Source organism: Psittacula echo, assembly GCF_963264785.1.
Source record: "Psittacula echo genome assembly, chromosome: Z".
In the NCBI taxonomy this organism is placed as follows: domain Eukaryota; kingdom Metazoa; phylum Chordata; class Aves; order Psittaciformes; family Psittacidae; genus Psittacula; species Psittacula echo.
In genome coordinates, this window is record NC_137742.1 from 29,245,763 (window position 1) to 29,534,120 (window position 288,358).

Here is a 288,358-nt window from a genome sequence, read left to right on the forward strand (position 1 = left end):
CATATGTTTGCACGCTTATCTGAGCCTGTTTGGAAGTATGCATAGAAGCTGTATGTCCTGCTTTGATTTCTTGTACAAAATAGTATTTTACTTTTAAGTTGATAGGAATGCATATGCTATTCAGAACTTTCCTAGGTTCTTGGATATCATGTAAGATGTGATATTTTAAAAGATGTGAATATAAGAGAAATACAGCATGCTTGTGTTTTCACTGGTAGATGATTCCTTTATAAATTCTTGCAGACAGAATGATGTCTACTGGTATCTTTTTTGACACAGGAAGCTAGCATTCTCTTTTTGACAATAAGAAATTAGAACGGAAACCATCACATCTGCTGAGAACCCCTCATCTTCATTTCAATATTATTTGTTAAAACTCAAATTTCTCAGTGATTTTAAAGATGAGTATCTATCTTTTCCTTATTGTAAGTATTAGTATTTATTGCTTATTTGTTCTACCCACTTCTGGGGTAGACCATTCTCAAATAATTGGGGAAATTTCTCAGTAAAAATGTTATAGCTTACTCTTCACAAACTATTTCAGCCCTCCTCCTTTTAAGTATTTATATAATAAACTGAACTGGTTTCTTTATACAGTTCAACCACTTATTCACAAATAGCACTCAGACCTCATAACACCAAAGTGTCTCCAAAGACAAAAACTGTCCTTGGCTGTGCTCACACATCTAGATTTGCATAGATATCAGCAAATTCATAAGATGGGAACTAGCTTGTGAAATGCAGTTTTGATGCTCACATTGCTTCTACTCTTACTCATTCCCAAAGGCTACAATGCTCTCAAAACCATAGATATTAATTCAGGTATGATACAGAGAAAAGACTATGTCTGCAGAGCTTAAAATCATTTTCCATGCTCTCAAGTGTAAATTTTTAATGAATACTAGAATTGCTAAAGAAAGACCCATTGGTAAAACTGCACTGAATTATTGACAGGAATGTAAAACACCCTTTTAATCATTTAGGGTGCTAAACGTAAAAGAAAAGAAAAAGAAGACTGGTTTTCAGTTCATTAAAAAGAATACATTTCAGACTAGAGCAAAACATATAATCTTGAAATTTCCAGTAAAATACAATCTTTTAGTGGCAGTAGCAAAAGGGACCTGGAATATGATACTATCTTGTATCATGTGCTATAATACGATATGCAGCTGGTACTGCTATATCACACATATTTCCATTAAAATACCTATTTTAAAATTTTCTGAGTTTAATGTTTTCCATTATATTAGCATTTTTAAAAACGTGGATTTGTTTGAAAAAATTCATTAAAATGTGTCTGATATCACTAATTTCTTTTTGAGTTTCATAACTCCAGCAATTGGTTCGTGAGAAAACTGCCTTACAGGTTTCAACAGGATACAGGGTAAGCAATGACCTTTCCAAGTGACATACATATTGCAAAACAGTCACAGTTGTCAAATCGTCCAGTGGAACATCCATTAAGTTAATTTTCAATCACACTTCCTAAGAAGTGCTTTTTGTGTGTCTGGACTGCTACCTTTTGACCTTGGTCTGCAGCCAGTTCTACTCAGCAACCTTTACACCATGTTAGCTATTCCCTTTTCCCCCCTGACCCTCATTAGAAGCAACTTTCTTCCTGTTTTCTACGAGAAATTGGAAATCTGCTCATCCAGCCTGATGCAGTCCAAGACACTCACTGCCAGTAAAACAGTCAAACTGCAAAATGTTAGGGTAGTTGAAAAAGGCCAAGAATAACATTACAGAAAATCTTAAGTGACAGAAAATAGGAAAAATAATGGAATACTGAAAATTAAACAGCATTATGGGGCTATTTCAGCTCCTCAGTTTGTCTTCCTTTTTCTCAAATATATCTTATATGAGATTCAGTAATTTGAAATCAAGTGTTTTTTCCAAGGACAAGATACCCATAGCCTGTTGTCGTGGACTTAACTGGCCTCTTGCAGGCAGCATTGAACTTCCGCAGCTTGCAAAAACAGGAAGATGCGCAAATGTGAAACAATTGGCAGACATACAGCCTCCCCATAAAAGAAGGTCCTTTATTTCTTCTTGTCCCACAGCACCAAAAGGGACTAATACCTCATTCCCTGGCCACCCCTCCATCCACAGCTGGGGTCACTGTTGAGCAGTCCCCAGTTCACTGCACCTTGCAATTGCACTGCAAGACCAATCCTCCTGTGGTGGGCTGATTCTGCCTTCCCAATGCTGCGGAGCCAGCAGCTGCCACTGACAGGTCTCGCTTGCTTCTCTTGAATTTTGTAGAATTATAAGGGAACTGGCTGGGATATAAAATTAATTTGTTTTTCTGAAGCTGCAGTTTATAATGCAAACCAGTTCTTCCCACCGTGTGAGGTGTAGCCTCATTAGCTTTTGATTATTCTAGGAGTCATTTTATTTTGTAACTTCTTCATTAACGGTTTTTCCTAATATTTCTTTTTATCTCTTTTCCTGGAATAGAAAAGGAATGTATCTGAATTCTTAAATATTTTCACATAGCCATAATATAACTTCCTGCCTAGCTTTTTCTGTGACAATTAATTTAGCCTACATCACCACAGACACGATGCTGTCGTGTTCCAGCTATAAAATCAAAGCATGCAGATGAGTGAGTACAGATCAATAAACAGAAAATAGGAACAAAAATGTGTTTCCATTAAAACAATTATTTCAGTAAGTACTGTGTGGTAGTAGAAGAACAAGTACTACAGAAAATGTGAATTACAATAACTCCTTGAACTTTGGATACCAGTCATGAATAACTCAGTATTTCTATTTATGTGTGTGTGCAATCTGTATGATCTGAAACATCAAAACTAAAACAGAAGTAAGAAAAACTGGAAACGGGGTATAGGTGTTCCTGCGTAGCTTTGAGCACTGATCCTTTTGAAAATCACTCAATACAAATTGCTGGAAGAGAAAAGAGAATGATGCTAAAGGAACTGGGGTACAATTGAACCTGCAGACAAGAAGATGTCCTGTATGCCTATGACCTTTTTTGACATTATGCAATGCTGATTTCTTTCCTTTTATTTACTAAAGTCATTGATTATATCACATTGTAAGCTAGAATTTATCCTTTTTCAAAGGACAATTAAAAGCATCAAGGCAGTTGAATAATGTGTTAAAGACAGACGGAGACCAAAATCCACTTCAGTGGATGAAAATGTGATTAAGAAAGAAGTATGTTTTCCCTTCCAACTTTAAACAGGGAGTTATGAACACTGCCTTTGATGTTGGGTTTTTTTGGAGGAACGGGTTGTTCAAAACAAATATAGGTCTCATTCATAAACCAGCTAAGTGTGTAAACCATTGCAAATTGTTACATGCAATGAATGCAGCAGCTCAGTATGCACTCCAGAAATTTACAGAAGCAAAGGGATGGTGCAAGATGTTTCTGTTTCCTTCCTTAAAGTAGGTTTAAGATTGCAAACTAACCTCAAAGAGCTTACGAGTATTTCAAAGAGTTAATGAGTATCTTAAAAGATACTCACGCTTCTCTTAATTGTCCAAAGGCCAGTTGATCCTGAAGTGTATAAAATACCAACGCATGAAGACGAGAAGCACAGCTGAGAGAGCTAGCAAGCAAACAGCAGGCAGGAACCAAGTGCTGTGTCTGCTGGGAAAGATGTCAAAAGGTGCTTTTACCTTCATTCGTCTTTTAGTATTCTTACTCAGTTTCTCCACTATGTGTCTGGCGGTCTTGTGCATTTCAACGAGCTCCTCTACCTGCAGATGTGGAAATAATGAGCTGGTGTTTTATTGCCTGTTGGCTTTGGGGTTCTTTCTCCTTGTGGCTGGCATTTTCTGGAGCACTTTCCACGAAGTCTTGAAATACAGGGGCCTCAGCAGCATCTTCATACTAAATCCCAGCCTTAGAGAGCTACGTGTCAGCACCATAGACAGGTATGTGTTGCAAACTGCTGCTGCTGAATTGGGAGGAAGGTATGCTGTTTTGTAAACATTCTGTGAGGTGGATGAAGCAATACAAGGTGTGTATTAAATAAAAAATATATAGGCATTTTATTGTATTTCTCTGGAGACAGCTGTAGTCTGAAATTTGATTTGCTAGAGAAAGCAGCAGTGTGAACAAACAGTAATTTGTGCAAGCAAGACATAATGTAAGGTATTCTACAGAAAACTTAGCAGGTTGCACAGCGTGGTCCAAAGCCACACGTGGAGGCAGCAGGTGCAGCTACGCTGACTTGATGGGGCTTCTGCAGGAGCATCCTTAGTTCCATCTCAGCAGACAATCCCAGATGTGCTGCTGTGGAATAGGTGCTCATATTATTTATGAACAATGAGGTATGCAGGAAGCTTCAGCTCTCTACATGCTTTTTACCAAAGTGCTCTTGTGAAAAGACTGATACTTTGAGAAAGAGAGTTTCTTAAACTGATTGACACTAGGCCTGACAAAAGTTTTTAACATGCTCACTGGATGCATAATTTTTCCTGGACTGCTGTGGAATCTGCATCAGAAACACTGACAACAGGTGCTCTACAGGCACTACAGAAACAGCATCAGCAAATTTTGGTTAGATAAACAGAAACACGCAAAATGTATTTTAAAACTGGAAAAACATGATTATTGTAATAATCGATAAATCACTAATTTAACCTACTTTGGACAATGATCTCTTTCTTCTTCAAATCAAACTTTTCTTGGCCATTTGTTGAAATACACACAAACATGAATGTTGTATGCCATGGGTGGGAGCTCTTTGTGGGGAAGGGTTTTTTTCTTCAGAATTCTGCAGTTTAATAACACATTTTGTAGAAAGACACAGGTAATTATTCCAACTATGCCGCAGTTTTATAGTAATGTATTCCATTGATCTAAACCTACTTAGTTTTTTATTTAGAGTTTAAGACTCACTGAAACTTTGGAAACCTAACAGACAAAGCATCCAACTAGCTCTCTGAGATAAATCACATTTCACCATGTGTTTCTATTTGGCTCGCTTTTTCTCAGGCCTGACTTCTATCCACCCTCCTATGAATACAGCACAGATCCTGAAAAACAGACCAGCCCATTGCCAGTTGCCTCTGCACTAAAACAGCAAGAAGTCTTCAGTATCCCTCCGCCTCTGTATAGTGAAAGCAGCGTGGAGTTCGTCAGTGAAACCAATGAGCAGGAACAGCCACCACCATATGAACTGCTTGCGCAGCAGCTACAGCAGCAGCAAACAGCTGACCAAAAGCCAAACCCTGAAGGGGAGTCAAATACTCATCCATCCACCCAAGAAAACAGTTACCAACAGGATGCAGACAGACAGGGGACCTCAGAAAGAGCAACGCCTGTCAAAACACCTGAGACAGGCAGTGGTCAAAGTCCTGCAGCTGTGAAGCAAAGAAAACTAGAAGGAGACATGTGTCAGTGATTCCTAAACAGTGCACCACGTAAGCTAAAATTGCCCAGGAAAACCATCAACTATTTGTGTGTTTGAGTGGAGGTGGAGGGGATATATATAAATGTGTTCAATATTTTAAAGCAGAATGAATCTCCATAGAGATAGAAATGAACAGGCTGTATCTTGTAACAGTCAACATCACTGGCAATAGGAATTTCCTATGCTGGAAGATAAAAACATCATGCTGTAATTAATCTCAAATGTCTTGTGCCTCAAATGGAGTTTTGTCTGAAAGTCTTTGTGGTTTTATAACATTAGCTGACTTGGGAAACCTACTAACTCAGCTTTTCTTTGGAAATTGTAAATTATATTTTTTATCTGATAATTTTTGTATCATAGGCCTTCTGAGTTACCTGTTTTATTTTGGAGTAAAAATAGCCGGTATTTTACCACTGGATTCATGAATAAATTTTGTATTTAAAACATGCCTTGCTTTTACTTGTACGATACGACGTGTTCATGATTCAGTATAAGCACATGATACAACACACTTAGTATGTTTCCTGGCTACTAAAGAGACAACCCTTGTCATGCTCATAGCTCCTAGGAGTGAATTACCAATTGCAGGAGGAAAAACTTTCTCTGAGTCCTCTCAGCTGTCTCTAAAAGCAGTTGTTTCTACTGCAGCCTATTGCAGATTGTGGGAACTAGAAAAGGGCTCCTGTGTCCTGTTTCTGACACAAGTGGCATTGTGGTTAGGGAACAAGTACTAGAAAGAGGACAGGCTTAGACTCAACCTTTCTCTGTCATAGGTTTCTTTCCTTTCTTCCACAAAATCACTGAGGCAAATTTGCATCCAGGCCACTGGCATCTATAATTGCAGACGACAACAAAAATTTGATGGAGGTTCATTCAGATTTGGACCTACACCACCTGATTATAGGTGTTTTGTTTTTTCTTAGAACCCTATCATGGTTTGAGTTGGAAGGGACTTTTAAAGGTGATCTAGTCCAACCTCCCTGAAATGAGGTCATCTAGTCCAACCCCCCATCTTTAACTGGAGCGAGTTGAATGTTTCCAGGAACAGAACATATACTACTTCTCTGGGCAACCTCTTCCTGTCTTCGTTGCAGAATGAGTGAGACATGAAAATTACTACGGTTTCCAGATGCCTACATACACCAAGGCACCAACTGTAGCATTATGGCTACATATACATTAGAAATGTAAGCCATGATGGTGATATTGAATATTATAAAATCATTCTTAAACTATGTTCCCTTCTCACCTTTACTTCCTTTTCCCCTGTTTCCCTAAAACCCATTGTTGTGCTATTAGTATCCTTTTATCAAACCTATCTCTTTTCAGCTGAATCCAGCAATTTGCCTTACCCTAATTCTCTTCACCACTTGATGCCTCTTTCTCTGTCCTGGGTCAGCCCTCTGCTAATGGACCTTGAGATAGTTTTCTCTCTCACTAGTCTTTCTGAATTCCTTTTTTTCCTCTTCCTCCAGCATGCTGGGAGTGTATCTTTGTATTGCTGGGTACAGAAAAAACTGAGGTTTTGGGAAACAGAAATACTGTCCAAGTAAATGTTAGTGCAATCATAGCTGAACAATGCAGCAATCTTGCAATTTCCAGACTTCATGAAACTGCTAATCCAACTATAGCCACAGAAGGGTCTGGGTTTCTGTCACAGCACCGAGATACTGTGATATTAATACAAACAGTATCAGCAATGGTTTTCACTTTGCTAGATGCATCGTCTGGTTTTAGGAGCCTTGCATCTTTGCATAAGCTTACCTATGTTGCTCTTTTCCAAGCATTCATTTCTCATGTTAATAAGTAAAAGACCTCAGGAAAAGCTGTACACTTTATGAGATTATGGCTACAGTCCTTCCCAAATATATCAGATATAAAGATATACACTGTACTTCAGCCTTACAAAGTTTTATTTGTCTTCTTGTAGAGAAAAGGAATCAACTGGTGTAAAATACCAGTTGTTACATATTATCAATATCCATTCATTAAAAACAGATGGTGAATGGATATGAGGTTAGGCTAGTTCTGTTTGACAGCTATTCAAAACTGCATACAAACAGCCATTTTTTACATTTCAGTGCAGAGGCACAACTACTGTTTCTGAAGCCCAGGACAAAGGTCAGTACTGAGATTTTAAAACTCATCCTTTGTTCACAAAGACTGTCTTCATGAAAGCAAACTGTCATCTACTGCAGCTGGTGCTCTAGTGACTTTCTGATAAAAGCACTAATATGCTTCTTCACAGTCCTGATTTATTCCTCATGAGTCTCCCCACCGCATCTTGAAAGACACCTGGCTTCAGTACATCTTCCTTTCAAAGTACAAGTCGTAGTCCCAGAAGTTTGGCAAATGGGACACTTTCCAGTACAGCTAGTTTACCATGTGATCAGAAATTATTTCATTGTCAGAGAATGTGTAAAAGATTTTAGAAGTTCTTGGACTGCCTTTCAGAATGTTGTTTCTTGTGGCCCAGTAATTTGAACTAAGTGTCATAATCCAGAGTATGTTTGACCACGCCTGATCCAGTAGTTGAGAGCTTACTATCCTGCACTTAGAGGAGGTTGATCCATAATAAAAATGAAAGATTAGTTAAACAAGATTTCTATAAAGATGAATATTCTTACAGTCAAAAGTAGATGTCCAGACTATGTGAGAATGCCCTGGATGTCTCCACAAAAATCTTTATAAAAAACTAACAACTTCAAGTCTTCTTTGTTTCATGTGACTACCAGTGGTAAGGTAGAATACTACATGACAACATTAGTACCTGGTTTGTTTAGAGTCAATTAATTACATAATGGAATTGTATTAAAGGCATTTTTATTAGGATGCTTGAAAGTGCAGTGTCTTGTCCACAATTATGTATTAAGACAGAAATACAGCATTACTCTTTATTGTGTACTATGTGCCGTAACAATTTTTTGACAGAAGTGTTGAATCAAAACATTCTCCTTTGCTGAAATATTATATAAATTGCACTAAATTTTGACAACCACAATGAATTGAAACACACTGCAAAGAGGTAAGTTGTACCTTGCCACCTTGATGAATGATACAAGTGACCACACTGTTCCCAAGGAAGCAAAGCTTTCAAACAAGCCACATGCATAAAGTGTTTGTTTTCTTCTTCAGAGCACAGTATTGTAGCTAGAACTGAAGTATCATTTCACAAGCAGAAAATGCTGATGTCCATATCCCCAATATGCCTCTCAGATCTATGCCAGGATGTCTATTCTCCCTTTGCACTCCGCAGACTTTTTTTCCATGATCCACTGTTACGAAGAATCTAACATCAACTGTGTCCAGCTGGTGAATCAGACAAGTATCTCTATTTAATTCATCAGCATTTGTTTTCATTTCCTCTTCACTACACACTTCACTTACCACTTTGAGGTAAGTGGAGCACGAGTATTACAAAGACTTAAGAGAACTTTCATAATAACTCTTTCATGAAAAATTGCTGAACTTGCAATGATTACCTCTCAAACACAGTAAGCACCAATATCACCTCCTGACATGGAGAATATGCAAAAGCCAGCCAGATTCCACACCCGACATATTGCTGGAAGGTCATAATCAGCTTCTATAGCACAAATGCCTTTCTTCGGAGAAAAAAAAAACCACAGTCAAAAAATCAGGAAAATCTAAATACACAAGTCACATTGATATGCTTTAAAAGCAGGGGTAAAAAAAATATGGGATAACCCCTTCTTTGGGAGCCTGTGTAAGGGTGCATACAACACTGCTGCCAGCGTGCATGTGTGAGCAATAGGAGAGACGGGAGAGGAAGAGTGATGTCAGGTGCGGAAATACACCCTTTGCAAAGCGTAGTATACAGCCCTTATGCCTCCGACATGCCCTGTATACCTCTTTGTAAACCAGCAAGAAGGTGACAAGGATCCCAAACAATATTTACCAAGCATGTCTTTGTTTTGCAACTTCTCCCCCCTCTTCCTAACTGAACTCTCCCAAACTTCTATCACAGCATTCAAAATCAAGCAGTTTTCCTTTTCTGTCACATTGCTGAGAACAGTTGAAGGTTAAGGCCTCTTTGGTTATATTGTTATCTGAAATTAAGATATTGCAGGTAAAACAAAATCAATACACTACGGTATTTGGAGATCAATGCAAATGAATATGCTCAATATTATACTGAATTTTTCTTCCCTCCCTACCTCAATCCCCAAGAAAACTTATAATCATACAAGGCACAAATGGCTAACATGTTTCAGCAAGATCCTGTCTCTTCCTTGCTGCTCCTCTTTTGGCCCTGGTTTAACAATCTTCTGTGGCTTCAGGTGATGACAGTGGGTCCCTTTCGTCCTGTCCTCTCATGAATCTGAGATATTTTCAGTGCGATTGCTATAAGAGGACTCAGCACAGCCTAAAGAAAACAAATATATTGAATTAGATAAAGCAGAAATATCAACAGACATATTTATATATTCTTCTTTTAATTGCAGTATTATATAATAATAGTAAATAATTTCGTAACAAGCAGCACTAACACAGCCAGAGTGTCTGTATTGTCATACTTGATACAATGATTATCATGCTGAGCATGTGTTTTATGAAGTGTTATACTGAGTATACCTAAGCTATGCAGAAAAAGCAGTAAATACACTGCATTGATAAATTCTCTGTGTAACAACAATTGTGTAGCTCTTGTGAAATCTGCTGTACAAAGCGACCTAGAAATCAAAAAAGTAGTATTATTTCTATTCTGATGAGTGGAAGCGATGTAGATGAGATTTTTTTTCTGTGAAGTTTAGAGTCAGAAGGTAATGTAACAATTACCTTAACAGAAACCATAAAAGTGTGTGCTGAGTAATATTTGTAATTGTATTAAATAGGATAATACAATTATTAGCAGCATGAACTCTCAAGTTTCAGGCTACAGACTTTATTTACTGGCCATATGTATAAAACTGCCCATATAGGTGAGTGCATATAACGATTATGATAGTACATGAAAACCAAGTGAAATACATTTTTTCACGTGTCAAGTGAATCCTCTCTTAGTTTATTAAATGATATGCAAAGATAAATAGGCAGAGCAGAGTTTCCAGTGAACACCTTACTTTCAGAGAATCATGTATCGATTACTAAACTAGGTAATTCCCTCAAAGTTTTCCCACTGCTGCCTCCTTCAAATGAGCTACATTCTGACTTTAAGCCCGTCAGGTTTTAAAATAAAATCAAACAAACCAGTAATTCTGGAGAGCTTAAATTTACAGTAATCTGTTTTATAAGCTTAATATAATCAATATTTTGAATCTGTTTCTGCCACCTAAGAGTTTCTGATAGGATGAGGTGTTTGAGTTTGACAGTATGAGGTGTTTACTTTATATATACAAATGGTCAGACAGTTAAAACATGAGTGAGGAGACTAACTGAACAAGCAGAGTCAAGGAATAACATCATGAATGCCACTGATGCCAAATGAGTTTATGATCAAACTTGGTTATGCACAAATGTGAGCAGTCTGACATGCTATTTTGTTCAAAAACATTAATATTTCCAGATATTTATCTATTGAATAATCACTGAAGCAGAATACAAGTCCATTAAAGTCAAACATGCCTAGAGAAGATAAATGTATGAAGCACAAATTCACATCTGTGGGCAAATGCTGCAAAAGTAAATATTAAAATGTGCCAGTTTAATAGGTCTGGACCATATCACTTGTCCCCTCCAGCAAAACGGATTAAGGAGAACTGAAAGAAGACCAAAGCTTCTGAAGTCCCTCCAGCACTCCCATAAGAAACCTCTTCCTTATTCAATCTAAAAAGTACAGGCAAATCTAAAAAGCCACCCTACGGACCAGCTTTACTTGACCCTGCTTTCTTCAGCAACAAATGCACTCTAAAGAAAAAAAGTAGAAAACAAAACCAAAACCAAACAAAACTCTACACAATGCTCTGACTATGATACAAAATCAAATGAGTTTATGTGACACCCATTTACATAAACAATTTAGCTGCTGCTCTTTCACCAAGTCATTCCAATTACTACTAAATACTCTGCTGCTTACAACCACACTTCTCAACAGAGAAAGTCCTGGTTTAGTCCTGTCTCCTCACACTTCAATTTATCTTTCATAATACACTTTCTTCCTCTCTCAGATACAAAAAAAAAAAAAGAAAACCAAAAGTGGATTCTCCTCAGAATGGCAAGAGCAGGTCAGAATAACAAGGAACTAGAGCTGTGTATGCCTTTTAAAAACTCCTTTATCTCTGCAATGAATAGTTTACATTTACAGAGCTTACATACAGCACTTATATTTTTGCTGCAGAAGATAAATCCCAGCCAGCAATCATTTATAGTTAACATGACTCTAGAAAGACTTCTGTACCTTAAAGAGATCTTTAAGATTTAAAAATATTAGGTTTTGTATTCCAAAAAAACCAGATGTCTTTAGAAAGGTTTGTGCTACAGCCACCTTCCCTACCAGTTCTATGCAATGTGGATAGCCTTGGTTTATCATGGAACAAACTGGACCAGCTCTGTAACATCTGTGGCACTGGTGGTGTTTATTATAATGAAGCAGCACACTCACCAAAGGAAACTGACCTCTCTACTCTTGCGCATAGTCTGCCTGCTAACTCAAATCAAATTACAATAAAGGTCAGGAGGCCAGCTGTTCTGCTCCTCACAACAGAGGAGGGCAGGCATGAGAGCTGAAACAGGAGGAAAATATAAATGCTGTGCTGCACAGAAACATCTATATCTGCAACAGATTAGTTCTTTTCTAGTATACCCAATGAGCTTTGAGTGAAGATTAGGTTTAATTAAGTAATTTCCTTGATTCATAAGGTATTTTATAATCACTGTCACATGAATTAATTTTTCTTACATTCCTTTCCAGTTCCAGCTGATGTAAAATTTGTCTACTGTATGGCTTTTGGCAGAATCAGAAGCTAAATTACCTGAATCACACAAATATGCTGTGTAACTTGAGTGTGATCAAACAGATAGAAATCTCCATATCCCATGTGCCCCTCAAAGAAAATTTTATGAATTATAATAGTAAAGGCAAAACTTTATATGATTTCTCTGGACAGTACTATACTATCGAGGGGGATGACCCGAGACAGCCCCTGCCCTGTAGCTGTCGCGCAGAGGTAAGGGACCAAAAAGACGATGAGGGCTGGAAGCGAGTTCCAGTTCGGAACCGTGGGCAACCCTCCTCCCTTCCTGCCCTGCTTCCCCAGGTGCCCCTCCGTAATAGGTTTGAGGCCCTGGATCTTGATGAAGAGGTAAGTGAGGATGTGGTGCAAGGCCAGACTACAAGGTCACATAGGAAAAGGCGGTCGACTTCGCACCTCAAGACTGCCTCTGACAAGAAAGAAAGAAAAGTCATTGTCGTAGGCGATTCCCTTCTGAGAGGAACAGAGGGCCCGATATGCAGAGTTGACCCTCATCATAGGGAAGTGTGTAGTTTGCCTGGAGCCCGGATCAGGGATATCACCAGGGCGCTCCCCAGCCTGGTGCACCCGACAGACTACTACCCACTGCTGGTCTTCCAGACAGGTGGGGGGGAAGCTGCTTCCCGCAGTCTGAGGGGGATGAAGAAAGACTACAGGGCCTTGGGGCGGATGGTGAAAGAGTCTGGGGCTCAAGTGATCTTCTCCTCACTTCTTCCATCTTCCAGTGATGATGTGGGACTGAATGGGAAAATTCAGTCTGTAAATGACTGGCTACGAGACTGGTGCTTTAGGCAGGGCTTTGGGTTCTTTGATAACAGCTGGTTTTATAAGGCTCCAGTCCGGATGATGGCACGTGGGAAAGGTTTAACTCACAGAGGCAAAAGGATGCTGGGGCATGAATTAGCAGGGCTCATTTGGAGAGCTTTAAACTAGATTTGAAGGGGGATGGGGTTGTAACTGGGCTTGCCCCAGTGGGGCAGCACTCTAGGATTGATGAAGACCGGGAGGCCTCCTATAATCCTAGGGTGAAATTGGTGAGCTCAGCTCCCTCCTTGAAATGCCTGTACACCAATGCGTGCAGCATGGGAAATAAGCAGGAGGAGTTGGAGACCTGTGTTAAGTCAGGAGATTATGATCTGGTGGCAATTACAGAGACGTGGTGGGACAGCTCGCATGACTGGAATATAGTCATGGAGGGCTATGTCCTTTTCAGGAAAGACAGGCCAGCCAGGCGGGGTGGTGGGGTTGCTCTTTATGTGCGAGAGCAGCTGCAATGTACTGTGCTCTGTCCAGGAACAGGGGATGAGCGAGTTGAGAGTCTGTGGGTGAGAATTAAGGGGCAGGCTGGCAGGGGTGATACTGTTGTGGGTGTCTGTTACAGGCCACCAGATCAGGGTGAGGAAGTTGACGAGGCCTTCTACAGGCAGCTGAGAGCGGCCTCACAGTCACAGGACGTGGTCGTCGTGGGGGATTTTAACTTCCCTGATGTTTGCTGGAAGGATACTCAGCAACCCAGCCACAGTCCAGGAGGTTCCTCCAGTGTATGGATGATAACTTCCTCATCCAAATGGTGGATCAGCCAACCAGGAGAGGAGCGCTGCTGGATCTCATCCTCACTAACAAGGAGGGTCTGGTCGAAGCAGTAAAGGTTGAGGGCTGCCTTGGTTGCAGCGACCACGAGATGGTGGAATTCAGGATCTTGTGTGGTAGGACCAGTACAATAGCAAGTAGAATTGCAACCTTGGACTTTAGCAGGGCAAACTTTGGCCTTTTCAAGCAATTGCTAGGGGAAATCCCATGGGCAAGGCTGCTTGAAGGTAAAGGGGCCCAAGATAGTTGGTTGGCATTCAAGGATTGCTTATTCCAAGCTCAAGAGCTGAGCATCCCGACATGTAGGAAGTCAAGGAAGAGGGCCAGGAGACCTGCGTGGCTGAATAAGGAACTGCTGGGTATGCTCAAGTGGAAGAGCAGAGTTTATAGGTCATGGAAGGAGGGGCTGGCCACTCGGGAGGAATATAAGGCTGCTGCTAGAGGATGTAGGAAGGCAGCTAGGATGGCTAAGGCCTCCTTAGAATTAAATCTGGCCAGAGGGGTCAAGGACAACAGAAAGAGCTTTTTCAAATACATAGCTGATAAAACTAACACCAGAGGCAAGGTTGGCCCACTGGTGAATGGGATGGGTGCCCTGGTGACAGAAGATACTGAGATGGCAGAGTTATTGAATGCCGCCTTTGTCTCAGTCTACTCTGCCGGAGGCAGTCCTGAAGAGCACTGTACTCCTGAGACCTCAGATGAAGTCAGGTCACTGGAGCAGTTTGCCTTAGTCCATGAGGAATGGGTTAGGGACCAGTTGAGCAATCTGGACATCCATAAATCCATGGGTCCAGATGGGATGCACCCGCGGGTGCTGAGGGAACTGGCGGAAGTCATTGCTAGACCACTCTCCATCATCTTTACCAAGTCTTGGGAAACGGGAGAGGTGCCTGAGGACTGGAGGAAAGCAAATGTCACTCCAGTCTTCAAAAAGGGCAAGAAGGAGGACCCGGGTAACTATAGACCGGTCAGCCTCACCTCCATCCCTGGGAAAGTGATGGAACACCTTATCCTTGATGCCATCTTAAGGCATGTCAAGGATAAGAGGGTTATGAGGGGCAGTCAACATGGCTTTACCAAGGGGAAGTCATGCTTGACCAACCTCCTAGCCTTTTATGAGGAAATAACATTGTGGATGGATGATGGCAGAGCGGTGGATGTGGTCTACCTTGACTTCTGCAAAGCATTTGACACAGTCTCCCACAGCATCCTCATAGCTAAATTGAGGAAGTGTGGCCTGGATGATCAGGTAGTGAGGTGGACTGCAAACTGGCTGAAGGACAGAAGCCAGAGAGTTGTAGTCTATGGGGCGGAGTCCAGTTGGAGGCCTGTATCTAGTGGAGTGCCTCAAGGGTCAGTACTGGGACCAGTATTATTTAATATATTCATCAATGATTTAGATGAGGGAATTGAGTGTACTGTCAGCAAGTTTGCTGATGACACTAAGCTGGGAGGAGTGGCTGACACGCCAGAAGGCTGTGCTGCCATCCAGCGGGACCTGGACAGGCTGGAGAGTTGGGCAGGGAGAAACTTGATGAAATATAACAAGGGAAAGTGCAGAGTCCTGCATCTGGGCAGGAACAACCCCAGGTTCCAGTATAGGTTGGGGAACGACCTGTTAGAGAGCAGTGTAGGGGAGAGGGACCTGGGGGTCCTAGTGGATGGCAGGATGACCATGAGCCAACACTGTGCCCTTGTGGCCAAGAAGGCCAATGGCATCCTGGGGTGTATTAGAAGGAGGGTGGTCAGTAGGTCGAGAGAGGTCCTCCTTCCCCTCTACTCTGCCCTGGTGAGACCGCATCTGGAATATTGTGTCCAGTTCTGGGCCCCTCAGTTCAAGAAGGACAGGGAACTGCTGGAGAGAGTCCAGCGCAGGGCGACAAAGATGATTAAGGGAGTGGAGCATCTCCCTTATGAGGAAAGGCTGAGGGAGCTGGGTCTCTATAGTTTGGAGAAGAGGAGACTGCGGGGGGACCTTATTAGTGTATATAAATATATAAAGGGGGAGTGTCATGAGGATGGAGCCAGGCTCTTCTCAATGGCTAACAATGATAAGACAAGGGGTAATGGGTATAAACTGGAACACAAGAGGTTCCACTTAAACTTGAGAAGAAACTTCTTCTCAGTGAGGGTGACAGAACACTGGAACAGGCTGCCCAGGGAGGTTGTGGAGTCTCCTTCTCTGGAGACATTCAAAACCCGCCTGGACACATTCCTGTGTAACCTTATCTAGGTGTTCCTGCTCTGGCAGGGGGATTGGACTAGATGATCTTTTGAGGTCCCTTCCAATCTCTAACATACTGTGATACTGTGATACTGTGATACTGTTTTAGCAGTCAACCAGAGCCATACTGAAAGACCCAATGATTAAAAGAGGTCATAACACTCTAGCAAACTACACTTGTGCTCAGAGTTGCAAGAGTGTCATGACAGAACCATGCAGAAACCTTTAATTTTATCCCTAATAAAATTAAGAACTTCTAGGTTACTGATTTCTGAAGTTTGCCCTGCTTTTGGACAAATTTCACATCATAAACAACTGCTTTATATAATCATTTTATATATATACACAATCATATATAAATCATAATCCTTTCATATACTGACCTGAGTATAAGTTTGTTTTTTCCTGTGTTACTTGCCATTAAAAAATTGTCTCAAAAATTCAGCCTTTGATGACAGTCGTTTGATCAAGACACTTTTCATCCCAATTATTTTTCTTTTACTTGGCTTGCCTTTTTGGAGAAAAATGCAAAGAAACAACTCCTGCCCCAAAGTCTTTTCTTGGCTGTTAATCTAATGATTCTGTATCCAATTAGCACATATTTTACTAGTTTTTGGCAAAAGTAACCACAATATTTGTTATTTACTGCACCCTGTTTAAAAAGTAACTGATAGAGTCTGCATAGGTCTGTGATAACACTTACTTACTGCTGTTGCAATTCACATAGTGAATAATAAAATACTGCAAACAGAGCTAGTTAATCCATATTCAGAACAATTCAGATTATTCACTACACTGTTCCCAGGGCAAACAACTCAAAACAACTCTGCATAATGGGTCATTTCTTTCTTGGTCTTCGTATATGAAAGTTCCTGTTTGAATCTTATCCCAATCCAATAATATATCCAGGTGGCTAGACAAAGGACAAGAAGATATTAACCATGTGTTAGGATCTGCAAATAATGAATAATGAGTTGATCCATAAAATAAAGCTATAAATGAGCCTAAAGGTCAATAAACCCTTATTTGAATATTTCATGCCCATTGAACATATCTCTAGATTTTCCATCCGCATTAAGCTTAGGACAGCTAATAACTCTCATAACTTTAGAAAAAGAGAAATGCCAATGCATAAAGGTTCAAGGCTTCAGACAGAATTGTTGTTTGTTATAATGAACTGAACTTCCTGAAATTGCTATTTATATGCCTATTTGACTAGTTAAACCCAAGAAATTATGTTTTTAAGGAAATTTTCCAGGTAGCTGGAAAGCAACTTTCTCAGTAATGCACAGCTATGAGGGGCATGATCAGTGACGAGGAGCATCAACAGAGTGCTCTTCCATTCTAGAGGAACATTTTAGAAAAGCCTTGGACATTTGTCGTGGTTTAAGCCCAGCCGGCAACACAGAGCCACACAGCCGCTCGCTCACTCTCCCCCCCCACCTTCCTCCCCGTGTTCCCAGAGGGATGGGGAGGAGAATCGAAAGAATGTAACTCCCACGGGTTGAGATAAGAACAGTCCAGTAACTAAGGTATAACACAAATCACTACTGCTACCACCAATAATAATAATGATAAGGGAAATAACAAGGGAAGAGAATACAACTGCCCCATCCGCCGACCAATACCCAGCCCGACCTGAGCAGTGATCTAACCCTTCCAGGTAACTGCCCCCAGTTTATATAGTGGGCATGATGTGCTGTGGTATTGAATACCTCTTTGGCTAGTTTGGGTCAGGTGTCCTGTCCCTGCTTTCTCCCGGCTTCCCCTTCTCCCTGGCAGAGCATGAGACTCAGAAAGTCCTTGGTCAGAGTAAACATTACTGAGCAACAACTAAAAACATCAGTGTTAATCAGCCTTGTTCTCAGGCTGAGAGTCAAAAACACATGAAGCTGCTTTAGCCAATTTCCTTCAACGGATTGTTCAACAGCCAGAAGCCTCTGCTATTCACATGTACCTGTAACCTCAGACTTGTAATTATTAGCATATTTTACTGCTTTACCTTGGACTCCTACTTTGTTAATCAGGCAGCTGGCTATGCTTAATTCTAGGTGGAAAGTATTAACAATTAATTGTATGAAAGATGTTACTAAAAGAAGATTTGGGTGACCCTTACAATCATTAATGGCTACTGTTTAGCCTACATATAAATTGGAACAAAAGGTCCCTTTGAGCCTTGATTTGCTCTGGTTACAAGAATGCTGCTATGGAAGCTCTAATTTTTCTAGAGGAAAATATACACTTAAAGGCAATAAGGCCTGAAAATCAGCTCTTCCTGTGAGACTCGTAGAATGTTACACAGTACCGAAGCACAACAAAGCATGAAGAGAGCTTTACTCTAGGACCACTCACTTGCATGGCTCCCTGAGGCCAAAATCAAAAGGCCCAGGTCTGAGCAGCCCCAGTCACATTTCGAAGTATGTTAGGCTTTCTGTTGGGTATTGAACCAAAGCTGGGCCAGCAGCTAGCACTGTCAGTTAGTTGAACCTGAGTGATATTGACCACTGCTACAGATCTTTGTCCAAATTTCATTCTGGGCAAGAGTTCATCGTAGAAGGAGCTCAGGTTGAAAGGGACCTTGAAAGATCATCAGGTCCAGCCTATTGTGGGAAAGGAGTTATGGCCATCCAGAGATATACAGCACCTCTAATGTGAATGATTAATTATGTTCACCTCAACTGAACTGTTGGTTTAAAAGAAATATATTTGTATATATTAGCTTTACAATATGTCCTAGTTAACACTTCACTCAGAAAGTGCCGTGATTCCATACTGGTGTTTCAGGACAATATGCATGTCTCAGCATGCATCCTGGAAGGAGTGGTTTAGGTTTCTGCTTATCTGTAGAAAATACTCTATCAGCAGTTACACTGTCAAAGACAATAGAAGCAAACTAGAAAAACTTGAAAACTGCCAAAAAGTTGGTTCATCAATTTTAGATATGACTTTGTTTGAAATGAATGTGGAAAAACAGGATGCTGGCATGAGGCAAACTCAAGCCAGTTACCACAATGATTCCACAAAATGGCATGTAACTTCCAATATAATTGAGTTGCCTATCAAGACAGACTAATTTATTGCTTGTGAAAAAGAGCCAAAAATGCATTTTTGCCTTTCAGTGCAGGTATTGACTGGAACTGTCATCAAAGCAAAGCACTCATCTTCAACTTGTCTATATAATCAGTGGAAAGAAGGTACTGGAAGGAGGTGGTCCAATAAGGAGAAGCAACCAAGTATTTACTTAAGCAGCCAATCATCAAATGATTTTATGTCTTGGTTTATGATATAAAAAGAATGGAAGACACTTTCACGATCAGCTGTTCCAGGAAGAGTGCAATGATACAGAAGCCACATGTAGTTACCTACCCAATTGCAAACATCAACTACACTTGAAGAAAAACAAGCATTTATCCCAAACGTAACAACTTCCTTAAGTACTACATATAAGGTATATAATTTACATACCCTTTACATCAGTGTTCTTTGAGTAACTAATCACTTAGGAATATGTTGGCTATGCCTCTATTACTGAAGGTAAATAGGAAACAAACTTCAAATCTATCACAACTTGTCTAGATACATACATGTCAGTATGAATCTCAAAGTAAACTAAACAATAAAGGAATTACAATTATCAGGAAAACTACGCCACCCCTCCCCAGCAATGCTGTTTTCTGCTCTTTGCTATTCACTCTGTTCCACATATTCCACTGAAGATTATCACATGCTTTCCTGACAAATTTTTAGTTATTTTTGTACTAACATGAGGATCTCCTGAAATCAGTTTTATGTACTGCCTTGAAATCCACCATCTGCCTGTCAGATACAATATCGCCTTGCAGATCCTAATGCTCTCATGCTGTTGGCAATGTATCCAGCCAGGGCAAGGAAAGAAGAGCAGTAGGAACTGTACAATGCTATACAACAAGAAACCAGAGAAAGAATTTATTGCATTAAATGAAATGAAACTGCTGTTTGTCATGTGTTTCCTGAGTCAGTCTGGACGTTAAAATATCTGCCTGCACTGTATAAATGCAGGAAAGTCCCTGCAACAAGTTTCAAGGCAATGAATGACATTTCTGCCCTTGGGATTATCTGTTCACTAGTGAATATCCTGGATAAACAGCCAAAAGTGTCATAATCTGACAGGCTGTAGTACATAAATAGAAAAAAACCCCTAAACCCTTCCAGTCATCTTTGTGACCCTAGGAGCAAGAGACCAGACTATGAAAGCCCTGAGGGCAGTGATAAGGCCTACTGGCCCTGCCAAGTCTCCCATGAGGACTCCCCCTCACTGCACCCTGCCCATGGGTTCACACAGCCTATTTCAACCCATCCTAGGGGTGTTAGTCTCATTCTGAGCTATGTCATAGGACGGTGTGTCTCCAGACTCATCTCTGGCTCTGCTGCATAGATGAACCTCAGACCTGTGCTATAGCTAGCTTCTCTCCCTGAAGAACCGCTTGGCGCTCCTATCACCTTTTGCAGCAGTCCCATTTTTGCTGCTCCCCAGGCACACTCTGTGTTGCTGGCGAGATGACTAGACCTTCTAGTGGACTTTACACACCTCTCTCAAGCAAATCCATGTAGAACAGAGATGAAAAGCATGTGCAGGATATTCCTCATTTTCTAAAGATAACTGCTCTCTCAATCTGGTCTCTTTACAAGTGGAAAATTTACTGAGAACATTTGCTATTTTCCACTCATTAACATACAAAACAAAACAAATGTTAAATCCTGTTCACTGATTGTAGCTTACTTCAGGAGACATAGAAGCCTGAGCTCTGCCAGCATGTTACTTCTCTCACATTGCATACCTTGTAACAAGTAAAATAGAACAATCTGCTGGTGCAGAAAGGATTCAATTTTAAAAGGCATGTTCCCATTTGCAATTAAATAGTCAAAAGTTTAGCTAGATGAATGCTACAAGTATATGCTCTATAGTTTTCTATAATTTTTTGTTGGGATTTGTTAGGCAGGAAACATGTTCAGATCACACTTTTTGAGTCAGATATAATGTTACTGTAAGTCCACTGCAAACCTCGAAAACAAACTCTTAGTCTGTCTCTTACCATGATTTGTTATCATTTCATCTATACCTTGCCTACATAGCACAAAGAACCACATTTGAAATGATCGTCTTAACTGCAACTGACAAACAATTAGTGCTGTAATAAAACTTTACATGGCTGTGGTGCATTGACCTTGGCTGCCCACCAGGTGCCCACCATGCCGCTCTATCACTTCCTCCATTCTTCGCTGACCTTGGTGTCTCCCACATATTCTCCCACATATTCTCACCTGCCCTCCCTGCTACTGCTGCACAGTGGTTTCTACCCATCATTTGACAGCTTTTATGCATTTGCACCCCACATGAATAAGCAACTACATGGGACTTCAAACTACATGGTTTTGATTTACTACAAGGTAACTGCTTATCCTCTCCCATGAAACATCCTTAGTTCTCTTGTTGTATATCACAGCATGAAGTTGTTTTACTAGGAAAAATCTGAGAGTTCAAAATGTGGTTTATATATTATGAATTATTTTAGGCATCTGACGGATTACACTGCAACTTGCTCTCAACATTCACTCTTCTTAGGAAAGAGTCTGGTTATGCTATGAGGTAATTCTTTAGACAGCTACAAGTCTTTCCCTTAATAAGGAATCCCTACATCATTTAGACTCTGGCAGCCATATTTCCTAACTGTACTTTAATCATGATGCATCCCTGGGGTGTGGTAATTAAGTGATCCCCAGATAACCTGCTTGAAAAATATTTTTTTATATTGTTCAATAACTCAGATTTGTTCTACAACACTTGCAAAATAATGAGTGAAAAAATAAAATGAGCATGATTACTCTTACTAGATTAAAAGTCACTGCTCAGCATTTATCACCAGGCATCTCAGCCCCTGACACTCCTGTTGTGTTAGATACTACACATATATTGAAACTGTTGGTCCTGCTTCAAAACATGTACAGTCACATGATTAGGGAAATCATCCACAAACACAGCAAACAGGGGTCAAGGTGCTGAGTGTTCCTTCTGATTAAAGGAGAAAACCTGTAGCCATTGCTAATACAGAGAAAGTGCATTACTTATTGACTCATTATAACACTACTGCATTACCTGTGGTTCCTTATTATGTTGGCTAGGATCCTTTTCATAACTCTCTGCATAGATCCGGAGAGTAGCTCTCACATGGCTGGAAGCACTCATTCTGAAGATAAGCCTGGAAGCATCTGAAAAAATAATCCGCAGCCCCTATGGGAGAAGGAGCAGCATATACGTAAGGCAGCAGTACATTTACAAATCACAGTTCACTGTTTAAAATAAAGAATGAAAGGAAGAGTCATTTGGATACAATTCCTCTTTCCCTGTAACTTTGGACAACTCACGCATTATTCTTTTTCCCCCCTCTGAAGTCTAGAAATGATCTTGTGTATTTCCTCCTGCTCCTCATAACAAGAACTCTCTTACCACTGGTTTTTTTTTGTTTTTTTCTTCAGCTGCTTTGTTCTTGCTCTGTATGGCAATACAAAAAATTAATGGCCTGAGAAAATCTTATAAGATCAGCAATGCTCAGTGGACTAAAACACAGCTGCAGAATCTCAGGATCAAAAATCAGTTGTCAGTAGTGAATATAAAAGATAGGATCAGTTGCTACCCCTCAAGGACCATGCATCAATATCGGATTACAAAGAGTTTCAACAAGTGCTTGTAGTAAACTTGGGAAACTTGACATGAAGTGTTAATTCATTTCAAGTACACTAATTAATGCATGTTAACTGTGTGTAGAATTAAAAAAAATATTATTAACTGTGAATTTGCTCTTTGCTCCCCTTTTCTCCTCTTATTTTCTTTCCTCCTCTCACCTTCTAAACTGTATATATGAACACACTCTTCAACAGACCACAGACAATATACTCGGATCCACAGTCCACAGACTTTCTATTCAGGAAGGCCATTAAGTCCAAAGGACTATATCGCACTGTTAAATAGTTGTAGTATTTCAATACTGTGCCAATTCTGCACTAACACTCAGCCTAGTTCCCTTTCTGTAACAAGTACCCTTAGACTAAGTGCCGCCTCTCATATGCCACTGAACTTTATTTCCCCTTTTAGACATGCTGTTGTTAAATGCCTAGCGCATAAACGGAAGTCCTTGCTACTTTTGTTTAAGGGACCATGAAAAAATGAGACAAGAGAATTTAAAGAGAAGCTTTATTTTCTTCAATTTTTATCAGCAGCTGAAGAAGACACTGCTGTTAGCAACAGTGCTCCAATATTCTAGTAAGTAGAAACCTCTCTTTCCTCTGCTATAAAACATCTCCAGCACCATGTAAAGCATTGTTTGCTTGGCAGTCACAGAATCATAAAATAGTTTGGGTTGGAGGGGATCTTTAAAGGTCATCTATCGATGAGAAGGGACCAGATCAGGTTGCTCAAAGCCCAGTCCAACCCGACCTTGAATATTTCCATCTATGACCTCCCTGGGCAATCTGTTCTAGTGTTTCACCACCCTAATTGTAAAAAATTTCTTCCTTGTACTTAGTGAGAATCTACGCTCTTTCAGTTTAAAACCATTATCACTTGTCCTATCACAACAGGCCCTACTATAAAATCTGTACTCATCTTTCTTATCAATCCCCTTTTACATATTGAAAGGCCACAATAAGGTCTCCCTGGAGTCCTCTCTTGTATGGGCTGAACAACCAAAACTTTCAGCCTTTCCCAACAAGAGAGATGCTTCAGCCCTTTGATCATTTTTGTGGCCCCCTTCTGCACCCACTCCAACAGGTCCAGGTCTTTCCTGTGTAATGTCAATTAACACTAGAAAGTATAAATCAGGAAAATATCTCACATGGACAAAGGGCTGGATTAGATGGCCTAAGAGGTATTTTCCATCTCTAATTTTGGCAATATCATGAAACATTTTTAAGCTGCTAACATAATTTTAACATGTGTTGGCAACATAGATAAACAGATTTATCTCGTAGTCTCAACACGCACAGCAAAAGTGACAAACAGAATAGTTTACATTCAGAAGATTGAGTTGTAGAGCCTGTTTTTCTAATATTTTCTATTAAACCAACTTTATAATGAGATGGTTCAATTGATGCTGATGGGAGTTTTGGCATTGATTTCAATGGAATCAGGATTTCATCTTTGATGCCTACAATTATATAGGCAGTTTGTTAAGATCTGATCCAGTGAGCAAGACGTTGTCTACTGCTGACTGCTCATTACATTTTATGACAGTGAAATGGAAAAAGATAAACTGAAGAGTTTCACAGTTCTGGGTACAGTTTGTTTCAAATGTTTGTCAAAACCAGGATTAGCAGGTCAAAGTACAGAACATTAGTGTCAATCAGCCTTAAGACAGAAGGAAGAGAGTCTGCACAAAATGAAAGCATGAACATCAGAACATGTGAGTATGTTCCTCTGCAAAGACTACACTGCCATCCAAAATGCTCCTTCCAGGCCTAGAAATTCCCACAATGACATGAATAGCAAGAACACCTGAATAACCTTTCATATACTCCATGTTTATCTGTCAATAATAAGACATTGTTACCTGGTTTAGTACACCTGAAGTCTCGCCACCCATTAAATTACGGGCTTCAAGATAAAAAGAATTTACAAACACTCCCCATAACTCTTCCATAACTTGTCACAAAATGCTCCATCAAACCACAAGAATCTGTAGCCAGTTTGATGTCACAGTTATTTCCACTTGGGATGTTTATGCAATGTATATGTACACATGACCAGCACTCAGACAGTTCACTCTACTATTTCTGACCTTATTATTTTATTCATTTTACATTTCTCAGGGACATACAACTGACAGTACCTATTTTTACACATGCATGATGACAGTTAATGTTTGTCTCAGACTAGAATTCCTGACATACAGCTGAAAATACTCTGTAAAAGAGAATTACAAAGACACAGTGGCTGTACTCCTTAAAATACATAATAATATATTATATTAAAAAAACCAATCCTATGTGCCAGGAAGAAATCATATGCTAGGAAAACAATGGCCTTTAGAGCTGGACTGTGAAAGTCAACTTTTAAAGTCATGATATTTCACTTAGAGATTTAACTCATTTCTAAGAGAGCATACAGCAAAAAAGCTGACTTTCAACTCTTCCTTGGAAACAGTGATTTAAGCACTAGCAAAGCTTTTCACTCAGGAACACCACAGAAAGTAATGAAAGTTATTAAATGTTTATATTCTCACTATTTTCTGGAGACTATATCTAAAAACTGTAAGTTGCAAACATTTTTAAAGTCAAAAAACCCAGCCAAAAAAAAAAAACCCACTGTCACCAAATAAATATGAGAAAGCACTGCCTAGAGAATAACCTGTGACTCAGCATCTTGCGCAAAGACTAAAACAAACAGGTTTTGCCCACTTGTTGCAAAAACTCTAACACATAGACTCTTCCGTTTTTAACACTTTCGACATCATCAAGGTCAAAGCATGCTGCCGAAATTCCAAGCAGCCTACTGTTTGTCATGACAGTATTTTTTCACCTAACATAAGTTCCATTAATTGAAAGTCACATATTTGCTATTTACTGTATCAAAGGCATTAGCTCCATGAAAAATAAAATTTTATATGCAGAACTTACAAACAAAACAAGAGGAAAGAAAAGAAGAGTAAAACACTGAAAAGCCCACAGGATAGAACAATTTCCAGTTTTAATAAAACAGGACTCACTATTTGTCACTTACAAGAATATTGTTTTGTTATGGGAACAGACTTTTTTTTTCCCTGGGAGGAAGCAGATTGAAAGGTTCAATACAGCTCTGAACATCTGCAGATATTTATTGAGGAGGGACTCTTCATTAGGGACTGTAGTGATAGGACAAGGGGTAACTGGTTAAAATTTAAACAGGGGAAGTTTAGATTGCATATAAGGAGGAAGTTCCTTACTGTAAGGGTGGTGAGGCACTGGAATGGGTTGCCCAGGGAAGTTGTGAATGCTCCATCCCTGGCAGTGTTCAAGGCCAGGTTGGATGAGGCCTTGGGTGACATGGTTTAGTGTGAGGTGTCCCTGCTCATGGCAGGGGGGTTGGAACTAGATGATCTTAAGGTCCTTTCCAACCCTAACTATTCTATGATTTTACGATTCTATGATTTTAGGCAAACTGGGCCTGCTAATGGGTAATCATGGAAACTCTGAACCAAAATTATGTTCCATGGTTAACCCACTGGCTTTGAAGCTGATGTGGTGAAGACAAACTTCACAGGGATTTCTCTTTCACATTACAATTCAGTTAAACAGCCTACTGATGCATCTACGAAGTACTCAGAAAACTAAACCTACTTCATATTGTACTATATGGTACAAAATGGTTTGGTTTCCAGTAGTTCGTTTTGGTTTATTTTTTTAATTACCAATTTCATTATTAAATACATAATATTAAATTTGTACAATATGTTAGAATGAACAAGACCAAGCAGCAAACTTCAAGCAAAATACCTTGGGATTTTGAGAAACATTTTTGAAATACAACGCCAGGGAGCAACACCAGTAGAAAATCTAACCTAGCAGCAATATATCAGGAACAGACATGTATATATAAATTAGGAGCATGTAAAATGGCTATACTTTCACCTCAAAATACTGTGATTATCAGAAGTTTTATTTGGTCCTCTATGGACTTTTGAGAGTCCCCTCTAGGCATAGCAGGCCCCAGTTACTGCTTTGACAGGAAATACTTTATTGCTAATACACAATTTGAATATTCTAAACAGAAGAATTTTTGCCTGATCTCTGGAGATACTATCTGAAATAATTTTTTTCCAACTTTTCCAATGCCTATTTCCTGACCATTGCTCAAACTGAAATAAAAATCCCAAACACTAAGATCACATGCAGAGCCCTTTGCTTCCCAAATCTATCGAAGGAATGAGAAAATATTAACTTCTAATAAAAAAGCTCCAGAGCTTTATTCTGTGAATCTCAGAATGTAAGAATGCTTCATTAAAGAGCTCAAAGTTAACCACTATAATGGACAACTTGTACTTCTCATCCTTCCAATTCAAATTTTACACAAAAATGCAACTGGTCCCATTCCTGTCTTGGAGGATCCTCAGGAGCAGCACTGTTAGTGCTCATGTGCACAAAGGCTAGCACAATAGGGCTTCAAAAATGGAAACAGTCTTCATGAAGAGCAGAACATTTCATTTAATTTTATGCCTTATTATTGCACTATGATAAACAATATTCATGGGTTTCAATACTCCGAATTAATTGGAAGCTACAGTCTGGGTGTATTGTTTGCTGCCTATTTTGTTGTTGTTGTGTCTGTTTTCTGAACCTGATGGTTAATTTTCATGTAGCCAGCTTCTCATTCATGACATACAGTGCAGCTACACTGAATATAAATCTCTCTCCCTGCTACCTGCTGGGGAGAAAAACTTTGAACAGGTTCCTAAAACATAGCTGGAAAATATGCATGAAGCTCACGACAGTTAGAAAGAGGCATCTCCATTTAAATGAAGAGCAAGCTATCTGAGGAAAATGGCAGCAATGAACTGTTGTTTCATTTTCATGGATCAATGTCCTCTCTTATTTTATTGTGTTCAGAGAATGCTACTAAGGCTGTAGATACATGGAGCTAGGAATGTGTGTTGCTGAAAGACAAACTGGTTAAACTGTACTCAATAAATACGTGTTTGTCCCTAGGAAAAGACACGGTTTCTGGTTTTATGGGCTCACTTTCAGAGTCCACCTGAAAACAGGCCAAGTCATGTTTCTCCATTTGTGTTAAGCGGTGATATGATTAGCAATTATATTCCAATTTAGGGCAAAGGCTTTGGATGAAAATTAAGGAAGGAAAAGTGCACCAAAAATTCACAAGCTGTTTTCTAAAAGAGCCACAAGTCTGCTATGCCTGTAATTTTCCAGTGGGCTTGGATATGACAATATCCTCGTATTTTATTTCAGCACTAAGATGCACTAAGAGAGCAGTTCAGTGTCAGGTGGCCTGCTTATATTTTCTGGATGCAATGATGAATGGAAACTATAAAGAGACTGATCAGAACGGCATGACAGTAGTTTTAATGTCTTGTAATATCACTTGCTAAGGTCTGGTCAGGTCAAGTAATTCACAAACCAGAGAAACTAGGACAATAAAAATAAACAGCATAAAATCAGAACACAGTGAGTTTTAGCTCTTATTAAAGATGTTTCGATATATATTTATACATGGCAAAAATACATAGTTAGTTTTGAGCACATTGTGAATTTCGGAACACTGAAGGCTCAGTTTGAACTGCAGTTCTTGATAGCTGACTCACCATGAACATAGGCCAGAAGGAACAACTGGAAGGAAGAACTGGTCATTTGGGCTAGAGAAGTCAAATGTGCCCACATATGGTACAATCCACTAAAGCCTTCTGCATGCTGTTGGCTGCAACAGACATTGTGCCTTAAATATCCTGTAGGTCACCAACAGCAAGAAGAGATTTCTTTTGTAGCAAGGAGAGATTTCAGATAGAAAATAGAAGATCGTCTTTCTACATGACATTTTGCATTGTTCAGGAAAGGGAACCCTCCATATATGTACACTGACGTCAACAGGGAGTCAATCCCCTTCCAGACTCTCTGTGGGACCACTGTCTCCAGTTATGCACAGCAAGTGCAAGCTAAACCAGAGGTGAATTATCGTACCCAGACTGAGTTAATCTTAAGTAGGAAACGTGTATCAGAGCAAAGGAAACATCATCCTATAAATAAGAGGCTTGTCAGCTGAATGTTAGAAACAACACTGTTACAGAAAATGACAGTTGCAAAACTTTGCTACTCCATCAGTACAGCCATACCTGTCTTTTGGTCACAGTGCCGTCCACAGGATCTACATACTCAAAGCTGTCCGTTCTTTCCACACTGTAGATATTGTTACCCACAGCAAACTGCTGATGGCTGAATGATTTGTCCGTGATCAAAGCTTCCAGGTCTCTCATTATGAAATATGCTGTTCTGGGTTCCAGTGCTTCATAATCAAACCTTGCATGTAAATAAAAAAAGTAGAACCAAGAAGTAAGTCCCCTACAGCTGAGAAAACTGAGAACTCAATACACTCACAATCAGCAATTTACTGCTTCAAAAATCAGATGTGGACCATTGAAGTACTGACTGCAAATTAAACAAGCAACACAGGCACGTCCTGTGCAATCTGACCATCATGCATATGTACCACAGTTCTACACTGGGCACCTGACTTTGAGTCAACAGAAATTTAGAAAATCCAAGGTTTCTAAAGTAGAATAGAAAATGGCTTTGACACACAAGAAGCTCTCCAAGATTAAGGACACAATCAGTACAGTACTCAACAGCGAACGAAAATAAAGAAAACTTCATTACAAGTTTGAGGAACAGCTGTGTCAAAAAGACCTTACAGATATGTAAACTCCTTTGGATTAAGTCTATTCTGAGAGAAAGGGCGATGCATAAGATATAAATGACAGTTAGAATTCACCCTTTTGAGAACTTTATAAAAATGAGTAAATATTCAGATCTTTGGAGGAGTTCTTCTGAATTAGAAGTAGGCGTATTTCCAGTTCTCACTAAACCACTGTCACAGAGAAGCACATACAGAAACAAATGCAGAATTAAATCTTCCTGAGATTTTGATTTTTTTTCAACCCCATGTAACAAACTATGTCTACAGATTCCACAAGTGAATACTTCATATCTTTCTGCCATTTGATATCAGAAAATTCTATTATGCATATAGTAAGAGCGATGTATATGTAAGTGAATAACTTCTACTGACACTCATAAAAAAAACCTGCCTGGAGAAGAGTGGTAGTCTGTGTCAGGTTTTCATTCTGTGCATACAGCAAACGTACACCTAAATGCAGCTAACCACAGCTAAACAAGTCACAGTTGTAGCAGAATTGTCCTATCAAGTATGTAAATTCCTGTGCCTTTTCCTCACTTTGCTCACCTGCAGTAGTAGTGTCGGCCAAATTTTGCCCAGTGATCCCTGACAATCTCCTCCACACTCTGCTTTCGAGCTGCTAGGATCGAAAGCCAAACTAGCACAGCCCATAGTCCATCTTTCTCTCGAAGGTGATCAGACCCTAAAGAGACATACATAAAGCGTTTTATTTGGTATCACTGCAAATCAGAAAACAAGGTAAGGGAAAGTGTCTCATTTAACTTTTTATGTCACATAATAATAATCAGTAGTACAGTATCAGCAACTCTGACACCTTCCAGATGGAAAATCAGAACTAATGTTTCAAATGTAACTTATTTATTTATGACAAAGTCCATGCTCCTGAAGTTAAATAAAAAATGTACAAGTGCTTGAATAGAAACGGCAGTAGTAGGAAAACATTCTAAGTCATGATTCCCACTCATTGACAACTGTGTGTTTTCACACCTCTAGTACTGTTTCCCAGAACTGGGCTAGATATGAAAACCCCTGGCTATGAACCAGAATGTTCTGAATTATGTGAGTCAAGTTCAACAGCATCTTCCTATCTCTGCAGATGTTCATCTGTCAAGCTGCACAGAAAGAATTTTCCTATTTCATTAAAAATGAACATTTCCAGAATGTTGATGATCTCCCATCAGAAGAAAAAACAAGAGCCTGAAAAAGTGGGTTTTTTTTGGGGGGAGGGAACAGACACATAACCAAATCCTCAACACAAAACACACACCAAAAACAAACAAACAAACAGAAAACCAAAAAAAAACCCAACCCCCCAAAAAAAAACCAAACCAAACAAAAAATAAAAATAAAAAATAAAACAAACAAACAAACAAAAAATCCCACCTAAAACAACAAAAAAAACCCCCACATTTTTCTCCATTCGATATTGCTCCATGCTTTTCACTGGTAAAGCTGTTTGCATGCTCAGATCTAAATACCTTCCTAGGTTCATATTTAAGAAGAGAGAAATTGATCCACAGATGGAGACTAGAAACAATTCTGGAATACCCCACAGGATTTATTTAGCACATAGTCTAAGATATGGGAAGCACAAAGTCAGGTCTGCTGTCTGAATTCAAAGGGGCACAGACTTGATCTTGCACTTTCCATGCCCAAAGCCAAAATGCCAACTCAGAACAATAGACTGTTCTGCAATAGGCATGTAATGTATTTTAACCAGATATATGAAGCTAAGCTGTGCCTGTTAAAACTGAAATGTATTAATCGGCAAAAAGTTTCAATAAAATCAGTATCCTCTAACAGAAGACCTTCATGGAATGGTTCCTGGTCAGCTCAGCAAGTGCCCTCTGTTTTTGGGTAATTCTGAACAAGCTTTTGTGGCAATATATATCTAAAACAGATTACCAAAAAATTAAGAGGAAGCACACATGAGAATTAACACAACGTAAAATGCAAGAAACCTGACACTCTGATACTGATGATGACTACATGTGCTAATAGAGTCAAAAGACCTGAAGAGATATTAAATATGTGGTCATTGCTCTGGCATAGTAACACTAGATTTTTTTAAAGTTTGTTAGCTGCAACCTTACAATTTTCTGTCTAGTCACACGTTATTAAAACCCTGAGTACAAAGGAAGTGCAGTAATTCAGAAGTTCTGTTTCCTCCACGAATTACCTACTGATCAGGTAATTGAACTGACCGTGTCATTAGAAGATACTTAAAGGAATCTAAAAAGTCTTTGAAAACCTGTCTTACGAAATACTCTCCTTCCTCAAACACAAAAATCCTGTGGCAGCAAGACTGCTTCACAGTGCTGTGATTTTACATAATAGCCTCCATGGTCTACTGTTGTGATTTTACATAATAGCCTCCATGGTCTACTGTCACCTGTGTCTTGCCACTGGCAGAAGACACAGTTCTCATAATAGAATTGATGCACTGAAGCTGTTAATCATGTGAAAAACTGTCAACAGAAAATTAAAGACATATAAGGAAAACTGCAAGATACGCAGAGAGCCACTGTAACTCTTAAGGTTCAGTCTTGATGTCCACCCTCCAGTCACTGCTGCTACCTTGGACTTGGCAGCCCCTCTTCTTGGAGGGCCTTTCTGCCACTTTTTATCTGCCTTGATTTCTAAGCTTCCTGCAACAAGGGCAGTCTTCTACTACAACAGCTACAGCTACGGGCTGGTTTGCGAGGGGCTGCTGCAGGAAGAGCAGCAGCTCATTCTGTTCCCCGCTCCAGAGCCCTGGAAGCTGTAAAAGCACAGAGTGCCAACTAATCAGAGGAAAAAGGGCAGCATTATTTATAAGCTCTCATAGCTTTCTTAATAGCTTCAGATAAGGAAGGAAAACATGTTCCTTCACAGGAAGTCAGTCCTTTGAACAATCGGGTCTTCACCTTTTCTACTCTCTCATTGTGACAACATGTTAAATCAGCTGAAGGATGCGTTTTACAGAAACACCAGCAGTATGTCCTATGGATAATAAAGTCAGCTTACTCATAAGCAAAGCAGACAGCATGGTCACAGTAATTTTTACTGCAGCCAAGATTCTGTTCCCAGATAATGGTGCAGGCTTCTGCCACTGTCGCCAAAAGACAGACCTAGAATAGAGATGCCCCTTGCAATCAGTGTACATCGTTCCTCTGGTAGCAGCAGGAAAAGTCCCCAGGTCACCACAGCATCTGTGGAGCCCCTGGGACTGGTAGCACTGGGGCTCACCTGGGGTGGCAGGGCAGGGCCCAGCAGCCAGGCCCACCCCACTGCTCCAGCCAGGAGCTGGGCAGCTGGGGGCCCAAGGGCAGCCCCAGCCCTGGGTACTGGGCACGTCCATGGGGACGGGGATGGGTGGAGGCCAGGCCAGGATGTGGGACAATGGGTAGGCCTGTCTTGGGGGGCTGCTAGTCAGGCACGACAGGGGTATGGGCAGATGGGAGACTGGTCCTGCTGCAGCATCACTGGGGCAGGGGCTGACTCCCAGTGTCCTGGGCAGGCTGGGGGCGCCCCTGGGGCCGGGCAGAGCCCTGGTAGAAGCATGTTCTCTTCCAAGGACTCCACCATGGCTGCTCCTCTCCTTCCTAACCCACCTGCTTCTCCTTTCAGCTGTTCATCCTTAACACTGGAAAATTCAGCTTCACCTAAAAAGTCATCTCTGTGGCTGACATTACCAGCAATGTAAACAGCCTAAGTGTCTCAACAGACACCATCAAGAATTGGAGACATGATATTGAGCTAAACACCTCAGCAATTTGTGCCAGTGTAAAATGATCATTTATTCTCCTGTTGTGTAACACTCTGCGGACTGCAGGCCAACAAATTACACAGTGAAAGGCACAAAATTCATTCAGCAAAATGGTCTATACATCACAACAACTGTATGATGGTCTGAACTGAACAGCAAACAAGAGATGTGTTTTAACAAACGCTTTTGAGTGAACCAAAATGGTGCGGCAAAACATGAATGCAAGATTTTTTGTACAGCTTTTTGTTGTGCACTGAGCCTTGTTCTGGCATGGCTTAAGCTCATAAACCTGTATGAAGAGGGATAAGTGCATACATGTATCATTCTTCTGATCCATTCAGCAGCTTTGGCATGTGCTGAGTCCTTGTGTGTCCTTCAGGACATACAGATTGTTGCTTCTCTGGAAAGAGAAAGCATTGGAAGAAACCAATTCAGAGGCAAAAATCTGTGCAGAAAAGCTGGAAACAACACAACTGTTCCAGAAACAAAAGTCACAGATTAAAAACACTTGCCTGATGTGAGTATAGAACAATAATCACATGTGCCCAAGAACTGTCTCAGTTTCTTATTCTTAGGAGGAGGAAAATCGACAACTGGGATTTCTCGGAAATTGTTTATTCACTCTTCTACTCCACCAGCACATTGGTCAACCGGGTTACTGTATGCACATACGTTGTTTTGTTTATTGCCCATCTTTCGTTTGGAAAATTAAATTCCTGGCCTTGAATACTTCCACGGATGGGGCAGCCGCGGCTTCTCTGGGCAACCTGTCTCACCACCCTCACAGAAAAGAATTTTTCTCTAATGTCCAACCTAAATCTCTCCTCTTTCAGTTTAAAGCCATTCCCTCCTGTCCTGTCACTACACATCTTTGAAGTCCCTCTCCAGATTTCTTGTAGGCCTCCCGTAGGTATTGGAAGACTGTTAGAAGGTAACCCTGAAGCCTTACTGTCTCCATGCTGAACAGGCCCAACTCTCTCAGCCTGTCTCCAGAGCAGAGGTGCTCCAGCACTTAGATCATATTTGTGGCCTTCTCTGGACTCCTTCAAGCACATCCATGTCCCTCTTGTGGTGGGGCCCCAGAGCTGGATGCAGCACTGCAAGCGGCGTCTCACAAGAGCACAGCAGAGGGGCAGGATCACCTCCTTTGACCTGCTGGTCACACTTCTTTTGATGCAGCCCAGCGTATGGTTGGTTTCTGAGCTGTGACTGCACCCTGCTGGGTCATGGCGAGCTTCCCATCAACCAATACTCCCAAAGTCCTTCTCCTGAGGGCTGCTTTCTCCCAGCTGATCCAGCATCTGCCGCTGTGGATCTGCAAAGGCAGAGCTCTCTTGCGCAGAGGGATCAAGTAAAACATGCCTTGAAACTATGTATTCCTAAGACTGCAATATTAACAGTCCTTCCAGCTTTCTAAGGGCTCTCAGCAATCAGAGGATAATTCTCAGTGATACATTTAATTGAACCACCCAAGGTAATAATGAATTCTGGACTCTGTTTAAGGAGCTGAAGCTAAAAGAGACAACAGAACAGGACTCAACAAATACTTTTCTGATTATTCCATTATATTTAATTTGTCATCAGTAAGGAAAATTATAGTAACTGCAACTTCTTCAACAATTTTTAAGTTAATTGTCACACATTCTTCCATATAACAGTAGCAAAACTTCTTTTTTACTACTGTGATAGTCAATTGCTATGGCCAGACTCAGAATAAACAATCTGGGAAAAACTCTGAGTATGTTCGTATTCATAAATAAGTACTCAGCTTAAACAGGCTTAAAGTAAAGTCTTGTGAGGCAGTAGCCTGAGAAACAAAGTAAGATCATGCAAAAATGTTCTTATTATAGTTTTTTTGATACTGGAAAGACGTTGGACATGCAGGCTGTTTTTTATACGTCTAACTTCTTCTGTATGTGGTATTTCCAGTCCTGATAGAGACAGTGAACCCTAAGGGTCATATGCATGAAGAAAATGTAATTGCTTTTACCTAAGTTAGTCATCTCTGTCTAGCATATTGCATTTTGTAAGTGTGATTTTTAAATAAAAACCTCACTGAAAAGAAGATACAAACTCATGGTAAATCATTCTGTTTGCACACAATCTGAGTCTTACAAAATTATCATCCAGCAATCTAAAACTTGACGATACCTTAGGCAAATGGAGATTTACAGGCATTCTGCTCTGTCCCTTTATTCAAGTTAATGAGATTATTTTAGATTTGCATTACTATAATAGATAGCAGCAAACAGCTCTTTTAAGGCTTTCATTCATTTCAGCAGCAGCACATTTTTGTATTCTCCACTGGTCCTTCTTCCACATAATCTTGCAGGAGAAGGAATCTGATGTTAATAGAATCAGGAAATTTGGAGATGAAGCATGCAAATTATGAAATATGTAGCAATTACTGAAGTGGCTTAAACTGCAGAAAGATAAATCAGACACACAGCTCTTCTAATCCTGATTAATAGTTTGCTGATGAAATGTAGAGACTAACTGCTGTTGCTGACGCCTTTCCCTGAACTGTGTCCTGGACATTAGTCATAGAATCAGAAAGCTACTAACCTCATCTGACAAGCTCCCCACACTGCTACAAAAATGGAAGAAGTTTTTAAAGTATTGGTTGAGCTCCAAGATCAGCTGCCAGAAAACAAGTCTGGGAAACACAGCCGTAGGGGATGTTTTCAAAATCTTTTGTCCTTTTATAGCAGAAAATTTGATTTATTTACTTGCTAGAGCAAAATCCCTTATGCTACAAAACCAGGGCTCTGTATTATTTGGAAATTCCAGCTGGCCTGGATTACCTGGGTACACAGGCAACTGGTCTGCAGTGCTGTTTTGTTAGTTGGATGATAGACTATGGATCTGTAAAGCCCCCTTCTCTTGCACAGAACAGCAAGTTTCCAACTCTGATCAGCTATGTAGTACATTTATTTAAATATTCCATGCTGAAATATAAAGAATTGCCAAGTTTCAGTTCTCCAAATAGATATTATTAAGGGTAAAGCTGTAAAATTGATTCAAATGCCCAATACTGGCAGAAACTCGTGAAGTGTCACACAGCTGAGGACATTACTAAAAAAATTGCAATAAGGTAAATATTTATTGCTAAAACCAGCTCACATTGCTAAAGTATTGGTCATCTACAGACCAGACTGTATTTTACAAATAAACCTGCTGGTATATGAGATCTTTTCAGACAGCTGCATTGAATTGAAAGATGATAAGAAAACTAAGTAAGGAAGGGAAACAAACTTTAGTCATCATAATGGTTGCATAACTGCCCTGTAGGCACTGCCATGATTCATCTATGCAGCAACTATACATGGACTGAGGACCCAGTTTAAACAAGGGCTCAAGCTGTCTGGATGCCATGGTATTGAATTTTGAGGGCTCAGATTAGCCTTTAAATGGCACTAGTTTAAATGGCAGGTCAGGAGGCTTTCTGCACTTAAGTGCATGCAACAAAGCTCATCTGACCAGAAAGTACCAGGATGCACAGATCAGGTATTGGTGTAGAGCTGCTCTCCGTGCTGGCCAGCAATATGTTGTTCAAGCACCCTTAGCATTTATTAGGACTCTGAAGAATTAATGATAGGCTAGGAGAACCAGATTAAGACAGAAACACAGAGATCACTAAGAGTGCAGAGACTTGTCTGAGGTCAGGAGACCTCAAAAAATCGGAAGAGAGGGTATAGTACAAAATGCAATTGGTTTAGGGCCCTACAGAAGGACACAAGCAAAGGAAAGAAGTCATGAACAGAGAGAAATTAGAGAAATTATCTTACCTACCTAGAAGAACAGATAAACTCCAGAGATCTTTGCTTGACCTTCATGAGACACTTGTTCCTCTTTTCCAACTTCAGCAACCACCCGATCAATACTCAGGGTAATAAAGTTAGGCCAACACAGACCACAATGCTCTCAGTGTTTCAGTAGATCAGTTCCTGAAACCACCTCTCTTGATTCCTGATCTGCAGAGCTGAAGTTCACCAGTGCTTGGGACAACCTGTTTAACAAGACCTGAATATGCCTTTTCGTTGTGCATGGGAATTTGTGCATGTGAAATTTGGTATTTGGCTTTTTTTATAACTGAACCATACAGTTTTAATAGCAAGTCTCCTCAAAGGAGACAAGGCTTCTATTAAGCAACCAAAGATTACTCCCTTCTCCCTGAGACAGAAAGCATCTGGAAGAGTTGTACTCATATCACCAGAGCAATATGGTCTAGGAGCCTTACTTGCTTCTTCCCAAGCAGAAACAGGCCTGAGGCAATGGCAAATAAAGGCCACCCCTCCTCACTTGACATACCTCGACAGATAAAACTGCATGCAGCAGGTGATGCTGCACTCTGGGGGCTAAGGTGCCCAGAGGTACTTCAGCCGATGGGAACTCAACATCGACCTTTTACAAGGTCCTTCCAGTCAAAACCCACACTTCCCCTTCTTCAGCATGACAATAAAGGCAGGAGATTTTTCCAAATAATTTGGGAGCTAATGAAGTCATACTGATGTCTCAAGACCACCCAAGTTGCATGGAAATACCTGCATTTAGATGAGCAGGAGGAGCTTCAATATTTAGAGGGAAGGGTTACGGAACTGGCCTGCTGAAAAGCAGCAAAAAGCCGTTAGAGCTGGAAACTCCCTATTCCAGACCTCTTACAGGCAAATGGAGATGCTGTCTAACAATACACCAAAATAAATATCAGGGCATCCTGAAAGGTACAAGATGTTCCTGTCACTCTCCAAGTTACAACTCACTAAATAACCTTGCAGAGCACCCTTTCAAAATACATATTTAAAATATACATTCAAGGCAATCCAGTCATAATTAAGCCAAGGCATGCTAATCATGGGACACTGGTTCCCATTCACAACAAAGAGATAATAAACTTTCATTATTAATTTAAATTCTCTTACTTTTTACAGATAGATATCTGAAGAAATCTAAAACAATTTTGGTTCTTCCTTCTTAGTCCATTCAGATACTTACAGGTAATGACAGGCTAACAAATAAAGTGGCATGTCTATGGCTTAAAGATACTCCCATTTTAAAATAAACAGTATTCTGCTCTGATTTACCTCAACCAACAAACTTAATACTAGACTTAACTCAACCAAAGCAAAATGAAATTTATAAGCAAGTTTCAATGCATCATAACTTATTTTCTATGAAAAGCTGTAGCCAAAGAACTCTACACCAAAATAAAGAATTTCATGGAACTCACGCTAAAATATAGACTAAACTTTTAGCCAAGCAAATGTTTACATTATTCTGATATGTGCGAATTCAAAAATACTTGTAATATAATCCTACCAACAAATACAAAGAACTAATTTCTGTGCCAAAATGCAGGAAACAAAAAAAAAAAAAAGAAACATTGTGAAATTTATTTAGTTTTTCTCATGAAGCAAGACCACACTTGTGCAGATAAATAGACTACATACTTCAATTGTTTGTTGCAATGCTTCCTGTCAGTACTGAATTCATGAGAGCTAGATATATCTTTCATTCTGCATTCTATTGTTTGGTTCTTGGGACAGGCAAAATAAAAATGCATAGGGAAAACACAGATCCTGACATACAATTGAATTTCTTATAATGATTATTTTCTGAGTTTGATTAGACATATCATTAGACATACCAATGCTCATACTTTGTACACTGCAGCCCCTTAGGAAAAAACATGTGGTTTATCCATACAAGCAAAATCCCTCCAAATGCAGTTGCAGATTGTGAAGAGACTATTACAGTGGAACTAGTTAGACCTTTCTGGATTATGTTCAAAGCAAAAGAGAGTGTCAGGCACCTCCACAAACCATCTGTACAGTGACAGGATTGCCTATGGCTTCTGAATGTTTATCCTCCACATTTTTCATACCTCAAGGTACTGGACCGCACCTGCAAGAAGACTGTCAAGGTGTGAACAACTAACAGTTCACTGTTCCAGCACAGGGCAGTTACTTTGCTGATTCTTTTGGCTCTGACTTGAGCACTGAGGAAAATTAAAAATTGTCATTAAAAGTCTGTGGAAGTTTTTGATTATGCATTACTCACCAGTGCCAAAGCTTTCCTCTCCACAAAGCGAGCAACGTCCAGAGTCCATGAGATTGGAAAAATATCTCCATCCTGTTGGTGTCTCATACACAGGAACCTTCATTACTTTTGCCACTCTGGAAAATAGACAACAAAACATCACACGATTAAGATGACGCTGTTTTTAAAATATGGCGTGAGATCAGCTGAGGAATATTCGAGGTCTTGCTGCATCTCCTTACAGCTGGGCTAGAAATAAAATAAACAAAAATAAAAAAAACAAAACAGAACAGATCAACAGCACCTGATCCTTGTCTCAGCACCTGACTTCAACAGGAACCCAGGTAGTTTATATACTAACTAGTATTTTGGAAAATAGTCACCTCAATAGGCTTTACCAGTGTCTTTCCCTTCTTACTGAGCCAGAAACAGTTCTATCTAGAGATACACAGTTCTGTTATACTAATATTCTAGTGACAGTTAAAGCATCATATTGAAGTACCTTCCTTTACAAAATACAGGGTGGCCAACACTGATATGCCCGAAAGACACTTTTTCTTATGTTCATGTGTTCAAAGGCAAGAGAAGACAGGAGTGTTTCCAAGATGTGACATCTCCTCTAAGAGAGCTATCCTGGTCACAACCTGAGTCTGGACTTAAGTTTTCCTGTCTCCTCTGATGCACCTAGATGAAATGCTCCCACTAGCTGGCTGACCTGTCAGTATTTGCAAGAAGCAAAATAAACTGCTGTATAAGCCAGATGTTGTTTTCTTTTCCCAGGTTGTGAACTGGTAATTATTCCTGTTATACACCATAGTGTAAAAATTCTTTCTTGGACTAAAAAATGAGAAAGAAGACAGAGAAAATCCTTGAAGGAACCAACTACTGAGTTGGGTTTTATGCAGAAGGAATATTACCATTCTTCTAGTTTCTATTTGTTTCTTTTCATTGTATGCCTAGAATTTTTGGAGCCAGTTGTTTATTTTCAATATGAAAAATAAGACTTGAGATACAGTCCAGCAATATGACTGAGTAAAAAGGATCTTATAATCCACCTAGGACTGCTGCATCAATTACAACTAATAAACATTTCCTAAATTCAATCTCTGCAGAAGAATACCTGCTGTGAAATGATTTACATAATTTTAACTGCAGCCAAGCCCAGGCAAAGCATACCAATTGACATGGGATTCAACATGTTTAGCACAAACAACCTAGAAGTTACATGTCAAGGTGAAACCAGTCACCTTTCTGATTAGCAGACAGACATCTGTTTTCAGACGGTCCACCCCTCTGTCTTAAAAAGTGCATAAGGCACAGGGGACAAACTGTCCAAGTATGCACATACCGAACCTTTCAAAATCTGGTGCATAAATGAACCTAAATGACAGTTTAGCCCTTACGTATTCTCTCTGAAATCTTCAAATTGTTAATCAGCATTGGTATTAAGTCTCCAAATTCCCCCTTTTTTATGTAATAAATTTTCATTGCTATAGAAGTCTCTTATTCAGGCTAGGTCTTAATTTTTGTACATATATTACATCTAAAAAGAGTGAGATGTAAATGACAAGAGTAAGAATTGCTGATAGTTATTTACAAAGTGCTAAAGAGGTACGTGGAGAAAAAAAAATCAAAATGCTTAATCCTGAACTTTGTTTTCATGTCTCTAGTTTAGAGGTAGAGGCAAGTGTATACCCCTTAGTGTTAGGTAGCAGTAGCTGTATTACTGGCCCTTAGAAATGTTCCTGCGTAAGGGAGGTTATGCAGTGCACAGCTGAACAGGTTCCTGCCTGGCTCTGCGAAAGTCAAGAACATAAAAGGACTTAATCTCTGTGTGACAGTAACTACAGGCTGGGAACACAACCCTACTGCCAAAAAGTAGAAAACAATCAACCAGAAAAACAATGGCTAACATGCTGGGAGAGCAAAACCAATTCTCTTGAGATAGCAAAACCAATTCTCTTGAGATAGCCTAACAACACAGCAGGAATATATTTGCTTGCAGAAATGTTCCCATATCCTGGTACTGGTTTTGGAGAAGGAAATCCTTTCTCTTTCACTTTTCTGTATTCCTCTGGTCTGGGGACAGCCAGCCTTGGAGAGATCTATTGTGACCAGCACCAAATGCCTTCAGGGTCTGCAATGGTTTCAAAGATTTCTATGCACTAGCTAGCACTAGATACTAGATATAAATACAGGTATTAATTCTGTTGACACTGGGTCTACTTTAAACTAAGCCTTTCAAACAAATAAACACAGACATATAAATGTATACAAAGTTTACAGTGAAATATGACAGATTGTTCCTTGCAATTTTTTTTTGTTTTGTTCTTGATTCTTAAGACTTTAGCAGAGTAAATAGGAGAAAACTTAAAAATAATCATACTCCATTTCAATTGCCATTTTAATGAAATAAAGAATCATCACTGGAAGTCTCAATAAATTCAGAATGTGCCTTTCAGCAGCCTATAGACATTTAAGGCAAATGATTACCCCCAGAAACATGACAGGGGTTCTCACAAGAAGATGCCTTCTCTTTGAGAAAAAATTCTCAAAGCTGCAGGGTAAGAGAGATTATGTGCTGCAACAGATCAAAGAAATAACAATGCAAACTACAGGAAAATACCCTCAGAGGAAGGAAACTAATAATCTGTAACTGGCAAATTACTAGGTCTTCAACACCAGGGAAAACAGAAATTAAATGCAGGAAGGGGGAGGAATTTTCAATGCTTCTACATTCACATATTTCTGAACAACAGGTTTTTAGTAAAAAACAACCCCTAAACTTCATTCACGAAAATTTTTTTTCCACTTTACATTCACCAATGTGCTTTCTTGTAGACAAAAAGACAAAATCAGAGGCTTCAGCCACTGCTACATCAAGTAGCCAGATTTAAAAAAATCTGAGACAAAAGGGTAGCATCCCTCGTGGACCAAAATTTGGAAATTAATTTCTATGTACCACTGAAGATTTCCAGCACTACCCAATGCAGCATATGACTCTGTGACAAGCTTGAAAGCTGCTAAGAAAATATTTTATTTTGCTAGGCAACTAAATGTTCGGGATCAGGGTTTGTGGAACTTGTAATTCTGCCAGAAGAATTGCTTGGTGGGTCACAGTAAAGGTTATTATCTCTAACAAATCACAGATTCATTAATTACAACCTATGATGGGCTTAGCAATGTATCTTCACAGGACAGTGCAAACAAATCTATATATATACAGCTCTTTAAGTTTCTTTTCTCTCTGTATGTTTACACTGGTGTTCCTACATTTGGAGCAGTACAAATGGAAAATGGTTACCATAAAGATTGTGTTATCTGTATGAGACCTTTTGGTCAGACAGGATACTACTTCTCTCAGAAAGTGAGTTTTGGAACTGGTGCCACAAACAGTTTGTATCTTGCAGAGGTCTCATCAAAGTAAATTTTATATGTCCTGTATATATATTTATATATTTTTATATAAATATATGCGTGTGTATATACAGATATGTAAAAAACACATCAAGACACTGATGCAGCAGTGTTCCTGTAAGGGCAATACCTCAAGTCTCTGAGTTCTCTAGGTCTCTAGGTGGAGGTATTAGCTGTGAAAAGGCCCAACTTGGTGAATGGAACATACTTCCAGGGCAATTCAAAATAAAAATTGGAAAGAAAAAAAAAAGCCATATGATACTTTCATTTTGCTAGTCTGTTTGAAGTAAAGGCATTCTATTTATGTTTAACCACATAGTTGATATACCTGTGTTTATATGTTCCCTAAGTATGAACTACGTAAAAGGAATACAAAAAACCGTGGACGTTCTGGTTTTTGTCACCTCAGATGTTTAATGGGATTGACTTCAAATAGTATTCTTGCTTGCCTTCTTTCAGCGTAAGTGCTCACTACATCAATGAGATTACACAATGAAATTTCTTCTGTCTGTGTGTAGCGCTAATAAGCTGTTGCTAGACTGGGAAATGGAGTATTTACGCTTGGACCTAAACTGAAGGACAATCACCTTAGTTATTCTGTCCATACCAGAGCTAAGGGTATTTCTGTTCCCAGTATGCCAAAATACCAGTTTAGGGGCAAAAAAAAAAAAAAAAAAAAAAAAATCCAAGAAGAATGAACTGTACTTTTTGCAATTACACACATTATTTAAAACTATATTTTGTAAATTTAAAAAAAGCAAGAGCAGCTGTTTTTAAATGGGGAGATATTAGTGAATCACAATAAGAAGATAAATTCTTGTAATGTTATATACTTAAGTTTACCCTCCTACCGTACAATTTCATTCGTGTTTTTATTTTGAAGAGCTAATCCCGCACTACCTATACTGACCAACCAATTTTTTTTTAAAACATTACAACATGTACAATGCAACCATGACAAGCAGTTTGAGCTATCTCTTAACTAGAAAGCGTAATTATTGGAGTATTTAATACCAACACAGAATTGTTAAGCTAATTCTTGAAATCTATAGTAAGTCTTATCAAAGCACGAGCTGGCCAGTTCATAATAAAGGTAAGAATGAACATAATAAAAATCTTCACTGTGAAGATTAGGATTTTTGAAAAAAGAAATTATCAGCTAATTCTAAAATTGATCCTGAAAGCTTTAAGAGACTAATGTGGAAAACTTACCTGTTCTGCAACAGGCAATGTACTACTAATAAGTACAGCTACACATCTGAATATCTCAGATCTTCTTCCTTCATAGCCATATGCATGTCACCTAACTAAGAAACAAGAGGATACAGCACCCTTAATAGTCCAGATGATTTTCCTTGAAATTACAGTAAAAATATTATCCTGCTTAAACTGTGTAAAGAAGATAATGTTCCACTGGGGGAAAAAACAGAATGTTCTTTTATTTTAAAAAGGTTAAAAGAATATCCTAGAGTAGCTTTCTTTCAGTTTTCAGAGGAGACAACACACTGTTTTTCATAGATGGGATAATAAAGCAAAGTGGTCCTTGGAGGTATCTCCAGGTCAATGTGGTTTTGCACTAGCAAAATATCACTCACTTCAGCAGAATTATCCTGACTTACATTAATGAAAGAGGGAAGTTTGCTTCAACCTAATCTCTACAATGCCACAAAACGTCCTGATGAACACACATCGTTCAGGTGTAACAAATGGCCTGCAGCAAGCTGGCTTTCTTGTGCCTAGTGAAACTTTTATAACTTCTGAGCATAGACCAGTCAATCAAACGACGTTACCCTGCCACAGTCATGACGCCTGTTTGCCACGAAGATAAAGGTCACAACACTGGCGGAAGGACTTTCTTTGACAGGTCTCATGAGCTGCTGTAAATGATTGGCTGGAATTTTGCACTGTAGGTGAAATGCTGGCTAGAGTAAACTGCAGCATCACATTCAGCCTGGAGTCTTAAGCTGGAGGAAGAAAGAGGTATTAATGAAAGAATCACTAAGAAGTGGCTATTGCAAGTCCTTGTCTCCAATCTTCTACCACTTGTAGGTGTCAGCTGCACGTGTGAAAGATGCAGAGACACCTGAGTGAGCGCACTTCAAAATACAGCATAGTGTTCCAATATACACTTTTTTAATAATCCTACTCCTCTCTGTGGAGCCAGTGCTGAGGTAGACAAGGTGCTGTAATTTAGATTGCAGGGAGCCTGATTCTGCAAAAGGATAAGCACTCTCAGACCCTAGCAAACAGGAACTGAAGCAATCTGTGGGACACACGTGGGCCACTGAAGGACAGTGTGTGGTACGAGCATTTCACAAGACAGCAACCTGAACTTTCAGAGTTACTAGCTATAGAAGAAAAAAGGTTTCACATTGGGTCTCCACTTAAAAAGGTGCATAAGGCCTGAAGCATATAACACTCTGAACACTTCTGAGATCAAAATAACTGATTTATGTTTGCCTACATCCATTTTCCATCTCATTATTAGAAATCTTGCCTTTGTCATTCCCTAACCATATTGTACAGTCTTTGCCTTGATAGACTTTACTTCAGCATACCTGCAACCAGTTCTAACATTCCATGGGTTCATTCTTTTGGAGTAGTAAGAGGAGATCTAGGATTGAACTCCTATCATGCTTCCACAGTTTCTTTTCCATCCAATAATTTACAGTTATCTCATTCCCTCTACATCAATCAAATTTATTTGCAAAGAAATTATTTTTAAAATTTTATTGAAAATTTAGACACAATATTCATTGCCTTTTAAGTCACAAAGTCCCTATTCCATTCCCACTGTATGATGTTTCCACTTGTTCTTGCTGTGGTCTCTTCTTGTCGATGTTGAATACATCTTTGCTACTCCATTTCTCAACTTTGGAAGTCTAATTCAGCCCACCTTTGGACAGTTCCCTCATCATTCTTACTGTTTCTCAAGTTGCAGGAGCCATGAACTAAATGGTTTTAACTTTTTTCTTCAGTCCCACCTGTAAGTCTTTCATTTTTAACTATGCAGCTCCAACAACCTTTGAGAAATTCCCAGCAGCAGCAATGATAGCACGAGCACTGGCATCATTATGTGAAATGGATGTTCTGCTCCTGGATGTTTTCACTTTGTCTGCACCGCCTTCCCTTAAAAGGTTTCAACTGCATATTGTGCAAGCAGCAGAACTAAAACAAGAGTCACCCCCCTTATATGGTCAAGTATTAACAATGTTACTTCTTCCCAGTCTTCAATTTATTAAGCAAAAAGCAGTGGAATGCTAAGGGCTCATACACAACACAGATAACTAGGACATATCACTAAGATAAGATGTAAACTGCCACGGCTGGCAGACAGGCTATCAGGAACACGAAGCACAAAAAAAGAACAGTAGGCAAGCTCCATGTCTGTTTTCTAGTATGCTACATGTCACTAAGAAATACCATAATAACAGAAATCAATACACAAAAAACATCTGAAGACACTTTAAGCTGCAAAGGACCTAAAACCAAAAAACCCATTTTTTTTATTTTCCTTCCTCACCAATTTTTAACTCTAAAATCCTTCTGCAAGTGGACTAAAAGTACAATGAATCAAGGTCTGGTGTTCAGGGGCAGCTTCTGTCTTGAAAACTGCTAACTTCAGGTGGATTTTTTTGTCTGACTATAGTTCTGAGGACAGTTACAGATTCTAAAAATTGCAGAAATCATCTCCTGGTTCAGTTCTAATCAGGACAATTTTAATTCCCTTTCAATCAGTGGAGCCTCTTCCGCATTAACACTATGTAAGTGTGGTGCCAGGTAACTGTTCTGATACTCTCTTCTGCCTCTCAGTCTCACATCAGCCTTTCCCTATGTTTGAAAGATTTCAACAGCAAAACTTGAAAATTACCCCAGCAGAAAGTTAAGATCCTATAAACACAACCCACCTTGCTCATGCCTTGCAACACACAGCAACGATACATACTAGAAACTTACTTGAGCTACATGGAACACATTAATGTTCAGAACAACCACAATACTCCAAGGACATGAACTGTTGTGTGGAAGATCAGCCCCTGGCCTTTAACTTTCTAAACCAAACTTAGTATCTCCCTTTGGGTCATTCAAGTTCACTGGACTTTTTCTGTCTCCCGGTGGAGCAGACTCGAGAACACTACACACTCGCAAGGATGGTGCAAACACTTACCAGGGAGCTCAAACACACACACTGGAGCCCTGCAGTTACTTATACTCCTCGCTGCCCCCTATAGGTCATGGTGTGAACACACAGCTCAGTCCTTCATACCAGTAAGTTTTCCTTCACACAGACTCTGTAAAATGTTACCAGCATCTTGTTCACCATACCAAAAAGACAGTAGTTTTTAAAGTACTTGAGACACTTTACAAAATAATGGTAAGGTAATTTCTGACCTAATCCCAACAGGCAACTTTCTGATTCAGTCCCGGGGGTAAAAAAGTAAATTCACGTGCCTAACTTCACTGCCAGCTACAGAGCCATGGGAGCACTACAGAACTGAAATGCACTTGTAACTAGGCCAACAGCTGCTCGTTCTGCTTCAGACATCTGAGAAAGGGCTGCAGAATGTCTCTGCCTCTTCCTTGCTCTTCAGGGAGTAAGTGGTCAAAGTAAAAATAGCCAGCACAGCTCCCTGCTGAATCTGCCTTTGTCTTCAAAATTAATGTGATAATCCTGTCCACTATGGGAAGGACGTGCAAGGATACTTTTCATGGATACTGTGCTTTAGCCTAGTTCCTTAATTTGCTGTGGAGTGAACTGCCACTGATGCAGAATTCACTGGCTAACAGGGACAGTAAATGCACATTTAACAAATACACCAAGTGGATGGCAATGCAAAGCTGGAATTCTTCACCCCGCATTTGCAGGTGCTGCAAGTAAGTTACCATCATAGTGACCAAGATATAAAACTACTGCCAATGTTAAAACTATCAATAGCATGCAAGTTACATATGTATTATCACAGTGAGATTGTTACCATCCCCAATTTGAGGCATTAAAGAAGTTAAATTACGTCAAAGAATTTGCACTGGAAGAGACCTCATATACAGGCTTAGGTTTTAAGGCCTTGACTACAGCTTTGGCTTGTAAGCTCCTGTCTGAATTCTGGATGATAACACAGAGTCCTAGCTATGAGATTCCATGGGAGAAAAAAGCTCTCTGAAGAGCTAAGTGCTTAATTCAGTTTAATTGAAGTTTGTGCACATGGAAACTAAGAATTTTCTTTCTTTTCAAGGAAATATAGCATTAAAGAATTCCTGCCATGAAAAAACTGGACTTCATCAGAAGCCTCTGCTTCAGACAGGAAACCAGCCGTTGAGCCTACAACATCTGGTTCTGCTCAGCCAGACTATCATGATATGGACAGTGCTGTCAGCATGAAAAGCACTGTAGCTCAGACTATAAAACACAAAATTCTTTGCAGTCATCACACAGAAAAGAAAATCCGCTCTGTGAGCTTTTAAAAAAACTCAGCACTTTGAAAGAGTTTAGCATAGAGCAGATGTTCAGAAAAGAATCAGAAACGGGCACAACAGCTAGAAGCTAGACATTTGCACAATAAGAAAGTAATTAAACTGAATAAACACTAACTCGGTGTTCGCTGTGGGTAGGGGTATTAACAAGTACTGTCTTGAAATTGCTTCCAATGTAAGAATTCACCTGTAATAAAGTACATTAGTAGCTCAAGAGAAAAGTAATTCTTCCCGTCTCTTTTAAAAATTAATCATTATGAGAAACCTTTAATTCCATACGAAACATTGTGCTTTTATTACTGGCAGTGGAACCAGGTCTTACACGAATTCACTACTAACTGCTAGAAATTATTCTCAGCTCTTTCTACTAGGAATTAGTTGCGTGTAAAATTCTGTTTCAAACCTATTAATAATTTTACCCTTTTGAACTCCTCACATGGCCATGATATCCCTTTTTTTTCTCTCCCATTGAATGATACAAATCAGAATAAATTCACTGTCTAAAAGTAACCTAGATTGACAAACTGAATGCTTGTATCTGGATTGAGTTTGCAAAGAGCAAGGTTTTATTCTAAGTACAGTATTTATACTAGTGTCCTTTTCTGCTGAGTGCGAGGAGAAACACAGATATGATGGGATAAAAAGAAACAATGAGACCAGCAGCAACTTTGCAGGACTTCTGAGGTGCAGCTCCACAGAATTCATAGCCCAAAGTTTTGTGTGAGGAGAGGACTAGGATAAGTCCTGCTGGATGCCCACCAACCTTCGGCAGCTCTGAAGGTGCAAATGACAGTAAAACATACATCAGTACTGTGCAACTGAGCATGGTTCAGGCATCTACAACCTCACAGCAAAGAAGCTATCTGTTAAGCAGGAAGCAGTCTGGTCCCATCACTGTGGCACTGTGCTCCCCGTAGTTGGTCTCCTTCACAAGCCAGCTTTGGTGCTTTGCCAACACACAGGCAGTGGGACTGCAGATAATATCTCTGCACTGCTGTGCATTGTACCATGTAGACATGTGGGCTTATCCATGCTTCTATGAAAAACACTGTACTGAATGAAATAGGCATGACTCAGGCTTTACTGTGTTATTGCACTGTATTTTCCTTAGCTGGAGCAGTGTTCAGAATGTTCACAAGCTTGATACAATTTCAAACTACAGCACTGTCTGTGGACACACAAACCAGTCTTCTGAGTTGTGTTCTTCCTGCCGCTTCCACTTCCATGTCTTCTTACGTCTTTTCAGCCCTGCTCCAGCATGCCACCCACGCTGAGATTTATGACGAGAAGCAACCTAGGAGGTTCATGTTAAGGGATGCTGACTCAGTCACAGCACAACTTCAATTTCTCCTTTACAGGACGTTTTATACAAGGGATCACTGCCAAAAAGTAATGAGGTGTCCTGCGTTCAGCAGCAGCAGTCAGTTTTTCTCCTTCTTAGTAGCTGGGGCAGCGCTGTGGTTTTGACTTTCGGCCTGGGAATAGTACTGATAAAGCTGATGTTTTCGGTTGCTGGTCAGAATGTTTACTCTGACCAAGGACTTTGTGAGTCTCATGCTCTGCCAGGGAGGAGGGGAAGCTGGGAGGAAGCAGAGACAGGACACCTGACCCAAACTAACCAAAGAGGTATTCCATACCACAGCACATCATGCCCACTATATAAACTGGGGGCAGTTACCTGGAAGGGTTAGATCACTGCTCAGGTCAGGCTGGGTATTGGTCGGTGGGTGGGGCAGTTGCATTCTCTTCCTTTGTTATTTCCTTTATCATTATTACTATTAGTGGTAGCAGTAGTGATTTGTGTTATACCTTAGTTATTAAACTGTTCTTATCTCAACCCTTGGGAGTTGCATTCTTTCGATTCTCCTTCCCATCCCTCCAGGAGCGGGGGCAAGAAAGGATGGGGGGAAGTAGACTGCATGGTTCTAATTTATGGCCTGGGCTTAAACCATGACATGAGGATAGTACATAATAAAATGGGGGAAAAAAGAAAACATCAAAGTCATGGTAAACTAGGAAAAACATGGAAAAATATTTGTGCTAAATTTCTTTTTTCTACATTCAACATTCATTTTTTTTTAAATAAACGTTTGCAAAGGCTTTCATATTTCCATTCAAATCTCTGGGGTTCTCAGGAGCCCAAAAATTAAGTGTGCTTGAGTTTTTTGCTGACCGGGTGCCAAGAAGCAGAAGTCAACTATTTTGCTTTATTGTATTAAGCACCCCCATTATAAGGCAAGACTGGTCATGTGTACTCTAAGAACCATTTGCAAGAAATCTGTTAACAAATCTAGTACCTTGCAAGCAGAAATAGTGCCCTTAGGAAGAGACAAAAAATGATGCCAAGGTGGATAGGTCTGTGTAAATAAAGATAAGATGAAAGGTTTATTGTTTTAAAGGGAGGGAAGAAGTAATTTCAATGTGCAAATATGGGTATGTTCATAATCTTGCTTCTGGTTTCTCCTCATTGTGTACATCTATATAGAAAACAAGGATGCTGTGGACACACAGCATAAGGAAGCCCAATGATTCTTTAGTGAACTGATGAAATGTTTGTGCTGAGACTATAGATAGCATGTGTTCTTCCTGCCTAGCTCTTGCACGCCCCTCCTTTGCCTTTAACCAGAAGTACCAGTAGGAAAATTCTGTCCCTTATATGACTTTAGTTAACCTTGTACTCAAGGCTCATCAAATAGATTGGCCAGGTATCAGTCAAATCAATGAATTGTAGCTGAGATGGACTCCAAAGCTTGTGGGAGGAAGGCCAGTTTGTCATATCCACATGGGAGAAGAAAACCTAGAATGAACAGTTACTGAATGTTAAAAAGCTATTTTTCTTTTCTGAATCTCTGCCCATATGTATTCAAGTCACTTATGGTGACTTCCCAGCTATCTCTCAAGTCACATAGTGATGTTTAAAAGATCCTAAAGATAGCTGGTTAAGTAAGGAGCATGTAAAACAGCTCTCCTTACATTGGGGCATGAGCAACAGGCAGGAGGAACTCAGTAGACACTTTGCCCATTTTATCTCAGGTATGGAAATACTTTCAGGCATGCTAAAGCATTGCCAAGACTCTCATTTATTCATTAGTAACAAATTTTAATGGGCTGAATGATCTGTTTGAGGAATTTCCAAAAAGATACTGCCAGGCTTTCCACAACTCTTTCTAGTGAAACAAAGAATATACTTATCTGGTACAAATAACAAAGTGCTCTGAAAACATATGACATGTGGAGCTTGATTCATTCTGCATTTGATGGTGTCTATAACAACAGAAAAGCAAGGATCTGATGGGTTAGTTTAAGCTGTAGTTAAATACTATTATGACAAACTCAGCAGGACATTCTACTAATACTTAGTTCTAGTGAGGTACAAGAACCTAAATTCACTCTGTGATTATTCAGGCTCAGTGATATGCACCACAAAGACAATTTTTGCAAAGCAACAACAACAAAAGAAAGATTTTAAATGGATAGGGAGCATGCAGCTCATAGACTGGTAATAATGTCAGCAAAAATCTGTAATTGGCAGAACCAACACGAATCAGGCCTCTTACGCATTTCTAAATGATGGGAGAAAGAGCAAAATAAACCATGCTTGTACAGAGTTTTGACAAAAAGAAGCTAAGAGAGCTTTAGGTGTACCTGATGGGGAACTGATTCATTTGAACAAAAGGAAGTAATCTTACAGATCTATCAGCTCACAGCAGCACTCCTGAGAACACACAAGTTCATGATCTCAGACCACTATTTCTTATGTTTCTGAAGAACTATCTCAGCAAGATTCGGGTAACTAGGAGGGGTGTAGAATTGGCTGTTGATTCTGGAAGATTCAAGAACCAAGAACTGGTTGGACTACTGCAGAAGGTCTGACAACCAGTGCTCCCTCGCCCACAAAGGAGCTCTCCTTATGATCATATTGTGCCTGGCCTTCCCTGAGAAATCAATCTTCACATGGGTAGAAATATACCAAGAAAAATATGACACTGGATGACTGCAGAGGTCGAACAATCCAGCAGACAACCCCAGCACTGAGCCATCAGCAGTCAGGAGCAGCTGCTAAAGAACTTAATTCTCCAATTTACAAATAGATCTATGACTAAGCTAATTTTCTAACAACCCAAGCATTCAGTGTATGGAGACATTTTTGATACCTCTCTGAAATCACAGAAATACTCTGCAGGCCAGTCAAACCACCTGTAATGTCTGCACAGTGACGTTAAGGAAACTCCCTAGCATACTACGGAGAAACATAGAATGCTGTGAGTCTACCCATCAGAAGAACAATAAGAGTTACTGTGGAAAAAGAGATAGGGAGCAGCACCTTCAGCATGACACCTGCAAGTTCATCCATAGAGTTCTGTCAGTCTCAAGCAGGGGAAAAGCAAATTCTGCCACAGTACTGTGGTGTTTAGATGTAGAAAATAGCCAAATGTGGCATTCCTCTTTCACTTTTCCTAGATGGAAAGTACACAGTAAAAATTAAAGGAAAAAATTAAAAAGCTTGAACAAGGAGAAAACAACAGTCAGGACACTGAAAATCCCTTAAACAATATGAATTACAGTGACTATGGATGTCTTTTAACCTATACTACTTATAATGATTAGTAATGTTTATGATATTTAAATAAAAGGACATACTCACGTATGGTATTGCTGAACTTTGGTAGTTAGTGATGGAAATAAACACATAGAGCACATGTTCCCCTGGTGTTGTAGTAGTCCTACACATATCACACCTAAGATCTGTACTACCAAATGGAATAAACAAAAAAGAACAATCCTTTAAGGAAGTTTACAGGCTGTGGCTTGGTCCACACTGTAACATTGTGGCAACCTCATGATGTTATTTTAGTAGTACACTTGAAGAGCAAAACCCTAATGAGTTTCAACAACAGCAAAGCCCATACTTCTCAGAAACTCAGATGAGTGATAAAACCATAAAAATTCTCACAGGTCTCCCAGCCAAATCAGCTAGGGTGAAAAAATACTTCTGCATTACAGTCACAAGCTATATAGATGGGAAATTACTGTTCTTTTTAATACAAATAACACAGACACATCCTGTGTGTAACATGCATGATCAAGAAAATACCACCACTGCCTTTTGAACTGTGCATTTCCAGGAACTCAAACTCACATGTTTGAAAGCTTCTAATAAAAAATATTACAGTAACTGATGTTGTTTTGAACTGTTTCTCTTGGTTACAAATGTATTGGAAAGCTTGCACAAGATGCAGCCTGTGTTAACTCTTTCTTATTATGGGATTGTTTTCTTCAGTGTGTGGGATGCTAACAGGTGTACTTATCATGATGTTCCACACCAAATGCTGTTCTCATGTTGCTTTAGTCAGCAGTTCCAGATTCAAATCCATAAGTCATAACCTCGCACCCACTTTTGTAAATGTTTCAAAAGTCAGCTCTCAAAGAAAGTATAACCTTCAGGACAGAGCCCCTCTGACTCCCTGCCTTATGAAAACTTCATTGTCCCCTCCACACATGCTCTAATAGAATGACTAGAAACAGCTGTTGACATATAAAATATCTAGATATGGCTGTGCTACAAGCAAGAGACAAAAGCTGCTTTGCTAAAGACAACTAATAAACACAAGCGTTTCTATGAGTATACAGTGAGGGAGAGATGTGCTTTGGCAGCAACATACCCCAAAAGAATTTTGTCTTTCACATAATAAAACCAGTTGGCACAATGCTTAGAGCCCCTGTGAGGTGAAATTAGAATCATAGGATACCTCAAGTTGGAAAGGACCCATAAGGATCATTGAGTCCCTCTCTGCTCTCCGCAGGACTACCTAAAACTAAACCATATGACTAAGAATGTCACCCAGGCGGCCCTTGAATCCTGATGGGAAGCCGTGACAACTTCCCTGGGGAGCCTGTCACAGTGACAAATTACACACACATGTACTGTAGATTCACACAGAACCTGAGGTTTGACTGCACAGTTCATAGTACTAATGAAGGAAAGTCCAACCATATGGCAAGCATGTGGCCATGCTCTCCAGATGTACTGCAGTAATCCCCAAGGTTATTCATGCCCTTCCTGCCTAAGACACAAGAATCACTTTTCATTACTATTTCAGTATTCATATGCCTATAGAGTAAGTTAACTCCTCCTTGTCAGTAAAGGACGAAGAGAATGGATGGCAATAGAGTATGCTGACTAGCATTTTCAGTGAACTTTTGTGTAACAAACGTAATTCCTTTAATGATTCCAAGCTTATTTCAGCCTCCAAATTCCGCCATGGCTCAGTAGCAGAAAGATTATGCCTTGTCCTAGGAAAGATACTGTCCACTTCTTTCTATGACTGCAGCTGACTCTATAAGGCAGCTATATAAGGAGTGTCTGTCCCACTCCCAAGACTATGGCTTGTGAGTAGTTAAGCTCTCAAAGCAAAGGCAGGGGTTTTGGTGTACACATCCAGAAAAACAGCTGTCACTGCTATGCTGTAGTACGCCGTGTTAACAGCCTGCCTTGTTACTGGCTTCCTGAGTAATGCAGATGTGAGGACAACCTTTTTAATGCATGGAAAGAACAGAAAAAAACAAGAAGACTCAGGTTGTTTAAAGCAAGCCTGTCCCTGGAAGAGGAAATTCACCCACCAATAGAAGACACAATTGAGCACAAAAAGACACGAATTAATTTCAGTAGCGGGCTTTGTCCCATTAAGGATTTAGAAAAAACTTTCTATTTAGTGCAACAATGGAATGTCAGAAGGGTCTGTAACATGTTCCTCTGTAACTGTGAGGAAAGAAAACAAAGCCTGAACCAGGAACTACCAACACTCAAAGCTTCCACATCTCCCCACCCTCAAACAGGGACATTTTCTGATCTAGCCCCAAGTCTTGCATGATCACTGCTGCTCGCAAAACCTGAGTTTTCCAGCAGTAAAAATGGTCTGTGAAGGCAAGAGGAAATAAGTTCTTTCATTCTGCGGAAAATGTCAGGAAGATGCAATTATACCAAAAAGTAGAAGGGATGTCATAAATGGAGAAATGGGAAAAATATTATCCTTACATCCTTCTACAGTGACTTACTGAAGTGAGCCTCAGTAATGTCATCACTAATGACTGGCAAGACCTGTGGTCCGTTACAAGAAATTCAATAATCCCATGAACTAACCACAGGGAAAAGACCCTCCATTAACTCAGGAGTACAGGTGGCCCATAGTCATTAGCCTTTTTAGGCTTATTACAATGAGGTCAGCTGGTTCAGAAGGTACTGTGCCTATGCTCATTGATAAAGATGCAAAACAGATGTGAACATAACCACAACATGTGGTACAAAACTGTACTGTCTGTGATTCAAACTGGGGTTTCAGTACTCTGAATTGTCTCAATATTAGAGAAACAATAGCTTTAGGTACATATCAGAAGTGTAATTTCTCCAGTTGGATAATTCCTTGGTTTAGAAGAAAATGAAGTAAATAATTTAAGGCAACATCAAGATTTTCTATACATCAACTTGCTGTTAACCATGGTGACTACAGAACTACAAGAGTACAGGCAGTCTTAATCTTGGTAGCACGAGGACTTCCCAGCAAAGGTCTCTTTGTAGGGCCACAGCATTATGAAACAATTCAGACTGGAAGTGACCATGGCAGGCCTCTAGTTCAAGCTCCTCATCAAAGAAGAGTCAGCTATGAGGTAAGTCAAAGTTGCTTATGACTTTATCCAGCTGGACACTGAATAACTTCCTTGCTTCAAGTTATTCTCATTGTCTCTTGCCCTTCCACCATGTATATCTGTGAAGTCCATCCAGCTGTCCAGGTTCCCCTGACTGCCACCTCTGTCCTCCAGCATATCAACTGGTACCACTCCCAATTTGAGGGGGTGGGGGGGTGTCATCTGCAAACTTAGCTAAAGTGCCCTCCATCCCCTCCTCCAGACCACTGGTAAAGATGTTAAACAGAACAGACGCCTACAATACCCACTTTTTACCAGCTCATTAATCAACTGCCCTTAAGCCTGATCACCAAAATAGATTTTTACCTATCTACTTGTCCACTCATCTAAATCATTAAGTCCTGCGTTGGATACAAGAATGAAGTGGGACACGGTATCAAAACCTTTGCTAAAATGGCAGTAGAAGACATCTGCTGCCCTAAACTTATTGATAATTGTTTTATCACCCACGCAATCAGGTTGGTTAGATATGATTTATTCTAGAAGCTCCCTAACAATGCCATTTAGATTCAGATTTTCTTCCTTACACTAGTTCTGCTTTTTCTCTTTTGCAAACTGTTCTGTGGATTTTAGAGAGTGAGAACTGGCAAGCTCTCCGTGTGGTTGTGATACTTAGCTGGGGAGGCTAAGGAAGAAGGCAGCTTCACAACTTTATGATAATGTTCATAGAAACAGAGAAAATGACTACAGCTTCAAGTAAGGTTGACTCTCAAACATCTTCAAACAATGTGATCCTGGCTCTGTCAGAGGCTTACAGAGATTTTCAAACACCCAGAATTTCCTGTCTTCCTAATCTGTAAACAATCATAGTAACTCAGCAAAGATTATCCTCTAATACATGTAAGAAGTAGAATTTTAAACACATTGTTTTGAAATTCTGTGCCATAAGTTTTCTTTGAAATCGGTGGGAAGCCTTCTTCAGGAGGGTAATCCATTTAAATAAAATCCTGTGATGGAACAGGTTGCTCTTGGGCCGATACAAGCATGTTCAGACACACTAATCCATGTGGGAATCCTCAGATTGATTGAATTAAAATGCTTTTTGGCTTTTTTTTTTTTTTCCAGAACATTTCTAGGAACTCCTGTTGTTTATTCAGAGCTGTACACTTTTTGAGACATAAGACAGATGCGGCACTAAGAAAACTGTAGACTTCTTGTTACTCAACATCTACTGCATAGTGCAAGGCCTGCTCAGGATGTTTTGGAAAAAGTTTATTTTTCTCAGGTATTTTTTCACATTTGGCATATTAAGCCTGGACAAAAGTCTGTTTGTGTGTGAGAACTATGAATAAACATGTTCCTTAACAAGAGCAATCAAGTTTACAGGATATATTAATGTCCCACAAAGCCCCACATCTTGCTTTCTAACTTTGACAGATAAACTGACCTCACCTACAGCCAAAGGTTAAGCTAGAAACAGAGCACTGCATAGTTTTCAACTCATCTTTTCTTTTGAATGAAGAGAGCTTTCAATACACCTCTCTGTAAAAAACTGCTGTTCTTCATTAGATATACAGGTATACAGAGGACATACACGGCTATTTTTAATATTGCAATGTTATCTTTAAAGTTACAAATCCTGAACAAATTTCCCATCGCAGTTCTCAAAAACCTTGTATTATGCTTCAGACATTTTAAATGACATTAATGAAGGTTTTATGCAGTTGTCCTTCTGTAGCATTCCAGAACAGCACTTGTCCTTCAGGCTCCACCTAATTTAAAAACTGCTTGTACGTGACAGGGACTCAGTTTGACAGAGGTGTCTTAAAAAATTCACAGCAAGCCTATTCCAGATAAGAGAAAGTGAGACTGACTTATCTTACTGAAGAAAGATAAAAACACTGAGGTCACAACTGGCATAACTTGAACAAATCACAGCACAGAGTGAATGCGGTATCCTCCATGTAAAAAGATGTATTTATAACTTGAAGAAGTTTTTATGTTGGAAAAATTCCTTAATTTGCTTCTCTAGTTCTTCCAGGTAGGAATGAGAGATAAAAGCAAACTGACCTAAGCTGAGGATGAAGAAAGGACCTCTTCTGGACAATCTCTACTAAACAGCCAACTCTTTATTTCCTGTTTCTTATAATGAAGTAAAAACTGGAGCAGTGTTGCTTCTCCCTAAGCAGTAAGAGAAAGCAACCCACCTACAAATAATGAGTAAGCACAACCCTGTCCTTTGCCTTTGCCATAACTGGGCAAACTTTGTTAGGTACCTGGACAAATTAACTGTAAGAAGACAGTTACTTGAATTAATATTTTTCAGCCTGTCTTTGTGACATTCATTGATGCTTATAATATTTGAGGCTCCTGTATTAAAGAAACAAGCATACAGAGGCACATAGAGGGTAAAGAAGGAGCAGGCAATAGGAAGGGACAGGAAGCTGAAGAGGAAGCAAAAGGAAGGAACTGAGAGGGGGCAACAGGGGGAGAAGGGTGAGACAGCAGAAAACGGGAAGCAAAAGGAGAGGAGGAGGCAAAAGGAAGGAGGAGGAGAAGACACCAAGAGAAGTCAACAGGAGGCAAGCAAGAGGAGGAAGATGAGAAGGCATTTGGAGGCAAGAGGAAGGGGAAGAAGAGTTTGAAGTAAAGGAGGAGGAACTGGATCAGTAAGAGATTAGAAAAGAGGAAGAGAGGGAAGAACACAGGAAGGTGATAGACAAAAAGAATGAAGATGAACAAAATCAGGAGGAAGTGTTTAGCAAAAGAACAGAATAAAAGAAGAAAAAGAGGAGAAGAAGGGGGGAAAGGAGTAGCAGAAGGAACAGGTGGAAGAAGAACAGGAAGACTAGGAGAAGTAGTTGTACTCAATGATCTCAGGGGTCTTTTCCAACCTAAATGATTCTATGGTTCTATACTTTAAGCAAAACTTCTTGCTGTGCTTCAAACAAAACGGACACCACTATAACTAGCACTATGATTTTAACAGTTTCTTGCTCCAAGGTTCAGCCTCTTTCCTGCACCCAAGGCAGCTTGTTTAGAGCTCATCACATCTCTGCCCTTCTGCATGAAGACCTTTCTTTAAATAATTCAGAAGAGTCACCGCCCCTGCAGTCTCCCCTAAAACCGGAGTCTAGCTGACCATATAGTAAATGGACAATCAGAGACAGAACACTGATGTGTTGAAGTTGCACAAAAAGATGGGCTACCAGACGTAAATTGACAGGGTGCTGCAGGGTAAACTGCTTAGGTTTCTCTCAAGATGAGTATAATCAAAGCACCTATATGCTGTTGAAATGACCTGGCCACAGAAACAAGGTACCAGCTAATCCTAGACACCATAGTATTCTCTCAACAACTCTCTTCCCGTACAAACTTGACTACTATTTTCCACACCCACCCAGCTTCATAATTCCTACAGAAATAAATTCTGCCCACCCTTGTGATTCTCATTTTGTAGACCATTAGCTAACATCTCAGTATTTCATTTTCTTTCCTGTTATGCAGACATCAGATAAATCAGAACACAATGATACGAAAAAAAGAATAGTTTGTTGAACAGGATACATAGCTTCACATTCCCCTAAAGAAAAAGAACACCAACCTAAGAGTACATATCACTAAAGAATTGAAATCTGGAGACGTACTGCCACAATCCTGTTGATGTTGGAGCGTATTAAAGCAGATGTTTCCTGTCAAGTGTTACCTCTGCCTACAGTACATACTAGTATATTCCACCAGCCACTTCAAGCAAACACATGTAAACGTTAAAGATCTTGAGTAAATTCTCTTGTAATCCACTGCTCTGTTTGTTAGTGCTGTATTCCTAAGCAACATTTAGAGTCCTATGGATTATTTTTTTCCCCCCTGTTTAAGTTTAATAATGCTCTTTGAAGAGCTATTAAACAACACATCATCATGCACTCAAAGGAAAAAGCATAAGATTTTTAAAATCCTTTATCTCAAGTACGATGTATGAATTTATTTATACAGCTAAGGAAAAGCTCTAGTTCAATGATTCAAGCTAAACTGTGGCCACACAATATAGACGGATCATAAGAAGAGGTGTTTTTCATTTGCTTTTTAGCACAGACTTAAGGAGAGAGGCCCATGACCTCCAGAGACATTAGTCTTCAGGAAGACTAATGAATAGAACCTAATTTTCTTTTCCTAGGCACTAGTTTTGCTATCCTACTGCACCTACTATTACAAATGTTGATGTGTCTTCTTCAGTCATCTTTATTTTAACATGATTTCTCTAGTTCTAATGTTAGAACAACAAAATACGGAAATAAGGAATATTGTAACTCAACAGCACCTGGGTCAGGGCAATCCCAAGCACAGCTACAGGCTGGGAGGAGAATGGGTTGTTGAGAGCAGCCCTGAGAAGCACTTTGGGGGTACTGGTTGACTGAAAGCTCAACATGACCCAGCAGTGAGTGCTCACAGCCCAGAAAACAACCGTATGCTGGGCTGCATCAAAAGGAGCATGACCAGCAGGTCAAGGGAGGGGATCCTACCCCTCTATTCTGCCCTGGTGAGACCCCACCTGCAGTTCTGCATCCAGCTATGGGGTCCCCAACATGAGAGGGACATGGATCTGTTCGAGTCCAGAGGAGGCCACGAAGACGATCAGACAGCTGGAGCACCTCTGCTTTGGAGACAGGCTGAGAGGGTTGGGCCTGTTCAGCCTGGAGAAGAGAAGGCTCAGGGGAGGCCTTACAGCAGCTTCCCGGTACCTAAAGAGGCCTACAAGAAATCTAGAGAATCATAGAATGGTTTGGGTTGTAAAGGACCTTAAGATCATACAGTTCCAACCCCCCTGCCATGGGCAGGGACACCTCACACTAAACCATGTCACCCAAGGCTCTGTCCAACCTGGCCTTGAACACTGCCAAGGATGGAGCATTTACAGCTTCCCTGGGCAACCCATTCCAGTGCCTCACCACCCTCACAGTAAAGAATTTCTTCCTTATATACAGTCTAAACTTTCCCTGTTTAAGTTTTAACCCATTACCCCTTGTCCTATCACTACAGTCCCTAATGAAGAGTCCTTCCCCCTCATCCATATAGGCCCTCTTCAGATACTGGAAGGCTGCTATGAGGTCTCCACGCAGCCTCTATCTTTGATACGTATGTAGTGACAGAACAAGGGGGAGTGGCTTTAACTGAAAAAGGGTAGATTTAGATTAGATATAAGGAAAAAATTCTTCACTGAGAGGGTGGTGAGGCACTGGCACAGGTTGTACAGAGAAGCTGTGGCTGCCCCATCCCTGGCAGTGTTCAAGGCCAGGTTGGATGGGGTTTTTAGCAACCTGGTCTAGTGGAAGGTGTCCCTGCCCATGGCAGGGGGCTGGAACTAGATTATCTCTAAGGTCCTTCCCAACGAAACCATTCTATTATTCGATGATTAAAAGTGACTTGCTTAAGAACTACTAACAGTGATTTCAGAACTAAGCTGGGCTCTTCAATGAGTGAGTTCAGCACTAGCACTTATAAATTAAGCAGATTATGTGATTTTGGCCACAAAACCCTGAAAATTGCTGGACAACATTAAGGCATTTTCACAGAAAAGCATAATTCAGGTATTTTGGACTGTTGTGTGTGTAAATGAGTCACAAGAGTGATCAACTTTGAAAACATGTAACTTTTAAATCTTCAGGAAAAAGAAAATACAACTATGAAATAGAAGGAAAAAAAATTCAAGTGTCCTGGATACAGTCTGCAAACTTCATAATAATAAATATTTGTAAGAATGGCTGGGGAAATATTTATATCCTTCCATCATTATCAATCTCTCAGTTTTATTTAATAATCAGACTTAGCTCCACAGAACTAAATAAGGCAGTCATCACCATGAGATGATCTGTGCTTCAGAAGGTCAAGCAAACATTGTCAAGAACATAATTCAAATAGTCACAGCGTTATTAAAAAACATTCATACATTCTGAAATACTTACCGAACTTTAAGAAAAAAAGACAGACAAATATATTTAATGTCATGGTTTCTTCAAGTCATACAGGAACGCAGATATCCTCGGGTTTATATCCAAAAATTAGTCTCTACTTTTTTATACAGTATTTCAATATAATGGTAGCTCTCACTTAAACAATGAGATTTTTGGATCTCTGAACAGAATAAATAAATTACTGGAAACCCTGGCCTAATCTTAAACTAGACTATCTACCTACAAGCAAGTAATAGTTCTCTGAAGACTCTGTCAAGTATTAAAGGAAGCTGCTACCTCTGAATTTAGTAACTTTCAGAAATTTCCTAATTAGGGAAGCACCCTAATACCCTTGGTTTTCCAAGAGCAATCATCCTTTTCATACAAGCTACATTTTGCTTTGAAATTACTGTTTCCTCATTAAACACATTTAACAGGGCAATACGTCATTCTTGTATTAGTTAAGCTATGCAACCAGATCAACACTTGGATACAACTGACGCAGTGAATGCTCTTCCACACAGAATATGTACAACAATAATACTCAGCTTAATCCTCATATGCCAGTCTTTAGAGAAAATGGAGGCCTGGATGAGACTTGTTCAAAATTCATCTGCTAACACAAGATGTAACACAAGGTTTGGCAGAGAAGAGATTCAGAGCAGCCCTGCAGAGAAGGCCTTGGGGGTGTTGGTCGATGAGAGAATGAACATGAGCCGGCTGCAGTGTGCGCTCGCAGCCCAGAAAGCCAACTGTATCCTGGGCTGCATCAAGAGGAGAGTGACCAGCAGGTCGAAGGAGGTGATCCTGACCCTCTGCTCTGCTCTCGTGAGACCTCACTTGGAGTATTGTGTGCAGTTCTGGTGTCCTCAACATAAAAAGGACATGGAACTGTTGGAACAAGTCCAGGGGAGGGCCACGAGGATGATCAGGGGACTGGAGCACCTTCTGTATGGAGACAGGCTGAGAAAGTTGGGGCTGTTCAGCCTGGAGAAGAGAAGGCTGCGTGGAGACCTCATAGCAGTCTTCCAGTATCTGAAAGGGGCCTACAAGGATGCTGGGGAGGGACTCTTCATTAGGGACTGTAGTGACAGGACAAGGGGTAACGGGTTCAAACTTCAACAGGGGAAGTTTAGATTGGATCTAAGGAAGAAATTCTTTACTGAGAGGGTGGTGAGGCACTGGAATGGGTTGCTCAGGGAGGTTGTGAATGCTCCATCCTTGGCGGTGTTCAAGGCCAGGTTGGATGAGGCCTTGGGTGGCATGGTTTAGTGTGAGGTGTCCCTGCCCATGGCAGGGGGGTTGGAACTAGATGATCTTAAGGTCCTTTCCAACCCTAACTATTCTATGATTCTATGTATATCCAGCAAATCTTTTAAGAGCAGATTGGACTTGTCAGAAATAGCTTTAGGCATACTTTTAACCTGCCCTGAAACTGGGAATGGATGTTATGACTGTCTGCAGTCTCTTGTGGGACATTTTGTATCACAATAGATGACATATTTCAATGGTTTAAAATAAGGGGCAAGGGGAGGGAAGAGAGGATTGCTTGATTTCGTTTTGCTGTTGGCTTGCTTGTTTTTTTTAAAGCTTGTTTAGTACTGAATTAGTACTTTACCTGTTTAAAACTTCCATGAATTTCAAGAGCTGCTACATCAGGCTGTCAACAATCATTTACTAAGAAAAAGAGTGAAGTTATTTGGAAAAGGAATTTCAAGTCAAGTATTTGAAGGCTCAGAAAGATTTATCCTATTTATTTCTTTTCCAGGCTGTACTAACCTATTTTCATCTAAGTAAAGGTTGGTAAAATTACTTTAGGTAAGACCAAAATATGGTCAGAACTTGTTAAAACAATAAAGCACATAAAGACCGTGAAAATTAGAAGCTCTTATCAAAAGACTTCACAATTTTGGAACTGCTACATAGTACAAAACAGAGAGATATCTAATATAATGACCAAGGTGATACGAGTAAGTGTTTCATCTTACTTGTCCAGGGCTGTGCTGGTAGGCATGCTCCTGCCAAATCCTCGGACACCCATATGACAAAAGTATGGAATGCAAGACAGATGGGCAGCAATTATAGCCAATGAATCTGACGCATTAACAAAGAAACCATTTTGGCCAAGGATCATGTAGCGGTCCTGGAGAAGAAAACAAATTCAAATAAGCATCTTAAATTCCGTGTTTTGGAGAGTGGTAATTTCTTTTATTAGATCCACTGTAGGCAGGGGAATAAAGAACAGTCTTTGGCTAACTCGCACCCCTCTTCAAGCAGGTTAATTTACTGGCATCATCCTGGCAGGTTTGTAATTTCACCGTCACACCACCACTCCCTCCAGCCTTGCAAATCAAAGCTCCAGATCAGTCCCTAGCTTCAGCCTCCTACATGACACTTCAGTAGGTCTGTTCCTGCCAGGGAATGCTTATGTAGGAGAATATTTTTGCCAATGACACTCACTATATAGGGAGTAGGAGGGTGTTTTGTGTTTACTGACAACAGAAAACACTTCTGTTCTTCGGAACCTTTTCATCTTTCTCCCACCCTGTCAGGACAAAAAGTTATTTCTGTAACACTTTGCTATTTATAATGATAATAATACAACATGAAAAAACTCTAAACCAAACAGTGATTATGATTCAAGTGCTTTATTTAGCTAAAAAAAAATCCCTCAATTTATAATTTATAACCAAAGAGAACTTACTACTTATTGCAACAAGTCTGTATTACCTATATATCCTGTCTCTTCCTAACCAGGAAATAAAAGTGTTTCAACAGTACAAGGTAAAACCAGCCTATTATTTAAAGAATTATCATTCGTCATTCAAATCCTGCTTGATTTGCAGTCATCTGCAGAGACAAATTACAACATATGTGTCTGATTTATGGGTTGCAAATGCTGTCATCTGTACCTGAAAGTAATACCACTTTCAGCTTCAAGGGCTTACTGAAAAGCAAATAAATTATACCTACATGTCCCACATCTGACCCCAGGCAAAACAACTACGGTGAAACCTCCAGACAGCTCAAAATACTTACTCCATCAGCATCAAAAGCAGCCCCAAATCCATACTCGCCACCTCTCATAGCCTCTAGCAAGGCAGTTGCATATGTTAAATTGGGATCCGGAGGCTGTCCACCAAAGTCCTCCAGAGGAATACAGTTTATGGCAGAATTTGCAGGGGCTCCCAATTCATCACACAGGATTCTTCTCACATAAGGTCCCATAACTGCAAAATCAGAAATCTGCCATGCAGTCACAAAAGCATATGCTTGACACTCAGATTTTTCATGGCGCCATGGAGACTTGATACGAAACGTACTTAGAGCAATTCTATACATCTGTCCTAGCAACAAAACCCAAACTACCATTTCACAGAGGAGTGTGTGATTGTCGCCCCAGTAATCATCAATTGGCAATTCAGCATTAAAAAAACAGTTCCCCACTAGTGGAAGTGCAAAAGTAATCACTGCATGGTGAAAGATGCAAGTTTTATTCACCCATTACTACGTAAAGAAGTTATCATACACATAGAGGGTTTTTCTCACTAGAATAAAAATAAGATGCTATGCTATGTGCCCTGGAATGCAAACAACAGTTTAACACATAATAGCAAGGAAAGTAAACAGTAAGGAAATACAAATGGGAAATACACTTACCTCAACATTCTAATTAGTGTTAAAATTGCAACAGGTTTGTCCACCAAAGAATTTCACCACATTTTAGTTACTACCATGTAGATAACAGATAAAAACTTCCTCAAGACTAACTTCAAAATAACTTCTTTATTTTGTTAAAGATATGGCCAACCAAGACCCCAGCTCATGCTGTTATACAGCATAACTAGTATTTGCATTTGGTGGGTGAAGCGACTGCTAACAACTGACTGAGTTCTCTGCATCCCTGAGGCAGGTGTGAACAGGTCACTCAGAGGAAAAAAGAATCACACCCTGGTGTTCTCTCTTTCTCCTACCTTACTCCAAAATCTTGCTAACTGGAGCAACTGTAATGTGAGGTAAAACTATACAAGAAATGTGTTCAAGAAAATGTAGGTGCTAATTCTGTAAAATTACAGTAAAAAATAATTCAGGTTCTTACCAAAATACATTCCTGACAAATCACTCTTCTCTGTATCAAACTATCAACACCTACAGGCATAAAAGCATATTCCAGAAATGCAGAGCTAAAACCAACTTTGGAAAACAGTTTGTCCACATACATGTGGTCCTTTCTAGTGTTCATTACATCTCATCCAGAAAGCCTTTAGATGCGATGCCGCAACAGAGGACAAGCCCCAACTATCTTTGATAGATTGGTCCAGTGGTTATTCACTGTTACCCATAGGCCTTCACTTCTTTACCAAGAAAGGTAAACCTCTTTGCCTAATAAGGGACCTAACCAGTTGTTAAGTTTGCTCTTGTTACTAGCATATGTTCAAATCCTTTCTTATTACTCTTAACCTTACTAAAAACTCTGACTTTAATACCCTGTACTTTTATTGGGCAACTATTGTGGTGAACAGTCTTTACTGAGAAGCTATTGCAGTGTACCTACAATTTTGTCCTGATAACAGCTTAACTTCATACCTCCATTCATGGCGTCAATCCTTATTTTGATCTGGTTCGGTCCAGTCAGCAAATTTCTGATAGCATTGAAGTCAAAGATATTTCGAAGGAGATTGAGGTAGATATCCACAGAATCCACAATTTCCACTAGAAAAATTAGATAGGAAAAAAATCAGTACAGTTTGCACATGGGAAAATACCTCTCTCAGCACACTTCTACCAGCCACGCAACTCAATTAAAATCGGAGCATGCAACCTTCACATAACATAGAGCCCATAGAGGCAAAGTCAAAGACTTTTACTGGTTTCAGTGTGACTACCATCAAACTTCAAGCCTTGCAAAGATCAACAGTTTTGCCTGCTAAAGGAATGCAGAAATAATGTAAGTTGACACTTCCTATTTCACTGAAAACATTCATGAGAATACAATATATCAATGTAAATTCTACTTGTCATTCACTAAGTCACTGAACATCTTTTCAAGCTAAAAAAATACATTCTCAAAGGATGCAAGATGTCTATGCAAAGTTGAAGCCATATGTTCTATTCTTCCACCTGACAGCAGTATGTCCATCAGGAGAAACATATAGCCTATTGTTTACAGTGCTGGGAGCAGGAATATCTGTCTCCAGTTTGTTGTCAATCTACCATTATATTTCTGCATTTCATATGTCATTGATTTAGAAAAGTTAGGCTCAGATACAACATCTGGTTTTTGCTAAGGTCTTGATAATTTGAATTTTAAATTCATAAAAGCAGAGAGCTACAATCTTTTCAGTTCTCTTGAATGTAAAACCTTATATTAAAATGAAAGTAAGTGTGTCATAATGTTACAAATAACTGCTAAAAGCCATGCTCCTCAATCACCTTGGAATGTATTACTTTTCCTGATTAAATTAAAAAAGCATATATTATACAAATGTCTTTTTATCTGGTTAAACAAGTATCTTGAAATATTACAGTTACAAGTTAAATTGTAACTTTGAAAATCAGCCAGTTTTGCTTAGAAACACTGACCTCATGCTAATGCTCTTCTTCAGGATAACATGAAAATGACACAGGCATTTTTTGAGCCTAAGAACACTTAGAAAAGATCACAATGATACACTTGACTGGACAAACGAACAAACTAAAAATTGTTCTCAAGGCTAAAAAGTAACCTGCAAAACCTATTTGGAAATCAGTTAATTCTATGGTATATGCTGGAAGTGCCAAGGATTCACTAAAATTACCCTACTATATATCTTATATGCCTTGCTGCCAACGACGTTTAAGTAGGCTATAAGCTTTACACATATGAACAAATGCCTCAACTTCAGTGAAGCTGCTCACACATGTTAAGATAAACTGCATGTAGGATTAAAGTCAAACTTATTTTAGCTCCTGCCAAACCCAACTGGTTTACTCTCAGTTGCTTCAATACCTCTGTAGCCTTGATTCATACAACTGAAAAGTTGTTAGTTCATACAACTGAAAAAGTAGAAGTTTTAAATACATCAGAATTATTTTCATTCTTTCTGCACTTCCAGTCTGCATTCAGACCTGTATAAATTATAATTATTCATGTACTTATAAGCCAATCACATTGCTTCAGTAGGGACCCCTGGCAGCTCTGCTGTGCCAGGATGATGTATTCTGGGAAGAGATTATTGCGAAATGATTTTTCCTTGAAAAACATTCACACAAATTGCAGTTGTTTAAAATCTGTTTTCATACTACCTTTAAGGCAGAGGGGGTACTCCAATTTCATTTAGAAAAATATAATTTGCAGAGATTGAAAAGTTGAAAAAGCAAAATTTTAAACTGTGGCAATCATACGGTTTCAGAGTGTTGCTGGAGCCGAATTTTCTTTCCTTTTTGTTTGCCTAAAAAGCCAATCATGTTATTTGCAATAACAATAATAATTGAAAAAAAAAATCATAATTTAAGGGATTTTTAATCAAAAACATTATTTATTAGAATGTACTTAATCTCAAGATATGAAGTTTTGGTGGAAAACAAACTAGCCTTAATTCTAGGATATCAGGAATGAGGAAGAGTTCTTGAGACCACACGGAGTTTTATAGTATGTGAAATACTGTCTGGACCCCTTACTTTGCTTTTGACTCCTTAAGGACAAAATGGCTGTTAGCTCATTTCAACCCAAGTGTAGGCATAAAAGTATTCACATCTTTAAAATGAAACGTGTTTAAGCACTCCCTTTACACTTGAAGTCACTAGATGTACATTGCCTTACACATCCCACAACTTTTCAGAAAGTGTGAGCAAAGAATGAATAAACTGAGATTCTCACAAACACTTTTGTCTGTTAGACTTCCATGAGCAAACCACTCCTAGTCCAAAAATGTTTGTGTTTGGTGTTTAACTACTAGCAAGCCTCAGCACAAACATTTGGCAAAGGTATCTGGCTAAACGACGAGGACTCACAAACTTAAAAGTCTGTAACTCAGCTTCTTTATGTGCAAAACAAATGCAACATTTACCTATATGCCTAATATTTTGATAACTTGTAGTAAGGCATCTTGAAGAAGTAAAGTTATGTTTAAATAATCACCCATTATCATTTTGCATCATAATCAATGGATATAGCATGCATAAAAGCACATGTTGATACCTCGGAAAGGTTTGAATTTGTTCTCCAGATCAAATTCTTGTCTTCCTAGGCGTGATAAATCAACTCTGAGATCAGGACAAATGGCATATTCCTCCAAGGTTTTGCTGATTTGATAGATTTTATCTGAAACTGTATCTGGAGCAGGACCTGTAAGAAGCAAAAAATGTGGTGGGTCATTTCTATTAAATGAAGGTTCCCTACTCAAAAGGTGAGTGCTATAAGAAACAGTTTTCTGAATGTATTTCAGAAATACATTCTGAAATATATTTCAGGAATAAACCCAAAGAAAGAACTATGGTAAATAAGGTCTGTTCTTTCAGTGTAACACAGGTTTAAAACATTCGCTGGAAAAATGTAATATGGAAATACGGTGTGTTACTTGGAACGTTTTGATTCACAAAGAGTACTTAACTCAATCATTATCCAGAGCAGGGCAGTGAGGGAACCAAAAAACCCACAGCCATCCTTCTTTGGGTTTACTGCTCACAGACTACCATTTTTTATTCTACATGGAATCTCAACATACATATTAAAGGAAAGCCTGTCCTCAGCAGGAGTTTCTGGTGTTTCACAGGGCCTCCTGCAAATGCCAAATGGACACTTGTGAAGGTGAGACAGCTTTGTGTTTCATGTTATTTCATTAGATATAATTACCACTTTTAAAAGTCTTAGCATTTTGACAGTGGTGTTCTATTGCAGCTTTCCTCCAATGACTTAATGAAATGTATCTTTATCTTTTACATGATCTCTGCCCTATTCCAAAACCTCTGTCCTTCCAGCGTCAACTTCCCGCTCCTTTCTAGTGTTACTATAATCAATGCAGCTTTGCCACGTCTATTAGTGTGTTCCATCTCAGATACATTGTACCAGATGGTCCACAGCTCACTTAACTCTTCATTTGGCTTAGAAAATGACTTCTTACTCTTCTAATCCAAACCCATGAAAGGAGTGGATTTCATTAGTTCCAGATAATTCTTGATAGATGGATGTACTGTCTACTAATATCGCCAGCTAAAGAGATCCCACAGCGTTGCTCCACATTATCTCCTACATCTATAGAAACAAACCACTTCTGCCTGGACTAGATCTGCAAAATAGACTGAGCACAGCAAAAAAGCCCTCCCTAGGAGCTTGTCATGATGCCTAACCATTTTCTCAAAAACCTTGCCTAATAATGAACTTCCATTTTCTCAGCTGCAACTTAAACCAACTACTTTTCATTACATCCCTCTTGATTGTCATACATAACTGAACCTTGTAACCTGTGTTTGAGGAGTGTTTCATATTTAAAGCTTAATAGCCTATTTGAATTTTCTTTGCAAAGGTAAAGCACACTAGAAAGAATGCCCCACCAACTGTTAAACATTAATCAAACAGATTCTAGGTGTATATGGTTTATAGAGTGCTAATGCATCTAACAGTTTGGCTCTGGTATGACAGTGCTGTGACCCCGGCTTTCTCACTCTCTGACCTTACACAGTCCCTTTAATCTCCCTGGGATTCAAGCCTATTCAGTTTATAAAATCACACCGGTTTAACCATGCATGTTTTTCAATTAAACAAGGAACACAAGAGAGCATCCCCTTCTCAAGGTCTCCCACCTTCAAAATGGGGAAGGAAGCATTATTTTAGAAGCACTTTCAGTTTTTTTCAGATGGAAAGCACTCTACATGTATGAGGTATACAAGATGTTTTATGGGTGTACACAGATCTGTAACATAAAACATGCTTAATGTATAACATACCTACATGTGTTAGTTTGCCGGTTTTGGAAAACAAGACATTACCTATATATAAAACTCCCATTATTCAACAGTGTAATTGCAATAGCTAAAATGGAACAACATTCTCCCTCAATAAGAGCAGTTAATTCCTGGGTAAACATGAGAAATGCTTTCTTCCATACAAGACAATGAGTTATACTGCTTACAGCACTTCCGAAATCACAAGCTTTAAAGTAAATGCCAACAAAAGCAACACAGAAATATGAGGAAAATAGAGCTCCCTCAGAGGCATCTTTATAAAAGGATCAGACTGTTACAATGACCTGGCACACTACAAGAAATGCTATAAAATCAGATGGCGAACTTCTTGTTTCTAGAAACCTTACAACTACTACGAGGATTTCAAGGAACATTGAATTCTTATTGTACAGACCCATGAAAAAAAACTTCACTTCTATTACTGAAAAAAAAAAAATTATATGCATACATTCTTCATTGTTTTACCAGAACAAATGAAAAACACACAGTTGAAGTCAGCAGTTATCCTTCTCAGCGTATTTTCATCTGTCCTTGTTTAAACCATGACACCATCATACTAAGATTCAATGTTACAATGTGTTACTGAAAAACAAACAACCCTACCTCCATTGGCAACCTCGAACTTGACTCCAAACTCTCCTCCAGGTCCCCCAGGACTGTGGCTAGCTGTTAAAATAATTCCACCAGCTGCTTTGATCTTTCGGATGATACATGAAACAGCAGGTGTGGATAAGATACCGTTCTGTCCAATAACCAATCTGCCGATCTAGGTGGAAAAGGAAGTCAAAGTACTGTGAATGGTACTAGACTTTTGAAAACTAGTAAGTAAACGCAGACACATACATACATAGATATACATGAACAGGATAGAAATTGTAAAGTCCTAGTATGGAAGTTATTCTTTTGCAGAGAAATACACATGCATGAGTTGGTTGCATGCTAATCTGGAGCACTGACAAAAAATATTGTATCCTGGCACATTTAATTCCAGTGGACTGTGACTTGCATAGTCACAGTAAAGAGTATAGTATACTAGCACAGTATACTAGCATGCGAAGCCAAGCCCTCAATCAATAGTGTATAAATATAGTATAGTATACTAGTGTAGTATAAAGTATAGTGTATATAGTGTAGTATAGTATAAAGTATAAAGCAAGAGCACAGCCATGGCAGTGATTTGCAAAGCTCCCAGGCATAGCACTGGGCTATGATCTTGCTATAAAACCCTTTCACGTATCCCCACAAACCAGCAAATCCCCTCACATACCAATATAGTTTAGGCCTGATGGTGTGGATGCAGTTTACAGGGCTTTAGCCAGCATAAAAGAGAACACCAAACAAATTGCCTTTCATGGAGCAGCCTTTCAGTCCAACCATAAATTTCACTACATACTAGAACCTGTAGTCTCTGTAAGTCACATCTCCATTACCAAGACATCCTTGGATGTCCTTCCCTAAGGAAAGTACTGCTCCTCCTTCAGCCATCAGTGACTGCTTGGCCACTCCAGATGAAAAGGGTGTGTTTCCCAGGTCACAGCTAGGCAGGGGAAGTTCCCACCATTCTTAAAGGGAACAAATGTTTTCAGGTGACGTTATTAAACACTGACTCAATGTGTTTGGCATTATGCTGCAAGGTTCCAATTTCAAAACGTTGCCTTCATCCTCTAACACAGATACTACAGTTTCACCTCAACATAAATAATCTGGGAGCCAGCCAGAAATGTATTTACAGAGAAATACAGAAGAGTTCCAGATCCTGGGATACAGGCAGACACAATAAAAAGGAGGGGAGAAGGGGAAGTTAGTGTCACAGATCAGAACTGAGGCAGCTGCATATGGAGCTTAAAAGGATACTGACAAAGTTGTGGGGAAGGGGGATTTATATCCTCACTTAAAAAAAAAAAAAAAACAAAACAACAAACACACACCCCCATACCCCCACTGATAAGTAACAGTTTAGGGTGGTGGTGCAGAATACTAAATCCTTCTCACTCATCTAAAAGCAGACTGGGAATTCAACCTCAGATTTCCCCATCTGATTTGAGAAAGATTTGATAGATCTACTCTGTGTGTGTGGCAAAGCAACAGTCCAGGAGGTGTTGCTACCTGCCAGCTTTCTGTAAAAACCTTTTTCTTCATACATAGATTAACTTCTTCTGGCTCCAGTTATTTAAAAGTTTCAAATAATTTCAGAAAAGCAAAGGATTAATAGATAATTTATTTAGCCTGGTTTTGAAAACTATTTTAATAAAAAAAAATATTTCTACATGGAAATTATCAATTTCTAAAGTAAGCACACGTTACTTTCTTGCTAACCCTCACAAAGCACGAACTAAGGGTAGACATTTCTCTTTCACTCAGAATTACAAATATCTGCTTTTCTGCTTTCAAATTAAAAATAATGTGCAGAACAACACACTCCACTAGCTGAGATTTCTATCCCAAGATCTGATGATAGGATGAATGTTTGTCCACCTTGTTCACTTTTCACAGCTTTTGCAGATGATTTTGAAGCCTATGTATTACTAGAAACCAGGAAAGCTATCAAAATTGGCAGTACAGTTCATGGAAAATCTTCCAAGGTTCATTTGACTTGCTCTTGTTACTAATGGGAAAACGTTATGTTTCACTGTCTTTTTTTCTCCCAGATTAGAGTAATTCTTAAAGAAATGAAACAAAATTAAAGGAGAAAAAGAAAAAAAAAAGTTAAGAAACAAATAATTTTGTTCTATTATAATGAAAACATTTTCCAGGGATAACAATATCCTTTTCAGGAGAGAAAAAGGTAAATCAGCAAAATCCACATTTTCTGTTCCACAAAATCCACATGTGTCTGTTTCAACATACTCTTTAAAAGCAGTGCTTCCACTGACATGATCAGTCAGTTGGTGTGAGTTGAGCACATGTACAGTTAACACATATACCACACAGCTCAACCTGATTTCTGCTCAAATCAGTAGTATTAAATGATTCTGTTTCCAATTCACACCATGGCTCATAAGACTGTTGTATTTATGTTACGATTTAACCACTATTGCCAATTCTTCTGAAGCACTAGAAAAAACACAGAATGTTGGGAAATGGACTTTTAACAAACTCTCTTTCAGTCTATACAACAGTATTCATGCACCTTTATTATGGAAAGAAAAGCATGATGAAAATAACTACTGAAAATATGTGTTTTGAATATTGTCTCTCCCTTTTTTAAACTATGAAGCATGCAGAAAGCTAGAGCAGTGACTCAATCTTCCAAATACAGCTGTCAGAAATGGGTGCCAGCTCTTAAAACAGCATTGTATATGGGTAAGCAAAAGGAAGATGACAGGAATTACATTTTGCAAAATGCTTCAAAAAAACACCACTGAATCTGTCTAGAAGTACTCAAGTATAAACACCTTATACTTGCATACAGGCTTATCATGAGCTCATGTTCTCTGTACTTCTTAATCTAGTGAGGTTTAGATTTTTGCCCCCATGAACACCTAAGTGTTCTCTTAAAGCAAGAATACTTAGATTACTCAGAACGCACAAATTACCTGGCACTACCTCTTCACCACATTTTCCTTTTTTTTCCTGTTCAACATATGTTGCACAAACCAGTTTCCCATTTTTTTCAATGCCAATATTAATACGAACAGGAGTAACCTGCTTTGCCTTCTGCATTTTTCACAAGGCTATTATTTCGATACTACTTAGAAATATCAGTTATTATACTAATTTCAATACTGTAGCAATAGTGCAATATTTAGCATATTAAGGATGCTGAAAGTGAAATTATGTGCATGATACACATGCAGTGACCACTGCAAACAGCTTCACCTTACGTGAAGGCCTTCAGTGCTTTTACAAAACTCCCTGAGGGCTGTGCAGACCTTAGAAATGTACACACGTTACCCATCTTTCTCTGCTCTCTTTATTTCGGTGGCAAGAATGCACAACCTCATCCTCTCCTGGCCCAGAAGCTGTTCATTTTGTCTCTGAACCAAATACTAAACTGACATTTAATTAATTGTAAGTAAGGAACGCTCAGATTTACAGACTTCTAGCAACCTGGGCTAAACCAGTAACGAAATCCTGTCCATGTACTGTGTCACAATTAAAGTTCCAGTAATATCCTTCTGAAAATCTTGGACAGTTTCATAGCACGGAAAGATTATCTTTGGAATTCAAACACTTGCATGGCTAAGAGATCACAGGCATGTAACATCTCTTCTAATACTGTGCCCCTATGCCATGTTCTATTTTATCACTCTGCTTTTAGCAGCTACAAGCAGAAACAAAGACTATGATCCCCAGCAAACTGTTACAGCTGGAGGAATAGTCACCCTCACTGGTGCTTTACAAGGACATTTTTATGCAATATTACCACTTGCAGCTGTGCATTTTCAGACGATTCAGTTGATTATCATGGAGTCACTTAATGCTTTTTTTAATTATTTACCCCAGTAATCTCTCACATGCCTCAGTCAATTAAACCTGAAAGAACACGAAGCAAGCAGATTATATCCTGGACAGCACAGGGCTGTGCCTTCCTATCTTTTGCTGTTGTAATGCAAAGATGACTGAGTGCCACACTCAGCGTAGAAATAAACAGATCTATCATACAGGTCCAGGTAAGGAGGGTAAGATTTGCATGGAAGAACATGGAAATAAAACCAACATGGTATTATAAAGAAGATAACTGGAAAACTCTTTGCCATCTCAGGCTTTTACAGCATTACTAGCAATACTCCGTGATCTCTCTAGTATGTTGATATGACTTTCAATATTCAGAATATGATCAGCATCTTCCTGTCCACCACTGAGACACAAACACAGCAGCTTCTCATTTAAACCTACCCTAAACTTCGTATCAAAGAATGAGACACCACATCCAGTTGATGGGTCTAATGGAATACTTGCATTTAATTTGTAGCATAACTGTGTCATAAACATGGAACCTTTTACCCAATTCTTCCAGACATTAAGGTCACACTACTCATGACAGGACTCAGGTGAAAAGGGAAACAGAGCCTCAGATACCATCCTAACACCCCACTTTGCCAAACTGCTTGTTGCAACCAGAAAAGGTACAGGACATCTGTCTGGCCTTCCTCATGCTCCTGCATCCTCCCGTGACAGGCAATCACTTACCCAAATGTGCTTGCTACAGCCCCAGCAGTGTGACCCATTGAAGGGTGACCCTGGTTAGCCACCTCCAGCTCTGAACAGAAAAGATGTGGTGGAACATGTGCTGGTTATGGGTGCTCATCATGGACCAACCCATAGCTGTTGCCACCAGAGGAAGCCAATACAGGCTAAAGCTGTGGGGTGTGTACCTGCAACCCCAAACTGGAGGGCACAAGCCCAAAGGACTGAGGATGATAAGAAGGCAGCCCAAGCACCGGCAGCTGACTGGGCAGGGGGCCTCATCTCATTCCTTGTACCAGGGCCTATGCCAACTGTGCTAGGTTGTTAACACAGGGGGAATGTGGGGTGAGTCACCAAATTAGAACAAGGGGAACCTAGCAACTCTAAAGGGCAATACATTTACAGTTGATAATAGAAAATCCCTTTTATTTTTGTACTCAGCAGGCACAATTAACCATAACACTTGGTATGTGTTTTCCAGGAAGGAGATTCAAGTTCAGTTTATCAGCACTATGTGGCTATCCCGCTCCTGGCACTCTGGGTTAGCTAAAGGTTTTGAATGCAGTTTCAAAGCTTCCACACATTTCACTTAATCCTGCCTGCACCAGCTCACTTCTTTCCTTGTGATACTGGCTACATGTCTTCTAATGACATTAACCTCATCCAAACAGAGAGATCTTTGCCCTCAGGAGTATTCCCCTCCTTCCCCTGCACTTACATAGCACAGCACTAAACAATGCCTTCACGCAGGTTTAGATATTTTCCCAGCAGATGTATTTTAACAGCCACAGAATAAAACATACAAACGGTATTCACAGAGTAAACATGAGGCTTATGCATTTACAGTGTACTTGATTGAAAGAGGGGTGAGAGTGGGCAGGGTAAGGATGGCAAAGAGGGGATGGATCACTAGCATATGGAAGTGGGAAGCCTTTTTGGCGTCAACAGCACCCCACCAGCTGGCCTGCTGAAATTGTGAGCACTGTGACATTTGTAAGAGTATTATGCTTGAATTCAGATATTTGTGGGAACTGTGAGCAGAAAAGCTTGGGTCATGGCTTCAGAAAATACTAAAATGAAACTGTGCTTCCAAGAAACTTGCAGTAACTTAAGAAAGCGGAAGCACTACGACACCACTACTACAGATCTGTGAAGACCTGAAACAGAGCAAAACGGGGAACAGAACAAGCAGCAGTAAGGAATCGACAGGAAAAATTAATCAGAAAGGAGTCTGGAATACAACGTAACCTGTCTGACAAGTCCCTGGTCTCCTAAACCCTAAACTTCTTGTGCTCTTCAGCACCTCAGTCCTTGTGGTCACCTTGTGGCTGTAACCTACTTCATAGCTCCTACCGGTGTGCAAGGGCAGGCAAGGACCTCAGCCTCAGCAGGGCAGCTCTTGCTGCAAGGCCTCACTTTAGCTGTTGCTGCACTTTATCCCACCTGCTCAACAGGTACAATTCCACCGGCTCGACTGAGCTACACGGAGGAAGGGGGTAGGGAGCAGCACTCCTCCAGACCCAACCCCCCTCCCCTTGCAATGCCCCTCACACCGGCTGGGTCCCCCTGCTTTGCACTGGCTCTCTGCATGCTCACTCCCCACCGCTGTGGACAAACCACCACTGCCACGCTGCCCTGGCCAGTGTCCCCACCTTCACCAGTGTGCCCCCCCAACAGCCCTCCTCGCACTCAGGGCCACGTAAGCCCTGGACTATACCAAACCTCCGTGTGAACAGCAAGTTTGCAAAAGCTACCCAGTATGTAATACAGCCAGCCTCTCTGAAATCTCAGGTATCACTCAGTGTCTGCTTGATTGTACCAGTGAAAATGTGCTTTAGAAATAAATTTAAAATACTCACTATTTATACCAGGCTGGCTAATCCTTACAGCTTGTAGGTGACAATAAATAAGCAGAGGAAATTTAGACACATACAGAGATTCATTTCAAAGTTGAAAGATCTCCTGGTTATAAAACAGGACTGCATTTAAGGAATTAAGCTTTTCAAAACAATTAAGAAAATTCACTACCTATATATATATATATATATATGTGCATATATATGTGTGTATGTATGTATCACTTCTATCACCAGATCTGGAGAATTGATTTAGCCATCACGAGACACAGAAGCTTCAACTCTGCTTTGAAGGAGAGACTTAAAAGTCTGCATCATCTGGCATTTCCAGCTTTCTGTATGTACACACTGACACTTGAATGTGCATGCATTTACCAGAAGACATCCCTTTTCTTCCTGAGCTCTTTCCCGTTTTCAGTACTGCACAAGAAAAGCTGTAATCCGCTTGATTGCAGAGATATTTGCCACAGTTGTCTTGCATTTCATAATTTGTTCTTATGATGCAGCCAAAATGCTGAATTCCTCTTGCTTCAATAATACCGTTCTCCCTGAGCACTTTTACAAGATCCTGAGCAGTAGATACTTACATATGATTCCTTCGCCTCCCGCATTTTTAATTCTGCTACATTTGCTCCTGCATAGCCAACCGTGACTTCAACTCCCACTCCTGCCTCAGTCTAAACCAACCCGGTACGGCGTGTGCCGCAGCCTGCAGCAGCCTGCCGGGGTGATGAACACAGACACACCGGGCGCGCACACCCCTGAAGGTGGCATCGGTCTGATCTGTGTATTCAGCGCTGCCCGGGTTATGACATTAAAGCCTCTTGCCCCGTTCAGGCTGGACGGCTCCGCGCCTCTCCACCGCGAGCAGGAGCCGGTGCGGGCAGGGCAGGCGGCCCCGAGGGCACGGTGAGAGTGCGAGCGGCTCGCTTACCCCGTTGGCCGCGGCCATCTGGACGACGATCTCGATGGCCGTCTTGCTGAAGTACCTGCCGTCGCTGCCCACCACCATGGTGCAGCCCTGGCGGTCGCGGAGGTCCACGGAGGAGAGGAGGCTCTGCACGAAGTTGGGCAGGTAGTTGCGCTGGCTCTCGAAGAGCGCCGTGGGCCGCCGCAGACCCCCGCCGCCCGTCGGCCGCTGGTCCTCGTAGGGCGCCGTCTGCACGGTGAGCACCGGGATGGGGGTCCGCTCCATGGCCTCGCTCCACCCGCCCGCTGTGGCCCCGCTGGGCAGCAGCAGCCCCTCACGCAAGCTGCAGGGAGCGGACAGGAGTGTCCCGGCGCGGGGCCGGGCTCGCTGCCGGAGGTGGACCCGCCGGCGGGCCCCCGGCGCCGCGGGGGAGCCGGGTGGGTGCGGGGTGCGCGCCTCCTCTTGCACCGCCCCGCGGGGCCCCCGCCGGCGCCTCGCCGCCCGCGAGAAGGGCCGGGTCTTGCCAGCGCGCTGCCAGCGGCGAGCGGCGGCCACGGACAAAAATAACCCTGGAAAGCGACGCCGGGGATCGCGGTCCCCTGCCAGGGGTGTAACCGGAGGCAGGCAGGCAGGCAGGGCGAGCCGGCGCGGCACACTTGCTCGGCGGGATCACGGTCTGTCAGCGCCGCGCCCGACCCCACCGACCCCCGCCGGGCTCGGGAGCAGCACGGAGCACCGCTGCCCTCCCTCCCCGCGCTACCGCCTCCAGGTGAAGGCAGGGGCAGTGCCTGCCGCAGCGAGCAGTCGGTCAGGCAGGCCTCAGGCTGGGCAGGAGCGGGGCTGGTACTGTCCCGTTTGAGAACCCACAACAGTCAATAAAAGCATGAGCAAGCTCTGCCACTACTAAACCTTATGCAAGGGGAATCGATTTTTAATTTTCTTTATTATTTTTTACTATACCGAGCTAAAGCAAGTTTTTTGCATAGTAAGCAAACTTACGGGTGGGTTTGCTTTTTCACGTCAGGAGCCAAGTACTACAGGAAGGGTCTGGCCTGATCATGCTGCTTTCTATCCCGGCTTCCTCCCAGTAAGGCTGAGCAACCCTCTGAAGATGTTTTTCCCTTTGAAAAACTGTAAGGTATTTTATATGGATGCAGTTAGGCCAAGTTCATTGACGTTTATGTTCACTCTGCTTAGATTAAATGCAGAGGTGGTGGCACTGGCAATTGCGAGGATGCCTGACATTTTCCAGTATAAAGGTTGTGTTTACAGATGCTTATGGCTGTCAAATATCAGCTGAAATTTTCCACCCGAATGCTTGTTCCACACTGGGCCCACACAACAGTGTTTTTTACCAGGACAACTCTGTTGGCTGGAGAGATGGAAAAAGTAGTCATGTAACCTAGACGTCATTATGGTGCTTAAGAAACCCCTGGTGTTGACCTGCACCTGAGCAGACAGAAATAGTTTTGTAAGGCATTCTTCAAGTCTCTGTGAAGGAGTCTGGTCATAAACTGCTCAGCAGCATGATGGAGTGCCGTGGCTCAACAAGATGACGCATCAGCTGTGTAACAGCAGGTGGCCAGGCAAACATGGGGTGAAATGCTTTTGTTTGTTTCATAGACTAAGAGTTCATTAACAGCCGGTGAGAGTCACCTGATGAATGGTAACCAGAGGAGCTCAGTCCTGGTTTTGAGCCCTGTTTCTGCAGACTCTTCAGTGGCTTGTAGCGGATACAGTAACATGACTGTTAGCTACTCACACATCCCTTCGGCAGTGACCACTGCCTTCACAGTAGAACGCTATACATGCTGTGGTAGGCAAGGCCCAACAGTTTAATCTAAATAGACTAATCCACTGAAGCCGATACAGGAATTCTGTATACTGTATATACCGCCATATACTCTGACAAGAGGGCCAGGGCAAATACGGGGAATCAGTAATCTCAGCTTTCTGTTTTGTTAGACGTCCTAGTCTGTAGCCACATTTGTGGCTTCCTGTACTGATTCAGAATGCTTTTTAAATAGCAAAAGGAAAATTCTGCGGCATGGAAATGCCAGTTCTCACATCCGTAATGTAAACAACGTGCAACGACAGATGAGGTTCTTACGACTTAAATAGTTTTGGGCACTGTCAGTAATGAAGCCGCAACATATAGTCTGCATTAGTGAGAGCTGAAATGGAGTCAGATAACTGCTGTCTACCACAGCAAATACTCAACAAGGAAGCAGCAACAAAGGTCAAAAGCATTAGGAAGAGCAGATGGTAAGTTCCAAGTGCCAAATAAAGGAAAACATCATGACCAAAGTAAGAAACAAAGTATGGTATTTGAAATAGAGAACTGGATAGGGAAAATGTGTTCAGCATTTGGGAGAAAATACTAAGTTTGAATCAGTTTTAAAAACTCCGCAAATGCTGACATTCCCAAAACGCACATTTAAGAGGGACAAGCAGCAGCAATTTTCCGGAAGTGTTTGTCTTCACCTGTATCATTTACACAAACAGTGCTGAAGAATAAAGAAAAAGAGTTTCACTGTTTGAGCATCACCTTGACTGACCCTACCAGGAATGTAATAGGTTGTAAAGAGCACTGTACAGTTTTTAGTTCACTCTAGGCTCTGTTTGACATAAGTCCAAGCAAAAGTTTATGTGACCCCTGTTTTCCTCTAATACATTGGAAAACTCATTTTCCCAAAGCCATGCTATTTCATGAGAAGCTCAAGTTTTGTTACAAGTAAAAAAAAAACCCGAAAAAGACCAACCTTCACAGTAGCTGTGCAAAGCATGAGAAAGTTAATGTAGAGAGCCTGAACATTCTCCTGCAAAAGCTGAAGAAAAGGACAATTTTTTACTTTTTTAAATAAATGCTTCAGTTTTCTAGTACCTGGATTAGCGTTATGTTGATACGGTTATACTTGCAGAAGGTTTTCAAATTCTCTTTTATAGGAATGCAAGTCTCACAAGCAGTTCTGCTCTCAAAGTTTTGTGTTTCCTCAGCATTTTTTTTTACCAGCATTTTACTGGTGCCTTTCTGTGTCCCTTACATCATTCTTTTCGTACTCTGAGCTGGGCACTGGGTTGTTGTCTGTGTTAATTCAGAGGAAAGAAATTAGTCCCACAGCAACAGAATCCCTCTGTAGCCAGTTACTCTAATTCAGTTGACCTGGTGACCAGAAGTGTCCCATTTGCAAGATGGCAGGAACTACTAATGAATCTTCTAAAAGGTAGATTATAGAAGTCCATCCCAGCTCTGATTTAATGCTCATATGCAAGAAATTGCTGTAGACCCGAAACTTACTTTCTGTTAAGGAAAAATCTTTTGTATCGTCTTGCAGACGTTGCAACAGAACTATACCAGCACCATTAACTGAGCAACTATTGCGCCTTCAGTTGCACTATCAAGTTCACCATTCAGCGCTAGTATAAAATCCTAATTTTAGACAGAAACACATTTTTACAGTTGTTTCATATGATATGTGTTTGTGATAGAAATGTGGATACTCAGAATTAATTCAGCCATTCCCCGTGGTGCCATACTTTGCAGTTCAAACTGTCATTCTGCAACTGAACTGCATTTTCCAATTACTCCTGTAGTGCAGTTTTTGGTTGAAGAACAGCATACCAGTAGTGCTATTATGAGATGAGGAATGTTTACCTCAGCTGTTGAAAAAAAGTTTTTCGGACGAGTTCTAAAATACAATGTTGGCCTGTCAAAAACAGTTGAATAAAATGGCTAATTTCAGTTAATATATTGTTTTGCTAATAAAAGCAAAAATGTTCTTAAAACTCCGCACTTGAGCTATTTCCCGCTTGTGAATATTTTATTTTCTTTGACTTGCAATGACTTTGTTTCAAAATGTAAATTACTTGGGAGTTAAAAAAATTGAAAAGAGAAAATAAAATTGAATATTTTTTCAGTATTTTGACTGACTTGAGCTGTCTTGTCTTTCAGTTCACAGATGAAAGGTTTTCTATGTAAGCCTTGCTATGATGTTTAGAAAAGGGAGAGAAAGTGTATTTTATACTCTTACAGAAACATTAATTCCCTTGCAGCAGAGCTTTATTGAGAAGTAGTATTTGTGACCTGGTGGATAGCACAATTCAGTTAGGTTCTGGAAATTAATCACCAGAAAATACTGTATTTCGCTACAGGTGTATGTCTCTGATTACTGTGAAACAGGGCAATTGTTCTAAGGAACGTTTTCCTACAAATTTACATGCAAATTGATTTACAAAGCCCAAACAGGAAAAATTCCCTGAAAACATTATTCTCATGCTTGACAACTGATTTACTGTTGTGTCAGCAACTCATGATGTGTAAGTTGGATCTGACTGACAAAATTGACTGCTACTATCCATCAAATCAGGAAGAAACAAGGAAGGAAGGGACTGAGGAAGAGAGGAAGGAAGTTTGCCAATCTTTAAGCTAACGAGAAAGCAACCTTTTGAAAAAAGAGCATTCCCCAAGATGCCCACAGGCACAGTTGTGGAAAGTTTGTTCATACAGTTCTGTGCATAGCAGGGGAAATCAAGATAAATATCCGTCTCAAAACTCTAACAATGTATCTACTTGGATTAGTGCTTTAGATAGCTTAGAATTAATAGCAGTTTTTCATTTTCCAGTGTTAGTGGCAGACCAGTCCCATTGTTCTTGTTTTCAACAAGCAATTCCATACAAATACTCAGGCAAGTGCACTGACTGCTAGGCCAAGAGGTGTTAGCAAGGGTATGAACAACAGGTCCCTCGTGGTGGTTCTTGCCAGTGTGGGGAAGAAGCAGAATCTGAACATGGACACAAGCGTCTCTATCCCCTCTCTAGTCCTGTCACGTTTAGTTCAGCAGCTCCATTGCTGGTTTAGCCTCTGCTGCCAGGATTGGAACGAGCAGGGGAAGCAGCTGGCACTTTAATTCTCCTATTGCCTTAACAGCAGCTTGGAATGTGACTCACCAGCACGGGAGAGGAAACAAAATGCAATTCCTGGGAGTCTAAGTCAGCCTTCTCTCCAGTCCTATAAGGGGGTATTGCAGTGTTTCTCCTCTGAGTATGTTGCCTCACTACCGAGAGCACCATTCTACTTATTCACACAGCTTTCTTAGACCTGTCACCTGTTACGCACTCCTTGTAGATTAAGGGAAATAATAACAGCTGTTTAAAGTCTTACTCTGCATGCAAGGTTCATTAAATGGCCATGTAGACTGAAACAGGCACTGCTGTGCAGCAGCTTTGGCTGGATGTCTGAAATCCAGAGTACAGTGGATATGCTTCTGCATGAATTACAGCTTTGCATTAGGCAGCCTGTCTAGACTAGCACAGGGGGAACACAGGGTGTAGTAAACACTGCATTGATAAAAATGCCTTAAGTAGTACATTATTTGAGTTCTTGTCAGTATTGTTCAGTAACCTTTGTTAAACAGCTGCTAGATTCAATCATTGAAATCAGCTGTAAAATTTGTACAGTTCTTTGGACACCAATATTAAGAGCTAGGACATCTGCAGGGGGCATCTTCTGGTAAGGAAGTCTGCATTTTTCACTTGAGTTCATGTTGGGATTTATATACACATGTGATTTCTTATGTTATTTTTTTTTTTCTGAGTGGGAATTAAAAATAAATTGATACCAGAATGTTCAGGGTAGAACAATGAACCCTCAGCACATGCAATGTTTGTTGCTGTCGTTTAATTAAGTACAGATGGGGAAGTAACATGATTCAAGGGTGGAAAAGAGCTACAATGGGAACGAAAGGGAAAGGCTAGGGTCAGGAAAGAGCTACAAAGTTCTCTGTCACGGGAGGATAAGGCAGTTGGAGAGGACCCTCTGCAGTACAGTTCCCTCCTACTATCCCATAAATATGCTTCAACATAGTTAATGCCCAGAATGAATGAAGCAGAGATGCAATCCCAAAAACCCAAAGATGTCTGACATGTATCCCATGTGAATTCTCCACAAAATCTGGAAATATACTTAACCCATCTAAAATATTGACATTATCAAATAATAACATTTTGTAATTAGCTACTTAAATTCCTGCTCAGGAAGTGACAGATCCTCTGAGTCCGACACAAACTCCACATGGAAGTGCTGAACATAGAAGGATGCTTCACATCCTTAGTTTAGCCCACTGTCAAGAGCTTCATACTCTTTTCCAACTGCAAATAAGTAGTTTAATTTATCTTACAATATGTAAAATGAAGTGTGCAGTCACCACAGTCTTGCTAGACTGTGTGATGGAGAGAGATACATCCTGTTCAAGAAGCTGTTTGTACTGCCAAGTAAGCACTGTGTCATCAAGGCCTGATTTAGCAGGAGCTTACTCCATATACACTGTGGAAGCCTTACATTTCCATTTATGGCTATTTACCAGTTATGTCACTGGTTAAGAGTAGAAACGTTATCCATGTGATTGACATGCTGGCACGTCATATGCAGGAATAAAACACAAACCAGTCCTACTTCCACAGACCTGCAAATTTCAGGTCTGATTTTCAGAGGTGCTGGAAATAGGTACTACTACTGCACCCAGTGAGAGTGACACAAAACTATGCCCTCTGGGCTGTAATGCTCAAGTGACATCATGTCCTATAAACATGACAAAATATGCCTTTTGACAGATACTGCCAAATGAATGGCCTTTTCCATGTGGTCACCCACTAGTTCACTGCGGAACTCTGGCACAAAGATTACCTCATGGTCTAAAGTCCACTCCTTACAGGCTGGAACGTTCTCTGTGTATGTTCATGCTTTCCAGTGGTGGAATTACTAAGTAAAATGAAAATCTCAGCTGAGGCATGATGGTTTGATCCTGGGAGCTTGGCAGTGATAATACAGAAGTATTATCTCAAATGTCTCCTGAGTATCTATCTAACAGACCCAGTGATGCTAGGTAGTGAAAGTAACAGAGAATGCTGGGCTTCTTGCCATACTACCAGATTTGTACACAAAGCAGAGACTGAATTTATAGTGCAGATCTACTGTCCATTCACTTAAAAAGTCTGGGATTTTTAACATTAAGTCAAAACATACACAAAGTTTAAAAACGGAGCAGGAAATGTTCCCCTGATGCCCCTTCTGGTAATGAACACATCTGAATAAGATCCACACTCAATATAACGAGTGTTTGGTACAGGGATTCCTTGTCTTATATATACTGGCTTCTACAACACTATATCATGGTGGAAAAAGCAAAATGTCATCACCCCTGCTCTGAGTCACAGTGTCTCTGACAAGGACCCAAGACAAAAACTATTCGGGAATACAATAGAATGGAAGAAGGCAGTGGCATGAAAAAGCAGCTCCTTCAAATGGGGGGGGGGGGGGGAAGGGGGGAGAGGGAAGAGGAGGGCAAAGGTGGGGGAATTTTAATGGCAGTTTTCCTTCTGAGTTTTTAGAGAAATCACAATATATTTAAGTCTGTCAGTTCACTGAAAAAGTTCACTGGCCTTTTAAACCTAGGATTAAAAAGCCCTATTTTTAGAAGGGGTCCCACACAGAATTTCAGTGATTCCTTTTTAAGTGTCAGTATCATGGTTTTGATCACTTTGCATAATTGCTTTAAGATTTCCTGTGTTAGTTTTTGTGCCCGTTGGAAAACGCATTGTTAACTTCACACTTCTCTGCCTGCTGTTTCTGGCCCTGCCATTTGGGGGAATACTACTGGGCAAAGCACTTGCGATTTTTCTCTTTTTAAGAGTCCCCCTCTCATCTCGAGGGTCAAGTAATTTTTCAGCATGCATACTCCAAATTCTAGCTGAAAATTTGAATTTTCCAGGAAACTCATTTGATCTTGCGACTATAGCTGAGGAAAAGAAATAAAAATTCTTACAGAAATATACTGTGTCTGCTAAACAGCATATCCATATTCAAATGGCTCCGATTGTTTCTTTGGCTACCACTGAGGTCAGATAGACAGAAAAGCAGTATTTTAAACTGATACAAGTAATCCAGAAAGAACCACTGGCTTTAAGATTCAGAAAAACATCACACAAAATGAGTCAAAGGCGTAATTTCTGGATGCCTCCACACATCTGTGCGTGAGCCCCGATTTGCGGCCAGAACCCCAGGCGGCTGCAGGTGCCACCCGCAGAGTGAACGCGGTCGAGCAGCGCCTCCTGCTGCTGCATGTCTGCTCTGCATGAAGGTCTGGACTCGCAGCGTCCGGCCGCAGAAGTCTGATTTACTTTTCCCTTCTGTGACCTACCATATCCTCTGGCTCATCTCTGAGAAGCTCGCTCTCGGTTCTCACGACCGGCAAGCCAGGAAGGGTGTTTAATTAGGGATGTCCGCCTGGATGTATGTCTTTGGGCACTTGTAAATCAGACAAACTTGCCTTTCAGCTTTGGTGTGCCTTCTGCTCGTGGTGTTGCCTGACCTCCCTCTGGCCTGAGGTAAATCCAGGGCTATTTCAGAATTTCCTCCTTAGGTCCTGTGAAAGTGTAAGTGGAACAAAGGCTCGATGCACTCTGGGAAACGAGTGTAGCTGTACTTGGCAGTTGCCATAGTAAAGTTATCTAAAGTAAAACGAATTATCAATTGCAGGCGTTAAGTAGGGCATTTCCTCTGAGTAGAGCAACTCAGAGACACTGAGTTAATGGATCTTTTTATACCTCCAGTCCATGCCTTGGCTGAGGTCTTTGCTTTAAAAAATTACTCTGTCATGGAACCGGCTTGAAAAACTGGCTTTTTTAGACCACAATGCTTGTGGAGAAGTAACATGCAGCTTTATTTCTTTACTGTAGAATTACAAGTTCCTTATCAGAGATGGCTCCCCTTGCACAGAAGCAGAGGGCTGTTTCTACCTACCACTTTTCCTGAGGATCCTGGTTTGACTTGCTGTTATTGGTCTTTCACCTGTCAGGTTTTACTTTGAATCAGATTTTGTCAGTGATGCTATTTCCCTTCCAGCCTTTCCCATGGCTACCTGATTAACCAGCAAACACCCTACCAAACTGGTGGTTTCCTGATGTTTCTGAACCTTTGTTTTTAGCTTTTCTCCAGTGTGGAAGCTAAGCCTGCCTTAACACTAAGTAATTCTTCTGGGGTGATCTTGGTTCAAAGCTTACAAGCTTGTCTTCAGCTCTCCTAAGATCACAATCAAGTGGAAAGGGATGGAAGCATACTTGGAAAACATATGACAATGTGATTTTCTCCTTTTTAATGCACATTGTTATAACACAGATGATAGGTAAAATGAGGTTCACAGAAACTTGGAAGTGTGTCTTTGCGGATCCCATACAGTTTCTTCTTAGTGTCAGAATTCTCTTAGGTTTAAAAGAAAGAGGAAAGCATATAGCAGGAAAAAAATCCGACTATGATTTTAGACTGAACCATCAGAAAAAGAATATAGGCTTTTTAGTATTCATAAATCCTCTCCTTTACTACCTAGGAAAGAGCATAAAAACATGATCAGATATAGGATTTCCTAGGAGAAAACTAAAATCGCATTGTTGCAGAGCTAATAGTTGCTAAAATAAATGTTACCACTAGATGACAGCAAATACTCGGTTTTTTGTGACGTTTGCTCTTCTACGAGAGGCTCAATCACCAAAAAACAGATGCAGGCAAAGAAATCCCGCGTTAAGGGCCGAGCTGGGATAGATCCCCAGTCGGAGGCAAATTCTGTTCCTCTGGAGAAAACAGCAGAGCTCTTCATGGAGTAAAATTCAGTTACTGGGTTGTAAATTCCTTGTTGCAGCCCAAGCAGCGTGCTGCTTTACAGTTCTAACTTGGAACAGGTGTCGTGATATCAGGCTTTCTGATGTTCTGGTTTGCAAACCAGAACTCCAGAAGCTGACAGGTTTGATTTTTACTCATCTTCCTTCAGTTCGTCTGAGGCAGATGCTGATCCCACAGGGATGTTTTCAGGAAAAAGTAGCAGAATTTTTATAAAGAAGCAAAACAAATGTTACAATTAAGAGAATTTGTTTATTCAGTCTATGAGCAACCTGATGTAGTTGAATATGTGCTCAGTGCAGGGGGGGGAGGGGAGTGGGAGAAGGGGACTATAGATGACCTTTAAAGGTCCCTTCCAACCCAAACTATGATTCTATAATTCTACGATTCTGTAACTGTCCTCCTGGAAACTACAGTTTTAATGTCATGTCAACATGGCCTTCGTTTCAATAACCTCCAATACACTGATGGTAGCCGTACCAGTGTAAGGAAGGGCTTCTTGTGAGTTAGACACAGTTCTGGCTACAAAAAGAACCATACACAAAGATACAGCCTTTTCTACTTGCCTTCTGCAAAAAGGGAGATGATGTCCCTAGCAGAGCGAAGCCAGCCCATAAGGCAATTTATAAACTAGGAAAGTTCATTCTGAGGAAAGCAGAGCAAATTAACCCAAGCAAGTCTGCCCCACACTTGGATTTCTGAGGAATAGTTTCCTAATAAAACTTAAGTAAAAATGGGTATTTTTAAAGTCTTTAAACTCAGATTCCATCCCCCTCCCCCAAAGTCTGCTATCATAGATGAAGCTAGCCACACCTCAGCCCTGTTAACTAATTAGACTGACAACAGCTAAAATAAGGAACTTATGCATATTAACATGTAGGTGATTTTAAAAGGTACTGTATAACATATGTGACTTTCCTGGAAAATATCATAAAGGAAAACACAGAAACACGTAAGTGAAATGAAGTTTGAAGCCTCAAGGACTTGTGAAGGAGAAAAAAAAAAACAAAACAGAAACATTTGCTGTATAACAGCCTATAGCTTAAAAATAATTTAATAATAATATATTATTATTAATAATGTTATAAATAATGTTTAATGAAAAATAAATAAAAATTAAAAAACACTGGTTATCAGGGTTGATATAAAAACATTGGCCTTTCCACCGCCTCTGTTGCATCACAGGTACAGTCAGCACGATAAACTGAAGTACTTTTCTGTGTATGGAAGTGCCAGTTATAAAACACATGCTCCTCATACAAGAGCAATACAAACCAAAGTTTGCTTTTACCCATGGTGCAGTATAATACAACTTTATCTGCCTGTCCCATGTTAAACACAGCCCCACCATTGCCTTTACCATGTTAGCTAAACAGGCAGAATCTAACATCCTCCCACCTCAATACACAGCTGACATATTAATTAAAGGTCCAGATAAGGAAGTATATACATTTACAAATCCTAGATACCAGGAATCTGTTCTCGTTTTTTACCCTTAAACCCAGTTTTATACAGGTCTGCATTGTTTTAATTCACCATGGGTCAATTGTTTATAGAAGTGGGATCCCAGTGCTAAGCCTATGCCCCATCTCTTATCACCCCACACCTGTACTCCTTTACACCACCTTGTTGTCTCCACTTCTCAAGGCCACATATGCTGTATCAAGCATCTCCATGCCGAATCATTACATTACAGCCATAAATACTTCATTCTACACAGAATGGTGGCTTGTTGGTGCTAGCTCCAAAAAACTATGGTAGTAACATACAAGGATAAAAAAGTAAAACAAATTAGCCATAACCACCTGATTGGTTAGAGAAACTGCTGTCACAGGTAAACCAAGTAACACAAACTGAAGATCAGCTAGACCAGGCATGTCAAACCTCAGCCCTGAGGCCCTGCACACTCAGTACAAAACTGCCCATAGCAGTGCCATACTGCAGGGTGACATGGATAGACACAAGACTTGGACGTCTTGCGCATAATGCAAGCCCAAGTTACAGCTGCCCTACTTACTGCCTTTGATGTCAGCAGCATCCTGCACTTTGCTGCAGTGAAACGAGGGTCATGCCGTGGCCCCCAAGTTGCATTTAACCACTTCAGCTCCAGGGCTTCGGGGAGTTAGGGGCTTACCTCTACTTTAACAGGAATTTGTAGTCCTATTGACATGAAGCCCTTGTATAGGACTTCTCACAGGGGTTTGCCACCAGCTTAGTTGGCATATGATTCCCTGTGGTGCGATCCCCAATGGGAGGTGAGTCTAGAGTTCCTCTCACTGTTGTCCCCTTTCCATCACAGGTGGCAAATCCATACACTCCATTCCAGTCACACCAGGCTTGTACTCCTTTATTCTTAAACTATGACCTGTTGACAGAGGGTGTTTCATGGGTGCAGAAGCAGCAGGCTGGCATCCAGGTAGCCCCTTCCTACCCATGCTGACCCCATCTATTTTAGCTGAACTGCCAATCATCTGATATCACCTTCCTCCAAGATATTCCTCCCCCACCTTTCCTCCCTGTGGACACGTACACATCCTATGGGTATGTTCCTATATTGCACTGTAGCACAAACACTCCCCACGTTTTCACCCATACAGCTGCACTGTAGGTTTTTGTGCTGCCTCAGGGAATGTTTCATCAGCTAAAATCACCAGCAGTGGGTAAAGAGGTTGAACCCCTCTGACCAACAGCCCCACCACAGCACCCCTGAGCAAGCTGACAGCAGCACTTCGCCACAGGAAGCCTCGTGAGGATTTACACCCAGGAATAGTAGGGCAATCTTGTTTATTTTGCCCTTCCAGTTGCCATCATCTCTGTTGATACCCAGTACTGTAAAGGGGTGTGTAGAGAGGACAGGCCGTGTAGACTGGCAAGTAAAAATTCCATCTTCTAAAGCACTGGACACTTCACAGTGGTCTTGTTCCCAATTCCACACGATGTTTTTCTTCAGCAAACTGCACTCACAGGAATACGAACACCCGGTACACGACTCTAAAACCCACAGAACCCAGGCAAAGTCCACACCACCTTTCTTCTATCAGAAAGAGCCAGAATGTGTTGTGTATCTGCTGTAACAGCTCCTGGCAGTTTTCCACCCTTCCGTCCATCAAGTACCTGAAAACAGTTTGGCAAACAGAATGGAAGACAAGGCATAGGAGATACCCTAAGAGCCAGCAAGGATGGAAATGCTTGCACTCTGTCTCTGGCATCCCTAGAAATATGCGGTTTACGGAAGACAAGAAACAGCTGTGCACACTGACTGAAGCTTCTCTGATGCTACTACTGCGAGCACTGCAGGGGAAGTCCTACAGAGGAAGAATAATAGCAACAGGAGCTATATAGACGATGCCCAGCTGCAGGTGCCTCATTACAACAACAAAGAAACTCCAGTCTACCGGCAGTTCTCATGGGAATTTTTGAGTATGTGGTTGGTGAGAAAACATAAAAAACCAAGCACCTAACCTACGGCAAACAGCATATGTTTAGCCATATATGGCTTGCTGCCTCATGACTCATGGCTGAAGCTCTTATTAAATCTCTGAACTTCTTTTGAAATGGAAAACGATCAGTTGGGCACTTCAGACACTAATGTTTCTAAACAGTTCTTCAATTATATGAGGCCTTTATAAGATACGAGGTATTCGATTGCTTTCTCTAAGACAAATGGAAATATAAGCAGCAGCAAATAAAAATGTATTATCTGCAATTTTGCATTTACATAACATTTGTAACTCAATCCCTAACACGGAAGGCAATTACCTGACTAATTTTCATGCAGTACTAAATGTCATTTATGCAATCCAAAACATGTATCATTAGAACATGTATTAGTTTTCAAAAAATGAAGAGATGCAATTGCTAAGGGAAACAGTCACAACATCACTCAACAATACACCCATCTTAATCAAATGAGAGACCAGGTCCTGGCACTGAAAGATTAGCAATGTCTCCTCCCTCTCCTCTTTGGAAACAAACTCCAAACTCATTTATGATAGCAGAAGCAAAAAGAATTTTTTTAGGACTGCTGATAAGGGAATGGCTTCCTTTGTCTCCTTTGGTTTTTCTTCAGTTTGATGCACCTCTTTTACTAAAGCAGATGTCAGGTATGTGACAACATACCTCTAGTACTGAAACAAATTCCTACTTATCCAGACACAGCAGCATCCATGTGGCACTACAGCTAAAAGTCCATTCTTCAAATCTCCTGCATGCCCTAGAATTGTTTTGAAATATTTTTTATTCCATCTTATCCTGTCACATTCACTCACTTCGCATTAACTCAGCTGTAGTCAACAAATCCCTCTAAAGCCTAGAGGTGAACAGTGGCTATCAGAGAAGGTACAGGGCACGAAGCTCAGCTCTAAACTGTGGAAGTAACGAGCAGAGATAGAAGACTAAGTTTTCAAAACAGGACCCAGAAGCAGTGTCAGAGAACCCCATTAACAAATCACACAGGGCAGCCTAAACAACACAGTGAGAATCTAGTGCTGCCAGGCCCCAAAATCCAGAACCGGCAGGGTCATGGCCTAGAAGATCTGTGAGTTCAGCTACATCTTTCAACACCTGGCTATGTGAGTGAACACTGCACTCACAGCTATGACACAGACAGTACATATTCCATGCCGACTCCGGTATTAAGAATTTTTAGTTTCATTTTTCCAACAGGTTTAGTATGTCTGCTGGTTTAGCGGTACCTGAGATGGATGTACACATTCCAAAAAAATCACAAAATAAGCAAAAGAGATGGAAGACAGTTTAATAGTAAACTCTACACACTTTTTACTGTGATTACATCACTTGCAATAATCACTCTTGCTTCATTTCCAGCAGCAAGAGAGTTAGCTGGAAGAAGGCACTAGGCTTCAAACATGTTTACCATATTCCTATGTAACACTTGATGCACAGCACAGTCAACAGCCTTTTTCCTATTTGCATTTCTGCACAGGTACATGACGCTACTGACATAACTTGGGGATTGAACTAGATGACCTTTGAAGGTTGCTTCCAACCCAAGTATTCTGTGATTCTATGATTCCATGAACTTTAAGCCAGATCCAAAATATTGAATTCTTTGTGTTTGATCGTAGACTATGAGAGGTCCTACAGTAGGTCACCTGAGATTCTTAGAAGGACTTCAGGGTTTAACTGTTGTGTAAACTGAAAGAGGAAAAAGAAATTGCTATATTGCATTTCATTGTCTTTTTGTCATAAAAAGCTTGCAGGGTTAAGCACACACATTTTATCTTTTTTGTAGTTTGATGTCAACCATTTCCTTGTTTCTCTCTCATTGTGACAGTCCTGGGTTCAGCTGTAACACTTTTCTCCTTCCTAGTAGCTGGTGCAGTGCTGAGTTTCAGCTTTAGTCTGAGAACAGTGCTGATAACACACTGATGTTTTAGGTGTTGCTCAGTAATGCTTAACCCTGATCTTACCTGAGACTTTTCAGTCTCCCATGCTCTGCCAGTGAGGAGGGGCATGAGAAGCCTGGAGGGAGCAGAGACAGGAGACCTGACCCAAATTAGCCAAAGGGGTACCACAGCATGTCATACCACAGCACATCATGCCCAGTATATAAACTGTGGGGAGTCACTCGGAAGATCAGATTGCTGCTCGAGTTGAGCTGGGTATCGGTTGGTGGATGGTAAACAATTGTATTGTGCATCACTTGTGTTTACTGTTGGTTGGGTTTTTTTTTTTTTTCCTTTTTAGTTTTATATTCTCTCCCCTTGTTATTTCCCTTATCATTATTATTAGTAGTGGGTTTGTATTACACTTTAGATTTTGTTCTTACCCCAACCCTTGGGGTTTATATTCTTTCAATCCTCCTCCCCATCCCACCCGGAGCAGGGGAGAGAAGGGGGGGACAGCGAATGGTTGCAGGGTGCTGAACATGGGCTTAAACCATGACAGTGGCTATGAAAACTTCTTTGATTGCCTCCTTATCCAAGTTTCTGCCTGTAAAAAGAAATAAACTCGTTAACTTTGCTTTACAATGTATTAAAAAAAAAAGCATGCAAGTAGCAATCTGCCAGTCTTCTTCAGCAAACAAAATGTTTATTATTCCAATGAGTGAGAACAGCAGTATTAAAATTAAGCTGCAGGTAACAAGGTAACTTTAGCTTTTACAGGCAACAACAGACTTCAGGCTGTGCAAGTAAGGGAAAGGAGTTAAAACTGAGGTTTTCTGGTCATAAAAACACTATGCAAAGCAAAGAGTAGTAAGCAGGAAATAGAAATGTACAGCTCTGGCATTACAAGCTTTACAGAAAAAAATCCTGTGTTTTATACATTTCAATGGCTATAATCACCTTCCTTAGAGCTACTGAATATTCGATCAAACATTCAAACCATTCCCATCACCAAATATATGATTATGGATTTTTATTTTAATGCCACCAAAAGGAATACTGTAGATTCCTCTCAGCTACAATATAAAACAGCAGGAGGTCTCGATGGGTAAAACTTTGACTGGAGGTTGTGCTGAACATACTGCTGTTATTCTGGTCAGTTCAGGCCAGTTGCTTTTCACTGGACAAGTCATAGGACTGCCTTCTGAAAGAACAGCTTCTTAAAGTCAACTGAAGAGAAATGTTATTTCTTCCTACCTATTAGGACCAGTCTATTTGTTCTCTTTTCACCTTCTTCCCAGGGTACTGCAGTCTCTTCTAGATCATAGAGCTCATGGACACCTTGGACTATCACCTGATGAGATTTGCCTTGAATAGATACCAGTCCCTTATCAGAAAAATAACTGTTAGGATACATAAATAAACTTTTAAAATGAAATATTTAAGAGGGGAAAAAATCCCCAGCTTTGAAACTAGGCGAAGCGGGGAAAAATATTTCTGGCAACTATGCACCGGTTCGTCAAAATAACCATGTAGTATGATCACGTCTAGTTGTAACATCCATTCTCACAACTCCTTATTTTGTTAAAGACTAATCATTACTCTTTGCCATACTCTGCCTCCTGTTTCCGTTTGGTCAGTACCTGCATTTCTGAGCAAAAATAAAATGTTATCAGCTACTGTGCCATTTGGAATACATATATATATATATATATATATGGTGTTTGACATATGAGTACATGAAAGATTGACTGCCAAAAAAAGATGATGTAAAATGAGCAAAAATGTTTGATTTCAGATTATTCTGAATAAGCTGTCATAGTCAGCACATTCACTATACTGAATCAGGATCCCTGAATACTGGAGAATGAACAAACATCTGTGAAGTAAACCAACTAGCAACAGAATTAGAAAGGCATACTGTCAGAGTCAGCTCATTAACCCAAATACCAAAAGCTGTATTAAAAAAGTTTTCATCACTTCATGTATAACTTCATAAAATATTTTAGCAGAACACATTCTATAAAATGCATCTCATATGCTTATAAAATTAAAAAAAAAAAAAAAGAAAAAAAAAGAGTTAAAAATACTTCACAAAAAAAGGTCTGCATTTGACAAATTAGTTGAAATTTTCTATTACCACCAAAAGGATTATGACTGCAGGTAAAATATAAATACAAAAGCAACAAACTTTGGAATCCACTCATAATTACATGCGGTTCATTTGCTTTAGTGTATTTGTATGTGACTAAGAGCAAGCACACTGATTATTACAGGCCTCAGATCTCCTAAAGAATTACTCTGATTCCAATGCTCAATAAACTAATAAAAAATTTTATGATGCATAGCAGTACTGTTTTCAGATGGCTTAAGATGCATCAGTGGCTATTTTCTTCTATTTGTCAGGAAGGGGAAGACAAGGATATTCTCATTTTGTTAGTGAGAAAGCAAGAATACAACCTTTCTTCCAATGATATTAAAATAATTATGTCACTATCCATGATGCACAAGTGTTCTCAGAAAACAAACCAGAGTGTATTTTCTTGTATTCCTTACAGCCTACTAAATGACAAACTCAATTCTCATTTTTTAATTATTTACTTGGCTACTGGTGTAAGGAAAACAAAAATGTCCTAAATTGTCAGCTGTACTCCTCTCAAAACCATGCAACTGAAAAACATCTGAAGTGTCCGTGAAGATGAATATACTTACAGGCTGCATCTTTAGAACTACACACTGACAATACTGTAAGAAGTTGTAAGTGTAGACTGCAACTAGTACTGTGCTGCTATGTTATGCCAAATTCAACTTCTGCATATTATGCCAACAATTACAATTATGAATAGCAATCTATAGCATCCAATCTACAGTATCTAATCCTTAGATAAGGAGACATTTATGTGAGATGGATGGAACCTTTCAAAGCAATGGAGGTGGAAACAGAAAACTGATTTAACTATGTCCTGCGTATTATCTCTGCCACTGATGTTGAGGACTGTGTATCTTCCCTCTCGATTCTAAACAAGTAAGATCAACGTTTGCTTCTCTGTCAGCTATCTCCTTTCGAGTTTTTCCACCAGCCAGCAGGTAACTAACTCTTTCTACACAGAACAACAACAAACTACTGTTCTCCATTTTATCTCCCCTACTACAGTGACCCAGTAATGCCTTTGATAAGTCTGTAACTGACAACACACCACAGCTTTTTAGGTGTAATGAAGATAAAGCATAAAGAAATTGGCCATTTCTGACTAACCTTCAGTCTTATGATGTCCATGGTGTGCCCAGTCTTATCTTTCATATTCTTCTCCCACAGAAGATCCTGCGAAAAGGAAAAATGTTTTCATAAACAGAATGGCGTGGGATGATATTTTTTATAAACAGCCTCAATGATTTTTCCATTAACAGTGATGTATTACTTACCTGAATGAAGAGGTTTAAATTTTCTTCTTTTACATTTCCTGGAACTTCAAATGTCACTGTAATTATACCCTGCAAATGGAAAGGCCCAGTTATTATTACCAACTTGAATACATATTTCATTACATTAATTACATTAATTAATTACATTTCCTAATGTGGCCTAATAAAAAAGCAACTATATACATATGTGAAATTAAAAAAAAACCAAAAAAACCCAAAACAATCCACTTTCATCTCGCCCCAAATTACTATATTATGTAATACTATCTGGTTCTGTTTGGGTGTGCACTCAAGAGGCATACACACTACTTTGCATGGTTTAATGCCTTTAGCTTTTACCATGTAATTCTTTGTTGTAGCTTTGTTCTCAAAGAAAGCCTAAGAATTTTAATTCTGATAAGCTAGTAAGCTCAGTCTTTCAAATATTTTAAGAATTTTATTTTCTTGGGATACTGATCTTCATCACAATTTCTGATCTTCACCACAATTCTAATGGACAGAAAATAATCAACATCTTTTTTACTAACCATACTTGCCTATCATGAAAATTATTTTTAAATAGAATATGTAGGAATAGATTTCAAAAATAAAGAAGCAAACAAATCTACAACAAAGCACATTCCTATCTGTATTCTATATAACCTTCCAAAGATCTTAAAACACATTACTCTCTAACTGAAATCTTCTGAAAAGGTAACATGATTTGCATGCAATGCTTGCCATTACCTGTTTCTGTAACAACCTTGTTGTTACAAAAAGATGAAGCAGTGTTTTTGCTAATTACCTTGTCTAGATGTGCATGTGCTGTCTTCAAATGCTCCAGCTTTTTCTGCAAACTGAAAAGAAGTTAAATGTCGTGTTTGAGTGCGATAGACAAAATGTGAGAGCGGTAGACAAAATGTCATTTCAAAATTTAAACAGTCTGCAGTATTGAAAAGCAAAACTAAAACAGCAAAGCTAGACTGCAGACTCAGAATAAACCTGAACTGTTAATTCAATTTTAATCTCAAAATAGAGATGTTTAGCTATATTGGTTTGATCTAGTTGATCATTTGTGTTAGAATGTTATTTTTTTTAAAATACTATTAGATTTTAGTAACAACTTGCAGTATCTTTGGGATTTTAAATATATACACTTCCAGAAGTACAACAGCCTTGGTATTTCTTCGTATAGGAACAACAGCCAAACTATATCGTGAAAGCAAGAATTTGTCAATTTATTAGATGTTGATTAATAAAAAAAAACCACAAAAAAAAACCCCCAACTCTAGGAGAATGATCTGAAAAGAAGAAAAAAAATGTCAAAGCTGTAGCAGTAAGTGGAATCCTATATATCAGCTTCCATTCCAACTCTTGCCATATAGCTCATTCCTACTGTGCAGTGTGCCTGCTAATTTAAAACTGGTCCTCTTTACTTCATAAAGGAACTTGGGGACTTTTTTGTAAACTAAGATCCAGGGTCTTACAGTATCATTTTGTGTGACAACATAAAAAGTTACTGCAACTTTTAAGACTGCACAACCACATCTATCTTTAAGCAAGACAGTGCAAAATTTCTTCAAATACTGTTTTCTGCACCAGAGAACATTCTCTCTCTCTTATGTCCAATATGCAGAAGAAAGACTATCCCAGCAAAAGTCACTAAGGTGCTGTCAGAAAAGACTGCCCATAAAAATCTCTTCCTATTTTGATGACTGTAAATTTTAAGAAGCCTTCAATGATGGTGGAAAAGGTAATGACTGTTACTGAAGTAACATTTTACACTCGTACTTCTTGCATCTTCTTTGCTTTTTTTGCCGCCTTCTCATATCGCATTCCACAGAATCCAGAACTCTTGATGTGCTTCCTGTCACTTCAGGGCACGTACAATATACCGGGTTCTACCAGTACAGTCACAGCAATAGGATGTTGTGTCTGCTATGCTGACAGAAATCTTTACTGTAATATGCAGTTAAAAGGATAATTTAATTAGTGTACTAGTGTATTATTTATGCTGAAATGGTGCTGGATTTAAAGAGTTTTTCTGCTGCATTTGATAGGGCAGAAAACACCTTTAATATTTTAGGTAGGGATTTCTGTACATGAACTAATACGAAGGTAAACAATTTAACTGTACAGAGGTCCAATAAAAACAAAAGAAATGGAACTTCACTTAAACAGTCCACAACCTTCTTGGTGCTCTTAGAATTTGTCTTTAAATGCTGCATTGTTTTAATACCAAATATTGAGAACCTCTAAAGGAACTGTAAGTGAGATAAGTGAGAAGAATAGACTGAGCAAAGCAAGAAAGGTTGTGGGGTTTTTTGGTTACCTCTTTAAGGACTTTCTGAGATTTGCAGAGCATAGCACTTCCTAGTAAACCTTGCAGAATGCCATCTAGTATTAGAGCTGATCACATCTAACTGTGAATTGCCATCATCAAGAATGATCCTTTTCTGGTTCACATCTTCTTAATGCTTTCTCTGTGTTGTGTGGCTCCAGGATGAGTCAGTTTAGCTAGCTTATCCATCATAAGAAGTCAGGATGTTTATGATCTGGTTTATGACCTAACAATTATCTACTGTCCATGAAGAATATACTGGCCTTCCTCCTCCCTTAACTTTCTTTAAACAATACTTTTCACAAATCATTCAAAAGCCAGTGCCAGCAAACAAAAAGGGCAGCAGAGAGCGAGGACAGTACTGCACCACTTCACTGGGAAATCTCATGAGCGCATCCCATCTACTAGAGATTACTAGCTTGCATCTTCTGCAATTTCTTCCTTCTGTGAATAAGGAAGTGGCTACATTCCTGCAACTGAAGTGAACAGTGTGCATCCAGGAAGAAAACCAAAGCTAATACTGCCCCCAGTTGCATATTCCCTCCTTTCCTCTATTGATTTCTCCAGTAATCCTTGCTCTCTTTGCTGAACAACTTCAGCACTTCCCTCGCCTCCAGTTTTACTTTTCCACCCTCTAGCATGCTGAAGCACACACTGGGCATTAAAAAAGAAACAAGAAAGCAGAACACAGTAACCAGAATTTGTTGTGGCTTTGTCTGCTGTTGAACCTCAGTCCCTCACTCTTTTCTCTAAAAACTAAGGAGGCCTCAAGTCCATCATGATGTGAAGTGCAAAAATTTTTAAGTACTTTTAAGAGAAACAGTGAAGAGTGTACAATCCTACTCTAATACCAGCAAAACTTTAACTGGGAAAAAAGCCAACCACCCATGCACATTCTGGCGCATCTAACTTCACAAGGTCAAAAAACCTTTTTGAGCACAAATGGGAAAAAACCTCAGTATCAGATTACCACTTATAAAGGGAGAATTTCAAACAAGTAAGAAAACTAGAATTTCTAAGAAACCCAGATGGAAATTTGAGCCAGGATTTGAGTGTCTATTTCATGCATGTATTTATACAACAGACATTATTTCTAACAAAGGACAGCACAGCGAAATTATTACCATACCTTACTCCAGATAAACTGTCAAAAGCATGCAGGTCCAAGACATTGGAGAGATCAACTCTAAACAGAAGAAAGCAAGCAAGATTTGTATTTTTGCTATATTTAAATATTGTGTATAGTTAAATAATTATTTTTAAAATGGTTTACTGAAGCTTTTATTAGTTTTCCTGTCTATCATAGCAATGCCATCAATCTTTAGCCTTCTTTTTGAATGTTAGTGGATGGTACTGTCTCTTACAAGGAAATGGCAGTGCTTATTTACACAGTAATATATAAGCACAGAAACACTATTCTTTATAATAAAACCCAAGGTATTTCCAAGGAAGATGATAAGATCACTCATAATGGATGCCTGAATAACTGATTTTCCCTAAATGGGAAAAGGAACCCTGAAGTTCTTCCAAGCAATTATTCTGCATCCTTAATACAGACCGTCTCAAAACACAAACCCCTAGAATATATGCAGTTTATACTGACATGCTATTAGCAAACAAAACTGAAATATGCTATAAAGAAAGTGCTACTATTAAGAATTTCAACTCTAAATGCTACAGTGGTATCTCTGCAACTACATCCCATTGCAGTATTTGTTGTTTTGTCTTTCAATCATTCAGGCTGCACTCCAAGTGCATATATTAGATGCAAAAACTCCACACTGTATAGATGTCACAAAAACTGTAAATAATAGTAATCTCAAAAATAAGATAAACAAATTCTGATATTGTAAAATTAGCTATGAGTAAATATCCAAGATTTACCATACGAACAAATTCCTTGTTAAATTTAACCTCCAGCATTCTCACTTCTCTTTACAGACAGAGAAAAATGCCAGTAGCATTATTCTAATACAACTTTATGAAATACTAACCTAGTAATACTGAATTTACGTAAGAGGACAAATTAACAGAAGTCTAACTTTTGCAGCATAGTCTAGAGTGACTATTTACACATTAAAACTCTTAACATCAAAAAAACTGGTGAACATTAAAACCTTGATTTCAAGTAGTGCTCACAAGTTTATCCGCACCTGCTGTTTTGAACACAAGTTCCAAATGACAATAAATATATTGAAGAAAATTACTTTTATGTAAGAAACACGTGACAGGTTTCACAGAAAAGTTAGGACATGGAACAGTTGGAAAAAGTCCAGAGGAGGGCCACGAGGATGATCAGGGGACTGGAGTACTTCCCGTATGAAGACAGGCTGAGAAAGTTGGGGCTGTTCAGCCTGGAGAAGAGAAGGCTGCGTGGAGACCTCATAGCAGCCTTCCAGTATCCGAAGGGGGGCTACAGGGATGCTGGGGATGGACTCTTCATCAGGGACTGCAGTGATAGGACAAGGGGTAATGGGTTCAAACTTAAACAGGGGAAGTTTAGATTGGATATAAGGAGGAATTTCTTTACTGTAAGGGTGGTGAGGCACTGGAATGGATTGCCCAGGGAAGCTGTGAATGCTCCATCCCTGGCGATGTTGAACAGAGCCTTGGGTGGCATGGTTTAGTGGGAGGTGTCCCTTCCCATAGCAGGGGGGTTGGAACTAGATGATCTTAAGGTCCTTTCCAACCTTAACTATTCTATGATTCTATGATGACTTACGAGAAATTATCTACTGAGGATCTCTAGAAGAACAATAAATGAATCTGAAACACTTCTCAGCAGCAGAATTTATGATTTATAATATTGTTCGTTCTTCAACAGTTTGCAAGTTAACAAGAATGCAGTGTGAAGTTGTCAAACCTACTCAAACATTTCACATGGCTCCTTGAAGAAAGCAATGAAAACAGTAGGAGAATAATGCTTATAAACTAACAGCATAATCACTAAAGAGAAAGATTTTCATAGTGCATCTTTTCAACAAAAGAGCATAAACATTCCAGTGATCAGGATAAGTTAAAGCCAATAGAAACATTAACAAGATTAATATTTTTGGTAATGTAAACTGAGCTGATCTTTAGATTCAAAGCAGATAAACATCTGTCTTCAAAAACCTGGGTTACCAAACAAAATACATATTCTACTTGCTCGTCCTATCTAATCAGGCAACAGCAGAGAAAGTATTTTTCTCTGCCCTTTCCAACTATATTTAAAAGTGTACTTTATCGAGATTATGTCTATTATTTTCCCTTCAAAATAGCTTTAAGCAGGAACCTGTATTACAGGAAAGTTTATGCTAATATAGTCAAATATTTCATGTAATAGTATGCAAATTAGCCCCAGCAGTCTGAAAAACACACTGCTCTCCTAATGTGCCTGGCAATACCCTATCTATGTAATTGTTTGTTAAATAAATAAATAAATAAATAAAATCTGATTCAGAGTTTCAATGAAAAATAGCAAAACAAATACAATTACTTTTACTTCTTATAAACTTGTGTGCACTGCTTTCAAGGTAATTTTGTAGTAACAATTTATTTGCAGGAGTCACCGTAACTGAGAAAAACCCTCCAATTGACACAACAGAAAGAAAACTTTATAGTGCACGTGATCAGTGATTAGCTCAGAGACAACTCAGCTTTGCAAGCTGCTCTTTTACAAGATCTTACTAACAAGTTGCAAGAAACTGAATTTCTACTTTTAACACTCCCTTAAAAAATCGACTACATTTCAGAAAAATGCTGAAGCAAATTAAACTTCATCTGTATTAGCATTTTCCAGGAACTTTCCAAATGCTATTACTCCATAAATGGCAATATAACTAAAATATAACTTTAATAATTGAAAGCCATATTCATAAAAAAACTTCGAACAAAATGAAGGGTTTGGGGGGGGAGGGATAAAGCCCAAGCATTTGTAAAATCCACTTCTCATGTAACTAAAAAAATATAGAAATGTTTACAGTTACATGGCAACGTCAAATAAAACCCACTAATGATTAGCTCTGTAAACTAAGCTAGGTATTAGTAGTGATCTTTCTTTAAATAGTTATACACTGAAGTGTACAATATGAACAGTAGCAAAAAAAATACAAAAGAAAAATAAATTTTTACTTCTTAAAAAAATCCTTTATCTAGATGCTTATTTGTAAAATAAATATTAAATATTTCTAGTTTAATAGTTTTCCTTTAAGAAAACTGATTTGCTAGCATAATTAAATCTGTCACAAAAGAAGCAGGATTTAGTACCTAGTAATAGTGGCCATTTAATACCTTGATCTTTGTGTCTCTAGAATTTTACCAAGTCCATTTATTGACCTAAAATAAAATAGAAAAATCTTTAGATGAAAATGCAACTATAACACATTGCTTGAACAAATTAACCATGGAAAGTAGCATGAGAAATAGCACCACAACAATAATACCAGCCCTGTTATCAACTTGTTGAACAACCCAACGAACATCCCAAACTACTTTGGTTTTGAGACTTTTTCATTTCCTAAGTAAGAGCTGGGCACCTTACAAGTTCTGACAAAACACCACTGAACTGAATAGCGTTTTCCTCTTCAAGACTTCTCACAATACACTCTGTTGGGTCCAGGCATTTTACTTTTAGAATTCAAACAATCAATGAAGTTGTAATGTATTTTAAAGTGTCCCAAACTACTTTGGTTTTGAGACTTTTTCATTTCCTAAGTAAGGGCTGGGCACCTTACAAGTTCTGACAAAACACCACTGAACTGAATAGCGTTTTCCTCTTCAAGACTTCTCACAATACACTCTGTTGGGTTCAGGCATTTTACTTTTAGAATTCAAACTATCAATGAAGTTGTAATGTATTTTAAAGTGTTAATACTGTATTTTGGTTATCATGGTATTGACAGAAAAAGATAGGGCATGTCTTTGATCCCTAAATTGATTCACACCATTGGTTTTTCTGTACCCATGACAATTCTTTAGGACTTCCTCCATATACCTTTGCATTTCCTAGTGAATTCTTTATCTGCTAGAACATATTTTTTTTGACCTGATGATAATTTTGAAAAATAAGAACAGCTGCCCACAAATGTAAAAGCGTGGGCACTTAATACAAAGGCCTGTCCTTAGTAACATCAAATCTTAGCTAGACAGCTAAGGCAGCTAGACAGCTTAGACAACCTGATAAGATTATGTATCCAAATAAAAGTACTGAAATGCCTTTAGAAAGGGACAGACTCTTGTCCCTTCTGAGCTAACAATATGTGTCAATTGTGAGACCTAATCCTGTATTAACAGCAATAAAGAAGTAACTATTTTTAAATAAAAATAACCTTTGAGCCTGTAAAGTGTTACAGTTATGCCAAAAGCTTCATACCTGACACATGTTCTGACTTTATTCAGCTCTTCTTCTGAAACCAAATCTGTTTTATTGATGATTATAAGATCAGCTAATGCAACCTGCCTAAGCATTAAGGAATTTAAAAAAAAATTAGAAAAGAGAAAGACAACATGAACAAATAAATACATTTACTCTAAAGCAGAAACACCGTCTCTCTCATAGCACCCAAAAAAAAAAAAAAAAAAAAAAAAGCATGAGTATTGTTAGTACAGAAAGGCAAGAATTAATCAAACTAGCACATCATGGAGTGTGAATAAAGTACTACTGGCTTCTCCTTGAAGTGCTCTTCTATGTGAGAAGAGAAATCTGCTAATTTACAAAGGCTTGCTAGTTTTGGGGGTTTTGTTTTTTAAAATGTGATCCAATCCAAAATTCTTGATGATTTATGAACTTCACAAGCCCCTATTTCCCTTGTGTGTAGTCTTTGTAAAGTCATACTTGCAGTCTCTTTTCTTCATGAAGACTTCTATTGTTAAAATTATCCTTAATCATTGTGGCTCCATATCTAGCAATAAAATATTTCTCCAGCTCCAGTTCTACTTCGAGCACCTGACTGATTCTAGCATGCATTTCTTTCTTCCCCCCAACACAGATGGTTGCCCTTCACTTACATAAAATCCCACCTCTCTGAAAGTATATGTTAGAAGAGCCAGATCTTGGAAAAAAGACCAAATGGAGCATGAAGTCTCTTTTCTATTTTCTACCTCATTACACCAATCTACCTTGGTTTAAAGCAAAGGAGGAAAAAACACCTTATAAAAGAAGCCATTTATAATGGACTTCTATACAGTGCAGTTCCTAGCAGTGATATGTAAAATTAATTTACACATCCATACCTAGATGCTTCATTGATAAGGCCTTCTGGCTTTTCCTCTGTCAAGTGCTAGACAAAAAGGAAAATATTTGGGTTAGTCATAATCAAATGACATTTAAATTCATTTCCAATTAAAGGAAATCCAGTTCAGCTTAGGTAGCATCTAGAATTTTTCTGTAAAATGATGGCACAAAAGTACATTTATACATTCAGCATTACAAAAGCTTATAATCTCTTTTATGAAAACTCTTCTAATGAATTTTATCATTACAATGTTAAAGAGTTGGAATGCTGTATTATATTCATAGAATAGTTAGGGTTGGAAAGGACTTTAAGATCATCTAGTTCCAACCCTCTGCCATGGGAAGGGACACCTCACACTAAACCATGCCACCCAAGGCTTTGTCCAACCTGCCCTTGAATACTGCCAAGGATGGAGCATTCACAACTTCCCTGGGCAACCCATTCCAGTGCCTCACTACTCTTACAGTAAAGAACTTCTTCCTTATATCCAACCTAAACTTCCCTGCTTAAGTTTGAACCCGTTACCCCTTGTCCTATCACTACAGTCCCTAATGAAAAGTCTCTCCCCAGCATCCTTACAGGCCCCCTTCAGATACTGGAAGGCTGCTATGAGGTCTCCACGCAGCCTTCTCTTCTCCAGGCTGAACAGCCCCAACTTTCTCAGCCTGTCTCCATACAGAAGGTGCTCCAGTCCCTTGATCATCCTCGTGGCCTCCTCTGGACTTGTTCCAACAGTTCCATGTCCTTTTCATGTTGAGGACACCAGAACTGCACACAATACTCCAAGTGAGGTCTCATGAGAGCAGAGCAGAGGGGCAGGATCACCTCCTTCGACCTGCTGGTCACCCTTCTTTTGATGCAGCCCAGGATACAGTTGGCTTTCTGGGCTGCAAGCGCACACTGCAGCCGGCTCATGTTCATTTTCTCATCGACCAACACCCCCAAGTCCTTCTCTGCAGGGCTGCTCTGAATCTCTTCTCTGCCTAACCTGTAGCTGTGCCTGGGATTGCTCCGACCCAGGTATAGGACCTTGCACTTGTCATGGTTAAACTTCATAAGGTTGGCATCAGCCCACCTCACAAGCGTGTCAAGGTCCCTCTGGATGGCATCCCTTCCCTCCAGCGTATCAACCGAACCACACAGCTTTTCCACTCATCGGGAAACTTCCTTGAGGGTGCACTCAATCCCACTGCCCATGTCACTGATGTTGCCATGTTGACATGAAAGATGTTGAACAAGACCGATCCCTACACCAATACCAGAGGGATACCAAGTACAGACTTGGGGAAGAGTGGCTGGAAAGCTGCTCATGAGAAAGCACCTGGGGGTGATGATTGACGAAGCTGAACATAAGCCAGCTTGTGCTCAGGCAGCCAAGAAGGCCAACAGCATCCTGCCCTGTACCAGCAATAGTGTCACCAGCAGGGCCTGTACTCAGCAGTGGTGAGGCCACACATGGAATATCTGCTCTGAAAGGCAACAAAGGTGGTGCTCTGGAGCACAAGTCTGATGAGGAAAGGCTGAGGGAACTGGGGTTGTTTAATCTGGAGAAGTGAAAGCTCATGGGGGACCATACTGGTCTCTACAACTACCTGAAAGGAGGTTGTAGTGAGGTGGGGGTCGATCTCTTCTTTCAAGTAACAAGGATAGGACAAGAGGTAATGGCCTCAGGCTGTGCCAGGGGAGGCTTAGATTGGACATGAGGAAAAATTTCTTCACTGAAAGGGTGCTTAGGCATTGGAACAGGCTGCCCAGGGAAGCTGCGAAATCACCATCCCTGGAAGTGTTCAAAAACCATGTAGATCAGTCCCTCAGTGATATGGTTTTGTGGTGATCTTGGCAGACCTGTGGTAATGGTTGGACTTGATGATCTTGAAGGTCTTTTCCAACCTAGTTGATTCTATGATTCTGTGAGTTATTTCCTGCCTACTCTGCCATGTGGGCAGCAATCTCCAGGAGAGAAGTACCTCAAGCACCTGGAGGAAGTAAAAGTTCAAATTGATGCTATAGTGTTAGTAAAAGCTCACCACTTCCACCTTACATCTCTGGGAAGATCAGTCCTGTGCATTCCTTCATGAGCTCTAAACATACCAGGAATGTTGTTCTGAAATTTGGTTTTAAAGTCAGAGGAATACCAAATGAAAGCAAAATTGTCAAGGGAGATATTTAAAAAGAAACTAGAAAACAATTTTTTCCTTCAAGTGGAATTATCAGGCATCTAACATTATTTGTCTGGAAAAAACCAAACAAACTGATTATTGCATAGTGTCAGTCTGTCACCTTAAAAAAAAAAAAAGAAGAAAAAGAAAACCCCTGAACTATTTCCTGATTATGCACAACCTAAGCACAGCCTAACAGGATGACTTCGAGGGAACCTCTCCTTTGACTTTCTGCTTGTAATCCTCTGTGTATTGATTCTATTGAATTAAATGTTGTCAGATTTGTTGCTCTGTCCACATGTCAAGTTTGGGAAGCAGAGAACTGGCAATTCAACTGTTCGTCTTTGATTAAAAAAAAAAAAAAAAAATCAAATGAGAATTTCAGATTGCTGGGTGACAAATCCATTAGTGACAACCCATGATATCAATTATCACTTCAGTTTCTATTGGCTGACTGGTCACAGGGCACTACTTGTCAGCTTTCCTTGTAATGGGTTGGTTAATTGAAGCATGACACCCTTAAACTGCAGTCTGTTATCTCAATCTCACTACCTGTATGGCTTCAAAATTCTTTGAATCACAAGCAGCTGTTAGGTCAAGCTTTGCAACCAGAGGAATTGCACAAGTTACCAAGTCCTTTATACAAAGCAAAAGTAGTTTACTTGCCAGAAAAAGTTTGAAGTTTCTACCACTCTGAACAGATGTCTGTGTTGTACTGATTAAATAACATAAGCATTTTGATTAAGCTGTCAAAAATAACAATGAATAGAAATGCTGAATGTTTCAAAACATTTTTGTGTTGTTTCTGACATAGTTCTTGAAAGTTTAAACATTAATTTTTTAATATTTAACCTTTTAACATTAATAATTTAGTGCTGCTGTGTGGAACATGATTTTAGTTGCTTCAAACCAGTAAATCAGCATTGCATGGAGAGAAAGATAGACAGAACAACATTTTTGCAAGTAAGAAAACACATCCGAACTAGTATGAAGGCACCCAGCTAAAAAGGGGACTGACTTCAGACTTGCTGTGGTTTCTTGTGATAGTTCAGCTCATTTAAAAGTTGGCTCCTGCTTAAAAACACAAACCACCTCTCATCCCTCCCCCACATTTTTCTACCAACTCCTCCACAGAAGTCCATGTAAAACATGATGGCTTAACTTGCCAAACTGGCTTGCTATGAGGTTACATTAGCTCTATCCTGGTGCAACACAAAATGGTGAGTGGACAGGACTGCCCCCTTTCAGTAAATCAACTGAAAGATTATCTCAACTGAAACAAGAAATCCAAACAGTCCACACACACAAAAAAATATTATAAAGGGATCACTTCCATATTTTTTAACCATTATTCCTCAGTTCTCTCAACTTTTTACAGACATTACAGAGACATTAAAAACAATTCCACAGTATGATGGCATTGTTTACCCTGGGCATTTTTCACCCTTATGGTCACTTTTATTTTGAATCCTGCAAAATCAGTACCTAACTGAAGTAGTCAATCACCTCCTAAGTTAATTAAGTTGCAAATAATTATATTTATTACTACCTATTGCAAAATCAACAATAAAAAAAACCCCAAACAAACCCAAAACAAACCACAGTTGAAATATTTAATCACCATTTCTGCTATCCTAACAGCCTGTTCAATTGGTGCGTTTTTACTGTTTTTACATAACATTTCATGTAAATTAGTCTAATACTTGCTCTTTTTGCCTGCTTCCACATAATGAAGTAACCCTCGAATCTGAAATGATACCTAGACATCTGGTTTTCTCATCTCTCCTCACCACACAAGCCACTTGCCATTACATTAGCTTTCCCAATTTGAGCCCTAACGCATCGGTGTCAGAAGCCCATTCTTCAGAGGTCTCTCTTTAAGTAACTTAGGCCAATGACACTCTGTAAGACACACTTCTCCACTGTTTTTACAGTAAACCAAATACCTATCTAGAATACAACCAAGATTTCTAAGTGAAGTCATGGAACTAGAAGGAATCAAGTATCTAGCATCCTGAGAACGCTTGGCAGACATGCTGCCGTGTTGGTAACAATCTGAATTCCTATAACTATTGGTACTTCCTTGTTCCCATCCAAAATATAGCACTAATGTACCATAGCAACTGAAATACAACCTCACCCATGGTAAGAATGAAAGCTATTGTAAAACAATGTAGTTCATCTGAATGAAATGCAATAGCTGTTCTAATGTTGCAGCTTTAAACCACGTAAAAAATCCAGTAGTTTACCTGCAATCCATGCTTTGCATCAACAACCGACACAATACCTAAAACAGAACATTAAATGGAATAGAAATGTCTGGAGAATTTAACAATTTATAAACTTCCTGTACAACTACAAAAATATAAGTATCACATTTACAACTTGTTATAATACTTTCAATGCTTCTAGTATATCTGAGCATTCGACCTGTTAGCTAATTATTTTCTTATTCGTAACTCATATTTGTGGCAAACAAAAAAAAAAAAAAAAAAAAAAAAGAAAAAGTCTATCAAACCAGGTGGGAGAAATTCTTACAAGGTAGATACCTCTTCCTTTCTTTCACAACAGCAAATGGGCAAATTTTACAGGTTATTGAAACAAATTACAGGGACTGACTGAGGTATGCAGCTATTCTAAGTAACCAGGAATCTGCAGAATTTCTCTGGCAGAAACTTAGGAAGCCATTTCCTATTCAACTGTTTGCTTGGCTAGATGGGTATTTCACAGACTGATCAAAGTGTTAGCAAGGTATTTTTTTAAGCCAAAAAGCAAGAGGGTTTTGCTTACATAAAAAAAAAAAAAAAAAAAAAAAAAAAATCACCATTCAACAAGCTCTTTCATTTAGTGATGATTTATATTACAGTGAACTCAGATTTTTATTGGAACACAGCAAACACTAGAGCTAGCAGAGTAAAACAATGAAAGCAGAAAACAAAAGGCAGGATAATAACAGGTTAAAAGTTAAAAAAAAAAAAATTAGGAAACATTACATTGGAAAAATAAGAATTTTAATATTACTTCTAAATAATGTTTTATAACAGCTAATGACGGGTTCCCTCCCCCCTTACAATCACAAGATTGTTTCTGTATCTGACCCCTTAGCAAAGCATTACACAACTTTTGTTTTATTTAGTAAACTGAAATAGCTCACCACTGTCAGTAGATAAATGAACACCAGAATCAGTAAGTGAATCTCTGTGGTCAAATTTTGGGATTTGAGAATCAAAATAATTTTCTGACATTTCAAACATTTTCTTTAACCTTGCCTTAAATTATAAAAATACATTACATTAAATCTAGATACAGAATGCCACTATGTTAGAAAATTTGCACTTCTTACCATCAAGATAGATATCACTTCCCAGCTCAGAATCAACCCAGAACATGGAGGCCACAGCTCCTATGAAGGGCAGTAAATTTAGTTGCAAAATTTACATTTTCCAGTAAACTACTAATATGCAGACATTTCATTCAAAAAATTCTTATTTGCAGTGCTGTACTTGAAACTCCTCTCTTCCAAACTTAGAATGCACCATAGACTTCAAATACCCACCACACATTTGACCTAACAACAGCTACCAAACATTGTACTTGTGTGTACATTATCAGCTAGGACTACAAAAAGCTTTAAAAATCTTACAAATCCAGATGCAATTTAAGTTGGCTAAACTACCTTTACTCAGTACTATCAACTAAACGTCATTACTATACTCCAAGGCTCACTCTTTCTAAAAAGTTCTGTACTCCACCCTTCAGCTTTCAGCTAGTTTCTAGGTCATAGAACACATAGGTGGGAAAAAAAAACAACAAACAAAACAGTTAGAGAAAAATGGAGTTAGGACATTTGAGAAATCTGGTCTCTCCTAGGGACCCCTTCTTCTTCACTGGCTTCTATAACCTCTCCCATAGACTTCCTTACATCTTAAATCAACAGGAAAAAAAAAAAAAAAAAAAAAGCGCTTCCAGCTTTAGATAATCTTAAGATGGACTGAGTTAAGAAACGTCTAATGTATGTTCAATTTGCAAATAGATACAGCACTGAAAGGGGAATTTACAATCATAAATCATGCCTGATCAGTCTGGGAAGGCTGGATCTGACTTTCTGTGAAAAAAGAAAAAAAATCACTCTATTTGTGGACAAGGGTAAAGCACCATAAGCCGTTTACATCACCTCCAGCAAAGTTTTCAACACTACCTCCAAAGATATTCTAGTAGCCAAGCTGGGACATTATCAATCTAAATGAAAAGACAACTACATAAAACTGGTTGATAATTAAGCTCTAAAGGTTGCAGCTAACAGGTCATACCATACCTGGAAGAAAGTAGTTAAGTCAGGTTCTATTCTGGGTGAGACCTGTCCTGTTTAACATCTCCACCAGGAACCCAAGAAGGAACGGAAGATATGCTTGTCAAGATGCAGAGACTATGAGATTTGGAAAGGAACAGCTAACATATCTAGGGGCAGAGCTATCTTTCAGAGGGACGTGGCCAGGCAGGAGGGAACGGCCAACAAGAAACAGATGAAATTCAGCAAGAAAAAACACTGGGTAATACACTTAGGAAAGAAGAGCCCTGAGCAACGACACCGGCTAGGGACAGACTGCCTGGGGAGCAAGGTCTACAGAGAATGCCCTGGGCATCCTGGTAAGCAGGAAGCCAAGCAAGCATGTACCCAGGGATCAGAAAGCCCAAAACCATCCCAGCCTGTTGGAACAAAAGCATGGCTGAGGCAGATTATTTTCCTCTATTTAATACTTTCAAGTCCGTATATGGCTAGCACTTCCAGCATGCGGATCCCCCACACAGGAAGTGTACTACCATGGAGACAGTTGAGGCCAGGGCACAAACCCTACAAGGAGAGGTGACGGAACTGCATTTGTTCAGCCTGGGAGACAGGGAAGAGCCTGTAGAACCTAACAGCAGCCCCTCTGCTACCTACAGGAGAGTCATTGAGAAGACTGATCCAGACTGTGGGAGAAGGATGGGAGACAACTGTAGTAAGTTGAACTAAGCAAGGTCCAGACAATATTTATCAGAAAAATGCTTTTTCGCCATGAAAAGGCAAGCACAGAACAGGTTGCCTGGAAAGGTTGTGTCATATTTATCCTCAGAGGATGGAGATATATGACCTGATATCCCAAAGGGTTTGGTCTTGTCTTATAGCTGATCCTGTTTTGGACAAGAGGTTGGACTGAGGACCTCCTACCATACCTTCCAAACTGAATGATTCTAGTACTTTTTACATGCTGGGCCTCATTATCCACTGAATTTCCATCCAGATGACAACCTTCTGGAATAATGAAACATATACTATTCTCTCGTCTTTGTACAGTAATCTGTAATTTTGTGAGGATGTAAAATAGAACATAACTAAACTGCCGAGTCGTGAGCAAAAAGAATCAACAAGTAGTTGGACAACTTGCATCATATTCTATCAAGGACTCTGAATCTGTGACCTGATACCTGTGCGCTACACATGGCCTAGGAGTAAGCTACTCCTGTTTTCTGCTAAAATGACCCTGCAAAATAGATTCTAGCGACTGTAAAATGTGCTGTATATTTATTAAGAAAAAAAATTTTTGAAAGAAAATCATAATTATGAAAAAAAACAATTTAACATAGATCAGTGCCACAATAAGAAGGACGGGAAGAGCTGACAGCAGCAACAGCACTTTTTTTTTTTTAATTATCAGAACCTGTGTTAGTGGCAGGCTGTCAGTAACTAAGTGAAGTAAGCACATTAGAAGAAAAAAAACAACAAAAAACCTCAGTAACTAACCTTATTCTAACACCTACAACTCTCCACCTGAAATGACAATATGCAGTTCTCCGAGCATCACTCTGTATCAACACAAAATGCCTGTCAGTTGTTCACAATGCTTACTCATGCAAGATATAGCAAAGGCCACAACAACTAATGGTTTTCTGGTGTCTATTGATTTTTTTTTTCCAAAACCTTAATAGTTTTCCAATTTGACTCACACAGAATTTGTGAGTAACAGAGGCCAAATCAATGACCTTTCCTTAGAAGAAAATTACTTTACCAGGACAACTATTTAGGTTTGAGCTGGAAAACATCAGTCTCCTAAATGGGAAACAATTGCATTTCTGATAAGAATTTCCTTCACTCTCGATCAACAACACATTTTTAATTGATGGGTCTGTGAAAATTGTTTTAGATAGCTATTACTAACATGAGCTCAGGTTTAAGCACCTTTTTATAATAAATATCACTAAAGAGCATACAAGAAATTTTTAAGATCGATTATTGTTCTCTGCCTACCAGAGGCGTTTATGAGTCTGTTTTGGAGCGTATTTTAATACTTCACAAAATATAAGTTCTATCACAATCAGTGTAACAATACATCAGATGCTAACAATTTATACTTGAGAATGAACAATGTAGAACAGCAAAAGCCTTCTGAAAACCACTAGTTCCAGTGTGCTTCTCTTCTCCAAGCCCAATTTCTTTTCTTTATAGAAATACATTTTAACTGGATTTCTATTAAGCTTTAGAGTCAATTTAGAGTAAGTTAAAAACAAAACAAACAAACAACCAAAAAACCCCACCCACATCCCTGCTTCTGCACCCATCTAATTCAGTTTTTAGTCTACATAGCAATTAAAGTATATGCCTGACAACTCACTACTTTAGATTACATCTAGAGTGAGCAAACAAACACTTCATAAAAACAGAATAATTATCACAGTTATGAAAACTGTAATGTGAACTACCTGGATCTGCCAAACCAGTTGTCTCTAACAATATATAGTCAAATTTTCCTCTCCTTTGCATCAGGTTCTCAATCGCCTTCACACCACTGTCCCTGTAAGAAGAAACAAACCTGAGAACAGAGAAAACAAGCTAAAACATGTATAAACATTTATATTCTGACACAGAACACAGTGTCATGACCATCAAAGCAAACGCCTGAGTCAGGGTTTACAGTCCGCAATGAAAATTCAGTCATCCAGCTGCTGTTCTAATATTAGGCAAACTGTACTTTCCTGTTTCATTTTGGTCTGAAAACAGTATTTGCTTACTCCCAACGGGAATAATAAACGTTATTTAAATGAAGATTTGTTTTCATACACTGAAAACCCTGTAATGGACAGTAGGGCAGTGAAAATACATGACTATTTGGTTTGGAGGGAAGGGGGATGGAGAATTGAACCATGTTCTCCTGCCTTTCCACCTTACCCACAGCAAAATTAAGATGAGTTATTTACTAAATCTCAGCTGATGAAGTCAGCCTGAAGCAGAAACATATGGCATTTTATGTAACACACCAATGTATATAAAACAGTAGCAGCGGCAGCATTCCTTGCATCCCAACCAAACACAGTGCAACAGGGTCTTCTGTTTTCCATTTACTACCCCAACTTCAGGCATAGAATCAGTTCTTCCAAATTTTCAGGACTAACAGCCCACCACCTTTACTATAAACTCAGGACAAACAACCTAACATTAAAGCAAAAAGGGTCGAAGGAACAAATACACTCCTGCATTTTAACATGACCGTCATCTAACAATTTGGAATTCTGTATTTTATTAGGTTACCAAAAGGTTCTCTCTCCACCCTGAGATGTAGAGTATTCATGTATTAACCAAAATACAAATAAACAGATTATTTAACGTGGAAATTCCTGTATCTTTAGCTCTCTATATAAAAGCACGTAATACATACAGAAGAGGGAGAGCTCCTTAGCTACAATACCCCAGTGGTGTATAAGTTGGTATTTGGATTATTTTTCTGAAAAACACTAAGTCCAAACCCAGCGAGGCAGCAAAATGAAGTAAATTTCTATCTCCCAAAGTCCAATTCTTGTTTTATCCGACAAAAGAAACCTCGGTCAGTACTACCACCAGTTTTAGGAACCAGATTCTCGATGTCTTGTCCTTTCCCCAGCTCTCCCAAAACCCACTCTAAGAATGTGTTCCTTACTTTACTGAACAGCATAGGCAGCCATTTCTGAGCTCCAGCCATTCTTCATAGAGTTCTCCCCCTTGACTGATTGCCAGGGATTTCTCCAAGGCACTTCCTGGAAATATAAGTAGTACTACAATATTAATCTACAAATCTGCATGACGACACCTGGAAAAGAGATGAAAGATTTGAGTTGGTATACATTTTTACTCTTATATATTTTTCTTCTGAGACCATGTTTCTTGCATGTTCTTCAGAAATTAGTATTTTCCATTTTATGAGAAATTTAAAAGCCAAAGGCAAGTTGGTTCTACAAAAACCAAAACCCAGAGGATGAAAGTACACAGCAAATGCCACAAACTTTGCTGACAGAATGGGAAGTCAGCCTTCACCTCCATATCAAATAAAGATTCTCTCTTACTTTTCATTTTAGACTCCATGACCAGAAAAGCAGTACATATCTTTGTTGACGAAAACAAATAAACCACCACCAACTTGGAGAAAACTGATATGAAATCACAGCTGTAACAGTTACAAATCCCGAGAAGGAAAGCAGAAAAGTTCAAAGAACCACAGACGCTAAGCACGCATCTCCCCATTTTCTTGGGGATAATTTGTGACCTGTAAGTGACTGACAGCAGGGAAAGAAAATATTATCCACCAACACATTATTTTGATTTTCATTTGCTTGAAACTAAGCAGGACAAATGGAGGTACAGCACTTCCAAAAGGGTGATATGTTCATTACCTTGACTCCAAGGGACTCGATTTATGTAAGAAACAGATTAATGCACAGTATTATTTTACGAACACTATCCAAAAGACTTTTTGCCCTTTTTAAGACTATGACATAAAGCAGTAATTTCAGTAACAGATTTAAAACTACAATGTTCTCGATTTTCAGAATTTGTATATATTTGTCATTTTATGGCTAGAACAATGTTTCTGCAGATTTACATACCTTCTCCAAACTCATTCAGAATAACTGCTATTCTTTTATCATGCTGTTCTGTAAGTATGTAATTTAGAAGAGTTGTTTTCCCAGCTCCTAGAACACAGATCATATTTCTATTAAAATGTTTAAAAAAAGCACAGATTTTCAAATAAAAGGCAAGCACTGTTGTACAACCTTAGACAAACCTCTCCTCTCCTGAAATATGAGTTTTCATTATTGTAGCCTGCATTCTATTATAATACTGTAAAAATTAATTTGTAAAGATATTTGACCCCATGCAACTATCAGGATATTAAACATCAGCCTTAAGAAGCTAAGTGGTTTCCCGTTCACTGTCAGTGCTGGACAGACTTACAAGTCCTATATCAGCTGGGCAGCCTTTTCTGAGAAAACTCATTTTTTATGTTTCTGTTAACAAAAGGTGCACTTATTCTTCCCCCTACCACCGCCTTTTCCAAACAGCACTTTTGTCATTGGTAATCAATGATGTGCTACTGACTGCCATTACATGAGGCATTGTTAACCAAGGTGTTAACACCTTCCGTGTAATACCACCTTACTAACAGTTTCATCCTGTATACGCACAAGATCAGAAGTAGGGGAATTTGGTAAAGCCACCTTCCTTCCCTTCCCTCGGGCCTCTCTGGGTATGATGCAATAGCAAGTTATCAACTTTCAGAACAATGCTGGTGATCCTAAATTTAACCTTATCCTTACCATACACATCTGTATTTGAAGCTCTCAAAACCGTGCTGGTTTAAATGAGGGAAGCCAAACCTCACATTTCTACTACTGCAACTGAGTTTGCATTTAACTCAGGCAAACACCCAGTTAAATGCACTCTGTTAAATATACTGACGTTAAGTGGCAAAACGCGGTTCTGTCAAACATAACCAGAACAAAACGAGCTGCTACCGCTGTTCGAAATCGCTGTGAAAGCATGGCCGGAGCAGCACTCGGCAGAAGCGGCATAAAGACAGCGCGCTTTCCTCACGCAAGCAGCGCCAACGACCATTTCTGTACAGCACCAGGGGCGCGCTCCGCCACCTTGCCGGCGGGCACGGGGGCAACGGCCGGACCTGCCAAGCACTCTCGCCTCCGGAGCCCCCGCAGCCCAGCCCCCTCCTCGGGTCTCCCGACCGCCACGGGCCGCCTGTTCAGCTCCTCCCAGCACTGGGAGGCACGGCGCGGCACGCCGCCGGCGGGCAGGGACGCGGGGCTGCTTCTCACCCAGATACCCCGTGATGATGGTCACGGGGATCTTCCTGCTGCGGCTGCACTCGGTCTCCCCTTCGCCGCCGGCGTCTATCGGGACCAGGTCGGGGCAGTCTTCGTCCTCCATGAGGGCGCGAGCCCTGCAGCTCTGCGCAGCCGGGGTCGAGTGACAGTCACAGGCCGCTGCCGGCTGCGGCAGACGCCACCGCCTCTCCCCCGAGCCCCTACGGCCTGAGCGCGGCCCGCCGCTCGCTCGTGCCTTCCTGACGTCACGCACCCCACGTCATATGATATTGCATGGCATGGCACGGCACGGCGGCACTGCCGCCCGCGCTGGCACACGGCACGCAAGCGGCCCACAGCGCCTCCTCTCAGCGCATGCGCTTTGGCCTTCATGGCGGAGGCGCGTTTGGCCGTGCAGCAGCTGCAGGAGTGGTGGGCTGTGAGCCTGCTGTTATCAGCCTGCAGTCGGGCTGCATGAGGTCTGTCGTCGTCGTCGTGGCGGCGGCGGCGGGCTGGGTCCTTCCGACCGCGCCTCCGCTTCAGTTCGGTTTCGGGAAGTTCGCACCCACGGGGAACGTTGGGGATGTACCTGCTGTGGTCGGCAACCCTCGTGCGAGGTGGATGTGCTTTCTTTTATTAATAGTCAAATAAAGTTAAGCTACAAATGGAATGTTAGCTTTCTCTGTTTCCTGTTAGATGCCGTGAGGAGGCACGTACATGTGTTAAGACCTATCTATGTTTAATTTTAACAGTCCTGTGAACTTCCTACCTTTTGTGCAGCTAAGCTTAGAAATTGGTACTATGTTTTCCATTTCTTCATGTTAAAATGTGCAAATATAATGGTATTGGAGGAGGCATGGAGAAGAGGTTTGCCTGATGCATACTTACATACACTCCTCTAAACCCAGGTGTGGTCCTCTGCACTCAGAATAAGGTCCAGTAACGCTGGTTTGAGTATAGGCAGATGAACTGTGTTGGCCTTGTCTTGTTTGTATGTTTATTGGATTGTATGGCAGTAAATATACTTAGTAGATATCCTTGGATCAACCTGTACTGGTGTAGGTTAAAACATTCCTTTAACACTAATGATATTCCTCTTAAAATAGTTTGCGTTTACTTTAGGCATTCTGATTATAACAAGCATATAAAAGTCTCGTCTAAAAATAACTTAGTCCATTAATTCAGCTTGTCCTTGGAGATACAACTCTATTCCACAGAAATACCTGTAGCTATTGTCCAGACAATAAGTTCAGAAGCAAATGATTAAAATCTTGACTTGTGAGAGAAATGCTTTTTTTTTTTTTTTTTGGTTTGGTTTGGTTTTTTTTTTTGTGTTTTTTTTTTGTTGTTGTTTTTTTGGTTTTTTTTTGGTTTTTTTTTGTTTTGGTTGTAATTAAAATAGCTCATGTTGTCATACACTGTGAATCTGCCATCTCAGTGACACAAACACGAAACTTTGGAGTTTAGCAAGGTGACAGGCTTGGGTATTTTCAGTAAATAAAGGCCACTGTCAAGAATCAGTTGTGGAATTTCTGTTTCCTTATCTGTGGAATGCAGTAAGTGTTCTCCGTTCATTATAGGCAGTAAGTACATAGTTTGTTGATTTGTAGAGTTTTAGGATCAATACGCCTCTTCTTGTGTTCTTGTTTCAACTACTCAAATCATCCTCTTGTATGACACATCCTGTTTTAATTTAAAAACCTGATCAGCCTTTTTTTTAAGGCATGTCTCTTAGAACTGTGACCAATGGTATAAGTTTTTTGCTGTCCTGAGTCTGCTCAACTTTTGAGTAACAGATTAACTTCTTAATTAACAGATTAAGAAAAAAATTTAAGCTTTTTACTGCAAGAAAATCCCTTACTTGTGGGGTAAAGGAAGAAAAGAGGGTGTTGGGAACAGGAGCTTGGCATCACAGAGCATGGAAGAGGCTGTAAGTTGTCTTTCAAAAATAAGAGGATTTGTAATACTGACATTTCAGTTACATGTCAGTGAGACATCTAGTATTGGGGAAGAAAAAGGTAATGAAACCAGTGCCCTGGTTCTTTAAGTTGTTCTGCTTTTCACCAGTTCACATGACACTGCTCATTATTTTTCTTTTGAACAAAATTACCTAAAATAAATACTGTGGTTTATGAGTTACCTTTTGGTTTCTTTAAAGTTTATATTCAAACATTAGAATTCTGCTGTAAATGTTAACTGTCTCTGTTTCTGCTGCCCCATGTAATAAAGCCTATTTTGTAAAGATAAATGCAAAACCTGCATATTTTATTGTGGCGGCAGCTAAAATGAGCATAGCAAGCCTAGATCCAGGTGGCAGTCTTATTGTGAGGTATTTGAGACCAGACATACAACATCAGAAAGCAGTAAAGTGTTGATGTGTACCAGGGAGTCATATTTAATAAGTCATTTAGGTGGCTGCAGTTGAAATAAGCTAGTCCCTTCCTAAATACTGAAGATCTTGGTGCAAGCAAAGCCATTTGCTTCAGGCCACTTTGGATGATGGACAAAAGTGTTTAAGTCTCTTTGAGAAGAATTAGGGAAGAAGACTTTTAAGAGTGTGAAAACAAGGAAGAAGTTGCACTGAAGAGCATTGCAGCTTACTGATTCCTGATTCAGTAGCAAAGGGAGCATGATCTGATTGAAACAACAGGAAAAGAAAATGGTTGGCATTTTAATGTTATGAGGAGTATAACAGTCTTAAAGCATCATGGCTGCCAGAGAAGTAGCCACGATGCATTACTGCTGTATGTGTTGCTGTATGTACAATGTAGTTCAGCATCACAGAGTGAGGAGTTGCTGCAAATTGACACAATGATGCCAGAAGTTTTGTATGATGTTTGACATGGGAAACAACATGGAAACAGAAATTAAGTTCAGTTTCATGGTCAGCTCTGTAGCTGTTCAGCTGGCACATGTGTATCTCAAAATACAAGCTGATAAGCAGAGATGTAACTTTCGTGTGGTCTGCATACTCCCCTGGGTACAGTTACTTCTTTCTTGCCTCTTATCTGTGTTTAACTATTTCTATAATAAACTGTTTCTATTTTCCTGTCTTGGATTGACAGCTTCTTCTGACAACTGGGCTTTATTTTTCTTTGAAGAATGGAGATTATTCACATGTCATGTAAGAGAAGGAAGATCTTGCTTCTACCAGTGCACCTGCTTTTTAACACTGCTGCTTGCTATGACTTATGTGCTCAATATGCTGTTATGATGTGAAATTTGGTGAACCTGAGTATAGTAGAATAAAGGAGAGGCTTAAGGTCAGGATATAAATATCAACAGATGTCATCCAGCAAGTTGCCTAGTTGTATGTAAGATCATGAGAGTAAGGGGGAAAAAAATCAGTGTTATCTCTTCTGAAGTTCTGATTACTGTGAAGGTGAGCAAAGAAACATTTCTCTTTGAGAAAGTCTCTGTGGATGATCTGACCAGTAACATCTTTGTTTCTCCAGAATAATTTGCACAGACAAACGGGAAAAGAAGATATGCTTTCACATAGCTTTGGTTTTTTTTTTTTTTCCTTTAGTCAACTGTTATAACAAAAAATGGAGGCTGTAAAGTGATCTTAAGTTCCTCTTCTCCTGTTTCACCAACACAGAAATGAAACTTAAACCTAGGAGTGACTTTTTTAATTTATATTTTGTAAGGAAGGTTCAGTATTTTGTTGCCATATTTAATATATCAGAAGGAGGAATGGAAAATTACACTTAATTTTCATGAGATTTAGCCTTCTAAATTTTATGTAACATTTTTTGTTTAAAACAGTCTTGAATAAATCACTTGGATTTTATTTGATACAGCCAAGATCTGTGCCAGAGAGAGTAATGGACTCAGTGGCATGTCAGCTTCCTTTAAGGAAAGAGTGTCTAGTTGCACTGGTTACATGGTACTGGTTACTAGTACTGGTTACTACTCCTGTAGCCAGCGATGTTGTAGGAAGGTGGAATATGAGCAAACAGCTGCTGCCATCCAAGCAAGCTAGGTTTGGAAAACCTTGGTCTGCTCTGAATTACATTGTTTCTTCTGATTTTATGCTGCCTTCACTGGCACCTGGTTTGATATCATTGTTTTTAATCTCGTGACTGGAAAGATCTTGTTCTAAAGGCATGATTAGATTTCATGACCTTGTATATAATGGGTTTATTTGTTGCAGGAATTCAAACACTAGTATTTAGCAATCAGCTAGAGCAGTATATCTTATCTGGTAGTACTCCAGTGAGTTAAAACCATGTAAACGTTCTTGGGGTTTTTCTTCTTAATTTCCCCCAAAAAGGGCAATAGAGTTGCTGACACAATAGATGAAAAGGAATATTTGATGAATTTTGCTGTTCATGTGCCGAAGTAGACTGCTGATAATTCAGTTCATCGAAAAAGATGAAAACTTAAAATTATCTGTTTGGTCTGGATCTGATGAATATACTAGCAGTTTTGGAAACCTTACTTTTGTGTGTCTCCTCAGGCATTTTCTTTCCTGCCTGTGACAAAATATTTTTTGAGTTATTCCTTTGTCCATGCTTGTATGGACAAAGAATGTATAAAGAATGTATGAAACTGTGAAATAAATAATTGTGTCATTGATAAATGGTTATGTGTGTGTAAGTTGGGATTTACATTGCTGCTAGCTTGATTTGTGTGGCCAGGTTTGGCAATCAAGGAAGGCCCTACTTGATGCCACATGAGCTGTTAAGATGAAGCCTGGACTCTTTCTATAGCTTCAGTGAAAAATGAGGTACTGAGCAGTTCTTCCTCTCTTAAACAAACCAACACCCCAAACCCAAGTAACCAGAAACTTCAGCAAAGGAAGATTGTCCAGTTCCTTTCGTTAGACCTGCCATGAACAGAAAGACATGTGTGAAACCTGTCTGACACCCAAACCATTGTCTTACTGTACAGAATGGTTAATGGAGCTTCCTGCTTTGTTTTTTCATTGCTTACGCTTCTCCATAGCTTGTAAGTTGCTATGAACAGAGGCACAGCACTTCATGGAAGCTTTTGAAATCAAACAGTGAAAGGGATGGTTATGGTTCTCAAACACAGTATTCTGAGAAGCAGAAAAGACCAGACCTCCTGCCATGGAGGAGCAGCTTTTCCAGTGACAGGTTATCTACAATGCAAAGTTAAGCTACTAGAAAGCAATTCCATGTGGCAGTACCTACTGTTCTGGTGGAGAACTGCAGAGCACTTTTTCCCTCCCATTTTCCTTCTTTCATACAGGAGATAGAATGAAATGCAACTAAGAGACAAGAATGAAAACAGGACAAGCTAAGCTGAATTGCCTCTGCTACCCCAGAATTCACCTGCAGAAGCCATATTTGGCTTCTGTCTCTTCCCCTTTCAGATGAAGTCTGAGCTCTGCTTAACTGCAGAAGCAGTGAAATCCACACCAAGGCTGAGAGGGAACTACCATCCAGGAAACATCACTTTGTAACACAACCACAGAACCCTTATGAAAAAGGCCTTTTTAAAAGGTTGAGCTGTAAGTGCAGGTGAAGACAACTGCAGCTGGGCCTGCTTAGTGCTAAGCTGAGCTCTTATCTGGTGTTGGTACATGTGAGTTTTACTTATACATTCCAAATGGCTTTGGGGTAAGAGAAACCTATATCCTGGGTGCAAATGTGTATTGGCAAAATATCACCCCAGGTGAGGAGCTGGCATTATTTACGCCTGACACCTTGTTGCCTCTACCTGCCCGAACAGCTCCACCTGTGTGCCTGAGGGCCAAGGAAAGGACCTGGGCTATTTCCTCCGCCTGCAGGGCGATGGGTGCTGGTCTGCCCTGCCCCTGCCCTGCCCGGCGGCGGCGCTTGCCCCGAAGGGAAAGACCGGACTAGGTCGGCGCTGCCCCAGGGCGGTGTGGGGCCGGTCTGGGGCCTCAGTCGCGCCCACTCCTTCCCGGCTTGGCTCGTCGGAGCTGCCCTCGGGCCGGGCGGGAGTGGTGGAGAGTGTGACAGCAGCAGCGCGTTTTCCAAAAGTAAAAGGGTTGGGGCGATGTGCAAGGATTTCCACAGCTGTTGACGTTCACAGGTACAAGGCTCTTTCCCTCCTCCTTCCTCGCTGCGCTTGCTGAAATGCTTGCCTTACCTGCTGCTTCCCTTCAAAATACACATCGCCGGTTCGGGGTTGCCTGTGTTAAGCTGGGGGGGAAAGCTCCCGCCCCGTGCCCGGGCGCTCCGCGGCGGGCAGACTGCAAGGACCACCGGGGCAAGGCGCGGGTACCAGGGCCTGGAGGGGCAGGCAATGGCAGGGCTGAGACGCCAGCTGTGCAGAGGGGCAGATCCCTCCTCCCACTCCGGCCGATTTCGGTGAGGAAGGTGAAATGCGGAAGCTGTCAGCCAGAACTGTCAGCAGACCGTCGGGGGTTAGCCCGGAGCATGCAGTTAACAAAAATAAACTGATGAAATAAAGCCGCCTTTCGTGCGTGCAGCCGGCGTCCGTCCTCGTCGGCAGCCGGCACCCGCTGCTGCTCTCCCGCATGGCGACTTTACCCGCCGCGGACAGGAGAGCGTTCGCCCTGAAAATCAACAGGTAAGGAAGGTGCTTTCCTCCTACCTCGCAACTGCTCCTCACCAGCCTCACCCTGAGACCCGGCCAAGGCAGGTGATCGGGCTGCGGGGGTGTCGGCTCCTCTCCGGAACACCTTCTCCCGATAGCCGGGCGGACGGGCACTCCGGATCGGGCACCCCGGCTCCGCCCGGCGGCTCCTGGGGCCGCAAGCGGCGACCCCCGGCGTGTCCCGCCTGTCCGCAGCCGTCCCCAGAGGTGCCTCATCAGGGTGCGCTTCTGCAGTACAGTTTGCGCTCACGAAGCGCACATAGACGAGGCCAGCTCTGGGTTCACGTCTTCTGGCAGGGAGGAAACGTCCCGTCTCACCCCAGCAGTTTTTAACCTGTCTGCTCTCTCCGAGCAACCCCCGAGGCGGCTGGAGGTGAGCGGAGGATTAGGGCTCCTGCTCCGCACGAACCATCAAAACGACCTGGTGCCTGAATTAGCGCTCCCAGGAAACAAGTGGTTTATGTAGCGCATCGATACTGCAGTGACATACATGCCTGGTTTTGTTGTTTGTTGTTTTTTTTTTTCTTCCCCCCTTATCATCTATGAAAAGAAAATACCCTCCTGATGATAGAAAATAAATTTACCTCTCCCCTTCCCTCCCGAAACCAAATAAATTCTAGTTCAGCGGTTGGAACATCATATTCCTCCTACTGAGCTTGCTATTTGCTAGGCTTTGGTGCCTTTCCCAGGGAAGTGCTGACTCTCGCCGGTCTGTGCTCTGTCTGGTGGCAGTAAAAAAAAAAAGACTGTTACTTTTCATATTGTTAGATTAAAGGAAAACACAGGCCTCCTTTTCAAGAGTCTTGTCATCTGAGACGAAAACTGTGTTTCCAGGGTGTTGCTGTAAGTACAAGGTAACTGAGTTTGCTGACACATAGAAGAACAAATAGCATAATGGTAATATAAACTGAGGATAGGTCTCTGTGCCAGAGAGAAAAATATGCAGAGAAACTCCACCTCCTCAGCAATTTATTGGAAGACATGGGGTTTGCAGTTACAGAGGATAAAATTAGCTCTGCTCTGATGTGCCTTTCCCATGGCAGAATGTGCATCAATGTACCTTTCCGTGTCCTTCGGGAATTAATCACAAATATATGGTAGCATATTCACTGAAGTAAAACATCATATTGAGAAGCCATCAGATGAGCAGTTCACTACAGGATCCTGCCACAACTCCTGATCATTTGGACACTTGCTTGAAGAAAGAGCATAACTGGCTGTTGTTTACAGGATTGGGTTATTTTCTTTCTTCCTATTTTTAGGGTCAGTCTTTTGGCAGCTTTTCCCAGCTGTGGTGGTGGTCACTGTTCATCTGCAGGACTAGAGCCTTACAAAGTAGTGGAATCATAACAATTAATCTGGCTTCGTTTCACAAGGGCTCACAAAAGTTTTTCTAGTAAGAACTGTTTTGAAATTAAACCAAAGTTATAATTTTTTAGATTTCTTTTGTCTCAGTAGTGAAATTCTCAATTACTCTTGTACTAAATAAAATGTTCAAATATGTTATTCGTCATGTTCTGAATATTATTTCAGTTTAACAATCTGCATATTTATTTTGCAAGTAAAAATACTATCTTCTGCACAGTATGTAGAAATTACATGTATTTGCAAGGAGAACATTATGTTGCCCTTTCTTCAAAAGGAGCAGGTTGTGTTTACGTGACTTAGGTGCAGTTTGCTCTGCTGACAGTAGAGTGATGTATCTTCATGAGCAAAGTTTTTAATGTGATGGTTTGGGGTGTTTTGGAAGTAATTTTCAAAATAAGATTGTAGGTCAGTGTGTTAACTTTCTTGCCTATGCACAAAAGGTTTATTTACAGCTGTAAAACTTTGTTCCTCTTTCTTCAGAGTTCCTGAGTTTACTTATTCAAAATGCAGCTTTTAGTGAAAGTTCAATGTTCCTGGCAAGGCATTTACAGGAGTTATTACTGTATATTGCTACTAATCCTATATAGTTACTCTCCATTCAGTACAGATTTGCATGCAAGCTCTTCTGTTCCTCACTCTTTCTCTTGCCAGTGACTTGGCTAAGCTATATACTGATTTTATGAGGACCACCAGAACATTAGGTTAATTTTACTTTTTTTAATTACTAATACAATTAGTATTACTTCATCAGTACAACAGCATCAGCTGCCTCCCTGCAAGCTATGTAAGGTGTACCCTGGTGTGTCTGGTGAAGCATGAACTATGCTTAACACTGTTCTGTAGAAAAATAGCAATGATATGATCCAAAATGTTGTGTAAGTGGTCTCACTGTGATTTAAAGTTAGTGTGAGTTACCGATCATGAGCACTGGAGCTGCAGGTGCTTCGGGAATAGCTGTTACATGACAAGCATCACATTTGTTTAAAACAAGATCAAACTTTAAAATCAGGCCTTCAACTGCCTTCAAACTTGTAAGTTGCATACGCAACCTGCCTGCATAACCACATCTTCCTATCACTTTATTCTTCCTTCCACCCATCTGGTGTCTGTTGCCCCAACCTGTTGCTTCCTGCCTTTTGTAATCCTGCAGAGACTTGCACGTATGTTTTTAATGCATGTATGAGAGTAGTTCCTTCTGTTTTAGTGGGATAACTTCTATGTGCAACAACATTCATCTCATATCTAGAAGTGAAGGAGCCCCCATGTTAGTTTAGTGTCCCTCATGTTGGGCAGCATTCCTACCACTATCACCCAGAGATAAGTTGCTGAAAATTTTGCAGGAACTCAAAGAACATCCTCTTCGAATAACAATTTTTTATTTTATTATGTGATAAATTAAATTCCAGTCCAGCTTTATATGTTCTTCAAAATGAATCCTAAAATATCACTTGGAAGTAAGTGACTTGAAAGTTGTAACTGTCTTTCTAAATCACTTCCTGCACTGAACAAGGGAAAGGGAAGAAAACCCTCACTAACGTGCAACAGTAAGAGACCTTTATGGTGCTGTTCAAGATGGTTAGGTGTCTGTGGTGTTTGGAAGCCAGCATGGGACATGAAAAAGCAAATCATCCTTGTTGAGACGAGCCTGAGATAGTGTGTAAACATTGTACTTTCCAGTCATAGTATTTATACCCAGAAACCAAGAAAGTTGAAAAATAATTTTGTAAACCAATGAAAAGAAACAGCTCATCATTGCTGAAAGTGTGGGCTCTAACATGCACCAGCTGAGCAGTGTATGTCTTGAGAGACCACAAAAGCTGAATTTTAATCGGGTTGCCTCTGCAGCGTGTTAGGATAAACACAGCATTATGGAAGAGATTTTCTACTTTTATTGCTTTTATTTGGGTAGTGTTGTTTGCTATTTTATCTTCCACATAAATCTTGCAGTAGTAGTTACTTGCTTTGACTTCAGATGAAGAAAGTGGGGCTTTAGGCACCTACCTGGAACTCTGGCCACCAGCGCTATACATGCAAAACATTTCAACACATACTGTACAAAATAGAAAACTATCCAGAGCAGCAATGCAACTCCGTAGCAGATCAGTTAGCTTTCAGTCATGCGACTCATGCAATTAAAAACCCTCCCAGTAGACATACTCCTCAGCTGTCTCTACAGACAATCAATGTCTGTACTTTACAAGTGTTATGAAACAAATTTTTAGCATTTACTTCTATCATTGCATTTGCTTGTCCCTGAAATTGTCCAGAAAGTTTTCTTTTCCTGTTCTAGTTTTAACAAGTATACTTAAGGATGAGTTTGTGTGCATAGATTCTTATTAAAAAAACCCAAACAACTGACACTACCAATATTAAAGCAAACAATTAGCTTTAAATTAAAGCTAAGATTTAATTGCAAAGCAATGATTTCAAATTTCTAAAAGCCTAAGATTAAAGTCAAACCCCTACCTAATTCTCGAATTGTACTATCAATTCTACTTTACATCAATGATAACAATTAATTTAAATTATTTCTGCCTGAAATAAAGAGGTCAGCTTAGATCTTACATTGTATGAAGTCTCAGTTCTGAAGGTTCACGAGAAGTTACCCTAAATGGCAAAGGCTATTGCAGAGGGGTCAGGTACAGTGCAAAATGGTTTCAATGGCAGAACAGGCCATTTCCTATGTACCCTGATAGCAGATTTCTGTTCAGTGCTTATAGTGCTGAGGCCAGCATTTTTTGATTGAATTTTAATAAAACCCTTGGTATATGAATATAATAAAATGGTAATTACTTTTTAAAAGCATTGTCCAGACTCATGTATAGGCCAAGCTATTTCTTTTAATTATTTTTTCTTTTTAAACTTAAAATGTATTAAATTAGCAGCAGGGAGAAGCTCAGTCCTTTGTATGTACAATGTATGTAGTAAGTGTAAAGATCTAGTGCATTTTTAAAAAGATGTGGTAAATTTTCATAGTCAGTTTCGTACATAGAATCATTAAATATTTAGGGTTGGAAAAGACCTGAAGATCATCTAGTTCCACCCTCCCTGCCATGGGCAGGGATACATAAAGTAATACATTATAAAACCCTAAAAAAATTACCAGTCTTCTAATAGCAAAAGCATTTTCCATGTGTATGCTGCATACCTAAAAAACGCATTCATACTTTATCAACTTTTAAAAGCTGCTTCTTATCAAGTATGGCATTGAGCAATGGCCTTATGTGATGTCAAGACAGTGGTAGTATTAAAAATCCTGTGCTTGTTTTTACTGAGTCAACCTAATTCAAGAGAGAGAGGAGAACACACTTGATGAAGGAGTTGAATCCTGCTTTACTCTAATGAGTTGCACCCAGGGAATCTGAGTAAGTGGGGATAACTCAAGTTAGTCTTTGCAGATTTATATTCAGGACAGTTTTTTTCAAGCAATCAAATAATAACCCATTTGAATTAATCTAAAATCCACGCTCTAAATGCACAGTGCACTATGGCTTTTAAGAGAGGTTAAAAAATTCCCATTTGACATTGCTGTGGGAAAAGGCTACTTACATACTATGTGTATGAAATAGTAGTGGGTTTGTGTTTGGTACAAAGAATATTAAACACTAATCAAAGATTAAAGACAAAAAAGCAGGATGTATGTTTCAGATGTTACATATAAAAATCTGATAGAAACAGTTTAAAGTAAATGGCCAGTTTTCTTAGTCTTCCATAAAATAAATAAGAAGCTGATTTTTTAAATCCTTTGGAGAAAATTACTTGGAGTTGCATGTGCATAGAATATAAAGCCCAGGTTTGCATCTTGAAACCATAGAAAGACTTGAGTTGGAAATGACCTTCAACAGTCACATAGTCAAATCCCCCTGCCATAGGCAGGGATATCTTCCACTAGACCAGGTTGTTCAAAACCCCGTCCAGCCTGGCATTGAGCACTGCAGTGTTCAAAGTGTTCAAACTGGAGCAGCCACAGCTTCTCATCACCCAGCTCCAGTGCCTCATCACCCTCATAATAAATAATATTTTCCTTATATCTAGTCTCAGTCTATCCTCTTTTAGTTTAAAACCATTGTTCCTTGTCCTGTCACTCCAGGCCCTACTAAAAAGCCTCTCTCCATCTTTCTTTTAAGCACTGAAAGGTTACAAGAAGTCTCCCAGGGGCCTTCTCTTCCCCAGGCTGAACAATCCCAGCTCTTTCAGCCTTTCTCCATAGAGGAGGTGTTCCAGCCCTCTGATCATTTTTATGGCACTCCTTTGCACCTTTCCTAACAGGTCCATATCTGTCTTGTGTCTAGGGGCCACAGAGCTGAGCACAGTACTCCAGGTGAGGTCTCAGCAGAGTAGAGAGGTAGTCACCTCCCTCAATCTGCTGATCATGCTTCTTTTGCTGCAACCCAGGATACAGCTGGCTTTCTGGGCTGCAAACACACATTGATGGCTCACATCCAATTTTTCCCCCACCAGCATCCCCAAATCCTTCTTCTCAGAGCTGCTATCAATCCGTTCATCGTCGAGCCTGTGCTGATCTTGGGAGTTGCCCTGACCCAGGTGCAGGACCTTGCACTTGACCTGGTTGAACTTCACGTGGGCCCACCTCTCCAGTCTGTCACAGTCCCTCTGGCATCGCTTCCCTCTAGCGTGTCAACTGCAGTACTCAGCTTGATGTTGTCTGCAAAATAACTGAGGGTGCACTCGGTCCCACTATCTATGTCATTACTGAAGATATTAAATTGTATTGGTCCTTGTACTAACTGTTGAGGACCACCACTAGTTACTGGTTTCCATTTGGACATTGAGCTGTTTACTGTAACTCTTTAGATGCATCCATTCAGTTCCTTTTCCAACTAACAATCTGTGCATCAAATCCATGTTTCTCCAATTTAGAGGTAAGAAAGTTGTGGGGGACCATACAGAAGTCCAAGCAGATGACATCTTGCTCTTCACTTGTCCACTGATGCAGTCACTCCATTGTAGAAGGCCACCAGATTAGTCAGGCACAATTTGTCCTGGGTGAAGCCATACTGGCTGGCTTTAATCACCTCCTTATATTCCATATGCTCAACATAACTTCCAGGAGAATCTGTTCCATGGTCTTACGGGGCACTGAGGTAAGGCTGACTAGTCTTATTCCTTCATACTCATTTTGTTTTGAGAGCCTTTTCATTTACCTTCAGGAAATACTGGAATGGTTGTCTTTCAGGAATATCTTTACACTTTTTTTAACACTAATTAATTTTTATATTCATTTTTTTCCAGTTTTTCAACTGAGTCCAACACGTGGCTTTTTTTTTCACAATTGCCAAAGCGTGTGTCTTCCATTTCCGTTTTACAGGGGTAGATTACAAGCTGACCAAATTATCTATTCATTTCTTTCGCAGAATCACAGAATGGTTGAGGTCCAACCCCTCTGCTCAAGCAGGGCCACTTAGAGCTGGCTTCCTAGGACCATGTCCTGGCTGTTGAAGATTTCCAAGGAGGTAGACTCAACAATCTCTCTGGGCAATCTGTGTCAGGGATCAGTCACCGTCATAGTAAAAAAAAGCGTCTCAGGGGTAACCTCCTGTGTTTCAGGTTGTGCCCATTGCCTCTGTTCCTGACACTGGCCACCACTGCAAAGAGCTTGGCTCCATCTTTTTTGTGCTCTCCCATCAGATATTTGTACACATTGATGAGGTCACCTCTGAGCCCTCCTTTCTCCAGGCTGAAGAGTCCCAACTGTCTCGGCCTTTCCTCATTGGAGTGATGCTCCAGTCTCTTCAGCAGCTTTGTTACCCTTGGTTGGTCTTTCCAGTATGTCTATGCCCGTCTTGTACTGGGGGGCCCAGGCTTGCGCACAGAACCCAGGCATGTCTCACCAGCACTGAGCAGAGGAGAAGGAAGCTCTTCAACCTGCTGGCAATACTCTCCCTAGTGCACCCCAGGATAACAGTAGCCTTTGCTGCCAGGGCATATTGCTGTCTCATGTGGAACTTGGTTGAAGTCGTAGTGTCGTAGGACTAAAATGGTCATGGTCCTCTAGGTCTTTTGGGTCCTTTCCTGCAAAGCTTTTTCAGCTGGATGGCCATGAGCAGATATTGGTGCACGAGGATGTTCCAGGTGCAGGGCTATGCACTTTTCCTTGATGAACTTCACAAAGCTCCTGTCAGCCCATTTCTACAGCCAGTTGAGGTCTCTCTGGAGGGCAGTGTGACACTCTGGTGCATCATCTACTCCTCACAGGTCTGTGTCATTAGCAAACTTAATGAGGGTGCACTGTGCCCCATCATCCAGATCATTAATGAAGATGGTTTTGGTGGACTTGGCAGTCCTCAGGTAGTGGTTGGACTTGATGATCTTAAAGGTCTTTTCTATGATTTTAGTCCAACTCATTGTCTGCTCGTCCAGCTCATACTTCACCAGCTTTAGACATGTTTCCTTTAGTCATATGAAGAGCCCAATCTCCTATGTGTTACTTCTTCCCAGAAAAAAAATCTCTCCTGTGTTCCTGACTTGCTGTAAGCTAATTTCTCTCAGCTTTTTATGGCATTATTGTCTTGGTGTCTTCTGGATTTGTATCAGCATAAGGAATTGGTTGTACATGGCTCTAAAGCAGGTGCATAGGAAGAAGACAGAAAGCTCCGCTTCTTCATACACTACTCATAAAGGCTAGTTCGCATGGCAGCCTCTGCACATAGATGCTTCACCTTCCATCCCACCACTATCTGAATTCAAGACAATCTGAGTGAGCAGAAAAGAAAAGGTACTTCTCCACTCCAAGGAAGAGATGTAACTTGCAGGAATAACAATCTTCTAAATCTACCACAAAGTCAAGAATATTAAAGTAGGCTAGGGATGGATACTATCTATTGTAAATAGCTCTAAAGGTAATGGAACTTCCTAGTGCTTGTGAGGTTATGTTTTCATCTGTCCTAAAGATAGTTCATTTGCCTTTGCTAGCGTGAGCAGTCAAATTAGGCCAAATCTATGTCAGTGCAGAGTTTCCTAACACGTTTTACAACCACACTTGAGCAAAGGACAAATTTAAGCAAGTATATGGTTTGGCAGGTCACTATGTATAATTCAAACCAATATCAGCTGATTACCTCACATTCTGGTTTGACGATTGTTGCATTTAAACCCAACTATATCATAGCCTGTCTGCTTCCACACAGCCTGTTTAATTCTACCTAGGAGTGAGTTCCGCTGTAGATCATATGACCTAGAATGTAGCTGGAGGCCATAGAAGAGACAACTGTGTGAAAGGAGGAACACTGCTGTAATGTCTGATGTAGGCTCAGCTTAAATGCAAGCTGTAATGTTTTATATAAGTACAAAACTAATAAAAAGAGATGCAAATAATGCACAAATCGTTGTCTATCTGTTCAAAACTCTGTGTATGTCCTTAAGACTTTTCTAATTCTTATGGGAAACTGTAAACATTGTTTCCTCCTCTAGCAGAGGAAGAAAGCAATATCATGTATCAAGATTATGCTATAGGGCGTTAATTCATAATGCTAATATAGGTTCCTGTAAGTAGATGTTCATTTCTCAAAGATGAGCTTATTCAGTTTTTGCTAGAGTTGACATCCGATTATCCATCACAAAGACTAAAAGCACAGACCTTTCCTCTGTACACTGGGCAAAAGATTACCACATTTCCTGCCTCAAATACACCTAACTTTTAGGAAGCAGGAAAGAAAGAGTAAGAAAATGCCCTCTTAAATGCTTTTCAGAGGATACTAATGCCTTCAGTTATTAACAGTGATTTACTTTTGTTTTGTGGTGTTTACCCCACACTTTATGTCTGCCTGCTATACAATCAAGGTGATAGTAGTTGCTTAAGTAGGTGGTTGATGACAAACACACGCCCATCCAGCCAAATCTCTATGAAAAATTACAACTGCACAAAAGATAGGCTCCATAATACAGGTGTACTCTTTATCAGCAAGAAGGCAGCTGTAGAAACAAAGTATTTCGAGAGCAGTTGGTCATGCAAGAAAATACTGTTGTTACTGTTGAGACAGATGGTATTGACTGCTGTTGCTAGCAGGAAGCTAATCTTTTCATCTGACTGTGTACTCAAGTTGTGTTTGAAATATAGCCATCTATTTTTTAATACAGTTTTTGAAGACTGGTGTTATACATTATTTGCATATCTGTTCAATCACTTGAATCAGACATAATAACCCCTGCTACGTAATTAGTGTACTGAAGCTTTTGCTTTGTCTCTGGAAGGTGGCTGGTGAGCAGGAAATGGAACTTTAGGCTCTGAGCAGAAAAACTGCATTTTAAAATCCTTCTTTAAGATCTTATATCCCTTGTGGACTTCAAATGTCTATATGCATTGTGAAGTCTCAGCTGAAGTTTATGATGAGTGTATTTTTTTATAGTGGAGGAAATCCAAAGCTTACCCAAGAAAAATGTAGCTGGAAATGAAAAACATCTTTATGTCCACCAGGTCCCACATATGAACATTCTTTTTTTATCTTTCCAAAGAGTTTTCATATTCAGACATGAAGTGAAAACCAGCAAGAAGGAAATATTTGATGATGTATTTTATGCTCTCTACTGCTTTCAGGTTTTATGGTCATTAAAAATTACAGTTCATGAGCAGAGTTCAGCATAGTTGTCCTTTTTTTTTATTCTGACTTGATTTTTTTTTTTTTAAATTTGATTTGAAAACCACTCACTATAGTGTTATCTGTAGCAGAGGGAAAAAGTCTAGCCTGTGAAAAGTGCTCACCTCATGACATAGTCACACTAAATTATTGCCGTCATGAATGCAGTTACAGAAAAATAGGCCCAGGCCTAGATCAGACTTTGGGCCAAGTTCAGGTAGAAAGTCCACAATATTTCTCCTCAAGATCTTTGTAGAATACATGATGAATCATGCAGTTTCCTGAGCTTCAATAATAATGACCTGGAGACTTTTTATAAAGGAGTCAGCACACCTGGACTTGATACTAGTATTTTTCCCTAAAGTCAAGCAAAGTAGATGAGGTAAGAGTACATTTTATTTCAGTTGTCACATGATCAGAATTTTGCAATTTTTACAATTCTATCTTTGCAGTCATTATAATAACAAAACTTCATGTTTAGAACATTGTTAGAGTAAAACGTAACCTTTCCTCAAGCTTGAAATTTTCCAGATGAATTGCAAAGTGAAATCTAATTTGTAACTTACGATATAAAATGTCTTGCATCATCCAAATGTGTTTGTGAGAGAATGGAATTTGTACCTGTAGTGATAGCCAGCAGACACAGAAATATATTCTTTTTAACAACATAGTTGTTAACATATGCCAGATTCTGTGGATATTCTGATTTTTAAAATTGTGAATGGAAGATCGAGGTTTCTAGTGTATCTTAGTTACTGCTCTGTCTCCCACCAAAGTCGAATCAAAATTCCGTGTTCTAAAAATGTCAGTACCTCTTCATGTACTTAAAATTGGGCCATGTTATTTTCAGGTATATTGCCCTAGTAGAAGATACTACATTTTCTAGTTAAATTACAGCTCTAAAGAAAAAATGTTATTCTTAGAAGTAACTGGGAAAAAGAAGAAGTTAATAGTTTTCCTCTTACAGAAAGGTGACACTGAAGCTCCACAAATCTGTGTTCTTAGGAAATGAGGGACCAAAATATTAACACAAATTATTTGTCCAGTTCTGTGCCATTTTCGTTATTTCCTTCTTTGGCTTTTGAAATACTCCCAGTGTTAAAGACCCATCTGTGAATATATTGTAAATTTCTTTGATGTTGTCAGTCATGAAAGAGGCAAAATACACATTTTTTTCCTTGTTGATAAAAATGCCAACTGTGACCTTGATAAAAATTAAAACAACCCTATAGGAGCAAGAAGAAAAAAATCCCTAAAATAATATTTATATTGTCTTTCTTATTATTCTTTATGTCTGATTTTTATCTTTTTACATTCATTATTAACGTTTGTTTGGAAGAAAGTAAAAATAAACTACATAAACTATTAAAAATTGGGATGGGTTTTGCAAAATTGTCAGCATTATGGTAGCACTTTCTTAGTGAAGTCATGATGAAGTTTAGATAATGCATATGAGCTGAAAGACAAAACCTTGCATTTGTTTCGTAATTACCCAGTTGTGAACTGATAGGATAGTGCAAGGAACACAAAAGTCTAAAAGTGCAAACTGATACATTTCTACTGCATTTCAAGTCACAGTATAAAAGGAAGATGGCATGTATGATCACTAATGCTTTTGAAATTGCCCATATCACAGTTATTAAAAGCATGATTCACAAGGACAGGATCGCAAGTCTTCGGTTCTTTTGTGTGCATGAAAATATGGTTGACCTTTTCCTCCAATACCAGGACTGGGAAATTCATTTTGATGTGTGCTTATGTCTCTTACTGAGGGAGAAACAGCACAACTGATCGGCACTGAAAAATCTTCACTGAATGAATGGCATGCTGTGACTCAAATAAAAATGAACTTCTTGCCCATTTCACTTTGTAACAAGCTGCCAGCATAACAAAGTTCACAATTTCCTCTTCTAGACATTTTTCTTTGTTCCTGCACCATCTCCTTTGAGAAGATTGCAATTAAATTTCGGCTGTCTCAAATAGGATCTTTATTGCCTTAGCTGATACACAGTCTTAATGTGGTAGACCCCTAAAAAGGAGTGTGCCAGAGGGTGTATCACCTACCTGAGCCATCAAGGAAGTAGCAGCTAGTTCAGATCGACCACTGCTGTAAACAGTGACTAACAAAGCAGAGCTCTGGTGCCTTATGGACTAATTAGAAACTTAGAAGAAAAACAGGCAGTTCCACTGGTGGCACAAAAAGACTTCTAAGCAAGATTCCCATATTTGTTAGTTAAAAATCTGGATTGTTGCCCAAAACTTTGTGTGTTTGTGGGTGGGAGTGAGGGAGGGGGTTAGGGAGTTGTTAGGTTTTTCTCTTCCAGAGTTTTTTGTCGCTTGTTTTAAGTTGTGACTAGAGAAGTTTCATATTAGGTGAAGAAGGAAAAGAAGAAAAGCTAGTTGAGAATTTTCTACGTCAGTGTCAGATGAAAGGGATTACTCCTCAGGGTAGCCAAGACAGAATATTTTACCTGTTCAGCAAAAGTTTTCACTATTTTACTTTATGATTCTGCCACCTGTATACATTTAAATGTGACTGTTTCGGGGATAGTTCTTGCAGTCTCTATTTATTTCAATTTTTTCAGTCTTTCATTGCTGTCTAATTGTGTATGCAGCTCTTGCAGAGGACAATTCACTGTTCCTCAGAGTCTGATGGAAGGGACTGTAAGGGTATTGAGGATTACTCTTCCTGCATCCCTCTAGTAGGTAACTTGTGATAGTAAGTAACTTTGGATAACTTGATTTACTAGGTATGTGAAGTATGCTTACAAAATCAGTTTTTTTCTTATGAATTTTCTATATTTAAAGCTGATCTCTCTCTGTTTTCTTATATTTCTATATTGTTGTTCTGTGTTTAAGTTTTCATATTATCTACATACTAGCAAAATACCCATTGTGCTTGCTTTTAAACAGCGTATTTGAAATAACTATATTGTTGAGCAGAATTTGCAGTGAAACTACAGAGCTTTATGCGTTATGAGCATTTATGTAATTGTAATTATAGAACCCAGTGTTCTGCACAGATCTAACTTACATTAACTTATTTTACTGACATAATTTACTTACTTTAGTAAAATAAATGGCAATTTTACCTTCCCTTCCTGATACCTCATCTAGGCCTAGCCAATAACCCAAATCTCCAAGTCCCCAGTACTGCAATGAGCTGTGCCCTGAGAAACAACTCAGAATTTGCCCAACAAGATAAATTTATTTTAAGAACCCGCAGGTGCTGCCTGTTACTTTGGTTACACTGTTTTAATATATTATGCAAACAGTACATTTTGCGTTGGAGAGTTTGTGAAATACAGACTATGTGTCAACTTTTTGTTAGCAATTCAAGAGGATTGCTGGAGGATTGCATCTACCAGTGGGACAGACACTGGTGCAATTCTGATTAAGCAGCACTGGGGGGCTTTGTTTTGGGGTTGATTTTTTTTGGCTACCCTCCAGTCCCATCTGGGTGGATCAGTAAGTCTGGTGAGTTCTGACTTTTTTGAGATTTATACCAGAGGAGTATGGCATTGTCATTCACATAGGCCCAAGGAAACACAGAGTGGAACAGTGAATTCCAATTGACTTTATTTTGCTCCAACACCATGGAGCAGACAAGGATCTAAACAGTCCAGAAAAGCTTGGGCTGCCATCATCTCCCATCTTTCCTCAGATTTACACTATCTTGCCACATGCCATGTAAACACTGGCTTACTGTGAATTCAGCAAATACAGCAGTGACTTTTGTGGACAAAAACTCCCCCAAACTTCACCTTTTCCTTTTCAGCTAGTGTTTCCTGTTTATCCTAAAAAAAGGAACAAGTGCAAACATGGGAGGTCAGTAGAACTATTAACAATGCTGAGTCCCATTTGCGGGTTTCTGAAAAGCTTGCAGTTGCCCAGGTGCTGTTCTCTAGGTGGTTTGGAGACGTAATTTATAACACTAGTGTGCTATTGTCACTATGGCATCACCAAATGGCCACTTCCAGTTTCTTGCTGTGGTTGCAGAGAGAACGTTTTTCTTACTAGCTTGTTACATCTTTCTTGCTTCTCTTTAAGCAGATCACTTCTTCTTCCCCTTATAGACATGAACTGCTCACTGTTTTCTTTACAGCTTGCTACCTTTTATACAGTTGATGACAATGCAGTAATCTCTTCTGTAACACATCTATGTTTTTCAGTCTTTCCTCACAGGTCTTCCCAGATTTTTAGCGTGCTAACTGCTGTCTTTTGAAAATATGAATTTTATTGCATTTTACTGTGTGGTACTCTTAGCACTGTCTCATTGGCTTAGACAAACAGAAATAACTTCTCTTTTTCCTCACGTACAGTACCTTGTTGTAAAGCGTCCCAGTATAATCCTTCAGAGACTGTTCTGTGGCATGGCTATTTCTGTAGACTGTTTTATTTCCCTTTTTGTATTTCTACATTTGATTTTTTTTTTCTTCCTAAGTTTAGGGGTTTACGTTTATTTTTATTGAAACCAAATGTGTTGATTTCAGGGTGTTTTTAAGATGCAAGATCATTTTGAGTGCTAGTCCTGCATTTCAATGCACTCACAATTCCTTCCAACTGTAGATGTGATCCACAAATTTTATTATTATGTTACCTATACCATCATAAGTATTGTAGAATAAAATGTGGACTGGAACTAAACTGAGTAAAAATTAACTTGCTTCTCACTATAGTACATAATTTGAAATCATTTTGCAATCTTTTGTTGACCTATTGATTACTGTACCTTGATTATGTTTTTTGACCAGTTCTGAAAACAGCTATAATGATTCCATCTAGCCACTATCTCTTTACGTTGCTTATAGGAATGTCATGAGAGATACTATCAAGGGCCTTACTCAATCCAGTTAAATTATCACAGAACAGTTTAAGATTGATTTTATGTGACTGCCCTTTGACAAATCCATATTGGATGTTCATCCTAATAATTGCCAATAATAAACCAATAATTGCCAAACTTTTTGGACAGTAGCTGACTACAGACCAATTTGTAGCTGCTCACCATACACTTCATCATGAGACTATCAATAAACAGTCTTTACTAAGGTGATACACACTTTAATGTTAAGTGATATGATTTCAGAGTCTCTTTGGTCACATTGCTTCAGCTGGAGACTGCAGTCTGGGATCTGATACTCCAGCTACTCATAAGTTGATTGTTCAGTAAATTGCCCTACTACCTTTCTGGGTGTTAGAGACCAGATGACTGGTAATGACTATTTGAGTCCCCCTTTCTGGAGATGCAGTTACCTTTTTTTGCTTACATTTTTCAGTGTCTGCTTTGTGTTCATGCTTCATCACTTGCCTTCTTTCCTTATTGTGTTTTAGCACATAGATAGACCGTCCTTGCTGCTAAGGGTGACTGTAAAGCTCTCCTCAGAATCAGACAAGGCTGCTGTACTGGCAGTAAGGGTAAAATTGTGTCCATGGCATAGGTGGACTGCAGCCTTCATAGAAGCGGGAATAGAAGCTGGCACAGAACCTAGCTCCACATGTGCTAGGACCACTCATCTCTGACCATAACACCCACCTTTTCTCCATGCTTTTGGTTTAGCATTTTTTAGCAGCTGTGTCTTTCCTTTACCTATTCCTAGTAGATCCTGCCAATTGCCATTGGACCAATTTAATTTGCAGGTTCTTTCTTTGATTATTGGGGAGACTCTGGAACCAGTGCAGTGCTTTTGAGAAACAAATTTCCTCTCATTTAGCTGGGCTTGCAAAGGCTTTTACCAGACAGCAAATTTGCCCTTCATGTACATGCATACTTCCTCTTTTGCAGATGAAAATTCTTACGATTTCCTCTTCAAAGAATCTGATGACCCCATGTCTGGTGTAAATAAGAGATGCCTTGCATCATTGTTTACAGCAGCAACTTCTGCAATACACTATAATACAGTTTTTAACATGCATTAAGCCAACATCTGCTGATACATCTATTATTTACATCTGTAACAGATACATCGGCACAGGATAGAAACCTTTCAGTTAGAAGGAAATCAATAATTTTGAGTAAGAGTTTTGTATTATACCTTGCTATGTAGATACATGATCAGAGATTATTTGCAGTGGGAAGATGAGTAGCAATACCCTTGATACACAAGCAGCTTTTCTTTTTAAAACAGGGAAAAAATAGATGCCTGTCTCTTAACGTGAGGAGAACAGCATTGAGCAAAGTTTAGGTTTTTGTCATGCTTGTTAAGCAAAGCAGTAGTAAGATTGTCACAGAATAGGTATAGTAGTTGTAGAAATCAAGAGGCCACAGAGGAGAAAAGGTTAAGGCCAACCAGGCAAGCTGTCCTGTGGCATCTGATAATTCTAAGATGCCTGTTAATGCTTGCTGGAGTTGGAAGAGAGTCTCATATGGAAGAGAAAGTCTTCTTCCCTCTGTATTTTCCTATCTCCAAGTTGGCTGCTCTAGTGGGCTGCAGGTTTGGGGTTTGTTTTGTTTTGTTTTGTTTTGTTTTTTCCTTGAAATCTGCTTAAATGCCTCTTGTTTTTTTTTTTAAAAAAGTCTTGTCCTGAACATATATTTTATATTTTTTATTTAAAACTATATATTTTTAAAATATATTGTAGACCTTTTGTTTGGCATTTCATGGCCAATTACTGTTAAATTGTGTTACATAATAATTGACTTGTTTACATGAAAAATGACCAAGCTTCTCTGATCACAGCATTTTTAGATTGGGTATACACAACTGTACTATCAGTGTGGGATTTTTGAAGAAATCAGTACTGGCCTCTTTCTGTTCCCATGGAAACAAATTAGTTATCATGTAAGAAGACTTGTTCTCAAATGTTCAACTGATACAGTATAAGCTGATTTTTAAATTCATACTTTGCTTGACCTTGTGCTTTTCATAGCAAACTGCATTAACCTAAGTCTGGGCTTTCACTGTTCAGTGTCCTGTCTTGGTTTTATCCCTTGATCAATTGCTAGGGATATTAATTTTTCTTTCCGTGTATTTTTCATCATATCTTTGCTTTGCAATAGCAAATCTACAGATAATGCTGTACAGGTTGCAGTCAGACTTCACTTAAGGCAAGGTTTTTCTTTCTTGCTTAGCCTTTCCCAGATGCCAGAACTGCAATATAATGATAAAAATCTGTTGGAAGAGTGTCAGAATCTTAATTATATAGGACTTTGAATGTTTTTTGAGGTTTGCATCAGGTATAAAGCAAGAGGAGTCTAGAACATCATCCAAATACATTTCTAAATCCTGGGACATTTCTAAACATGGGACAAATTGGCAAAGCCTGGCACTTGGAATTTGGATGGGGATAATTGTAATTATAAAAGTTTTTCTCTGCTTAATTAAAGGCACTCCTCTGCAGAAATAAGAAAGCAATTTACTCTCCAACCAGGCTTTGCACAGTTCTGTCAACGAAGCTTAAGTACCCCTGGCTTTTCTACTCTTCATTTGGTAAGTTCTGGATTTATCTTCTTTACACAGGTTTAACTTCTACACTGCTTAATGTTTCTAGGGTAAATTAAGTGATCTTCTTAAACCGTCTTGCTTTCCACTAACTTCTGCTTGAAGCTGCTGAAAAATAGTCGCTGGTAAGATGAGGAAATTAGGCATTTGAAAAAGCCTAGAATAGGCCTTGGAGCCTAAAATAGACAGACTTTCTTCATACTACTATAAACCAAAGTTAATTAGTAAGTTTTGGAGTATACTGCATCCTTCCCTTTCTGGAAACATTCAACTCTGTCAAGTAAATGCATTGTGTGATGATCACAGATAATTTGCAAAAGGAGATCAGTGAATAAAGAGAAAAAAGGAAGGTAGAGGCTAAGCTAGCATGGCTTAATTCTGTTTCCAGAGCTAGGAGTAGAGTCAGCACGCTACCATGTTCTTCAGTGCTGTAGAGTAAGCATGTTAAGGGAAAAATGCCAAAATATGCCCTGATTGGCATGTGTATGATTGAGTCAACTCTTATGTGTCTCCAAATCATCTTCAGCCTTCCATGTCTAATCCCACTGTAAAGATATCAGACCATATGATGCTGCCCTTATGACAAAGGGAAAAAATGCTATATCTTTTTAATAGCTTTTCAGGAGGGTGGGTATTCTGCAAACATAATATGCCATAAATAAAACTAAGATTTTGATACTCTTCTTCCTACCCTTTTAATTTTTCCTTTTTTTTTTGAGACCCAATAAGTAGAAGCAGGAAAAGTCTTTGTGCACCAATGATTGTGAAAAATGTAAACCACTAGATGTAAGCAGTTACTTCCTGTGTGTCAGGGCCTCCTGCCACTACTCACTTCCTTAATCTGAAATGCTGTGGCTTTAACTTGTTCCTTTCGGTTAGTCAGCCTGGGGAGGCTAGGTCCCTTCTTCTACATGCAGATAGCTGCTTTTGCTCTTGAGAAACTTGATAACATTTCATTTACCAAGTACTACGCCATAGCTGCCATTTTGTGTGCTGTCACAATCTACATGCTTCTAATCCGTCATCATTAAAAAGGTATGTTTGTAGTAATGATTTTTGGCATTTTCTATAGAATAATTGTTTTGCACACATGTATGATGTGTGAAAAGGAGTGTTTGCTTCTTACTTGAAACAGTATTTCTGTTTCCTTTGATAATTTGCACGAGGGAGACAATTACCCTCCATCTGCGTTTACCTTTTTCACTATCTTTTTTATATTTGTGCCTAATTTATGATAGTTGAAAGCACACATTTCTAGTGATTAAAGATTATTATTAAAATTTCAACTAGAAAAAGTTAAAAGACGTAATGAAATGCAACTTGTCAGAATGGAGAAGTGCTATTTCTGAAAGCAAGAGCAACACTTAATCAAACATTAGATTGTATTACGTAAAAATATGTATATAAATCATTACATCTTCAGCAAGTGAAAAGATGTAATATGCTTTTGCATACTTTAAGCTGTTTTACTTTAATCTTATTATATTATGCTGACACTAAAAATCAGTAGCTAATAAAGATCACTATGTACTCAAAACTGTTGATGTAGTATGCTGGCAACACTGAAAACATTGGTGTGTTATCAGCATTGTTTTCAGACTAAAGCCAAAACACACCACTGCAACAGCTGCTAAGAAGGAATAAAAATGGCTGTTATAGCCGAAACCAAGATAGCACTACACTAGGTACAAACCTGAGATAGTGGTTAACCTAAAAATTTATTAACAGCACAGTGTATTTCTTCAGCTGGCTGCCTCATAATTTGCCAGACTTACTGTCAGTTTTAAGTTTTCCATTTGGATACAAAGAGCAAAGAAAGAGAGAAATTTTTTCCAAATGTGCTTTTAGAGAATTCAATTGCTCCCTTAAATATACAGGCAGTGGGGTGAGCTTAGAGCTTTATTTATGCAGAGACCAACACAGATTCCTTATAAAAGGGGAACCTGGGCTGGGGGGCGGTGGTTGGTTGTGTTCAAAGGTCTCTTACTACATCATTTGCAGGAGTGTTTACATCCATTTTTTTTCAGAAGTTTAAATTGGTTTGCTTTTCCTAGATGTTTTTAGAACATTTCTTCTAAATATCCTTCACTTTCTGCAAGATGTTTCTGCAGCTGAATAACTTTCTCACTTATAGTTCAAAAACACTAAAAAGGCTCCAAAACTTTTAATTTACCACTAATCAGCTTTAACTCATCTTTGAATCTCCAGTGACCAATGTGGCTTAATGTGTAGGAGCCATTATAGTTCAGAGTCACCAGAGCTTTGCCATTGTTGAGCACCTTTGCATGTTTCGTAAACTGTGGAATCCGCATTGTCCTGTTGAGCTAAAATTTGTAATGCTGCAAGTGTAACATTGTCATATGCAGAGGTCACTTCATGCTCGGGTGAAAACCCTGTCAACCTCCATGAGTTGCCTTGCAGACATAGGACTCAGTAAGTGAAGACCTCATGATTTTGGCTCACGGGTTTTATTTTTGGTGAAGAACACTGGAGTTTAAGCAGGGGAGCTCCAGAATGCATGTTAGATGAGACAGGAGCCATAGTAACATTGAATATAAAGGTAGTTGATACCAGGAACATTAGGTGCTTTGTTTTCCCCACACTGCATCCACAGCACCATAGAGATAGATTACTGGATCTATATACAGACTATTTATTGCTGGCAGCTTAAGAAGGCAAGTCTTGAGAAAGGTATTTGGATAATGCAACCCTTTGTTTTTACGGACAAGAATAATTTTATAGCTATTTTTTGCTAGAATTCTTCTTCATAGTAAAACAGTTCTTCCAGTGCTATTATTCTAATGCTCTATTTTTCAGTGCTCTTACTGCACTGAGGTATTCTTGGCCTTTCTGCATCTCACAGAACATAATAGACTATAGGTTTTCTAAAGCTGTAATTTTAGATCTCTTTGTTACTTGTCAAGAAAATTAATCGTATGATACACTGATCTCTGTATTCATCTGGACAGATGTTTTATTTTCTAAACTTATATGGGCTATTTTTTGTTGGCTATATAAAAAGTAAAGTAATTTTCATTTTATCTATACAAAGAATAACATACACTTTTAACATATGAAGTCACATTTATGTGTATATGGAACATTTCTAGGTATGATATCAAACAAGATTTTCTGCTTTTGACACTAAGCAGATCAAGAGAGCCAGACAGCTTCATAGTGTGTATGAATAGCAGAGCTTGTATTTGTTTAACTTTGTTCTGATCAGACGTTCTGTATAAGAACAGCTGATTAAATGTAGTCAGATACAACTGCTCTCTGTCAAGGTGCAATGCAACATTCTGTAGAAATAGTGGATATCTAAGGTTTCTCAATAACAGCTTTAGCAGATCCATGTGATCTTTTTTGTAGTTTACCGTACTACCCCTTGAAAAATCCAATAAAATTAAAACTCTAATAATGTACAAACCAGTAACTTGCAGAGATAGAAAATAATAATTTCTGCTGATTCTGGGTATATCTTGCCCTCAAGTTTGTTTGGAGTCAAAAGCACAGTGTTTCTAGTAGCCAGAATCTTTCAGGCACAGCACATCAAATGGGTGGCATCTTTACGATGGCAGTTACAGTGCTTGTAGTTGGTCTTTAGCTCAGTATAACATGCTGTCTTGGTCTTGCTACTGGTAGTGCCTTCCATCACATGTGCTGTAGAATCCATCGACAGCTTCCTGACAGCTGGCGCTGTCACTATCGTTTTGGTCACTTGACCCATCCTCTGATATTCCTACTCGCTGCTGCTGGAATTATGCTGCCAATAACCTTGATTAATTCTGTGGATTGGACAAGGGGGCTGAGTTCACAGGGTTCTAGCAGAATACATCTCCAGGCACCTCAGTCTGCCCCTCTTCCACCAGCATCTAGGAAAGCTCAAGGGAGAAAATAGGTGCAATTTTAGATTTAGATCTAATATCTTCCATTTCTTTTTGTTTTAGAACTATTCTTTCATTGTTCTCTTTCTTGTTCTGTTTCTTATTTCAGCTGAATATTTCATTAGCAACTTCTTGCATTAAATGAGATTAGAAGACTGTTTCTGATGTTTAATAAATAATGGGAATTCTTTAATTAAGAGTTGAAGAATTAAACAAATAAGACTAAATTACACTATTAAAAAAACAACATTCTGTTGCTAAAATAAATGTCTCTATTTCTTCCATTAGCCTTCCTTTTATGACGTAGTAGACCCAGTGGATTTTGAAGGCTTCCTAATGACACAGCTGAACAACTTGGACTCAGAACTAGCTCAAGAACTTGGTGACTTTCCTGAAGATGACTTGGACATTGCCTTTACACCCAAAGAGTGCAGGACTTTGCAACCCTCTGTGCCAGAAGATGGGTAAGGAGACTTCACCTCCCTCTGAAATGCTGCATGTTTAAAAATCGTTTTGAAGATGTTGATCCAGATTCCTCACTCTGCCATCCATCCATCCATTATACACTTGCTGAACTTAAACATTTAAATTTTGCCACTGGTTCAGTTAGGCCTGTTTGCACACTTAAAATTATGCTAGCCCTTACACAGCTACCTGAGCTAGGTGGTAGCCGCAGAAGTGAGGTAGGCATAGACCAGGAAGAAGCGTAAAGAAGGGTAGGAGGGTCGTATGAAAAGTAATTTTGTGTCTGTGATCCCAGAGGTGGAAGTTGATTCTGATTCTGTAGTAAGCATAGGATTGAGGGTTTTTCTCTCCTTCCCCTTTGCTCCCGTCAGCTATACGTTACATGGATCAGATCACTAAGCATCTCTTTCTCAATGCCTTTCTTGTTTAAATGGAGAGAAATAGTTCATATTTCACAAGGTTTGGGGGCAGAGGAAAGTGTTACTTTCTAGCTGAGGAGTCACTTTTGATTTCAGGCTGACTTTAATGAAATAATTCCACTATTTTTAACAGCTTTTAAATTAGAATGTGTAGCATGTGTTGATACTGGTGCTCAACCATCCTGTAAATATTTAAGCTGGTTTGAGAAACAGAAAAACTATGAGCAACAGAATTTTTCAGAATGAGAAAAAGGTATGCACTGGAGAATTTCTGATGCAGTTTGGGAGAGTCCTGCTGTATGTAAAACACTCTGTAAGGGCTATTTCACTGTAAATGGTATCTTCAGATAGAACCACAAAAGCCTAGTGAGTTTTGCAAGGTAACAGCTGGGTAAACATGAAGGCAGCACCAGTTTAGCCCCAAGCTGCTATGTCTGTAACATTTGCGCAAACGATGATTTTCCACTTGAAGTTACTCATAGAAAATGCTCCAATCTTTATCTCCTTTTCTTTTTTTTTTTTTTTTCCCCCTTCCTGTCGACTGGGGAGAAAGAAGGGATGTGAGAGACAGTGAATATTTTGGTGCTTGGTGTTTCCATTTACTTAAATTGTGGACAGAAATAGTGAGAAAATGTCCAACTCTGAAATGAGATTTAAAAGATAAGATGATACTTTCTCCTCTGTTTCCAAGGTTGCTTCTCATTGTGCCTGCTCCTTAAAACAGCAGTTATTTACTTGTTTTTCTAGTAGGATAATGTGTAGACTCATGCTGTACCATCAGTTTTAGGCCTGATTTTCACTACAGTTACATTAAGTGTTTTGTAAGGAGTCTGTGGCAAAGCTCAAACAGTCAATACCAACAAATGTGCTTTCACCAGATCTTTTTTACACGGCAGCTTCCCATTTAGCCATTCACACCACCGTCATCAATATTAGTGCTTTCACAGAAAAGCCTGGTGAAGAATGCCAGGGTGTGTTAGGGGAGATGAGAGCACAGGAGAGGCGTGCACCAAAGATTTGCCTGCAGCTGATGCAGTCTGCGGTTTCTTCCTGCACCAAGAGGAGGATACCACCAACCAAACTGGGTTAACATGCTGCCTGGTAGCAAACACACATCCCAACTGGACCATGTTCTGTGCCAGTCCACCCGTGCAGGGGCACACAGAGACAGCAGCCCAGTATCGGCCAAGGCTCTGTCCTGTGGTGCATGCATGAACCCAAATCAGTTGTTACCCGTTCTTGGTAATCACTTGCAAATCTTTAGAGTTCTGGGTGGAATGTGCTAAAAAGTATCATACCTTTCACCCATTTCTGCGCTGCATTTTTATCCTATTCTTTTACTTACTTGGATCAGAGCATGTAACAGTGATTTTGGTACAAAACACTAAAGTTTTTTAGAATATGGATAGGGGAATCATGCTACATCATGGCAGAAAATTCATGGACCTCAGCTGTAGCTTACAATACTTTGGTTCCAGTCAGTATCCAGTCCATTAGGCAGCACTGATAACCCCCTACATTAAATGAGATTTATTTGAAAATCATAAAATTAAATTATAACATGTGCTTAGATGTTAAAGTTTTATTATGCTAACTGATTAAAAGCTCAGGATCCTTTTTTAGAATTTTGTTAGTTTCTCTGAGAAAAAGAAAATTACACCAAGAAACCCCAGGACACTATGTATTTGAAGAGTTCAGGAGCTGAGACCTCTGGAAAAGTATCTCTGCATGTTGATACTATATGTTATCAAGTTCTGAAAATCACAAAGATGGGTACCTGGTATAATTTCTTTTATTTTGCTGTATTTTTTAGCATCATCAGTCTTAGATTCATTATATTTATAAGCACAAAGTAGCAAAAGCCTGCATCAGTGAATTCATGCAATACACAGAACTCTTTAAACCTTAAAAAATAGTTTAGCAGTAAAATAAATATACAAGAGAGGACTGATAGAGAGGCCTTTATCTGAATAGCATGGTTAGATAAATTTCTTTGTCCTTAAGATATGGCCTAGGTACTAAAATATTTGCAAAATGTTGCTTTTTCCCCAGGGTTGAATTGGACTTACATGTCAGAGACTGCGTTCAGACGTATACCCGGGAGTGGCTGATTGTGAATAGAAAGTAAGCTACATACGAGTAAATAAAACCAAAAATGCCTTGGATCTTATTTGTCAGAAAGGAGATGCATGCTGTTACAAGTTATCCTAAACAATAATGATTTGAATCAGTGACAGAATAACCGACTTTTCAGTAGTATATATGAGTATATTGTTTTGTTTGAGCCAGTGGGCTATAGCTAAATATTGTCGCATCTGCTTCTTTATTATCAGGCACTCTGGGACTTAATCGGTCAAAAACTCAAATGAACTGTCTTTAATGGTGATTTATCTAAATCAGAAATGTTATTAGTATTTGATTATACTAAAAGATAACACGGATAAAGACTACATTTGTATGTTCTTTATTTTCCCTGCCATGCCCTGAAAATTTGACGTGATCTGGGTTCTAATGGTGTCTGAAAACAAAATGGAGTACAAAATGGAGTGCAAAAAACCAAGGACTGTGGGCTTTCCCAGCAGTGATTGACTGTATTCATGGGATTATTAGTGTAACATCTGACTTCACAGTTTTACATCAGTAAACAACTTCTGCATTTGTGGTCAGTGTAATCCAACATAGATTTGGACCTACAGTCATTACAAGTGACAATTTATCTTAATTTAATTTAATCTTCTAATTTAATTTCATTCCATTTCATTTCATTTATCTAATGTGAAGAGAAGCCTCAGTCACTGCTTTCTGCACGGCAGTGTCTGTCCCCAGGCTCTCAGGAAGGCCCCGTGCCAGTGGAGCTCACCTCCTTCCCCATCACCCCCTCCTGTTCTTCATAAAGAGATTGTGGAGCTCTGTTTTTCTGCACTGCTTCCTGTTCACCCCCTCCCTCACTGATGCCCTGCTCTTGAGAATTAGTAGTAGGAGCTATTGACGAAGTGCTGCCACATTTGCTGCCTTTTTGTCGTTCCCTTTGCCTGCCCTTGCTACTCTCTGTTTACCTGACCTGCAGTCAGTGCATTGCAGGTTGACTCCCAGTGATTGTAAAGGAATTGCTTTGTTTGATTGTGCAGCTTGTGCAGTGAAGGAGCAGCCGCTGAGGGTTATCAAGAGACTTCCTCTGGGGGTGCTGATGAAGTTGATTGAGTTCTCAGAACTGCTGCACAGTGAGTCACTAGAAATAAGCTAGCGGATTTTGCAGGCTCTCCACCTGCACTGCTCAGAGCACAGACACTAGCTCCAACACAGTGTTGTTCTGAGTGAGCTGCAAAGAGCCAGTATGCAGTTCTGTGCACACAAGTAGGGAGCAAACAGTAAAGCAGGTGAAGTGAAAAATTGAACATAGCTATTTTTTCATTTGCAAAACTTGCGTGTGCTTGTAGAAATGTGAGCGGAACTGTAGAAATACACGTGTGAAAAGGTTTGTCATGTGTTTTACTATTTCATTCATTCAGGTAAGGAAAATTTGCATTCAGAAACTTTATTGAGCAATTGAATCTGCAATAAACATGATGAAGGGCCCTGCCGGACAGCTGGGCTTTGATGGCTGTGACTAACAAAGCAAGCAAGTTATTAAAAATTGCAAAGAACAAGACAGCGCAAAAGATGCTGCAGTGTCACATAAACCTGTGATATATTGTTATTGGGAGCCTCATGTTATGCTTGGACACTGTTCTTGAAACAGATATGACAGAAAGAAAAGACATCAAGAGAGAAGTGAGAAAAAGTAGTTGTAGAAAATTGTAGAAAGCTTTGCATTGTTTTGAGAAAGGCTGGAAAAATTGTAGTTGCCTACTTGGGAGACAAAGATTGATAGGAGAGGTTGCTGAATACACGGTCTGCTAAGCTATGGATGAGTGCATGATTTTCATTCATTCATGGATGTGAAGGTTCAGGACAGGAGATTGAAGAGTCCTCAGTGGGTGCAGAGGTGAGCAGAGGAGCTCCTCCTGCCCCAGGGTGAAGAGGTGCATGGCAGAGGGGCTGGACGCAGCTGAGGGGTCTGTGTGTTTGCCAGAGGCTGAATGGGAAGCTTGTTCCTGTGCCTGTCAGTTTCTTCTTTCAGTTGTCCTTTGTGCCTTTTCCTTGTCCCATTTTCTTAATTCAGTGTGTTGCCATAAAATTGACATCTGTACTAAAAGTAGGTTTTGCTTGTTGGTGTTTTTAATTGCAACTGTGCTTTGTAAATGAACAAACAATATAAGTAAATCTTACAGGACTACTTTAGGGGAAGGGCATCTCTAGCGTAGATTGTACACCACAGGGAAAGTGTGATCTCAAGTATGTAAATCTGCCCATTAAGTCATTTCTTTGCCACTTGAAGTAGAGAAAAAATAATCAACAAAGTCTTTTTTGGATGCCGCAGTGTCTGAAAGTAAACTCATTCAGAATTTCTGTCATTCATTCTGGATGATTAAAGCAGTTCCAAAACAAGGTCACATCCAAGGAGAGCTGGGATTGTCTCTTTTATGACTTTAGTTTTCATTTGCAGTGAACTGGTAAGTGATTAAAATGCGAACAATTAAAACTAAAACACATCAGAGCATATAATTCAGTTACTCCCAAAATGTAATAAAAAGGTGTCTCCCTGATCAATAATTTCTTATTATGGCATCTTTATGAAAGTACTCAGATGTTTAGAGTGTTAGGAGTGTTGCAGAAAGGGAAATGAACAAAGCAGAATACTCTAACCAAGGAGGCTGACTGAAAAAATACCATCACAGGATTTAGCAAATTGCATACAGAAGTGGAAGAAATAGAGCTCTGGATGCATCTGGTGTATTTTGTCAGGGTACCTCCTGATTTTTCCATCTGCCACAAAAATGAAATTGATACCTTGCTGCAAAATTTTGGGAACTTGCCACCAGCGAGTGTTACACTGTGCCATCGCTATAGCCCTCTTCAGAAACAGGCACTGTTTGAAAGATGTGGATTGTTGTATGTGATTAACTTGAGATGCTAGCTAGGTCCAGGACAAGATCAGTAAGTGCCTTCATGTGTAATTGGAGGAGCAAAGAGCCAGACAAGAGATAAGTGATCCAATCCATGTTCATGGAAGTAATCGCCATCTCTGCTGAGGAGCTCAGAGCTGAATTTGTGCCTAGGACAGGTTTTGCTGCTCTCTCAGGCTCACAGTCTATGCAAAAGTGATGTGAATGATATTTCTTCCTCTTAAAACCATTATTAATATACATGATAGAACTGCAGTTGTGTGGTAAAACAAATGTTGTGAAATGGCACATTTTTGTGTAAAAGCTCTGCTACAGTGATCTTTTGCACAACCATGTTCCCAGTTGCTTTGTTTAAAGTAAAAAAATTTGTCTTTTTTGTTTTTGTTTCTGGTTTTTTTTTTCCCCCTTAACACCTTCTCGTGCTGTCCTGACTTGCTTGGGCTTCTCTGTGAAAGGAGCCAAGGGAATTCAGATACTTGTGGCCTGAAAAACAAGGGATCCCGGAAAGATTTACACAAGACACTTCAAAAACAAACATTTGAATCGGAGACGTTGGATTCCAGTGATGCAAACCTTCAGGTACATTTCCTTTACTTCGGGAAAAGCAGTTAAATATAGCTGCTTTCCTCAAACGAAGCATCCTACAGTCTCTGTAATGGCATCAGCAGAGCCGTGATGGCCATTAAGCCTCACAGCAGAGGTGGCATTAGGGCTCTCCATGCCAGACAAGCAGGAGGTGTTTGGTGGCAACCTGGTGTCCAAGCCATAGCTCACCATGGTGTTGTTTTCCAACAGGCAGGGCCCCGACAGGCCCAGGCACTCCCTGAGGAGACCTCGAGGACCACCCTCGCCACGTCTGACTTCGACCTGCGCAGCCTGCAGCCGGACCCCCGCCTGGAGAACCTGCTGCGGCACGTCAGCGCCGAGGAGTTCGAGAGGCAGAACGAGGAGGCGCGGCGCACCAACAGGCACGCCGAGCTCCTCGCCCTCTACCCCGCCGTGGATGAGGTGAGCTCCGGGGCTGCCTGTCCTGGCATGCCTGAGGTTAAAGCTGCACTGTAGTCAGAAAATGGGGTTTGTGTCCCCTTCGGGTAATGACATGGTGAAAGCACATCCCCATGGGCTCCTGCCAGCATGAACGTGCGTTCACGTGGTTGTACTTCGTGTTGCCTGAGGCCGGTGATGCAGTTGTGTCAGGGTGTTACTCTTCACTGTAATGCTTGCTTGGGGGCCAGAAGTGTAAATATTCAGTGTAAATGCCAGATGGGGGTCAGAAGTGTAAATACTCAGAAATACAAAGCAGTTTTCTTTCATCTCTAAAGAGATTAAATGCCTGCTGGGTGGGTGAAGGTGTTAGTCTGTAGCAGCAGCTCATTTAGCATCCCATAAAGGTTATATCTAAGTATGTGAATCTGCAGTTGTTTGAATTGAGTATGACTAGAGTAACTCTTTAATCACAGGAAGATGCGGTGGAGATACGGCCGGTGCCAGGTCGCCCAAAGGAACATCTGGGCAACAGGATTTTGGTGAAGCTGCAGACTCTGAAGTAAGTACCCTTCACAGGCTTTGCTCACCATTTCCCAGTTCCTACAAGAGTACTGCTGCCGACCCTGCTACACCACTGCAGTCCCGTTCAGCAAGTGTTTACATGCTTGCTTCTTCTTTGTTAGCGTAGCAGAGGACCATTTCTATCCATCATTGCCAAAGTCTGACTTGTCAGGACGAAAGGGAGGGGGGAATGAGCACAGATTATATCTTTACAACAGACTAGATTGGTCTCCATACACTCTGTACTGAACTTGATAAACAGAAAAATAAATTAAGAAAAGTATCATTGTTTGTAATTGATATTTGAGACCAGCTTTTTGGCAAATTTAGAAAATACATTGTGTGCAGTTTGTTTCCCTTCTTTTCCTCTAGAAATCATCTAATAAAATGCAGTAATAGAAAAATCCTCCAGACTTTGAGAGAGCTGAGGATTGAAACTAGATATTTCTCCTTATTTTCTAATGGAAGTGCCAGTTGAAATATAGCCCTTTTATTATTATTATTTTTTTCTAATACAGAGTCATAAGAGTGCAGTGTTAATCAGTTTTCTGTGTGTCTTTCCTTACTAGGTTTGAGATAGAGATTGAACCTTTATTTGCCTGCATGGCTCTCTATGATGTAAAAGAAAGAAAAAAGGTAAGTGTGCATACCGTATTTTTGTTCAGTTGACTCGGATTTGTATCTCTGGAGTAATAATTTAGGAAAACTTACAAAAACATGCAACTTTTCACACAGTCTGATACTGGATTCTTTTTATTCTGACAAAGTCACATGCTTGCAATTATTTGCTTTGTAGTTCTAGTTAGTGCTTTTGACTTACTTTAAAATAAAACTTGATGCATTTTTGGTTTGTAATACATTTTAATTCTTTTTCTTTTCAAGATCTCAGAAAATTTTCATTGTGACCTTAACCCTGATTCATTGAGAGGATTCTTGCGTTCTTATACACCCTCCATTGACTTGTCTAGTCAGGCAAGATCAGCAGTATTTTCTGTCACTTATCCCTCATCGGATATATACCTAGTAATAAAGGTATGTTACAGTGCTACTTCAACACCATTCTTTCTGTTCTTGGCTATGCCTGTTGTCTGAGTTCTTGAAGCTCACGAGCATGAGTTTCCTGTAGCTGAGTTGAATTTTGGTTGGTTTTAATGGTATGTGTGCAGAAGTCCACTGGTGTATCTCAATAAGATTGAGCTAAGATTTTGATATTCTGTGTTCTGTTTCTGCTACATATTTAGAATTTCCTCTCTCTGCCTAAGGGAAATTTAAAATAAAGTGAAATAAGCCATTTTAAAAAATTTTAATTGTGTTCTTCGCGGTTTCTGTGGCTTTGTTTTAGTGAGCTTTGCATCATTTTGTTTATTTAATTCTGAAACTGTGTTAGCGTGAATCACTTCATTTGGAATGTATTAATTTTCCTGATTTCCATAAAAATGCATACCTGATTGACAGTGTGGTCACATGCATATTTTCTTCTTTCTAACAGGCCAAATAGAAAACTAGGAGTTTTAGTATGGAGTAACTGGTTTAGTACCAGTTACTCCACAAAGCTGGTATTAAAGATTCTATACTGCTCATTTACGCAGGCTCTTCCATATTGCTAAGGAAGCAACATATTACTGATTGAGTGATATTTTTTTTTTTTGTAAGTGTCTTATTTTGCTGCTCCTTGTAGATAGAAAAAGTGCTTCAGCAAGGAGAAATTGGAGACTGTGCAGAACCCTATGCAGTTCTTAAAGAAAGCGAGGCTGGCAAGGTAAGTAAATAATTATAAAGACTTTTTAGGTCAAAAAATGTGTGCACAGCAAAAACGAACAAACAGAAACAGAGGAAGAGCAGACCTTTTGGAATAGGACAGAATCATAAGAACAGTGGAGAGAAAGCCAATTGGTGCACCCATGGTACAAGCAATCTGGTGTCTGCGACTGGTGGAAGGAAGTTACGAGAAGATACGGTGGACTTTCATTACTGATCCTTTGGAAATCAATACTAAGAGACTCTTGAGCCACAAAGCTTGTGAGGGTTATAGCAAAGGAGATGACAATGCAGTGTGGAGTTAGCAGAAGTGTTTGTACCTCAGAGACATGTTATTGATTTGGATGGGCAAATGACATGTTATAGTGTGTACCTGGCCAGTTCAGTGCTGTCATCCATAGATAACATGAGCTCTGTTCAAGGAATTTATGGTCATTTACCTGCCTGGAGTAGACGGACATGTTTGCTGGACTTCCACTCATCTCCTGCCTTTAGAATATTGCTTTCAGCAGAATATTGTTTCTGTATCTGACAAAGGAAGCAGAACCTGCTAATGTTTTATGGTGATTTTTCAAGCTGTGCCTGGGGGTCACTGCAAAAAGATCTGCATTCTCCTTTTCTATAACAAAAATGAAGTAATTGAAAGAAGAAGTGAATGTACAAATCAAAACTGCTATGATCCTGAGAGTGGTACAGAAAGAAAACAGATAAGAATGCAAATTATTTACTGAACTACAGATATGTTGTTTCCATTTTTTTATCTACAATCACATTAAAATAACTGCTTGCTTTTTAAACAGTCATTATTTTCCTTGTCTTAGACAAAAGAAAAGATTGAAAAACTGAAAGCCCAAGCTGAAACCTTTTGTCAGCGGTTGGGGAAATATAGAATGCCATTCGCCTGGATTCCCATAAGCCTGACTAATGTCTTCAACCTTTCAACACTTGAACGAGAAATACCTGAAACCGAAGGCTTAAATGGTACTTGTCTAACTTTTCTTACTAGCGCAAAGCCACTCTTCAGTGGGCTTCTGCATACCAAATAATGTCATTCACTCTGGCACCAAAAGTGAACAGCAGATTCGAAGTCACATGTTCTCAGCCTTCCTTTTCTGTTCTACAAACAATTATAAATTCATATGCTGACTGTTTCATCTCTGCTTATTTATTTTTATGTATGCTAAACAGTCTTGCACGTTTTAGGCCATGTTGAGCACTGGCTTTGTCGAAGTAAAACTCCCTTTGACTTATAACATTTGTTTGCAGTATCGGGCAACCAAAATACATAACATCTTAGTTTCTAGCGCACACAGGACCTTTGGTCAACAACATTGACCAATGTGCTTTATAACCCATGAACTAAAACTCTGAATAAGCTTGTGCTCTGCAGCAGAAATAATGTCACTTCACTACATGTGTCCTGCTATTCCACTATTTCACATAGTTTGAAATAAAAGTAGTGGAATGGTTTAGGTATTCTCTCTATCTTCTGATGTTGTTAGGAAATTGTAGGCTTCTAGCGTATTCTGATAGTCTTTGTACTGAAGAAACACGAAGCAAGTTAATATTTCGTTTAACTTCTGCTTGAAGGGAAGGGATCCACTAGTGACAAGAGGGCAACGCTGCTACAGGGAAGAAGATTTTCTGAGAGAAGTCTCAGCTTGGAGGACAGCTCTCCAGTTTCAAACTTCAAAACAGTCTCTCTGACCCTCAGCACCTTCTTCAAGCAGGTAATGGATACTCTTTATGTCTGAAGCTTTCTCAGTGTTATGGAGTAGCGTTATAAACGTACTGATTTTTCTCTTTCTCCTGGTAGGAAGGAGATAGGCTCAGTGATGAAGATCTGTTCAAATTTTTAGCTGATTTCAAAAGATCGTCTTCCTTGCAGAGAAGAATTAAGACTTTACCAGGTATGTAATTATTTTTGGATGGAAAAGGATATATGTACTCTTCTCCCCTAAATTGTTCTGTAAATTCCAACCCCAAAATACAATTAACTTGGGGTTTAAGTGTATAGTACATGCTAGTGTGGAATTTCCTGGGTTCCCAGTGTCTACCTGAGCACAGATGCTTTTGAAGTTTTTTTTCTGTATGACTGAGCATGGAGATTTATATTTAGTTTGATATTCTAAAATTATTTGCTTTCCTCCCTAATTTACAGTGTATCTACTGGATGTTTTTTGTTATTATTCAAACTATTTGAAGACAGTGCTTAAAGCAAATTTCAAAGATCCTTACTATTTGCCTGCAATATTTTTAGATGGGTCATATTTCACAGAGGGAGATGAAAACGTGTAGACTTTTCATCTTACTTGGGTATTTGAGTCAGTGTTAGTTAACAAAGTAGAGAAGCAGAGATAGTGTTTGGCTACTGCCAAAAACCTGACCAGCTTATTTTTTCTTTTTACGTAATGTACAGCTGAAACTCTCCTTCAGCTGTTGTAGAGAAACCTTAAAAAATATGAACTGAGTGCTAAGCTGGTTTGCCTTTTTAGCTGATTGCCAGAAATCACAACAGAAAATGTAAATTGGAAGTCTAGTTTTACTTATGTAAATGTTATTGGTATTAACAGTTAACTGCTCACCACAGCAAGCCTGGCTTTCGTGGTGGGTGGTGTCTACTTCGGCAGAGATTAATCAAAGCAGAATCTGAGTGGGGGTAGTGAGAGAGAACTGTATTAGACATCAGCCCTTGTATCTTTTATTTGTCTCCCAGACAAGTTTTGTATTACATTGTGTGAAAGATACTAGAATATCAACCCACCCTATAGTATACTTTCTTTCTTTGCTGTTTCTTTGAAATAGCACAGGGTAGACGTAAAGAGGTATGTATTGACCTAATTGTAGGGCTGTGTGTAGGCTACTTCCTGTGTATATTTCTGTGCTTTCATTCTCATGCCACCTTCAAGCGGAAGAGCCAGTTCTTGTTTTTGCACTGTTACTATGTAATCTCACATATTGTTTTCATTTTTCTTTTATTATACATTGATTATTTTTTATATCTTTGCTAAGATTTTATGGGATTTTTTTAAAGGAACACTTAAACTGGAGATATCCCCAGCTCCAGAAAACCTTGGTTATTGTCTGACACCAGAATTACTACCAGTGAAGCCTTTTCTAGAAAACCGTAATCGTCCTCACAAAGAGATTTTGGAATTCCCAATTAGAGAAGTGTATGTTCCCCATACTATTTATAGGTAAGAAATAACATATTTTTTTTTAATTTCTTCAGATCCATTTCCAAAAATAATTGTGATTTAGTTTATGGTGTTTTTTCTCAGAAATAGAAAATAAAAATATTTTTTTAAATATTAAAGTCTATGTGTTAAGCTGATGATTTAATCTTACTTTCCATTACAAGGTAAAAAACCTACAGGAAGTTCCATAATGTATTTACTAATCTAATTTTGATGTCCTTTGAAAATTTTTCTAAAATGTCAAAAAAACGAAAAAAGAAAATTCTACAGCTTTCACTAACTTTCCTGTTCTATGGGTTTTTTCCCAGTAGATTAACAGTTTTGGTAAATGTTTGTGCTGGGTCCTTTCTACCATTAATTTGAGTCATCTGAGAATCTGAGGCAGTATTGTGTTGCTCTGTGTACTTTCTCACCATGAACTCTCAGTTGTGTCATTTTTTTTTCTTAGATTTATTCTGGTTGTTTCAAGGAGACCATAGTGTTCAGTAGCATGCAGCTGAGCAATTCCCATAACTTCTTAGTAGTCTTTCATAGCTGAGTCTCTAAGAAGAAATGAATATCAAAAGAACGTGCTTCAACATGTTTGTGCAGCGTAGCAGTGCTAGTGAGCAGTGATATCGGTAATAGCTAACTAACAGTAATTCAAAACAGGTGTATCACAGTATTATAGGTACAGAAATACTAGCTTTTATGTGACCACTGTGTTAGTGAAGGCATGGAAGTAAAGCAGAATTCTTCTTACAACAGTAGTTGGTGCTACGGTAAGGGACTTTCCTGATCTGTAAAACAGTAGCTGGGTACTGAACTGCATTAGTGGCAAATCAGAAAGGAATCAAAAATTAACGGGGGATATAAACCTTATTCACTTTTTGCAGCAGAGGTTAGCAAAGAGTCATCTCTCCTACCCACTCACTTGACCACACTCAGGAGGCAAAAAAGGAAGAACAAGACTTGTGGTTCAGTACAACTCAGAACTACAAGGCTTCAGACTAATTTATCCTGGAAAGGTGTTCCACACCTTCATGTGAAAATGGAGAGACAGTTTGGCTGTTGGTGACATCTACATTTTTCTTTTCTTTCCCCAGTTTTTAGGGTGTTTATGAAGACATTTCTATAGGGGAAGTAGTTTTTGTGTAATTGAAAATGCAAATGGAAATGAACTTCAGTAATGATGCCCTTTTTTTAATGAAAAAATGAGACAGAATTTTAATTTTCCTATTTTCTGTCTGGCCACAATAAGGAGTGGCTTGTGTCAACTCCAGTGTGCAGACTCGTCGTGTCTAAAGGTCTGCTTTTGAAAATTAAAAGATTAGCAACCCTTGTGTTGCTGAACTAGGGAGTTGAGACTGCACAGAATATTCTCCCTTTAGTTCTCACCAAGGTAAACTTCTGCAGCCAGACATCATGAATATCAAAGCCACCATGCTGAAAATTAATGTGTACTATTCCTAAAGCAAGTTTGGGTGTCTCCACACTATCCCTCAGTTGCTAGGGGTGTCTGTGTTGAATGCGTACACCCACATTAGACAAAATGCTTGCTATAACTCAACAGTTACACTCTTTGGGCAAGTTTATACCCCGCATACTTAATCTCTTCAGACGTCTTGGTCTCTGTTTTGATTTTCACCCTAAATAAAAGTCTTGATAACAAAACAAAAGTAGGATCTGTCCAGACTAGCTTGTAATAATGAAGAGAATATCTATAAAAAATAGTCGCCTTCATTGATCTTTACCTTAACTAGTGAATCAATGGTGATGACGCAACTGATATGACATAAGTGGTGTTAAGCTGTGAAGTGGCAACTCAGTTAATACTCAAATAAAATCTAAAGCTAGTTAGTTAGATACACTGGGGAAAAGGTGGAAAAAATGCAGAAATGTTGCCTTGCAGCAACAAATACGTTCAGAGTGAGAAAGGGAAGTTGCTAAATGTAACTGTTAATGAACTCCAGCAATAGTTCCCCAGAAAGTCAGACGAGGCACCTTTGCAAATATTATGAAACAGCAGAGTCTGGAACTTGATCCAGTCCAGGAAGTAATGCTTGTATTTGTGCAGTGTGATCGAAAGCAGCTCCGTTTCCCACAAGCCAGAATTACCTAGCCACAGCTCAGGCACTCTTGCCAATGCTCCGTTTGATAAGCAGAAGCATAGTTAGGCAATGTAGGCTAATGTAGTCAGAATCACAGAATCATTTAGGATGAAAAAGACCTTCAAGATCAGTGAGTCTAACCATAAACCTAACACTACCAAGTCCACCACTAAACCATGTCCCTAAGTGCCACATCTACACATCTTTTAAATACCTCCAGGGATGGTGACTCAACCACTTCCCTGGGCAGCCTGTTCCAATGCTTGACAGCCCTTTAGGTGAAAACATTTTCCCTAATACCCAATCTAAGCTTTCCCTGGCACAACCTGAGGTAATTTGCTCTTGTTCTATCACTTGTTACTTGGAGTAAGAGATGAACATCCACCTCCCTACAACTTCCTTCCAGGTAGTGGTAGAGAGCTATAAAGTCTCCCCAAGCCTTCTCTCGTCCAGACTAAACAACTCCAATTCCCCTAGCTGTTTTTTCAGCAGCTACCTTTCAGCAGCTTCATTGCCCTTCTTTGGACACTGTCTAGCATTTCAATGTCTTTCTTTGAACTGAACACAGTATTTGATACATGGCCTTACCAGTGCCAACTGCATCGGGACAATCGCTTCCCTGGCATCTGCTATAGGACCATTGCTCTAGTTTTGTGCTGGTTGGAGATGCTAGCACTTCTAACTTCTTCAGAGTAAGAAAAGTGGAGATTAGTATTACTCTGTTGAGCACAGGTGACGGAAACAGCTTAAGCTAGATACTACAGTTTCAGTCAGGTGTAAGTGTGTCTTGATTTATTCTGCTCCTCAGTACACTATTTCATCTCAGTGCAAATTGCTGCCTGCTTTTTTCCAACCCCTATAATCTTTTCTGGGCATCTACTGTACTACTCAGCAGTAAGAGGTTTCATGGAAGGTTTCCTGATTTTTCTTTATTTTTTACTGAGATAAAAGTTACTTTGTCAAATACTGCACAACAAAGCAGAAACAAGGAAACCAAAAACTTCACAAACAGGATTCTGGGAGTGCATGCCCCACTTCCACAAGCAGCTTGTTTGTCACAGTGCTTTCAGACAAGATATTACACCTGACTCCTCATAACAAACTTAATTAATTATGTAATATAGGCAGAAGGCAAAACATGCCACTATGGCATGGTGATCTCTGTATAGTCAACTGAGCAGAGACTCCAGATAAAATATGGATTTGTCTAAACTTCCAGATGAAAGTAAAGCCTTTAAAGAAACATGTAATTATTCCTTAAAAAAGGAATCATAGGCAAATAGTTTAATTAGAAAGGGTTCAGTTCAGTTAATTTTGACATCATAAAGTAAATTCTTGAAAACTATTTTCAGAAGACTTTTAAGCAAATGCAATTCAACACGCAGCAAAAGCATTTAAAAAAAATCTTGGCAAATTTGTGCCTTGAGTAGCTGGTAGCTCTATGTATGAAAACCATTAGTATAATATCTGCTTTCACAGTCTGAACACTTTTATACTATTTAAAATCTGTGATATACTAATAAATATTGTGTTTTGCCTTCCAGAAAACCCGTGATGTTGTCATTTTAATGCCATTGTTCTTCAGCTTTAATGTTAGTTTTGTTCTTTGGTCTGCTCTGTGGAAATAAAAGATACTGCCAGTCAGAAAATCTTGTTAAGGAAAGCTTTTGAAACAACTGAAAGTATTTGCAAATTATTTGTAATGTACACTGAATAAGATAGTGCTCTTTTTTTTTTTTTGTGCGTTTGTTTACAAGAAGCTAGATTGAGTTTTCCAGAGGCCTGTAGGAATTACAGATTGAAATTAACATGTAGAAATCTCAGTTCAAGCAACTTCCTAAAGTATAAGGTACGTGGGACTGAATAATAGTTCTTAAATCCAGTTCCAGTTCTACCAATGACTTTCTGCAAAGACTTGATTTATGATTGTATCTCATATTTCCAAGGCACAGACATATCCACAGCACGATAGCTACCATGCAAGAATGTTAGAAGATTTAGACTAATGTTTATACAGTACGTTCAAACAGTGCTGGGCATTTTTGTTGTAGTTTAATTCCCCAAACTTGAGGCCATTCTTTTCCCACTTCTTTTTCCCTGTCTTGTAAAGGGTACCACTACTGCTTCTGAACAGCCCTTTTGCTTTCTGTAAGCACATCTGACTGTTTCTGGAGGTAGAGCTCTGCACTTTCTGTGGGGGGAGGGAGGAGAGAAGTTTAATCACACTGACCGAAAGTAATTGCTGTGACACGTTGTTTGAATGTTTCTGCTCAGCACAGAGCCTCAAGGGAGACGTAATGCCTCCTGGAGCTTGTCATGTCCTATGAGCATGCTAGGTGTCCTATTATTTAGAAGTCAACAGTATATGCTGCCCTGGCACCCTTGCTAACTGACATGTGGAAATGCTCCTTGTCATTGCTCCCTCTCAGTCTTTTGGAGGGTATGGATGCTGGCAGGCAGTAGCACTTACACAGTGGTCAGCAATGGGTCTACAATTCATGCCTGTGTGAAGGAACCTCTTTTGATCATCTCCACATCTGCCTGCTTTAAAAAATCAGTCATCGCTTTCATCTCTGCAGGATATTCAGTCAGCATCTGTCTCTGTTCTTCTGCAGTGCTGATGGGTTTAAAACATGTGTAAGCAAGATCCCTAAAACTGCTTGAGCGTAAGTGGCACAAGCTTTAGCTCTTCGGTACAGTACCTGCTGGGATAATGCTTCCTTGGTTCTGTAGTCAGCAAAGAGCTCTCCATTTGGGATTTTACATGTCTTTCATCTCAAGTCAGATCTAAATGTAAAATCCAGTGCTCAAGGACATTATATGGATTTGTGACATCTTCTGCTGGGATGCAAATTAATGAAGCCATGACTGGATTATGCAGCCTCCCCTAAATATATTTCTTCACATCTGGCAGACGTAATATTGATAATATCCTTCATTTAATATGTCATTTCCCCAAGCATAATTCAGTGGAGGTTGCTGATATATTTCTCTGTTTCACTTAGCTTTTTCTAATACCTTGGAAAGAATTTGGCTGAGCAGAAGTTGCATTTAAGAAGGTAGGGAAGAAAGTGCATTAGTGTGGCAGGCAGGAGTACTGCTCTGGACAAAGGGAAAGGCAAGTTAACATGCAAGTTTCTTTGCTAAGGCATGTCATGGCTGACATAGTGTGTGTTGCTTAGCAGAGTAGCTTGGACTGTATAGTTGAAGCCTGTTGTCACACTGTGAAACATGGCAATAAGGAGAATCAACCACAGTTTTCCAGGGTTTGAGATGTAACAAATGGAAGATGGACTGTCTGGCTTAATGACACCATTTTCCAAAGCTGCTCTACGTTTTCATCTGATGATGGTGCTGAGGAGGTCTGTGATAAGGACAGGGAGATATTGCGTGTAGCTTCTGACTGTCACAGACAAAAAAAAAAAAAAAAAGAAAGCCCATGAGTAGTTCTCATTGTTGCTCATTGGAAGCCAACATGCTTCCACCAACACTAGTCTTATTCCTTATACTCAGTGGACAAACAATGAGAATCCTTTACAAGTCTATGAAAATGGGGTATTAAATAGACATAATTGTGATGTCAGACTGTAATCCAGATGTAGCTGAACTCTCAGACTTGCCATACACTTCTCTGGAGAAAAAGCTTTCTATTAGCATTTTGACTTTTCTACCAGAACTGCTGGGGTTTGAACTTGGAAGACCAGCTATGCTGCTGAATTCCCCACAAACATTAAAGGTGCTTTGTAAGTTTAGTGATCTGTCAATGTATAGAAGCTAGTAAACAGCAAAGAATGTATTTTAAAGCATTATTCACATTCATTACTAAAAAGTATTTCAGTTTCTAGAATGATAGTTCAAAATTTCTTGTTTGTGTTTACTTGGGTTACTGGTACCGCTTTTTGATTTGCACAATGTAGAAATATCTGCCATTTGTTTGCTATAAACCAGGAATGTATGAACTTCAATTGCTTGTTTTATTTGCTGGTTTACTTGTTTTATGACCTCTGAGTAATTCGTTACCCCTTTCAAAATGTGGTTTTTAACAGTTGAGGAGGGAGCTGCTCTCTTGATAGATTCCTCTTTTCATTACGTCAAGCAGAGATACTCATTCATTTGTAACTGGGAATTATGCATTAAAAAAATAAAATGAAAAAGATAGGAAGACTGCCTTCATAGCTTCTGTATGAGAAACGTTAAACACAGCATGTTCTTCGTGTCACAGTGAGAACTTAACTTTTGAAATGAAGTTGTGTCAAATCTTTCATGATCTAGGTGGAATTAAAGGACAGGGAGAGGAATCAGCAAAATGCTAGTTTGTGCACTTCATTTTGAAATGCAAATACTTGGCATTTACCCATTCGATTCTTCCTTTTCTTTCTTCCAGGAATCTCCTGTATGTTTACCCCCAGAGGCTGAATTTTGCTAATCGACCAGCTTCTGCAAGGAACCTTACTATCAAGGTCCAGTTCATGTGTGGTGAAGACCCGTCTTGTGCAATGCCGGTAATAACTGCTGAGATTTCTTAGCAGACTTTTCCTTACATGTGTTCCTGAGGAACCTCTGAAGAGATAACTCAGTGTGTTCTTTCCATCACCATAGTTTCTAGTGTGGCCTTAGGAAGCCTAACATTAGAAAGCCTGTGAAGCTTGTCATTCTCATCAGAAAGCAGGGCCTTACCCACAGCAGGGAAGACTTGGCACTCAAGTGGAACAGAGGCATATTTACTCCCTCTTATCTAAGTCTTCCTACCTTATTTTCAGAAGAGTGACATCTTAAGTCAGTGCTGTGTTGGAAAACCTAATGGTAAATTCTCAGAGACCTTTCAAGAATGTTGTAGTCTCTCTGCCAGTGTAACTTCTCCATATGCAGTATGTATACACAGATACTCAGGTGTTAACACTGGAAGGCAGAAGTTGGGATCTTCTTTGACTTAATCTGAACAGGTGCACTATCATGCGGTGTAGGTAGAGTTTTCCATGTTTGAGGCATACTGTCTGTTACCACATATGTGTCTGGTACTAGCAGAGCAGGTAGCACTGTTTGTATTCAAGCTATTCAACATTTCTCATTAAAAAATCCTCTCTTCAGCTTTACCAGACTTCAGATGTTCAGTTTGAATTGTTCTATTCCAGGTGTCTGCTTTAGCCTGAATTTTTTTGGAACTTTTCAGACAGTGCAATTAGCTATTTTAGAATGACATTGTGACAAAATCTTTTGTGATTTTTTGTGTTAGAAGGGGGAAAAAAGAGTGGAAATACTACTTTGAGGAACTCTGATCCGATTTTGAACAAGTCTTTGATTTGTTGGAGCAAGGACTGACACCTGACCAGCCTTTATCATACTGCACAGTGCATACTTCACGTCCTTACTCCACATGACCTCTGGAACTGAAATCAGAGCATCAGCACAGTACTTTCCCAAGCCACAATTTTTCCAGAGCTGGAGCTGTGCCATGCAAATATAGTACCATCTTTTACACCATACTGCATTGTTGGTTTCCTTAAACTCTGCTCATATTATGATTAGGTTTTGACAAATACTTTTGACAAATATTTTGACAAATACAGTTCATCTAGCACCGCTTTCTGCTTTGAGAAGGCTTCACCTGTGTGCATATGGACTTGTGCGGTACGGATATCCTTGTCTAAGCTCATCTCGCAGGGCTCCCTTTAAAGCTACTGGATTCCAAGACCTTAACATGAGGCTGTGTCTGCAATAAGGGAAGCATGTCAAGAACCAAAAATGCCTATTTCTCTTCAATGATTATAAAGGAACTTTGGACTTTTACAGTAAAGTGAGATGGATCTCACCCTAAATGAGCAAGCTGCAACTGAAAAACAAACTTCAAAAAAAAACTTTTAACTTTTTAGAATTTAGTTAAAGACAATGTGACAATGAGTAAGAGGCTTACCATAACTTTATTCCTACAATTCCCAACTTTTTAGCATGATAGGAGAATGTGATGTGAAGTAGTCAGTGGCTCTGGAAATAATGTCTGCTCCATTTTCCCTGAATGGTGTGTGGGGAAGGTGTTTGGTAGTAAGACATTTACGTCAATGTGCTGAGATAAAATTAAAATTAATTTTCAGCCTTCAGATACTGCCTTTATACAAGATTTATACAAGATTATGACAATTAGGTGCTTTAGACCTGACTGCTGTTAACTTTATTTTCTTCTTAATGTAGGTAATTTTTGGGAAATCTTCAGGTCCAGAATTTGTGCAAGAAACATATACAGCTATCACATATCATAATAAGTAAGTATTGTTACTATTTGTGTGACTTGAGAAGTATTAATCATGATCTCTTTATGTAATTCTTAGCCTATATAATTCATCAAGCAGTGCTGGTACTAATCCATTTCAAACATTTACATTCTGTCTTATATCTAATTCATACTGCTACATAGAATCACAGAATCATAGAATAGTTAGGGTTGGAAAGGACCTTAAGATCATCTAGTTCCAACCCCCCTGCCATGGGCAGGGACACCCCACACTAAACCATGTCACCCAAGGCCTCATCCAGCCTGGCCTTGAACACTGCCAGGGGTGGAGCATTCACAACCTCCCTGGGCAACCCATTCCAGTGCCTCACCACCCTCTCAGTAAAGAATTTCTTCCTTATACCCAATCTAAACTTCCTCTGTTTAAGTTTTAACCCATTACCCCTTGTCCTGTCACTACAGTCCCTGATGAAGAGTCAGCATGGATCCATGCATGCAAATATGCCCCCAAAGGAATTTATCTATTTGGATTGGAAAATAGCATTCAAAGGTAGTAGAGGTAATAGGTTCAGAAGAGACTATAGGCTATATGCTTTATCATTGCTTATTCTGTGACTGTTTCAAGATTTGACATTTAGCAATAATTAAATTTCAAGCTATTTTTGTGTCTTCAAGGACCTGTCTTACCTACATGCATTTGTGTAAGTGACCATTGCATAACAAATCATTGCTTTTCTTGTTTGGAGCTTTTCAGAGGTTGGTTGAAAATGTTCCTAATCTGAAGATTAAGGAGGAGGAGCAGGAAGCAGCAGCACAACCTTGTAACAGTGTTCACTTTGATGAATTCATAGATCAAAAAAAGCTGAAGGGGCCTCATTCTTATAAATTTATACTTGGGATTTAGGATTTACAGAATTAACACGTGGCAAACCAAAATTAATATTGAATGTTTTTGAAAGTATAAAGGTGAAAGATTCCAGCTGATTCAAAGCTGTAGGTAGTTCATAAATACAGCTGTATATATGTATATATTTTCAGGACTTAAACAGTTTTTAGAACTATGGCAGATAGAAGCCTTCTGGCAAACTTGCTTTCTACTCAGTCTCATACTTACACTGGAAATGTGCTTTGCATTTTTTTTAAACAGGTCACCTGACTTCTATGAAGAAGTGAAAATTAAGCTGCCAGCAAAACTCACAGAGAAACACCATCTATTGTTCACATTCTATCACATCAGCTGCCAGCCAAAGCAAGGAGCATCTGTGGAAACCCTCCTTGGGTATTCAGTAAGTTCATTGCGATATATAAGTGTATGTGTATGTATATATGTGTAACTACATCCTATGCAAATAGACTCTTTTCTTGTCAAGAATTTCATCATATATTCCTTTTCTGGTTATAGTAATAAATCAAAACAAGTAGGTCACAGAAACAAGATGCACCTGTGCTGTTGCATCCTTGCCCTATACTTTTGCATTAGATGTCTTTGAAGTTGATGAATTCAGCTGACAAAACCAAAGTATGCACCTGAATATTTGCAGCAAAGATGCTTTATAGCATATCACCTAGTTTTGTTATATTCTATTTTATTGCAAAAAATCTCAATCCTAAAACATATGCAATTGCAATTATTTACTCTTACCTAACACATTCATAGATGAGATATTTACTCATATAATATTTTCAATTAGGTTTTGTCTGGCATATTGTTTATGTTCTAAAGTGTCTTTTACCCACAGCAAAATTGAAACCAAGGAAGAATCTAGAAGGTAAAATATAATTCTCTTGCAGTCATTATCTTCTTGTTGAGACTAGCATGTTTTAGCGTAAGAAATACATATTGTAGCATAGTCCCTTAGACCTTTTTATTTATCAATCAATTTTTTAACTGGAGAGATTTTAAAATAAAAGGAAAGCATAGGTGATGATAATACTTCAGATTTGAAAACACTCCAGTGCCATGGTCAGCAATTGAGCAGTAGGGACAAACAAGTGCTTTACAAGTGTTCCTGATCTGAATCATAGAATAGTTAGGGTTGGAAAGGACCTTAAGATCATCAAGTTCCAACCCCCCTGCCATGGGCAGGGACACCCCACACTAAACCATCCAACCTCATCCAACCTGGACTTGAACACCGCCAAGAAGTTTGTCTTTGTTTTTTTTTAATATGGTGAATCCTTTCAAATGGGCCTTCTTTTATAAACAGATGCAGTCCCACCAATGTCAATGTCAATGGGATTGGTAGGAAGTAAATTAGTTTGTAGTTCAGGAGTGAGACTTGACATAGATGAGGACTTAATTTTCAAGCTTCTGTTCACCTAAATACAAAATATTCCTGCCTTGTCATACTCAAATGCACAGCCTCTTTCAAACTTGAACAGGAGAAAAATTGTGTCCAAATATCAACACAGAGTTATGGTGAGTCATTCTGTCCTCAATTTTCATGGTGACCATAACCAAGATGTTCAATTTATCCTTAGCAAAACTTAAATTCTCTTGATTTTTGTCAACGTCAAGGATCAGTCTATTCAAAATACGTGATTTTTAAAATAAAAGCGTGGACTCTAGTACATTCTTCTGGTAAGATTTTCAGAAAAATATATGTCACACATGAAAAGCCCTGTGTTTGTTTTCTTCAAATGGGATGGTTTGTAAAGCAGACTTGTACATTTTTCTACAGTAGCCATCAGTGAATTAAAAATGCAAAGAAATTACTGTTGAATTGGTTAGAACAGAGAAGCTTGGGTCAATATCTCATTTGTTGTTTTGTTGACTGCATATAACAAATTAGATAAATAGCTCTAATCATATATAGTCATGAATATTGCTGTGTTTTCATTTGTTTCAGTGGCTGCCAATTCTGTTAAATGATCGTCTTCAAACTGGACATTACTGTCTTCCTGTTGCATTGGATAAGCTGCCTTTTCACTATTCAATCCACTCTCCTGAGGTAACAAAGAAAAATAGATAGTATTTGCCTAATGTAGAACACCATAAGTGTTTTACAAACATTGCTGTCTGCTAGTAGACAATGGCTTCCTTTTATATTTTAAAAGGGGAAAGCTCTGGAGAAAAATGTGTTGTTATTATTGTCACTGGTGGTATTATTATTTTATAGTGTTATAGTGTGTTTTTTAGATTTAGTTATCCAAGCAAGTCCTTGTAAATTGTCTAATCAGGGATACATTTGTTTAGAGGGTGTCAAGTCAATAATTTGCTTTCATCCAGAAGATGATTTGCTCATTTTTTTTTTGTGGCTGTGTGGGAGAGGGAGGAGAAATTGAATCAGGTGCTGCTACTGGAGCAGAAAACCATTCTGTCTGAGTAAACACAGGAAGTAGGAAACTGTCCACAGGGTTAAAACTGCATCACATCACCATGGAGTGCCTTTGGCAGTGCTTTAACTGGGAAACTTCTAACCTTGAATATACCCCCTCAGAAAATACATCCCTGTGCAATGTGTCAGCTTCTCTCCATCTAGCCTATGAGAACAACAAGGTGCCTAGCTGTGGTCCTCTGTATGTTGCTGAATTGAGATATCTAAAAGGAAATCAATAGTGTGAATGCCCCATAGACTTCCAGGTAAACAGGCTTTCAGTTTGATCATTAAAAGGAAGATGATGATTCCCATATTTCTTTTCCATTACAGAAAGTTCCATCTCAGACACCGCCTATTAAGTGGGTTGAAGGACACAAGGGGGTTTTCAATGTTGCAGTGCAAGCTGTTTCATCTGTTCATGCTCAGGTAATGCATCAGAAGCAGTATACAGCTATAGTTTCATTTCAAAGAGAATTCAGATGTCCAGGCCGACCCAGGAGGTTTATGAAATGGAAATGTTTAAGCCCACACAGGTTTAAAAGCAACTAATGGCTATGCAAATAACCTGATATCCTCAGTGAATTAAATCCTTCAGTGAAATGAAATTTGTTGGTACAAGTGAACAAATTAGCACTCTCAGCAGCAAGTCACATCAAGCAATAGGAAGTCTGGTGCCCTCTTAGCTCAGCAAATGTCCACTTTGGCTGTGCTTGAAAGACACTGGCAGGGCACAGTTCCAGTTCCTGCAGTCTTCCATCTTCTTTTCTGCAAGGCTGGTTTAGACAATGTGTCCACATATGCAGAGACATAGCACCTCCCTGCCTCGAGGGGCAGGTTGTACTGCCAGAACTCTTTAGGCACCTCAGCTGTCAATGCCATGTAGTTTGGGGACACAAGCTTAGTGTTGAATGAGAGCTCTATGATTCTGGTCATTTAAATGTAATAGGAAATTGGAGTTTTGCCATATTACTGGGATACTGGTTTGAGGCAGAGCAGCTGTATTTTGTTTCTGCTGCTTTACAGTGCCTTCCCCCATCAACCTGTTCTAGTTACCCCTGGTAGCAGTGTCCTAACAAGTGGAAGCCCTGTGTCTGAAGCTGGTCTATGACCCTTTTGCAGCATGCTTTTTAAATGTAAGTAGGATATATTCATAAGGCTGGAATTTAGGTGTGATGACAGAGGGACTACAGACCTATGATGTGACAGAATTTTATTAGTGAGAAGAAAAAGCCTTTTCATGAAATGAAGCAACCACTCTAGTGAGGGCTTTAACTTTTCTGCTTCTAGTCTGATATAACCAGAGTCTGAATTTGAGCTAGGTGAAGAGGAACAAGCAAAAAGCTGTGACAGCTGTTTTACAAGTTGATCTCTAGGACTAGCCACTACTGCAAGCTAGAAGGGTGAAAACACTTTCTCTCATCCCATCAGGTGGGACAATCAAGTTTGCTTAGCTAGCACCAGCCTGAGCTATATGAACTTTGTTAACTGCAAGTGCACTGTATTTGCAGGACAATCACCTGGAGAAGTTCTTCACCCTGTGCCATTCTTTGGAAAGTCAAGTGTCATTCCCCATTCGACTGATGGACCAGAAGATTACAGAGGCTACGCTAGAGCATGAATTGAAACTCAGCATTATTTGTTTGAATTCTTCACGCCTTGAACCTCTTGTCTTGTTTTTACATTTGGTACTAGATAAACTATTCCAGCTGGCTGTACAACCCATGGTCATAGCTGGCCAGACAGGTATTTACTGGTGCATGGCCTTGAAGTTGTAGTGCAAGCAACCTAGAAATGGGGGCAGGGGGAAATGCTTGCTAAATACCCAGGCTCAGATTTGATATTTGGGGTAGCCCACTTCAAAAGGAGTTGTGCTTCTCAAAACACAGTTTCACTACACAGTTTAATTAGATTTAACTGAGTTCCTGTCTTCTCTCCTTTTCCCCATATGTATAAGAATCTCAGACTCTGGTTGGGAGGTACGTTAAATTCTAGTAGCTTACTTATATGGAAATATAGGTCAAAAAGTGGGCTGTGGTTTAACTTTGTTTGGAATTCAGTTGTTTTGCAAGGAAAGCATCTGCAAATCTCTTATCCTGCAACTGAGATTGCTGACTGCACTGTATCCTCTCTACAAATATCTTTAGGCAGAATTGAGTAAACACATGAATGGAGAGAGCATAGTAAAGAGCATGGATTTTTCTGTTACTGAGTCTGCCAATTGCCCATCACAAGTATTAACTCTGGAAGGAAGGCACACTTGGAGTGATGTAGTTTATTTCTTGTCTCATTTTGGTAAACAACACTTGTCATTCACTAACAGGGGCTTTGAGCAGCTTGGTCTAGTGGAAGATGTCCTTGCCATCTGTCCGTGGGCAGGGGTTGTGGAACTAGATGATCTTTAAGGTTCCTTCCAACCCAAACCATTCTGTGATTCTGTAATTTGTGAAAAAGCCTGCTACCTTGTATTTATCCGTCAGCAGAAGACTATAGTGAGTCTTGGTGTTCTTTGCATTTTATGCGAAATGTGTGAAGACTGCTAGAAATGGTAATTAACAGTTACGGTCTACTTTTATGTAGCACAAAGTGATGGAGTAGCAGTGATTGAGTTGAAAGTCAGCGTGTCTACTGAAGAGTGGTTATTTGCCTGGGTAGACCTTGGATCTGGTCAGGTTGCTGTCTAGAGATCTGAATTTGTTAAGGATTGAAGTAAAGCATTAGGGCTAGTTGTTGATGGAGGGGATGAAGTAGGATTAGTTGTTGTTGGTACAAAGAATGCCCTCACCGAATTATATGATTCTATGATTCTGTGATTCTGTATTGTATAATATAGTGCTGAGACCAATTATTGCCTTTGTTTCACAGCCAACTTTTCACAGTTTGCCTTTGAGTCTGTGGTTGCAATAGTGAACAGTCTCCACAACAGCAAAGACCTGAGCAAAGACCAACATGGGAGGAACTGCCTCCTGGCTTCTTATATCTACTATGTATTTCGTCTGCCAGACCCTCAAAGGGAAGTAGTCAAGCCAGGTAATGTTGGCACAAGGGCTGCAAAAATACTCTTTTTTCTTGATACATGCTATTCAGCATGGTGCTTCTGACAAGAACTTAGGGAGCTGGCTTATAAAATAGCAAACACAACTTCTCAGACCCAGTCTGCCTACTGTTTAAGCACATCTCTGTTCAGATATGTAATTTTTCTCAGAGGAAGGGATCTCAGAGGAAGGCATCTCAGCACTACTATGGACTTGCCCTCCATAATCTCTATCTGTCAGTCATTCATTTAAGATGCAAGGTTGAGGTGAAAGGACTCCACAGCTAGATGCAATGCTGTATTTTCATGAAGTTAAAAGTGAGAGGCATCTCCTAAATTGAGGCTTTCTCTAGAGAAATTTTCTCCAGAAACTGAAATGGTGTTAAGATGCAGATTTCTTACTGGCTTATACATCAGTAAACTGTTTTCCATGCAAACTTACTTACTGCCAAGTGGCGTAGGGTCAAGCTCTGCCAATTTGTCCATTGCATTAGGAGTGTCATCAGGGGATAAAACCCTGTATGTTGGCCAACAGATTGGGGGAGGTGATCTTTCTCCTCTACTCAGCACTGGGGAGGCCACACCTGCAGTACTGTGTCCAGTTCTAGGCTTCTAAGTACAAAAGAGATATGAACATGCTGGAGAGAGACCAGCCAAGAGTGACAAAGGTGATGAGGCGACTGGAGCATCTCTCCAATAAGGAAAAGCTGAGAGATCTGTGACTCTTCAGCTGGAGAAGAGAAGGCTCAGGGAGGATCTTCAATGTATACAAAGACCTGAAAGGAGAGTGCAAAGACGACAGAGCCAGGCTGTTTCCAGTGGTGCCCAGTGACAGGACCAGAGGCAATGAGCAGAGACTGAAACATGGGAGGTACCCTCTGTCTGGAAACACTTTATTCTTGTGAGAGTGACTGGCACTGGCGTAGGATGCCCAGAGAGGTGGTGAAATTTTTCACCTTGGAGTTATTAGAAAGACATCTGGACATGATCCTGGGCAGCTGGCTCTAGGTGACTCTGCTTGAGCATGAAGTTGGATCAGATGACCTCCAGAGGTCCTTTCAAACCTCAACTATTATGTTATTCTGCCACAGTCCACTGTCCTAAAGCCTAAAATCCTAAAGAATTCATTTGAGTCATTGCTATATATCAGCTGACTTACCACCAAGTAGCTGTACTGTGGGAGCTAAAGAAATATAGGCCCTTTTCTCTTTTAAATGTTCATTTAAATCCCTCTTGAGGGACATTTAGACTGATGTTAGGATGAGCTAAAATCTCTGAACTTACTTACACTTGGAAATTATTTATCCTGGAAAAATAAGGTCCATGGGGAGGCTGAAAACTAGGTAATCATTTAGTGAAATTCCTGCTGGCAGTGATCTCTGCTTTCTTGGATACTTTGAACATGTTAAATCTTATGTGTTGAAGGTGACATTTTGTGTTTAGGCCTGTCTTAATCTACAGGAAATTAAGAAGAGTTGATGGCAGAAAAACAGAGCTATTGTAGTAGAGCTGCTTCTCAGGTAGCCCAGTTAAGATTTTGTTACTGCTTTTGTTACCCATGCACTTTGTCATTCTATGCCTATATAATTGTTAATGAGGCAGTTTGTAGTGAGACTTTCAGGAGCTCTATGCTATTTGAAGCATTGATGCTGTATCAGCAGTGAGCAAAGCTGGCTTGAATCTCGTTTTTGTCTCATATATATGTCTTCTAGTCTTAGTTCAAACATCTTCCTATGTGCAGGTGCAGGCAGCAGTGGCATTTCAACAGAGTCTCGTTATTACACATTTGGCCGCACTTCCGCTATGTCTGTTGGGAGTAAACTGCTGCAGAGCCGAGTGATCAGCTGCAGCAATCCTGACATTGCTGTTACACAGAGTGCTACTGATGAGGAAGTCAAAAGCATCATGTCATCCAAGGTAAGAGAACAAGGTCAAATATCCAAGGAATTGTGTGGACCCAGACCTAATAATCTAGATTTGTTCTGTGATGGTAGGGTTTGCTTGTTATAAATTCACTGTATATACCACCAAAAGCACTTGCGGTTTAGCTGATTTGGCATAGGTAAATGGTAAATCCTATTGCTAAATTCTGATGTCTCTTGTCAGTGAAAAGAGCAACAGGTAAGAACTCTGTCTTTTACTTGAGACACAGACACTCCACAGAGATATTTTCTTTATTGATGTTCCTCAATCTCCTACTGTTCCTGACATTGGGGTTCTGTTCACATTTGGTGGCACGGCCTGGTCCAGGTGCACAGTGTCAGTGTGAGAAAGGACTACTACCAATTACACTGGGAACAAATTCACTTTCTAAAAGGAGTGAAAGACTCCTCAGAAGAGAAATAGTTTTCCTAAAATGCACTGATAATTTATTCTTGCTCCTTTTACGTCTTTTGGTTGTTTGGTTGGTTGGTTTGGGGTTTGGTTTATTGTTTGTTTTGGTTTCTTTGTTGGTTTTTTTTTGTTTTGTTTTGTTTTGTTTTGTTTTTTGTTTTTTGTTTTTTTTTTTTTTCCAAATCGCAGAGCAATTTCTATGATAGCAGCCCCATGATTTTATATCACCTATAGTACAGATGATATTTTGCAGATTTTGTAACTGGGTCTTTCCGAGTACTTAATTCAACCACAGAGTGAATAATCTGTCTTTCTTATCCACAGCTACATATGCCACTAACAGCTTGCAGGATAGAAAGGATGATGATTTCCAAAAAGCTGAGTTTTGCTTCCCTGATTGGCATCTGGTGCTTGCCAGTCTACAGCATCTGAGACTCATCTCAGGGCTTGATGAGGGTGGCTGTGCTTAGCTGTTTGGGCAAACCAAAATCTAGAGTTCCTCATTCAGCAGGAGCTGGGAAGCTGTGCCTCTGAGAAAAGCAGGATTTTTCGCCTGTGTAAGGAGCCTGCTCCTAGCTGCAGCCCTGGCAAAGCTCCACAGCAGCATGTCTGCTGAGCTCTGAACCGTGTCCCCCATCGCTTCTCTTTGAGCGTTACCTATGTAAAATACTGCTTCTCAAGCAAGTTATTTTCAGAAACATTTTGAAGTCTTCTCTCCACTGAATGATCACATGCCTCTCCAGTTAAAGTGAATGGGTACTCGTCTTCAGCAAATTAAACCACAACGAGTAAGATGCACAGGCTTTGCCAATCTGTTTGATTTGTTTATACAGACATAAATATTCGTCCATAGCAATTTTTAATAATGTAGATTTGAACTAAATAGCTTTACGAATTTTTCTGTAATGTACAGTGTGCTAAAAAAGAGAGCTCAAGGCAGGCAATTTTTTTACATATTAATGCAGAAGTAAAATGTTTGACATTACAGCTTCATCACTTCGATAAATGCAGCAATTCACAATTGGGTATTGCCATTTCATTTCATTTTAATTTGGCATTACTTTTAATGAAGGAAAGACTCCCAGATGCTATTTAATTTGGGATGTAGAGCCACCGGATAAATTTAAAGGACCCTTTGAAATTTACCCTTTGAAAAGGTGACTTGTAACGCTTCAAAAATACATCTGCAGTGCTGCAATTGGACACGCGATGGCAGTGTTGGCATTTGCACGCTCCTGCGGCTGCAGCATTCGGCTGTTCTTAGGCCTCCGGTAGGGAGTGAAATGCGGGGAAGGAAAGAGAGGAGCTGTTTAGGTGAACGTCTGTGCATACCTTCAAAAAACCCCCCCAAAACCCGCTGTTGATTTCGTCTCTCTTAATCATGTATTAACTTCGTATTACGTATTTCTTCTGGCTATGCCCTCCAGCCTATGGATCACAGCTCCAGTCGGATGTCTTTCTGTGTTGAAGGAACAAACGACATGCCAAGCGTCTGTGCAAGCCCAAGACCACCCAATAAAAAGGTAGCCTACCACTAAGCATGAGGGAGCACAGTAACAGAGCCTGGAGCCTTCTGAGGCCGTGCTGATAATTAGTGGTTCAAAATGAGGAAAGGGGAAAGAGAGAACAAAATAACAACCATTTTTATTGAATAAAGAGTTTGTGATGGAATATTGAATCAGTGGGTAAATATTACCCAAAGTTTTCTCCTTCTGCTCCTGAGTCTTTAGACTTTTTTCTTCTTTTCTTCTTTTATCAGGACTGATTTAGACAAGTAGCAGCCTGCCTGGATCCTCCCTTTGCTCTCTTTCTCAAGATACTAGGGCCTCTGACTTTCTCCACTGCTGTTTACCCTTGTATACCTGCCTTTACATGTTACAGTAAACCCCATTCAGAAATGTTTGCCGTATCTTTCTTCTGTAATGAATGTTTTCTTTTCCCCTTTTTGTCGCTTTTATAACCAATGAATTCCTTCCTGTCTTGACTATTCATTCCCAAATAGCTTTTTAACAACATAGAAGATACCATGTCACATTGATAATTTTTCCAGAGCTGTGCCTTGTGTTTGGCATTGATCATAACAGTGGCTTTGGATGAAGAAGGAGGGGAAAAACCCTGAAATGAGCAGTTTAGAATCCTAATTACAGTTCAGAAACTCTCCTTCCTTACTCCTTTTTATTGGTTTGATTTCTGCTAAAAGGCATAGAGGTTTATACCCTGTCTAATTTTGGATGGATTAATATGTTCTATTCAATTTAAATATGCTTGAGAATCCCATTAAATTTATTGTCTAAGTCAGGAATAGAAAACAGTTATTATAATAAAATTTCAGTCCAGATTTGCATTTCCTAAAATTTTAGGTATTGGGATTGGGTGAGATGGTCACATCTCACTGCAAAGAGTATTGTCTCCAGCTACAAATCTCTGTGCAAGCTCTGTTGCAGTTATCACTGTGTGCTTCTTTCCCACCACAGAGACAATCTTACTTATACCTTCTCTCAAAAAACATGAATGTGGTAAGTGAAAGTGCTTAGTGGAGAGTAGGGAATGTGACTACTCACTGTCATGCATATAGCCAGTGGCCTGAGGATAGACCAAAGGCATTTTCCAGTTTAGTTATCCAGGACTCTGGATCCACAGGAAATGGGTCCCAAAAAGTCTATTTGCCACCAATGTTACTTATCTGTCGTTTTGGTCAAATCTGCCTTCTGATCCTGCAGGGACGTCAGCACATCCCTATCCAGCTGCTGGCTTTCCAGTTTGGGGGTGTTTCCCACAGGGAAGAGGAGCAATGTTGAAACTGAAAGAAGAGTTGATTGAAAAAACATTTCCCAACACTCTGTGTTTATTATCTAGCATTTCCACGAGGAGCTGGCACTGCAGATGGTGGTCAGCACGGGTATGGTGAGAGAATCTGTCTTCAAGTATGCCTGGTTCTTCTTTGAGCTCCTGGTAAGCTTTGACAGTGGTATTTTACAGTAGGTAAATGGAGAAATGTAGTGGGTACTCCAGGCACAGATTTAGTTGGGTGATAATCTCTTCAGTTATTCAGCCACAGTGTGAAAAGTAGAAAGTACAACTAAAGAATCCTCCATATTCACTTGATTCCCCACTGACAGCCTGTGATGGCAAAGTCCTGTGCAAACTCCATGCCCAGTGGTACACAGCTTGCAGAAGGCTGACAGACAGACACCAAACCAAGCCCTTCCTTTTCTGTAAATACTTGTTCCTGTCTTTTCTGCTTTGCTAACAGCCTGAGAGCAGTGGCAAACAAAACTCACAAAAAACTCACAGTGTCACAGAGCCCCAAAGCGATAGATGTCAGTGGAAAAACCATACTGATTTTCAGTGGCAGCATATGAACAACCCAACATCAGGTGAAGAAATAAGAATTAATTCCAGAAGTACCACTCCCTGTCTGTCATCATGAAGGGCAAACGCTGCAAATGGCATTTCAGAGCTGCAGGTGCCAGGGTCTCAGGGGGGTCATTCTGATTTCGGGTGCTAAGAGTAGCCAACTGCATGAACCTGAACAGAAGTCAGTGTCTGTGTGAGTCTTAGGCTGTCTGCTGTCATTGCAAGTACATGTAGGACCTATCACAGAAGCTCTGAGAAGATGAAAGTGATTACATTCAGGAAAAAACAAGTAAGGAATCTTACTCCCAGGCACAAAGTTAAAGCAGTAGTTTTACCTCCAGTTTGGTCATTTTTGTATATTTTTTTTTTCTATTTTGCAGATAAAGAGTATGGCTCAGTATGTTCACAGCATAGAGAAACAAGATAACCCACGAAGAAGCCGGTTCTCTGATCGCTTCAAAGATGATATTACTACTATAGTTAGTGTGGTTACTTCAGAGATTGCTGCGCTTCTAGTCAAACCACAGAAGGTAAATGCATAAAATAATGATTGTGGATCCTTGCTACTCACCTGGTGTTACACAGAGCTATATTTAATCCCATTTCACTTTCATCAGTGTTACGAGACTTAGGCTAAAACTGAGGCGGTATTCTCACATAAACCTTAACTGAGTTGTGGCTGTGCAAGATGCAGCCTTGTGCTCTCCTGGTAGACAGTTTGTTTTCATTCAGCTCATCTCTCCAGCCTGCTTCTCGGTATGACTTTAGGATGCAGGGAGAGAATTCCCTTTCCCATCAACAGGAAAGGTTGGACACCTATTTTTAGTGGTAGTGATGCTTTATGCCAGGTCAGCCAGGGCATCAAACTTGCAGCCCAAGCAGGGTTTATTCCTGCTACCCTCATTTCTGTGGCATAGTGGTTATTTCACATTTGACTTCTCTGATGGGAGTGAGCTAAACAATATGAAGGCTGTATTCCTCCTGAGGGCTGCAGAATCCAAACATGAGTGATCTAACTCCACATCTCTTTAAAGAGGCACTGGCCACATGAAAATTAAAGACAAAAAATAAGCCCTAAATCCCATAAAATTCGTTTTCCTGATAATTTTAACAAGCTGCACTGATACAATGGATTATAAAGTTGAAAGGATCACAGAATGTAGTTTGTATTTTAACATTAATACTGTCAGTTTATATCACTGATGTCACTCCACATTAGCCAATAGATGAAAATTAAGGCCACAGATAGGCACTTGGGTAACTGTTGTTTGCTCATTCGTTGCAACTGACTTTTTTCATACCTCAGAGCTGCCAAATGCACTGTGGCAGCCCAGCACTGAGCTCTGCCACAGGGCAGGACCAGACTGGTCAGCTGGCCTGCCAGGTCAGCTTCCCGATCCACTTCTCTGCATGTGCGTCCCGCTGTGCTGTTGAGGAGCAGAAGTGGGAAAGGGCAAATGCCAGGCAACTGAGGGCAGAGAATGGTGCAAGTTATTGTCACTATCCACCAAAGAATTGTTCCTGAAGCTTTACCCTTTGGTACCCTTTGGTGTACTTTTGTGATAGCCACATGCAGAGAAATTGTTTTCACAGAAATCTTTCCTTAAGGTGTCAGTGACATTTTTCTTTAAGGTATATTGTGTCATAGAAATTTGTTACGTGAAAGATTTTTGAACAGAACTAGAAGTTTTGACAAGAAATCAGTATTTTGTGACTTCCTCGTGAAAAATACACAGGTTTTTATGGGCTGTTAATTCAGTTCAGTTTTGATAGAGCAAGGGTATAGAACCTGATTGTGTTTGAAAATCCCACTGCAGCCTTTGCAGAATGAGGGCTGATGGTTAGCTGTACAGGGCAGCAGTAGGCAGTATGCTTCTGATTATAAATCCAAGCAGTAACAATCTATGTTTCAGTACATGGTTGAGCATGTCCAATTGCCCTGGGATTCTGCAGTGATATGTCTGGTGTATTTTAAGCTACCAGGCAAGGTAGTGGGAAAACTAATTTTGTCTTCACAGCAGAAAAATGCCTTGCTGCGTAAATTAGGGATCGTGGGAGATGGATGTATGTTATTCCTGAGCAGCCACACAAAGGTTAAAGTGCAACCACCCTGAGGTACTGCACACCTGTCCTCGCTAGTCAGAGACACTGGTAGGGGCAACATTTTTCTCTGTCATCGCTGTCAGTCTTGACTGAACCCCCCTGAGGGCTCTGAACATTGAATCTGTGCAGATCCCTCAGGCAACTCCACAAATTCTCCTTGGTGAGCTGCACGTGCTACTGAGATTTTGTTATTTGAACTGGTATGTTTGGAGTACCTGCAGCCTTATTTTAGGGGGCACATGAAGTTCTGTGTGATTTTTGCTTGGGGCTGCATATCTCTGGTAATCAGGCCAATGCAAGAGCTTAGCTGCTGAATGGTAAACCCCACAGATCTAACTCACTAGAGTTTTTTTACTTAGTATTTTTTTAAGCATTAGTTTTATACTAAGATTTCTAAACAAAATGCTTGGCATTCCATCAGCAAAGACAGATTTTTATTAATAATTTAAAACAGCATTTTATGTTTTAAGTGTGTAAACCAGCATTCTGTAATGTTAAAGGTTCAATTAAAACATAAAATAAAATAAAATAAAATAAAATAAAATAAAATAAAATAAAATAAAATAAAATAAAAGCGTGTGCAGGATTCCAGCCCATAGGTAATTCTGAACAGGTCTCAAATTCCATTTCATGTTGTCAGCCCAAAGGTTTGTGTTGATAAACTTGTTCGTTCATCCTTTGATGTTCCCTGTGAAAATTACAGGAGTTGAAATAATTTACAGGAATGATTTGGTATAATTTTAACAAGATAATGTAAACTGGAGAACTGAAACAATCGTCACCAGTTTGTTCCATCTGATGGTTTTGGGAGCTGTCTCCTATACTGGTTTTTCATGATTCTAAAAAGTCTTCTGCCTTTATATATGTTTTATACATCATAACTGCACTTTTCCCCTTTTTTTTTAAAGGAAAATGAGCAAGCAGAAAAAATTAATATCAGCCTGGCGTTTTTCTTATATGATCTTCTTTCTTTAATGGACCGAGGATTTGTGTTTAATCTCATCAAACATTACTGTAACCAGGTACGCACCATGCATGATTGGGATTGCATCTGGCTTATGGCCAGTCTGGCGTTCTGTTCTGATTCATTTATCCATCAAGATCCTTTGAGTTGTGCTAAAGAGCTAGGTAAATTTCCTATTTCTTATTGCATATGCAGAGACTTTAACACTTTTTTGAACTGTGGTCTGCAGAAAAAAATTGACTGGAGCTTAAAATCCTTTTAGAAATGTCATACCTTGCACTACTGCAGAGCACCCATGGAGCCACTTTTCTTCCTTTACTTTTTTACATCCCTTAGCAGACCATGTGGTCCACAGACCATACAGAGCACCTTTCGATCTCTGACTCCTCCAGTGCTGCAAGGACATTATTTAAATTTGGGAGATTCAATCAAAATGATCCATCTCTGACTTCCCACTATACAAGCCTCCCCCCCAAAAAAAAACAAATTTATGCAGGATGTTGCTGTGAAATTATTTGTTGTATTTGAAGGGGAAAGTTTTCCTTCTGTTTTGTGACCTGATATACCTGCTGTAGCTTTTTTGCCAAAAGAAAAACCTCTGACAGCTGATGGTAGGTGGGAGAATGCAAGTTGGCTACCAGCCCTGTTTCCTAATGTATGTGCAATACTCCATTGATGTCATTGTTCATATGATGAAAAATGACAAGACCACTCTCACTCTGTTGCCCAGCAGGACTCTTTATGAGTTTGCCACAGGCTCAACAAAGTTTTGTTTGGTTTTAATCTATGTATTATGCAAAAGGGAAAAATTACTGTATTTTTTCTTTTGGGATAAAATACCCCCCCCACATTTCATTGTCTCTTAGGAAGCTGGTAAGTCAGCAGGGGCAGGGGGAGAGGGACACCACCACTGCCAAAAGAAGAGCAGCTAATAGATGGAAACTCATTAGGTAGAGGGAACAAGGCAGCATTTTAGGGCATGCTGGGCTATTTGTCTAATTCTGTTTTGGGAAGCAGAATATTTCATCTTATGGTAATTTAAATAGTGCATGCCCATCACATGACACTTTTTGTTTTGCTTTTCTAGCTCTCAAACAAGCTGAATTCACTCTCCACCCTTATTTCCATGAGACTGGAGTTCTTGAGAATTCTCTGCAGCCATGAGCATTACCTCAATCTGAATCTCTTCTTCATGGCCTCTGCATATGCTCCAGTATCCCCCTCTCCCTCCTTATCTTCCCAGGTAGGCATCCATTAGATGATATTGCATCAACGTCACATAAAGCACACAGGTACAGATATCTGTATTCAGATACTTAGGTTAAAGTTAACCTCTGTTATATCAGGGAGAACAACTTCCCTCTTGAAAGAAGAGGGGCAGAAGAACAAAGACTAAGAGAGCACTACTGCAAGACTGCATCTACAGAAATTAAAGCTTAACATGACACAGATGTATGCCCCTCTAGAAACATTTAAACAGAAAATGACTGTTAAGGAAGACATACAATGTCTAAAAGGAACATGGCTCTGAATGCTGATTTACAGGTGCACCTATATCCCATCCATACACAACCACAGATACGTATTTCCATATCTGTTTTGGAGAATTATGGCTAGCAAACTTTCTGTGCATTTGCCTTCTGGCTGCACTTCTTGTTCCCCAAGTGGATGTAAATGCTACCACTGTGCAAATTAGCAACTAAATCGCTGCAGTTTTCAATATCCTGCAATCATGGATTTCTGTTGATCATTAATGTTGTTCAGAGCAGGATTATCATTCTTTCCTTTTCAAATAGCCTCGTGCTTTGTTCTGGGTTTCTCCCCACCCCCGTGCTACAATGATTGCCATGACTTTCCCAATGATTTTTCTGTGCTTTCACTTTTATTTGAGCTTTATGATCTTTTTGAGTGGAAACACTTAGGTATCCTGAGTAGGCCTCTCACACAGTTTTTGTGAACACCTCTCCTCATCACTTCTCATTTCTTCCAGGATGTCATTTCCAGTACATGCAGATTTTTCCAGACTTGACCTGATACTGACACAGCTCTGAATGTTAGGACCTTCCATCCGTCATCCTGGGCGTGGAGTTCACAAGCATATTGAATGAAGAAATTGTTGTCTGGCATGCCACACACTATTTCACCAGTCTTATGCCCTTCTCCTCTACATTCTACTTAGGTGGTATCTTGCTTTTACCATGAGGCAGACTCCCTAACAAAGGGTGCTAGCCTGCCTGTTTTCCACCTCAGTAGTCTTGCAGAGGTCAGGACTGGTATGAAGCATTTCAGTGCAATACCCCATAATTGCACATCCCTTGAAAGCAGGGAGATGGAACTGAAGCTAAGACTGGAGGGAGGTTCAAAAACACTCTTAGTAATGGCAGAGTTCAAATTCATTATTTGTTTTTCAAGTGTCATTGCCAAAGCATTAGTTGGATGCTAAAATGATACCTTAAGGGTTCTGACAGCTCAATAAGATAAATAATACTTTCTTGAATTCTTTTCTTTATCTCATAAGAAAAGCAATAAGGTCTTAGCATCAGGATTTCCCAATAGTTTTGCTTAATGATAATCCTATATGCCAAAGAACAAGAAATGGGACTCTGCTGCTTATGGGGAAAAAAGAACTGAGCATAGCTCCTGTAACTAGTTCTAGCAAATCAGAGCTCGGCACACACCAGTTTAATCATCCTTTCCTTCAAGCAACATCATCAACTCTTTCTCCTGTAGAAGTAACCTGTGAAGTGCAACCTGTGCAAATCAATAAGGCTTTTGTGTTCTTTGGATGATTTACTACATTACCTGGCCACCCTTGCACTAATTTTGATCTGTCTGGAGGAGTGCTGCCCAGCTAAAGTTAGATTTTCAGTAAGAAATATGGCCTTGTGAATAAATCTTTTGGAATTCCTGGAGAGAAGCCAAATTCACTTAACTTGGTGCTCTACACTCTAACATTATTCCACACAAACAGTACAGCCAGTGCCTGTCTGCTTGAGGTTGAAATTGGAGTGGACTTACGTAGGTGGACCCAAAGATTGGGGATGCTCAGAGACATGACTTTCGTTTGAGCCAATATGCTGGAAAACAGCTGCCACAGTGTGGTATGCTGCTGCTTTCTGTGCTTGTTTTCTGGGATGATTTCCAGGTGACTGGCAGAATTATTAGGAGAGAATACTGAAGAATATAAATTAAAAGCAACATTTGGACCCATAAACCCCAGTAACTGCACTTGGAAGTAGAGCCTAAGACTTATGTTCACCCCATCAGGGGACAGAAACATTCCAGGTGACCTGGGGCACACACACCTATGATTGGAGAAGCTCAGAAGTTCACAACACATATATAGCAGCAACTTTCCATTCCTGGGCTGGCTGTATATCAGTCAAAGCCATTAAGTTACAGCAATTTGAAGGCTGCTCTAAATTGTGGCAGCTGACAGCAAGCTCAGCTAAGGATTTCCAGGCTGAAAGGAGATGCTGTTTGCATGCCTTTCCTGACCTTACTTCTGTAGATATCATGGATGCTGAAGAAGGCAAAGTGTAGAGCTTCTGATATCAAGGTCTCTCTCAATGTTGGGGCAGCCTCTTGCTGTACAATGTCCAGTGGCTGCTCTGCAACAGTAACAACATTGTAAGGAGTTGTAAACATGGAGGAAATTCTGACTGTGTCCTGTCCAAACTAATGAATATAGGGTAGGAAAAACGCCAAAGGAGTTTCTTGCACAGAATGGAATGGATGAGATTGCAGCCTAGCAGGCAACTTATCTGAAACTGTATGCATTGTATTGCACACTCAGATGTTTTCCTCCAGAATGTCCAACCCTCTTTCAAAGTCTGTACTTTTCCCCTGGTAGAGATTTTCCATTAGCTACATGGACTGTGACTACAACCCCATAAAGAAGCTTTGATTTCGGTGATTGTTCTTTAACGTTTCTAATCTACTTCTGCAGAACTCTAGCTCCTGCTCTAGTTTCCAGGACCAGAAAATCACTGTGTTTGATCTCTCGGCTGAATACCGTCAGCAGCACTTTCTAACCGGCTTACTTTTCACTGAGTTGGCAGCAGCGCTGGATGCAGACAGTGAGGGGTGAGTATCCAAATTTGCAGATTTTAGAATGGAACTGAGTTACACTACTACTCTTAGCAAGGGCATAGTCTGATTCCAGGGCAGTCCTGTTTCCCCACTTTTTATATCACTTTGTAACAGAGCAATAATCCACTCATTGTTTTATCTGCAGTATGTTGGACCCTGTAAATAAATATATACTATTTGTTGTGGTAGTGTTGGCTAAACAGCCAAACTGAGAACACAACATAATATTCCAGCTGCTCTTCTCTCTAAAACACCTCTGCCTTTGAAATTAAGAGTTTAGCTAAACTTTGGTCAGAGTCTGATGCTTTTCTTAAAGCACTTCTCTTCACAATACTGAATTTTTATGGGAACTTTGAAAGACTTGGGAGTGCTTTGATTGTAGTGAAGCAGCTTGGAGATGTAATACTGCTATCTTTTGCAGGGAACATGAGTCTCTGCTCAGAATGGAAGAGATTATCTAATGAATATGGGTGTTTTAATTTGTTTTTCCTCCAGTCTGTTTCTTATATCTTTGATTTATAAATAATTTGTGCATGACTCATTAATGGAGCTCATGGATGGTTTTTATGTTAACAGGATTAGCAAGGTGCAAAGAAAAGCTGTCAATGCTATCCTTAGTCTGCTGAGTTCCCATGACTTAGACCCACGTTGCTCAAAAAAAGAGGTGAAGATTAAAATTGCAGCTCTCTACCTGCCTTTGGTTGGTATCATTTTGGATTCTCTGCCACAACTCTATGATTTTACAAGTAAGACCTTTTTCCCTTTGTATTTTTCAGCTTCTTAGAGTGACTTGTTTAAACAGTCTATCAAACATAAAAGATAGTGGGTTTTTTTTCCATATTAAGTGCAAAAATTCCCCACAGTCTAGTAAGGTTGTCTATTTCTTTGCTCAGAAGTAAACTGGATTTTTATAGACAGGAAAAACTTTAGTGTCCTCACTTCACCAGCAAATGATAGACCAGGGATGTATCTGTAAGTACTCCTGCCTATCTCTTAGTGTAAATATTATGATTCTACAAATAAAGCCTGCTAGAAATATTAAGATATAGATAGGTTTAACAGAAAACAAGAATGATACTGACTTACATCACAATTAAAGAAATTGGATTGTATTATTTCTGTCTTTTTCTATTGCTCTTTAGTGATGTTAACATGATACCAAAATTTGTCTCTGGCTAATGTAATTGTCACACAGGAAATATATTTTTGTCATCTGTTATAAGTATAAACTTTGCTGTACATTATGGACCTTTTAAATCAGCATTATCAAACCATTTAAACCAACATTATTTAGGCTGTTTCCTTGCATTTTTCTACATGTGTATTCATATGATACTGCTGAAAGTAGCTACTTCAGGTTTTCTTGTAAGACAGTAGATCTCTGCTACCTGGAAAACTACATTTCACTTCCATAAATAAAATAAAGGTTTTAAAGAAAAAAAGGTACAGTCTTTGAAGAACATATTTTTGTCACTGTTTCTGAAAACATGTTGCATGTAGATGTCTAGACAGAAAAAACCTTAATACTATGAAAGTATTTTTTAGCACTTTCAGTCTAAAAAGGAGACACATTGGCTAATCAGCTCTCACCACATTCCTCTAATCTAAGTAGTATTCTATACCAGAGATGAAAAGAAGATGACATAAGGAAGCCCAGGTCTACCAGTATGGCTAGGTTTCCAAGTGCCTTCCTTTTTTAGTACCTGTCACAAGAGGCTGTTGACCTCATTCCAAACACACTGGGTCTGGCTGGTCCCTCCACTTGTCTGGAAAGCAGGCTTGCAAAACACAAAATGGACACTCAGAATAAGTGGAGATTTTTATAAAACTTAAGTATAAATAACCTTATTTGTTGAAAGTGATGTCAAGAACTAGCAGGGAATAGAAGGAGTTAAATGCTTAAAATGAAACTTGTTCTTAAGCCAGCAGGCTATACCAGCTCTGTCAGCTGTTAGCAGACTAACATACTTTGCTGAATATCACCAAACCCATGTATGGTGCTTGAGCTGATCCTCTTGCCTGAAATGAACTGGAACTGGATGGTTCTCAGTCTTACGAAGTGCTGATTTAGCTCTGAACTTCAGAGACGACCTCATGTTTGCTACTGCCTTTGCTTTTAATCTGGCTTCTCTGAACACCTGGAGCTTATTGGACACATCTTTCCCTGTGTTTATTTGAACAATTTGGCAGCTTTTGTGGATGGCTGCAATCTGTATTGCTAATGCTGCACCTCTTTTCACTGCTTGGTGCATCAGCCAGACCAACAGCCTTAGGGATGGAGGTTCCAACTGTTCTGTTAGGTTACAGCCCAATGGAAGACTGTGATATGTGAGCAGCAACAACTGGATTGTTCCTGAAGTTCCAATAGGATGTTTCAAATCTAGTTTCAGATCCTCGCAGTGGAAAAGCACGCACAGGAAACACAGAAGAAGAAGAAGATTCTGCAGGTGCAATCAATCAGAACGTGGCCCTTGCCATTGCAGGGAATCAGCTCAGCCTCAGGAGCTTTGGAGTAACTCTAGTATCCCTGGTATGATCAGTACTCTGCAGGTCTCCTTTCTTTTATCTATGATCCTCTTTGTTTTCTCCTTTTATCCTTTCTTGCCACTAATAACTACAGTCATGAGAAACTGTGTTCTTGTTTCCTCCAGCCCCAAAGGATGCCTCATATTCCTCCTGTCTTATCCCACTCTTCTCTCCTAGAAATTTAATTACTCTTTTACCATAAGTAGTTCCTCTTTTTCTCCCACATGCTTATTTCCATTTCCACAACCAATCTAGTCTTATTTCCAGATCAGCTAATGCCACTACGACTCCCCCAATGCCTTCCAATCCCAGTCTCACCTGAATCCATGGATCTAGGACTCAGATCCTTATTTTCCTCTGTATATCTTTTTCTTCATTGTTTGTTTGTTTGTTTTTTTATCTCCTACACAATTTGGCTGACATGACTGCCTTGCAAGAAGGGACCAAACAGTAATAGAATCTTTCTCCACATTATTCTAAGGAAATTAAAATACAAGCATCTGGCAAACAATGCTTTTATGCTTCTTTGTGTATTTCGCATGCATAGAACTGGTCCTGCTACTAATCACATACATTCAAAAAATACAATCAGTGTAACCTGAAAGTGGTTATGTTTACTGAAGTCCAGTTCTGAGATTCTATTTCACTTAAATTTAAATAACATTACTTCAACTGAATTACATCCCTTTTCTTTTACTTCTTTCAACTGACATTTACTTTATCTGCCCTAGCCCTATAGACAGAGTGCCACATTAAGTCCTGATACTACTCGCAACCTTTTGATATGTTTCCTCTGGATCATGAAAAATGCTGATCAGAATCTAATACAGAAATGGATTGCAGACCTTCCATCCATGCAGTTGAACAGGATTTTAGATTTGCTTTTCATTTGTGTGTCATGCTTTGAGTACAAGGTAGGCGAAACATGGCCTGATTTTGTTGTCCTGCTATGTTTTGGGGTTTTTTTTACCTTACCTTCTGGCTGTCCAGGAGAAATTCATTATTGGCAACTGTTAAATTAGCTCTTGTTTAATCTATGCTACAAATGGACAAACTAATTCAGCTAAAATAGCCTACACTACCCTTCAAGCAAAATACAGCCAAAACCTTAGAGAAAGTCCCATGAAGTTGGCTTAAATTGTTTTATTATTTTCCTTTCCCTGGGGATTTGAGGGCTATTTTTGGTGGGCAATGTATTACAGTTCCTGTAAGTACCAGAAAGGACACTAAGGATGGCCCCTTAATTAAGATCTAGGACATCAGGACTTCCATCTCTCATGGGATCTGTCTGCAATGTATCAAGTGATCTGCCCTCTGAACTTAGATTTCTCTCTCTGTAGCACTGAGCTACATATTTGTGTTTATTAGCAGTACGTACACTGCCTCTTTCCTCGTCTGCAACATTTATTTAGCCTTTATATAGTAGTCAGTCATATTCATTGATTTCTGCTCCCCCTACATGTATCTCCTATTGTGTCTTGTTTTGGAGATGTAATTTTGACTCATGCCCAGTGATGGAGGCATTGGTGTTGATTGCTTTGACTTTACTTTCAGGGCAAACAAAGCTCAGATAAAGTTAGCACCCAAGCACTCCAGAAGTCACAAGATGTTAAGGCCCGATTAGAAGAGGCTTTACTGAGAGGTGAAGGAGCCAGAGGAGAAATGATGAAGCGCTGCAGAATACCAGCTGGTACTTCACACCCATCTCCCCCCTTGTCTTTTGAGAAGATCTCAACAGCTTGTAGACATAAATGAGTTTGTTGGGGTTTATGCATAGCCCCCATTTTTGTCCTTGTATTTTTCACCCACAGACCTTTCCCTTGCAGACCTTTCTTGGTTTTACTGTGGAGAAAAATATCATTAGCTTTCAACTATCCAAGGTGTAGCTAGGACTGAACTCTTCCCCATTGAAAAAGATGAGGCCAACTAAATTTTAAGATGTTCTGAGAAACTGTGTTACTGTCTAATCAAAAGCCAAGAGATGGTGTCTAAACTATCAGTATGAACAAATTGTTTGTATCAAAAAAAAGGTTCTTTCATTTAATAAATGGAATAATTTGTATTCTTGTCCTTGAAGACATTAAACAAGTTAAGATGGTAAAAATCTAGATGAAAAAAGTGATGGGGTCCTGTCCTTTACTAGAGCCCTAAGGCTGTAAAGGTGAATGGTTTAGTTCTGACAGACTGCTATAGACATACATCTCCTTCTTTCAGTGAGCTATCAGACTTCAGGTGTCCTCTTTTGCTTTAATCTCACTGATATATGTTGCACTGTTAGGGAATGACAGATCAGTGGGACTAAGTGAAAACCTGCGCTGGAGAAAGGAGCAGACTCACTGGCGGCAGGCAAATGAGAGACAAGATAAGTAAGTCATTTAATTAATATATATTGCTTTTATTAGATCCAAAGCTGTTTGAGTTTTTCATGTTTTGTTCTTTCTCCTAGGAAAGTTTTATTACAAAATCAGCAGTTTCAGTCCTTTCCATCTTCTGCCAAAGAGAAAGAAATATAAAATGTTTAAGTAGCAGGAGTATCCAACTGTTGCTATGACACAACAAAGAGATCACAAATGCTTGAATGAGAAGTTTAAATAGTTACCTGTACTTTTTTTTCCTTCTTAGTATCAGTGTAGTAAACACTAGTTATTGATACAAGTTGTATCAAATACTCCACAGAGGCTTGCTATGACATTTATTTTGGTGTTGCTATGGCTCCTCACTATATACACTACTGTGGTATGGGTTTGCTACATTAAATCAGTTGAGCTGGGTTTGACATGTTATGTTAAGATTGAGAAGAGTTATTAAGAGGAGTAGCGGAAGATGGTTCTGTAGTGAATATTCTTCTTGCAGGAGGTTTAAAGTTGTGGTGGAGACCTCATAGCAGCCTGCCAATATCTAAAAGGGGGCCTACAAAGATACCGAAGTGGAACTCTTCATCAGGAACTGTAGTGACAGAACAAGGGGTAATGGGTTTAAACTTAAATGAGCAAAGTACAGGTTAGGTATAAGGAAGAAATTCTTTACTGTGAGGGTGGTGAGGCACTGGAATGGGTTGCCCAAAAAAGTTTTAAAACCTCCATCCCTGGCAGTGTTCAAGGCCAGATTGGATGGGGCTTCGGGTGACATGGTCTAATGTGTCGTGTCCCTGCCTATGGCAGGACTAAATGGAACTAGATGATCTTAAGGTCTTTTCCAGCCCTAACCATTCGTGATTCTGTGATTCTGTGCCTGTGAAGTCCATTTCACCTTATCTGCACTATATGGCAGTAGACAGGTCAGTGTCTAGGTTTATGGAAAACTGTATTTTGGCAAATGGTTTGTGTTACTAACAGCATTTCCATATGGTATGTGCTACGTTTCTATAAGCATGGAACTTGTTGCTTTCCCCTAAAGGAGATGTGTCATTTGTCCATGAACGCTTGCTTGAATTTTGGCTATATAAACAGGCCACTGTGCGTCAGATTTAGAGACACTGGCGTCTCCCCAGTCCAGCTGCTGTGAGTTCACATGTTATCATTCAACATATGTGAATTTGAACTGGGTTCGCTGGCTCATGCTGTGCAGCAACTGTGTGGTTGTAGGCTAGCACTCATTCATAATCATCACATACATTTTTGAACACAAGATTATTAATTTGGAATTTATCCAAACTTGAAAGAAAGAATCCTTTCACTTTCTGCACTATATTGGAAGAGGTGCATTTTCTATGTGGTTATTCTTATTTTTCTCTGAAAGCAGCTTGCTATCACCCAAACAGTTTCATTAAAATTAGAATTAAATGGTCTTCAAGTAGCAGCTGAAATATCTCTTTACAGTAGATCAGTTAAACCACTTAAAATAAAACTTCTGTTTACGTAAGTATGACTCTGCATGCTGTCCAGGCCTTTCTGTTTTACTCAGCATTCATCACTGTGGTATGCGAGTTCTTTGCTTCCCTCCTTTTTGGAAGCCTTTAATGTGTGGGTCCCATAAGTCAGATGTTTGCACATAGTACGTGGCACAGCAGGTTTGCACAGGTTGCTACTCAGCCTCACTCAGCCTGCTTCTCCTTGAGTCCAGCATGCTTTGGGTTTGTAGTTGCAGTTATAAGCTACATGTGGTGTCAGAGAGGATCCAGTCAACATGTTTAATGTGTGGTTGCTGGAAATGGTTCAAGCAGCTGCACTGTTTGCTTAATTTGTTCAGTTCCTACTCATGTTTAGTGATCCCTGGCTTGATTATAGCACAAGCATTTTGGCAAGCCCTTCTGTTCTTCATTACTTTGCGTCAGTGTAACCATTTGACTGCCCGAACTTTCTTTCCTAGCTCTCCTTAGAAGTGTTTCTTCCCAAAATATGGCTTTTACTTTTCTGGTTTTCTTTTTGGGTAAGACTCCACTGGGCAGAAAAGGTAACGGAACATAGCAGAAAAGCAACAGATTTTAGAGTCACTGATTGTAAGGGTGTTGCACCAGCCACAGAAATGCATCTTGGGAACTCTGGCCCAAATCAGAGCAGCTCTAATCTCAAGTTCTAGAGAGCAGCTTCTGACCATGCCACAGCCCTTTTCTGAGCAGTTTGGGAAAAAGAACAAAGATTCCTCTGTGTTTCTATCATACAAGAGATCTCTGAAAATACACTTTTGTTAGGAGTTGTACCTATTCTTAAAGCATTCAGCTTGTAGAGGAGCTGTGTTCCAGTCCTCGTCCTTAAGTCTAAACTAAGAGGGCATTATGCGTTGCCTTTACCACCACATTTTGTCTTTTATAAATGGTTCAGTTATCTCTTCAATGAGCCTCCGCCTGGGGCACTGCTGTATTGACCCTGCAGATGTTGGACTTCTTGTCTTGTCAACAGTCTCAAGAAACGACATTTTGACTGCCTACATGAAACACTGCTACTATGGCGTCGAAGAAGTTTCCCCTTATCCCAAGCCTGTTATTTTTACTTTTTTTCTGGAAGTGTTAGATCAGTTGCTTTCTGTTCCATTTGGAGTGTTAGACACTAACATAAGCACTAACTGACAGAGGCAATGCATTCAGAAATTACTGCGTATCTTATTGAACAATTGAATGTGATAGTGAGGGCAGAGTAGCCATCATGCAGATTACTATTAAGGAAGCAGAAACATCTATTTAAACTATTCAGAGGCCTAAGTTTCAACTGTCCCCTTTGGGACTTCTGTTCTATGATATCAGCTCTCCTCTTTGACTCCATAGTTCTTAAGAAAAACCTCTGGACACTGTTTTCATTGTTTGCTGTTATGCTATTGTTCAGAATGGTATAATCTGTATTTTGGCTTTCTTTAAACAGCAGGCCATCTATCTCTGTGCATGCTTTACTTAGAACTCCTTTTTGCAGGACAAAAGCTGAGCTAGATCAAGAAGCTCTGATCAGTGGAAACCTGGCAACTGAAGCTAACCTGATTATTCTTGATATGCAAGAGAACATCATCCAGGTGGGAAACAGCAGAGCTGGCTTATAACTAACACCTGCTCCCTCAGAAGCCAGTGAAAGCAGGACGCATTTCTCCTTTTGTTTCTATGCAGTGCAAAATGTTTTAATTAAAGATCTTCTGTAAACTTGTATAGTCTTGAAGAGGAAAAAATATATTGAATGAATACAAAGACAAAATTGCTGTCTGCCTTACACTGTTGCCGCAAGCCCCTTCTACTGCAGGGCATTGTGCTACTGTGAATAAAAGAGAAATCTGCCACCTTGTCTTCAGTAGATGTTGAAAGCCATTTCAACATATTACTTGATCCTGGAGTTTGGAGAAGAGGAGCTAAGAAAAACCTTCATTTATGCTAGGAATGTATCTGAAGATATTGGTATTTTGGAACCGGACTGCTGAGTGGCCTGTGGTCACACTTGTATGTATGGATCTGTGAGACAAAAGGATTTAACTTTGACTCCCACAGAGTGCTCAGTGCAGTAAAGTGTCTTCTACCTGCATAGAGCAATGTAAGATGAGAATATAAGATGTAAGATGAACAATGTAAGGTGTAGGAACTGACTTCTAGGAGTCAGATGCAGTAAAATTTCACAGGTCCTTTGACAGCAGTGGAGCTATGACAGTTGACTCTGCTTAGACATGGTCTTCTGGTTTAGGGGAGAGTCTCTCAATTTCCACTGTGTATATTCACAGATGGCGAGGAGAAAAGTTTGATCCTGAAAACCTGTTAGTAGAAGAGCATTTAGCTACTGGACTCTTGTAGTACTGGGCATGATTTTTGCATAACACCATTTGTAGCACCTACTCTCTCCATGATTTGAGTTGTGGGTTGGATCAGAGCATACCAGTATGCTGATTTAGTCTGTATGCCAGGAAATCAGAGCATGAGGAGGCAAGGGAAAGAATGGTGATTGCCCACCATGGGATCACTTCCTCATCCAGGGTACGTGAAAGATTAGCCAGAAGGTGGACAGAGCTTCAAGAGTTACTGCAGAAGCTGGCTGAGCTTAAAAATGAATTGGAGGGTCTGTGTATATTGGGAAATGTTTTGGACATTTTCCCCTTTGTCTTCCTGATCAATACAAAAGTGTTTTGAAATTCCTCTGAAGCAGTTGCTAACAAATAAAAAACCTGCAATCTGTAAACTCCTGGATGTATCTCACGGACAAGACAGCAGAACTTCAGTTCCTATATGCCAGTTCATTGTTGAATTACCTCATGCAGTTTCTGTTTTTCTCACATGTAGGCAAGCTTTGCAGCAGAATGCAGAGACAATCTTTTAGGAGGAGTTTTGAAGGTCCTGGTGAATTCTCTGGGCTGTGATCAGAGCACCACTTACCTGACTCATTGCTTTGCTACACTCAGAGCACTCATTGCTAAGGTATGCTATTGAAATACTTCTGTTTTCATGCTTCCAGTCAAGCTATTAGGGCAGCATTTCTAGAACAGAGCTGTGTGCCTTTACTTGCCACTCTTCCTTTGGTGTGTTTTGCATCTATAAATACACTTCCTATCTGTAGGGATGTTACGGGACTTCTACAGCTTTTGTAAGATTATTTTATTGATCACACAAGATGGAATAACTGAATCTGAATAATCTTGTGGGTTTAGCAGTCTATTCTTAAATATAGAAGATTCACTAATGAAAAGGTAAAAAAAAATCCACCCATTATATTTCAAATACATTCTTATTTTAATTAGGCATCCTAATGCCAGGGATTGCACAGATTCCATAAATTCAAATCTAAATTTTATCATTAGGACTAGTTTCCAACCAGTTGGGCAGCAGAGTAATCAAGACTAACTCATCAGAGATCTGGGGATCATTAGGTTTCTACTTCTAAGATAAGTTCCAAAATTCTAAGTAGATTTTAAGACGCTGGCAGATTTCATCTTCATTCTGCTTGAAAACTAAACCAAATCCTAATCTCTCTCATCCCTTCATCACAAATTAAGAAAAAAGAGGACAGAATTTGACCCAATATTTTGTAATGGGGAGCATACTGGATTAGGTGCTTCATGAGGACTCTCTAAAATCTGTTTGAGATTCATTCTCCTATAAAGAAAAGCAGTTCCAGAAAGAAAAAATCCATTAAATGTTTTTTACCCCTAAACTATTATAAAATGCAAATAACAAACAGGACACTCCTGTCCAATTAATGCCTGTCTGCTATTAAATGCAGATTGGCTGACAAAGTCTAATTACAGGGTAGATATCTCAGTAGTTATGAAACTCATAATTATGTTTTCATTGTCCTTTATCTTTGAAAGCAAACTTCCAGTTACAGTAATGAATTTTGTGAGGCAATTGTTGTTGAAATAGATCTTCTAGTTAAGCTGACTCATTTCTGTATTTTATGAAGCAATCATTCCAATTATTTTTATTACACTGAAGGTATATAGATGTTAATTTACAAAAAATAAATGATAGAACCCTGGGCCAGCAGGCGTGTAATTTAAATTAGACATAAAACAGTGAGATAATGGAGTGAAGAAAGCTGGAGAACTGGGAAATGGGCATGCAAATCAGGAATAATATCCTGTGTTCTGTTCACACCTCTAGCAATCCTATGTAGGTACATATAATATGGTACTGGTGCGTCTGTGCTGCCTACAGTGAGAGTTTCTTAGGACAGACATCCAGCCTCCTGGGTTTATTGTCTGTTGGGTGCATTATGGAGACACTGCAAAGGAGGGTCTAGCATGAAAGCTGGGCAATGGAAGTTTAGTGGCACATGGTAGGAGGAAGAACACTCTGGAGGGCTGGGGAAGGGAAGGCGTTGATGGAAAAAGTTAGTAATTGCTCCTTATGCTTAAGGAAGTATTTGCATGTGTCATCAACCATTACGTATTCTGAAAATAACAACTCTCCATGCCTCTAAGAACTTTGCAGTATTTTATGTTTCTAAAAGCTCCTGGAGAGTGGGACTCCGAGAAATTTTTTATTCGTTCTTTCTGCTGCTCTTTTTCAAAACACAAACACTATTTTCAAACTCTTCTTCTCTGTAGAAAAGCTTCACAGAATAGCATCAGTAGAATGTAGAATAGCATCACAGGAATAAAATAAAATAAAATAAAATAAAATAAAATAAAATAAAATAAAATAAAATAAAATAAAATGTAGGTTTTGTAAAATGTTGTCTTTGTCTGAATCCTATGATTTTTGTGCACTAAGCCAATGAATCTTTAATAGCCAGAAATAAGAATAATGAATGTTTTCTTTTCTATCTCAGTTTGGAGATTTCCTGTTTGAAGAGGAGGTTGAACAGTGTGCTGACCTGTGTCAAAGAGTTCTCCATCACTGCAGTAGCAGCATAGATATCACACGGTCTCAAGCCTGTGCCACTCTTTATCTCCTCATGAGATACAGCTTCAGCTCTACCAATGTAAGATTTTGAGTAGTATTTTTTTGTGCCACCTTTTTTTTGTCATCAGTTGAAACAGAACCTGAAGTTGTGATAGCAAATGGAACACATCTGCAGATGAATAGTCGTATGTTATGCTGTTTTGCACATTTGATCTAGAAGAAGTTCTAGAGTTGTAAGAGGAAAGTAGTTTTACTTGGTGTTTATTATTTTGTTTAGGAAAATGTGTTCTGCAACATCTGTAAATGCATATTTAAATGGGACAGCATTAGGCCTCTGATAAAAGGGCTATACAATGCATAAGCGATACTCAATTTTATCACTTTTTTTTTTCTACTCCTGTGTCACTTAAACTTAAGACTAGTTCTGTTCCAGTGCAATTACAACCTCAGTATAACTACTGTAAGCTGCCTTAATGGGAATTCTTTGGTGGCCTTGGTCTAGGCTCTGATCCTTGCCATACATATGGAGCAAACTACGTATATTAGGCATGTAGGTTCACAATGTTCTAACATGAAAGGACATGCATTAGCATTGTGGATAGCATCTGATCTTCCAGAGCATTTTCTTCCCTAGTTTTTACTTTAAAAGCCTTGAATATGTAAAAAGTGTTGGCTTTGCAGAAGGAAAACATGCCTCTGAGACACCATGATCAGCAAGGTGTAGTGCATCAGCAGGTGAAGCCTTCAGAGGCCTTTTGCCTCCCAGAACTGTTTCCAGAACATTCCTCTCCTTCTTCTCTGTGGGTGGCCTGATCTGCAGACCCACTGGCCAGCGCAGTGGGGGAAAGAGAAGCTTCTTATTTACCCTCATCTCAAGTGAGAATACATATTCCAAGAAACATTCTTTCCCCAAAATACAGGCATGTCAGAATTAGGGAACTTTGTCTTAATCAGGTAAAACAGGAAAGGCTTTGATGCACCAGAGACTACTTATATGAACGGTGACTTTAACATGCTTGGTGTGGGTAAGAGAAAGTGGATATGATTCATACGGTAGACAGAGATATGTGAACTGATATATATGGTGCAGCCATCATTCTTTCATGTTTTTGTCTTTTCTTCTAAAAGAATTTTGCAAGAGTGAAGATGCAGATGACCATGTCACTAGCCTCTCTGGTTGGAAAATCACCAGAGTTTAATGAGGAATTCCTTCGTCGGTCCTTACGAACCATCCTAGCCTATGCAGAGGAAGACGCAGATATGCAGGCAACTCCGTTTCCCATTCAGGTCAAATCTTCTGTGACATCTGTGGCTTTTATCAGGAGCTTTCACATAAGAATATGCTTGGAGCAAGTCCTAGATCTTGGTTTTCCAAAGCAATGAAAATAAGGATGCAGGGGTTATTGCATGAGTTTATTTCTAACACAACAATAAGCAGGGAAGAAGTGGAGGACATAATTCCATAAAATAAACTCCTAAGAGTTCTATTGAAATCACATTACAGGAGAATCATCTCTTAATTTTGTGTACAACTGTCTTATAGACCCCAGCAGGAACTGTAGCCTCTAAAGAGTTTCCCAAGGGGAACTTGATTCATTGTGTTTGAAGACGAATAGCATCATGGAAACTTCTTTCCCTTTGTTCATTCATAAGGTGACGGCACCAGCAGTAATGCAAAATATTTCAGACAATTGTCAGATGCTTTGCTAAAATTCTTACAGTAACTCAGCTTGCGCTGAAGATTTGTAAAAACATCTGCTTTGTTATCATATCGCAGATCGGCTAAAGCTGGACTCCATCAGCACACAGCTTTGATTTTTTTTTTATTCAAATATAAACAGATCAAAGAATTCCAGCTCATTTTGATTAAATAAAATATAAGATCTGCTATGTCTGCATTGAATAGAGTTGGAAAAACTTATCTTGTTGCAGTTCAGCATCCTGACATTTTCTTGGGCAGGAGGGACTAAAAGTTACATCATTTGGTCAGATGCTGTTATTTTTGTAGAAGGGAAAAAAGAAACACCTGAGAAATGCGTATTATTCTTTGTATTACTGCAGGTAGAGGAGCTGCTGTGCAATCTGAACAGCATCCTGTCAGATACAGTGAAAATGAGGGAATTCCAGGAAGATCCAGAGATGCTCATGGATCTCATGTACAGGTGACTCCATTTAGAAATGCTGCTGCAGTGAGGTGAGCACAAGAACTGTGCATTTTAGGGACAAGCTGCGGACAAACCCTCTAGCTGTTCTGTTTGTGTATATTCCCACTTTATTGCAGCTGGTCTGTCACAGGGTGCCCATACTGGAGGAATGAGACTATTGCAGTGGAGCTACTGGGAGGTGGGCATAGACTCAGGCAAAAATGGAAGTCAGGGATTGATGAACACTGAACAGTCTTGGGTTCAGCAGTTTTACTCTCCTCATAGGCCCCTGTGTGGCCTGCCTACCACTGCGTAACCCTTTCTTTTGCCGTTTGTTTACTGAATCATACAGAATAAAGACAGAGATGTCTCCTTCTATTCAACCCAGGTCAAGAATTAAAAAGGTTCTTTGTGTTATTTGAGAAGTGATCGTTCACACCTCCTTTCTGCTCCATGTTGTTAGGATTGCCAAAGGGTACCAGACATCACCTGACTTGAGGCTCACCTGGCTGCAGAACATGGCAGAGAAGCACACCAAGAGGAAGTGCTACACAGAAGCAGCCATGTGTCTGGTCCATGCCGCAGCACTGGTGGCAGAGTACCTCAGCATGCTTGAAGACAGAAGCTATCTCCCCGTGGGCAGTGTCAACTTTCAGGTGAGAAAAGGCTCCCAAGCTCTTGAGGGGGCCTGTTCTCCTGTGTGTATTTCTTCTTGTGTTAAGCAGAGTAGAAGTGCATGTATAGAGAGGAAATGTTAAAAAGGCAAAGTATTCATCACCACTTGATACATTTTTCCAATGGTTTATGCATACTGAAAACTGGTACTTTAGTATCTGTCTGTCTCTAACTCATATTTCCAGCAGTTGGCTACTGTAATCTCTTCTTTGCTAAGTGCAACCCATGCTTTTTCCTAGGTGTGTTACTTATCAGCTGCAACAAATGCATCTTTCAAGCTTCTTTCTCATAATTTAGGTAACTGGAGCTACTCAGTTCTTTTAGGCATGTTCTTTTAGGCATGTTCTTTTTTTTTTTAGGCATTTTTTTTTTAGGCGTCTTTTTACTATCTTCAATTACTAACCAACACCCTCTTGACTTTTGAATGACACAGTCACCATAGGCTATATGCAGTCACATCAAAGTCAAGTAGAAATGTCCCCTAAGTTCTTTCAGTCTGGCAAGTATCTTTCAGTTTATCACTCCAAAGACTTTACTGGTTCTTTTGGCATTGCTGAGCTCTTTACTCAGTTAATACAATGATCATTTCCAGAGAGTTTTTTTGCGGGTTTTTTTTTTTCACCCTTCTTTTCTACATCACATAGATGAAAGCTTAACTCTTTCTAAGTGTTGTTAGACACTTCAAAATGCAGATATTTGTATGTAGTTTGTCGGATTATGCAGTTTTGGTTACCCCTACCTGAACTGACCTCAACTGCAAATTTAGTGATTTTACTGCATTTTTCTACACACTATCAATAGAATCATAGAATAGTTAGGGTTGGAAAGGACCTTAAGATCATCTAGTTCCAACCCTCTGCCATGGGAAGGGACACCCCACACTAAACCATGTCACCCAAGGCTTTGTCCAACCTGGCCTTGAACACTGCCAGGGATGGAGCATTCACAACCTCCCTGGGCAACCCATTCCAGTGCCTCACCACCCTCACAGTAAAGAACTTCTTCCTTATATCCAATCTAAACTTCCCCTGTTGAAGCTTTAACCCGTTACCCCTTGTCCTGTCACTACAGTCCCTGATGAAGAGTCCCTCTCCTTGTAGACCCCTTCAGATACTGGAAGGCTGCTATGAGGTCTCCACGCAGCCTTCTCTTCTCCAGGCTGAACAGCCCCAACTTTCTCAGCCTATCTTCATACGGGAGGTGCTCCATTCCCCTGATCATCCTCGTGGCCCTCCTCTGGACTTGTTCCAACAGTTCCATGTCCTTTTTATGTTGAGGACACCAGAACTGCACACAATACTCCAAGTGAGGTCTCACGAGAGCAGAGTAGAGGGGCAGGATCACCTCCTTCGACCTGCTGGTCACGCTCCTTTTGATGCAGCCCAGGATACGGTTGGCTTTCTGGGCTGTGAGCGCACACTGAAGCTGGCTCATGTTCCTTTTCTTATTCGACCAACACCCCAAAGTCCTTCTCTGCAGGGCTGCTCTGAATCTCTTCTCTGCCCAACCTGTAGCTGTGCCTGGGATTGCTCCGACCCCGGTGTAGGACCTTGCACTTGGCATGGTTAAACTTCATCAGGTTGGCATCAGCCCACCTCACAAGCGTGTCAAGGTCCCTCTGGATGGCATCCCTTCCCTCCAGCGTATCAACCGAACCACACAGCTTGGTGTCATCATCAAACTTGCTGAGGGCGCACTCAATCCCACTGTCCATGTCACTGACAAAGATGTTGAACAAGACCGGTCCCAACACCGATCCCTGAGGGACACCACTCGTTACCGGTCTCCAGCCGGACATTGAGCCATTGACCACAGCTCTTTGCGTGCAGCCATCCAGCCAGTTCTTTATCCACCGAGTGGTCCACCTATCAAATTGATATCTCTCCAGTTTAGAGACAAGGATGTTGTGTGGGACAGTGTTGAATGCTTTGCATAAGTCCAGGTAGATGACGTCAACTGCTCTACCCCTGTCCATCAGTTCTGTAGCCCCATCATAGAAGGCCACCAAATTGGTCAGGCAGGATTTCCCCTTAGTGAAGCCATGCTGGCTATCACCACGCATCTTGTTGTTTTTCATGTGCCTTAGCATGCCTTCCAGGAGAATCTGCTCCAAGAGTTTGCCAGGCACAGAGGTGAGACTGACTGGTCTGTAATTCTCCAGGTCATCCATTTTCCCCTTCTTGAAAATGGGGGTTATATTTCCCTTTTTCCAGTTGTTAGGAACTTCATCTGACTGCCATGATTTTTCAAATATGATGGCCAGTGGCTTAGCAACTTCATTTGCCAGCTCCTTCAACCCGCAGATGGATTTCATCAGGGCCCATAGACATGTACATTCAGATTCTTAAAATGGTCCTGAACCAGATCCTCTCCTACAGTGGGCCCAAGGTCTTCATTCTCACAGTCCCTGCATCTGCCTTCCAAGGCTTGGGTGGTGTGGTCAGAGCATTTGCCAGTGAAGACCGAGGCAAAGAAGTCATTAAGAACCTCAGCCTTCTTCAAATCCAGGGTAGCCAGTTCTCCTGATAGCTTCCGGAGGGGGCCTACGTTGTCCCTGGTCTGTCTTTTATTTGCAGTGTACCGATAGAATCCTTTCCTGTTATCTTTCACATCCCTAGCCAAGTTTAATTCTAACTGGGCCTTAGCTTTCCTAACCTGGTCCCTAGCTTCCCGGACAACATCCCTGTATTCTTCCCAGGCCGCCTGTCCTTGCTTCCACCTTTTATAAGCCTCTTTTTTCCTTCGAAGTTTCCTCAGCAGCTCCTTATCCATCCAAGGAGGTCTCCTGGCCCTCCTGCTGCACTTCCTTCTAGTTAGGATGCAACACTCCTGAGCTTGGAGCAAGTGATTCTTGAATATCAACCAACAGTATTGGGCCCCCCTGCCCTCTAGGGCTGTGTCCCATGGAACCTTACTAAGCAGGCTCCTGAAGAGGCCAAAGTCTGCTCTCTTGAAGTCCAGGGCAGTGAGCTTGCTGCACGCTCTTCTCACTGTCTTGAGGATCTCGAATTCGACCATCTCATGATCGCTGCATCCAAGGCTGCCCTGGAGCGTCACATTTCCAACCAGCCCTTCCCTGTTGGTGAGCACGAGGTCAAGCATGGCACCTCTCCTTGTCGGCTCCTCTGTTACTTGCAGAAGGAAGTTGTCTTCCACACAATCGAGGAACCTCCTGGATTGCTTGTGCCGGGCCGTACCTTCACTCCAACAGATGTCAGGGTGGCTGAAGTCTCCCATGAGGACAAGGGCCTGCGAGCATGAGGCTGTTCCTATCTGCCTATAGAGTGCTTCGTCCTCTTGACCAGGCGGTCTGTAACAGATCCCCACAGTAACGTTTCCCATCGCTGCTCTCCCTTTAACCCTGACCCACAAACTCTCTGTTGACTGCTCACCCGTCCCCAGACACAGTTCCATACTCTCCAGCCTATCCCTAACATAAACAGCAACGCCCCCTCCCTGCCTGCCAGGCCTATCTTTTCTAAAGAGCCTGTAAGCTTCCATTCCATCACTCCAGTTGTAGGAGCCATCCCACCATGTTTCTGTGATGCCTACTATATCATACCCCTGTAGATGTGCACACATCTCTAATTCCTCTTGTTCCCATGCTACAGGCGTTTGTATAGAGGCATCTGAGCCGAGCTCCAAATGAAGCCGGCTCATTGGCTGAAGCGGCTGGAATATCTCTACATTGCTCCAAGCATTTATTATAGGTGTTGGCAGCTGACTGGGTGTGTTGGGATGGAATGATGTCCTCCTCTCCCAGCACATCTAGTTTAAAGCTTTCTTGACCAGCCTGGCAAACCTCCTACCAAAACCGCTCTTCCCCTTCATTGTCAGACCAGCTCCACCAGCCCCCAGTAAACCTGGCATCCTAAACTGAGTCCCATGTTCTAAATACCCAACCCCCTGACTATGGCACCACTGTTCTAACCATCATCTTGTTAACTTCTAAAAAAATCTGGTCCCTAAAGCGTATTTCTTCCTCTGGGACTTTCCCAGTTTTATAAAACATACGGCAAATCAGTATTTGCTGCCCTGGATACACTTTTGCTTAGTTAGCTCTTTTAAACTCTTGAGGAGCACATTTTATGGTTCAGGTGATTTTGAAATAGCTAACACTAATACTTTGTACATTCATCATCCCTTGATATAACCGTACCACCTGGGGCTTTTCTTCCTTCAAAACTGTAAATAACCATACCACCTGAAGGTTTTTGTTTTCCCCTTCAGAACAGTAAATGTGAACACGATTTAACTGGTTGGCATTTTGCATTAAATTTAGTATGTTGGGCTTTAGTATTTGCAGTTCCACCTTAGCAATCAAACAATGAACTAGTGTTATTCTTAAGTTCCTTTACTCTTAAATAGCTGTATATACTCTTCTTACAGCTAAATTTCTGGCCATGGATTTATACTTCTGCCATTTTACATCCCTTATCAGTTTTGTATTGTTCCTAACTTGTAACTTCAATTCATTACTTCTATGTTCTTCTTTTCTCATTACTTCTTAAACACTACTATCATTATGGGTGAAATCTGCATTCCCTTCCCAATGTTATCCTGCTCCCAGGCTGCCTTGAACGGTTGTAAACTTGCACATTTGACCTTAATGCAATTCTTCCTTACATTGCTCTAGATTGAATGGGTATGTTTTCAGTTATTTTAAAGAACTATCCTACAAGGCATGAAGCAAGCAAAAACTTACAAGTTTAAAAGCTGTAAGTATTTTCCTGTCATCAAAATGCTTGCGTAAATTCATGTTTTCCAAAGAAGCAGTTGCTCCACAGTAGAAAGGTAATAAATAGCTTAATGACCAGAAATGCAATTACACAACTCTTTCTCTGACAGCATAATTTTGAATTTCAGTTTGCTCAATAACAATAATTAACTATAATAACACCTTGCATTTCTTACAAAGCCTTCCCAGAGAAGAGCTGCCATTCTTTACAAACAGGTTTGTGTTTTGTAGCACCTGTGAAGATCTTGTTCAGATGACCCTGTTACAGAAGAGAAACATTACTCTCAGCTTTACCTGGAGTTCCAGGTCTCACTCATCTGACTCCTTCTGTGTCCATTTCTTCATTTAAGTCAGATATTAAATCAGCTAATACTGGTGATACACATTTAATTGTGGAATTTAAGGTTATAATAATGTGTATTTTAAAATATTAATTTGGATGAGAAAAAGTGTTATCTGCTTTTCACAGATTAGTAAAATGAGGCAGCAAAAGATTAAATCACTTGACCTAGGTCTTCTGCAGCTTACTCTATATGACGGTTAGTGGAGTAAAACTTTTCCTTTTACTTTTCCAGACTAAACTGTGTATGCATCCCTCTGTGCTGTGCAATCAAAACTGTTCCTCAAAATCAGAACAGGATCACTTTCAGTGAAATTCCCTTTGAGTTTAATTTGTGTTTGCACTAAATTGCCTTTTCAAGTGATAAGGCAGACTTAGAGTATGAACTGCATATAGACTGACCTTAATGCCACTTTATATTACCACAGACAAGGACTTAGTTTGTGTGACTGCCATACTGAAGGTTAATTAGCCTGGGCTTAGCAGTAGCCTAAATCAACTGTGCTGTTTTGGGGACATAGGTGGCAGGCTAACCTACCCATATCTAACACGGTGATAAGGGCTGGGGATCACAGTAAATTCCCTTGATTTTACACAAGTGTTTCTTTTCCTTAAAGAAATCCAGGCTTGTGAGGTCCAAAGTAATTGCTGATGATACACATGGTAACTTACGGATTGCCTATAGTGTACAGGGTGCATATAAGATTCTTTGCTTTGAAAGGCAGATCAAGGTAAAAGGTGGATGAGGTATCTCCACTTTGCAAAAGATCACGGTAATACCAGAGACGTGTCATGAAGGCTATCTCCTGCTGCAGTGCTTGGACTGTAAAACATGGAAATACATACATAACATTACTTATTACAGATTGAAAGGCAAGGAAGAGGAAATTGGTGTCCGTGGCTTTCTTGATTACTTTCTTAGATAAATTACTCTTCTGGACACTTGTCTCTATGTTACAAAAACAAAAAAAGAAAAGAAAGGCCACATGCCATTCTGATTCTGCAAAAACCATTCTTCATGGCTACTGTCACAGAAAGGGAAAACCAGAAAATGAGCTGCAGCTTGGGCTATATAAGTTGCCCTAGGTGTGCATCAGGGAGATTGAGTCTGTTTGAAGTCACTATCTTCAATGAGACTGGTAAGTAAAAAGTGCTTTGTGTGTGCTAAAATGCACTGCAGTTTTCCCTTTGGCTGAAATTTAGACATATTCTTAACTCCTGTGAATGCTGTCCTGAGTGAGCTTTGTGCTCACCCTTCCAGTGGAGCTCATGTGATGTGCAAACTAGGCACTGGGACAACAGCCTGGTTGGAGTTAATTTCACCCATGGAGAAATAAGGACATCCACAAAACCCAAGGGGGGAAGTCCCGTGTTGCTAGTGATGTGTGGTGCCAATTCTTTATCTGAAATCTGATCAATAGTAACACCCCTCAGTGTCTTTGCCATTTTATAAAGAAGTCTTTAAGGACTCGGCTAGCTAGCCAGCTGGCATCTATCCTGCACTCAGACAGATTTTCTTCGGCAGTTTCTGCTGAAGTGAGACACTAAGACACTAATTTAACTCCTTTTAATTACTAGCAAATCGAAGCTTAGTATTTCTGCTGCTGTTGAAAGTTACATATGCTAGTTCCATGCTCTAGGTACACCTATTCTACTGTTCACTTACATGTATTTCTATGCATTATAAAATTTTTTAATGTTGATTTTACCCAGTGTCATTTATTCAGAGGGATCCTGAAGAACCGCACACCAGTTATTTCACGGTCTAGAATTTCAAAGAGTGGCTGACACTGTGTACTTTAACTAGATTTAGTTAAACACATGTTAAGGTCAGTAAATTTAACAAGAAACCAAGTAAATTGTGCAGGATCAAGGTGTAATACCACAGAGGCTGACCAAGAAGCAGCATTCAATCATTGCAGGTTTTACAGCAATATTGTCTATGTCCTATTTCTCCGCTTCAAAAGTCAAATCAACAATTTGGAAGTTCAACTTCTTCAAGCAGGTGGCAGGAGGTCTGGGATGCAGTGTGGAATTTCCCACACCCAGACTCCAACAGGAGGAAGGACACACTGGTTGTAACCCCTGCGGCATGGGGAACTGAGCTCACTGCAGCTCCATGGAAATCCCAGACACCAGAGAGGGGCTGGTTTGTGACCTACAGGAGTCTGCCTTTTAAACCTGAGGCAAGAAGGAAAGTTTAGGATCCTTGTAGTGAAACTCCTGATCTGCCATGTGCAGAGATTTATGGTGTTTTATTTGCTTCTAAATGGAATTTAACTGTGTAACCCCTGGGTGCACTTGTATAATCTCATTCTTCTTCCTCTCATGTAAATATGTTAAAACTGCCTCAATCTTTATGATAGACTATTGATCTAGGTTTCTGATTCCTCTGTTCTGATGTATTTTAGAACATTTCATCCAATGTGCTGGAGGAATCTGCTGTTTCAGATGATGTTTTATCTCCAGATGAAGATGGTATATGTTCTGGGAGGTATTTCTCAGAAAGTGGCCTGGTAGGGCTGTTGGAACAAGCAGCAGAGCTCTTCAGCACGGTGAGTAAGGGCCAGAATCACCTGGAGGTGGAGTGGAGATATATGGGCCAAGTCCATAGCTTATTTTCCAGCACATGAAGAAATAAAGTCGTACTGCTAAACCAGGCTCCACACATCTGCCCTGCTGAAAACAACTAGAGAAGAGAGAGAGACACATTTTAGGCCTGAGCCAGCCCAGCTCAGCCATATAACCACCTCTACTGTTCAGACTACAGGCATCATTAGCAGAAAGTGATTGTCCCAAGAATGAATCGAGCCTTTTGAATGGTATTTTCATGGGACAGTACATTCCTGGAAAAATACCTTACTTAAACTATAGATGTTAGAAAGCACATGAGAGTTACTCCTGTGATTTTTACACAACATACAACCAACCACCATAATCTGCACTTACTTACTATTTAAAGAGTCATGATATTAATACTCAAGTAGCTCATGATATTCCTCTAGTGCTGAAGAGGATATATGATTTAGCATCTCCAAAGATATCATGTGGGTTCTCTCTGTCCACATGCAGCTCTGGTTGCCCTCAACCACACATGCTGAACAAATCAATATTTTTCTCCTCACCTGCATTTCTAACTCTTCTAGCCTGATGCAGAAACCATGTGTTTTACACAGGAATTTGGGCTTGAGAGCCCAACAAATCAGACTTCCAAATTAGGTCTGGCTTGTGGTTTGCAGTTCAGAACTACCCATTTACTATTACTAGTTTTTAGAAAGCTGGATCCAGTAACATATCAGATTAAAAGGTAAGTCCCATAAATCCCCTTTTCAGCCAGGCTATTAATGGAGATCTAGTTTCTTTTCAGAGTGCATGAGGATTCATTTCTTTTATTCTATTTTTTCCTTAATTTTTTTCTCCCAAGGGTGGATTGTATGAAACTGTGAATGAGGTGTACAAAATTGTCATCCCCATACTGGAAGCACATCGAGACTTCAGGAAGCTTACCTTGACACACAGCAAGCTACAGAAGGCCTTTGACAGCATCATTAGTAAGGTACTCATGAGGCAAGGTGCTGCTAGCAAGGCACATTACTGGGTGGCACTGTTTGTCTAAGACTGGTGATAATAAAACTGTTTATGTCAAATAGATCCATTTCCTTTTTCTAGCAAAAGCTTCCATCTGGTTTGATCTACCTACAAAGGGTAGCATACAGTGAAAAGAGGCTCTATTCTCTGTGTAGGAAAAAGCATAGTTTAGTATAAAACTGGTTTAGAGTAACAGAAAAATAGCTGAACAGGTCAAACTTAGAATCAGAACATGGGTTATTCCACCTGGCCACATCTATTTAAGGAAAATACCTTTATTGTCAATTAACTGATATTTTCAGTTATAAAACTGAAGAAATACAAAAGCCTGGCTAAATTCTCAGCACTCATACTGCCCCTTTCCTTCTCTTTCTTCAGAAGAGTCCAGTCAGTTTCAAATTCTTACCAACTTTCGCTGCAAAATTTTAATTTTGTTCACATGTATCCAATGAAATTAAAAAATAATAACTTACTTTGTTTTGCAAAAGCCACTTCATGATTAGCCTGCATTTTAAAATAGATCTCAGTCAAAAGTCACCTTAATATGTATGCTTTCCTTCATTAATATGTACTTCTAATCCATCAGCACTGGTGAATCATAGAGCTGGCTCTGAAATAGGAAAAACATAGGATTAGTGGGTTTTCTTATACATAAATTGGGGGGGAAAGGCATCAAAATACTACACTGCTGACACACAAAAAAAGTAAATTTCCTCTTTCTTTTTATCAATTAGGGTCAAAAGCGAATGTTTGGAACTTACTTTCGTGTTGGTTTCTATGGATCCAAATTTGGAGACTTGGATGAACAGGAATTTGTTTATAAGGAGCCTGCAATTACCAAGCTTCCTGAAATTTCTCACAGATTAGAGGTAGAGAAAAATACATTGTGTTAATATGATCTCCAGTGTTATTTTATAAGTTCTAATGAGCCCACACAGTTCTAATAGTATTATTGCTATATAAAAATCAGTAACAAACTGATTAGTACCAAAGATTATTTCCTTTGTGTGCATCCTTTCCATTGCAGCCCTTTTTACAGCATAATGATGAAAGTGATCCATTTTTTTGAGGCCATGTCTGTTGTGGGCAGGCCTGTAAATATATTGAATTATTTGATTTAAGCATGCTAGATACTTGCTTTGATATCTTCTCAGCTTTTTCATGGAACCACAATGTTCTCTTCTGATCACTTTACCTCTAGTTCTGTTTTTTTGTGAGCAACTTACACTGATCTTTGTCAGAAGATGCCTTAGCCTGGCCAGCTGTGGTTCATGAAGCCAACTCTACAGTGCCCAGAAATTATTATGATTACTCCTTTCTCTTACAGACATACACATCATTAGCATTGTATTAAGGATTAAAACCACTCCAGGATAATTCTGTTTCTTTTTCAGGGATTTTATGGCCAGTGTTTTGGGGAGGATGCTGTGGAAGTGATCAAGGACTCTGCTCCTGTAGACAAAAGAAAGCTGGATCCCAATAAGGTAGGGAAAGTACTCCTGAGAGTGCTGAATGCTCAGTCACAGAAGAGAAAGGAAGAGAAGAGGTCCCTTTGAAATGTTTATGCTCAAACATTAAGGTAGCAAAAAAAATCCCGTCTTGGCAGCATCTGTATGCCCAGAGATATCCTTAAAGCCTCTGTGAAAGGCTTAATTTGGTAGTTTGTCACAGAGTGTGGAAATTAGAAGTTCTGATCTCTGGTCCCTGCTCTGGCTCTGATCCTCAGGGTTAAGCTGTTCACTCCCCAGAGGTGAGTTTTGTCAGTTCTGAAGAAGAAAAGGAGCCCTGAAGAATTTGCAGCTCTGTACAGCTCTATGCTTAGCTAATGTGAGCTACAGGATATTTCACATATGCTGTTCTTTTTACATTTCTTGGGTTGTAAAGTGCTGTAATGGTTCTTCCTTCTTTTCTTAGGCATACATACAAATTACTTTTGTGGAGCCATATTTTGATGAGTATGAGATGAAGGACAGGGTAACATATTTTGAGAAGAACTTCAACCTCTGTCGGTTCATGTACACTACACCTTTCACCATGGACGGGCGCCCCAGAGGAGAGCTTAGTGAGCAGTACAAGAGGAACACCATCCTAACCACAATGCATGCTTTCCCCTACATCAAAACTAGGATCAGTGTCATCCAAAAAGAAGAGGTAATTGTGTTTTGAGGACAGATCTAATTTCTCGGGGGCTGAGGAAGTCTCTGGGTGGGAAGATTTTTAAATTACATTCTTAGCAGAAGGATGAATTTCTCAGATGTGTTACTCATAAGTAGGAATGGCATAAAATGCATAGACAAATGCAGAGTGGGTATTTACTATGGAGAACAGAGGATAGCAAGTGTGTATTCTTCTTTTTGACCTCCTGGTTGTAATGCTGTGTAGGAGGATGTGTGAAGAAATACTAACAGCTGTACTTCTAACAGATAGTCACAGAACTACACTGGGCTCAGAGCTGGTTTAGAGACAGAGAAGCTTTATAAAGGTAGAAAGTGCAAAACCATTTCAGACATGAAGTCAGTAACTTAGAATGGTAACAAATTTGTGCAAAAAGAGAATCAGATGCACATTCTATTCTTGCAAATTATAAGATGTCAGAGAGCTTTGTTTCAGGTGCAGCATGTACCAAGATGACATTTAGATTGAATAGTCTTCCTGGGTTTCACAGCTTTTGGCAGAGGAAAATGATAGGGATGTTACCAGATTTGGAACATGTCAACTGCATGCATGATTCAGGTAATGGAGCATTTTTTTCTCCCATTTCCATTAGTTTATTTTAACCCCCATTGAAGTTGCTATTGAAGATATGCAGAAAAAAACACAGGAACTAACTGCAGCCACCAACCAAGAGCCACCAGATGCCAAAATGCTCCAGATGGTTTTACAGGGCTCAGTTGGAGCCACTGTAAATCAGGTAAGGAATCCACATAAGCCAGATGAAGAGTTTCTGCATACTTTTTTCATTGTGCTTTCTTTTTTGCTCTCATCTCTTGCACTGAATGAAATAAATCTAGTAAGACACATTTAATCACGATGTGCATTTAAACATAATCCCTTGACATTTAGTCACTGTATACTGCTCATTAGGGATGCTTCTGGTGAAAATGCTTGTGGAACTGCTGTCTTGGTTGTAGGTGCAGAAACTCAAAGAAGCCTTGTGAATGCATCCAAGGATTTTCCAGTTCTAGGAAACTAGCCATACCAGCCATTTTTTTCACTCAAGATGTATCCTTCAGGAACCGAATAATGACAATGATTCAGCTGTAGGACAACCACAAACTCGTAGTTTTTCAGAAAATACATGAAGTCAAGACCTGAGTGTTACGAACTTTGGAAAGAGTGGTCCTTCTCTGGGCTGGGTCTACTTAACTACCTTGGGGTATTGTGAGGCTACACAAAGGAGCTGTATTTCTCTCATGTAACCAGGTTTAGCAGTACAGCTATCCCGCTCTTCTTTGCTGTGCAGAATCTGACCCCTTTTCTGTGGGGCTGGAGGAGAAATAAAAACAAGAAAGGATAAAATATGATGAACAACACCTCTGCTTGCCAAAGGAAAAGTTGGGGGGAGGGGATGTGTAAGGGGCATCCTGTTATGGTGACTATGCATAGGGGTTTTTTCATAATTCTGCACATGAAATAACAAACAGCTTAACCAAACGTGTTTGGTCTGTTTTCAGTCCAAGCAGGTGGTTTTGACATTTTCCTTTGTTATTCCTATAAGGGACCACTAGAGGTAGCACAAGTGTTCCTGGCTGAAATTCCAGCAGACCCCAAACTTTATCGACATCACAACAAGCTGAGGTTGTGCTTCAAAGAGTTTATAATGAGGTCAGTAAAAAAAAAAAAAAAAAAAAAAAAAAATTAAATGCTGAGTTGCATCAATAAAACAGACAATCACAATAATTATAATATGCCTGTGTGATTAATTATGCAAGTTAGCGTCATGAATCCTGGCATCTCACACTTTAGACACTTCGTCCAGATATGTTATATCTGCTTCATGGTAATGCTTTGATAGGCACAGCATCCCGAAAGTAAGCAAATTTTAATACTTCAAAGTAATTATGTATAAATTACCATCTTCCATTTGTTATATCTTTTGACATTTTACAGAAACCAAACATTTCAGATTATTGCCTTGCTTTTATAATCGTAGAATCATAGAACAGTTTGGGTTGGAAGGAAACTTAAAGATCATCTAGTTCCATGCCCCTGCCATGGGCAGGAACACCTTCCACTAGACCAGGCTGGTCAAAGCCCAGTCCAGCCTTGCCTTGAATACTGCCAGGGATGGGGCATCCACAACTTCTCTGAGCAATCTGTGCCAGCATCTCACTGCTCTCATAATGAAGATATTTTTTCAGTATCAAATCTAAATCTCCTCTCTTTCAGTTTCAAGCTATTGCCCCTTGTCCAATATATGCCTTTGTAAAAAGTCCCTCTCCAGATTTCTTGTAGGCCGCCTTTTAGGTATTGGAAGACTGTCACAAGGTCTCCCCACAGCCTTCTCTTCTTCAGGCTGAACAAGTCCAGCTCTTTCAGCTTGTTTTTGATAAAATAACATTTTTATGTAGGAAGCTGTTTGTAAGAAAACACTTGACCCTATCTATAAAGCAGACGCATGGGCAATGATAGACACATTTCGGCATTTTTTTTCAGATGTGTTTGTAAATCTTAACTACCATATCCACATACCAAGATATTCATCTCCTTAGTCCAAACAAAGCATAATTGCTGAAGGATAAGTTTGAGTTAAATAAAAATGAGCCTTATGCAGAAGATACAGCCTCTACTCCCTGCTGTTGTCTTGCATCTGTTTACAGTAAGTAGGCAGGTAGCTCAGTATTCTGCAGTGATTAAATTCGGTTTTTATTAGCTCCCTCATGCATTTCTAATGTCTTTAAAATATCATCTCAATTTGTCTACTTGGAAAAGACAGAGGTTCCTTATTAGTTCCTTATCATTTTGGACTTGACAAGTTATCAGAGGAATGCCTAGCCCAGAGGAGCTGGACCCTAGGCCATTCAGGCTACCTAACACAAAGTTAATGCGTTTAACAGAAGTAGGTGGTACGTGTCATGCCTTTTCTCTTTCCTTTTGCCTAGGTGTGGTGAAGCAGTGGAGAAAAATAAGCGCCTTATTACTGCCGACCAGCGGGAATATCAGCTAGAGCTCAGAAAGAACTATGGGAAGCTGAAGGAGAACCTTAGGCCCATGATTGAGAGGAAGATCCCACAACTGTACAAACCTGTAATGAAAGTCCACAGCACAAGGTACAATTAGGGCAGGGTAGTCTGTTTTAGCTATTAAAAAAGATGCCATTTTTGCAAGGAAAAAAGGCAGTTTTACAGGAAGCTAACTGCCAACTTCATACTTGATTAAAGAAGTCTGCTGACTTCCACTGGAGCTGAATGTGGTATTCACTGTGTTTCTTAAGCTGCTCATTCCTGGGGTAGAGGGCTTATGTTAATTAAATACATTGTTAGAGAAGACTTCTCCCTTGCCTTGCAAAAAAGTACTGGAAACATCTTGCCATTTCCTCACAAGTGAAGCCAGGAAGGAGATAGAACAGATATGTGTTCTTTTTGAGTGTGTGGCTCCATATGCTGTTAGCCAGCATTAAGTAAGAGTGGTCCTTTCACTCCCAGATAACATAATCAAGTTTAGTCCCATGACTGAGACAGAAGAGTCTTAACTTAGGCTCTTTGTTAATGAGTATATGCTTTTTCACAAAGCCACTGTGTCAAGTGTGGGTAGGAGTGGAAGAAGAAATATACTTCTGACCTGCCAACGCATAACAGCTGATGATTTGTCAGCTGCTGCTCCTTTTCACAAGGCAGGTATTTCTTGGATTCTTTTTCATTTGCCAACTTTATTTATGGATCCTTTTCATTGCAGGGAATCTTTTCGAAGCCACAGTTTTAGGAAATATGATGCCCAGACTTCTTCACAAAGCACCTAAGGAGTAGCTGCTTTGGCTGAGGAAGAGCTGCAAGCCAGAAGTGATGGGATATTCAACATTATGAAATCAGAAATGTCTCACAAGACATTACGTGTGCTTTCTGGATAGCGTGCAGAAAAGCATTTACACAAGATCACTGAATGAAAACTGGGGGGTGATGCCTAATCAACCACATTTTATGAAGGGCTTGGGAAGGAAGAGGGTGCTTTTTAGGTATTTCTTCATATATTATAAAATAATCACATAATGCAAAGAGTGGACCACTAGAGCGGTCAGTTCCATGAGATCACTCATCGCTACCTAACAGACACAGAACTCTGTGTAGTTTGGTTGATGTGTTACATGAATCCAAATATACGTGTCTAAGGGACACTGACAAATTTGAGCTATTTATGGTCTTTGTCCAAGACAGCATTTATCCATGGGCTTACGGCAACAATTCTGCAAGTTAATCACATGTTTAAATGCTGTCTTAATGAGGAGGGACATGGTCCCCTGCTCAGTGCTTGCTGAGCTGGAGCGGTACAAAAGAATAATTTCCTCAATCAGTTTCTGTCACCAGTTTCTATCATGGTCCTTAACTGCAGGGAGAGTTCTGCATGAGTTTTCTCAACCAAAGCTTGGAAAGCAAGAAGTAGCAATAAATAATTTTTATAGATTTTCTAACTTTTTTTCTAGCTATAGGGACTACTACTTTACATGCAGTTTGATTTCTTTATAATCAGTGTCAGGTTTTGCACAGCTAATAAATGATAGTTTAAACAGAAAATGCTAAGCTATGAGTGATTCTTTTACTATACAATGCTCTATGAAGATAACCTTATTCGAAATAGTTACAGAAGTGCACAATGAGGATTTCTTACAAAGCACTTCACTCAGGCTTTACTGCAGCTTAAGAAAAGTTAGCACATAATTCATAATACCTAATGCTTAGTATTTTCTGAACCTTGAGCAAATGTTTTACTAAGTAAGCTTTACAGCGCTGCTCTGAAGTAAGGAAATATCATTACAATTTTGCAGATGAGAGTGTTGAGAGAGAGAGAGATTACGACTTCAGAACTCATTTAGTGAGGCAATGGCAGAGATGCAATTTGTATTGTGACCATGCTTACCATGTAATGTTTGTATTTTGAAACAAAGATCCATGAAAACATCCCTCAATATAACTTCCTTCCATCCACCTTTTCAGAGTTTTGGAAATCATAGTTTAATGTTGATTAAAGTAACCAGTCCCATTTGCTGAAACACATAAATTAATGTTAAAATTAAATGAAAAAGTGGAATTAAGTTTTTCTTTTATACTTCATTTTAGCAAATTACAGTGAACTTTCTCAGAGCTGATGATGATTTTGAATGTGCTATGTAGAAGATTCACAGGGATGCTCAGACAAGATGACACATGGAAATAGGTGAAATAAACCCTGTACTTACACAGCACTTGGAGCATAAGAAAACATCTCTCTCCGTCATATGTTAAATGCAATAACTGGGAGTAAGTACTCTGTGATTTTGAAGTGAACATATCCAGAGTACATAAACAAATGGTATAAAAAGCTCAAAGCAGAAGATGCCTCCATGGAATGGCTTCTGTGTATTCCAGTTGCTTTGAAACAATTCTAAATTGGAAAGATTATTAATTTCCCAAAACTTTGAAGCTATGAGATCTCTGCCTATCAGAACGTAGCCACTTATATATAGTTTTTAAGAGCCTGTTTAGGAGGAAGGTCAGACTACTGTCATCTATCAATCCTGTAATCCAACCTTGTTTACAAGATGCTTATCCTTTACCACCTAAATAACAGAAACTACAAGTAAACAAAAAACCCCTACAGATGTACAATATACTAGGTAAAAGTAATGAAATGTTTTATGTGTTGTGATTCTTGAACTGAAACAATACTCAGGATAACATGAATACTGAAGGACTCTTCACTCACATTTTACAAGCTGAGCACCCCTCAACCAGTTGGCCAGTCTTGCCCTCAGTTTGTAGCTCATGTGGTCCCTTATACAAATGAAACATGGTTTGTACATTTTTTTCAGGAGCTGAACTATGTGATATGTAAATTTTGTACCTGATGATATTAATTTTGCAATAAAGCGACTTTCATGGGATGTTCAGAAGTGCCTTTGTGTTGCACCTTATACCTCGATAGAATCCAAGTGGAAAGAAAATTTCAGTAGCAACAACCTGTAGAAGCATTATGCAGCAGGAATTGCAAAGATTTGAGAGGAGGTGCTAGTCTGCCGTTTGGATAAATTGTGTCTGTTGCAAGGTGTAACAGGCAAAAACTTGCTCCCTTTTTTTCATTTGATGTCCATGCAAAAAAATGGCAGTGTGAAGCTCAGTGATAGTAGTGCCTTCCTTTCTTCCTCCAGTGCGTAGCTGTAGAGCAGAAGCATGCCTGATGGTTGAATGATGTATCATCTGGGTGATTCAAGACTAGGGAGAGTTGTGTGTATCCACACTAGTTAGGTCAGGGCTAAACTGATAAGGCTGTCACAGGTTAAACAGCAAGCGAGGCACAGAACTACACTGTCCTGGTCCAGAGATTCCCATGAGTGTCTCAGCTGGGAGTTCACCACAGCTCACTTGCTCCTTGCGTTTACCATCAGTGAGCACTAGCTTTAAGGACATTGGGCTGGTTTGATGCTGGAATCTTTTAGCTCAGCACGAGGTTCACCAGCCCAGGTGTGCCCTGTCCCCCTGCACCATGCAGCAGCATCAAGTCTGTACATGGCCCCATCACCCAATGGAGTACAGCTGATCCAAAGCATCTGATGTGAGCATGTACCCACATATCTGCCAGCATGAAGACAACATGCACACATAAGGAGTCCATGCTGGCTGTGACAATCATGGAATCACAGAATCATAGAATAGTTAGGGTTGGAAAGGACCTTAAGATCATCTATTTCCAACCCCCTGCCATGGGTGGGGACACCTCACACTAAACCATGCCATCCATGGTTCTGTCCAACCTGGCCCTGAACTCTGCCAGGGATGGAGCATTCACCACTTCTTTGGACAACCTGTGCCAGAAGGCCACCAGTAATGCCCAGAAATGTGAATAAACCTGTCAGCATGTTCTGAATACATTTGAGCAGCCAAGGTGGGGCTTTTGGCCAGCACTACTGATCCTCCATGGTTCCTGGTTTGCAGAACAGCTGCTTATAAGGGGAGCACACCTTTCATACTGCATGAAAAAAAAAACACACTCTCAAGGCTTCAGCAGGTGAAAAACTGGTCAGGCATGACCGAGAGCAGAGGTAGCCATACTTGTGTTGGGTAAAAAGAAAGCAGTGCTGTCACTTACAACTGTAAGTTCTGGGTTACATGACCTCTTTCTGGAAGCTGAATGCTTCCTCATTAAGTTTCCCACCAATGTGAAAACTTGGAAAAATGAAAGCAAACGTTTTAGTTCTTTTTGTTCCCCCTCCTTTTTGTTTGTTTGAAGTATCATCATCTCAGAAAGTGGAATTAAGGCTTAGCAGACAGCCTGACACAGAGCCTGCTGGGACTCTTTAGGGTATGACAATCTCCTGAAACTCTATGAAAATATCTTGACAATCTCTTTGAAAATAAAGCACATGAAAAAAAGTGTTTCGCTTGTTTTACTGCATTACAGTGCTGCTGCTTTCTGTTAGACAGGAACACGTACAAGGAGTGTACAAAGGGTGTTGCCACTAGTGCTGAGTTTGGGAGTGTTGTAATTTGGGGAGTAGCTCAGCCAACTCTGTTTCAAATATCTTTTAAACTGGTTAAACGGAGTGGTTAAAAAATAATCAACAGGTCTTGATAACTCATCTCAGGTTGGGTAATGCTCTGGTCTAATCAGTGCACTGAAAGGAGAAGGGGCCTTGGTGGAAAAAGTCCTTTTTGATTACATGAATAAAGGCAATGTACACTCACAGAAAAGCTCTGTCAGTGCTTGGGAAAGTAACAGTAAAATCTGGCATTGGCTGAGTGTTTGACATAGTGAATTGAATACATTTCTACGACTCCCTATGTTCTACGTGAGGAACTGGCTTTAATGAAGCATTTTTATTCAAAAACTGACCATTTTCCAAGTGTTCGAGCATTACAACAACACTAATCTTGATGAAGTTCTTTGCCAAAGTGTAGTTAGTTAGTATTGCTTAGTAAAAAATCCTGCAAATGTCATACTAACTTCTTAGCTGATCAAAACAAAAAATCAAATCCCAAAGACCCTCAATAGTAGTTTTTTCTGGAATTAGTTTAGACAGCCTTGAAAGTTGTAACATTTTGTTCAGATTGTTCTAAGCAATTGGCTGCTTTGCAATCTTTTTAATTCCCCATTAATGAATTTAAAAGACACCTAAATGCAAATGTAAATACCCTAAATCATTACACACTTTTTTTCCTAAGGTATAAAATTGATTTTATATTTCTATCTGTGGATCTAATATTTCTTTTAGAACTATCTCTTTTTACAGGAATAAGGGCTTTCTTTATCCGCCCCTATTCATGGACTACTTTTAAACCTGTATTGCATGCCTACTAGGATGTGGAAATCTAAATTACAAACGAAGTTAAACTCTCATAATCAAAGGGATAAGGTATTTCAGCAGGATGGCAGGAGGACTATGTCTTGTGCTGTTTGACAAACGGTTGTAAAACAGGAACTGGAAGGGAAGATTTCCTACCACACATTTCCAGCTTTCCCAAATGTGAATGACTGTACGTATTCCCATTGCCCAAGGAGAGCTTCATGAAGAGAAAGAAGAAGAAATAAAAAAGAAAAATAAAAAGCAAGCCTAGCATTGCTAACACATCTAGAGCTGGGAAATGCCAGAAAGCTGTCCTTAAACCTCAAGCAAACAAGTGTTTCTCAACTTAGTGAAGAAAGGAAGTGGGTACAAGACCACATCCTTTCCTTTGTTTGCAGCTCAGCTTTAAGAGAAATGAACAATCCTGTCTCAGGTTCCCAAACCTTCTCAAAGAAGAGTTGGAAGTGTTCCCAAAGCAATATGTTCCGTCTTGTGTTAAGGCATAAAATCCTGAGCTCAAACTGAAACCCTTAGATTGGAAAAGGGGAAGCGGAAGGGTAAAGCGGAGGGGAAGGGAATAGGGGAAGGGGAATAGGGAAACGTAAGAGAAAGGAGAAGAGGAAGAGGAAGAGAAAGGAGAAGAGGAAGAGGAAGAGAAAGGAGAAGAGGAAGAGGAAGAGGAAGAGGAAGGGAAGGGAAGGGAAGGGAAGGGAAGGGAAGGGAAGGGAAGGGAAGGGAAGGGAAGGGAAGGGAAGGGAAGGGAAGGGAAGGGAAGGGAAGGGAAGGGAAGGGAAGGGAAGGGAAGGGAAGGGAAGGGAAGGGAAGGGAAGGGAAGGGAAGGGAAGGGAAGGGAAGGAAAAGGTATTTTTACACAAAGTAGGCTGATACTGCTTGACTCAGAGGTTAAAGATTTTCCAGCAGCCTAGAAAATGGCATTTTTGCTGTAAATTCATGCTGCCAGCTTCTAGTATTGGGAGAATAATATTAAATCAACAGGGCCTAAAAGATTTCAAAGAGGTTGGCTTATGTAACAGACTTCAACCATTGATTAAATTAGGAGAACAAAACTCTTGTAATCCGTGGCATGCTAATGAGAATACAACTAGTTCTCCATGACTGTGTAGAAAGGATTGCTCAGCTTAGCTTGTAGAGGGACCCAGTTGCCCCCAAGGCCTGCTGCAGCCTAGGACAAAAGCTGCATCTGAGTGAAAGAAATCTATCCATAAAGAAATAAACAAGCAATCAAAGAGCAAAAGATTAGAAACCCAACACACTGTGGGGAACAAAGGGAGTAGTACTATGGAAATGGAATTAAGGGCAGGTTAAAGTGCTGAATGCATCTCGCTTTCCAGGCATTCAGCACCAAAGCCGGGGCTGCTGTACTTTAACAGAAACTGTCAGACAAAAAGTAATCACAAAAGATTAAATAATAATAACAAAAAAATATCAAAACCTCTATTTTTTCTAATAAAAATGTTCTTAGGTTTGAGGAGATTTTGTGAATTTTTGGGTGTGGAATTTTTGTGGTTTTTTAGGGTTTACTGTCTGGATTTTGCAAGTTTCCATCAAGAACTGTGGAACTGCAAAAGTGCCAAACAAAAGGCACCCTGTGCTTTCCCATCGCCCTTTGAAGGAGGCAGGCTAAGTGTCAGGTTGTTACTTCTAGTGTGGGATCCAGGCCAGCTGGGAGCACTGCGACAGCTCCGCATGCCTCCTGCGGTAGTGGGTCCCAAAAGAGATCACAGTTCTATGTCCTATATGCAAAATGGATGCCATGGACAGAAATTGTTCAGCTTAGAAAGAGTCATAGGCAGGCATAGTTTGAGGAAACAGAAGGCAAAGGCAGAATGACCTGTTATTTCTGCTAGTTTTGGTTCACTGCTAAAATTCTCTATTACTAACCAAAGGAGGATGCACCCAAATGCACCCACCAGTGGCTTCACAGAGATGCTGCTCACAAGCCAGACACCATCACTGGGGCACTGATCCTGTGGCACTGGCTGCTGTCGCAGCACTCAGTGTCTCACTGACTGAGGCAATCTTCCTAGAAGGGCCAGCTAAGCCTCCCTTCACTGCTGGTCATTCCCACAGCCTGGTAAGGAAAAGCATTTAACACATGGTATTCATGGTTGCAAAACTGGAGCTTGTTTAATCCTCGGCTTAACTTGAGCAGTTCCTCTTCAAACAGTTCCCACCTCTGCTCTCCATGAACCTATATGTGGGTTAAGCAGGACAGTCCCTCGTGGGAGGGAGCAGGCCTGAAGGTGTTGCTGCTCAATGCCTCTGCTTGAAGAAGGGCAGAAAACTGTCCAGACCCGGGAAATGCTTTGGGATTAATGCATTTTTGTGAGTGAAATACCAGAGTGCACTCCCTGCATCCAGAGGGGACAGCTGCACACCATCTGTTAAAAACAGGGACTCCTCCTATGTCACCAAACAGCTTCACAGTCTGAAACAGTGAGATGAGAGGGTACCTGTGACTATCCAACAACCGCCAGATACCAGATGAAGCCTCTAGCTGGCAAAAATGAAGTTTACAGAGGAATCTGTACCTATAGTCTGTGCCAGGCTGTGTTGTCAGGAGGTACATTTGCAGGCTGAAGACTTCCACTGGTAGTTCATCGAAACATAAACATAGCATTATTAAACCTGGCATGCTATTGAGCTTGTCCGGCTTGCTACCCGTGCACCAGCCAGTACCAAATTCTTCATGATGAAGAATCTCTCTAAGTTATGAGGGAGGATCTACACCCACCTCCTATAAATCACAGGCTAATCAGCAAGGCATGCACTTCTACAACAGCTCAAACTTTCCTCAGTCTCTGCCAAAGCAGCTTTACACTGACATCTGCAAAACAGGAATGAGGAACCTGTGCTTTTCTTCAGCTTGATCACAGGTTGAGGTGAGACCATCAGTGCTCAGAGTTGTCACTGAATAACCATCAGATGGCCCTTACAAATGCCCAAGTACACCAAGCTTTTTCTCTTGTGCTTTTACAGTCAAGGCCCTCTCTATCCTAATCGCATATCTAAAAAATGGTGTAATGCCTCTAAGTTAAAATCCCCTCATGAAACTAGGATAAAGGTTGAGAAACCCAATTCTAAGAGGACAATTGACTAATGAATTGGATGAAACCAAATCATCATTTATATAAAGTGATAATCTGTCTGTGCTCAGCTCTGGCACAGAGCACATTTTAATTTGAGAATCTGCAGTGTACAAAGATAGAAAGAAAACTTCAGATGACTCCTATATAAAATGCAGGTGTCCTTCACAGTAACGCCCAGGTCCCAGCTATGTACTGCTGTGCAAACAAATTCCATGATGAGGGAGGAACTCCTCCAAGGAGCCACACGTCCTGGGGTAATTAATTTCCCAATTCTGCCATCCTCTGGGATGAACATACACAAATTTAGGATTGCACTAACAGGTTCTAACTTTGGGAATTCCTTTAACAAATCCTTGTTCCAGCGAGAAGTTGCAAAGCTTTTCATCTCCCGCTTTCTTCCTATAAGTGTGCTTTGGTTTTTACTACGGGTCTCAAGTTTGCTGTTGGGGCGCTGTGAAATGTTCTCTGCCAGTCCTGGCATGAGAGACAGGTAACATGTGAACTCTAACCAACTTGTTCAAGCCAACTCTCCCTCCTGCTAGCTGGCATGTGAACCTGCTCATCTCCCCCAGCATGGGTGTCCGAATAGACCTTTGGTGATACTTTCAGGTTTTAGCAGGATTCCCCAATGTAGTTCTATGCACATACCCATTAAGGAAATTATTAAATTAATCTCTCAGACAACTCATGACAGATGTCAAGTCCACATAAAGCTTCGTACAGGTTGGTAATACAACTTCAAGCTTGCTAATACAGCTGCATGATGCTGTTCACAAGGAACCATAGAATCATAGAATGATGAGGGTTGGAAAAGGTATTAAGATCAGCTCGATTCAATATAAACTGCAGTGGCCTCTTCACCCAGTTCAGAGGTAAAACAAAGGCCTGGGAGCTCTGGAGAATCAAGCATTCCTTAAAACATTTCAGTGATAAAAGGTAGATAAAATCTGGAAGGCAGAGCTACGGCAACTTTTCCTTTACCTTATTACAGCAGGTCAGTCCTTGGGGACTACCGTATTTTGACACTGCTCTCTTAAAGATAAGGGGAAAGGCAGGTGCTACATTTATCTAGTAAATGATTTCTGGAGTTGCATTCCTGTGCATTCATGCACAAATCAAGAACACTGTTGTGCCTCAAACATCCCCAGGCCTGATGGGGAGGTCCAAGACAATGTGTGAGAAACAGCAACACGTACCCTTCAGCACTGGAAACTCAAGACGATGGAAGCTCAAGACACACATTGCACCATTTCATTTCACTTGAGCCTGACATCACATGTGCTGCTACTTCCAGGCTGCCACTGATGTGATCCCTGAACTACAGCAGAAAAAACCACTCTGCCTCCTTTTGTGTGACATCCCTCCTTTGCAGATGGTGCTCAGAAGAAAAGCCATGTGGTAGGATTTGATAGCAGTGTGCTATGCTGAGAAAAGAGAGGCAGGGTGTACATCTATTGAAACTGCTGCTTCCCTGAAAGCAAGTCAGAACAGAGCGAAGGAGCTGAGCTTTCACAGGCTTGCCAGCAGAGAGGATTAATCTGACTCTGAACTGCCATGCCCACTGTGTGAGGTCAATCACAGCAGCGCAGTGTGTTACCCCTGCTCTCCACAGTGGTTTGCAGAATATTTCGGGCTGCAAAGGTCCAGCGGTTTAAAAACTGGGTTTTACTTAATGCCTGAGATTGCTGCTTGGCTTTGGCAGCGGTGGCTGCATGGCAGTGATCAGCACCTCACAGTGTCCTTCACAGCACAGGGGCACCCCAGGCCTGAAGAGAGATATCTGAGGCAGCATAGCCCTGGCCCCTTTAGCCCACATCTGTGTGAGACCCCACAAAGGCAGGGATGAATTAAGGTGGTCACAGGGGGTTGCAGTCCTCTGGTCAGGCTTAGGCAGGAGCTGTGAACACTGCTTCCTGCAAGCCAAAGCTTATTGTCGTTAAAACACAGGGTTTTTCAGGTAATGATATTTCTAGGATGGACAAAACAAGGCACAGGAAAGCATCCCCATTTCCTATGGAAAGAACTTGACAACTTTCTGTTTTGTTTTGGCAAACCAGAATTATTCTGTTTATAAACTTTCATAGGGTTGTTCTGTTTACAGGGCAGGGCTGTTTCCACTTCCCCAGCAAATGAGGTGAAGCTTGCTGTGGCTTCACGGCCTTCTCTGGAGCTATGAGCCCTGTGGGACTGGCAGCATCACAGAGGCTGGGGGTGCTGGAGAAGGAGGGAAAGAGGAGGAAAAAGTGAGTCATCCTCAGCCTTTTCCATCCACTGTGCTGCCTAGGGGCTGCTTGCTGTGGGGCCATAGGTGCCCACCACAGTTAGAGGAAGACCTGAGGCAACACATCAAAGGCACTCGCCTCTTGTCCCTCTTGTATGGCTGCAGCTAAGCAAAGAACTGCTGACAAATGCAGCAACAGAGGGGACGTCTGATCCTTTCCACACTTCCAAACACGGTATGGGCTACAGCAGGGAGCAGGGCTGGTGCAACCTGCCTCTAAGTTTAGCCTCCAGAGCGCCTGTACTCAGGTTCTTAGAGTTAGCCACCTCTGAGGTGGCTGATGTGACCCCCATGATCCAGCAGCCCCATGGCTCCTGAGTAAGCTGTGTGAGATGCTCCACACAAAACAGGTTTCAGGCACGGTGAGTGTTAAAACACAAGGGACTGTGGCCTGAGTCAATGGGAACTCATTCTGCCTGAGCCCACCCAGCTCAGTGCACCATGAATGACATTGGGTGGGACGATTTCTCTTAAGTCCTGCTCTTTTTTGCATACATGCTATGTGTGCATAGGCTTTATCTGTATTGTGTGTAACCTAAATCTCACAGAAAAGTCTGCCAAAGCACACACAGTATTTATCTGGACCAGATCCAGATCGTCGAAAAATACAATGTGTTCTCTCTCTTCAAGCATTACCTTTACTTACTTCTGGACATGCTGCTTATGAGGATCTACTCACAAACATGGGGCATCTGGCTTTTTGAAGGAAATAGGTGGGTTTGGTCTTTTTTTTTTTTCAGGAGGGGAGGTTTTTTCGCTAAATGTTAATGGTGTGTCCAGCCTTCCTACCTGCCAGAGCATGTTTCCAGTGAAAACCCTCTCAGGGAGCTGGAAAAGCCCTGCAAAAGCACCTATTGCCTGCTTTGCACTCCTCGCTGGTGCCCAGTCTAAGCAAGGCAAACCCTCTCATTCCCACAGCCCTGCCTGGGCGGCGGGGTGTGCCCAGGCTTCTCCAAGGATGACATGAGCACCCTGCTCCTCACCGCTCCCACCTGAGCAGGAGCACACTGACACTCTCATCACTCCTCTCTCCTTGAGGTTTACCCTGGGTTCATTTAGGCTGAAACAGCTTCTGTCTTTGGTGCTCTACAGGGAGTCCACAGGGGGTCTATGTCCCGTCTCCGAACCTCACCCATGTGCATGTGCCTGGGAGGCCACGGTGGATGGGGCAGAATGGCAGGTACTTGCTGGCCCTCTTCTCGTTCTGCTCTGTATATCCCAGCTCTGCCCATTTGCCGGATGTCCCAGTTAGTGCCCTTTGCAGTGCCAGACAAGCACTGAAAGGCAAACCTGGTGGTTTTAATCGTACCATCAAAGAGAAAAGCCCTCTGCATGACCACACTGAAAGTCTTTTCCTGTCACTCTTACGCAGGTAGCAGAACAATTGACTTCTTTATTTAATTTTGCTTGTTTAAACTGTCAAGAGCTGGCAACTCCTGAAAGAAAGGATTAAGTGGGAGAAGTGGAAAGAGCCCTATCTGCTTGCTGTGCTCATTGCCCAAGTCTGGAGTGCTTTCATTTGGTGTTTGTACAGTTTCTGGTACAACATGGTCCTGACCCAACTATTTGGATGAATAAGCTGATGCTAAGGAGTTGTTTGCTGGCCTGAGTAGACTTTCTTTTTAGTTGTTAATATAAATAATGGAAAGTGGTGCTCACTTTTGTCTCAACTATTTCTTTCATCAGTCCCCCTTTTCTTTTTTTCTATGGCTGGTAACTCAGCCATGAGAAAATAGCCTCTGGATGGAAAGCTAGCTCAGTCAGGATTAATAATTATTAATGTCTAAAAGCTGCAGGGCCTGGCTGCAGTGGGCTGCGAATATTTCCAAAAAATATGTGCTCTTGAATTAAAACATTTAAAAGCTTTTTTCTGTAATAAAAGCCTAGTGGTTTCAGAGGTAGTTTATATCAACATCAAAGAAGCTTTACTTGCAAAAATACTTGATGTGATTTAATCTCTAAAATGTTTTAATGGCTTCAGAGGTTTCAGAAGAAATACTGGAAATTATTTAGATGGAAATATCACCAAGCCTGTTAGCCTTTTATAGAACTTAAAATAAACCCCTCCCATTTGTTGTATACTGTTACTTGAGTGTGGCCCATTGAGAAAAACAGATTTTCAGATTTCTTTAATATTCTCCTTGCTTCATTCTGGAATCAATGTTCATTGAGACAGTCTTTGCTGGTCTCCATTCACGAGCTTCACGTATCATGTCTGCAAAGAAAAAACATCTGGAAAAAAGCAGTTTCAGGAGAATTAACCAAGGAAAGGCAGAAGAAAAGCAGAGGAATGGCACAGAAAGAAGGAAATGAGAATGGAGGGTCAGGAGTGCCAGTGTTTGGCAGCACACAGCAAGGCAAACCAGAAAAGGCAAGGGAAGATGTGCCACAGCTCCATCTTTTTGTGCCGCAGAGTAACTCACAATAATCACCTTGCAGGGCCCCATGTCCAGATCTGGAAAAGAAGATCAAGTGGTTTCACACTCCTGACTTGGCTGAGTTACTTATATCTTGCTTACTCCTGGCCTGTGGATTCACTTAATGACCTCTCTGTGTTTGGGAGGGACTGTCCTGCTCCTGAGCTGTGAAACCTTTACTGGTATCACGACAAAGCCTTTGCTGGGGACTGGGAAATTTGGGGCAATGAGGATAGCACCTGAGATAAGAGTGAGAGGAGTGAAAGAAGCTATGCCTCAAACCATGCCGGATATTCAAACAGTTAAGCAAAACCCTCACGGTTCAAAAGCAGGGACTGCTGTCTCCTCTCACAGCAGGCAAGGCTTTGGAGACAGTTCCTGACCAGTAAAAACAAGACACGAGTTTAACAACGTTGCTTCTCAGCGGAGGTTCACAAGCAGCGCGGTAGGACTTCGTGCTTTGCTCTGCTGTCCTGTTCAGTCCCCGGCCGAGGACTCCGTGCAGCGGCACGGCCGGCAGCGGGTGGGCACACCGCCGGGGCTCCCACACCGAGAGCAGCATTTCACGTGAGTGTCCCGCGGGGGCATCCCGGACCCTGGGCACCGGGCAGCACCCGCCCTGGCCCGGTTCTGACCCAGACCTGCCGGGGACAACGCTCCTTTGGCGGGCTTCGACCCAGCGCCCGCCGCCCGAGCGCGGGGAGGCTGCACCGAGCTTCGCCCCGGCAGGTTTCCCAAGGATGCTGCCTTTGCAGCCGCAGCCTCGAGGGCAGCCCTGCTCTCCCAGGCATGAACCTCTCGCATCCCGCTGACCCAGGTTATGAGCTGGAGATGAGAAACACCCCAAAAGCACCCGCCACCGTCCCTCACACCCCAGTTCGCCTCTGGGGCTGGGGGGAGGGGGCACCGGGGACAGCCAGGACCTCCCGACTCCCGCGGCCGGGCAGAGGGGTTACACCGCGGGGTGCATGGAGGTGCTGCGGGAAGTGCAGCGCTGGGGGGCTGCAGGGCCGGTAGAGGGACTGCCTGGGGGCGGGTAGAGGACGTGCACTGCTGGGGGAGCGGAGGGCTGGCCCTGGCGGAGGGACGGCCCTGTTCGGGGAGGGCTGAGGGGAGCCGAGGTGCCGACGGGGGGTTGGAAGCGCGCCGTGTTGATTTTGGGCAGCGCGCAGCCGCAGTGCGGGCTGCCGGCGGGTACAAAGCAGCTGCGGGAGGAGTTTACGGGTTTCCAGCGGTGCGGGCTGGTGGGAGGGGGGCTGGAGTCTTGCGGGGCTGCCGAGCGTCCCACCGCCACCTGCACACCCCCCGCCGGTACCCGCGGCGGGGTCTCCTGCTCCCGAGGCGCGGAGCCCGGAGGTGAGCGGTGGGGGATGGAGAGGGGTCGGAAGCGGAGCGGCAGAGGAGCTGCTCCTCTCGCCGGAGGGAGCAGTCCGCCCAGGGGAGCCTCAGGGGCGGCCCGGCCCGGGGCGGCGTGGGGACCGGTTGTTGGTCGGTGTGCCGCGGCGCTGCCCCGCTGGCGCCAAGGCGGTGGTCCCGATGCAGCGGTACATGAGCGCGTCGCAGAGTTGTTGGTGCCGGTACCCGTTTCGCGGTTCGAGTGGAAAACCGTGGGTTTGGCCAGGGTCAGAGGCACAGGCAGGCGTATTATGTGCGTTGCTGCATCCCGTCTGTACTTGGGAGCATCCCAGCCCTGCCGCTCCCGGTGCACGTCCGGCCGGGGAGCTGCTCGAAGCGGCCGCGCTGTGCCCGCCACGGATCTCGGTGGTTCCCCTCGATCCGGCCGCTTTCTTGTTCGACAGGGACTGAGCGTGCGGCCGGAGGGGGAAGCTGCTGCGCGGGGCAGAGGAGAGACGGTGGCTACCGGCGTGCTGGGAATGGGTCGCATCCACAGCGGGAGTTGCGTTTGTCGGTGCTTTGTTTAAATGGGCTGCCTTGGATGAAGTATAACTAAGGAGCTGGCACTGTAAAAAGGCAGCAGGTAACTTTTTTTGGTGGTGGGGGAAGGGTCTTGGGCTTTGATGCTCAGCCTATGAATATGCCTTAACTTTGGCTGCTCTTCATGGATCTCAAAAAGCTCATGAAGACATCCTGAAGCGTTTGAAAACCGTCTTATTCCTTCTGAAACAAAGAACACTGTGAGGCTCTAGCTTGATACATAGGTATGTGTAAAAACTGATTCAGGCTTAATTACAGGCCTCAGTAATGACTGACTTGCTCGTGACTTCCTTGGCCCCGGGTTTCATGTAAGACCAAGCTTAGTTCAACTTTCTTGTATTGATGTGAAGGTCAGGTGTAGTGTGCTTTTGTTAAATTAAAGCTCTCAAATTTAATAGCAGAGCCCATCTGGCAGTTCTGTAGCTTAGCTGACAGCCTTGCATCTTGTCTGGCCAAGAAATGTGGCCATGACAATTTGCTGATTAAAAATATCAGATGTATCTTACCCTTTTATTTTGCCTGATCTGATTAAAGACTCTGGGTGCATGTTGTGAACAAAGGAAAATATGAGATAAGTGAGTAGAGGCTGATCAGGTTAATGTGAGTTTCAGAAAGGCTGAACTCATTTCCTAAGTGCCTGATGTGTGCAAAGCAAGCCTTGACATTTTTGTTCAGGTGCGGTTTCAAGCCCTTGGGAGTGCTGCGTGGGTGTTCAGGTCTGGAGTCACTTTTCCAAAGGGTGCCAGCAGGGCAGAGTGGGGATGGCTGGCAGCAGTGGGGCTTCACCCAGTCCATGCTGCAAGTGGCATCTTTGAAGTCTTCTCTGCCTTCTGACTGGAAACCTGCCTCATTGGTAACTAAGTAAAATGAGATGCTAGCCCAAAGCTGCCTCCTCAAGAGAAGACAAGGTGTTGTCCTATGGCAAGGAAGCCTGGGACCTTCTTCCATTCATTTTGAGTGAGACAGGTTGCAGCTCTGGTGTACAAGGTGCAGAGCTTGTACAATGCTTGGGTGTGAGAGCTTGTTGCATGAGCATCCTACACAGTGGTGGGCATGGGGAAATGTGGGGCGTGCTGGTGCTGGGCGCAGCAGCTCCCAGCAAAGCTGCGACTTCAGCTGCCAGGGACTGGCTTGGGCAGAAGTGTAGGGGGGGTACAGGCTGTTGTGAACCTCAGAATATGCCCACTGTGTGCTCAGTGAGGTTTGATGTTACACTGGACTCTGCGTTTCATTTGTCTGATGACACAGTGAGGTTAACCCTTTTTACTGCCAGAGTTCTGACTGAGTGGAAGCTCATTATCTGCAATGGATGGTTCTCTTGAGGCAAACACAATACTGCCATTAAATGAATTACTTATGACTACTCGAGGTTATTTGGTGACAGCTTCTGTTGTCACCAAATATATATATATATATATGGGAGTCCCTAGTGCCTGATTTCTTTGGAGATGAGGCTTTACTTTAAAATTGCATTGGGGAAACTGACAATAAAACTGTGTCCTTAGAGTGGAGTCTAAATGTGGATTGTTTTTAGGTGGCAGCTTGGCAGGTCTCTAGAAACCCTTCCTCCCTGGGAGAGCTGGCTATGGATGTGTTTCTCACAGCACGAACTTTCTTTTTCCCAACTTTTGTCTGAGATGAATCTGTTCAGTTGCTCCCCCTCAGTGTCTGTTTGCCTTTTCCAAACTGGCAGTTTTCTCAGGCTTGTAAGCCTCTGGTACAGCTTGCAGTCTCAGTTTCTGCAGTGTCCTGTATGTCTAAATAATAGATGCTGAAAGTGAAATGAAAACGTCTAAATGAAGAGTCTCTTTTGCAAATGATGCTGAGCCACGGTGAAGAGCTGTCAGAAATGGGCAGCTGATAGTGCTTTTAGTTACTGAAGCATTAGTTGTTAATTGAGGACAGTTGCAGATTTTCTTGTGGTGTCAGCACCTATTGTAGTGCTAGGTCATGGAGAAGGAGGCTTTTTCCCCCAGTCTTTTAGCTAATTGATTTGACTAATGGGCCATAGAAGTTTAAGGCATCAGTGCTTGGACTGTCTGATCCACCCAAATTTGCTCCTGCCCTTTAGAAAGGGAAGAACCTTGCAAAGTGGCTTGAAGGCTTGTGGGTATACATGGACGCATATGAATTTTATCAAAGTTTTTTGTGAGTGAGATGACAAGCGTTAAGCTAATAACTGGGTTATCATAATGATGAGATGTTGGTGTGGAATTGCAACACAAAACAGCAACGAACAACTTGTGAAAAATTTCAGTTCCACCTACCTTCTTAAAGATGCAGTAAATCAACTTTACAGATGGCTGAAATGTCAGCTGTATTTTTCTTTTTACAGGATTTACTTGAAAAGTTTTTTGTTTGAGACATATAAAAATACATAAAAGTCACAGTATCTTTTTATAAACCTTACATAAGCACTGAAATAAGATTGTCTTGACTAGAGATTCAGATTTATGATCAAACTTCTAATGTGTTTGATTTTAGCAGGAAGTGATTCATTTTGAGTATCTTGGTAGTATCTGTGTGGCTGAATAATTGGCAGTCCTGTAAAGAGAGATTGAGGCATCTCATGGGAGACCACTCAGGCTCGTCAGGTCTGGCATGCCAGTTATCTCTTGCTCATATTGCAGATGCTACATATTGAGGAGAAATAACACGCAAATTACACGACTGCTAACAGCGCAGAGGACTGGTACCTGAAGAGAAGTGATAATACACATCAAGAATGAACAACCAGCATAAGTGATTATTTTTTGCAGTTTATGTATGCTTTCATGCAGATAGCCCCTAGAAGTGATGTACTGTGAACTCTAATGTCTAGCTTATTCTCTAACTCTTGAATGCTGCCCATGTATTTTACTCCAGGGAACTGTGCCTGCAATCACGACAACAGTGTTGAGACTTGTAGTTAAATCTGAATACAAGTTTAGGCTGTATTTATATTTAATAAATGCAGCCAAAGACTGAACTTTGCCAAAGGTTCCCTGGCAAACTCTGCATATAGCAGAAATGTGTATATGGCAATAGCCCCTTCATCAGCATTATAGATGTACTTATTTGTGATGAGGAAAAGAGAAAATTGCTTTTAAGGTGCTGTAGTTAATACTGAAAATGCTTTCTGAGCTTTCCTAGTAATGAAGAGAGTTCTGTCATTCAGGATGGATGGCAAGAATGTCTGATCTTGCTTCCAGGCTGTCACAGACCCCAGGCTCTTACGCCTGTATTAAGCCCAATGACTAGTTTGGCCAAAGCACAACTTAGAAGGCGGCAGCCTGTTAGACTTAAAATGCTCCCACAGGCTTCCGTGGCAGTTAATGCCAATTTTTTTGTGTCTGTGCTCAAAAATGTGTTTCTGATTTCTAATTAGAGCTGTACTGGGGAAGGACAGCTGACAATTAAGTGTGAGTCATGAACGCGCGTCTTGAATGCCCCTTTGATTCTTTAGAGGTGTGAGTAGACTGGAGATGGAGGAGTCCAGCAAGAACAGTTGGAACTTAATTGTGGGTAAACAAATTTGTCAAAGTAAGCAGCTCTTTTTATAAGCCAAACTGCTGTTTCCACACTCGGTCAGTGTACAGGCTCCCTACTGCACACAGGCAAACAAAACCAGATCCAGGTGTCTGCCCTGATGGGTTGGAGGTTGTAACCACGTTTCCCTGAAATGAGGTGTCTCCAGGAAATGTCCTACTTGAAGGTGTGAGAGTGTGGGGTAGTGGGGGTGTCCCAGCCTGTTTCTGGGTTCAGGGATGGTGCCTCGGTGCCATTCCTCAGAGAGGGAGATACCTGTGCCATCCCGAAGCACCTGGGGTGCTGCAGCATGGCACACAGAATTCAGGAGGAGGAAATGGCAGTGAGAGAAATCTCCCTGCAAAATACAGGCCATTTCTCTGTCTTCTCTGCAGCTGTTTATGCTGTAAGCTATAGGCATCTCTGACTTTCGTGGTGGTGGCTGATGTCCAGGAAGGCAGTGGGGACATCTCGTTGTGTGTATTAGGCAAATGTTCACAGTACCACACTTTCCAGTATGGATTGCTGGACTGCTCTGGCTTGGTGGTCTCTTAAACCTGCTTCATCATGCACCAGTGCTCTGAAGTAGAGGATGCCCTTCCTGTGGGTGCCTTGAGCTGTTAGGGGACACTGAGGAGATATAAAAGGGTTTCACTGCGGCTGCTTTTGCAGTTCTGCAGTGCCAGCATTACTGTTGAGCTCTGCACTGCACAAATGTACCCACACCTCATCCCAAGGACCTGGAGTTTTCTTAGAGGTCTACCATCTTCTCTAACCAAAGGGTTACCAGTGCAGTTACGTGAAGCAGTAGTGCCCTGGCAGGAGATGGATTGCACTGATGCTATATTTTCAGAGGTGAAAACAGTCAAAATCTTGGTTATTGCATGAAGAACCAGCCCTGGTCAGGCTGCTTTGTGTTGGAAGATTTTGTACTAAAGGCTTTGAAAAATGTGCAGTATCCATACACCTAAGACTGATGAGGACTAATCTGTCCCTTACCTGATGTTTTGTATGGGTTTGCATTTAGGGAACATTGATTTTTAAGCCCTGAGTTCCTAGTTTTTGCTTTTGGGGTTTTGTGTGTGTGTGTGTGTGTGTGTGTGCTGTTTGTTTTCTATTGTTGAGGGGTTTTTTTGGGGTGTGTGTGGAGGGTTTGATATTTTTTTTGTTTTGTTGGTGGGTGTTTTTGTTTGATTTTGGGTTTTTTGTTTGGTTTTTTTGGAGTGTTTTGGTTTTTTTATAATTTACTTGATATTCCTGAATGTTGCTCCAAATAGGGCTGTTACCCACCCCAATGTCCAGTCCTTCTCTTGGCTGTACTGAGCTGGTAGCCTTAAAGGCTGTTGTGCAGTGACAATGACTTCTGTAGCGTGTGTGTGAGCACACATTTCAGCTTCCTGATTAAATAGCTCAATCATTCCTCATTGCTGAGGTAAGGAAAAACACTGGTTTAGCTTTTATGTGCCTTTCATTGTTTTGCATCATTCCCCAGACCCTTCCAAATACTGCTTGATTGGGTTGTTAAAAAAGTGTTTTTTCAAAGCCTGCTTCATGAATTCTACATATTTCTGATCCCTTCCAGTTCTTCAGTGTCATTAAGGGTTTGGATGCTGCCGAGATAGACCTGGAGGATTTTGTACAATGGATTCCGAAGTGTCATCAGAATGGTTTCTGTTTTATTCAGCATCTGTCCAAATCTCCACACCTCCTGGCTCTTCCCCATTGACTGCAGCTGCCTCTGCCACAGGGGCCTTATGGGGGCTGCAGGTAGTCAATAAATCTGTGCCTGGCTGAAAGCGGCAAGCTCCCCTCTTGCACTTTGGCTGACGGCTTCTTTGTGATGGTGCTGCTACTTACCTGGTGATGGGGCAAAACATCTGAGCATTGATCTGTCTGGAAACAAACTTGCTAAAATACACCCCCACCTGGCTCTTCTTTGTGTGCATAGCATCCCACAGGCAGTGCCAGCATAGCAGGAGATGGTGTGAAGCTTATCAGTGGCAGTACAGGGTTGTATCAGGAATTCATAGTCGTGAAGTTGTGGCACTACGACTGCTTACTGAGACTGCTTCTGTGAACTGTTGAAAACCAATGTGACTTGTTCTACAACTTAGTCAATTAGTACCATCTTAGCAGGTTATGATCAGAAGCATCCTGCTCTGTGGATGGGATTGGGAAAGCTCCTTGTCTTCCATTTCATATTCATTTGTGCTACTGGTCTGCAGCTTCTCTATCTCAAAGATGGAAGAGTTTAGCTTGAAACAAAGATTTCCCCAGAGTTGTTCTGACTCTTCCCCTTTAAAACTGCAACTGTTTTCCCAGTTTAAGGGCTGTGAGTCTCCCCTGGAGTGAGACAGTGTCAGAGGTTGAATGTGTTTGTTTAGGTGCGTAAACATGGCTGTGCATGATGGGGCTTCCTCACAGTGTTTTCATTCACTTCATGAGCTGTTAAATGAGAAAAGGATGGGGGCTCATTCCTGAGCTGGTTTGGAACAGCTGTGTCAAAAAAGCCCCAAGGACCTCAGACAATAGTGAGGTGTCTGCAGATTTTACTCTTTTCCTCCCTGTCTCAGCATATGGAGATGCAGAGAATCTCTGAAAGTTGCTCCAAACTAATCTGGTTTGGACAGAGAAAGAAAGATAGAGGAGTTTTATGTGACTTTTCAGTATGTCTTTAGAGAGTTTTGCCAAGAAGTGCAGTGACTTGGGGAAAAATAATCATTGGATTCAGACTAGAGAGCTTTTCTCTCTGTTTTTGGCTTTTGAATGTTTTAATATTAAAGTATAAAAAGTAACAAAGGTCAAGATGCTGATTGAGGCAAAAGTGTGGAGATGTAACCCATGCTAATTATTAAATGAAACAATCTTGCAGAGTTTGTCTCCAATTTCCAGATTTCTGACAGAAGAGAAATTGGAACTAAAGAGTTGATAGGTCTTCTCTGTTCTGCAGCTTGGCAAAGGCAATTTGAGCCTCTGGGTTATTTCTCACCAGTGCTTTGATATTAACTCAGTTGCTAACAGGCAGATTGTACTGTTTCAACTCCTTCTCTTTGATGTCCTTGCAATGTTAGTAGATTGATAAATTATATATCGATATATTAAGACATAATCTACTTCCCACTGCTTTTGGAGAGCTGCTGTAGTGCAGAACTTTGGGGGCTTTTTTTTTTTTTTTGTGGATGTGCTTGAATAGACACAGCAAAATATCTGTTGAGAGAAGATATTTAATTTAGCTGCATCTTTCTTCAGAGTAGAAACTGATGCTGGGTTCAGATTTACTGTGTGGGGTTCGTTTTGTTTTGATTTTTTTTTTTGGTGGTTTTTTTTTTTTTTTTTTGTTTCTTTGGTTGGTTGGTTTGGGTTGGTTTTGAGCAGAGTGCTTTAAAAGCTAATGACTCATCTATTGGAATCTGACTTTTAACTCCAATTACCCCCACACAGACCAAGATGTATCTGCCATTCTGCAGCTGATAACTTCAGTGTACATTGTTTACATTTCAGTTACCAAACCAGGGTGAAAATCGGGCTGTTCATTCATTGTACCTGTCATGTAGCTGAGTGTGACTGCACGTCCCTTCAGGCTCCATTAGCATAAGTTAACTTTGTAATTGGGTTTCTGGGGCAAACAGGGATAGGAAGCAGAAGTAATTTTGGCAGTCTAGGCTTAGCTTTTTTGTTCTGTGCCATGTAAGTGCACAGGAGAACAGAAGGAAAAGATGGGTGCAGAATGGCTGGAGAAATCCTAACAAACTGGACAATAGCTGTCAAAACTGCATAGGGATGTTATGGACTATCATATAGCTATGCCAGGGTAGGACTTTACAGCCAGCTGTATGGAAGGAGGATCTCTATAGCTCCTGTGCTTTTCAGAGCCCTTTGTTTGGTTTTTTAAACCTGCTCTGTGTTTTCCAGCTTTCTGTTCCTCTGGCAGTAACATTTTACCTTGCAGAGACTACCAACCAAAAATGGGCTTGCTGAGTGAAGAGCAGCTATTACTCAGTTTTGAGACCAATTCACAGTGCAGATCTTATTAGAAATGTAAATTTTAAAGTTGCTCCAAACTCTGTTCATAATCTCCAGTTTTCTCTAGCAAACAAGAAAAAAAGCAGAAAGTCTCCACTTTTGCAATAATTTCTCAGTTTTATCCTTTGGAGAGTTTTGCTGAAAAAACCCCCAGGTTTGGTATTTTAAAACAAATGAACTATATAGTGTTAGAGCTCTTGAGCAGGGAAATAAGTTTGTTTCTTTTTTAAAGGCATTAAAAGTCACCTGTCTCTTTTCAGGTGTTCAGTGTAGACTTGCATAAGTGGGATTAGAATTAAGCTGCTTTATGGTATTATTTTAAAACCACACTTCACATTTTTCGGTAAACAGTTTTGCTTTTAGAACAACAGCCTTTATCCCAGACTAATCTTAAGACTTAGAAAAAGTAACACAAGGAGAGATCTTTGGTTTAAGTTTCATTCTTTCCTGACATGTGGTATTGAACTCATTCTTAAACTTGCCCTTTTTTTTTTTTTTTTTTTTTTTTAATGATAAGCTCTTGAAGCGTTTTCTTGGGTGAATGCTAGTCTTATTCTGGTGTCACTGACCATATTCTCCACTTTACTAGCAGCCTGCTCAGATTCTTTTCTGTGCATGGCAAGTGAGTTATTTTCCCAGATGAGATAAAAAACACCTGCAAGAAGACCCTGGGATTTAATCTCTCTGAAGCCAGGAGGTACTGAAAACGATGTAGGCATGATTAGCTGCAGTTTTTGTCTTGTCAGCATCGTTTAACTGGGCAGACAAACTTCTTGCGTGCTTCTTACTTTGTTCTTGCAGTGTTGTGAGCTGTTTTACTCATGTTTCCTTTGAGTAGACAAGGGCTCTGATGCGTGTTCCCATGTGTGGAATGGGAGTTGCTTTAGTCTCCATTCTGATTCCATCTGTGATTTATCACTCAGTCTTTATCTCTTGTGTTTTTCTTGCCGTTTCTCACCTCATCACTGCTGCTGCTTGTGTCCTCTGTCATGTTTAAAAGCCATGTGTGAGATTGGTCACATCAACAAAAATACTCGTGGCTGTGGGGAGGGAGCCTGCTCTGCTGGGGAAGTTTAAGGGAAACAAACCCTCCTTTGTGTCGGCGCACACATCGCAGTTGTCACGAGTTGTGCGGTAGGCGTGCTGAGGAGGGGATGCAGTTGGTGCTCGCTCCGGCAGGACCTGGCAGTGGGAAGTGCCCTGAGCCCCTCCTGGGAGGTGCAGCACCAGCCAGATAGGCAGCGCTCATTCTCGGACGCTGTGGTTGAACCGAGACGTGTGGACCAAGAAAGGGGGGCAGAAATAAAGTGGAATTCTTCAAGAACCTTAAAAATGGCAGGTGACTGAATATGTTCTTCATGCTCTAAGAGACTGTTGATTTTGGATGGAGTAGACCTGGGAGGGTTTTAGGTCTGTTTTATCTGTAGCAATTGCATCTTCTGTTGGCCTAGGGGAGAAAAGGCTTGTACAGCTGAATATCAAATCTCTGGCTCAGGAAGTGTTAAGTGCATGTGTTTATTACTCTTAATGCTGGTATTGAGACCTCACTTGGAGTATTGTGTGCAGTTCTGGTGTCCTCAACATAAAAAGGACATGGAACTGTTGGAACAAATCCAGAGGAGGCCACGAGGATGATCAGGGGAATGGAGCACCTCCCGTATGGAGACAGGCTGAGAAAGTTGGGGCTGTTCAGCCTGGAGAAGAGAAGGCTGCGTGGAGACCTCATAGCAGCCTTCCAGTATCTGAAGGGGGCATACAAGGATGCTGGGGATGGACTCTTCATCAGGGACTGTAGTGACAGGACAAGGGGTAACGGGTTAAAACTTCAACAGGGGAAGTTTGGATTGGATATAAGGAAGAAATTCTTTACTGTAAGAGTGGTGAGGCACTGGAATGGGTTGCCCAGGGAAGTTGTGAATGCTCCATCCCTGGCGGTGTTCAGAGCCAGGTTGGACAAAGCCTTGGGTGGCATGGTTTAGTGTGAGGTGTCCCTGCTCATGGCAGGGGGGTTGGAACTAGATGATCTTAAGGTCCTTTCCAACCCTAACTATTCTATGATTCTATGTATATTTTTCATGTCAGCAGCTGGCCAAAACTGGGGACCTGCAGTTTGTTTCAGCTGGCAGAAATTAATGACAGGTTTATTGCGTGTGAAGTTTTGTTTTCACAAGCATGGGCTGTGTGGAACAAGAAGGGACCCTTTCTGGTTTGCAGCCTGCAGTTAAGCCTTGCAACCCCTCCACAGACCCACTGTTAAAGGGACTCCTGCAGCCCCCGCTGCCTCTTGGTCTTGTTGTGTTTCCCTGGTAGCTGCTCCCATCCCTCTCTCGCAGGCAGCGAAGCCCCCGGTCCACATTGCTCACATTCCTGAGCTCTGCACGTGCCAGCGTGCCTGTGCATGCACATGGATGGAGTGAGGGAGGGCGGCTACGATGGTCCTCTGCTTTGGATAGGAGACTGCTGTTGGTTGTGAAAGCAGCCTCCTTGCTCCTCTCCTCCCTCCGTATCCATCAAAGCCCCCTTGCCCACATAGCTCACATTCCTGAGCAGCTTTTCTTTGGGATGGTGTTTTGCTTTGGAGGCTTGTTAGCTTGGTAAAGGAGTTTCCTTGTAGCTACATCTTCATAGGAAATCATGGTTTACATCCCCTAGTTTCAAGGGGGTAACAGGTCTAGTGCCAGTTCTGGGTGGTTCCAGGTCTTTGGTGACTGTAGGTGAGTAAGGTGACAGACACGCAGCAGTGAGGGAAGGGGCCAGAGGTTTGGCTGTGCACTGTAAGGACAGTGTGGAGTCCTGGAGGTGGTGCTGATGTCTCTGTGACTATTGTGTAGGGAGGAAGCTTCATTGTCATTTCAGTTAAAAGACCTTTTCTCCCCTCTCTTCCTCCAAGCAACTTGCTGATTTGCATCACAAAAGTGAGCCAGGGTTGTCTCCTTCTGTCTCCTGCAGAAAATAAGATCTCTTCAACTGTTTGAGTAAAAATGAGGTGATTTATGGGTCGCTTTACACTTACTGGTGCATTCAAGTACAGCTGTTAATTGAACTGGTTAATACTGTGTTACTACAATGTCCAGTTACAGCCATTCTTGCATCAGCGCTGAGAGAGTCTCAGGAGGAGGAGGGTAGGTTGGCCTGTGCTGCTGGTGTTACTCAGCAGAAGAACTACCTGGGTTTCTAAGGCCTTTTCCCTACACATCCGGTGTTCAGAAACACTGGGTTGGTATTCCCCATGTTTTACCAACACTGTCAGAGATTTTTAAGAAAATTAAAAATAGCAATAAAGTTTATGTTCAGCTAGCAGCACGATAGTGCTGGCACTTTGGATCTTCTGTCATCTAACAGCCATTTTGTGTGTATATATATTAAAGCTTAGTCAGTTTGACTTTGGTGGAGCTGGAGCATCTCATCACCTTGATTTCAACACAGAACTGTCAAGTCACAAAGATTGCTTCTGTAAATAGGTGTGTGAGTATGGGAGGTCTTTGGAAATGTGACCGTTGTGTTTGTACAGTAGGCCAGAACCCATAGGTACTACGTATGTCCCTTTTCTCTCTCCTTTGAATAGATCTTTGTAACTTTGCCTAAAACTCGGAGCAGTATAGAGGCTACAGAAGAGGCCAGAATAAGGGATGGAAGTCTGTATCTGTATTGCAGCAAGATTCCTGTTTCTGTGCTCTGTTGCAAAATTGTGATGTTAATGCTTCTGCTCTGAACAGAAAGCCTTTTGTGGCTGGCTAAACTTTGGAAAAGCATTAGGCTCAAAGAGATACATTTTCTTTTCATTCCTTCTCCAAGTAAAATCTTGACTTGGATTGATGCTTGAATACTTAGGTTAGGCTGCCTTTGTCAAAATCCAGTAAGGCTTTCTTTGCCAAAACTAAGGTAAGCTCCATGCAAAACCTAGTGTGATGAGTTATCTAATTCCTTTAAGAATTGTGTTCTCTCACAATTAATTACTTACGTAAAAGCACTTGTTAAACCATGTCTAGACTGCAAAGACCTGGATTTGACTGAATCTAATTAAAGTAATGGTGGCTTGCAGGTGAGGATTTAACTGCAGTATATTATCCTAGCTCCTGCTAGACAGAGATTGGCCTTGGCCGAGATGGTTTTGACTTGCATGCAGAGGTAAATTTAAGTCAGACAGCTGAAATGGTACTTCCCCCATCTGCTTGACCTGCCACAGAGTGAATTGTCTACCAGAGCAGGGTGGCTGAACAGCTCATGGAGAGGTGGGTTTCAGCACAGGGTCCTGAGAAAAATGTAAATAAGTTTCCTGCTGGTTTTGGAGAATTAGGAGAATAATGCTGGAGAGTTATCAGGAAGCTTCTAACTGTACTGTGGAGATACGAGCATTCTTAAAATATCCCTGCTAGAAATACTGGTTTTGATACTGGAGGTTAAACACATTCAATGGCACAGTTCTAACTGTCCATGATAGCCAACCACCCTCCTGACCAAGCTTGCAAGTTCATCGACCCATCTGTGCCCATTGCCTCATCTTGACCACTTAAGCCAGGTTGATTATCAGCTGCCTAGTGATTAAGAGGGATTAGGGAGTGCTTGTATGTCTAACACAGCTGCTTTTTCCCAGCTCTGAACAAGTCACTGGAGTGAAGTTGTGGCGTTGCCTGTGGGTCCTTCCCGGGAGATGTTCGCAGTAGTTTTTATTGCAGTACAAAGAAGATGTAACTTATTGCAGAAGACGATGTAACTCCTGGCTTCTGGTAGCTTTACCTCGTGGCGTTGACTGTTTGCCTAGACATGTCTGTGAAGCATCTCTGATCTCAGCTGTTCTCATGCTTTTGCTATTCCTCTGTCTTGGCTGTCCGGACTCCTTTTGTTTCCTGTAACTTTTCTATCTAGTGCACGCTTTGTTCACTCCCGTCAAGTTGTGCCTGCTCCTCCTCTTTCACCCTGCCCCTGAATGCTTGCTCTGTTTATTCAAAAGTCTCTTGAGGCAATGCAAAAAAGAAGAAGAAAAATGGAAGAAATAAAAGGCAGAAGTGAAAGAGCTGTCCCTGACAGAATTCAGGCTCCTCTGTCTAAACTGACAAGTAAAACTTTCTTGAGAAACCGTTCTTCACTTTGCATTTTCAGCCTGTCATCAATTTTTTGCTAGTTTTGAATTTTGTCCCAAGGGGCTATTGCATGTGTGGAACTGATGAAGTGATGAGCCAGCCATGCAATTCCTTTTCTCCTTATTGCGGGGGGGATGAAGAGAGGGAGAAAAAGACATAGCTGCCTCTCACTGTAACACAGCAGCAGTGGGCAACGACTTCAGGCTGCTGTTCTTACTTTGGAAATGGAAAAAGATGACATACTGGGCTGTTCTTGGTACCAAGTTCAAGCCGCAGCATTGCAAAGAAAATTCGTAGGTATCTAATAAAAGATACACATACTACGAAACTTTTCCTGGCAAAAGCCTTGTTTTGTCCGTGAAAGTCTGAGAACTTGAGTTTTTGTCGTCTTCTCAGAAACGGAGCAGAACCCAACCTGGGAAAGGGCACATAGTGGCCAGGGGTCACAACACACACAGTGCTTTTATGAGTACCCTCCAGTTGTATCAGTTGTTTGCGGCTGGGTAGTGTGTGCTGTAGGACAGACCCCCCTCTCTGCCCTCTCCTCTGGCCATGGGCTGTGACTGGCTGAGCCTGCAGCACACAGTGAGTGCTTGCTCTGCTGGCTGCTCTCTTGAGCTCTTCCTGCTTCTTGCAGGAATCTGGTGTTTTCTTAGCTGTGAACACTCTTCAAGCCTGATTTATGCACGAGTTTTTTGAACTGAGCTTTTGCTTTCCTTTCACTTTTAACCTGTTAATTGGGAGCTGGTTGTTACAGGGCTGCCTACATTATGGGTGAAGTATATCCGCAGCTTGGTTGTACATTACGTATGAATTGTTTTGTTACTGTGGAACGAAAGCTGTTGTGCTCCATGACTGACTTATAATTCAGTTTGGATCACCTGATGAGAACTGAAGTCAGATGAGGTGAATGATGGTCAGTGTGAAGCTGGCATTACAGGCAAAGAATGCTGCTGGTTATCTTACCATGAAAAAGGGATAATACTTGTCTCCGCCAGACTGAGATGCTGACTTCTCTCTGATGTGGGATGTCTCAAACAGCTCCATGTTTTTCCTCAATTGTTTCTTGAAAACTTCATCTTCAGTCATGGTTTAATTTCTACCTGAAGGGAGAAGACCCTTCTTCATTTTGTCTTGCTGGCTATCTAGAGTGACAGAAATTGCATCAGAGGCTGGATTTTTGTTTATTTATTTAGTTGGTAGATGAGCTTCTCTTCTGTGTGGCTCTGGCATTCATCAGCCCTGTTCATGGTGAAAGCTGCAGGTCATTGAAATATTTCGACTCTTGACCTAATACCGTGTGAGTGTTTCCTCTGCTCTTGCCTGGCTTGCTCAACTCCCTGTTTGGTCAGCAGCTGGGGAGGTGCTGTGAGCTTGGCTGGGGCTGGGCTGGCTTGCTGCTGGTATTGTCTGCCAACTGATGTGCCTGGCAGGCTGAGCAGGAGGCTGCAGTGTTAAAATGCTGTGGGTGCTCTCAGCACACGGGCAGGGCTGGATGGAAGAGTCCATCAGGCTTGTGGGGGGAGAAGGGCGATGTGGGTGCACAGCTTGGGGAAGGAGAGCAGGCTGTCCTTGTATCTGTGTTTCCTTTTGATAAAAGGTAACTGTCAACAGCCATTTCCTTTCTTCTTTACACACCTTTCACCGGTGTTCCTTTTAAACCTCATTTTTGCTTCAAATTGCTTGTTACTTATAAATCCTCATTCCAGTTTAATGACTTTTTTTATGTCTGGGGATTGTACATTATTTGCATCACAACAGAGCCCCATGACAGAGATTTGGAGTAATGTCAACTTTGGATCTGGCATTAGGCAATTCAAACCCCAGGCATGTTTTTTTATCAAGTTGATCCCTTTGTGCTGCTAAGTTTGGAGACACAGATCCAGTCCGAACTAGGCAGGTGGCAAGTCAAGCAGCACATCTGAGAGTTGTCTGGCCACCTAAAGTTGCTTTAATGAGAAATAATAGAAGAGTAACAAGTTTTATCACAAGGAGAAGTTTCAGGAGTTCAGTTCCATGCCACCTGTTGTAGTAAAAATAAAACATCAAAAACATCTCAATGGTTAGCCAGTCACTTTTTTCTTTTTTTTTTTTTTTGCTAGTGCATGATGAACCGCTCATTCCGTAAGGTTATAGAATCGGTTTCTCAAAGCCTGGTAATAAAACACATCAGTTAAAGTGAGGATGGAGTCTGGAAGAAACTACTTATTTCTATGGACTGTTTCTTTCAACACCTTGATTTAATTTTTTTTTTTTTTTGTTTGGTTGTTTTTCTTGGATTTTTTTTTTTTCAATAGTTCATCATACCAGGACTATGTAGCAAGTTATGCCTCTAATTGGCTTCCCCCCAATCTACATTTCTTTTTAATTGCCAAGTGTTACATTTGCTAGTAGCATTGAAGCAAAATAAATCCGTACTGAGAGAAGATGAGGGAGGATGCTGAAAGCTAGCAGCTGGCATAATTTTTGGGTTGTTTTTTAGTTTTGGGGTTTTTTGGGGGGTTTGTTTGTTTGTTTTGAGCATGTGAATGCTTCATTTTTAACAGGACTAAAGGACATGGCTATTAAACCTAAGCTCTGCCTTCACTTTTCCCAGCTGCTGTTTCAGATCTTTAAGCTCACTTCTTGCTCTTTTCTCTCTCTCTCAACTCAGGCCCAAAGGTCGCAAAGGGGTCATTGCAGGTGGAGATTGGTCAGTGTCCAAGCATCCTTGGGAGAGCAAAGCAAAGAGAAAACATCTCTCACCCCCCTGGTTGTAGTACCTCCAAAAGGTTTTGCTATACTTGAGTGCTGTCGAAGTGTTCTGCAGCTGCTCTCCTGTTTGTGAGTTTTGATGGATCCTGGTTCTGTCAGCCTGCACCAGATAGGTAGCAAGAGAAGGAATTGCTTCACCAGAAGGAACTTCTCACATGCTGTGAATGCAAATGGACCATTTGCTGCCCTCCCACCACCTAAATCTTTTCTTCTCTGGATGTGTGGGCTTTAGTGCCATCTCAAAACGAAAGAGTGACAGCTGGTTGGTGTCCAAAGTCCTTTGTATTGTTTCAACTTGGATCAGGAAATGATTTGTCAGAGGATCAAAGCACTTTTGGCTGAATTAACTTTTTTTCCCAAACTGCGGGTTTGACCCAGGTGTAAATATTGTCTGATATTTACAGGGACTACCAGTAGCCCCTGACATGGGAATGATTTATGGATATCGTCCAAATCACCTTGGGGTTGGCATGATAAATTTCACAGAGCAGCCTGCAGGGACTGTTGGACACTACATTTGGAAATAAGACCAGGTGTGACAGTCATTGCATGGAATGAGCAGGAGAAGGCCTTCTATCTTACTTCCCAGTACAACTCTACAACCAGCAAACAAGCTTCCAGCCTTTGCAGTGACTTGTCTCTTTGCCTCCTCTTCTGCCTCCATTTCTGAAAGACAGTTGTGTGTCACTTGGCACTGCCTCAGCCTTTGGAGGCTTTGTGTGGCTATGAAGATGTGACTTCATCCCTGCACTGCTGCCTGGGTTTGTGGCGATGGCAGGGCTTAGGAGCACCCATTGCGCAATGCGTATATGCAGTAGGGTAAGACCCCTGGGCAAGACTTTGCAGATAAGATTTTGCAGTGTGTGCAGCTTATCAGTGTGCCCTGACTGGAAATACTACACTGTGGAAGAACACTGAGAGAAGGTGTGAGAGCCAGTACTTTGGATTCCTTCTTTCCCTGTGGCGTGTTTCTGTTGCTCAGGGGCAGTGTGTGTATGCCTGTTCAGACAGCAGCGCTGGTGGGAGAAGCGTGAGCTGCAAGCACGGATGGATGTGGTCTTTGCTTAGAGGCAGATGTGAGTGAGTGAATGAGGTCATGTTGGTGAAGGTGTGCTTGGTGGGGTCAGGGTCTAAGGCAGTGAGGTACTGGATGGATAGTATCATCTCCCTGTTACAGCAGCGCTTGCTGTGGTGTGCTGCCTTTTGTCCATGCCAGGACATAGCTGTGGATGACTATTCAAGACAGCAGTCCCAGTGTTTATGAACGACTGACACCTTGTCTTTGACATTTAGGAAAAGGGTGTTGTGGTTTTGTTTGGTGGTTTTTTTTTTTTTCTTTCTCTTAAAAATACATTTCATTTGAGCAAAATACACCCATAACTGAAGTACCTTGTTCTTCTCCTGGTCTCTGATTTGAAGCACCAGTTTGTCAGCCATCCTAAAATAACTCCCCTCTATGTACATGCAAATACACCCTTTCTGGGTAGGAGGGACACGCCCAGCTCTCCAGAAGTGAATGGGTAATACACTGCATGGCGGTCCAGCCATCTACCTGTGCTAGTATCTACAAGGTATCAGCAGGTACCTGGGTAGGCAGAGCCTTCCCTTGCAGGACACCGCTCCTTGACTCGCAGCTTTGTCTCTTCATGCATGGAAATGTGGGATGGCAGCAAGGCCTCATCCCTGCTCCGCTGCCTGCAGAGCCTTTGGGGATGTGGAAGTTTTGTGCTGCAGAACTGTGTAGTTGCAAAGAGGTGGGGTTTGTGCTTTGAGGGAGGGAGAAGATTGCTGGTAGATGGTGAACTGTGATACGGAGTTAGTGTTTGTCTGGAACAGCTGAGGGCAAAGTCGTAAGAAATGAATGGTGTCAGGATGCCTGACTGATAGAGTTGGATTGAGGAGCAGAAAAGACTTGAAGTGAGCTGTTAATCAGTAACAAACTGAGTCATCCTGCAACAGCTTGGATGCCAGCGAGGATGTACACACAGTGTGAAAGTAAGGAATGTGCACAAAGGAGTTTATTCCAAATAGAGAAGGACTCACCCTCACTCTTGCACTCAAAAAAAGCATTTTATTGCTTTTGAGAAGGAGCAGCTGGGTTGAGTAGGAAATCTGTACGTATCATTTTGTTCTTTGTTCTTCAGAGCTGATAGCATTGGCATGAAATGCTCAATAATGACCCAGAGGACAGCTGTGTAGTTCCTGCTTACCCAGCCTGGGTTCTGGCCACCAGCATTCCTGATCCAGGCTGTCTGCATCTTCAGGGTCCTCTGGCCAAAGAAGGGCTTGAAACCAGAGAGGAGCTTGTAAATGGGAACTGATTTATTTTCAGTGGTGTATGCTACAGTGGAGGATTTCTCCTCTAAAAAGAGGAGGGGAAAAAAAAAGGGCAAAAAAAACCAAAACAAGAACAACAAAATAAAAACAAACTACATTTAAAAAAAAAAAAAAAAAAGAAAAGGGAAAAAAGCCAAACAGTATTCCCATTGTTTGCCCAGAACAAATCTGGTACATTTAAGAAAGTATCTGGTCCTTGACATTTCAATTCTCTTGCTGTTGGCTCTGAATTGCACACCTGAGGTTGAACTGCAGGTGTCTTCAGATTCCAGCCACGCAAACCGTTTTTGCTTCTCAGATTTCAATTAAGTTTGTGTGCTGTGGCAAGGCCAGAAACTGTAACCCTTGTTTTCAGGGGAAAATATGTGATTGAGATTGCTAGGTGGATAGAAAGAAAAGCAGTTTCAGGATGGAGACAAGGGGATGAAATATTGATGTGAGAAAACACAGCTGTCTGGGCTGAACATCTGTGCAATCAACATGCAGCCTGTATGCCCAGGAGTTAATAACACAGGAAATAAAACCCTTTCCACTGCCTGTTTGTCCAGTTGGCATATTGCCCACTTGTACCCATGCAGTGTGAAGGAGTGGCCTTACCCTGGGTAAAAGGAGGCTGTGAAGAGAAATAGTCCTGGGAGCATTTAAACATAACTGGGAAAGGGTGATGAAATTAGAGCCACTTTGGGTATTGTACAAGTTTGTAGCTCATCCTGCCTCATTAAAAAAAAATCCCAAAATATTAATTTAAATAACTCCATACTTTGTGTCCTAGCTAAAATGAGGGAAATCACTATTATAAACAGTGAGAAGCATGAAAGTGGTTTGGATTGAGCCTTTGTGCTTGCAGGTGGAATTGTTTTAATGATTATGATGTCCCATTGAGAGCCCAAAAGGCTGCAGGTGAGCTGCAGGTGTTCCAGGTGATACTTAATTTATGACTGTATCTGCCTGCCGACAGCCAGAAGTTTAACTCTTGCTTCAGGGACTTCTCTTACTCGTATTGTGATAGTATGAACAGAGCAGCCTTGCTAGGCAAACAGCCTTACTGCTGGAAGCAGAAGCTTGACATCCTCTGTGTTAAAGTGTGCTGAAATCTCTGTATGTATGGAGTTCATAGGGGTTTTGTCCCCTCATTATTCGTTCTGTCTGACTCATCTCAGTACTGTTTCCAAAGAGCTTTTCATCACTGTCCATCAGGTTAACTGAGTAGCTAAGATAACAGTCCTGCTTTCTTAAAGTGCTTTAGCTGCCTGTGTCTTAAACTGGCATGTCACCTGCATTGTGGTCCTGCCCTTAACAGCAAGACATTTGTACTGTGTTGCAGCTTGGTTGGAGATAGTTTAATTCAGGAGAACTTGTTCACCCAAGAGATGATGTGAGGACTCTTCCTCGTGTAAAGTCATCCTTTTGAAAACATCTGTGCATGTGTCATAAGGACCTCTCATCAAAATCGCTGTGCAATATAAGATGGTGCTCTGAAGATTAACCAGGCTTAAAACAACATAGCCAAGACCGATGCTGCTTTTCTTTAATCTTTTCTTGCTGCTGGTAGGGAAAACATTACAAACTGATCCTGTGAGATGACCGTGTCTCTTTTTAATGGCATTTTTCAGAACGAACCAAGCCTCTTTCTTAAAAAGCTATCAAGTGCCTATTCTTCATAAGCAGGTACTTTGCAGTCAGGAGCCTTGCAGTGCCTGGGTGAGGAGGAATTAATTAGCAGCCTTCTTGCTAACTGGTGTCCTCTTTCAGTCTTCTCAGATTGCAAATGGTAAGAAGGGGGGGGGGGGGGGGGGGGAGCCTCATCTGATGATCTCTTTTCATTGCTTGGTGCTGGCCACCCTGAGGCTATCTATGCCATCCTAGTGGGGTTCAGTTTAAACTTTTCACAGGCTATTCTCCGGGAGGCACGGCCTTTGCAGGACAGTTGCTGTTGCCTCCTTGCCTGTCCCTGGAGCAGTCCTAGTAGGTGTCTGCTGAAAGGTGCTGGAAGAGGAGGGCATAGCCACTGAGGTGTGAAGGGCAAGAACCAGCATTGTCTCTGCAGGCTTGCTTGTGCTCATCGGGTTTCACCAAGGATTTACTGTGCTGTGGCTCAAGGGCAAAAAATACCCAACATCTTTCCCGCACACCCTCCCTCTCTCTGCGTAGCACTTCAGTGTCAGACCAAGAAGTAGCCATTCTCTAGTCTTCATCTTGTTCATTAACCATTGCTTTAAAGAAAGCAGTCTATTATTTGTTACTGGTTTGATAGGGTGTGGGTATTTGTTGAGAATAAACCATGGAAGTAAACTTTCTTCCAACTGCGTAACAAAAATGAAATTTCTACAACTACTTTTAGAAGAAGAGCTTCTGTTTTGTGGCAGTCTTAAGAGTGTGTATATAGATCCCTGCTCCCAGCCCCCAAAACTTGTTGATCCTACTGTTACAGACGGCTTCTGTTGACGGTACAGCTATATTAGCATTGTAGCATGACACGTACAAGCTTCTGCTCTTGACCTCTCAGGTTTCTGTGGAAGGTCACAATGGAGAGGCTGGAATTCCTGCACTAATCACACTGAAGCGGAATATCCATGCTGGTGTTCCCAAAAGATTAACAGAATGATAGCGCATTGCTTTTAGATGTGATCTAAAACTATCTAGCTTTCGAGGACAGTTTCTTTCACGTTTATGCATTGATTTTTGTGTATTTTTAAACCATGTAGTTATTATTTTTTGGCATAAAATGTGAATGATAGTTGATCACCCTGGTTGCTTGCTATTGCTTTGGTCTCACCAAAAGCTTTCAGCGCTCTCCTGTGGAGTAGCTGAGAAGACAAAGACTTTGTTTCCCTGGTTTTGTGAAGAGAATGTTTTGAGATAACTAAGCTGCACCTAGGAGTGACATGGTTTAGTGTGAGGTGTCCCTGCCCATAGCAGGAGGGTTGCAACTAGATGATCTTAAGGCCCTTTCCAACCCTAACTGTTCTATGAGGCAGTTGCTGAAATGTGTGGTAAGGTACAGTTTCTCTGCAGGTTTGAAAAATAAACAAATACACTAAAACCGGCCCAGGTGTTAGGCTTGACACCCACAATTCTGCAGGCACCTTTGCAGTCTAAGCTGAAGGTGCTGACACTGCTGTTTTAAGGCTTTGGGAAAAGTGTCCCAAAAAGAGCTGTGAGCCTTTCCCTCTTTATAGCTTGGCTCACACAGGAGGTATCTACTTTGCTCCAATCCTATGTGCTGTGAAATGTGGTATCAAAGTGTTTACTGCATTGCGAGCACCTGGTTTATTAATCGTGGGCCCTGGCAGGGTCAACACAGCTGGGAGCTTTTGTGGATGCCCATGTTTCATACAGTGCCTGTGGTTTTCTCTATGCTGTTGGTCTGTGGTGGGGTCAGAGTATGCCAGCATCGCTTAGCATTGTCGTAGGTTCTGGATGCTCAGAGTGCTTTCAAACTGGACTGCACCTCCGGGGAAAAGATGCACATACCAGATTGTCTCTGCTGTTTCTCCCCAGAGCAGTCTAGTCTCCAACCCTTCTGGAAACAGTCTGTTATTACTAATGATATGAGACACTTTCTTTTCGCTCTGAAGTTAAGCACTGATAAGGAAGATTGGAGAACTTATTTGTGCACCTGAATTCCACCCCCCCCCCCTTCTCACTCAAAACCTTGTATATGTATAGACAAGCTATATATTACAACATTTTTTGGATGCAAGCCCTCTCTAATACTGTTTCAGTCACTCTTGATGAAACAGTGTCATGAAGACACTCACTGCAGGGCTAAAGAGGAGGTGTTCACATTTCTAGTGGGTACTCCAGATGTTTATATAATGTGCCTAAGCTTGCATTGGAATACAAAATATTTGTGAAAGGCCCCCAGGTCTATCCATGGATAAGCTATTTGCCTAGGTTTTCTGAACAAAGCAGGAGAAGGACTTTAACTGACAAGCTCTGATTAGCTTTGTTTTCTAACAACTCTTTCCTGGGCGAATGACTTGGGGAAGGTTGTTATCAAACCACTTGTAAATTGGAATCTTAAAACTATAATGTTGTCTTTTCCCTTCTGTTTACTGCAAAAGCAAATACTGAAAAATACTTGAGAAATTCTTGCTCTTATGTACTGGCAATTAAATTATTCTAACCAAGATCTGATGCAAACTCAGACTTCTGTTGTGTAGTAGTCTCTGCTGAAATGCACATCCATTTTCCCTTCTTTTCACCAGAAACCATTTTTGTTTGACTTCAGGAATTTTCATCACATAGATCAAACATTTTTAATAGATAGTTCAGGTAAAGCTTGAAGAGGGTTGCTCTGTCACCTTTTAATTGATTTTTAGGTTATACAGAAGAGAGAGAGAAGCTTCAAAATAAAGCTGCCTGCAGTTTATTTATTTTTTAATTTTTTATTTTATATTTTATTTATTATTATTTTTTAGATGTGTAAGAAAGTATGGAGGGCCCATCTTCTGAATGAACGACTATTTGCAAAAGCAGGTTTAAAACTAACAAACAAACAATCTCAAGCAAGTTCTACTTACATTGTCTTATTAATTTGAGTCTGATCAATTTTCCTATCTTGAGACTTCAGATACGTGTGGAAAAAGGTTACTTTAAAGTTTTTACTTTCTTTCTGTGTGGTCACTGTGACAACTCAGGTTCCCTGATATGAGTGGTTATCCTGCATAAAGGGGAAACACAGATCTTGGAAGCTGCAAAGTATGACTTACATATGTAGAGAGGTACTTCATTATGCATTGCTATGATCTTCAAGGGTTTTGGAAGTATCTAATGAAGGGGAAGAGATGGAGGGAGCTGGGCTGCTTGAGTACAAAATGTAAGAATTATTCCAGAACTATTCACGTGTCTCTGCTGAAACAGTGTTCCAGATGCATGCATTGTCCCTAGTGCACGGAGAATTAGCTGAAATAAATACCCTGTATTCCACATCTATTTCTGGCAAGCACTAGGAATGAAATGGGCTGAATCAAGGTTGCCCAGAGAAGCTGTGACTGCCCCATCCCTGGCAGTGTTTGAGGCCAGGTTGGACGGGGCTTGGAGCAGCCTGATCTAGTGGAAGGTGTCCTTGCCTGTTGCAGGGGAATGGAACTGCATGAGCTTTAAGGTCCCTTCCAACCCAAACCATTCTATGATTCTATGCTGGAAATGTCTTATTGTAGGAAGGGTTCAGGCAAGTTGGTTGCCCAGAACAGCAAAATGTGGGTGTTCCTATCAAAGCTGAGGGGCAACTGTACCACAGCAACTATAGGCGTTGCTGCATCTCACTTAGTCAGGAGTGTGACTAGGTCTTCAGTGTGAGGAATGGAACTTGATGTAACAGGAGGAGACTGTAGGTAGACACATGTGCACAGTTGTTATGTCTTTGAGAACTGTGTTTTCTCCCTGTTAAAAAATTGCATTTTATGTCATCTTCTAGCCTTACAAGTTGTGTTGTAAAAGTGTTGTGTATTTTGCTAGGCTGTAGCTGTGAATATTGGCTTTGTCTTCTGGTTCTGCCTCTCAAAACTGAAAAGGTGAATGCTGCTTTCCTTGAAAGGAAGGCTACATGCCAGGGCACTCCGTGAAGTGTGAAGGCAATATTGCATTAAGTGTGAGCAATGTAAGTGTAATGCTTGATGTGAAAGCACTATTGCATGAAATGTAAGCAGCTGTGATGTGAGCTGTGGTGGTGGATGTAGCAAAGAGTAAATATGGTCTCTGCTTTATTCACCTGCCATGTTAGTCCTTACAGTGGTGTGTTCATCACAACCCACCCTGTGGATGCGCTGCTTCTGCTAGAGGTCCTTGGTCTGGTGAAGGTGCTAAGGTGTGTAGGAGAGGTGTCATTGTGCAGGAGTGGGTGGACTTAGTGATGGGGTGCAGGTGGTGCCCTGGCAGTGTCCTCAGAAGTGCTATGTGAATGGGTGCTGGGCTCAGAGGAAAATAATGTGACACTATGTTGTCAGTGGTGGGGAAGAAAACCCACCTTTGTCTTGGCTTTGAGCTGGCAGCACTGTCACTGCGTCTCTAACATATGCATAGCTTAAGTCCAAAGAAAGTTTATTCTGTCCTGAAAAAAATTGATCTCTCAGGGCCTTAGACAAAAGTCTTAATTGATGGTTTGGACATAATCTAATTCTGGAGTGTCAGTGTGACTTTTCCATTCATATTGGTTCATGGATGAAAGAATGTGTGGCAAATACGCAGCATAATTATGCATGTTTCTAATGTTTCAGCTTGTATAATACCACCCACCTTCCCAGAGAGATCAAGTTACTGTTTTCAGGCATTGCAGTTCATGATGTACAGTGTGCTAGAGAGAAATGGACTAATATCTCTGTAAGTTCAGCACTTTTGTTTTTTAATGCTTTTTCATGAAATAGTGAAATCTGGTTTGTGTCAGTGGGTATGTTTTGGTGTCACAATCTGGTGGGCTATTTAAAATACATCTAAGTGGGAGTGTACTTGTGACTTGAGGTGGTGATTTGTTTTTGAATGGCAGTACTTAATGAGGAGGAATTATTACACAGTGAGTGTGTGTGTGTGCGTGTGTGTATGGAATGCCTCTGTTGCTGTCTTTTTCTGGTGCACAGACTGTTTGCAAACTGCTGCAACAGCCCCAGTAGTCCTGCACAAATCAACAAGCTGTGGCAGAACAACCATTATGTGGTCAGTTTTTCATCTGCGTTGACTCTGAGTACCCACAGGCATGGGGAGCCTTCACCTCGATGTGATATAGCAGGGTTGCATGGCTTGCGCTGGCTCTTTCACTTGCTTTTTCCAGTCGGTCCTCTCCCTCCTCTGCCCTTCTTCTCCTTCAAGGGCTGATTGCCCTTGAGAAGGAGACCCTGCAGCTTTTCAGCTGACATCGGATCAGGTCACTTTGCTCTGAGGTGTTTTATAGACTGGGGGTAGAGGGGATTTCTGCAATTTTTTTTATCATTATTTTGGCTATTCAGGGGAAACATATGTTGAAAATCACACAATTCACATGTATGTTTTCTCCCAGTCTGCTTTGAGATATTAGGTTGTTGGTTTACAGCCTTAATGTCCGTGAGCTGGTGCTTCAATATCCAGTGTTCAGTGTGCATGTATGTTTGTATCTTTTTCCTGTATGGATAGAGACGGAGCACTATGATTGCAATGACAGTCTCCCTACTTATTTTTTTTGGCAGAAGCAACAGGAATACTGCCATTTGTGTGTGCCTTCTTTTGTGGAATTTCTAATTTGTGCCGTTGCTGAATATGCTAGCCAAACAGTTTCAGTGGAAAAGAGCATCTTGACCAGCAGTTTCATCCTTGTCCTCTCTTTGCTAGGGTCAGTTACTCTCCTGCTTTGCTTGAGGGACACAGACAAATGTTTAGGGTGATAAGGCTTAAAATGAAATTGGGGAAAGCTGTTCCCTTAAGAGCTAGCAGTGGGACTCTGGAGAATAATGTCCTTTCTGCTGGAGGCCACATGCTTGTTTGCATAATTTTCCTGGTCACTGAATTCCTGGAAACGCTTGGTTTTGTTTACTACCTCTAGTCCAAAATGAGTTGCTGTGTCTGTAACATAGTGTTCTTGAAGGTGTAAGGACATACAAGGGTCATTTTAGATGTGTTTGCTTCGTAGGAGACAAATTCCGAATTACTTTATTTTTAGCTTTTCTTGTTCAAGTCATTGATTTAGAACATCTGATGAGACAGCTGTTATATTTCTTTTTCTCTCTATGACTGTGTTTACACTTTTGAGGATCCCTCTCATTATAGCCTGCTGTAGCAAGCATACCACCCAATAGCACTGTGCAGCTTGGGCTCATCAATTCATTGTGTTTTCAGAGCTGTATGCTGAAAATATGACAGGGTTATTCTTCAGTACCAGAGCTTTCTTGGAGCTATTACAGGAGTTTGTTGTGTGGCTGGTGTACCATCCAAAAATCCTATCCCTTAGGAATATAAACTCCGGGATATCACTAAGGATGTGGTGGTAAGATCTGTTTGAAAATCCCAAAGGTAGGTAGGCAACATGTGTATGGAAAGCCCAAGCTGCAAAGCCAAATGATCTGGTCCAAGGTTTGCCTTGGTGGAAGAGAAGGACATGAACACCATTGTTGTTTATTGTGTTTGTGGGTTTTTTTGTCGGTTTTTTTTTTGGTGTTTTTTTTGTGGGTTTTTTTTTTTTGTGTGTGTGTTTTTGTTGTTGTTGTTGTTTTTTGTTGGTTTTTTTTTGTGTGTGTGTGTGGTTTTTTGGTTTTTTTTTTGTTTTGTTTGTTTGTTTGTTTGTTTGGTCCTGCCAACTCACTCTTGGAATGTGGCATGTCCTGAAATAAGGGGAGCTTTAGCCTCCAGACCTAGATACGGAGATGGATATGAGGGATATGGATGCCCTAAGATGCAGGTTCTTGGAATGGTTCTAGAGCAGATCAACTGCCTATTTCATTGTTTGCTATAGCTGTGTTATACCATGAAGATATGTAGTGATGCTGGACAGCTGGGGAATGCTTTCATTTTCTGTGAGGATGGGGAAATAGCACAAAAAGGGAGTTGAGTTTTTATGAAGGTTTGTTTTTGTCACTTGAAATCTAGCAACTAAGAATTTTTGGGGTCCATCAAGGTTACTGACCTGCTTCTGGAGATAATGGCAATCAGTTCTATATCTTTATCTTAATTTTGAAGATTATTTAGTGCCTTTTAAAAGCTTTCTCTCCCTTCCTCTGCTTGTTCAGCTCAGATGGGACCAGAGGAGTAAGCAAATGGCTCGCATTAGGGGCAGCTTTTGTCCACTGGCAGGTGAGAGGCCATCTGACCTAGTAACCAGACAAACAAGATAGTGTTTTAATGGTCTCTTTCAGTTTCATTATCCACATTCCCAGTTCCTTTTCACTGCAAGACAAAAGAATGACCTTCATGGCCTTTCCTAATCTCTGCTCCCCTTAAGGAAGCAAGCACAGTTTTATCATGTGTGCTGTTGCTTGTAAGAGGTGTTTCATGATATGGTAATGTGAACAAGCAAAGGATAGAACTTGATAAGGGAATGTAGTAGAGGATGTAACTGGTGTATTGAGACAAGTTAAATGAAGACTGTCTGTGACTGAGCGTCTTCCCAGTTTTCCTTCTCTCCTGAACCACTGTTATATAACATCACACTAGTGCTTCAGTTTTGACACCCTTTTTTCCCTCCATTCCTTGCCTAAAATGAAATATCTCAGCTACACTGCCCTTGTCAAGCCCATCCTGCTTTAGAGTCCTAGGAAATACATAGTTTTTTAAATCTGGGCTGTTTTGGTAGCTTAGTCTTGCAGACAGAGAATAAAGAATCAGATCTGTCCACACAAGTGGTCATCTGGGAAAAAGGGGAAAAAAAATCCCAACAACAAAAATTGGGTGTGCTAATGACTTTACCTCCTCCGACTCTGGACATGAGCCTATAGGGGGGTGATGAAGTCCATAAGCAGTGAATGAGCTCTGTCAGTGATACTTCATCTGTGGCAGCAGCCACAGTTGTTAGAGTGGGTATTGGTGCCATTTCTTTTCAGAACTTTGCCAATTTCTGGTTAAAGCTGAGATTGCTGTCTGCCATCTGAAGATAGCAGTGGTGGTTGTGTCAGGGCACTGTTCATGCTACCTGTCTCCTTTCAGAAAGCCCATGGTGAACTCCACAGTTTGTGTAGGGAAATATTGGAGGAGTGGGATATGTGTATCTGGCCCCTGAGGGTGCAGTGAATGTTGAGTCAGTCTTGCCTCACTTGACAGCTAAAGGTGTTAAGATTCAGCACATCTGCTTGTATTGCTTGCTGGGTTTTACGTTTTGCCACAATCTTGACTAGTTCTTGTTGTTTGGGGACTGAAGCATTTACCTTGATTGTCAATTCACATTCAGCATTTAGGTCAAAAAAAAACTCCAAGAAGGTTTGGAAGGAGACAGCCTTTTATTAGTCAGTCTCATATGTGCACCAGATGGTTGTGAAAGTAGTACTGTTTTTTAAAGTGATCAGGTAGCAAATGTGTCTTTTATTATGCTTTTCCATTTTTCATAAGCTGACTTACTGTGTGTCTAACATGAGAACTGCTTCTTTAATACCTACTTATCAAATGCAGTTTTATTTCTCTTAATGATTATGCTTTTTACACTGGTAGAATTTGCATTCAGCCTTGCTGGACCTGGCAGACTTATTTGAGTCCTTGTCCACTCTGGACGAGAACATGAAAGGCTCAGGTAGGGTTTTCATACTGCTTTTTTGATGTGGCTTCTCCTTGTCTCAATGCAGCATGCTTTATACTAGACCAACAGTTGTCCCTGTTCTTTTTGCCACAAGAAACAGCCTACTTGTTGAAACTGGTCACTGTTTTTTGACCACTGTACTGAAAACCCGGGACCAAGGTGAAGCCGCCCTTTCTTGTGCTGCGACCTCTGCCTGTGCAAACGGACTGAAATGTGAGAAACCAGTGTTGCCCTTCAGGTTCTAGCTGAGCTGGTGTATCCCATTTACCAGCAATGCGAGTCCGCTTGCTGAAGTAACTCATGCATAAATTCATGGTGCTTTGCAGAAGGTCTGCATTTCTGGAGAGAGGCCATATGAGCAGTACTGTCTTAGTAATATCTCATTTTAGATGTGGATTGGTGGGGAGGAGGAACTGGGGGACTGCGGCTGTTCAGGCTCTGAAATTCTGTTCTGCTTGGCACTGTAGAACACTTTTCCTCGACTTTGCCTTGTTTGTGCCAGAAAGTTTGTCAGTCCCTTCTCTGTTTTTCCATCTTGTGGTGTTGGGCAGGCTGTGAGGCTACATTCTGCTGCAGGTTGGATTGCAAGGCAGACGTTCCCCTGGCTGCTCAAAACCCAGTTACTGTTGGGTACTGCTGAGTATGTTATTCCTTATAGGATGTATTTTATCAAGTCACAAGCAGCTCAAAGTCCATTTGCAGTACGTGAAGCCTCTGTACCAAGAGGTGGCATCAGGTACAGCAGATAAGGTGTTCTGGCTTTAGCCCAAGACTTGTTTTATCACCAAAATGTTGAAAGGAAAGTTGCTTTGGCACCAGTTTAGCTTTTTTAAATGAGCTAACAATCACACCGCTATCTGCTGTTTAGAGCCTACTAACTCCTGAACATTTACACTAGCACTACAGGGTCTCTCCTTGCTGTGTATTGAGACCAGTTGGGAAATCAGAATGTGTGGTGAATTGCTGCAGGTGATTGGCAGACAATGACCATTGTCATTACAGGTAGCTACTCTGAGATGCTGTCCTGGACCTTTTCTGCTGGGGTCGAGATGGTTGTCCATAAATACACCCTCTTATGTTCCTCCTCCTAGCAACCAAGGATTCTCAGTTGATTATTTTCCTGTTTGCTAAGAATTAGTGCAATGTACAGCTCAGTGTTGCCTGCTGTAGCTCACAGACTTAAATAAAAGAGCTGTATGACACATTCTGAGAGGAAACATCCCTCCATAGGATGTTCTTCTTTGGTGTAAGACACTTCTTTCATGTGAAAGAGACTGCTTGGGACTGGGGGTGGGATGTGTGACCACATGGCATGATGCATTGGCATGAGGAGATTCCCAAGGCAGCAGAGTACTCATATTGCAGTGGCACCCTGCCTGGATTAATTAGTATCCCTGCAGGGTTAATTAGCATGGTGCTTTGTGCCATGCAGACATAGCTTTAGTTTATTTCCTTTAGTGATTATGAGAACTTACGCAGGTGAAGTGTACCAAGATTGATTATTGCTTTTGATTACATAGAGATGTTCTGTCCAAAAAGTTAGAACATATTCACCAGGATATATAGGGTCTTTTCCACTAGAAAGTTACCTGCAAAATCAGGTTTATTTTAAAATGTGTCTCCTTCCCAGCAAGAATGTAATGACCCTTTGGTGCTATGCAAGGCACCTTTAACTGACTTTGAATTGTTTGACGCAACACCTGAGGCATATCACAGTAAGTTATCCAGGCATGTCCTTACAGTTGAGGGGGCTGGTGTTTTTTCAGACCAGCATGAATTCCTCTTTAGATAAGTGAATCTGGCTGCTGGAGGGAGGTGTGTGTGTTGGAGGAGTGTGTGGGAGGAGGTGTTGAACAATATTAAAATGGAAGAGGAGAGAAGATGTAATATGTGTGTTAGCTGCCCATGGAGAACTTGTCAAGCTAGAGTACGCTGTGATGTAGACTTCCCATGAAAAATTGGTGAAAGCATGTCTTAGGGAATTCAAGAAATACCTGTTGCATAGCAAGCTTTGTATAAATTAAAATGTTATCAAGGCTAAAGCTTCCTGTAAAAATTACAACTTCATCAGCAAAAGTCCTCCTTGTGCTCCCTTTGTATATTCAATATCTCTGCTTAACTGTTTGACCATGTTTGTTTTCATTTCTGCTTTTCTTCACTTCTGCTTTAGCACTCAGTTATGCTGATCACTAAGTCAGCTTTCTGACGGGGAATGAATTTAGATTGCCATTTGCAAGGCAGTTTAGAAGAGCAATTACTTTTTGATATAAGATACATAAATCCATTTTATACAGATTCAAATTTTGCTTGGTATTACACATATTTTTCTAACTTCTCATTATATCAGAATGTTTACTAGTGTTTGGTATTTTTACTAATACCTGCTAGGTGTGGTTTGTTCTCTTCTTAAGGAGAAAAAAAATGGGTGTGCAGTGTAATGTTTTTTGTTTTGGTTGGGCTTAGGTGAGTAGGAGTCAGTTGATTGTGTATTGCATGTATGCTGTGATTTGTTTGGGGTAAAAAGCAAAACTGAAGCATTCTTTCAGTCTGGCATGAAAACTAGTACGGTATGTGATAAATCTTGGCTCCCAAAGGATTTCTGACTTTTGTTCAGTTCTCTTTGACAAAGTGGAGCAATTACACCGAGTTGTCAGTAGTCATCTTGGAGCTCAAGTGTGTCCTACTCCTGGCTTTTGGTGTGTAGCACCATTACTGTGCTTTCAAAGTGATCTGGATCAGGTGTGAGCATAAAGACTCTCTTCAGCTGGGTTACACAGAGTACCTGGTCCGGGGTTTATGGTAGCTGTGGGACAGTGTGCAAAAGACAAAATCTGTTGAAGCAGAATTAACCCATGAGAAATACCTGAATAATCTTGACACCATGTTACGGGGACACGATGCGCTGGGTGTGGTAGTAGGAGTTTCAAAGTCTATTTTTCTGTGTCCTTGAACAGTTGCCCAGGGTGTGTAACTGTCAACTGCATATCTTGAAGATGAAGTTGTGAAATATTCAGAATTTTTACATGAAACTGTTGTAAGGCTTATACAGAAGTGTAAACCAGGATGTTGTACAGAAACACAAAGATTGTGGTGCTTCCTATTAACTGTGATTATATAGCGCCAAGGATATAATTTGCTTTCATCTCAAGTTTCTTAAAGCATTATAGTTTTTAGTATTATGTAAACAGAGATACTTGCATCTTGGAATGCACCCCCATTGAAATGTAGGGAAAGCATTTTTAGGGTGTCGCGAATAGCTAACATGCAGTGCAAACAAGTTCATATTTTACCTTAATAGCTGAAAGTGTAACTAAATGTATTGGGGAACTGTTGGAGGGGTGGGGAGAAGAAATTGATTCACATTTCCTAGGGGTAATTTAAGAGCACTGAACACTGTATTAAAGCTCGCCTAAACTTGGGGCTTTTGGGATTCCTGATTTCGTAACAGATGTTGCGTTTGTGGTTTATCGTTCCACAGTCTACTATCTCCCACTTAATTCCCCTTCTCCCTCTACCACAGACAGACCTTTGTAGTTTCCCTTCAAATGCTACTTGTCATTTTAGTTTATGAAGACAATTAACCCTTAGGAGGCTGGTTTAGGGATTTGTAAATGATGTAGGATTAGAACAATATAAATATATGTAGGGACATTGGTCTGTGACATGCTTTCAGTGGTAGTTTATTTATTAATTTATAATTAAAAGCTCTTTTATACCTGGTATGATTCCCTTGTACTCCATTAAGCCCACATGTAGTTTTACAAACTGGGACAACAATAGCTTTTTATCTTCAGACTAAAGCTTTAGGGAAGTACTTAATTAAAATCTGAGTGATAAGAAGTGCCTTTTTCCTGAAGGTAATCTTCAAAACTCTCTTGAGTAACCATGCTAGATATAGATAAATTTTTCTGCTGTCCCACCCTTCCATTGCTGTCAAATGTCATAACAGCTGTCTGATGTGATAGCAACACTGTTGTGCAACTATTTAAGATCAACACAGCCTCAGGGTGCAGCTGGCTTTGCCTGTACCTTTGAGTGGTTGTGAGGCAGGATGCCTCAGTGCAAGGAATGGTGTCTCTGTATGTGTGTATCTGTGGTATTGGGAAGTTTGATCATTTGAGGGACATGCCAGCTAGTTGGAACTGAAAAACAGGAGTCTGATACTAGCAGAACATCCTTGCTGAGTTGCTGTGGAGGAAAAGAGCTGTCTTATGTGCTATATAGGTGCAGGCATGAGCTTTGTTGCAGTTTGAAAGCCTTTACTCAGTAAGGGCTGAGAGTACGTACAAGTCCTTGCAAGGTGAGAATTTCTAAAGAAGCCTATTCAGGGAAATGAGACAAAGCAGTCTGTAGATGTCTCTTCTGCAGTCTATAAAGTACTTCAATGTGTCTTTAATGTACACCAACATCCTGGCTTATTTAGTGCTACGACATAGCTCACATGGACTTCTGCAGTATTTCCCAGTGCAAACTAGTACCAGGCTACCTTTCCTTCAACATTCACTGTTGTGTTTCTGCATCTGGCATGACTGGTGTATCCTGAAATGCCTGGAGCTTTGTTTCGGTGCATTCACATGGACTGTTGTTTGAACAAAGAGGATTTAAATTGGGAAGGCAGTGCAGGGTGACACAGCTATTGCAAGACACATGCTTTCTTTCCGGGGGGACTGTAACCAAAATATTGATTGTGCACACTGGAAGCAAAAAATTACTTAGCCTTTCATATTTGTAATTGTTGGTAATTTCATTATTGTTTAGCATAGCTTTATCAGGCATCACTGGTTTTAAGCGTGTGATATATTGCTTGACAAGTACAATGACTAATTGGTGCTTTTCATTTCGTTTCTTTAGGATGACTCTCAGGTTCCTGAATGTGCTGTCACATGCTGAAGCATTGAATTAGCTGAATCCTGTGCATTACTTCTGATGTTTAAAAAGGTCTAAAGGAAAGTAGACAACTGGAGCTTCTGTTACAATGTTTTAAGGTAACGTGTGACTTCTTTTTCTGGGTTCAGAGGGAAGAGGATAGATAGGCATGATCCCACACACTGTCCCAGAACCACTTCTTGCTTTGTAATAAACCTGTTGTGGCTTAACCGTGGTCATCAGTTAAGCACCTCACAGCCGCTCCCTCTGTGTCAGGATGGGGGAGAGAATCAGAACAGTAAAAGTGAGAAAAAAACATGGGTTGAGATAAAGACAGTTCAACAGCTGAAGCAAAAGTCATAGAGGCAAAGCGAAACAAGGAATTCTTTCACTCCTTCCCACTGGCAGGCAGGTGTCCAGCCACCTCCAGGAAAGCAGGGCTCCATCATGCGTATAATGGTTACTTGGGAAGACAAACACCATCACTCCAAATGCCCTCCCCATCCTTCTTCCGCCCACCACATGGTCTGGAATATCCCTTGGGTCAGCTGGGGTCTGCTGTCCCGACTGTGTCCCCTCTAACTTCTCATGCACCGCCAGCCTGCTTGCTGGTGGGTGAGGTGAGAGGCTGAAAAGGCTTTAACTTTGCGTAAGCACTGCTCAGCAGTAACTAAAACATACTTGTATTACCAACATGGTTTTCAGCACAAATCCAAAACATAGCCGCATACCAGCTACTATGAAGAAAATAAACTCTATCCTAGCCAAAACCAGCACGAAACCATGCTAACATGAAGTCTTAAGAATGGACCCAGCTATCACTAGTTGTTAGCTATGGATAAATTCACTGACCTCAGTGAGTGAAGAAATGAAGAATGAAGTGAATGAAGCAATGAAGAAACAACTTGGTTTCTTTTCCTAAATAATGAATTCTACACTCTTACATGCTTCCATTAGAATTCCTTAGTCCTTCATCTATGCATTAATAATGTTTCAGTAGTAAAAACATACAGCCTTCAGTCCCTATGGGATGTCAGACTGAGACAAATTCTTCACTGGGAAAAGTATGGGCAAGAATCTAAACACAACTGTGACTAGAAAAGTGACCCTTCTGCTTTGACTAGAGCTGCTGCTGCTGTCTTTTGCCAATCAATTACCATGTTTTGTACCTGTCTTTTGGGTTTGTAGTTGCATTGTCAGCCTCTGTGCTTTTTCTCTGCAACACAGTAGACAGTAGAGTGACTAGGCCAATCAAGAGTATGTTTGCACAATGCCCAATGCACAGCATGGTCTTCTCTTGCTGCAGGATCATTTCAGTGAGTAGGGAATGGGTGGAAGCACCCCAGCAGGACATGGCTATACAGAAATCTTGCTGTGCAAAGACACAAATCATGTGAGAGAACAACACCAAAGGGAGGGCCTGAATTAAATCTGTAATAAAGGAAATACAGATGGGTAATCCCTGTATAAAGGCTCTCTTTGCTGCTGTCTCCTGGATTCCCTCAGGTTTGACAGCTGCTGTTCAAAGTGGCAGCTGACTCCTGTTTACTTTTGGTGACTGTCACTGCCCACCTTATTATATGCACTGCAGGGTGCTGCAAGTTCAGATGAGAGATGAGACACACCTAAAACTGAGCTCATCTCTTGAAGAACAAAGATTTAGTCTTTCGGCCATTCCAACTATGAAGGACAGCTCACTGCAGATTAACTCTTGTCTCATGCCACTTCCGCTGCTTGAATCAGAGTGAAACTAAGCAGTGGGGGACAGCCTGTCTTTTCAGCATGGAGCAAATCTTAGTGTTTGGCTTTGAATTGATGACAGCTTTTGGGACAGGTAGAGGGCTATCGAATTTAGTGATCCAAAATATGTGCAGGCACCAGCTGTTTTCCCAAGCTGCGGAACTCAGTAAGCATGGAACAGCAGATCTCCTGCCTTGCTGCATCACTTTTCTGAACTTGCCATTTCAGTGGGGTGTGTGCATGTGTGTACGTGCATGCACCCAGGCTCCACTGACTCTCCCTTTGGCTTTCTTGCACAAAACTCAGTTGAGAGAGGGTGCTGCAATGTACCTGTGGCAAGCTGCTGTGAGCCATAGGTACAAGGTGGTACACAGCTCACAGCTGTGAGCAGAAAGCCTCCCTGCACTTCCACTCATGCCAGCACATTTCAAATCGGCCCTAGGTTCTTGAAGTGCCTGCCCCTCCTTGTACAGTGCTGTTCTTCATTAGTATGTGGTCTTCTGGAGCTTTTTTCACTGGGAAAAGCATTTGTAGGTTAATTTTGTCTTTTCTGGTGGCAAAGAATTGCTTTGTACAGGAGCTGGCGCAGAGGTCAGGCCTGGGCCCTGGGGCGAGGCTGTAGCTGGCAGGGGGAAGAAGTGCTCAGAGAAGGCTAAGTAAGGAAACTTGTTACCACTGTGACTAGGCTTGTCCCAGTTCCTGTGTGGCTGTGTGCCACAGCTGTGTACTGGCTGTAGAAGTGTGCATCCTGAGCCATGGATGGGCTTCTAAGCAAAGGAAATGTGGATATATGCATGAAGGGACTCTCAGGTTGCACTTTCAGGCCTCCAGGCTTGGCTGCCTGGTGCACTGCAGCAGGTGTCGGTAAACTAGTGTAGTCACAGCCTGGTTGTCTGGCAGGGTGCACGGGTGGCTAGCAGGATATGGGGTGGGAGGAGAGGGGGGTCTAAGAAAGCATGTGCAGACAGAGAGGGAGAGTATGACTGCAGAAAGGCTGGAAAGCACATATCAGACCTTTATCTGCTGACAGGGAGCCAAAGCAGCAATGATTGCGGTCTGCCTGGCAGTCAGAAAGCATGAGAGCACAATGTACAGTCGCTAAGAAGGGGACCATGAAGGCACCTCCTGTGTCAGTGATCATCACAAGGCTGTGGCTATGGAGAGAAGCAGGATGAAGAGTTATGCTTGTCAGATTCTCATGTTATACGCATACATATGTATTTTCTTTGCATATCATTATACGAAGTACATAGCAAACTGTACTGTACAGTTGAGTAGTGCTGGGCTGTGACTCTGTGTTACAGAGGACAAAAATGTACAGGCATTAATAGCACTGTAGTAGAGGTACTGGGGCTACTAATTTAGCAAGTCTTTGGGAGAAGTGGGCTCTATTTATCTTAATAAAATGCAGTGTTTGAAGATCATGTGCACCCATGATTGCATGTGACCCAACCACATTTTGCTGTTCTTGAGGCTATACAAATCTTGTATTTGCACAGGTAACTGGTGGTTTGAAATACTAACTTAACCCCCTCAGAGCTTTTTGCCTGTAAGTTACAAAGGTAGCGTCGCACTGAAGTGACATGCTCCATGGAGAGGGCCCTAGAGCGTCCTGTGTGTCTCTTAGCTTCACTGCATATGATCCCTGTGCACGTGATTAAAGCAGCGCACTTTTAATAGGGTCACAAGATTTGGCAATGTAAGGTGAGCAACGGACTTAATAAAATTAATTTCTGCTTATAAAGCCATAGTTGCTTCAGGGGGATTATCTGTGCTTTCTCAAGGATGTGTCCTGTAGCCTTGATTTAGCCCAGGATTTTACTGCAATATCATCAGACTTCAAAACAGCAGTTTCACTTTTCACAGCAGAAACTCAATCTGCTAAATGGAAAAATACAGCAACCAACCTTCTGAAGAAAACCTTGCACTTCTGACAGGGTAAAATACAAATGCTTGGCAGTTGCTTTCTGCAGCTAACTCGTCAGATTAGTTTTTTAGATTTCTGCTTATCTTGAAAATCTTAAAAAAGATTTTATAAAAGCTATGACTAGATGTCAGTACTACCAGTTCATCTGGAATAGCTTCTACCCATAGGACAGAGCAGGCATTCTGCTATCACAGCGATGCAGCAGCTTCACTTGAAGGCTGGGGGGTGGTTGCCCTGGCACAGCAATGTAGTGAGAAGATTTAGTCAAGTCTGGCTCTTCACTTTCTGAATTTTCTAGGTTTGCTGGAGCAGTTACATCAGAATTTTACAGTGATTAGTTGGCTTCAGAGGTCCACGAGATACTTGCATCTGCAAAGGGGATCTGATTTTTTATAAAACATGTTATTGTAAATTAAGTTAAACTTCATTATACAGTAATATGGACCTTAAACAGGAAATAAAAGGTATCCGCAAATCCACATATCACTGATCAGAGTTTAGTTTTTCTTCTCTACTCTTGCACAACAAAAACAGTCACGTTTGGCTTTATTTCAGATATTTCCACTTGACCAACTTAGAACAGATGTGGCTTGAGTCTTGCCTTTTGCATCATTCCTGCTCTTAGTTGTGGTTGGGCTTAAATATACCACAAGCCACCAAGCTGCCAAACCATGCTACATCCTCTACCTTCCCACATTGTATAAAAGTGTTTTTCCCAGGCAGGGACATCATCTTGTCATGCCAGTTACAGAGACACGGAGGGTCCTGCCTGGAGAAGTGATGCTGTGGTTATAAAAAGGCTTTCACAAACCTCACACTTGCTAGTGTTTTTTAGAGGGAAGCTGGGCACTATGACTGTAAAAGAAACAGCAGCAGAAGTCTGCAGCATGACCCAAACCCACCTCCTGGTGGTGCTGCCATCCATGTTGTGGCTGCACAACCTGACTCCACACCTGAAACCAGAACATGAAGGACCTGGGTAGCACATTGGCCACTGCCACAGCAGAGCCTGGGTAAGACTGTTGAATGCATGGTCCTGGCATCTGCATCCTTTTGCTTCTAGTGGCCAGCTCATGTGCTACAAGTTCCTTGATGCCTTCATGTGTTCCAGACGTTCAAATGCTGGAACTGCTGTGGTAAGAAGAGGTGGGATTGACCAAAAGCAACCAAATCATGCCATACCATCTCTTGGTATGGCATGGGGAGGGGACTCTACCTCTCACTTTTTTGCTGGTGCCGTAGATGTTGCTGAGGCAATTTCAGTCTGATAACTAGTTATTTTGATGAAAGTTTTACATGTGCTTTTCTGATTTATATGGCTTGTGAAGGATTAAAAAATAAGTCTATTAATCTTTGCAGCTACCTAGATGTAAACAAAACCCATCAAAACCATCTTTGGGTTGTCAGAACTTGACCCTTCCAGCATCTCTCAGGATTTTCTGGGACTGACAATCAATTTCTTGTATAGAAGACAAATTCTCTTGCTTTATGTTTTAATCTTAATAAATGTAGGGGTTTGAGTTGTTGCATGTATATATTTCTTTTTTCCTTTTGCTATACTTCTACATGCAAGGCACAAGAGTAACTCATCCCTCTTTCTGCTACTTTTACTTTTTCAAAGGAGATGCTTTGTCCACTAAGAACTGTGGTCAGCATGCTAATAAAACTCACTGTATGCCTTTAAAATATTTATTCAAAGTGGCCTGGCTTGCTTACAGTAGCTGTGTGGGTGGACTGTCCTTGAATTTTGTAGACTTAATTTAGTACTACACAATACCCAGTGATGGAAAACAGCTATAAATTGTCTGTGCGCAGCCATGCATTATTGATAAAGGGTAGAATAAGCTCTACAATTTCTTTATTTGATGTTGTTAGTGCAACAGCTGGCTGATTTGTTAAGACTTTTTCCCCCTGTTGGCAGTAAAATATCTCTTTATTTTGAACTCTGAATTTCCTCCTGAATTTTGATTTGTGTGGGGGTGAAAACTTCCTTTTTCTCCAGTGCTGCTGGAGAAATCAAATGGAAATGTTTCCACTGAGTTAGAAACAAGCTTCATTTCTGGGAGAGCTAAGCAAACAGTAAGTTTGACTGTATGCAGAAGACAAGATTTTTTTAATTGTCACAAATATTTACAAACGTAAAATAGAGCATAAAGTGTACATTTAGGGGAAAAAAAAATTAATATGCATGATTTGGCACATGCTTAGAGAAGATGCTTTACAGTGAGTTAGGCGCGCTTTGTAATTTCAGTGTTCCTTCAAAGTTCATGAAAAAATCTCAACAGTCTTAAATCTGTCATGGGTTTTTTTTCTGTTAACACTTATGATGAGTAAAGAGTCTACTGAATATAATTTGCATATAAAACTGTGCTGTAAACTAAACAGTTCTTTCCCTGTAGTTGAACAAAGGTACAATGAGCTCCTCACAACACACGAAATAAGTAAGTAAAAACCAGCAACACTGTAAAAAACTTACTATTTCCAACAAATACCCAACATCAAAACTTCTTTCTGAGCTATAATTTCTGGAATGGTAGCTTCCCACAGGTTCTTATTCTAATATGACACAGGGAGCATACAAGTTGTGGCAAGCAAATACTGTGTTTGATTATGGAATTGTTTACTTCCCTCTTGTATGTGTGTGCAACATGTGTAAACATGTATGTGTGTAAATGTGTAAAAAGCATTAGGGTAGTGAGAAAGTATGAATATAGTTGATCGTCACAAGCTATACTGATGCTTATAACAGTTTCCTCTAATCCATGAAGAACTGCTGTGTATTAGTTTAGCTTTCCATATATTTACAGCCTTTTAAGGTAAGAAGCCTTTAAGTAATGAAGTAATTAAACTGGTTGTGCAGTTTTAATCTGGAGGCAGAAAAAACCTAATGGAGAAAGGACTTATATGATTGACAGAGGCTTGCTGGAGATTTACATTGAGAATAACTCATTCTTCAAAACTTTTTTATTTTCTGATGGAAATTGTGGGGTAAATCAAATCAGCGGCCATGAATGATTAAAATGTGCAAGTTATGAATTCTTACTGACTTTGTAAATCTCTAACTCCTTCACTGCTAATATAAAATCATTTATCTTAAAGGGGTCTTGGGGCCGTGAGGATTTAAATGAAAGCTTCGACTTCTCAAAGAGACTATTTTGATATTCAAGATCATGAATTTTGTGGTTTGCTTGATGCATAGAAAGTTGTGGAAGGAGAATGGGAGATTTTCCAGAAGTCATCTGATAGGTCTGCAGTAATTCGCTTGACTGATCAAAGGGGCAAATTTTCCAGTCTTTTAAGTGCTTATGCAATTCAGACTTAATATGGGCAACTAGACATTCTGTGCTGGTGGAAGAAATTACCTTTGATCTTAAAGAAAATACAAACCATTGGACATTGACATGCCTGTGATTTTGTTGTTGCAGCCAGTGTGCAGCTGTTTGTGTTTTCATACAGAAGGATTGACTTCAGCCATATTACTATAATTCTAGCTTTGTCACAACCTTCTGTTCACACTGTTTTGGAGTATGAGTGTGGGGGTGTGATTTTTTTTTTTTTTTTTTTTTCCCCTGAAACGAGTATACTTCTGTGCTGAAATACAGGTTTGGAAATTCCTTGTTCTTCTTGTTTGAAAAATTGTCTTTCACTGGCATTGATACTGGCTGCTGTAATGGGAAACTGTAAGAAAAGGGAGCATCACAATGTACAGTGGAGATGGGTTCTCCTCCATTATATCTGTGTAACCCACGGGCAATGCATAAATGAAGTTACTGTGACTTCTTAATGTATGCCCCTGGAAATCAAACAAAAGTAGCCAGACAAACAAAAAAGAGCATTAATGCAATTTGGCATTTCTTAATTTCTTCACACTGCCAAAATATGCCTTAGTCCTGAAGATAAGTGACTTTCAGTAAGTTATCTAGATTAGAAATCTACTGTGCAAATGCCCTGAGGTCTGCTTGCTACCATCCCGAATTCTTTACCCTTGGGAAAGCAATTATGGAGGAGGCCTTGAGAGTGGGATGGATGAGGTGGTAAGAGATCAGCTTCACATGACTGATCTCTGCAGGCCGTGCTCAAAATAGAGGGACACCTGCAGCAAAATCTTTTTCCTATGCCCTGTAAGTAGGGCTTTTAAAAATAAGAGGAAAAGAAATAGAACAAAATTAGTGTTTGATTGTAGTCCCAAACAGCCAGTGCAGGTGTTGCATGATGCAGAAGAACCTGAAAGTAGTGGATTTAGAAATAAATAAATATTCATGTAAAAAATTACGCTTTCCCAAGGGAAAACACGGAGAGACTTTTCCTAGCAGTTCGTATAAATGCAAAGCAGTAGGGAAGCAGTGAGGTAGGTGGGCTTGGCTTGTGAACAAAAGTTACCTGACAACCTTCCATTACTTTTAAGGTGGTATTTCTTGCTCCTTTTCAAATGTGTCAAAATATGATTTATGTTTTTCTTCCAGTGTAGGAATTAAGGTGTGTGTGGGGACATTCTTCAATTATTTTTGAAAGGTACTGCTTAAAATATTCTATTTTTGGAAGAATTGGGCAGGAGGGTAAAACAGGTGTGGTTGCATCCATCCCTACTCAGAGGTCTCTTGACAAGTTGAAGCATGCCATATTATAAGGAAAAGAAAACGCCTGTTCTTTCTGTTCTCCCTTTTCTTGGTAAAAAAAAACGTATAAAACTTGTTTGGGTGGGACAGACTGCATCAGTCTCTTCCAGGTTTGACCAGTGACGCAAAAAATGTCTTGGTTATAACACAGATGCCTCATGGTTTGATTACCTGTGTGGGCTAGCTTGCAGGACACACTCATCCTGTGCATCACATGGACATCATCATGGACAAAATATTTTTTCTTCTCCTTTTTGATGTTGCATTATACTGATCTCCACTAATTTGAAAGAGAAGGGGAGGATAACGAATTACATGCTGATTTTTAGCAAATTAAGAGGATAAAGAATTGCATGCTGATTTTAGTGAATTACCCTGATGACAATGCTGTTATCTGCTCTGGGGGGTTCTGTAGTGACAGAAATTGATTCTTAATGTGACCATATAATGCATTCACTAGATGCCAAGAACAAACTAACTTTCTGCTGTAAAAGTAATGAATTTTCTACAAAACTTGCTTTAAGTGGAGCTATGTCCTTGCCTAATGTCTGTAACCATGCTAACTAATCATGTTTTGTCCTTCTAGAGGCCCCTATTGATTATCTTTCCAAAGTGAAGTTGGTGATTCCTTTTTTGCAGAGAACAGAGCACTTTTTAACCCTCCTTCTGCTAACAGCCCTTTTGGCTGGCAACTCTCATTCAGTTTCTGTGAAATGTGATGTCCCAAGGCACATTACTCATTTGCTGTGTATAGCACACATAGCACGTATAACAGGTGCTTTACTGTTTTTCTCCTCTTCCCCCTTTCTTCCTCCTGTGCATGCTGCTCTTAAAGAGGTGCTCAGGGATGGCAGCACAGATTTTCCCAGTATGCATCAATGCAAACATGGCTAAGCTATATGCAATATAAATAAACATGGTTAGAAATGGCCAAAGAACTGCTGGGTAGGTAGAAACTGAGCTATGTTGTTTAGGAAAATGATTGAGCCTCTGACTAATTACAAAATAAGTGAATAAGCAGTTATGTGTGCCTCACTGCAAGCTTCAAATATATGAAACATGATCTGGGTTTTAGTGCTGAAGTTTGCTTTGAAATGGAAAATGGAGTAAATAAGGTTTGACTCCAGCATGATCCTAAGCTGTTCTTCAGGGTTACTCACCCTTCCTCCTTCTAGTTTAACGCAGGATATTCTTGTGTACCTAGACTACTGTGCTATAAAAATGCAGAATTTTTATTGTTTTGTTTGTATTTTTACTTTGTTCTAGACAAATAGGAAAGATTCCTGGAGTTTGCCCAGAAAGTATGGAAAGACCATACTGGCAGGTGAAATTAAAATACAGAATAGACTGGAGAACTGCATTTTTAAGGTGACATCATGAATGATAGGGATTAATGTGTTGTACACTCAAGGAATTCCTTCCCCCCCCCCTTCTCTGCTCTCTCTTCCTCTCTTCTTCACACACCCACACACACCCCCTCCAATATTTTTGAGGTAAGTACGATTTTTAAGGAGTCATCACCTTGAAATAGAGCACGTTGTTTACTTTGGGACAAATTCATAGAATCATATACAGGTTAGAACTGGAAGGAACCTCAAAGTTCCACTCTCTCGTCATGGGCAGGGACACCTTCCCCTAGACCAGGTTGCTCCAAGCCCCATCCAGCTTGGCCTTGAACACCGCTAGGGATGTGGGACAGCCACAGCTTCCTTGTACAACCTGCGCTAGGGCCTCATCACCCTCATTGTAAAGAACTTCTTCCTAATATCCCTTATCTAAATCTCCTCTTTTTCAGTTCAAAGCAATTTCCCTTTGTCCTGTCACCACATGCCCTTGTAAAAAGTCCCTCCCCAGATGTTTTGTAAGCCCCCTTTAGGTGTACTGGAAGCTGCTTTAAGGTCTCTCCAGAGCCTTTGTGTCTCTAGGCTTAACAAGCCCATCTCTTTCAGTTCGTCTTCATAGGAGAGGTTCTCCAGCCCTATGATCATCTTCTTGGCCTCCTCTGGACTCACTTGATCAGGCCCGCACCCCTCTTGTGTTGAGGCCCCAGAGCTGAAATCACAAGTGACTTCAGCAGGCTTTGTTCCACCTTTCTCTGCTTTCTTTGCCTTGGTTTCTAGTGTTTTGGCATCTTTTGCTGCCTTAGTCCCATACAGCGACAGCTGATGAGGGACCTCAGCATGCCTCAGTAGAGATGCATTCAGCAATGATGTTACCTTCCCTGATGAAGAAGGATGCATGCTGTCGCTTCCCAGTGGTCAGTGTCAAGGTTCAGATGCTAGCAGTGTCACTGTGAGAAAGATCTAGGCACAGGCATTTAGAAGCTGTTACAGCTTATTGTAGCTGTCAGTCCTCATGGGGTAAAAGGAAAATTTGTCATTGACTTTGCTGAAAGGCTGTTAGCTACTGTGCTTGGAATATTCCTCAAAACCAACAAAGTTAATTCTCTGACAAGTAAATGGGAAATGTTGCATTTTTGATTTTCTGAACTGATTTTTAAATTTCAGAATAACTTTTTAGAGTCAGTGGAATATCCGTTTTCAAAGTTGCTGGAATGTGTCCATGATTCCCAAAGGTTAATAGTTCCTGTGCTGAATTCAAAAGAGTGGCAAGAAATCTCATTATAAATCTGTCCTCTGCAAAGAATGGATTATTGCTTTCTCTGGCCAAATTAAAAACTGTACAAAAGAAGGAAAATGTTTTCTGCCAGGTTAAGCCTCATTTGTGAGTAATGCTACCATCCCAAACTTGTTTCCCTGTCACACCACTTAAGGTTAACTCCTCTCTTTGTTTTGCTCCAAATTCTATAGTATAAAATTAAGTACCAACTTCCCTCTGCTTTAAGAGGAGGGGGGAAAAAAGTGTATTTCAGCAGGATTCATGATATTTTAAAAAGAAGTAGAGAAGCCAGGAGACTGCCTTTCAAAGTCAGTAATTGATGGGATTTCTATTCAGGGAGGAGTTTTGCTTGTTTAGTGTAACTTTGCAGCAGAAATATGCATATCATTATTTTATGTGTCTATATTTATTTAACTTCCGGCTGTGAATTTTAAGGTGCCTGTAAAATTCATTTTTGTTGTGGCTGAGATCAGGCTAAGAAGGTAAGCATTGGTTTAAATGTATAATAGTGTGGCTTGGCTGCGGTTTAAAAATGCATAGAAATAAGAATCAGTAATTTATTTAAAACTGAAATCTATTTTTGGACAGCACAAATATTTTCTTTATGTTAAAAAGAAGGGATGGTTACTGAGGCATTGTGTCCTTTGCTAGGTATCAGGAACAATTTATGATGTATCAGTGGTCACTGACTAATTGCTTGAACTCTGGTTGAAATAGGTTTTCTCTTTAGACACCTAAGGGAAAAAAGTGTGCCTGGAAGTTCAAGTAATTTTGAAGGCAAGGGAGCCTTGCAGACACAGGAGAGCTTGGAGATGTGCATGGGCGATGAACTCTGGTCTTGAAGAAGCTGAGAGAGGAAAAAGAACTTTCTTCTGCTGGTTAACTCTTCAGCCTTGAGCACCTTTTCTGTATTAGATTTGCTCTTCAGAAACCTGCTTAACTCATGCTATCCCAGCATTAGCTGTGATGCTAAACTGCATGCACAGTGTTTTTTCTGAACATGTAAAATGACTTAAGTATTATACAAAGATTTGTGCATATGCTTTAGAGATGGGTAATTGTTTTTCAGTTTCAAGATTGCTAATGCATTGAGCAACAAAAGCTCTAAAGCCCACACTTTGAAAAGAATATCATAAGCATTATTTCAGCTGTAAAGAGCTTCAGAGGTTGACTTTCATGCTTCCTTCTCTGTAGGTGATTAAGGGTTACCTAATACAGTACTACAAAATCTGTTCTTGGGTAGGGCACTTCTGAAAAGGCTCTCTAAGAGTAATGGTACAGGTAATTCATCTAAGTCAGAAATAAGCTGATGAAGCAGTTGTTATCCAGAGAACTCTGCACTGTGAACCTTTGTCTCCAGCTGCATGTGCTCTTCATATAGGAGTAATTAATATGCAGGCAGGACCACATAAAAAGACAGCAAGAGAAGACTGGTGTGAAGGAAGGATATGTAGGAGATAATGTGGCTTGGCTTGCTGTCTTCTCTGAAGTCCTAATACTGTTTTACTTGTGAAGGCTTTTTTGATGCAGTATAAGAATTATGATGGTGTATGTATCATAGTGATATCTGGGAAGCTTGGGGATAGCTTTCTATTTTTTGTTACAGGACTTGAACACAACTAAATGTCTCAACAGTAACTAGTTTGTGATGCAACTGAGAAGAAAGAGATTAAGGATCTGACACTTAAAACTCTATGTAGCAATTTAATCTCAATAAACATGAAATAGGTCACACTTCATTAATCTCCCATTCCACGATTTTGGGGAAAAAAGCAAAGTCAAAAGTAGTTCCCAGTGATGCAGCATCCCTCTGTGCCTAGGGGTGACTTCCCCACTTGCCCTGGTAAAAGTTCATTTAATGGGTTTTTTCGCTGCCCCTTGCTTTCTGGAACAATTTTCAAGCAAAGCAGGAGAAGCAAATTTACTGAGGAGTTATGCAGTTCATCTTACATTTGGGGCGGAAAAAAGAAAAAAGAGGGGGGAAAAAGTATAGTGAAAGGGAGATAACCATGTCTTTCACATGAGTTACTAGCAGTGGGGAGGGTACCTCCTCAGGCAGGATCTGGCTCGCTGATCAGGCCATGGAGGAATTGAAAAAAGAGGAAAGTATTTAAAATCATGAAAGCGATTTGGTGTATCACTAGTTTGTAAATCCCAAATGCAAGTTATGAGAGCTTCTTTGCTGTAGTGATGTGATTTAAAATAGTTTATAGTAGGGAATGTGTTGATATCCAGTTTATCTGTATGGCATACAGCTGCTTTGTGTCTTTTTAAACCTCAATAAATACAATGATTGGACTGGATAATTTTAGAAAACAAAAAGCTTAATGGAGAACATCAGAACTTTGTAGTAGGTTTTACTTGTTTTGCTGTAGATGGCTTCTGCCTCATTGTAAGAGAACTTAGGTTTTTTTAAAAAGGGGGGATGGAGAGAGGTATAAGATTTTCTATGTAATTTCTGCCTTCCTTTTTTTCTACTGAATGCTTTGGGAAGGCCTTCTGATTCAGTAATTGTATTTTATCATTCATATTGCTGCAGTATGGTATTTGCCAATGTTGCTCGTAGAGCAGCGAGAAGTGGTGGCTATAATGTGGATTAACAAGTAAGTTAAAGGAGCTGGCAATCACAGAGTTATATTAGTACACTGTATCACAAAGCGGGTGTAGGAAAGATATAGACGCAGATTTTAAGCAATCTCCTTGGTCCCATGTGAAGTCTTCCCAGCACAGCTTCATGCTGAGTGTTGACTTGAGCGCCTTCAGCCATGCGTGCTACAAAGATACATGATCTCAGAGGTCAGCCTTGATTATGAGCTCTTCCGAGGGCAGGGGGGGTGAGTGACCTTGGGTGACAGTACATTTGTAGATGGCCAGTGATTCATGATTCTTGCAATGCTGTTTCTGTTCTCACACTTATTAATGAGGCCTAAAAGCTGTATATCCTACCCTACTGACAACCCCATAGTTACCGAGGTTATAAAACACACACCTTTCTTTAGCAGTGGATTTAAAAACTTGAATGGCCTTGCTTTCCCTGTAAATGTTTAGCATATGTTCTGAGTTGTGTTTTTGGACTGAGTAGGTATTACTGTTATTGAGTGTAGAATATTGGTGCATTGCAGCGTAGTTTTGGAAGGCGCTGATTGAGGTGGGAGTTCACAAGAAGAGGAGGATTACTAGAAAAAACTAGGAAAAAAAGAGAAAATAGGCTTGTCTGTGAATTTTGCATATGTCAGGCTGGTGGTGCTTCAGCTGGAGAAGTTTCTCATTCTGGGTCAAGGCTGAACATTTGTGTCCTGGAGAGACAAGAAGGGTAGGAAGAAATGCACATTCAGAAATGCTAATTCAATGTGCTGATGTTTGGAGCACTGCTAGTTCAATGTGCTGCTCAGCAGAAAGCCAACCTGACAAAATAAACACTTCTACTGTGTTAGTGAAATTGAGTAAGACTCTGAGGGAGAACCTGGGTAAGGAATAGGACAGAACTGCATGGCAGTGGTAATTTGTCTTAGTTGTTCTCTATTTTGACATTGACTTTTTTGTTCTTCACACAGATGAGTTCAGGAAAATGCTGCATGCTGGGTTTCAGTGTGCTGTTGCAAAAGTTGGTTTAATTTTACGCAATGGAGAGTGAAATGTAAGATTATTCAGTTTAATTTTAGGAGGCAGTAGCTGTTCATGCTTCACTCCATAAACACAGACTCTTAGAAGACCTTCAAGCATGTCAAATCATAGGTTCATTCTTTTGTTTACTACTTGTAACCAATAAACACTGTTTTCATCTGATTATTGTTACTGTTGGGCACCTGTGGCCTTTTTTCCTGCTGTGTGACCAGGTAAAATTAGAAACTCTGTGGAGGTTTTTCAGGCATTTCTGTCTGAGAATGCTAATATGCACTAAGTCTGATTGCTTTCCCTTTTCTCTTGGGAAGCAAGGGATTATTTTGTTCTTGACTCTAACACTCGGTGCATCTAAAAACGTGCATGTTTAGAAAGAAGATCGATTTTGCCAGCAAACTGTTGGTATGCTTTTGTAGCTTAAAATCTGTGTATCTGTTTTCCAGAGTGGTGAATTGTTGTGGCGTTCAGGAGATTCTGAGGTCACAGTTCCCAAAGTCACAAACCCCGTGACAACTCTGAAGGAGCAGGGGATTTTCCTCTCTGTGCGCTGCATAAAAGTTATCTCCAGGTTAGGGCTTGTGCTCGCAGTGCATATAGCAGGCAGCGTCCATTAGGTGGCTCTCGGTTATGGTACATACACTTACGTGCAGCCTAAGCTGGAAAGGCGGTAGCTGTGTTTGTGTCCTGCTGCACACTTAAAACAAATCAAGAGGCCATAAATATAGGCTTTCGCAAAAGCTGGCAGCTTTTGGTATGTTGAACAGCTCTGCAAATACTGCCTTGTCTCTGCTTGCTTCTGTTTGGAAGCTGTTCTCTGTGGCAGGCTGTACAAGTGAGATGAGATGGAGATAGCATTACTGTCTGTTACAAGGCACTGGAAAATGATTATACTGTTGTTTCATTAAGAAGAATGCCCTTCTTGTAAGAAACTGACAAGGTAACAGAAAGCATTAATGGAGATCATGACTCCTCCCTAAGTGAAGCAAGGCTGATGCAAAATTCAAGCTTTCTTGCTTGCTCTTTAAATTAATCTGGTACAGAAATGACGAAGCCCTGTTCAAAGCAGCAGGTGATCCTCATACCTTTGAATGTGCAGACATGCTGGAGCAACCACTGAGTGGACTAATCTGTCCCTTTCTGTTCTTTGGGCAATTAATCCTGGAGAACAATGATTACAGTTGAAATACATGGTAATTGCCACATGCACGGTTACATGCTTTATCCGTGATGGTTAGGCTGACTTTCAGATGCTGTTCTCCATGTACAGCAAATGTTGCTGGCCACAGTGCCGTGGGTACTACCACAGGTGCTGCACTGAAGATTTGTGGGAAGGCAGAGTAAGGTCAAGGCTGTGTATGATAGTCCCCGGCTCCCTGAGGCTGCAGCAGTACAGCACAGCCACAAGCTTTGTTTCTACATCTTACAGATCCCTCCATAGATCGGGTATCTGTGCGAGCCCATGGGGAAGCCTTGGACTTGCCTTGACCTTGCTTTGCAAGCAGGCCAAACTAGACCTTTTGGGGGTCAGTGGAGGGAGGAAGGACACAAGCTGGTTCCTTGCTGCCATCTTGAAAGCAGGCACAAGCAGGAGTGGGTGGGAGATCTGGCCGGCAAGAGGGGCATCCTGTTTGTGTCTCTCAGATTTAATTTCAATTCAGCCCTCCCCACAGGGTGCAGCTGCATGACCTCCACTTGAGCCAGTACACCAGCCAGCCTACCTGCAAGTGAGCTGAGTGGGGGGACTAAATGGGAATAAAACCAGCACTACAGGAAAAAAACCCAACATTTCCTAGCTGTTCATCTGTCTGATCAGCTTATGGTAAGGCATCCAGGCAGAGTGGTGTGGCTGTAAAGCCTCTCCTTTCAGCAGCTGGCAGTGAGACTGGCTCTGAGGCATGTTGCAGGACTCCTGGTTTATGGACTGCTGCTGGCTGTCTGCAGGGGACTCCTTGCTGTCTGCTCTGTGGTCCTGCTTGGCCCAGGGAGCAGAGATGGTGGTTGTCCTGGCAACTCACATGCCTGTGTACAGGCCATGCTTCTTGAAGGAAGAAGTGTTAGAGAAAGTGGGGATTTTTTTCCAATTCAGCCATTTGTGTCAAATGTCTTTCTGAAGGAAAGTTGGGATGCTGGCTTGGCTTTATGCAAGGGAGAAAATAAGCTTTAGAGAAACTGAGATGCTGAGAATCACATATTGGTGGCAAAGTAGAGAGAAACTACAATTTTATGTGTTATTTATCGTGGGACTTCGTGCCTAACCGAGAGATGCTGTGCCTTAAGCTAACACTATTCTTCCGGTTAGTAATGCCACAATTTTTCCACTGGTGGGATGTTCTTTTTTTTCATGAGAATTTAGTGTTAATCCCAACAGTGTTATACTTCATGCTTGAGAGCATTTTCATAAGATTGTTACAAGCCTCTCACCAGATGTGTATAATGTATGAAGGAAACAGAAGGCCTTAGGCACACAGTGATCATGGGAAAATTAAGTCTAAACCCTGTCTAAACAGGAAAGACAGTTTGGTGACTTTAGTGTGCTTGTCTGAGTTGACACTCCTGGCTTCTTCTGTATTTACTGCAGGCTTTGTCCTTAATAAAGATACTTATCTTGGCAGTGCTGTTCTGGGTTTTAGATGACAGCAAGGACAGATATCTGAGAAATCTCCTTGTACTCTTGTTTTGTTTTCTTGGGGAGTGGATGTTGTTAGGCCTAGCATATATTTGTGTGTCCAAGTTTTGAGTAATGAGAAGGTTGAAAGTTGCATCCAAGCACTGTCTCCATATGTGTACATTTGCTTCTTTATGAATTCTGTCAGTCTTTCTGTTGTCTCCTGGTACTTAGGCATAAAAGCTCAACTTGCTTCCAGAACAGTCACGAGTTTTGAAACTTGGCTGTAATGCTTCAGAAGCATGATTTGCTTCATGCTGAAAGCATTAAAGGCAGTGATATATAATGGGACAGTTCCCAGGGCTTCTGAGACATCATATTAACACAGCCAAAAATGTTCTTGCTAGGGGGAAGAGGGGAGTCAGTGGACCTTGGCATTCGTTTATGGACTGCTGAGGCTTACAGCCTAGGACTAGAAGGCAGAGGTACACTGTGATGCTTGCCTTCAGCCCAGGAGCACTTACACAGGCTGGGTCCCATCACTGGAGTTACACAAAGCCCTCTCTGGCACACTTGCGGCGGAACTGACGCCATCATGCTGCTTCCTCTCCTAATTCCTGGTGCCTTGAGAGCACTGGACAAGGCATGCCTCAAATGAGCACAGCAGCTATTCACTGGGAGGCACTTTGAATGCTGTGTCATCCCTGAGTTTCCTTTTGTGCTAGCCTGCAGAGCAAGTCTGGAAACCCAACGAGAGAAGTGTGGATTTTATCACAGTGTAGTACTTTAAGCACTGTATCTTTATGAACGTGGCAGCTCCTGGTCCCTCCATGGGCCACCTAGACTCCTTTGACTGCAGTCATAGGCGTTGCCTATGTCATGCTCAGTAGCATACTCTCAATGCGGTGTTACCCCGGAGATGCTCCATGTACTCTCCCTTCTGTTGTCTTAGTGTTTTCCACACCTCCCAGCTGTGTCTGTTTTACAAGGTGAAGTGTCCCTGGTCAGTGTTTCCAAAATGTGCTGAATGTGTCTAAGGAAGAAGTACAGCCTCCAAGAAAGATATTGTACATTCGCTGATTTATTAGCTCCTATGCCACTTTTGACCCATGTGGAAATAGGACTGTTCTTAGTGTAATCTGCACTCGATTGTTCTGTCAGGGTTTTTTTTAAGGTGCATTACCTTGTGCAGTGCTAATACTGTACAAATCATTCTGCATTGGCTTCAATATCATATACAGGAGAATAAGCCTAAGTACTTAGGTGTGACTCATTAATCAGTCTCCTGCTAGCCTCCCTGTCTCCTAGTAGCAAAGCTACAAGGGGTAAGCTGGGCAGAAAGATGAGTACAGATGGGTTTCACGGGCTTGTGAAGTAAGTGCATTTACAGAAATGCAGGTATTAGCCCATGTGTGACAAGGACTCAACTGATATCAAGGTGAGAATTTTGCACTGCGCACCTGAGTCTGCTGCCTGATCCCCTTCTTCCTGCAGAAGAAATGCAGGCAGCTGAGCAGCTACTTCTGGAGCCCAGGCAGGAAATGAGCAGCACTGTATCCCCAAAGGGCTTATGACAAGACTCCAGGGAGGGCTTTGCATGACAGCCTCCCACAGGGATTCAGTGGGTGGATGGAAGGTGAGGCAGTTTGGAATTCATACTTTGCCTGTGTTAAACCTGTGTGAACAGTCTTTTAAGAAACACATTAAAGGCTTTTCTTTTAAATGTTAGACTATTTGGGGCAGAAGACTGCTCCAGAGTTTTGGCTTTCCTTTAGGGCTCTGCCTTTCTCTCACTGAAAGTCCTGGTGAGTGCAGTAGGTAGCTCAACACAGAAAGTGCTGCATGGAGTAATCATCAAGATATACAACTTAAAGTGAGGAAAAAAAGCCAAGAATGAACAAAGCAATCTTCAGACGTTCCCAGGAGTCTCTGTAACAGTCATGACGGTGAGCAGCTGCAGCAGTTTGGCAGCAGGCACCTCTGTTTTTCTTAAGAGCCAGGCTGCTTTAGGACTAAGCTATCAGGTAGTATCTGTGTAAATCTGCATGAGTATGGCCTGAAGGATGTTCTCTCTCTCTCTGTTCAACAGGATGGCCTCCTTTGCAAACACTGTTTTTCATAACATGCTGTGTGTATATAAATAAATCATGCTAATTAGAAAGGTGAGCAGATTTTCCTCTCCATCTGAGAAGAACAAATTTTCAGCAGAACATGCTGTGGGTGTGAAAAGGACCTTTATTTCCTAGCCAGTGATAATCCTGAGATTTGCCAGGCTTCTCTCAAAAAATGTGTGGCTTACATTAGCCATTCCTTAGCAAAATGCCCTATCTGTAGACAAACAGCACCCCCACAAACAAGTTCTGTCTGTGGGCACTCTCGCACAACCTGACAGAGAGCTACTCAAGTATTTCCATGCCTTTGAAATTTAGTTAGCAATTCTGGATAAGTTTTGGCATGTGCCTGTGGAGATAGGATACAGAGCTTGCATCTCCTTTGAAATGTCGTTCCAAATGGCTTGGAAATGCTAAGTGTTGATTTAAAAAAAAGAAAACCAGAAAGCCAGCTGTCTGGAAAGCTTTAAGAGAAGTGCAAGCTCTCTACACTATCTTTAGGCTCTTTCTAGAGTTACAGAGTTCAGCATGCATTTTCTATAAAAAGATGAGGTTGAATACTTAAAGCAATTGCTTCAAACTACTTCTGTTAATCCTGCTACTAGTGGTGGAAGAAACTATCAGAAATGGTGCTTTCCTTCTGTTGCTTCATTCTGTTCTATTTATGTGGATGTGACTGTACTGGATCAGGTCAGAGCCCACAGGGTTCAGTGTGTTCCCTGGTGGTGACCAGGAAAAAGTGTCCAGTGGATAACGGAAGAACCGGGCGGGCAGGGAACACTTTCCCAGCATATTGCTCCAACCATTTGTGGTGCAGGGCTTTCTCAAGCCATGAGTAGTTGTTTCTTTCAATAGCCCTTGCTAGACAAGTACAGTGTATTCTTCCATCTGGGTTTTTAAACACCCGGAGACTGTTAGCACAGTCAGCATCCTGTGGCAAGGAGTTTCATGTATGAATTCACCTCACTTTCACGTTTTCCTTTTAACTTGCCTGACATCCCCTAGTTTTTTCGGATTTGGGAAACATTTGTTCTCTGTGCATAGTTCCAAGCCACACATTTAAGATGCCTTTGTATTAATAAAACTTTTGATTTTCCTTCAGATATGCCAGTAAAAAGCTCAAAATAATAATAAAAAATAAACAAAATAAAAAAATAAATAAAAAAAACACAAACAAAAAACCCCCTGAAATGTTATATTTTAAAAAATACTGGGGAGGGGGGTGGAGTATTGGTATTTATTGTACAGAATTTCTTCTTCTTGCCCAATCTTGTTTTGATAGCTGAATACTAGGAAAAGTACTTGGTTTTCCTTGGCTGTTGCCAGAAGCTTGTTGTTAAACTGGCAAGAGTATGATCATGAAACTTAAATGTATTTCTTTTGTCTTCCATTTTGAAGTCTTTTGAGTATTTCTAGCTCTAAACAAAGAGGAGGAGAGCAGGAATCAAGGCAATCCTGTTCTGTTTGTGCATGCATCAGCAGAGATGAAGGGTTTACATATCCAAAAAATACTTGCTGCTTTTTTCATAGCATTTAATAGTCATTGTTTTAATGTGAGAGAGGAGGAAACATTACTCTCTGCCAGTGAAATTTCTCTCCTTCCTTGCTGCTCAGGTTTGGTCTGGTAATTGACATGATATCATCAGTGTCACAGCTCATCAGCTCTGCCTTCAGATGGTGAGACCTGAATTGCCAATGTGGTGAGCTGGCCAAGGAGTTGCCAAGTCCTCCTCCCTTCCAGACAAAAAGACTGTTTCCCTTCCTCCCAGCTTTATGGCTAAACAGCTTTTCAATAGAACTTGTTGTTAGGGCAAAATGTCTCTGAGAAGCCTCCTTGGTAGCAAGGAACCCTAGTACTGCCCCTCTGGGTAGTGTCCAGGTGACCACTGGTGGACTGTGGGTACTCTGGGCCCAGGTAGAGCAGAGTGGAGCTGCAGGTGAAGGTAATGCCTCCTAAATGCATGGTACCAGCTGACCACTGTAACTTGGAGAGAGGCTGTAACAGGTAACCATAATGGCCCCTGGAGCTGGCACAGTGAGTGGTGACCACTCTTGGGAGGCTGCCACTGCCATCTGACGTGCCATGGTGTCTTCCAGACTTAGCCATTAGCCTCCCCCCCACCCTTGCTTTTCGGTACCTTGGGAAAGGTGAGTCTTTTTTTGATTGTAAGATAAAAGCTCAACTGTAGGTAATGGATCTATTCAGTTTTAGACAAAGCTCTTCTGTTCCTGAAGGACAGTAGAAGGGTGGATAGAAGTGACTGGTGCCTTTCCCAAGCACAGCGAGGCTTGGTCTGCTGGTCACAAAGGTGACTCGGTTTAGTAGGCAGCTGTCTGTGCCATGGACTATTTTACTTTTCTTTGCAGTGCATCCACTCCCCTGAAACAAACTCTTTCCTATTACCAAGCTTTGTAATTACACTTGAAAGAAAAGTGCCAGACTGGGGCATGTCCACTGATTGCTGATCTCGCCTCTCAGGGCTGTTCAGCATTGCAGGTGAGTTAAGTGGCACAGAAAGCAATCACTTTCCATGATGTACAAATGTGCATGGGCTCCATGGGATCCTATCCAAGGGTCGTTAGGACACAAAGCAGAAAACCTCTAGAAGTAATAAAAAAGCACAATCTTCTTGAAACTGTGCCAGTAGCAAAGTATTTGTTCGTTTAAAAAGCTTTAGATTCCCCACCTGTATGGGTATTTTTTGGAGATGGGTGAACCTTGTTGCTTTATGACAAAACTAAAGAAGTTTCCATTCTCTTCTTGGGATGCTGTAGAGAGAGCAGGCATCACTCGATCACTGCTCTCGAGGTCTCCAGCCCCCCCAGGGTGGAAAGGAAACTTGTGCGCAAGACTGATATGAGAAGGAGAGCCATCTTTTTTCCCTCCGCTGTTGCAGGTGTCTTTTTAAGATGCTGGCCTGCAGGAGGGTGTTACATTTTGTTCACATACATTCCTGCTTTTCGTCTAGAAAAACTCAAAATGCTAAAAACGGCGTGCCTTCAGGGATCCTGCAGAGGTTTTGCTCTACTCCAAGTGAAATGCAGACCTCATGGCATATTAACATCATATAAGTTGGGCAGTTAGTTGAAGAGGTGGGTTTCATTGTTTTCCCATTATGACCTGGCGCAGGAGGCAGGGAGGTTCCTGCCATAGATAAGTTACAGCATTTATGAGAAGTTTTGACTCCTGCTCTTGGGAGTAGCTGTATATCCCCATTCTTTGGACAGAGGCAGGCATCCACTCTCCACCACGTCAGAGGGATTGCTAAATGCTGAGATGTGAAAATCCCTTGGTGAAACAGCCCATACTAAAAAGATGTACTTTTTTAAAGTACTAGACAGCAATGCTTGAAACAGACAGACTCGATACTAGTTGGCAATATGATTTTCCTTTCCTGCTGACCAGAAGGCCAAATAGCTGGTGTGGTCCCCTCAGCATCCTGCAATGACCCCTCTGGCAGGGCATGGGGTGCCAAGTGACCAGCAACGTGTACTCTGCCTCGTCCTTGGAAGGTAGCTGGGCAGAAACTGCCCCAGACTGTCCCTCTGTTCTCTCAGCTGCAGTGGTTCAAACCACCACGGGAAGCTGCCAAGCCTTCGTATTGAGTTTTTCCTTGTGGCAAGCTCTGTAACCTTCGTCCTGTGCGGTTTAGTTCTGACAGCAACTACAGCCAGCGGTGCTTTGGCTTTAGACATAGTGTAATGATTAGTGTAACACACAAATAATAATTTTGTTGTAACATCTGCCACCCTGTTGGGGTGAGGCTGGGTGTTTTCCCCATGGGCCAACACTTGCTGGATGCATTTCTCATTAGGTTCCCAGACACGCCCTGGTTTCTGTGTAATAGATGTGCTTATTAAAAAGGCAATAGAAAACCCTCTTCTATTCCCAATACCTGATTTAATAATAAACTTTCATTTCTGTCTCTGAACAAGTCTTTCTTCCCAACCCTCATATCCCATCTTTGGGTATTGTGGTATGTTGTACAACAGTGAGAAGTAGCTGTGTTGGCCATTGAAAAGAAAGAAGATCGTTTCTCAATTCTTATCTCCATTTGCTGCTACATAAGGGAGAAACACACTGATGACTTTCACCCTTAAAACTAGTAGTTTAGTAATTTTTATTTTTTTTTATTAGAGTGACTCTTTGCACTGGATGGCAGTGTGGATGGTTCTACAGAAAACTTGTTTCAGTTGCAAAAATCCTAAGAGTTATGATAAACAGTATTCGGTATAAAAAGTGCTCTGTGGTGACAACAAACAAAAGCACCTTTCCCGATTTGTCCGCTGCTCATCCATGCTGAGAAGGAATGGGTATTCCAGGTCTGAAAACCTTTGGTGTAGGAGGTGCCCATTCTCAGAGTTTAAAATCGCATTTTTCTCCTTTTCAAGTCTTCTTCTTACACCTCAGAAGCAGAGCTAAGTGTTCATCTGCTACACATTACTGTCACTCTGCATACATAACCCCTGAGGAGGATTCTGATGAAGGAATAGGGACAATTGCTAAATATTAAAGAAATATAAATAAATATATATTTATTTATATTTATTTATATTTTATAAATCTTATGAATAAAAATATTAAATAATATAAATATTAAAAGTGTGCTACAATTATTGGCTATGTTTACGTATTCTTGGCCAAGGGTTAGCAGTGGATAAATAGGTATATCAAGTGCAGATATCTTGAAGGAACTATCAAGATTAAGCCATAGTTACGAAAAATAGGCATTCTTATATGTATAAAAATACTAAGCACAGTAGATAAACTTAGTTGAATAAAAAGATGCTTGTCCTGTACTTAAGTGTCAACATGACAGTAAAATCCCAGTGAACACTGGAAATCTTCTATTGAAATTCAGTAGTTCTGCTTTACACTGAAGAAAGAAATTGAAGGGCAGACCTGAATTGAGACACAGTACCTGAATCTCCTTTATGAGTAGATGACAATGACCCTGTTGGACACAGGAAAAAGTAAAGGTCCATGTTCTGAGCCATTCATGCCAAAGCATGTCTGTGAGATGGTGGAGGTTGTGCTCCTACATGGCTGTAGCAAGACCTGCCTACCAGAAAAGAGAAGGATTTCTCCTGTAGAGGAACCGAAGATAATCAATGACAAAGCCACTTGCATTATTATTTTGAGTTAGGAAAAAAAGTTGCTATCAAGCGTAAGAAACAGTTTCTAATTATGCACAAGATGTAGGTTAAGTAGAAAAAGTACCATATAGGCAAACCATGAGGAAAAGTTGTCTCAGATATGCAAAAGTACGCTTTTACCCGGTATTTTGTGGTATGTCCATTAGCTCTCATACATAGCAGAAATAAGAAATTAAAATTCAGTGATTTGAGACTGATTATCAGGTTTTAAGTTCAAGTTAATTATGTTGGTAGGAGAATCAGGAAATTTTTAACTGCAAATAGGCAGTGTCCAGGTGCTCCTATGCTGAAGTGACAGCATCTTTCTATGACTTGTACTACTTGTGTGAGATAAAGTATGAAAGATAAAATTAAAATGAAAAAAAGGGGGCAGACAATCAACAGAAGGAATAAACCTGGGCTTGTAGACTATCAAACCGGACACCTGTTAAGCAAAAGCTAATTAATGTGTTATGTCTGTCTATATAAAAAAGCCCCAACCTTTCAGTTAAAAAGGCACCTTGCTTTTGTAAGAAGCAAGCAGGCTTGAGAAAAATAAAAGTAAGTAATTGAATTTTTTGACCTTGACAATGCATGTAATGCAAAAGTATTTTAATCCCTAAGACTACTTAAGTATGTATTGTCAGAATGCTGAACTAAACAAACTTGATTTCTCTACTTGCAGGGTCGCATTTTTTGCTTGACTTGTTCAAATGTCTGCTAGTTAACACATGGTATTATTCATCGATTTGGATACAAATGAGAGTTTATCCACAAATTTATCCTGTTCGAATGAGTAGCTGTTTCTTTATTGCCCATTGCCCTGCTCATTTTTTATTACGAGTGTTAATATTAAGTTTCTTAATCAGGCAAAAATTGCAGTGTGATATAGGCTGGATTAGATACTCAGATGCTGAAAAAAATTGCATTTCTTGCACATGAAGAGAGCAAATTGGATGACACTTCCATTCTGTAAGTGATTGAAAAGGGAACTGCTGTGAAATGGTCTGAATTTCAGTGCCTGGAATGAAAATTTACAAAATGCTGATGCTCAGTCACAGTTCTGTTCTCATAGGCAGTGATTTAAAGCATAGCTGTGGGAAGACATGGCAGGCAAATTAGGAGCATGGACTTTACAAAGGAATTTCTTATGCAATTGCTCTGCTTTGACTGAGTAGCAAAGCTAGAGGGCTATGTAAAACAATTACCACTTGAACATGAACCTCTTATCTTGCTACTCCAGGGAATATCTGTGGTTGGAAAAAGGCCGTGTTGTTGTAAGTAGGAGGCAACTGAAAACATAGACAAAGATTAGGCTCTCCTGAAGGAGCATGTCATCTCTAAGCACAGCTCATGACTTCAGCCTCAGCTGATGTTTTTGGTGATTCCATAGCCTCCTAGGCAGAGAGTTGGTACCAGTCGATAGTACTGCTGGTACCTGCCGGGCTTCACCTTTAAATTGGTCTGTGCTACAATTCGCTGCTCTGGTGAAAGTTGCTGCTTTTCATGCTACTAGCAGGCAGGCTTCCAAATACTTACAAAATGTATATTTTTTGCTAAACTGTTAAGCTAACTAATGCTGTGGTTTAGTCAAAGGTACACTTCACTCAGCTGTCATCATAAGACTGCATTATCTATGTTAAATGGCTAGGATTTTGCTTAATTGAATGCTGAGTAAAACAGTCTCTAACCTTATCATCTTGTTTTGAGATAGATAACAAGGTTAGAGCCACAATATATATTGTGCAGTAAGATTAGTGGATGTTTATGTAGGTGTCTAGCTGTCCTTCCGAAGTGAATAAGCAGTGACAGGTGTCACAGAAAAGTTAGGACATGGAACAGTTGGAACAAGTCCAGAGGAGGGCCACGAGGATGATCAGGGGACTGGAGAACCTCCCGTATGAAGGTAGGCTGAGAAAGTTGGGGCTGTTCAGCCTGGAGAGGAGAAGGCTGCGTGGAGACCTCATAGCAGCCTTCCAGTATCTGAAGGGGGCCTGTAAGGATGCTGGAGAGGGACTCTTCATCAAGGACTATAGTGACAGGACAAGGGGTAACGGGTTAAAACTTAAACAGGGGAAGTTTAGATTAGATATAAGGAGGAATTTCTTTACTGTAAGGGTGGTGAGGCACTGGAATGGGTTGCCCAGGGAAGTTGTGAATGCTCCATCCCTGGCGGTGTTCAAGGCCAGGTTGGGCAGAGCCTTGGGTGACATGGTTTAGTGTGAGGTGTCCCTGCTCATGGCAGGGGGTTGGAACTAGATGATCTTAAGGTCCTTTCCAACCTTAACTATTCTATGATTCTATATTCTGGGTAAAGAAAATGCAGTTGTGTTTATCCATGAGCTGCACAGCATGCCCAAGATTAAAAAAAAATTAAATTAAATATGGAAAAAGTTTTTTTGCCTCATGCTAACCCCCTGTTTTCTCTGCCTGTCTTGTACTGGAAAAGGATAACAAGTTAGTCTGTTTTACTTCTTTTCCTCCCCTTTTTAAGTTAAAAAAATAAAATTAAAAAATCCCCCAACACACTTTCTGCTCTACTTCTTTTTATGGTCTCCTCCACCAGAACACTACTTTGCACTGTAACCGTTACAGG

The 288,358-nt window shown here is 40.7% G+C and overlaps 4 protein-coding genes across 8 annotated transcripts; 2 read left to right on the top strand and 2 right to left on the bottom strand.

Annotated features, from left to right (window-relative positions):
- Window positions 1-3,625: 3,625 nt before the first annotated feature.
- Window positions 3,626-5,378, top strand: TMEM252 (transmembrane protein 252; the record flags this gene model as incomplete). The annotated part of the gene is made up of 2 exons (XM_080638288.1): window positions 3,626-3,903; window positions 4,970-5,378. The coding sequence occupies 2 exons, from the start codon at window positions 3,626-3,628 to the stop codon at window positions 5,376-5,378; spliced, it is 687 nt and encodes a 228-aa protein (XP_080494414.1).
- A 4,306-nt stretch (window positions 5,379-9,684) lies between these two features.
- PGM5 (phosphoglucomutase 5) lies at window positions 9,685-78,957 on the bottom strand (the record flags this gene model as incomplete). Its single annotated transcript, XM_080637572.1, has 11 exons — window positions 9,685-9,774; window positions 22,270-22,404; window positions 28,988-29,171; window positions 30,115-30,250; window positions 39,374-39,489; window positions 63,822-63,976; window positions 64,873-65,063; window positions 66,421-66,546; window positions 69,014-69,160; window positions 71,380-71,542; window positions 78,697-78,957. The coding sequence occupies 11 exons, from the start codon at window positions 78,955-78,957 to the stop codon at window positions 9,685-9,687; spliced, it is 1,704 nt and encodes a 567-aa protein (XP_080493698.1).
- A 14,178-nt stretch (window positions 78,958-93,135) lies between these two features.
- Window positions 93,136-118,158, bottom strand: LOC308232413 (zinc-regulated GTPase metalloprotein activator 1A-like). Of its 5 annotated transcripts, XR_013958825.1 has the most exons (16): window positions 117,922-118,158; window positions 116,698-116,784; window positions 115,755-115,851; window positions 114,544-114,653; window positions 111,149-111,208; window positions 110,055-110,092; window positions 105,645-105,691; window positions 104,785-104,871; window positions 103,704-103,748; window positions 100,561-100,617; window positions 97,896-97,947; window positions 97,112-97,180; window positions 96,945-97,010; window positions 94,946-95,075; window positions 94,132-94,295; window positions 93,136-93,497 (listed from the first exon to the last, which is right to left on the bottom strand). XR_013958825.1 is itself a non-coding variant. In XM_080638607.1 (15 exons), the coding sequence occupies exons 1-15, from the start codon at window positions 118,031-118,033 to the stop codon at window positions 94,237-94,239; spliced, it is 1,098 nt and encodes a 365-aa protein (XP_080494733.1). In that variant the 5' UTR covers window positions 118,034-118,158; the 3' UTR covers window positions 93,136-94,236. The 5 variants fall into 5 exon arrangements, 4 of the variants coding, with proteins under 4 accessions (XP_080494733.1, XP_080494732.1, XP_080494734.1 ...); XM_080638607.1 differs by having other exon boundaries at window positions 93,136-94,295; window positions 114,544-114,635; XM_080638606.1 differs by having other exon boundaries at window positions 93,136-94,295.
- Window positions 118,159-124,373: 6,215 nt separating this feature from the next.
- On the top strand, window positions 124,374-214,572 carry DOCK8 (dedicator of cytokinesis 8). Its single transcript, XM_080637645.1, has 48 exons — window positions 124,374-124,437; window positions 141,754-141,856; window positions 146,041-146,216; window positions 148,689-148,760; window positions 152,098-152,221; window positions 152,438-152,650; window positions 153,103-153,188; window positions 153,760-153,826; window positions 154,073-154,222; window positions 154,869-154,949; window positions 155,770-155,929; window positions 156,539-156,678; window positions 156,765-156,858; window positions 157,983-158,145; window positions 164,620-164,737; window positions 166,422-166,492; window positions 167,609-167,747; window positions 169,311-169,412; window positions 170,112-170,207; window positions 171,290-171,524; window positions 172,644-172,808; window positions 174,554-174,729; window positions 176,574-176,669; window positions 178,003-178,098; window positions 178,884-179,033; window positions 181,515-181,628; window positions 182,658-182,813; window positions 185,520-185,656; window positions 186,239-186,408; window positions 188,047-188,192; window positions 188,920-189,102; window positions 189,743-189,878; window positions 190,467-190,554; window positions 193,531-193,627; window positions 194,871-195,005; window positions 196,858-197,010; window positions 198,060-198,218; window positions 198,993-199,093; window positions 199,539-199,731; window positions 207,240-207,383; window positions 208,253-208,384; window positions 209,151-209,285; window positions 209,811-209,900; window positions 210,331-210,567; window positions 211,184-211,327; window positions 212,135-212,241; window positions 213,519-213,686; window positions 214,312-214,572. Exons 1-48 carry the CDS (start codon window positions 124,385-124,387, stop codon window positions 214,373-214,375), a joined length of 6,315 nt encoding a protein of 2,104 aa, XP_080493771.1. The 5' UTR covers window positions 124,374-124,384; the 3' UTR covers window positions 214,376-214,572.
- Window positions 214,573-288,358: the final 73,786 nt, after the last annotated feature.

Bases quoted from the DNA above. Each gene is read 5' to 3' on its own strand.
- LOC308232413 (XM_080638606.1), bottom strand. From the start codon at position 118,033: ATGGAGGACGAAGACTGCCCCGACCTGGTCCCGATAGACGCCGGCGGC. The intron at 104,872-105,644 runs GTATGGATGTGT...CTTAATGCTTAG, and splicing joins CTTATCAATGAAGCATCTAG to GCAGGTTGCATTAGCTGATC. The intron at 103,749-104,784 runs GTATGAAGCTTT...ATTTTATTTTAG, and splicing joins AAAGTCAGAACATGTGTCAG to GTCAATAAATGGACTTGGTA.
- DOCK8 (XM_080637645.1), top strand. From the start codon at position 124,385: ATGGCGACTTTACCCGCCGCGGACAGGAGAGCGTTCGCCCTGAAAATC. The intron at 152,651-153,102 runs GTGAGCTCCGGG...CTTTAATCACAG, and splicing joins TCTACCCCGCCGTGGATGAG to GAAGATGCGGTGGAGATACG. The intron at 182,814-185,519 runs GTAGGCATCCAT...CTACTTCTGCAG, and splicing joins CTCCCTCCTTATCTTCCCAG to AACTCTAGCTCCTGCTCTAG.